The following is a 232,593-nucleotide window of genomic DNA, read 5'->3' on the forward strand; positions in this document are numbered from 1 at the left end:
TGTCAAAACACCGGAATCTCACAATAGCAAAAATTTCACATGTCGCTTAAGCAGTTCTGTGTAAATTCATTCTACATAAGCATTTACATTAAAAAGTGTGTAAGAATGAACACAGAGAAATTTCCTACAGAATAAAACTATTTAAACAACAATGAAATCTAAATAAAAACTATTGACTTCATTAGACGATTGAAATAGAGTAATCTTATTCAGATGTGTTTGTTTATGACTAAGTACAAAGCTACACATTGGAATGTCTGGGTTCTGTCCATAGTTTAGCTATGAATATGAGAAAAACAAATGACCAATGGAAGGTACAATCTTTCTAATGTTCGATACAAAAAAGAATAAAACAAGGTAGATTTGGAATATTAACGACAATAGGATTACATTCCGAAAGAGTAGTGAAGAAAAACCAGTCAGCCTCCTACACCTTCTACCGTGATACTCGGGTCGGGTCACAACGCCCATGGTCAATCTCCCTGAAGACGATGGGGAAATGATCACTGCCCAATGGATCATAGTCAAATTTCCAAGAATATGGCAAAAAGTAAAGGAGAATGGAAAGATAAATCAATACCAGTAAAAGACTAGGTGCAGGAAAACAGGTGAAAAAAAAAAGTTGTGATTTGATATTATACTCTCCACAGAACGATTTCTCCCATCAATATCAACCCCAACTCTTAAGGGATCATGCTCATTAAATTATCTCAAGATTAAAAAGGGAGATGGCAACTATTCCACAAAAGCATCCAACTCTGATTGATTGAAAGTCTCTCCTGGAGACAGGTAAAGATAACAAACGTTGATTGGCACAAATCATGGATATATGAATAGCTACAGTCTCCAAGGATGTATCAAGTTTGGTACATACTGTTCAACCAACAGTGCCACACCTCTATAAATTTGTCCATCACACAACATGTCACTCTGGTAAAGAGAAAGCTGCCAGAACGTGATAGTATTAGCTGTTGTCAAAAATATTTTCTGTAGGAAAAGACACACGGAAAGACTGGTGGAATCGATCAAATTAGAATAAAAATTTCGATAATTCCATTGTGTCAAAGTGGACATTTTTATTTTTATTTAGGTGGAGGAAAAATTGGTGGAGAATACTCCTGTTTCCAAATACGACATTTTATTTTGAAAAAAAGCTCTGTCGACTTCTATTTAGCCTTCTTAGGACGATTTGCCAGATCTCTATCAGAAAGAGGAGTGACTAATACCATGATCAAATTATGGTTCTGCACCTCGAAACTAAAGAAGATTGACTCAAGCAACCACTGTAAGTAATGGTGGGAAAAGAGACAGAAATAGACAGAGAGCAAAAGACTTCTTACATGGAGAAAAAAGAACTCTGTTGAAGGTATATAAAAAATCTGTCTGAACTCCTACTGTATCAGTGAAATGTAGCATAGCAACAAATATCTGAGATGGAGTAGGATACAACAACTTCTCAGCTCCGTAGTAAGAAGTCCTCAAGTGTTATATCTCTTTTTCCCCTACCCACTTTGGGCAAGAAGAAAAAGGAAATGGGAGGGAAGCACAATAATTAACACAGTGAGGTTCCAGTTGACACTCGTGCGCATCATGGTCTTTGCCAGTACTATGAGCACCCATCAAAGGACCACGACAAGATATTTTAGAATAGTCAAACCGCTATCACTGGAAACACCTGAGAGGGTTAAATATATAAGGCCTTGCCTTGTAGTTAAGATAACCTGCCTTAACAGTGGCATATTGAGATGGCGGTGTAAACATCAAAATCAGAACATTTCACTCTTTCAAGTGTAGATAATCATACCTCTGAAACTCTTTTGATGGAGAAACCAGCGACGATCTCAAACTCAGGGATGGTCTTTAAACTCGTCTAAATGATAACTCCTTGTGACAAGTTCAGGGTAGCATGAAAAGTAACTTGAATAGGTATGTCTTTAATGATATTTAATTTCTGGGAGAGCTCATTATGGTGTGGCGTAGTATTCTCAAAATAACGTAACTTATTGACTGACTTTGGAGAGCCAACAAGTCCCTCTAATACCTTCTGCGTAAAAATGGAAACATTTGCCCTAATCATGTCTCAATCAAAAAGTGATGAATGGGAAACAAAATACAGGAATCGGCTTGCGTGGTAACTGTGGAACAGAGTCCTCCATATTTGGTAGGGTTATCTGTTAATTGTTTTTTTTTATAACTTTGTTTTTCTGGAATTCAGAAATCCATAAGAAAATTAAAGTTGTTCAGTGCCTACTGACCTCACCCACCATGAAGTCTTACGAGGGGAGTACACTACAATACCAAAGAAATGGCATTGCAACTACACTAATGATTTATAAGCACAATACCAAAACAAAAGCATCAGACACAATTTCCACAACATCTGTTGAGGATGCCCATTCCTGATACTTGCTTGACCCTTGTACAATAAGATTAGCCGCTCTGAGGAAGCCACTCCAAGGCCACCCATCTACATAAATTCAAGACCAAAGTTATGTGTTAAAGTGTTACTAACACCACTTCCTCAGACACCAGGATCCTCTCCTCCCCTTCTCTGGGACAAACACGTGGATGAAAGCTCAGATCCTCCAGTAGATAAAATGATAATACAGAGTCTTCCCTTGGAGGCCTTCTCACCACATACAGGAACCCATCTGTTAACTGTTTCTTTGACAAATTTTCAATCGTTAATAAATATAAATAGATAAATTTAATTTGATCTACTCCTATGTTTTAGTTGTGTTTTTTTGGGGGGCACAATTTGATGTAAAACAAAGATAAATGGGAAAGCTTGGATTGAAATTTTTATTTATTAAGAAAAAGTAGCACAAGTTTGCTGATAACAAACGAATTTGAACAGTCTTTAATTATGGTAACAACACTTGATGAGCGTTCATTCCTTAGGTTACACAGATTTCCACTCTTGTTAATTGTCTTGCAGAGTCGTTGTAACATGATACATTTTCGATATTTAAAAACCTAACAGTAACCTGAAATATAATACAAATAGTATCCTTTTTATATGCAAGTATTTAATGGACAAGCTTCACAATATCTATTTTTGGCTATAACACTTAATTTCTCGAAATCACAAATTTTTGAAACGATGCACTCACTTTTGGGGTTTCATTGTTGACATGATAATGACGATCAATGAATCATTTGACAAGTTGATCAATTATTGCCTATAGGCTGTATATTGTTTCATTGTTAAACAATTGAAGGATGAACTGGTTTGATTTGGTTGTTGTTAAGCACAAAGTTACACAATGGGCTCTTTGTACTCTACCCAACACTAGTAACACTTTCATTGTTCCATTTCAATACGTTTTTGACTCCTTAGTGGTTCAATTGTAAGTGTCACAAGTCAAGAAGCAACATTAATGCAGTTGTGTGCCGCGCTTTATTCCAAATCCTTAATACTAATTTAATCTTTTTATCAGGATACACCACTATTGCTTTAACTTTATATTCTTAGTTTCTTTCTTTCGGATTCTGAAGAAATTATATTTAGCTAATATGTTCTTACATACATAAACACAACTCGTGTTACTTCTATTTTCCCAATCTTTTTATTTTTTTATGTAATCACAGTGCTCAGAGTAATGCTTTAAAAATAAAAAGAGAGATTTAATTTTCATCATGAGAAAACATGACCATTCAGATCAATAGCATAATTTTAAGATAGTATAGTTATAAACAAGTACGATAAAATGAAGTAATAACACGTAAACTCGCAATTATTTACTAAATGTTTACTTACATTGTAACCGGACGTTCGACTTGGATTAAATACCAGATTAAATCATTTAAGCATACATTAACTTTGTGCTTTGCGAATAAGAAGTGGTTTATTTGGCAATATTTTGCGTTGACTTCTGGATTTTGTGAAAACAACTCATTCTCAATTTTCGTGATAGATGTCAAGAACAAAAATTATATATTTAATTGGATTATACCTCTTTCATAAAGATAGATGATGTTACTATAGCCCCTATAGCAGTCCAAGAGTTAGAGGTGGACAGTAAGGACTGACTGAGTTCAATCTAGTCTTTCGCTGCTAAATTAGGGATAGCTAGCGTAGATAGTCCTCGTGTAGCTTTGCTCCAAATTTTAAGCAACCAATCAAAATCTACACAATCACAGATTTTTTGCATGCATGCTCATCATACCAATACGCCCTCTGGAAGCAAATAACTTCTGGCCATCGCATGTCATGGTCACCTAGCAATGTACCCTACTGAATTCTCTGATAAGCAGCATTCAAACTACAGAATTTGTGCATTTTACATAACAATTGTATAATTTTCATGTGTATATATTACACAATATTTATGTAACTCTGTAGCTGCATGGTTTTATCTCCACTTATATGGCGATCCTAAATTATGAATGGCTAGTGCAGACAACTCTCGTGTAGCTTTGCGCAAAGTTTGAAAAAACAAAAACAAAACGCTACTCTGGAAATAATTGCATAAAACAAATATTTACGAACTGTACACTTACCTGAATGATCAATCTGAGGTCCTCTCTTTCCAACTGGGAAGATGGCGGTAATTTGCTGGTAATGCTAATTTAAAAGTTAAATCTTGTATCACTATCACGACTACTGTAATAGTAACGGGTGGAATCATCAGCAAGTTAACCCATATTTATCACTGAGTAACTTTCTAGGCCTTTTCACAGGTAGTTACTTGTTCTTTAGCAATCTACCATTCATTGTTGCAATGGTTCTTTATAATTGCTGGTTCAAAGTGACTTCGATTCTATAAAGGTCTTTTTTCGGCTTTAGGAAGTAATGGTCTAAACGAGTTAGACGTCCTTCAATGGAATACTGTAGCAGAGCTCCCAGTGCTGAAACATCTATCATTTATCTATTTATTATCATGGTAGTTGCTGGCAGCAGTAATTGAACTACCACAGTTCTTAAACACTAGGTGTGAAAATGAGAATCAGCTTCATCATTCTGTTCGGGAAACGCTGGGCTGCAGGGAAGTTGAACTGCTTCAAATGAAACGTCCCAAATGTCCAGTACATCAGCCATCAATGGATAACTTTGAACAGATAGACTAGAAGAGGAGGACAATGACACGAACCTTAAGTGCTGAGCGCATTTTTGCAAAGACTTGTTTCAAATTCTGAATTACCGTACTCACAGTTCGGTAAAGCTAACCACTGGGCCACGCCTGCACAAAATGGTCACACATATCGATGTAGGATAATGTTGAAATTATGACTGAAATGCATATATATATATATATATATATATATACACACACACACATAATGAAGTAAAAACTAAATATAACAAATTAGCCTAAAGTTTTGAAAAAGTATTAACAAACAAAAATTAAAAAAAATTAATGTATTAGTAAAGGCTATCACATAATATAAAATTTTAATTCGCCACCTAACGTTAACAGAAAAATATTACAATTTAATACTGTAAGATAAACAAATTTGCGATTATGCCCAACCTGAAAAGAAGCGTCAAGGACAATGATAGTTTGTAGCTTTAAGTGTAACTGTTAAGTTTTTCTTTTATCTTCAAAGTTTTGCGAAATGGTATTTATTCAGTCAAGGATTTTGTTTTAGCGTTGTTTGTAATTCAAGCATATAAATAAAGTAAGTTCAGATTTAAATTTCATAGGCCTATTAAAAGTATTATTTATTTAGTGTAAGTTATACTATAACTAATTAATTTGTATAACGTTACCAAGATAAACTATAAAGTTTAACTGTTTATCGTTAATCATATTTATGCTGTTACTTAATCTAAGTTTAATGAAGTTATTGTTAAGGGTAGGTAGTAGAGCAGAAAATGCAAGATGTAAAAGAATATCGCCCGGTATATCTTCCATTTAATTTTAAAGCGTTCAGCGACGCAAATAATGTATTCACTTCTATTTCAAGTATTTGTCATTGTAGATGAATAACTAAACCATCTTAAATTATCACTAAAATAAATACCTAATGCAGGCTGAATAAGACTGTGGAGCTCTATACTTTGCTAATCCTGCCAAGTAATGTTTAATTTTAACTTTAAGCTAAGCACAGTTCATGAATCCAGGTACTAGACTTGTGTCTCAATACATACAATATGAGCCAAAAGCTAATAAAATTTCAGGTGAGAAAAGATGTTGATAGCGACCATTTACCAATATATTATTGCACCTTCGATCTCGCCCCCCATAAAAATACAACCTGCAGAAAAGATAAATTTAATTATAATAAAATAAATTGGCAAAACTATCGACAGGAATTAGTCAATCAATTACCTAATAACATTATAAAAGAAGTAAAAAACCATATTGAAATGGATAACTACTGTCAGACAATAATGGAGTGCTTTCAGAAAGCAGCTAATAAAACCATACCAAAACAACACCATAAAACAACAAATAACACATGGAAACCAAATACCCAAATAATTACCCTAATCAAAAAATGAAGACAACTAAAAAGACAGTTTATGATAACAAGAGACAGAGAAACTAAAATGCAAATAAACAATATAAGAAATTACATCAGAGCACAAATAAAACTACAAAAACAAATGGGATAATTTCTATTCAAAACTACATGATAAAAAAGACTGGAGAAAATTCTGGACACCTTAAACGACTCACCAATGGCAATTCAGCCACAAAGAAATATCCTGCACTTGAACACAATAATACAATAGCACACACAAATAAGGAAAAAGCTGAAGCTTTCAAAGCCCAACTACAAAATACATTTAAAACTCACTCTGACCCAGATATGAATACATATTTCTACAACAGTCACAAACTATATACTAAACAATAAAGAACAATTTGAACCAACTTTCCCAACAAGTATATCTGAGACAAACACAAGACACATCACAAACTACAAAGACATGATCCTAATGAAAGAAATATCCATACATGAACTTCTTTAAGCAGTAAAAAACACAAAAGACAAATCTCCAGGTAAAGATGAGATACAAGCCATCCCTCTAAAAAAGGGCACTGCAAAATTGTTTGACCACCTAAAAGCACTTTTTAACTTATCTCTATCTTCAAGATACATACCAGTTTCTTGGAAGCTTGCTAATATATTAATGTTCCATAAGGAAGGAAAGCCAGCAAATAAACCTAATAGTTACCAACCAGTCAGCCTGACCAGCTGTGTAGGTAAAATTCTTGAGAGAATAATCAGTAACAGACACTCCACATTCTTGGAGATAGCATCAAAATGGATTCAGGAAATTTAGGCAAATAACTGACCACTTAGTCAGACTAAGTGAAGAAATAATAGGAAGCTTTAATAAAAAAAAAAAATGCACTGTTGCCTGCTTTCTTGATGTTAAGAAAGCATTTGACACTTTATGGCACAATAGTCTACAATTCCGTATGAATGAAATGGGACTACCATGTGGAATTATTCACTGGTTATCTAACTTTTTGGAAAACAGAAAATGTAGAGAATACCTTTTCTGAGTACTTTACTCCAGAAGCTGGTGTCCCTCAATGAGGGGTGGTTAGCCCTATACTCTTCATCATGTATGTAAACAATATGCCATTGAAGGATCTTAATCATGGATACTCATCACAGTTTGTTGGGAAAATGCCACAACACCAACAATAGCAGCCACAAACATACAACTGCAACTAAACAGAATAAGAGAATGCTGTCAAAAATACAGAATAAAAATAAATACAGCAAAAACACAATTCATTCTATTTACAAAATTGACAAAATACAAGAAACTACAGCCTGAAATATATATGAATGGAACACTACTTCAGACTGCCACATTGGCTAAATTTCTTGGTTTAACCTATGATTCAAGATTAACATGGATTAACTATGTAAACAAAATTAAAAATAAAGTCTGGCAAAGAACCAACTGTGCTTGGTGTCTAACTGGCAAGAATAGTGGAGCATCAACAGACAACATACTAACAATTTACAAAACATATATTAGACCAGTAATCGACTATGCGGCTCCAGCATAGGTAACTGTAAGTGACAAAACAATTAAAACCAAACTACAAACAATCCAAAACACTCTCCTTACAACAGCATATAGAGTTCCCAGAGCAACATCATCTTAATTTATACATAAATATTCAGCCATACCAGATAGACTCCTACATAGCACAATAACATATTTTGATAAAAATTGGATGAAAAATGAATTACTATGTGAACTAGACAGGTACCTCATACATGATGAAGATAGTCCTAAACACCTCTCCCCGATCAACATATATTTTAAACATAAAAAAATGAAAAAATATATATATATGTAAAATAATTATAAATGAAAAGTAATAGAATTTGTCAGAAACCTTTATTTAAAAAAAAAGGCCACCAACAAACTCGACATCTTAATGATAGGGCAAAAGAATATCTATACATGTATACCAGTACATGGACATTACCCTGAAAAAGGGTCAGAGTAATTCAGTCCACTCTGACCCAAAAAGCAGTAACTAACAGCATCAAACACTGCATGACCACATAAGTAAAAGGAGGAGGAAGAGGTCAAAGAGCACCTGACCCTCCAGGGTACATATGATACCCAAATTATGAGAGAGAGAGAGAAATGAATCCAGGCTTTTGTCTAGATTTGTACTAGATTTATTATTTTCAGTTCCTTTCAATTATTTGATTTACAGAACTTAATGCTGAATACTTGTGTATTGGATGAGGTTTTTGATTTCTCTATCTAATCTTATAATTGACACTTTAAAATTGATTTTTCTGAGTAAAAGTGAACATTTTTCTCTTGTAAGAAATGTAAACTGTAAAAGATTGTGCATGTCTTCATTCATGATATAATGCTAATAATATATAGATAACTTTTTAAATCAATATCTATTATGTCAGCTGTGCAAGGCTGAGAGGGATGTCCAGAATATCAGAGGAATTGAAAATGTTATCAAGTTTATCAGTGTAAAACTATCAACAAAATATGATAGAAGAATTATAAAATAAAGGGGAAATTATTTTGTCTATTAGTGTAAGAGTTCTTGGAAATTTCTGTTATATCATAGAATAATCTTGTGATATAATTCAGACTTGCTATTTATCTCCTTAACTGTTAAACAAGGAAACTTACTGAGCAGATGCAACTAATATCTAAAAATTACTGCTAGTGAATCATATAGTAACTAGTTTCAATATGGTAATATTCATTATTGACTCAAGGTGCACTGTATGGTGTCTTACATGTATGTGCATTAGTAGAGGATTTTCACTTTGTTTAAAAGTATTGCAGTCATAATTTTCTTTCCATATAGAATATGTATGTAATTTGTGCACTCTTCCAAAATTCCTAACTGAAGCCAAGTGGAACTGAATATTCATCAGTGGAGTGTCTTTGGAGTCTGTGTTTCAGCTTTTTGTTTATCTTGTGTATATTAATGATACTGATAGTGGAGTGATTAATAATTTGAACTAGCTAAGTATATTTTGTTCTACTGAAGAGTTTTTAGTGCAAAATTTGAACTGTATGATTAGTGGAATTAACTAATTGATCTATCATAGTACTCATTGATTGATTGCATTCAGCTAACTAATTACTCTCACTTAAGACTAATATTCTCATTTTCTGAATGTTTTGGTTCATTTTAAAAAGACGTTTTGACTGTCATTTTTTCAGTTTGATAAATATCTACAGGTACTATAATTTAGGATTTAAGTTCTTTTTTAATTTTCATTTATCGTATGTGAAATTTATCGTATACACAATGTAGTACAAAATTTATAACAACCTGAAAATACGATTAAAATTGTTCTTTGTGTTTCCCTGTACAAATTTCCACAAGACAACTAAACCAGCTGAATATTTCTTAAAATAATCTACTGTTTAACATTGATTATAAATTATTTTAATTGACTATTTTCATGATATTAACTGGTTTAATTGTAAAATAATTAATTGATAATTTTAGGTGACAATTGATATAATCAATGGTAATAGTAACTAGCTTCCCTTACATGAAATATTCTATACAATATATTTGACTAAAGAGGGATAGTTTTATTGGAACAAACTCCCACCCCTCCATGTCTATATATATATATATATATATATATATATTGTGTTAGCCTGTAACGTAACTGTCAGTGTTGCAGCCCTCCAATAATAGGAGAATAACATAACCTACAATGCCAGTAGTCCTTATTAAAACCAACACATGATCATAGATGTATTCTTTACCTGGCACTGCCTGTATTCAGGTGTGATTTTCTGTCTTTTCAGCTTCTGGTCACTTTTATTAATTGTCTTTATTTATTACTGTATTACTTTTATCCTTTTTAAACTATTTTCCTATTCTCCTGATTGCTACTTTGTTTTCTCTATTCATCACATTTCTTTGTTACTTAAAACAATGAATGCATAAAAATATGCCCTGAGGCCCATATGTCCATGGTACTTGACATGATTCCATCCATTATTTCAGCCTCTTCTCTCCATGATGAGGAACAGGCAACTCCTTTTCTACTTTCATAACCTTATTACATGACTCTCTCTTTTACTTGTGTGTCCTAACTCCTAATTTTTTGTAACTCCTTTAATTTGGCCTTAAATCATGACCATTCTGTATTTCTTGAACCACAGTTTATTGTATCCTTTCTGTTTGAGCTACTCTTTTTTCATGTAATCTCATTGTCTTTATCCTATTACTTTGTTATATTTTCACCATGACTATTCATCATGACCCTGACAGTTGTGATGGGGACATCCATTCTTATTTGTATGCAAGTCTCTGTTTGATTTAATTTCTTTATTTTTGGGACTTTTTTGGTCCAAATGCTTCCCTTTCAGGTATTCACCACTTTTTCTCCTCTCTTCTTGACCTTTACTCTGCACCAGTTTTTTGAAAGTGTTCCAATTCCCTGGAATCGTAGGCTGAGGCTGCTTAACAACAATCCTTCTTTAGTTTCTTAGTTTATTATCTCACTAGACTTCAGGAATTTCAAGGGTCTATTCCTTTCTCTCTTGCTCCTACTTTCCACTCCACCTACTATAGAATAAGCTGTCAAGACTCAACAGTAATTTTTCCCTGGAGCAGTTTATTGGCTCTAAAATTCTCAATGCTTCCCTGTTGCTATCTTGCACACTTGTAGTCTCCATTTACTACAATTTTTGGGGTCTGCAATTTCCTTCTCAGAGTCTGCCCCTGTGTTTCATACTTAACCACCTCTTTCTTCTGCCTATTCTCTTCCTTCTGATTTTCATAATATTTCTGAAAGTTTTTTCATTCTCATACAGGACTGGCTCAACCATCTTCTTTGCATCTTTGGTCCATAAATAGCTTGACGTCAAAAGTTCTTCACTCTTCTTCTCTTCTTGTATAAGAGGTTATGTTGCTTTCTAGGACCCTGGCTTCTTGTTACACATATATCCACTTTAAAGGGCTCTTGTGGATCTGTGACATATATCCTATGATTCCTTATCTGTCTGTGTGCTTTTACTTATTATCTTTCACTTCTCTTCTGTCATGGTGGCTTATTAGCTCCAACACAACCCATAGTATTGCTGCTACTCTTCTGGCCAACTTGCTTCTTTCCTTTCTTGCTGGGTGTGGTGGTTCTCAACATTTCTACTTTGTCCGTAGTCTGGTTTCCAGAAAAGTGACGTCATCATTCTGTTTTAACTGCTAAGGAGGCATCCACTTTTGGGACCTATATTTTATTTAGTGTTTTTCATGAAGACTAGTCTTTTTTTTTAATAATTACTGGTAACCAAATGGTTTTATCAACATCTTTTATCTCTTGTCTAACAATATTTTTTTTCATCTGTTTTCTTGTTCTACTCACATGCAGTCATCACAGTTCAGACATTCACATATTTGCTACTTCACTTACTGTATTTCATGATTATCAGTTGATTTTCTTCCATGACTGATCTTTTCTTCCAATTCCTTAGGTTGCCGAGAAATATGATTGAATAATTTTTCCCGTTTCTCTTCCCTTCATTTTCTCAGTTTATGATCATTCCATTTCCACTAGTTTGTTAGGTCTATTTAGAGCTGTCTGTTTCTATCCTGCTTAGACTGCCCACTTTTGAGGACATCTCCTATGCCTGTTTTTATCATGAGTTACCTTTTCCTGCAGAGGCTTGCTCCTTTCTACTTTAATTTTTGGGTTCACGGGTTCATCAGACTGACATAATCTTTTCATGAATCTGAACAAATGCCTTTTAATGTTGCATCCCATCTAATTTGGCATATCCCAATCTCTCTCTCTCTCTCTCTTTTTTCAAAACATTAGAATAGATTTTTGAGGCTGATATGTGGACTACACCTAACACATTCAGGAAGGAACTCATCCTTGTAAGTGGTCAGCACTGGTTTTCTCACCATATTTAGTGTAAAATTTTGACTCTGAGTGAAGCAGAGGGATGAGTAGTATTTCCAGAGCTAAAAATTTCTACACCTGCACTACCTTCTTTCCCACTGTTTCATTTGCCTTGTTAAGGTTGAGCCTATGATCAAGTGCTAGTGCTCACAAGAGATTATTAATGTGGAGGCTGTGTTGTCATTCTATTAGTAGAGGGCTACAGCATTAAGGTAATTATTTTATGGATTGATGCAACACACTTACACGTGTAGATGTGCAGAGAGATAAGTATCTATCAGAAATGCATTTTTCCAGGTTGGTGAGGGGTCCAACCCTAATACACCATTTTGGCTTTGAATTCCTGTAGATAGGCAGCCTGGGAGTGAACCCCCAGTGTCATTTGGTTGGTTCACTAGGGCTAAGGTCAGCCAAGTACCAGTGTTGGATGTTCTCAACAGGTGTTGTGGACATTGTTTCTGATGTTAATGTTTTGTTATAATTCCCACTAAACCCTGGAGTTGCTGCAATGTCCTTATTTGGCATTGTTGCATATCCCCTTGGTGGGTGAACTCAGTGGTCACTGAAATGTATTTCTTTTATTATGGATACCCCCATTCAAAAAAAAAAGAAACAAATTGAAAAAAAATCATCATCATAAAAGCACTACACATGGATGACTGTGTTTTATAGTTGCCATCGCAATCAGATCTTGTACCTCAATTTCCAATTATGCATTTCTTATCTGAGAAATCCTTAAAGCAAATGTCTCCCTTTTTTTTATTTCAAAGGGATTTAGAGGGGCTTGCTGGCTTCCCCAAGTCAGTAAGGAAGTTACGTTCTGGAGACATTTTAGTGGAAACATCTTCACCACAACATACCAAACTCCTCTTGAAATGTAAGGCCATTGGGGATATACCCATTGAGGTTACTCCCCTTACAACTTTGAATTCTTGAAGAGGAGTTATAGTTGAAAGGGATTTAAAGAACATTCCCAAGTTAGATGTCCTTGCTGGTTTGTCCGACCAAGGTGTTTCTACAATGTGCCGAATCTCCACTTGCAAAGACAGAATTATAATGCCCACTAATGTTCTGACATTTTTATTTACATCTCCACATCTTCCTGCTACAGTCAAAGCTGGTTATCTGAAGTACAAGGTACAGCCATACATTCCCAGCCCAGTGTCAGTGATTCAGTCACTCAAAGACATCATATCATGGTTCTTTAACATGTGCTTATTGTGGTGGCAAACATCACAACATCTACGAGTGTGAACTGGAACCATGCTGTGTTAACTGTAGTGGTTCACACACCATTACTCTGTTTCTTGCTCTAAGATGAGAATGGTGCAACACTTGAAGACTGCAAACAACATCTCCTACCCAGAGACTCAGAAGTTATTGTCCCTCATTCTATCTCAGACATATGTTGCTGCTCTCTGTTTCTCTGTGATGGTGGAAGTGCAGACAGATCTCTCTGTTCCTCTAGTAGAGTAGTTTGCAAAACATCTGAAGTGTCTTTTGCCCTCCATGACTAAAAGTGTTGATGAATCTATGTCTTTTTCCATCTGTATCTCCACCACTCCTTCCGGTGACTGCTAGTCCACTTCCTTTAGCTTCAGGTGTTTTCTTGGGTCCGTCCTCTTTTGCAGCCCCAAAATACAAAACAGTTATTCATTTCCACTCCCAATTGCTGGAATATTTGTCCACAGACAGAGACCTGCCTACTTCATCCAGTGTAGAATACATGAAGATCCTCTTTTGTGTGGATTTCTGTACGTGGTGAGGGGACCTCGCAGGGAAGGTTCCGTTCTTTCAGTTTACCTCCTCGGGGATCTACACATCCACCCACATGTTTGCTGTGTGTGGTGGCCCGTGAAGGGGAGGAGAGGATCCTGGTGGTTGAGGGGTCCAACCTCAACACACCACTTTGGTTTTGAATTCCTGTAGACGGTCAACCTTGGGGTGGCTTCCCTAGGGTCAGTTGGCTAGTCCACTTGGGCTAGGGTCAGCCAAGTACCAGTGTTGGATGTTCTCAACAGGTGTTATAGACATTGTATCTAATGCTGGTGTTTGGGAATAGTGCTCATGAAACCCTGGCATTGCTGCAGTGTCCTTGTTTGGCATTATAGTGCATCCTCTCTTAGGGTTCCATTGTGAGTGAGGTCAGTGGGCATTAAAAAATTATTTTTGTTATGGATTTTCCAAATACAAACTTAAATAAAATAGTGAAAAAACGGTCCACATGTAAATGACCACTTCTTGAAGATTCTGAGCAGCAATTGTTAACCTCTTCAACACCTGTACTTTATTTTCTTAAGCTACATTCTCTTTCAGACACTTCTTTACAGCAAATGTCTCTCTTTTTCATTCAGAAGGGACTAGAAGGACTTACTGGCTCTCCAAAGTCAGTCAAAAAAGCTTTGCTCTGGTCACATATTGGTGGAAACATCCACATCTCATCACAGTGAACTCCTTTTATATTCAAAAGCAATTGGGAAAATACCTATTGAGATTACACCTTGTGCTACTTGGAACTTTTCATGAGGAGTTATTGTTGAAAGGGATTTGAAGAATATCCCTGAGTCAGAGATTCTAACTGGTTTCTAACTTTTTCTTATAAATAAAAGTACAAATGTCAGTATAATAAGATATTATACAAATAGATAGGTTACAATATCATAAAACTAAACTTTTTATTATATATAAAAGTACAAATGTTGATATAATATAGTAAAATTTTATAAAAATATCTATTCTTATATTCAAGAATAGGGAATATACCTACTGAGATTACACCTTGTACTACTTGGAACTTATCATGAGGAGTTATTGTTGAAAGGGATTTGAAGAACATCCCTGAGTCAGAGATTCTAACTGGTTTCTAACTTTTTTTTATAAATAAATATAGTATAAATTTATAAATATAACATAGTAAAATTTTATAAAAATACCTATTCTTATATTTAACAATTGGGAATATACCTATTGAGATTACACCTAGTGCTACTTGGAACTTATCATGAAGAGTTATTGTTGAAAGGGATTTGAAGAACATCCCTGAGTCAGAGATTCTAACTGGTTTCTCCACCCAAGAAGTTTCTGCAGTGAGGCATATCTCCACTCACAAAGATGGAATTTTGATACTGACTAGTGTCCTCATTTTACATTTACATCACTGCATCCATCTGCCACCATCAAGGCAAGTTATCTTAATTGCAAGGTACAGCCATACATTTCAATCCCTCTCAGATGTTTTCAGTGTTGGTGGTTTGATAACTTGAAGACATCATCTCGTGGCTCCTTGATGTGTGCTCGTTGTGGTGGCAAGGATCACGATGCCTATGAGTGTGAAATGGACCCTCATTACATCATTTGCAATGGCTTTCACCTATCCTACTTTTGTTCCTGCCCTAAATGGTTGGAAGAAAAAGAGGTGCAGCGTTTGAAGACGATTCAAAACACTATTTACCCTGATGCTCAAAAGTTGCTGTCCACCACTTCATCTCAAACATGTGCTGCTGCACTTTGTTCCACTGCTGCAGTGGGAGTGCAGACGGATCTCTCTGTGCTTTCAAAAGAATAATTTTCAAACCACATGAAAAGTCTTTTGACCTCTATGGTTAAAAAGTTGGTGAATCAACACCCATTTTTGTCCTTAACTTACATTCCAGCAAACCAAAGATCCACTTCCTTTGGTTCTAGGTACAGGCATTTTCTCAAGTACATCTTCTCTCACCCCAAGATGCAAAACAATCATTCATTCACATCCTCAGTCACTGGAATCATCTTCCAACAACAAAAACCTGCCCAATTGACAGAGGGCAGGATCCGTGGAGGTCAAGAGACCTCCCTCGAATAAAGACAAAGAAAAAAGACATGGTCATAAACAGAAGGACTCTTCACCCACTTCACCTAAACATAACTAAAAATGGCCACCTTGATACAATGGAACTGTCAAGGTTTATGTTCTAATCTGGATGACATCAAAGCACTGATTTCCTTCCTCCATCATAAATGTCTTTCCTTACAAGAAACATTTCTGAAGCCTGCTGGTACAGTCACCTTTCAGCAGTTTTTTTGCAACAGAAATGACAAGCTGTGTGATGGACGTGTGCATAGAGGGGTAGCATTGTTGGTTGATCAGCACGTGCCCACCCTGTTTTTGCTACTCAACACACCCTTGGAGGTCACAGCCATCTGTTCATCTGAGCTTCATCTATTGATTTATTGTTATTCCCAATCATTGTTATCATGAATTTGGAGTTTAATGATACGACGACTACTACTATTGCTGTTCTAACTACAGTTAACCTTACTTCATCTACAGTGGCTTCAGGTTCACAGTTATTAGGAAAATATGTTACATTCTTAGTTCATCAGGAGTTGACTATTTTAGTGCACATTTCTGATTTCCTTAAAGATTATCTTGTTATACCTCCTGGTTCATGGGTACATGAACAAATGAACAATGATTGTTACAGCCTATTTGCACCCCATCCCATCCTTTTGATCCATTTCTTTTGATTCCTCCCCTTCCCTTTTAAATGACACATCTTTAGGCCAATATTTTTTTCTCCCCCATCACCATATATAGGAATTTATGCCAGTTGGTTTGTGGACCAATTACATTCTGGAGTTAGTATGTCTTTACCCCTACATAAAATGGAAGCCCATGCTTTAACTTACCATTTTTCTGAGTTTTCTCTTTTGGACTCGCTTCTATTGGATTTTTTCTGCCTCTGTGGTGTTTGGATCTTAATATTTTGGTTACATTTTCATTCCTCAATTTTTCTATTTCCTCTTTATCTTATTCTCCTTCCTTTGTTCCCTTTCTTCTATTCACTTTTTGTCTGAGGCTCTTCATTATTTCCCTGAGGGGTTTTAGGTGTTAACTTATGCCCAGAGTTTTTCTATTCTGGTATGGTTGTAGATAGCCCTTGTGTAGCTTTACATGAAGTTTAAACAAACAACCCTCTTCTGCCCTGTTCTTGGGGTTTATTGAATCAGAACAGTCTTTTGTTTCATGTTCTTTTCCTCACCAACATCCTGACAGAACTTGCATGTGGCTTCTCTTTTAAGGCAATATATCTTTTAATGCCATCCTGACTTATTAAAGAAAAGGGAATTATGCAAAACTTGACAAACCAACACAAACATGTATAAAACCATCCATAAGCAAAATTCATCTGTAAATTTCAGTGATAAATACTGAAATTAATACAAATACTGTTTTCAACCACTCAAAAGTGACGTTTTTAACACAAACCAGAGTAAGTGTACCTAAGTCAACAAAAAAACTGATAGCTAACCTCAGAGACTTGTGTAAGAGAAACCAGTAATGAGGGGAAAAAACATAGGAACTGGTTCCAGTTACATAGGTCTTCAAGGTTAGTGATCAGTTAATTTTTTTTGTTGATGGCTTCAAAACCCCCAGCAGTCCTAATGAAATTACAGAAGGTCCAAGTCCAACAGGAGCCATGCTTTGGTGTTTTGCCACCACGTAGGAGTCTTTCATCATAGACACTTTGGTTTTATGGGTTCTCTCTGGAAGATTCATGCTTTATTTTTATTTTCTTCCTCCCCTGTTTCTCCTTAAAGATCTTTTGTTTTCCTAACCTTCTTGGCATGTGGATGTCAGTGTTCAGTTTTCCTTGTCTCTTCCACATTATATCATCAGTCTTGTGTCATCTTCTACCCAAATTAGTTTTTCCTGCTCAATATTTCAGCAACACATGAGAGCGAATGTACATTTACTCCCATTTCCCTCTCTTCTATCACTCATCTCTTATCTTCATTAAATCCAGGTTACCTCTTATGTTGAGCCTGTGTTATCCATCATTATATGGCTCACACTTCTCTCTTTTATGGTTCCCATACCTGTTTATTTATTGGAACATTTCCATTTTCCATGATTTCTCCTATTAACTTTACAAGTTGAATTTGCCAGCTGATTCATCTGGCTTATTCTTCCCTTTCTCCTGATGATTCTTGACTTTTCCAAGTCTCTTACCATCAAATCCATTGCATCACCAAATCTGTGGCTGCCTGATTCCATCTTTCTTTAGAAGATGTAGTTTATGTTGGCATGAAAACTAATTATCCTACATTTACCTTACATTATCTGTATCATATGGCTATTTCCTGCTCTATAGGTTACCATCTACCTCTCATCACCACCTTGAGTTCCACATTTTTGTCTATGAGTGGGTAGGTGCTCTTTTTATTCTATTCAACTGGCCAGGTTTGTGTATATTTATATTGGAGTGATTAGTGAGCAGTTATGCTTGGCAGCGACTTAATCATTCTTCGAATACCCCATAAGGGGTGGGTCGATAGCATTTTTGGTTTTGGTTACCATAACCACCTGGCAATACCACCTTAGGAATTGGTGGAGGATTGTCATATTCTCATTTGCATGCTGTTATGCAGCTGCTTCATATGAGGATAGGTGGAAATGTCATTGCTCGTGGTGAGTGAAAATAGATAATCTATCAGAAACACATTTTCAGTGTAGAAAAATCTTAACTTTTATTGTGCTGTAATATTATATAGGCCATGATCTGAAGATCATACTTCACCATTATAGGCTTTATATGTGCATGAAGAACTGAATGATTTCATTGACTATTTGTTATGGTCAGTTGCCTATGAGCAACAAGTAGGTAGATTAGTGTCACATAAACTAAATGATTAATCCAAATTATTCAAGATGATAAGAAACCCACTTGAAGTAAAAATGTATCTCAAGATGGTTGGTATTAGTAATTACACTTTTACTGATAAGGAGAGAACAAAATTTCCAACTTTCTCTTTGTTAACTTGAAGATGACCTAAAAGGTCAAAAAGTTGTTCCCTACTTTATTTTAATAAAAGTTTTAATATTTATACCAGCTGTCTTGAGATACATTTTTAATCAAAATTATGATCAGATCAGTTTATAAGAAAATTATTAATTAACTGAAATTAGTATTTTCAGCTATTGCTAATTTCAGGTATTTTAACACTCTAAGAAATCAGTTTATTGCCAATATGGCTGCTGTTAATTACAAAGTTACATAATGGGCTCTCTGTACTCTACAAACTGTGAATATAGAAACCTGATTTAGCAGTTTCACTTATAGTAATTTTTTTTTTTTATTATAAGTTCAGCTTTGATCCACAGGGATGGTGATTTAAATGATTGGAGATGGATGTCATGCTTTGAGCGTCATGGGTTCAATTCTCTTTGCCACTACACTTGCTAACCCTGAGATGTTATGTATTTAGCTAGATGTGTATATGGCCATATTTTTCTCCATTAAGTCTCATGTTTTCTAGTAACTTCAAACATACTGCCTCGAGCTTCTGCTCAAATTATTTTATAATCATTTCAGATTACTTTCCAAACCTGTTGCTGATAGCTGTCGTTTAGTAAATTTCTTCTATCTTGTAGACTGTCAGATTCATGCATTTTTTATTTCAGGCATCATGAAATAAATAATTGCAAACCAAGTTCATCTCAACTTAAACTTCTCAGTTAAAACTCTTCTAAACCATAATTAGTTATCTGTGCTGTTACTATGGAATGTATCAATAGACACTGCAGTGAAACATAACTCCTTTACTGCAGGTGAGGAAGCTATATGCCTTTTGTTTACTGGCAAAAAAAATCTATTGAGGATTAGAGCTCTTCTCATTCAACTAGACTTGGTGAGTGATTCTTGTGTAATACCTTAATGGACTGGCCTTTCACTGAATATAATAGCATATTTTTTGGTTTATGAGGTATGTGTAAATATTTGTCTATAAATCTACACATACACTACATATCCATGTAGGAAGTGTCTAGATGGACAGCTTGTTTTCTTGTTTTGTCAAAAGCACTTTTTATTATACTTTTCTGGTATTGTTTCAGAAAGCAGATATATATTTGAGTTTATATACATATATTATGAAATAAAAAATAGCAAGATTAATAGTAATTTCTGTAGTATGTTACTATGTTTTAACATTTATGCTTAAAAGTTTATTTTCTCTTACAGAAGACATTTACCATAAATGTGTTTAAGAGAGAAAAGATCAAGCTCATCATTGGTGCTGTTGTGAATGCTAAATCTATGATCCTTGAAGTTACTAATCATTACACAGTAAGTTGTGTTTACTGATATTACATTTTATTACTCTTTAACTGATACTCAGTCATGAATGTGAATAATGAAAGCATTTTGTTTCCAAATCAAGAATTGAGCCAAAGGGTAACAATAACGACTACCTGTAATAATCAAGTAAAAGAAAATGGAGGAAATTTCTGTGATAATATTTTTTCTCATCCACAAGTAGTTAACATATCTTCATCCCATAACTCTTCTGAAGTGCATGTACAACTGCCAAAAGAAATGTTGGACTTGAGTGTTTCTCCTCGTAATCATGTTGTAAACATTCAAAATGAAATTAATGTATCAAATGATTGTAGTGATATCATGAATTATGGAATGACATCCAGACCAGCAAGTGTGGATATTCAACAAGGACTTCATCCACATTCAATACCAGTAAAACATATAAATGAAGAAAATTTATCAACATCACAGTCATCTTCACATATACATGTAGCAACGTGTAATGACAGAGTTTCTCATGACATAGAGAACATTCCAGACAAGACATCACAGTTTATTCTTCAAGAAAGAGGATCACCTCAGCCTTTACCATCTCTCCGCGAGATGTTGAATTTTTCTCCTAATATGGATGATGAAATGCACAGGCAATTTTTAAGACAAGCAGCCAAAGTTGTGGAACAAATAACACGAGTTTCAGGTTCTTGGCCTGGCCAAAATATGATAGAAACATATAAAAGTTTGGCTCCTTCAGCTTACTGGAAACACATTTTGAGTACATCACATTCTGAGAAACCTCAAACTACAGAAACTTGTTCACCATGTAGTAATGATATCAAACAAGATTTTACTTCCATTAATCTTATAACAAAGATTAAAAGCCTTGAAGAATCTCAGTCAGAAGGTCAGTTAGAGTCTCATGGTGATGAAATTCCTGGACAGTCAGATCAATCACAACAAAATTCACCATTTGCAATAAATATGTCAAGTAATCATGGACTAAAATTACAGAAGTTATCTCAGAATACTTGTTCACTTGCATCACAAACTACAAGCACCTCCCTTACACCTAATTTACCTGTTTCCAAACCTTCACAGCCCACTACTGTTATGGTGCATAGTGGAATTAAACCAGAATTATATACTGAAGAACGACATCTGCTTGTGCAGTCTGGTTTGAAAGCAGATAATAATAAAAAAATAATAACCCAGGGAGTTCCTTGTCACAGATGCTGCAAGACCTTTTCAGATAACCGTAGTTTACAACGGCACATGCTTGTACATCGCGGATTCCGGCCATATCGTTGCACTTATTGTCCAAAAGCCTTTATGCTAAATGGTGATCTGAAACGTCATCTTAGAATTCACAATGGTGAGAGACCCTTTGCTTGTGAAGTTTGTGGACGACGATTCACTTTAAAAGGAAATTTAATGCAACATTTCCGAACTCACACACCAGAAAAACAGTTTACTTGCACAATTTGCCGCAAAAACTATGCACAAAAAGATAGCCTTCATCGTCATATTCGAGCACACTTTGGTGAAAAACCATATGAATGTTCAACTTGTGGGAAAAGATTTAGCCTAAAGGGAGATTTGAGCAGACATATTTTAATTCATAGTGGACTGAAACCTCATGCATGTGTAGTTTGTGGAAGGAAATTTGCTCTTAAAGGAAATCTGACCCAACATTTAAGGACCCACAACAGAGAAAAGCCTTCAGGCAAAATTGCCAGTAAAGGATCTGTTGTTGGGAAACATAATGTAGCATCCTTTGAGGCATTTCAGAATTTAGCTAATGTTTATGGTATAGCTTATGGTGGAGTGCAACAGCAAACCACTTACTCTACTGTATCATCTGTTTCTACTCAGTTAGAGATACCAGGTCACTCTAAGCAAGCACATGCACTTTCTTCTACAAAAGTTTCGACTGAAAGAGATGAAAATGATACTTTAGCAGTTAATTTATCTACTTCTCTTTCTACATCTCATGCTCAGACATCTTCAAGTGAGTCACATTTTAATCTAGCTCAGTCATCACCAGAAAGGGGTTTTTCATTTTGTTCAGAATGTTCAAAAACCTTTTCTACAGTAGCTAAATTACGTGAGCATGTGAAAATGACACATGAGCAGTCAAAACCTCTTGGACTTAATATGCAGGTGTGTAATTACTGTGGAAAAGAATTTTCACTGAAAGCTGAGTTAGTTCGTCACATGAATTCTCATTGTGTTGAAAAACCTTATGGGTGTCAGTTCTGCTCAAAAACATTTACATTGAAGGGAAATTTGCATCAACATCTCACCACTCACCGATTAGGTAAATCTTTCTTCTGTTCAATGTGTGATAAACCTTTTGGAAATCAGAGAAACCTGAAACTACACATGAAGCGTCATGAAACTGCTCGGGCTAATTTTGCTTGTACAAACTGTGGCCGAGCTTTTTTAGCAAAGTCGGATCATTTTTTTCATCACTGTAAAGTTGAAGAGAGATGTGAAGCAAAAATTAACTATGCTGTTTCACAAGCTGGTTTCCCTACAGCTAAGAACATAATATCATCTAATGCAGAGAATGATCAACTGTCAGGTTTATCTGCATTTTCTTCAACTTCCCCTCTTTCACTGTCCTCTCCAGTATCAACTTATGGAAATACTTTAAAGAGTAACAGTCAAACTCCTGAAACAGCCAAGTCTGAAGCAATGGAAAATTCTCAGTGCATGATATCTACATGTTCAGCCTTACAATCAGAAAATGTCACCATACCAACAAATACACCTGCAAATGGATTACAGTCATTCATGGGACCCATTTATCGGCACCTATATTTTAACAGTAGTTATCAAGGCAACCAGGAGAAAGATAGTTTGTCCATTGTGGTCCAGCCTTCAATTCAAGATAACTTTAATACTGATATAGAAAACGATCAGTCAAGATTATCATCAGCAACATCAAGTGTCTAATAAAGCTTATTCATGTATGTCAACCTGCAATATGTGTAACTATTGCATCAGAATTAACAAGTAACAGTTAATGATCACAATCATGTACTATTTTTAGACATGAATCATTTGTAGGTATGTGTAATTTGTGTAGATTAATTTGTAAGGTTGACCTTTCTTTCACTGTTAAGTGTGTGTTCATATATGCTGTATGAAAAGTGTACTGTGTATTGTAGTTGAACATATCCATAGTATTCCTTTTCTGTATTCTGCTTGTAAATTGTCTGTGGAAATTATTCTTATTGCAGTAACCTTTTTTTTTAATGTATAAGTTGTATTAAGATAAAATTGTATTAAAATGAAATCTATATGCATAAATATTTACTTTTTAACATGTTTATATTCAGTTCTATTAATTTTTATTAAGGGTTATATTTTACATTGGATGGCCAGAAAAATACTTTTTAATCCAAGTTATTTATATTATTACATAGAAACATGACATTCGTTTATTAATATATTAGTCTCAGAAGGTGTCTTCTAGTGCTTAACCAGAGCTATAGTTCTGACATTAAGTTTTTTACAGATTAATTCATTTGATATAAGTAGGGTTCTCAAGAATATCACCCATAAAACAAATGAAAGAAAACTATGGTAGTTGTGAGAATATATTAGTAATGTATTGACATTTTTATCTGCTTGATTACAATAATATAATATAGTGAGTGAGTACTGAAATAGCTTTGATAATAGTCTGAAATAAGTAATTATTTTGGATTACAACTGTGGTCTCTATGTGTGTGTGTGTGTGTGTGTGTGCGTATGTGTTTATAAACACAGTTAGGATACTTGTAGAAAAGCAAATGTTATTGATTTGGTAATTACATTTAAAAATTAAATTGAAGGTCATTGTCACTTATCTCCAGTATGTGTTGTCTATCTGCCAGACCCATAAAAAATGTATGTAATTTCCTTCCAAAAGCTACCAAGCTATTATCAGTTGAGGGTGCCTATGCATTATGTAGGCATTGCACTTTTAACTGATCTATACGATTCATTGCTTTACTTTTTATTAATGAAACTTCAAGAGTGTGAAGTCTGTGCATTGTAGATTGGTCATATTTGTACTGTTTTATAATATACTTGCATGCATATGTCAATAACTACATGTAAAATATTAAGAAGTAAAATGTCATATAGAACTGATAATGCCATTTCAAGTCAATTTAACTACTTATTAGATATTCAGTTAAGGCAATATAGAAGCTGATGCTGCTTCATGTAAAACAGACCACAATTTTTCATATATTTTTAAAATTCAAAATAAAAGGAACACTAATTTCTCAAACACCTCCCTCAAACAAAAAAGCTATCTCAAACATTGTCTGCCCTTTAAGCATTGCTAAAAGAATCTTTAGTAACCAGCACAGCATTCTTTTTACCCCACCAATTTTGTGTCATTTCTGAACATGTATATATTATATAACTACTCTCCACCAGTAGTATTGTTCCACTTATAAAGATACAGCTAGTTCCCTCTCTCTTGTAAAATTCTCACTTTATCACAGTTGGTATGACATAATTTAGACTTTTAAGTTCTGAAAGTGTGCGACTACACTTTTTGATTGTCTTTTGTTGTTGCTTCCGATGAAGTTTATTAAAATCACTTGAGTGTCTGAGGAATTTAAGACATATTAATACAATATCAAATGTATATGGTTTATTTAGATTAATTTATGTTTTGTTTTTCTTTTCACAACAAAAAAAAAAACTTAAGAAGGAAGCATTAGACTCGTACATACTACACAGAAGAAACAATTGTTTCTGGATGCCAAAATTTTTTATAGGATTAAGAATGGAATTGAATGGATCTTGATCATGTAGCATCTGTCTCCACATAAATTCAGCCAAATATGACTAGATGATGATGTGCAATGCCTCAATGCTTTTTATTTCTCCACTTAACTGATCTCCAGAACCTTTTGATCTCTCTTGTGTGAGTACCATTTTCCAGGTAAATGAAATTGTACTTGTGGTTAACTTTAAGTGTTGAACTTCTGACTCCAGTAGAAGTTCCAAATTGTATGACGGCCATGAGTCTGAGTAAATTATTGATCCCTGAGCGATATTGTTTTGTATAGCTTCCATTAGAGTACAAGTAGTAAAATCAGGAACTTGAACCACAAAGTATTCATTAGTTTGACGAAAAATGCCTCCAAATATCCATTGCTGTGGAAGTTGATGACCAACATTGTACTTTCATTTACTAATGAGGCTTTCATTGATCTCTACAACTAAGTTACGACCTCCAACTTCCTTAGTAGACTGAGCTAGTAGAGCATCTGTGCATACTTCTCTGAAATAATTATTTCAGTCTATAGTAGTTTTGTCTGCCATGTCTGAAGTCATTTCAAGTGCCCAACAATAAATAAAACAAAGACTTGTTACAAAAAAAGCTGTAATCGCTTAAACTAGTTCCCAATGAACATGTTTACTTTAGTATAACAACTTCTAATATTACAGCACCATTGAATTCTTTCCCCAAAATACACCATCTTGTGATGTTTTTTTGAATATATGTTTAGCATGGATAATTCCTTTGCCTTGCATAAAAGAGACTGCATCTTCACTTGTGGGTAGATCCCAACTTTTCATCATCTTGGGGCTAGGATAAAATGTGGCTAAGTTAGAAAAATTTTTAAATTTGTTACTCATGTTAAATTTAATCACATTACATTTATATTAAATCTGATTTTAAAAAATTAAGAAATTAATGCTCCCCCTTCCCCCCATTAATACATAAGTACTGTCTTATCACTTTTTTTTCATCTGTGTTTTCAGCTTCCCTAACCTTAAGATCATTTCTTTTTTCACAGATCCCACCTTCAGTAGGGATTACCTGGTCTGAGGTGCTTTGTCTCCATCCCACACTATTATAACATTCATAGTAGAGATGGGGTGCTGCCAAAGGATCAGTGGGAACTTTTCTGGTGGTGTATGTGTATATGTGTGTATTATAGCTATATCTTTAGAGGACCATTACTCATGGACTTCCTTTGATTCCTTAGTAGGATTTGGTCTGCTCTTCAAGATAGGAAATGCAGTCACCCATTGTACTATCTCCTATTTGACATTCCTCCAGACACCTGATCACATTTTTACTTGCCTTTTTTTTTTCTTCTAGTGAAGTATGGGAGTCTTTATCACTCAATTCCCAGTTGCTGATATTGTGCCTCACTCAGTGAGAAGTGCTTTAGCAGACAACACTCAATAAACTCAATAGTCGAATAATAATTGGAACCAGTCTATATGAGATCCTCCCTGTATTTCCAGCTTCAGGATGACAATACTCTGTTCCTACAGTTGTGTGCAGTAGATATCTCTTTCCTAATTAATTCCAGTTACAGAAGGTTCTTTCTTGCTTCTACAGTTGGGTTTGAGAGACTTCATCTGTCTCATAATACTGACAGTAGAATGTCTGCTCTCTGTTCTTATAATTGGACAAATGCTGCTTGTCCTTATAATTCTGAATGCAAGTTGTCTCTGCCCTGCATTTACAGTTGAGTGAGTTATAATTATGCCCATAGTACTGGTTACAGGTTTCCCTTTTCTTACAGTTGAGTCAAATAAAACCAAAACCCTATAACGCCAGCTTCAGTTTGTCGTACTTCTTTCTCCCTCAGTGGTTTTGGGAGTTTATTCAGTTATGACTGTTGTTCACTCCCTCATTACAATTCTGGTTACTTATGGTCAAGTGTTGATAACATGGTCCACATACCTAACCAGTTGTTGTTATTTCCTTCTTTTTTTTTTTGTTGTGTTACTGCAGCTTGCTTTTTCTTAACACTTGACAATCATGCAAGAACTACCTTTTCTGCCCATTTAATATTCCTTTCCTCACTCATAGGTGAAGAACATATCTATTCCAGAAGTAGTGTGGTACTCCACACTTGTTCATTCTGGGAGGTTGCTTTCCACTTGGTTTGTTTTTTGTGCATCTATACTGGCCATTTACTTTCACAATGTGGGATTCTAGTTTTGGTGTGAAAGGAGAGAAGTCTGTTTCAGAAATTAACATTTTCTTATGTTGAAAGTATATTTATGATATGTACTTATCTATCTTACACACTTCCCATCCTTTCTCCCCACTAAAACCAGTGTTTTTATTCTAGTACCTGCCAATTCTCAAAAATGAGGATTGAGTAGGAATAACAGAGGGAGCTAGCTGTACTGTTATAGATGGGACAATACTATTGGTGGAGAACAGTCACATGACACTTATATGTTAAGAAATGGTGAAAAACTGGTGGAGTATAAAGACTGGTACACTGATTATTAAAATTCTCTAGCAATGCTTGGAGGACAGACAATGATCAAAATAGCTTTTATGTGAGGGAGGTAAGTACCTATCTGAAATACAGTATCAGTGTAAGCAAATGTAAACATTTGTGTTATTGCAGCACCATTTATTGTAATAACACCTATGACTTCTTTCTATGCCTTTGGCAAATACCTTTATAGGTCTTAACTAACAAGCATAAATGTTCAGTTGGAAAGAACATAAGCAATTTTTTTTTAAACTTATCCATTACACATTAAATGTAAAAAAATGTTTAGAATGTTTATTATTCTATCACAACTAAAATTAAAAATAAAAGTGATGATAAGGAAAATTTAGAATGTGTTTATAGAGATTATTAAGGTAAATGTCTAATGACTGAAGAAAATGTAAGCAAATATTGTTCAAGAAGATTGTATAAAAGTTAGTGTAACTAGTGTCTGTTGGTTTTTAGCTGTAGATGTACATTTGCTTAACGACAACAACAAAAACTATGTTTTTGTAACATCCATTTGGGTTTTCAGAATGGATAAAACATTCCTTTCTTTAGGAATATTAATTATAATGTACATGTTACTGAAGTTTGTTTGAATGATTTCAACATAGCAGTAAAGTATCAGCCACTGTAAGCTGTTTCTATTGTGGAGTCTATTCTAATTTTATCTTTTGTTGATTTATGAGGATCTTAACAGGTTGTTGATTTTGCAACTGTAATATCCATTGAAGCATATGTTAGTGCCATAAAAATTAAGTTTTAACATGGTAATACACAAATGACTATTGTCTTCATTATTCTTAATATTTTTGGCTTGGTTGATTTCCTGTCAGCTTTTATATGACGCATGACAAAAAACAATTATACATGTTATGTGACAGGTTTGAAGAACATCTTTATGTTTAAAACATTCATCATCTAGTTTCTTGAAGCACATGAAATCCTCAAAACCTTTTCAAATCTATAGGTTATAAGTTATGCTTAAACTTTTGAATTTAGTTAGAATTATCTTTTCAGGGAAAAAAACAAAATTTTATTGAATTCAGTTACATTGGATTTTGTGATAAGTTTACAGTAGCAAAAGCAAAGTATGTCCACAAATATGTGGTTAGAATAAAAAGCATTTTATTTACCCACATTGAAAATTTAGATTAAACTTATTTCATCATCAGCAAAGTCTGTAAATAAGGTGTATGGAGATGTACAAATTAACTGAACTTTGAGTGATATTTGAAAACATGAAGCTTATAAATCATGGAGTATGTTAGAGTAAACAACCAGAGCAGTATTACTGTGAAATGAACAATTAGGCCAACATTTATAATGGAGAGTAGGGCTAACTTGGACAAGATGTCACATCTGCTACCTTGGCTTTGTCACATTCCAATTGTCAAAGACAGCCAGTGGTTTTTAACTTGAATTGAATAATTTAGGCAGATGTTCATTACAATTAAATTATGTTTCTTTGTTTTTATATTTCTTCTTACACAGTTTGCAAGGTGCTTAGTTTTGGGGTAAACTGGAACTTGTAAGGAAGAAATAGGGCACTAACATAAAATATTTCATGAAACATAACTCCATACCCAGGTACATATAATCATATAGAATTAATTTATTTGTAAAGGCACATTTTCTGAAAGGAACAAGTAATTCTCATGTAATTATGCCATTAAGTGAATGTAAACAAATTTTGCACAAGATGTATCACAATAAAGAATTTTATTGAGCAACACTAGCTAAATTAAAGTTTAGGGAACAGCTTAAAGTTATATACATAAAGCAAATTTATAAACTTGTTTGAAGGTTTGTCTCACTTGACTGAACATAAGTATGGCTAGTTAGTAATGTGGTAGCATGATAGAACATACAGGGAAAATTATTGAACAGAAGTCTGAGTAAATAGTCCAAGGCAATGTCTGTTCCACAAAATGACTAACAGTCTCCATATCTAACTTAACATTGCCTGTAACTGCAATAAAACCTTAATATTATATTTTGCAATCATTAAACATTTCAATAAAAATAACTTTATGGGGATGATTATCAACTGCAGAAACTATTCTTACTCTCAGCAAACATTAAGGTTTCCAAAACTAACTTGAAAGTTCATTTCTTGTACGAGCAGTTGTGCCTTTGGCACTAGTTTTGGCATGACTAGTTTGATTTGTTCTTTTCCGATTGTTGCCTTTTCTGGCTCAAGGTTTTAAAACTTACTTGCTATCTTTTGATGTTTTCTAAAGGATTCTACCTCACAGTTATCATCTTCATCAAATTCTGCCAGCACTTTACCTACATAATAAACTGTTTTACCACTCTTCTGTGTTTCCATTTTAACCAACACATAACTGTGAATCTTAATGTTGTTGTACTGAACATTTCCTACTTTTAAGCTTGATGTTTATTTTGTATTCCCATCACTGTTATTTGGCATATAATCACTCTCCACAAATGAAATACAGTAAACTCTCATTGTAACGAAGTCGTAGGGACCAAAGAGAATTGTTCATTACAAAAGAAGTTCGTTAAAAAGGATTTTTTTTTCATTCACTAGCCAAGTCTGGTAATGGTAGGCCCTATAACTGACGGCTGTTGCAGTACCGGTAATTGGATTAAAGACTCAGAAGTCACACGTGTGTCAACACTTAAAACACATTTAATGAAATTCAAAAGGACAATTAACAGCACATTTAAAAAAAAACATGTCAAAAAAAAAATAACATTCATAATATAGACATATGTAATTATAATGTACAGGATACAAACACCAGCAAGAATGTCTAACTGGAGTCACTTGAAATATTGCACAATGCTTTTTTGTGAACTGCTGTCCCTCTGGCACTTGGTCACAAAACGCTCCATCATGTTTAATTGAGAGATAAACTGTCCTGCGTTAGTCTGGTGTTCAAGATATCTCTGAAGTTGCAGGCACATCTCATGAGCTGCAGAATGTGTTGGGATGGGGGGTTCCTCATTGTCGTCATCTTCACTTTCACTGTCATTTTCTGGTGTCTGTTTATTTTGCACCATGGCCACAATATCACTGTCTGTCAGGGGCGCGCTAGTGATCAGATCATTATCAGCAGTCTCGTAGTCCTCTGCTGTGCCATCCACCGTAAACCCAGTGTCATTCAGCCGTGTCAAGAGCTGGGCCAATGGTATGTCATCCTCGGGGTCCTCACTGTTTTCTGCTGGCTCTGGAGAGGAGAAGCCACAAGATCTGAAGTAATTGGCTATGGTTGATTGCTTTACCAATGACCAGGCAGAGCATAGCAGTTGCATGGCTTCAAGCACAGTCACAGTGAAAACACTTTTATTGTCTATTGAATCAATAAGACGCTGTAGCAGTAGGGTGCGGTAATGATGTTTTAGATTGGCGATGATGCCTTGGTCCATGGGCTGTGTCTTGCTTGTGGTATTTGGAGGCAGGAACACCAGCTTGATGGCCTTAAGTCCAGTGGGGTTGGAGTGGGTGGGGCAGTTGTCAATTATCATAAGGACCTTTCTTTTCTGCAGCACAAACTTTTGGTCAAGTTCTCTCAGCCACTCGGTGAATAGATCTGATGTCATCCAAGCTCGCTTGTTGGCTTTGTATGGTGTTGGCAGGGTTTTGACGTCTTTGAAGCAACGCGGTTTTGCTGCCTTTCCTAAAAAAAAAGAAAGAAAATGTACATGGTTAATGTCTTGAAATTAAAAATGAAACATTTACATGTCAATAATCTGAAGAAAATCATAAAATAACAACTTCTATAGAAAACACAGGAAAATATTTTTACCTGCTTTTGACACTCACCTATGACAAGTAAAGGAAGCTTCTCGGTGCCATTCATATTGGCGCATACCAAAACAGACAGCTGCTCCTTCGCTCGCTTCCCGCCGTGACAGGAGTCTCCCTTGATAACAAGAGACTTGTCTGGCAGAAGTTTAAAGAATAAGCCAGACTCAACTGCATTGAAGACATCCCATGGGCTGTAGTTTTCTAGCAGGCGTGGCAGTGTTGTTGATGTCCACTGGTTTGTTTGCTCTGGTTCTACACTACCAGACTCACCACAGATCGTACGAAATTGAATGTCGTGTCTTTTTTTTGAATCGGGTTAACCACCCATCACTCATGCAAAAGTCAGTGATTCCCATTTGATCAGCAAGTTTTTTTTGCCTTTGCTTGCATAACAGGCCTAGAGATAGGAACATTCTCTGATCTAGCATTTTTGAACCACAGAAGCAATGCCGCTTCTAGGTCAATGTTTTGCATTTCGCATGCGTTTTCTATTGGGACAAAAGTTGTCTCAAGAAGACAATATGGCCTCTTTATTTTTCAACCATGTTGACAAAGTGTTCAGAGGCACATCAAATGCTTTTGCTTTTTCTGTTTTTGTTTTAACTTTTTTTTAACTTCTTCTATTGCTGCAATTTTAGTTTCTATCAACACAAGCTTGCGCTTTGCCATGATCAATGATTAATGATCTGTTTAATTTGACTGTGATTAGCCTTTTATAGGCCACAGCATGCAGGCTGCCCAGGCATAATCTACTCAAGCCATAACCTGAAAATTTTATATCTAAGCTAATTTTTGCTGGGAGGGCAGGTGAGTTGGGGCGGGCAGGGGTTTAAAGTGTTATTGACCATAATTGTTGTAAAAACATTGCTAGGCTAATCTACTACCCCATCTGCAGTCTGCTATTTCTCAAGTGTAAGATTTTGATGGTGGCACCACACGTTGCGCGGAGACTGACTAATTGCACTTGCTAGCGGCGTAGCAGGTGGTCGGCAGCCGGCAGCGGTGACAATTAATTTAGGGAAGAAGAGAAAAATAAATATCTTCGTACCTGGTTCGATACAAAGGATGTAATATTGATGCTTTTCACACCCTAGGGACTATAATTATACATCGTTACAAGCCGACACCGATACATGCAGTTGGTTCAAGGGGCTTTTGTTACTATGTATTTATATGGACAGTTGGTCGGACCAGTCAACAACTTCGATACAAGTGATATATTCGGTTCTAGCGACTTCGAAACAATGAGAGTTTACTGTACTGTCATCATTGTTGTCAGTGGATGAACTGTCTTTCCTTGGCTGTACTAATAGTTGTCTCCTAAGGTTCTTAGTCAAGAATTGTCTTGCCTTTTTTGCTACTCTAGACTGGGCTTCATTCTTCATATGTTTCATTTCTGGTGTTAATGTAGCTATCATTTCCTCATTTTCAACCACAGTTTGATAAAGTTATTTGAACAACTTGCAAAATATAGCAACACTTTAAATGCTACTGAAATAATTTTCTGAAATCAGATTCAAACTGTTAAATAAATAGCAACATGTTGCTTTTGGCAATTCCCATAGTTGTTCAGCAGAATCTGAAGTGGGGTCATTTGAGCCTGGACTTCATCATTATGAAAATGTGCATGACAGGGACCTAGGTCTGACTGTGAAGATGAGAAAGTTTGTGCATGAACTTTATCATTGTCAGAATCAGGTGGATCTGCTTGACTGGGACCTGGTGATGACTGGTCACTTATCACATTCATTGGTAATAATGCAGCAGTTGCTGTCTCTGGTGGACCTGGTTCTGCCACATCTTGAGTGTTGTTACTGGAGTGTTGATCAGCGATAGGTGATTCAAGTAAATTATCATTGGAAAAGACGTGTTTATTGAATGGTCAAGTTCCAAAAGCCAGCAGTAATGTTGGCTGGAGTAGCAGCTTTTAAACATGCAGCACCAACCAGCTGTGTTATTTGATATATTGTAATGCATTTGCCAGGCTTTGCTGTCATCCAGCTGTTTGCCTCAGCATTAAACTAGGTCTTCATTGGACCAAAAACAGACCAATCTAGAGGCTGGGTTCTATGACTTGTGAGTGGAGGCAGTGTGATAACATGTACTCCATGGCCCTTTGCATAGTCCATAGCATCAACAGACAGATGACTCATAATTATCATTGACTAGAATGACAGGATTTTCCTTGGAAGATTGACTGTGTGTAACAAAATGTTCCATGGCTTTTAAGAATAAGTCATTGTTTTTCCAACCAGACTCAAAAACGAATCCTAAGGAATCTTCAGATGTTCCAGTGAGGAACCACAACCACAATGTCTTTGCAGTTTTTTTCAAGAGAATATCAGGAGAATTAACTAATTTGTAACACTTGCCCAGAGTCACCTCTTACAAGGTAACTATCCACAAAATTCACTAGATTTGGATATTTCATTTCATGTAATATTAAAAGTTTAATAATTAAATCTTCAGGAGCTCCAGTGAAGAAAATATCTTTCTAATTTTTCCTAGAGAATATCAGGAGAATTAACTAATATGTAACACTTGCCTATAGTTCATCTCCTACAAGTTAACTATCCATGTAATTCACTAGATTTGGGTGTTTCATTTCACTCAATACTAAAAGTTTAGTAATTAAATCTTCAGTAACTTCAGTGAGGAAAATGTTTTTTGTGATATTTCCCAGAGAATATCAGAGCTGGCATAGAGCTATTCCAGTTCTGGTCTTTACTCTAATAAATTCAGATTTGTCAGAATTAAATATTCTTCTTCTGAAAATGTTTTTGTCATTTATAACTGTTTCTGAAAGATTGAAGAACTCATTCATTGTATGTCTGCTGAAACCAGATGCATGCATCAGTGATGTTGCCTCAGTAGAATGAACTTAGAGAGTTAAATGGCTCTGCATAAAGCCAGTAAACCAATTCTCTCTGGCCACCTTTTGTCTTATTACAGCTTGTTGGTATTTTAAATTTGTTTTTCAGAGCCAATTCATAAGCTAGTCATCTCACTCTGATTGGAGTTAGGACCATGAAACACCTTTAATGTAGTTGTGAGGTATTTGTATTCTGTAATTTCTTTTCTTCACTTTCATTTAACAGTTAACTATGAGTGTAATAAGGTACAAGTCTGATGTTTAGATCAGTGTTGTATTTCTTTAAACATCTTGCAAGTACATCTTTTGATACTTCATTGTTTTCTACTTGTTGTATTAATTAGTCTTCTTGCACAGCCTTCACTGCTTCTAACAAGGTATCATGTTGCACAAGTTCCATGCCAGTTTCAGCATTGATGTAAGGGGTGGATTAACTTTCCCAAGTATTTTTTTTTAATTTGCATAATTATTTAATGAGTAAAATAATAATTGCAAGTTATAAATGTGTAAATAAAATCCTGTTATTTCCAGAAGATAGTTTAACAATTTCTAAATTTGAAAGATGAATACAAGCAAAGTAAAAACAAAGAGAATACTGTCAGACTCATAATAAAGAATGCAGTAATGAAGAAAGCACAAGAATAAAGGAAGTTTACCTACAGTGTACTTCAGGATAATAAATTTACAATAGTGATATTCTCGGCTGTTCTATATCAAATGCATTGGTAATACCATTGAAACTGACAGAAATACCATGTCACTTCAAAATGCAAGACTCTTAACTCTTGGCTGACCCACAGTTATGTGAACACTTTAACTGAAAATCTGGTAATTGAGTCACAAATATGTTTTTATATATTAGGCTTATGATGAATAAGCAAATCATTGATAAACAGACTACTGATCTAACAAAAATATCAGTGATAGTGGATGTATTTAATGATATGAAATGTATCAATATTTCATTCATAATTAAATATAAGAGTGGTACTTTATATACATACACATTTTCTTTACAAGGAGACTAAACTAGTGGACTAGTATGTATGGAATTTATGGTATACTGAAATCACAATTTGCTCATCTCAGGTGCAGACAAATGGATTTTTATAATCCTCAAGCAATTATTCCTTAGAAGTATAGATAAAAATGTGGATAATAAAAAGGAATATGAGAAGAAATAGAGACGAGGCTTTATAGTCTTTCAGATTTGGGAAAAAAAAATTAAAATCCCTGTATCCCAAAAGTACAATTTGGTTCAAATGTTGAAGTTGTAATACGTTGTGAAGAAACGTACATTTGAAAATAACCAAAATAAAGCAATTATGAGTAGAATAGAGACCAGTGAAAGTGTTTTTTTCAATACACAGAACAAAAAAAATGTTTTCTTATTTAGTTAGATTGGTATCCAGAAAAGGTAGCAGTCGATGTTTTTGAAATTCAGAAGCGTATTTAATCTTGAGGTGCTGAACATTTATGTAAACATGCTAGTATTTTATTTTAAATAACAGTTGGTAGAATGAAGTAATAAAAATATGTAATGCTTGTGTAACAATGGTTTGAAATCAGGCTGGTTAATTATGTGCCAGAGAAAACTACTGGATTAGATAATATGGGTATCATTGAAAACAAAAAGATTCAGCTAAGTGGCAAGGATGAGCAATTTATGGAACTGCTTTTAGCAAAAGTAATGGTGTAGATTGAGATATACTGGGAAGAAGTGAGAAAAATTACTTTTCAAGTTTTATCTAGAACTGTTGTAGAATGGTTCTGTATCTAAACTGGCCATAATATTAATTAGCAGAAAAAGTTTATAATTTGAAAATGAAACATGAAAGCATGGTAAATTCATCAAAATTCAAGGGTTAAACAGGAGCAATAAATTTTTCAAAGTTGTTAATTACAGGAAAGAACAGTGGTAGAAGAATACATTGAAGTAAGCAAGTCTGGATTGTAAATCTCAGATATATTGTATAGAATTTCTGGTTAATGATATGAGATGTTTATCATTCAGGTTGTTGAGAAACAATTGGCTTTATTCTCTCTCTCTGTTGGTTAGAGTAAGTATATTAGTATTAACCTTTTTAGGAGTTGTTAGAGTAGTTTAGTTTGAAAATCCAATACTTTTTGTCAAAATCAAGGTAACTTTACCATTTTCTGTGTCTGGGAGAGTTAAAATTATATCAATATAGCTGGTCTTCACAATGATCCACTTATCTCTTTGCACAGAATAGCTATTTCTCAAGCATCTGTTGCTAAGATTTTGCACTTGTCCCTAGTCTTGAAGTATCTTTCACGTAAATTGCATTCACATGTTTTGTTGTTAAGTGCTCTGGCACTTGATGCAGTCATTGGTAGCAGTAATCTTCCAGTAAGAGGAGGTCAACACATTCTCAATGTCAAGCATCTGATGCCCCAAACACAGCCCAATAGTGGTGCCCCCCTCGGCCCCTCCATTGCTTAACTGACAAGACATTAAGACTCAGTAAGTGCTGAAAGTGAAATAAAAGTTTGACCCCACAACTATATTAAATAACTTTTTTTATTTATTTAATAGATTGGACACGGATCAAAATCAAGCAATGACTGAGTCCTTTTATATATAAATGATGAGGGAAATCACTTCTTTGTTTAATGATAATTAAAAAAATTTATTTTTACTATGTTTTTACTATGAGTTAACAATTCACACTTTGATGTTAACAAAAATGAAAAATTTACTCAAAACCCTTTTATTCAAAAAATTCTCACTTTGATGTTAACAGTTTCTCACTTTGAACTTAAAACCATGTAAGAAAATTGTTTACTTATACCTTAATATTTATTTAATTTTTTGAAAAGATTTCTTCTAGATTTTTTAATTGCAAAATCTTTGATCAAGTCTTCAAAACTAATTTGGCATAACAAACCTGTTTCTATACTTAGCAGAGACAAGGCATACAGCCTATCTTGTTGCATAGTTGTTCTGTTGGGATTTTTAATATGATTGAGTTGAGAGAAGAATGCTCAGCTGTGCAATTTGTGACCATTAATGTTAAAAATATATGCAATGCAATAGAAACACACACTCAGTTTTGACTTCTAAAATTATTTTAAAAGTTCAGCATGACTAAATCTGGTTTTTACAGTTTTTGTTGTACATGTGAGTGAAACTGTTGAAGTCGATAGAGAGATTAGTGTCCAAGTCCTCTGGGTAAGCGTCAATTAGCTTTTGGGAAAACTGAGAGTACCTTTCAGTTTCAGCAGATGAAGTGACATCATTTGGCATGTCACTTAAGAAAGAAAATCTGTCTGCTATTTCTTTGTATACTTCTCCTTTTCTTCTCATCTGGGTTTCTGGTTTACAACAATTGTGTAGAAGATGGTGATACAAAATTTTTTTCTGGCATTCAGATCTATTTCTTGTGCATCTCCATCATTGAGTCCCTTCTTTCTGACATGTTTGCGAGTCTAAGCTGCTTTGTAATCAACAAGTAGTAGTATTTCCTTTGCAACTGCTTCAACTCTTTGAAAGTCATCCCTTAAAATGTGTAGTTGGTCAGCTAATGACTTATACAGATCTGCACGTTTTTAAGTTCACATCCTTATTTTGCAAACATCACTTGCTTTATAAAACTTTTCCAAAATCTTATCCCACATGATCAACATAAAAGCAAATTCTAGCTTTTGCATCTTATTTGCAATATTGGCTGCTTCTCTTCTAGTGTCTCCCTTTTGTGACTGGTCTTCAACTAGACATTCTAGAGCTTCCAAAATCTTAAAGAAAGATTTCAAAATTGCTGTTGTTGCCATAGCATGTGCCTCCCATCTGGTATCAGAGAGGGATTTTAACACACTTTCATTTCCAAGAAAAGCTTTAAGAATTTCCACTGGCTGATTGAAGCTGAAAAAAAAAATAGAGCAAATGCATCATTGAGAAAACATTAACTGCCACTTGACAGCAGTCAACAGCAGTTGAACCTACCAGATTTAGTAAATAGGCTGCATGGGGCATATATATAGCAAACTTATTTTCTTCTAAAATCTTTTGCTGCATCCCCATATAAGGTTGGTTCATACATTGTTAGCAGCATTGTCATAAGACTGATCCCTACATTTTGAAAAATTAAGTTTGCAAACTTCATGTAAGCACTGCAATACCTGGTTTGCCATATCCTCACCGGTATGGCTTTTCAGTTCCAGAAAGGTAAAAAAGCATTCAACAGGCAGCTCATCTTTTAAGTATTGAAGTACAACACTTAACTGATCTATGTGATAGATCTGACGTCGAGTCAACTGACAAGCTAAAATAACCAGAAGAATTTACTTCATCAACAATGAACGTGTGGACCTTCTGAGCCATTGGGTCAATGGGTTTTTCACAGGTGGTTTTGGAAAAGTAAGACGGATTTACTTTTCCAGAATTTCCATATTTCGAAGTGTGTCCTACTAAAAATGGATCAAACTAACTTATGAGCTCAAGCAGCCCTAAAAATAATTCCTATTCTGCAGTGAACCAAATTGTTCCTCGAAAAGCCAGGCCATGTTCAGCTAACGTATGAATAACAGCTATTACACGCTCCAAGACACGTTCCCAGTAATTGCACTCCTTTTTAATTCATTTTTCCGACTCTTGTCGCAAGCCTAAACCTTGTCTGCGAGTTAAGTTTGTTAGCATGGAGTCTCGGTGAGTAGTGCTTCTTTCATGATGATCAATTACAATAGTATTTTGCTGGTTACTGAACCCTTCTCTTTCAACAAAATGAGAGGAAAATTTAGGGGCAAAAAGTTTACAATCAAAGCAATAAACTGACCCTGTTGATATTGAATACAATAACCATTTTCTCTTGTATTGCTCACCATTGGCTTTTACCCCAAAAGAAATGATTTGCAAAATGGCTCATTGTGGTGTTGACAGTCAGTGGGTCAACAAACAATCTAATAAGCCACATCATCAGCAGAGAAATCGAGCCACACCCCTGGATCTTTTGCTTTAGTTTCTTCATCTTTTGTAGATTGAAGCATTTTACCATAGTCCAGTAGATTTTCATTTTCAGCTATTATTTCAACTTCAGACTGTCTTGTAGAGCAACTTGCAGCACCATTAAACTAGAGACATCAGGAGAATTTACAGGCAAAGTGAGCTCAGTTGTGAGACTTGTGCCAGTTGAGTCAGCCTGTGACACTTCAACATTATCATGATGTTTTGACCTTGAAGTGGATAAAGTGGTACTTGTAGGTGTGGAGTTTGGTTTAACTTCAATCTTGTCAGAGTCAGTTGCAGTACAAGTGACTTTTGATGGCAGAGATGGGTTTTGATTTGGAAGATCATGTTGTGTAAGTTGAGTGAAAAAATTAGTCTGCTTTCCAGTCTTGGCTTTTAAATCCAAACCTTTTTTTGGTTCTTTTTTGCCAGTTTTCTCTTTTGTGCACCACTTAATTGAGCATGTTTCATCTTGCAGTCTGAAAAATACAGAAACAAAAATAATAAAAAAACAACAACAAAAGAATAGGGATCATATATAGTTATAGTGATTAGAAAAACACTGAAATTCATAAAGAAAAATGTTGGTAAGACAAACATGCTAAACTCTAGGTCTACATTCAGACAAAGATTGTCAGAAAGTTATCCTAGGACCTAGGTCCATCAGCATATAAACATGAATTCATAAATGCCTTGATTGATTTGCTGCATTCTGATTGGTTGAAGCCCATTTGAGACTGGCTTTGCTCCATTTTAGAATTAATTTTCAGTCATTGCAAAATTTTCATTAAGGTTGTTGCTATAGTAGCTGTATGCAAAAAGCAATGTCAGTGGTAATATGCAAATCCATTGTGAGCCAAAAAGTATTCCAAATCAATTTGTGATCAATAACACATACTGTAGTAGCTGATATACACAGATATTATTTTGTACTGGTACACATGCATAACATATAATCAACTGTAAACTGTGCTGCACATTGAACTACTAAATACTGGGTTATGTATAGGCTAGAGTACCTTAATCCTAATCCAATAATCTGAAGAATGAGTTGTAACCAACTTTGAACTCACTTTTGAACAGGGTACTTTAGATAAGCTAACAAACCATACATCAACAAAATAAGCATATGTCTGAAACTTTACCTGCATGCCTGGATGCGAAGTCAAATTCAAAATGATGGCCTTAAATTGAGAATAGTCCACTTCATTATTCCAGGTTACAGTAGCATTTCCAGTGTACTTACACAAAACTTGTTACAGTATTTAGGCCTAACATTATTGTCACTTAGTTCTCACATAACAACACTAATGTTAGCCCCAGTACTCAGTACTAGCCTTGCTCACATAAGTTCTTATAGGTTACATGTAATCTATGAATGGTGGCATTGCTACAGTGGCACTCCTTTCTAAATGTTTTTCTTGGTATGATAAATTTCAAAACATGTACTCATACACAAAGGAGGTTTGTTGTTTTTTAACAGCAAGTTCTTTGAAACCAAAAATTTACAGCTCAGAAAAGATTCAGTGAGAAACACACTTATAAAAATACTACAAAACACACGTGGATAATGCAATACTAATACAAATAAAACTAAAACAAATAAGACAACTCAGTTATGATATACAAAAACAGAAGCCATAAAAAAACTAGCCACGTCTCTGTACACATCTGTCACTATTTCATTTGACTTGTGTTTCTGTGGTATTATACTCATATTTTTCTGTAGATGTAACTGAATAAAGCAGTAAAAGGTAAAACAAAACAGTTCCACTGGCTGTAATTTCTTATAAATAGCCACAACAGAAGGAATCATTGAGAAAAATTATTCATCTTCAAGGTCATACATCATAACCTATGATCACCCTTTACATGAAGTTTTATGAACATTTTGTACTGCTCTTCACAGTAATCTCTCACAAATCAATCACTTCTAACTTCAGATACATACAGTTACGACAGAAAGTGTTTGTACCCCTGCGTTGTGAGTAGTTTTTTCCTCATAACTTAAAAAGTATCAATATTATGATGATGAAAGTATAGTAAATTACAAATATTATACTAACACACATCTACATAAATTTTTATGTAAATTGAACGACAAATAAACTGTTTATAAACAAATAACCAAACATAGGAGGGGCAGAAAGTGTTTGTGCATCTACTTTAATGGTCAGTTGTGTAGCCTTTCAGGTGAATTACTTGGCGCAATCTCTCCTCATAGCCCTCCATGATCGTTTGACAGTACATGACTGGTATTTTCTTCCATTCTTCTTTACAGAAGACTTCCAACTCTTGCAAGTTTTTCGGATGATGCTGATGAACCCTGGTCTTCAACTCATGCCAAACGTTTTCAATTGGGTTGAGATCGGGTGACTGTGATGGCTACTTCAGAATGCTTTTATGGTTCCTCTGCAACTAGGATTGTACATATTTTGATATGTGCTTAGGGTCATTGTCGTGCTGAAAGATCCAACGACATCCAAGTCCCAAGTTCCTAGCATCATTCTTGATATAAGTGCCTAAGCTATCAACGTACTCTTTTTTTAATGATTCCGTTGACACGGTGAAGGCTGCCTACACCAGAAGAGCTGAAGGAATTCCATAGCATGATTGAGCCACCTCCGTATTTAACTGTAGCGATGGTGTTCTTTGGAAGATTTCATTGCCCCTTCTTACGGAAAATATAGCAAACATCATTGTGGCCGAAAAGCTCGAATTTTTAGTCTCGTCTGACCAAAGAATACTCTTCCAATAGGTAAAGGGTTTATCTACATGCTTTCTTGCATACCTCAATTGTACTTCTAAAATCTAAATGAACAGGCTTTAAATATGGAGTTCTACGAGGACGGCATGCTTTCAACTCAAAACTGTAGAGGTGCTTACTTCAACTCCAATTTTCCTTACCAATTTCTGTATGTCATTATGTGTTAAACAAGGGTTCCTGCTAACTTCTCTGAGAACCTTACTCTTGGTTTTCTCTGGAATTTTGGTTGGGCATCTGGAACGAGGAAGGTTAGCAATTGATCCTGTAAGCTTAAACTTGGCAATTATGCTTTGAACACTAGATTTGGCACATTAAGTTGTGTAGCAATACTGGAAAGAGACACATGAGACTTGTATTTTACAATAATTCGGTTTTTAAATCACTGGACAATTGTTTCCTGTTTGCAATGATAACCAAGCAGATAATGACGGAGACAGCACTAAATTGCCGAAGTCCGTTTTTTGCTGGCTAAATTCCAATAATTATGAACCCAGTGTCTATTTCTGGAATGGTATAATGTAGTTTATTCATCAAACTAAACAAAATTTCTACGGAATATCAGTTTCTTAACACGTTCTGAAATGTACAAACACTTTCTGCACCTCCTATTTTTGGTTATTTGTTTATAAACAGTTTATTTGTCGTTTAATTTACATAAATATTTATGTAGATGTGTGTTAGTATAATATTTATAATATATTATATGTCTATTAGCCTAATCATGATACTTTTTAAGTTATGAGGAAAAAACTACTCGGGACTCAGGGGTACGAACACTTTCTGTCGTAACTGTAGTTTAGTAGTTTCTTGAAACTTTACTCACGCACTAAGCCAAAGAAAACATTTTTTTAAAACAATGCAGAGTAAAGTTGAACATGGCACATATAGACAATTACAAAAAAAAATCAACTGAAGTTGATTGTGGCAGTGAAAGAGTTAAGGGCATGATAGCTAGGAAAAAAACTCTGTGGCACCCCATTCCCTTGATGCCATAAGCACTTGCTTATTTTGCTTAATGGTTAATCCAGGGCTGCTCTATGTGCAATAAAACCCCATACATACTTGCACTTCAAATCAACATCATTATTAAACTTGGTGCTGTAATTAACAATCTGTTTTGTTTTTGTCTCAAATTTTAATAGATTTTGATGACCTTTGTAAATAATTTGATTTAGTAAATTTAATTTTTTAAGTTACTGTCTTTGTAACTGTTTCTTCTCTGAGTGTATATCTGTTTATTTTAAAACAATTGTACAGTATAATATGTTCAGGTTTTCTTGCACATTTTTTCAACCCTGATAACTATCATTTCTGTTGCTTTATTCTTTTAAGCTTACAGCTATGTTCATGAGACCAAAATTTTATGAGGAAAGAGAGGAGATAATGTTCTTTGCTATGGTTGTTTGCAGCATTCAAGAAACCATACAACATAATGTCTTGAAATTTTTCACAACTTCTGCTATGTTCGTGGCTGTTCAAAAGTTTCTTTGTCTGTGGAAGATATCACCACAAATATTTACCATTAATGGATTTATATTCCTGAACCTGAATACACAGTTGAAATTTCCACTGCCTTATATTGCTCTAGCCTCATTATTAACTGTTAAGGAATGCGTCATTCCTCTTTCTCTTTGTTGATTGTGTAAGATTTGCTTACCCTTTCCTCCTATGTTGTTTTTTTGTCTTTATTTCATACCTGTGGTTTTATTCTTTTCCCTTTCACATAAATATAGTATACATGCTGAGCACTTGTCTTAGCATTTTTTGCACTCTTCACAGCCTCCTTTTCTGCATTTCCATGATTTCTTTAACCCTTTATTGGCTCATGAAGAAACCTATTAAAATTGAAATGGCATTTCATTTTACTCGCCTTTCTGATGAACCAGTCTAACTTTTATGCCAGATAAATATTTTCTCTGATTTTTATATGTTCTCAAATAGAAACTTTGTCATCTTTCATAGTTTATTTTATGTGTAATATCTGACATTCTTGATTGTAGTTCTTAATTACTGAATAATATACTAAAAAAATCAATACAAAATAACTGGAAACTATAAAATTAATCTTTTACATTTATTTATTGAACAAAACTTATTATAAATATACTTTTGATTTTTACAAATAAATAAGAACAATTACTGTTCAGTTATTTAACTAAATATTAGAAATGTTATTGGAAATACTTCATACTCAGACTTTTTTAAACTTTTATCCATTGAACAGAAAAATAGACTTTGCATTATACTAATGTAAATTTGTTGCCTGCCTTTAGAAGTAAGCAGACCATATAATTAGTATTTTATGTTCTGTGGAAAATATCACTTCATGCCTTGTGTAGTCTTGTGTAATTTGTTCTATTATGTTGTTCAAATGTCTGAAAAATATCTTTATCAAAATGTGCTTTGCAAACACTTGAAAGTAGTAGATTAAGGAGCAAGGGATAGGTTTTTCATTATTCCTTCAGTGTTGAGTCTCTGCTGGGCTTTGTATGCCTGCAATATCACCTTCAGTGCTTGCATGTATTACAATTTCTCCAGCAACTTCATTTGGTAAGTAGTCTTGATCAAGAATACCCTCATCACTATCAACAGGCTGATTACCAGCAGACGGAGGTAGAAGAATATTGGCTTCATCACTATTGCTAATCTCAGCAGTTTCCTTTGCAGTCTGCATATAAGAGCCAGATTTCAAAATCTTGAAATTCAGATAGAACTAATGTTAGTAAACACTGGACAGTGCAAATCATGACAAATTGGCTATCATAATTTTCAGATTTTCATAAAATCTACTCGCAAAGTAAGTAAGTAATTATTTTATTTCTAACCTAATTAAATATTGTCAGCAGTTTATCATGATGGCGAAACATTTCCAACAAACACTCACCTTGCACTGCTCACTAGCTTATGCAGTTGATCAAACTGAGTAAACATGTATGTGGCAGAAAAGAAACTTGCACATAAAAATATGGAAGTAGCCATCACAACAGAAATAAGAGATGTTCACACACACCTGTCTTACCTTCAAATAATTGAACAGTGTGAAATCTTCTGTGTGTAATGGCTGGAAATTATACAGGTCCTTACATGTTGCATCTGGTTTGCATTAGTTGGTGGGAAATGTCATGACAATATGCAAAAGTAAGACAAGTCCCAACACATTGGTGATGCAGGATACACAACTGCTGTCAGATAAGAAATAAAGTACATTACACCTGCTATTGTTCCAATTTTGGGAATATTATATTTAGACAAAATTGATAAATATTTGAACATTTTTCTCAGTAATATAAAGGAACAATTACCTACCAGTATATTGAAATACATATGGAAAACATAATATTTTTCCATTATAATGATACGAACATCACAAAAAAATTGTCACTGGTAACAAAAATAGCAAAAACAAGTGATCAGAATTTAAAACCTAAAGAGCAAGCAAAATGGCATTGTACATGGTTGCATAAACATTAAACAAAACATCTATGTTGTACATTTATATAAAATTTTAATTGCACATTCCCAAAATGGGAACATTGTAATGCAAGTAGTAAATAGCACAACTTATGGTTACTCCCATTTTACCTTCTTGAATCCTCAATCACTGAAGTTCCTTTTGCCTGCATAGCTGGAATCCATTTTTCTCCAACAACCCTTGCCAGGAATAACTTCTCCCATCTGTTCCCTTTCATTGCTCTATAGCTTCACAATTTGTTATTTTATTTCCTACCTGAAGCCCTCCACTAGGATCCAGATAGTTTTTCTTGCTTATCTTAAATCAGCCCTTTTTCTCAGTAATGTCGTGGTCTCATCATTAATTCTATTTTCTTGCATGGTTTCTGGGTAGTTGATATTAATTCAAACATAGCACACATTCTCCATTACCAACCTTCCTCATTCCTGCTTTTGTGAGTTGCATGTCACTCCAATTACAATAGGTGAGCTGGTGAAGGCTAGTCATTTGAGCTTGACATTTTTTGACTCACAAATGAATTTTTTTTAATTTTGGAAGACAATTTTGCATGTGTGTGTATCTAAGTGAAAACACAGAAAATATTTATGTGAAACAAAGAATTGATTTGGAGACTAATGATAACAACAACATACAAGACTTTGTGCTACATTCATATACAAAATATTTAAGCATTCATTAACATCAAAACCCTAAGAATTGTCTTGAAACAGATCTGAATGGTAAAATGGTTACACAGTGGTCATCTTCAATCAGTGTTTGGTCTTGGTGTTTTGCTCACAGGAACAACAAAGAGAACTGGTAGAGATTTGTCTGACCTCAAGAAACATTTGAGATAACTAATTTTCCACTCAAAAATATGAATTTTTGTATGCTTTTCTGGGTTTCTCTACAGTATCTTAAATAGCTTTCCATGTCCATTCTCTTAGTAGGTCCTTCATCTAATTGACTCAGTTTTTCTGAGCCATTGGTGACTCCTAGAACCAAGCCCAAAACTGGATACTAATTGGATATGTTCCAAAACTATTCATTGGTTGCTGTTTACATGTGTCTTTCCTTACTGATGAGAAATTAATTTCTGTAGTTTGTAAAGTTAAATTGTCTGTAGCTTTTCTCAATTTGTTGGTGGAACTCATTTGATTTGTTACATAACAGTTGTTTATTTGGAACAACCATCTTTACGAGGTTTGTATTTCATGCTTGTTAATGTGCATATCCTTACTGTAATTAACCTGTATGTATGACATATATAGGATATTTAATTTTCTTGTGTTGAAGCATCTATGATGTAACGAATGCTTCACTCTCACTTGCCACAGGATTTTTAGAGTTGCAGTGTGAGGCTGGTAGACTTGTCATTTGGGGTTTTACTTTAACAAAAGGTTATGCAGTCACAAGTGGAGTACACAAGTCACCAACTTAAGGAAATTTACAGTTAGAATATCTTGGAGGCTGAGGTACAAAATCACACACAAAACTTTCATTCAGAATATCCAAATCTTCAGTACCAAAACTGTCTTGAAAAGCTTCTACATTAAAAACGGTAAATTATTTAATCTGACACTACGGCAGCTGATCAGTTAAAACATCATGTGAAATACACTTAGGCACAGTTTAGTCTGTCCAATGTAGTTAACACTTCTAAAATATCTTTCAACAAAGCTGTTACTTCTTCAATTAGCAATGGGGGATCAAAATATTTCATGAAAAATGTATCAATTTTAAAGCTTTAATTTTAAAGCCATTGATGTAAGAACAATAATACTTTTTAAATTTAAAAAAAATATTAAATAATAAAAAAGTTATGACAAAAAGAGTGTCGTGTTCACAGATAGGATTTGAGAACAGATTAGCATAGATAATCCAGGCTTATCTCGCGGCCGCACATTTTTCAAAATTTCGCTCATATTTTATTATATTTTCCACATTTTTCATAATATTTATTTTAAACTTTCCATTTTTTATGTAATTTGAGCCATAGAATTTGAATTTGGCATTAAAAAAACATATAATGAACCACATTTAACATATAGAGACATTTATTCAAAGAAATATAGTCAACAAATTTTGAGATGAACTTGACATTTATTTCTGTGTCCACACCTTGTGAAAAAGCATGATCAATGTACCATTTAAAGCAATGAAAATAAAGATATGCTTTTAAGAGATGTTATTGATGATAATAAACAATTATTATATGCTTTTACACATGCTTTAATAATAATTAAAATATATCTTTCAAAACTTATGAAAAAATTAAATATGAACATTGTTGTGTATTATCTTCCTATCATGTACCAATGACTAAATGTCAGTACTCAATAAAAATCATGCCATTAAATATCACTTCGTATATATCAAGTTTAGTGTTACTTTCCAATTTTGTTACATTATATTTGACAAAAAGAAGGCCTATATCAACCTCAATGGTATTAAATGTTCAGAAGTAAACTTTGGTATAAATTTTGTAAACATTGTCTATGCTGGTAGATGACTTTGTGGTCCACATCCGCCCTCCTGAGACTGGTTCCATTCCTAGATCAACTGAAAGTACAAACTTCTTTTGCACCTATTGAATGTCTTTCCTGTAGGCCATTTGAAGTGGGTTGCATTTCCTGTACAGGCAGAGAAGTTTACTTGAACCCTTCCTGCATCATGTTGTAGCACGAGACCTGAAAGAAATTATATATATATATATATATGTATATATGATTTGCAATTGTCTGTGACTATCCATTTCTTTATATTTTACATTTATATGATTATTTTTAATCAGAACTAATGCTTTAATTATCTTTTCACTGATTTTGTATATATAGTGAGTAACCAAGCCTTTACATTTCATATTATTGTATAAAAGTTTAGTTACATACCTGGGTACCATCCTTCTTGATACGCCACAGCTACCCACTGCTGAGGTGTAAGCTGTGTGTCTTGGGGTGGCAGTAGTCTATCCAGCTTGTCCCTCAGGCCCTTTAGCTTCTTGGACTCGTGGTCTGGCTCTGTCCCTGTGGATTGCAATCAGCTTGTTTGTCTTGGCAGGATGAAGGTAGTAGCTTCTGCCTCTCTTCAGACTCTGCATCCTGGTGTATCTTTCTCAGGCTCCTTGCATTTGCCCTTGCTCTACACCACAGCTCTTTTTTTCTTATCATCAAAGAGACCAGTAAACCAAGTTTTTATTGCTGTGTGGTTTCTCTTAAGAAGATGAAGAGTGCTGTGGTGGTGAAGGGTGCAGTTTGGTCTGCACTTCATACATGAATCCAATGAGCCAAAGTGATGTTCACAGGCAAGATTAGTCTTGTGTGAAAACTTGGTGGATTCAAGTAATTGTGTGGAGGGAAGGTTTCCATAGCACCCCCCTGATAAAAAGTCTTTCAGCTGCATTTGAACTGTTTTAATCAAGCCCCGGCTTGCTGCTGCTAATGTCTGCTTGAGCTCTGCCTCATGCTCAGGATAGAACGCTGTCAGTAATCCAGACTGAATATACAACTAGATTAAGTGTCCTCTGTGGGTCCTAAGGCATGCTGAACCGTCCTCATTAAAGAAAATAGAGGGGTCCTCTGAGGCAGCCTCAAGATAAGCGTGCAGTGGTTGTATGAAATTACAAAGACTAACATATGGTACAGAACCATCTTCTAATAAGTTCCAAAATGGTCCTGTCACTTGAATAAACACAACTGCCATTGCTTGTATAAAGCTGACTACCAGTGGGTCTGACAAGTCAGCTGAAAGTGCCTGGAGCTTTTTATTTGATGACCGCATGCGTAACAAATACAAAAAGTCCTTTCTGTGATAAAGTACTTGTGCTGAGGTTTCAAATAATCCATTAAAATGATTGTCCTTATAATTATTTATTAATGATTTCAAACCTAGTGTTGCACAATGAACTTCCCACAGGTCTCTTAAACCAAGATAGTCCCCAACAGGACCAAAAACCTCAGATGCTGTTTGCACTACCCTTTCTACAATGCAATCCTTGCGATAGTTCACAAATTGGGGGAGCTGGTCACGGCCTAATGCACCTTTCTCATTGATGACTGGGCCAATCTCACCTAACACATTCCTGTGGCAGCCAAGGAATACATGTGCCATGCAATAGAATTTGTTGATTTCTTGTACATCATCTTCTGAAGCATCCTCCAGTACTGAATTTCTCCATTCTTCCAAAAGTATATCTGATTTCTTTTCTGCAGCAGCCCTGTCCAACATGAAAAATGATAGTTTACTTAAAATATTATGTAGGAAAATGTTCTTGTCACCACCTGCCACAACAGCTAGCTCATCCAGATGTTCAGATGTCACATTTGATATGGTCTGGGCTGTTTCACTAGCCACCTGGCAAAAACCTACAGACATTGTAGAGCCATCATCTGCAACAAGTGTTGTATCCAGGATCTTGCGCTTTTTCCTAGAAGTTCCATCTTTAGAGATGCCCCAGTTTTTTGAAGACAAAATTTTTTGTGAAATGAAATACTTGGCTATGTAATGTCCTTCATCATTAATTTCTTGAATTGTTCTACGATTAGACACATTTTTAATGTTATATTAAATAGCCACAGAACAACAGCTTGCATTGCAGGACCTACTTTACTTTGTGCAATGTCCAGTGAACTAAGCTCATTTACAGCCATGCGAGTTTAAATACCATACCGCCCTTTATCATCTTTTAAGTCCATAGTCTTTAACTTAACCTGTTCCTTCAAGCCATCAAGCTCAACTTCTAACACATCAATTTTGCTAACTGAGCTACAAAATTTATTTTTCAATTCTAAGTATTTTGACATTGGCACACAGCCCTCATGTGATTCAAGCTGTTTTTTTGCCCAACTAGCATTTTTCTGTGCATTTCTTTTCTTTTACTTTTCTGTCAGTAGCTTGAAAAGAAGAGTTTTTATTTTTTTATCCATTAATCTTGTTTTGTTGCGGTAATCAGAGAGTTCTAGTGTCTGTTGACAAATAATCTTCTCTTTAACTTTAATGCTTCTAAGTGCCTCTCGTCCTCTTTTATCCCTTTTGTTGACATTTTGTTTAGAGTAGTGACCAAGCCTTGGTAGTTTTTACTAGCTATTTCTAAATCATGCTTTGTTTTTGCAAGTTGTTTTTCGTGTTGATTTAGCAAATGCTTCTTTAAGTTTATCTCCTTATTCTGATCAGCCAGTCTGCCATCAGTATGCTATCAGTACAGGTGTCATTGTGTTTTTGTGCTTCTGTTATAACTGGATGTGGTTCTGGTAAGATATCTGTTTCTTGTGGTGTAACAACATCTGTATTCTGAGGACTGATGCTGTCAAAAAATGGGGATTCCATAAAGGCTTTATATTTAGCGGTCCCTTTTTTCACTGTCCTTTTCTTTGCTCTTAATCTACTGATCCTTATCTGGATGGTATCATATGATTTAGTAATGTCTGGTGTCATCTTTAGAATGATATCTATCAATTTTTTGTCTGTCCACCTATGTAATCTGGCAAAGTCACACAGCTCTATTACAAGACCTCGAAGGAGGCCGAGGCCACCAATAACTGGTAGCTCTTCATCTTCTTCTATGAGAACATCGCTGCTCAATCCAGCAGACTCCAGGTATGGCCCATGAAAAGCCATCCTGAAATAAGACACCATTATATATATATATAATTTACACATGTATGTGTGTGTGTTATTTACAAGGTATATAAACATGTAAGGTATATATATATATTTTCCATTCTCACACAATGTAGGTTTTATTTAAGAATACTATTGAAATGATGTATCATATTTATATACACTGTTAAATTGTAGCTATAGGTTAACTAAGCCTACATTGTTTAATACTCTGATCACTAGATACAAACACAGGACACAAAAAACACATTCTATATATATTTATTTATTTATTTACTATATATAAATTAAACAACCTTTGCTATGTAACGTCAACTGTCCGCAGTGGTACACCGCACAGGCTTATGACGGGGGGAACAGCTTATTTTTTAAAATAATATTCCTTCCATTGATAACAAATTTATCAACAAAAACGTCTGTAATTTCCTATTAACATTTCTTATGAAACATCTCTTAATATAATAGATAAAGTAAGTTTATTTGTTTTTCATCAGCTACTATAATCTTCTACCCAAAATATCGCTCCCCTCCATATAATTAAGTCGCCCTGATCACTCCCGCTCTCGCCAGCCTTAGCTGGCTGGTCAAGAAAGGGGACCAGCGTGCTGGCCTCGCACAATCAAAACACAGAAATCGCATCGGTTTAGAGATCGATGCCGCATAGAAAATATACTCTAAACAACGTCAAACTTGGTCAATATATTCTATGATAGATAACCTATCGAATGATATACGTTGCTTACCTCTAATATTCCCCGAAGGGGACGAATTCGAATGTAGACTTTCTGTGATTCTTTATGTTTTTGTCGAGATATGCAGAAACAACAAACATTCACGTGATCGCAAATCTGTGCTCTGATTGGTTAACATCAATTCAGGTCAACACGTTCCGATTTTCTTCGCGCCAAAACAACACAAAGAGGGGTTGATCTGAATAATTGCGCTTCATGCGCCACGAGCAACTGCACAACTTATTCCAGTGATCGGCGTTTTTATCGGTTGCCTGTTCATATAGTACGCACGCAACAAATAATTTCTTTTGCTATAAACAACAATAAACATTTGTAGATTAAATTTAAACCAAACACATATATCTGAAAGTCACAACATGGTCGTAAAACGAACTTTAATTTAGACATCAAGTTCAGCGTATTTGCAGCAGGCTAGCATTAAAGTGGTCGTACATCGCGTGCGCGGCTGCCAGCGTTGCTACTTCAATAAATCTTAAGTTAGTAACTAAGTTCTCTTTTGACATCATCTTACTATTTGCTCATATTATGTAACATTTGATAATTATGCTAGTTAACTAGAGAAGCTACCAGTAGTTAGAGTTTATAATGTGAATGTTTATTATATTCTGAAGAACAACTATCTTCAGGACCTTAAAGGATCAGGAATTCAACAAGCAGCATCTTTATTGGCCACTGGATTTGTCATGAGATAACTGATTTTTGGCACAAAAAGCATGACATATTTTTTATTTTCTCATTTTTGTGAGTTCAAAAATGATTCGACTAGCACTATGCTTACCTTGCAAGTAGATCTCCAATCTAATTGGTTTGGTTCCACAGATTTGTCAGAACTAAATGATAATTGGTTATTGTTAAAAGCTGTTAATTGACAGCCTGTTCTCTTGTTTCTCCATGTCTTCAATCAAAGTTCTGCCAGTACGTCTACAGTGTCATAGATCTTAGTTTAAAATGCTATAGAGATAGTCATATTCCCATCTCTTGGTTTCTGTTCTCATCTCTTCATTGTCCCCATAAGTACTGGGAACTGACATCCCCTCATTAATTGCAGTTTTTCTCGAGCTGACAAGAAGTTTAATTTCATTGAAATAAGACATATATTGTTTGTTTGGGAGAAGGATTCTACATTTACTTTATGAATTTTTGGGATATCCATTTTTTTCTTTAAAGTATGAGATGATTTTGGTATTTGTTAAACACTCAAATGTTTTTTCATGTGCTACTTCTATATACTAGTGTACTTTGTTTGATTAATTTTATTAATATTGATTTGATGTATTATTGATAATTATCAAATAATTTCTCTTCCATATTATATGTACATATAAATAATTTCAAATATTTCCTTTGGCATGGTCAATATAACCATTTGCAGGAAGCTGGCTGGAATGTTATTCCAAGTGGTGAAGATGGCTTCATGAGGATCATGCACTGTTTGGAATGGACGTCCATTTCTACAGACTTCCCTTGCCATCCATCTCCAAACATTTTCAGTGGGGTTCAGTTCGGGCAAACACCTTAGATGGTCCAAAAGAATCACGTTATTTACATTGAAAAAGTCCTTTGTCCTGCAGGCATTGTGGATTGCAGCATTGTACTACTAAAAGATCCATTCATTTCCATACAAACGAGAGCCTTCAGTCAATAAGGATGCTCTCTCAACATGCCAATGTAGCCAGCTGCTGTTCAATGCCCCTTTATAACCAAAGCACCCCAAATCATGATGGAACCTCCTCCACTGTGTCATATAGAAAATGTCTCCGGTGGGATATTCTTATCGTACCAGTAACGTTGGAAGCCATCTTGACCATCCAGGTTAAATTTTTTCTCATCAGAGAACAAAACCTTCTTCCACCTTTCTACGTCCCATGATTGGTGCTTCTCAGCAAAGTTTAACCGAGCTGTTTCATGGTGTGGACTGAGGTGTGGCCTTTGAAGACATTTACAGTTTTTAAAGCCTTTCTCTCATAGATGCTGTCTTATTGTTCTTGAGCTGCATACTGCATCCATAAGGGCCTTAATCTGGTTTGACGATTGACTGGTGTCTTTCCGGACAACCTGTTGAATCCTCCTGCTCAACGCTGGCAAAATTTCCTTGGGCCATCTACTTGAAATTCTCGTTTCGTATCCCTCAGGGTCTTTTAAGAAATTTACAACAGCAGTTTTACTACACCCAATCTTACCAGCGATAGCACGTTGAGAGAGACCTTGCTTTTGCAGCTCGACAATTCTGTCACCTTTATACTTTGTCAACTTTTTAGCCTTTGCCATGTTTTTACCCAATGTAACACATTAAATGTCAGTTGGAAATGTTGACAACGCTAATGCTTGAACACAAATGACTAAATTTTATTACGTGTTTACCAATTAACGCTTTGTTTCAGTATGGTCTTAAAGTTTTGACCAGCTAGTATTTAGGCTAATTTCATAGTGTTCACATTATCCCTATTAAATGCTAAAAAATGTTTTTCATTTTTATTTTCCCTTGTCTTATTTTCATCTTTCGAAGCTCTACTTAAATAAGTGGTTGAGTCTAACAATGGAAAATGCATATTTTACTTTATGCTCATTGGCCTTAAGATTTTGGCCAGCAGTGTATATATACCTACACCATAATGTGAAATTTTTCTCATTTATGTTGGAATAACGTTCCTTGATAATTCTCATGATTATGCTAGTTAAATAAACTTATTGATAATTATTTCTCTTCCATAATATATATATATATATCAGGTCATACAATAAGTAATTCTTTAATAGCTACACACAATCCTCTTCTAGTGTTGTTAGAAGCAAGTCATTATCAAACCCAACATGGTGCACAGTGCAATCTGCATCTGTCAAACTTCCGTCACCAGTTCTAAACTTATTGAGTCATCTTTTACACTTCCTCACATTCAGAATGTCATTGCTGTACATCTCTTGAATGGTTTGCTTAGCTTCAGTTGCACTTTTCTCTTTTCTGAACTCTTAAAACATTTTGTATATGCCTTCTGTGCTTCTCTGACACCTCCATGGTAACTGGGGCTTCTAAAATAAATGATACAAAAACTAGTAAAGAAATGAACTGACTTACACTTTGAAGTCAACCCATATAACTGTGAGAATAACTTCATATAGCCAAGAAGTATGCATTTAAACTTACCATATCTCAAAAAACATTACATATGGAATGACCTTATATATACACACAATAATTTGAAACTTTTCTTTTTCTCATTCGTGATAGAACAACATGTTCCTTGACAATCATCATGACTATGTTAGTTAAATAGTTTATTGATAATTATTAAATAATTTCTTTTCAATGTTATACACAGACAATGATTTGAAACTTTTCTTTTTCTCATTCGTGATGGAATAACATGTTCCTTGACAATCATGAAGACTGTGTTTCTTAAATAACTTAGGATCATCATGACTGTGTTAATTAAGTTCCTGGGAACAGTCATCTGTTTACTTCAATTAAAATCTAGAGGATAGCCATTATGATTATTTTAGTTAAGTTCTTGAAGTCAGCCATCAAGTTTTTCAATTCTTGTTTTGGTCCTTCCTTCTTATTTCTCCTCATCTGGCTCATTTCCCTGATTGGGATTTCTTGTGGTTATTTATACTCTCACCTAGGCTTCATTTTGGCCACTTATTCCTTCTCTCACCTTTCATTGAAGGCCTGTTTCCTCGTGATTTGAGATTGTTGCTGTCTGATATTTATGTTTTATATGTCTTCTGCATATCCTGCTCTCTTTTAAACACTGACTGCTCTCTTCTTTCATCCAGGAATTTTTAGTCTATCATTCTTACCTGTTAATCTCAGCACTTCATCCAAATCTCTTGTTCTTCCATAGAGAATGATCACAGATTTTTCATGTCATGTCTAGTCATATTTATCTTTTGACACTCTGGCCTTGCTTTTTCAGCAGCTAGGGAAGTGGACAACATCCAACACACCTTTTTCATCATTTTGCAGTTTCATCTTCATCTAGACATCTTCTACCTTCTATCCCAGTTCTTCAATTTGCTCACTCATTTTTAGGGAGTAAGTACTTTTTACCTACTTTTAATAATTATCTCATCTTCAACCAACCAACTGGATGGGGCAAAATGTTCTCCTTTGGAAACAGGAAAGGACCTTAGTCTTGCTCCTGTATGCATAGTGAATAGATTTTGCAACATAACTTTCAAACTATATGGCTTGATTATTATTCTAACCACACTACTTCTTATATCCATCTGACCCGTTGTTTGCAATAACTTGGTTATTTGGGTATTTTTTTCCACATTGGCCATGTTTTACTTTCCTCCATTCATACATCTGTCAATGTAAAGAGTATCCTCTGCCCAAGAAGCATGCAATTTCCCATGAGTGTTGTCTCTCTGGTAAGCACCTTCCATTTGGTGTCTCATTCATGGGCTTTCCCTCTTCTTTTATGAGGGTAGCTTATCTCTAATTTCTCATTTGTACTGACCCCACCATTACATGATGTGGGATTCTAGCTGCTATATACAGAGGGATAAGTGGGTCATTTTGGAAGTTAATGTTTTCCATATGTGAAAATGTATTTCTGATAAATAATTATATAATTACTTATCTGTATACCTTCCTACCCGTTACTGGTGAATATAATTTTTTATTGTCTAAGAATGAAGTTAATTTCAAGTGGATGTACTTTAGATGTGTTGCCCTCCTGTTGATGGAAGCTATTGCTACATGATGATTACATCAGTTGTTATCTCAGTTCACATCTAAACACAGCATGTAGATGAGAGGTAGTTAAAGGCTAATGAAATGCACAAATTCTCAATGGCAGGTACTCATAAATGTTCATTACCTTTTATGGCATTCATTAAATCTCAAAATATTCACAAGTTCTGAGTTGCAGGTGCACTTAAAATACCTACTGTATGCAGAGGTATTTATCAGAAATACATATTCAAGTAACTGTGCCAATGGGATAATATGTATTGACTAATATAGTTATAAATTTAATGTGTTTGTCCTAATATTATTTTTCATTCATGAATTTGCTTCTTTGTTACACTTTGTCTTAAATGTTTTTGACTCCAAGTGTTTGCATTGATTTATGTTTCACTGTGTCCTGTTAAAACAATTTCTCTATTTTCTTTGCCATTATGCTTCCATTATACTGTAAGTTTTGATAATAATTAACTTTTTTCCATTTATATTTGCTTGCTTCATTATTGTTTTTCTGTTATTATAATTGTCTTTGTACAAAGTGGCAATATTGTTAACAAAGCATCATTGTTTGTATACCTTTGTTACTATACATTCAGGTTTTCTTTTTTTAATACAAAGAAATATATGTTAGTATTAGTTAAACATTTGACAGCTGAGTGGGATGAGGGAGTCAATCTAAAGTACAGCAATGGAATAATGAAAGAAACGTTTTTGTGTATGTTCAGACATTGCATTTTTAGTTTTACAATTGTTGCTAAAAACTTTAAGTTTGACTTTATATTTTAGTTGAGAAAGGTCTTGTTTCTTATTTTAGTTAATTGAGAATGTAATAAATTTTTCTTAATATTTCTGTGAATTTCATCCATTCACTTGATCAAACAATTTTAACAGAAGATACTTCATAATTACCTAACAGTTTTTTGAGAATGTTTTGTAAATATTGTTTATCACCTAACACTTGAACAGGTAAAAGATAATTTTCAGACTTTTTTGTCATCATTAAGGCATCTAAGTATTCCTTTTAAATTGAATGTCTCTCTGTAATGAATTAGTTATTTTATATGAATTACAAAGAAGTCACTCAATGATGTATTTTTTTTATATATTACTCATATAACTAAAGTAGGTTTCAAGGGTGTAACCAGCACTACATAGTGAGGGAGGGAAATGTTCTTCCAAATAGACTTTTTCTTTTTAACATGAAAGTCAAGTATTTATTGAGAAAAAAAACACAGGATAGTGGGCACTTCAGGTGTTCTTAGAACATTGAGATTGTTATATGTCTCCCCCCTTCCTTCTTCCTTCCCTGGATTTGAATTGGGCATATGTATTATTTAGTTTGTGCTTAGTATTTAACATTATATCTTTGAACATTAATGAACATGCATTAGAAGTACTTAAGTTGATTCATGGATGTATAAAATAATCTTTTGAGCAAAAATCAACCTGAGAAATCTCTGGAAGTGTACAAAATGTACCTAAACAGCAGTGTTTTTTGGTTTTTTTAATGAATGAAGTTTATAAAGTGAGCAATATAATTTTTTTTACATGTGCTGAAATGTACCATGCTACTAGATGTTTTTTTGGGGTATTTTCCTGGCCTGTTTGTCTTTTTACCTTTTGTTTATTGAATTTGCAAGATGTTAAATTTGTATAGTACTTACATGTGTAATATACACCAAAATGTAGAATTATTTAGTAGGGTTTCAACTAAATCTCACTCAGTTATGTAGGTTTTTTTATGCCTCATTTTTATATTGAGTGAAATAGTTCTATACTTCTATAGGTGTCAAAGATCACACTGTCTGCTTTTATGTTTTACCATTTCTTTCTTTTACTTCTGTAATTAATCTCAATTCATTTCTATAATTTTCCTCCTAATGTTTGTTTAACTGAGTCTTCATACAGTGTGCTTTTTTTCTCAATCCTACAGTGTGATATAGTAGTTTTAAAGTATTTTCTTCAGGTTGTACAGTGCTTCATGGAGAGGGTTATTTATCTTGCTACATATTTTATTTCATGAATATATTAACCCTTTCCTGAACAAAGATAGAAGAAAGATTGTTGGAGTGGTAAAAAATATTGACTGAATCTGGAAAAATTTAGCACCCCCAAAATTAAGAAAAATGGCAGAATTTTATAGAAAACTCAGTCCATAATTTTTCTTTTACTATTTTTAGCTTTGACTGACTTTGGAAATACAATGTCTAACAGGTATCTAATCTATATAAAAGTTAGTGTGTATGTCACATTACATTTCATGACTCAAAATAGGAATCATTATAGCCAAAATGCATTTATCCTGATATGTAAACCTAAATAGTTTCTGAATTAGGCTATTTTATTTTATATCATCAGTGTTTTTTTTATAAAATTAAACCTCTTTAATCAACTGAGACTTTAAATTAAGAAATCAACAAATATGTTTCCAATTTTGTTTATATGTTTTATTTTATACTTATAGACTATAATTGTAGACTAACAACAATATTAGATTATACTTGCTAAATGTCGACATAAAAGTCATTGTTAGAACATGGTGTTACAAAAATGAATTTTCTGTATGTATGAGAAGTTAATCTAACTAATTTTAACCAATAATCATTTTGTGAATATGCAATGAATTTATTTTATGAATGATCTTAATTTTGATTGGCTCACAAAGGAATTTACTGATGTTTGACTGCTGCAGTTGTACTTTTTTGCTGCTTTGTTAGAGAAGCTTGATTTTGCAAAGTTTATTTAGTTTGGTTATGTATGAAATGTGAGGTTATGGTGTACCTGTGGGGTGGGGATGGTAGAATTTTCCCCATCATTTTTTGATGGGCTATATACTAGAGACATTGTAAATTGTTGTTGATATGTGTATTTAGGCAAAATAGAAATTTGAAACTGTCAAGTGATTCAAAGTAAAATATTTGTTTCAACAAAAGATATTTAATTTTTAACAAAAATGTGGACTTGTGCCAGTTTTACAAGGGTTTTAAACATTTAAAAAATTAAGGTTAATTTTTTATACATTTTTATTTAACACAGCTCTCCTGAGATCAATATATCCAATAGTTTAAAATTATTTCACTAGTTTGATAGTTTTAAACTTAAATTATTTCTGGTGATTATGTGTAATAATGCTCTTGTTCTTATGTAGGATAGTTGAACTGTATTTATGAAATTCCCATATTCTGACTTGAACTTTTTATTTTTCTCTCAGTTGGCAATGTAGATTTTCATTCTTTTAAATTTCTAAGGGATCCTTATTTGTACTTTGTAATATATCTTGTAAAATATTTTGATAAAATTAATCTGTTTGATTAACTGGCCATTTATTTATTATGTTATACTAAAAAAGTTGAAATTTGATTTTAAATATGTATAATATATTGGAAAAAAAATTGTGAAAAAGCAACATAATTCAAAGCCTTATGTATGTTAGTTCATAGTTAATACTGTACCCTGAGAAGGAATGTTGAGTATAGTTCAAAGTTTACAACTTTTATTCACGTGAGGTGCAGCAAGCTCTTGGTCAAATGTACAAGTTTGTTGTAACTAAAAAGATAAAAAATGTTTGGACTCGAGATATGTCCGTGAATTGTTGATGTCAGTCTTGACTCAGACTCTTCAAAAGTCAAACTGCAAGATGATATTCATGTGAAAAAAACAACAATTATCGATAATACAGTTTGCATATTCTATCTGTATCATATATTGGATCTCCAAAATGCATACTGCCATAAGTGTTTTAGTATCCTTGTTTATTCTGTTTAGTGTTTAACTATCCTCTACCATAAGCTGTCACTAAATCAGCAGTAAAGGTAAAATTATTAGTTGATAACTATTGCATCAAATATGTAATGCCCTGTAAAAGGTTATGATATGTACATTGTGACCTCCCACCTGTGTACATAGAATTAATGATCAACTAGTGAGATGAAACGTTTGAAGGTATTTTAGCATATAAACTAGGGTTAGCAATTTTCAGATTTATATGTTGTTTAATTACAAAAATATGTTGTCCAAATCCAGCAAACAGGATAAGTTTCTCTGACTGTTATTTGCTTCAGAAGCTGTCAGAGTATATTTATTTTTAAAAGCATGTTCCTCTAGTGCTTCATAAATCTCTTTCAGATGTACAGAAGCACTTTACTTTTGTCAGTCCAACACATCTACTGAGTGTCTGAAAAAGTTTTGAGAATAAACTGAGTCAGATAAACTTAAAATAGACAAATATCAACTAAATCAAAAGTTTTCTAGACTGCAGCTGAATGTACAAACATTTGAAGCTATCTTTTGTTTTTTGAACAATTGGATAGGACCACTTCTTAATATAAAGGGTAAATGCAGCAAGTATAGTTAGTTGTAACTTAGAAATAAATAATTTAAATTAAAATATTAATTTTTCCTGTCTTTATAACAACACAAACTTACATAGATTTGGATACTTACATATCTTGTGTATTTTCTGTTCTTAAACATGTAATTTTAGCATGAAACATTCAGTGGTGCTTTTATAAGGCTTTTAGGTTTTCAAAAGTTATTTCCAGTTTTTTATGAAAATAAAACACAGAACATTTTGGTGTGATTTTTAATCTGCCACCCATATATTCTCAAACATACAGTCTGACTCTTGAAATCAACCAATGCATAAAACAATAGTAATAGAAAAACTAATTCTAAGTATTATTTCTGTTTGAATTCTCTTGTATTTTCCTTCAGTAAAGTCATAAAAAAAACGAATCCAAACAAACCTTACTTACTTATGAAGAGGCTTTAGCCTATTTTAAGCTAGTCAACTGTTTTTTAGACAGTGAAACTTAATAAATTCTAAATATAAATAAATAATTTATGCTTTTATAAAGAATAATTATGCAAATGAAGAAAGTAATACCTATTTGATAATATTTTAGACTACATATAAATATGAGAAATATTGCTTATTTCTATTGGAAATTTATCTTGCATTTAAGATAAATGCAGAAATGTTCACCTGTGAATTTGTTTTCACTTATTAGCCATTTTAATGTAACAATTATACTTTGCAAACTTCAAAAGTCAAATATTTGTAGATTGGAACATGTAATTGTATCAGTATTTGAGGTATTTAAGCTATTCTGGTTTTACACATAAACATAAGCTTATGCCTGATTATGTTTGTCTAAATAGAATTAGTATATTGTATAAAATTTCTGATGTATTACTCCAGAAAGTAGCAACACAAAACCAGAATCCTAGAGATGCAAACTGTTCTCTCTTGAGAATTTCTCCCACACATGCACACACACAAACACACAATATAAAGAAGTCAAAATATCTTCCTTTTAGTGTGTGAATATGCTTATCTTCATAGTATTTTTCTGTATTAATTATTTTTTATTGATTTTAAATGGTAGGAATTATGTTTTTCAAAACAGTGAAGGTAAAATATTTGTATTTTATATTAATTTAGACCATCTTCATAAATGAAGTTGATTTAGTAACTTATACTATTGACTTGTTAATGTATATGTATAACTTAAATTCATACTATTTCATGAGAAAATTTATTTTAAACTTATTTACTCATTGAAATGAATAGCTTATTAAAAACATTATTCAAATGTATTTACATCAGACTAGACAAATAATTTATAATTCTCTGTGATCTTTCCCTTTATGAGCTTATGATGTGTGTTTATGAAATACATGCATGTTATGATATTTTATCTACCAGTATGAAGCCTTTATAAGCATGTTGAAAATTTTCTTTCATTATTTTGTATATAATAGGTGCAAATCTTACTGCAACAAAATTATACAGTGTTACCTGCCTTTTCTGTTTTATTTTATTACTATATAAATTAATGTTTTATTCATTGTAATGTATTTTAATTTAAGTAATTATTTATATTGAATTTCAACTTATGAATCCTAGTGAATTAAAATAACTTGCATATATAAAATCTAGAAATTTAAAAAAAGGGTTCTTATGGTACAAAAATGAACCATTATTATTGTTTTCTCATTAAAAAACACATTTTGTTCAGCTTCTTTTTTACTGAATTAGGAAATTTTAACTTATATTTATTACTGGTACTAAATTAGATTGAATGGCAGTAATGTACCAAAACATTAATTTTTTTTTTTTTAGTTATGGTGTTTTAATTCTTGTGTTAAAAGATTTAAAAAATATAAATTCACAAGTATAGAAAATATTGATTGTTTGAAGATTAGGTATACTGAGTAAAAATATTAATACTACTTTATTAACACATTATCACTTTGAATTATCAATGAACTGTCTTTGAAGATTGGTTCGTAAAGGTCATTCTAGTTGTTTGAAGATTAGGTATATTGAGTAAAAATATGAATACTACTTTATTAACACATTATCACTTTGAATTATTGATGAACTGTCTTTGATGATTTGGTTCGTAAAGGTCATTCTTCCTGGATGACTTCTGTATTTGTGAATTATGGCATTAAAGGTTAATGATATGTTCTTATACACAAACAAGAAAGAATGAATTTAGTCTCATATCACCCATAGAACTCTTTAAAGTTTTTTGGATTTTTTACATGCTTCAGAGTTTTTCTTTCAACATTTACATTTGTGACACTGTCAGTAACAACTACGACATTTTATGGATGTCTGGAAAGTTTAACTTGTTTATCACATGAAATGTTCTTCAGAGCTGTTAGTTTCTCTTCTACACCTTTTATGTCCAAAGATAAACTCCTTGATCAAAAGAAATTAACAGCAGCTTATTTTAAAAATCTCTTCTCACAGCTTCCTTCTCCTGTTTGGGTTTATTTTAGGTGCATTACACTTTTTTGAGGTAAACATTAAAACCTGTAAAATATGATTATTCAAAGTTTTATGCTTCATTGTTGCCGTTGGTGAATTTGTCAGCATGTTATTATCTTTAAGCAAACAAAATTGTTTATCTCTATCATGCCTATACAAACAGGATCAAAATATTTGATTGTATTACTTATAATGTCTTAAGAATTTAAGTAGTAAATTTTATTTTCTCATGCCTTGAAGCATGACACAGAAATTTATTGTATCCAAAGAAATATCAGAGCACTGTAAAACTATAGTTAAATCTGATGACTTTATTAATAAATCATTTATGATTGTTTCCTCCTGAATTTGATGTGGTCATAATGGTTAATTATTTATTTACAGGATTTGAAAATACTTAATTGTTGAGTTCTGTTCCATTTAAGTTTTTGCACAGAAGATTGTGGCTATTTTTCTTGCCTTTCATTTGTACATTTATCGTCTGCATTGATTGGTAAAGTTGTTTTGTCTTTAGTAAGAAAAGTTGAAAAATATTATAATAGCATTAATTGTTTCCAGAATGTAGTGCACTTGAGGCAAATATCATATATTAGATAAAGCTAAGTTCAAATCTTGGTTGTAACAGTTTAAAAAGTTAAACATTACATAGATTTTGTTTCCACACCATATTAGCAGCTCCTATCACAAGCATTTCCTCTGTAGTCCAGATAGTTTTTGTGCTAACTGTTATAGACAGATTGTGAAATCCAGTAAGACTTGATTGGTATGCAGGTGTTTCAGAAACACTTTCTTTCATGCTTCATCTTGTATTCAGTTCTAAGGTTCCACCTGTTGAGTTTAGTATAAAATCAGAATATGTTGTGATTTGGCAGGCATTCATTAGAAGACCGAATAGTATCCCCTATATCATGTCTGTATCGATAGCTTTTTACAGTAAAATGACTGAAACTTGAATTGGTTGTATATATGACATACTTATTCCCAACTCAGGCTGCCTCACTTTGTTGCTGTTTTCTTTCGAAGAATACCTCTGCCTAGTGTAATGTATATATTTAATTGTAGCTTTCTGCATACTTGCCTTTCATTTCTGAACTTGTATAATGTTCTGTGTTGATTGTCTTTCTGCTATAGTTTGGATAGTCATCAAGAAGTAAGATATTTCAAGGCAAAATTGTAAAGATGAAAAATGTATTTTAAGTAGTTTCTAATTCTGGTAGAATATATTCCACTTTTCTCCATATGCCCATTTTCTATCTATAGTACAAGACTAGCATTTGTGATGTGAGCTGTCTGATAAAAATAAGCTTAGATAATTGAATGCTTTTGGTTTTTTTACCATAACTTGTCATCAACTACAGTGAACTTTGGTTACAAAATGTTATTCCACAAGTGCTGAAACATTTGTATGAATTTTTTTTTACTTCATGGGGAATCTTGTAGATCTTACAAAAGTATGATAGATTTAAGAGTTAACAAGACTTGTCAGAATGCACTTTCTTAGTGAGTTAACATTTAAGATCTTTAGAACATTGGAGCATTAGCTACTACCCACAGGTATAAGTTTCAGTTCCATTTATTCATCTCTTGACAACAGAAAGCCATTGCCTTATGATACTCTCATGAAGATCTTTTTTGTACTCCATAAGCCTTGAACAACGCTTCCCCCATTCCTTGTATATCTGTGAGCCTGTGAAATAATTAAGCTGTACCTCACCACCAATAGGTAGGAGTAAACATTGCTCATGGTCAGCAATTGTCAAGTTCAGTAGCAGTAGAACAAAGGCTCATATTTTCCTCAGCATTGCTTTGTTTAGATTGTTGTTTTGTTTTTAATTTTCTTAACAAAAGAAAGTAAGAAACCAAATTATAAACAATTTATTTAGAACTTTGATTCATATTTATAATTTGGGGACATAAAACTCATTGCCTGTGGTAAGTTTGCTGTAGGTTTCATAACTAATCTTGATTGTTATTATAAGACTAATGGTCTTGGTTTATGCTCCATCAACATATCAAGCCAATTTTAATTTCATAAACAAAACACATTTCTATTTCATGGCTCATTTGGGCTATAAATTCATGTTTCTGACATCTGAGCATCAGACACTCTTTAGGAAGAGTCATAAAATTGTGTAATGGTAGTTAGAGGCACTTGATGGTCAGTAATATTGTGCACCAAGTGGTTAGTTTCATTCTGATCTCAAATATACAGAGTTACCAACCTTCTGCTTCTATTTCAAAGTTTCCCCTATCTTTTGGCATTTTTACCAGTGTTCTTTCCATGCCTGCTTTTGCTTCTAGTTACATTTTACCCATGAAGATCTGATAATTCAACCTCTGTACTTCACAAAGATGGAACTGGTTTATTTCTTTCTACAGTTCTTTTTCACTGAATTCTGGGCTATCTTTGGTACAAACCTTCATTGCTTGACTATCTTCTTTCAGCATGGGGATCTCCTTTTCTACTTTGGCATCTTAAGTTTATGCAGCTCATTTACAGTTATCTCTTCTCACTTAAGTTTCATGCTTTTTTGTAATTTTTTGTCTGCAATTATCTCTCCATTACTTTCTCAATGTAGGATTCCAGCTTTTTATTGTAGAGAGAAGTAAGTAAATATTTCAAAGTTCACACTTTCCTTCACAGAAAATTTATTTCAAAACGTTTTTTAAACAATCTTCCACCCTTCCTTTCCAGTTTTGGTATATTTATTTTGCCTTATCAAAAACTTACTTAGTTCACATTGCTAGGGCTAATAGGAATCACAATGCATGAATAATGTGCCACCTTCCTTTTCATGATGGGCTATAATCTAATGATAACTGTTTCATAAGCTGGTGTAATACTCATACTGAGATGGGAGATTTAGGGATGGCATGCACAAAATTCTTCAAAGTAGTGCCATGAAATAATAGTTTTTTATGCAGAAAGATGAGAAATTATCTGAGATGCATTTTCAGTTAAGGAAAATGTTAAGTTATGATCCATTTTCATGTTCTAATATTTTTCAAAAAAAGTTAATTTGTGCACAGTTTCTTCTCAATTTTAGAAAAGTACAATTGTCCTACATTTTTATGTGTCATAAAGTAAAATGAACTTCATACTCCTGATTTACAAGAACTTGCTGAATTTGTGAATTTCTCAACTAATAACTATGTTATTCTTTTATAGTACAAGATGTAGAGAACAGACAAAAATAATGCATCCTAAAACTGACATGTTACTTAGACGTGTAAACATGATTTAAATTCTTTCAAAGATTAGGAAAGGTGAATGATAAATCGTGGTTGTCATTTAGATTTCTTTCAGATTAAAAATATAAGCTGAGCAGAGATCTGCAAACATGAGTGTGAAATTACCATTTGAAGGCATGTTTTTAAGAATTATTCAAACAATAATACATGTTGTTTGACAGGAGTGTAAATAGTTGCATGGACATGAGCAACAGATTATATTTAGATGTATAATGAGATTTAAATTAAGTTTGCTAGTTGTACAAAACATACATGAAATACAAACAATTTGAATGTATAGATATACTATTTTGTTTCATTGTAACTTTAAGCTTTGATTTTACATTGAATTTTAAATCACAAGAACACTTGTTTATGCTGTTAATGAGCTATTTCAGACTTTATTATTTTAATTTTTTTAACCCATGTGTTATAATAACAACTTTATGTACTTGCTCTACTTAAGTTTCTTAAATGTCATTTAATAAATTCATTGTATTTCAGTAGCTGGTATCCACCTGGACATGTGTATATTACAGTTCTTAATATTTTCTACTGTAGTAATAACATTTTATAAAAGTTAGTCAGTTTTAAAAAGAAATTTGTTTCTGTAAATTTAACCTTACACTTAATTTTACAGCCTGTGGTATTTGAAATTCTATATCAAAATTTATGTGTGTGTGTGTCAATGGAAAATTATATGCAGGTTTTATATATTTAAACTTTTTTGATGACTTCATTGTGATACATTTGTACACTACATGTATGTTTTGTGATAGATATTGTACTGTATTAATAATGTTCAGGTCACATGTTTTCCGTAATCTTATTTCATAAGTATTTGTAGTGATTTATACATGTTTGTATATGGCATTAGTATATTCTTTTTGCTTTCTAGTCAGTGGTACTAATCATGAAAGCTTTTAATGCTTAAAATTAAAACAATTTTCTATACTAAGAACTTTTATAAGATAATCAACTTATAAAATTTAATTTTTTATTCTTTACCTTATATTTACTAGTTTAATTTTGTTTTTTTCATCATTATACATACAGATTGTCTGAACAGTCTGAAGAGATTAATAACACTGTTTAGTGTACCTTTTTTGTATAATTTAAAAGTAAAGTAACAGGTATATCTTATATTAGTTTCTCTGTATACATTATACAAAGGTAACCAACAATATGAAAAAACAAATTCTAATTTCAATTATTTTTACAAGCTTTAATAAGTAGTATTGTGTACATATATATCAGCCTTGTTATGATGTAAAATACTAGTTATGTATATGTACCTCTATCTGATGGTGCCAAGTTTTCATTATTGTTTTGTAAAATTAGCGGTTAAATGATGCTTATTTTTTAATAACTTGTATTATTATGCTATAAATGGATGAAATGTAAGAACATCTTCAAACCATATTCATAAATACACAAAAGTATTAGAGTGGTAACTTTGTACACACCCTAAGTGAACGTTTGATCAGCTTGATCTTGTATTATTGTTACCATGTAATAAAGACACTTTTTACTTGTTTTTCTAGAATTGAGGCTAGTGAGTTCTTTTTACTACTACTGGTATAGAATGGAAACACTATATTATGGTATCTGGTTACAACATGAAAGCTATACCTTGTAAATACTATTAACACACTTCATGTCTACAATATTTGACAGTGAAATGGATATTAGTCAACAGTTTGTGAAAGCACACAACCCATGTGAATCTCACTAATAGTAAGTGAATATTATCATATGACTGCTGGACAGACTGAAGAATTCTCAAGTTTAGTTTAAATGGACATAACCTAATGCTCAGGCATTGACAAACACCTTCAATGATCACTCCTGTGAGCTGATGTATATTATTGCACTTGTGAATAGATATGTTTTTCTTCTATTTCAGAAATTGGCACAGCATATACATGGCTACACAGATTAATGGATAACCTCTGTTTAATTATAACATTGTACAAACATGACATTTAACTTGTCCTTTCACTTGCACGTGGGCCCTTATGGATGCTTATTCTTTTATTTCACTGAAAATATTCATAAGACAGGAAGTAAGGGTTTACAGTCATTCAGTTTTAATACTGTTCATCAAATTTTGATATTACAGCTATTTTTGTTACATACATTCATGTGATTTAACACTCAACAATTTTCAGTTTGAAATATGTGTAACACCTGTATTGCAAGGTTTGCTTTCAAAGATGTATATAATATTCCTGAATATCTGTGCACACAAACAGGAACCTTACTATACCATGTACACAGTACTTTTTCTCTTAAAGTGCATAGCTTTTCTCTTGAATAACTGTGCACAAACAAAAAACTGTTGCTGCACCATACAACACAGTTAACAGAGCAACAAATGTAACCAAAATAATTCTGCACAAGTTGTATTTTACAGTAATGAGGAAAAGGTTTATCAGAAAGTCATTGTACATTTCTACATGACAGCAAATTAGTTTCAAAGAATATATTTATAACATTGTATGGTTCTTCTTGCCATGAATGAACTGTGATTTAATGTACATGATAAAAAGTTAATGAATGATTCATGGTTTCTTATAAATATAATATATACTGTATTTTAAATTTTCATAATTTTATTGCACACTTATAAGCATACATAATTGATAAAAATATTTTTATCTGCTATGAATGAGATGGATTATTTTATAGATTTTGAAAATGTAGATGTTCAATACATATTTTTATGACTTGTATAACTTCTGTACACTTTGTTTTACAACCTGTAACAGACATAAAAGAAAAATCTTGATTCACTTCAGACAAATTATAGAGTTTTTACATTCCTATAAAAAAGGGGGAAGGTTAATTAGTGAAACAGAAATGGGGATATTTTAGTCTTCCATCTGTGAGCTAATTTTTTTGCAGGATGTACAGAAGTTTTTAATTAGAACTTTATTCAGTATATAAAGCATCAGTGGTGATACATACAATTTTAAGTTAAAATACAGTTAAATAAACTGGTAAGAGAAATTACATATAACAAGTAAATTTAGAAGTATCATGTTGATCATACTATCATTTACTCACTTCTTCTGTGAAAATGAAGTTTTTATATTCATTTGGTATACAAACCTTAAATACATTGTAGCATAAGATCTACTGTAACATCTTTTGATAGTATGCAATATTAATGATATACAAAATTTGGTTGATAATGAGGTTTTTGTCTAAAATAACTTTTTTGCAGTTAAATTTGCGATAATTATGTAGGTTAAAAATCACTTTCAGGTCTTTACTATCTAACATCTTTACAGACACTAAAATATATCCTGTGCCCTAATTCTGTATTATACAAAAAATATATCAAATGTTTAGTTTTCTGAATAATTATTGTTTCATATTAACACTTTAACACATCATCATATTTTTTTTTTGCTAATTCATTTGTGTGAAGAAATTTAACCCTATAAAGTGAAGCTGTGTATAAGAATGTTTAATGCTGAATCAGCTGAGATTTCAAAATCACAACCTTATCAGATGTTTGTGTATGTACCTTATATGTACCAAATTTATCAGTTACACATTACACCATGTTATTGCAACAAGGAATCAGGCCTACTCTGTATCCCTTATATTTAGTTTTTATATGAAGTTTGGGCTAAAGACACCAACAATAAAAAGTATAACAGGTAAAATGACAAATCTTTGTCCAAAGTTCTTTATTAGCAGTGGTCACTACTTCTTATATGAAAATTCAACATACATTTAGCATTTAAGAAAACACTTGGGCGACTGTTTATTTTTTGATAAAATGAAAATACAAAATATAACAAATATATTTGTTATGTGAAGTTTTATTTCAAGTATTTCTGTTATTTTGACACAACATCCAATTTAGATTTTATATGTCACAATGTACCAGTTCCCATTTTCACCCAAATATTTTGCAAAAAAGATTTTGACATTTAGGTTAGGATGACAGGTATACATCACTCATTTCTGGTAAATCTAGTCTATAGGAATAATTCATGTTAGGATTATTAGTGTACTCCACACTAAATTATCTAGTCAAGTGATTAGAGTTGTTAGGATAGGGGTCTGAGGGTTTATAGTGCACACTAGGATACCAAACAAAAATTTGGTTCCATGCTATGGAGTATAGGAGCATTATAAAAGTTATCAGTTCAAAATTGGAAACAGCTAATTCAGATGCTCTTTCTGTAGTTTTGCACAAATATCTGAAGCAAACAGCCATAGTATTGTAACAAATGCTTTTTAAAAATATTCCATGGTATGACTAGTAGCACACTCTTTAAAAATTCTGGTTTGTTAAAATATTTAATGCTTGAGCTACTAGTGTATTTCATGATCTTCCACCCATTGTTAAAAGTGTATTATAGCTCAATGAGTATGCAGTTGGACAAGGTTTGTTCTCACCATGCAATCTTCTAAACCATATCGTGCAAAACTACCCATAACACTTTTTTCTTAAATCCTACAATATTTGGCATTGACCACTGTTTTGTCTCAATGTGTGTTAATTTGAAACTACTTTTTCAATTTTGCACAAAGGTCTAAATTTTTTTTCCCCCCAATTCAATTATTGTAATAGGATTTTGACTGGTTTACAAACTGCTACTGTTTGTTTCATATCTAATTCTATTAACAATACAAATAAACCAATTTAAATATCTTTTTCCTCCTGAAAAAAATCTAATAAAGTATATTTAAATTAATCTTATTACTACATTACTTAACAAAAGGATTTAAGAGTTTAAAAGATTTATAATTAGTTCTTAACATATCAGAAACTTATGTTAATGAAAGTTCTATTTTTCTCAGAGGGAAACAAGACAGTTTCTTTTTCATGCATTGTAATAAACATTTTGTAAAACATACCATAAAAACAGTGATACATATAAGTATGTGTGTGTGTATACACACACACACACACAACAGATAAGTGAGAGGATGTACAAATTAAATAGGTAAATGAACACACAAATACACACTGAAAATTTTGAATATACATGTGGCATAAGAAATAATACTGCTTTATGAATTTGGTTGGTTGTTGAGAATTTATAGCACAAAGCACCAGGGCTATTTATGCCAAACAGTTTGGGTTATTCTATAGAAAAGGATGAAATTAAATATTTACAAAATATCTCTTGGATCATCTAAAAAAGCAAAACATCTTCAACCATCACTAGCTAGACTATAAGAAAATATCAAATTATGTATCAACAAATATTTGAAAGAGTATTGTAAAGCTGATATGTAATATTAATTCTAATACACTAGAAAGCAATATGTATGATTAATAACAATTCATATATGATAATTTCTAAAACCAACATTTATATTTATATGACAGCTAATTTATCTTAAAACTTCCATTTTCTTTTTCTGCTATTTCAAAAAAATGCAGAACTGACATTTTACCTTGTAATTGAAAAGTACATACTTTTCAAAATATTTTGGTACTTTCCATACTATTGTGTGATAGAGTAAATAAAAGTATATTACTTATGTATATTACATATAGCAAAGAAAAATTTCAACACTGAAACTGGTTCTCTTTTAAGTCCTCTAAACCAGTTTATGTTAAGATCTTCATTAAAACTATAATTTAGAATAATAATTCAACATCTTTCTTAATTTGAGTTCTTAAATTTGATTAACTAAAATAATTTTTTATTTCAGTGCAAATAAATATATTTCTTTGAGTCCCAAAAAGACCCAAGAAGAATCAAGACACCAAAAATTCTCTCTACTGGTTTTGATATGTCAAGATTTTGAAAACAAAAAAGAAAGAAAGATGCCTCAGGTCTTTAGCCAACATGACGTTTTTTGTATATACATGTAAAACCATCAGTTTTATCCTCCAGGCTAAAACAGAAGTTAACAGGGTTATCTCTATTAAAAATATCAATAGCAACTAAAAAATGTTTTCCAAGGAATGCTTTGGGGGAATTTTTGTTTTTGCTCAAACTTCTAAAATATGCAAGCAAGAAGTACTTTCATAGTCAAAGTTTACAGTTTGATAAAAACATGAGACAAAGAAAGAAACATGTATTAAAAAAGATATCTTAAAAGGAAATACTACTCATTTTTCAGATCATCCCATAATTAGTGTTGTTACAAGCAAAAACTTAACCTGAAAACTACTGCCACTTTTCACACTATTTAGTGTCCAAAAAAACTTCTCAAAACAATGTCAAAGTTAAACATTATACATCTCATAAAATGCACTTGAGTTAACATTAACTAAAAATACAACAAATAAGGCAAATGTGAACACACACAAAATGCTTCTACAATGGCTTTGAAATCAACAGTTTAAGCAAGAATCTCACATTATCTTGCTGTGATTGTAAAGGCCCACTAGAAACACACATTCTTCTTTCTTACTCACAATGTTGAATTCAGTAACATGGATGAATCACTAGGTTTTGAGTAAGGAAATAAATTAAAGGCACTATTGTTTGAAACAATATCTAGGACACAATTTTAACCTTCACTGAAGTTTAGTATAATTACAATACTTGTATTTGTTATCAGCCCTGACCAAGAGAAAGGAAGACCTTCAGTATTTATAATTTAAACTACTGACATCAGTTATTTTATACTGTACAAGGAAGCAAATTAATTCCATGTATCAATCTTTCAATTATGCTTCTACCTAAAATCATTTTACCACAATAAAACCAAGCACAATAAATTCAGAATATGATTAAAAATATCTTTGGTGTCAACAAATATATTGTCAGGAACATTCTCACCATCACTTCCTGCTCTGAATGACTTACAAAAAAATCTTATTAAAAAAACGAAACATTTTTTTTAAGTTCAAGACAGCTTAATAACTAATGATATGATGTTGTTGTTGTAATGTTTTTCTCCAGAGGAAATCCATTTATCTAAGAGTACTTTATGTAGAAATTACATACTTTGCAAAATTCCATTTCAACACTTAACACACAAATCTTAAGTGGCTGGAAGCCTTAATGCATATTTGGGCATGTTCTCTACATTTTTCTCTGATGATGAAAATGATTCTATACATTAGTTAAATTTTTACATGTATTTCATTATTATCACAATAACAATAATTAAACAACTGGTATGTATGCAGCATTGTAAGATACATTATTCTAAGCAATGACACTTGCTAGGACAGTCCTTCTGGCTTCTAATGTTTCTTTTATGTTCATGTTAAATCAAATATGACAACAGGTATCCCTTAATTCTATATGAACTTAAAGGTAATGCCAAAAACAAAAGGTTTTTCTTATTGCAGACATGCTTGTATTTTTTCAATCCATTCCTGAGCTGTTTGTCCATCAGCTGCCATAAAGTTGTATATTCTTCGTATTGTTTTCAACTACAAATAAGAAATTAGTGCAAATCACATTTGTTCGTTACAAGAAAACAAAACTGCCCACCAGCAAAAATTTTTATTTTTACACTTTCTTTTACGCTTTAATGAATAAGTACAACTTAAATGATATACATATGGTTTAAGTTAAATTTTCAATTTCAATTGTAACAACAGATTAATTGTGCAAGATAGTTTAGTTTAATTTGACAATTCAAGCTTTTACAGTTCTTCCTAAGAACCTTAAATGTATTTAAAGTTTACTCATTTTCATATTTTTATTTAAAATTTTTAAACTTGATTGATACAAAACATTATACAAGTAGTTAAAGTTTTTTCATTAAAGTTATTTTTGTATGAGTTGTAGATTTTATTCTATTTTTTTAATTAACCATAAAATATATTTAGAGTAATGGTAATAGAAAAATTTTACCATACTTGAGAACAGTTTTACATACATCAAAGAATGATTTTTCATCAAGTTTCTTGGCAAATCCTTGGGGTGGAGTCGCCAGTGTTACAGAAACAACTTCTGCTAAATCAATGACTCCCTTACAATGAGACTCCTCCATTATGTCATAATAACGTAACTGGAAAGCAAAAAAGATGGTATTCATTTGAAACAATGATCAAAACAAAAACGTTCAGAATATACTAACAGTATAATCAAAATTTCAGTACACAGTTTATAACTATTATAAATTAAACTATAAAGGCATACAGCTGGTACGAATTTCACACCAAGGCTCTGTCTGTAATTTTTAACAGATACTTCACTTTGATTTTTGTTTTTTTAATGGGTTCATATTTAAATACAATATAAACAGAAATGACATACTATAAGTGCTATTTTAATGACTTTACCAACTGAGATTCCACAAAAGCTAAGATAACAGAAGAAATGAAAGTCGTGTCATAACTGTTACTATCTTAAAATCCTACATTTTCTGTAGAACAAAGACAAGTTATGCAAAACATTTTGTTATTGTTGTTTTATAATTCTACTCAAAACATTGCCATAACATGAAAGTAGAATTTCATATAAAATAAATTACAATTTACAACTTGATGCTTCTTCTTACCCCAAATCTACAAATCTTAGAAAAGTATTGTATGTCTATGGTAAATATAGCCTGTGTTTTAAGTATAAATTTTGAGTCAGTTAACCTATTTCAAACAATATATTTTTGTTTCAATTACTAAACAATAACTTAAAAAAAAACCTGTTTATCCAGCTTAAACAACAGAAATAAAAATATAAAGTGTAATATCAATGACTTTTAACAAATACTTTAATAGAACTTAATGTTCAAATTCATAAAAAAACATTTCACTGTTTGTTCCCAAAATGTGAAAATTTAGTTGCAATATGTTTAAAGTAATTTAGACTAACTATTGTCAATACTTATCATTTCCAAAGAGGTATTACTGTTTTTGGTTATTTTTTGTTTAAATGCATAATTTCACAATGGGCTGTCTTCTCTGTACCATTCAAAGGATCAAACCCCAAAATTGTGTTAAGTCTTCCAAATTATGAAGGAGCTTTTAGATGATAAACAAATATATAAATACATCCTTAAAATCAACAAAATATTTGTAGTTTTTACTTCAATCTTTTAAATTAATTTCTATTTTTACTTGATATTTCTAAAATATGACTTTTTTATTGTACATAAGCACAATAATCTGCTTCTGACATAGATTAAATGTTCTGAAAACTCATGACTTATTAGTGAAAACAAATCTATATTAAAAATGTTTACCATTTTTATTTATATTGTTTTAAGTATATTTTTGTCACAGTTACAAAAAGGACAATCTTTGCATAGTCATCCCTAAATTTAATTATAAAAACAGAGGGAAAACAGTTTGTAAAGAGCACAAAACAACTCTTAGACTACTCTTTATTTGACTAAATAGAAGGAATTGAACATCACTTCTATAATCACACACATGGCCCAAGTTAAGGAGTATATTTTTCCAGAAATGAGCCTTAAACCACAAACCTCCAGATTCAAAGAGGAAACTATTCACCAGGCTACAATCAACCCTTTCTTGCAAGAAAATTAACATTTTGTTACTGGTATATTTATAATATGAGCATTGAATTAAACACATTTTTCACTGAATTAAAAATACATATCAATAAAAAGAAACATTATAAAGACAAACAGATACATATATATTTGTACATACTTTAACTGTGAAATTCAATTGCCATATTTATTTCCTGTACAGATTTTGACATTTACATTACACTTAATATTCTTTTAATGTGTATATTATACCATCATGGTCCAAACTTTGGATGTCTTTTAATGTGTATATTATACCATCATGGTCCAAACTTTGGATGTCTTTTAATGTGTATATTATACCATCATGGTCCAAACTTTGGATGTCTTTTAATGTGTATATTATACCATCATGGTCCAAACTTTGGATGTCTTTTAATGTGTATATTATACCATCATGGTCCAAACTTTGGATGTTTCCATGAAAATTTCATTCATGAGTACTAGCTTCAAAACAAATTCAGGAAAATTTGAGTTTAATGTAGTATTTAGGCAAATCATTATTATGGCCTTTATATTTTTTTGAATAATATGTAAAGAAATTACTTAGTTTAAAAAGACACTAAAATACTGGTTGAAATTTATATCTGTTTTAATAAGTGTCTTAATAATAGCTTTCTACAATTTACTGAGAATTATTTCAAAAATGTGATGCAAAGAAAACTAATCAAAACTCTTACTACCAGTATATTTAGTGAATGATTTTTGTTGATGTCAGAATTAATAAGTTAAAGGAATCAACAGACACAAGTATTTAGGTCAGACTAACTGATTTAGAATAGTGTTCCTTGATGTATATTTTTAGCACTAATGATATTTTACTTAAATAAAGGCAAGTCACCTGTCAAAGTTTTTTTTGGATTTTACAAACTTAAATCTTCTAAAAAAAGAACACTAAACATTTTTGATAAAACGAAAAAAGTATTTTAGTTCAACCAAAATCAATATGATGTCCTCATTCTACTGTTTACCGTAAAATACCATTAGGGTCTAATAATAAATGGATAAACATTGGGGTGATTTATTTTTAGTAGAACATATATTTTTCTGCACCACATCACTCTGTCATCTTCATACCTGAAGACAGGCCATGTAGAATGTTCTACCAAAAATATATCATTTCACTGTGCTTATAATTCATTATTTAGTATGGTGTACCAAAAATAATTTTCCTGTCAGGTTGGTTGTTGAATATCAAGTACATCATAAAAATTGTTAAAAAAAATAGAAACAGCCACTAATATTTTTGACATTCTCAACCCTTGAAATGAAATTTACACATACTCAAGTTGCACTATACAGTAATTAAAAAAAAATAATAATTAATTTGTGCCATCCAAATTCTATCAACTTACTTGATGTTTGATAGAATCCAGCACAAACCACCTCTGCTTCCAACCCTTCAAAAGAGCTCCACGTTTAAATAGGTAACCTTCATGAGTTCTGTTTTCAGCCACATTCGATGAAAACTGGTTATAATACTGACTACTTGTTTGTACTGTTGTCACACCTAATAATCAGAAACATTTAATACAAAAAACGTGTTACACTATAATCAATCAATAGCACATCATGTGAAGTATTTATATCAAAAATTATTAAAAGTAGTTCCTCCAAAATCCTTAACTTAGTTTCTGGATTTCTTTATAAAATATACTTTGTAAAACTCTATCTTTACACAGTTTCTTATTAAAACACAGGTCAAAATAAATGTCCCTAAAGCAATATTTCTTATATTATTATTCAAAGAAGCATGGAATTCAAGTGTATACAAATTGATAACTAGAGATTCTATAAATCTAATCTCTTTTAGAGACTATCTTCTTTTTACATGCCATTTAACAACACAGAAATTATTCAAGATTTTTAATTTGGCATATTTACTGGTAAAATTTTCATTTTACTACACTGAAAAATATAAAAACATAACCATGGGAAACATAAAATACAAATCCTAAATTTTCTAATTATTTGTAAACTGTGTGTTTATGTAATGCCATTCAAGCATCTAAAACAAAATATTAAAATTCATAAAGTTCAATTACATGCTACAAAGTTTGAATATCACAGACATAAATCTAATATAATAAAACTTTGTCTGATCAAACACTCAAATATCAAATATTTGCTAAGACTAGCAAATCCTGGTCAAAAGCAAAGAATAATTCTCTTTATGTTTAATTGAACTGAAAAATGTTACAGAAAGAAGAGAAAAAAAACTAAAACAAGATATAAGTTATAGTTTCTTAAATACCTTTTTAAAATACAAAATGACAAAAGTTTAATGTGTCCTTGCTTGGGAAAACATGTAAGTGTAAAATAAATAAAATGTGTAACCCATAACAAATAAAACCTCAGTAAACTGCTTCTGTGCTCAGATTTAGTTTTGTTTCTTTCAGTTATATTACAGGATTTACTTGTCTTTACAGTATTTATTATATGATTACAAAATATTTACAATATTTGCTCTTTAGGCCTCTTTAACAATACCAAAACATTACTCTTGTATCACTGGGTCTCATACTAACAAACTCCACTATCTATAAAATGTTTTCACCTTCAATGTGACTGAAGTCAGTAACTTTTACTTTGTACAGCTGAATAAACAATAAATATTTAAGACTTTTCCAATTCTTTTTGCAAAAAAATGATATTAACGTAAAAATTTTCTACCATTAAAACTGTGCTTTAAAAAAAACCAGGTTACTCCAATAAATTGTAAAACAAATCATGGATAAGTTATCCTCTTACAATATAAAAGATGTGTAATGTGCCAATTGTTTTCTTTTTTAAAGGGTTAAACAAACTAAATTTGGCAAGTAGCAACCATTTAGGCAATTTCATTATATATAACCAAGTTTTGGTTAAAAATTATTTGATAAAATGTGTTTCCTAAAACATTGCTGAACTTACTAGATGCCACAGATGAATTTTCAGCACTTCCACCCTTTGACAAAGCCACAGATGCAGCTCCAGAATCACTCACAGACTTATACTTAGTACAGTTCTTTGGTACAGACTCCATACATCTTTCATGACAATTGTAGCCACAGTCCATACATCTCATACCTTAAAAACAGAAACAAAATCAGTTTTAATGTACTTTTCTCTGAAAAAGCATCTTGGTTCAATGAACTTCAACTTTATTCCATGTTCCTCAAAATATCTGACATCCACAGTGCTTTGTGTAATACATAATCAGCTAAATGTAAAAAAAAAAAAAAAAAAAAAATTCTTCAATGATTTCTGTGTACATATGTACGTTTTAAATCTTTTATTGGAAAGCTACACTAAAGAGTATTTGTAACAGACCATGTAGAAATACAATGTAGTATTTCAATAGAAATAAAGGAATCATAGCTGAAATTTTTAACAGTGTGAAATACTGATTGATGAATGAAGGTATATAAGATACAGAAAAAAAAAACAGTGCATTTAATCTTCAAAGTAAATAATTTAAAATCTCACTACAAAAAGTAGAATTACTGTTCAAGTTCTTCCTGTATATTTGGTATGAAATATTTTATTTTTAGAAAACAACTCCTTAAAAGGTAAGAATAACAGTAAACACTGCAAAAAAAGTTTTCTAAATACAAACTGTTGCACCTATAAACATGTCTAAATATAGGGAGTAAGCAAACATCAATCACAAAAATCTATAAAAGGAACTTCAAAAAGAAGGTAGGATTTTATTTCTTGTAGATCAACCACACAAAGTTACAACCAAAAAAATGAACACAACATTAAAGATGTTATCTTCATTCCAGGGTGGGTCAACTAGATGAAAAGCACAAGGTGATTGGTCATGTACAAAGGATACATAAACAGTGTAAAGGCAGAAGATGTCCAGAAGCCACAACCTAATATGACTGCAATTAGTATTAGAAAAAAACTAGTTAGTAACTATTATGTAGTTATTAAAAAAATAGTTGCTAATAAACCAATTGTGCACAGGGCCAGTCTACTGAACCAGCCCCATACTGGAAAATGAATGTTGACTATAATAACAAATCTTCTAACATGTATGTATGTGAAATGTGACAGCTTCTAGCAAAATGTACAAGTCCATTGTAAACAGAAAATCAGATGTGTTAATAAATTATCTGCACTCAAGATATATCTGTCAATCAATGACATCTGTCTGATTCAGGTTCTGACAAGTCAAAGTCCAAAGTAATGTTCATGTGAAGAATAAAAATACTTTTGTCTATTGTATAGTTTATATAAGGTATTTTAATAGTTTCTAGAACCTCTGAAATAAATACCTAGAGTTTGTTTTTTTCAGTATCCCTCGTATATTTCATCTAGTATTTACTCTCCTTTAAATCAACAGTGTAAGGTAGTGAATATCTACTATTTTATAAATTTATGTCAATACATTTGGTATCATACTATAGGTTATAGTTCAAATTTTAGTATTATACATTATTCAGTTTCTTAATTTAAAATTAAATTGATTTTTGTGTGTCATATGGTATGTTGAATACAGCACTGGTTCAAAGTAGATGTTTGTTGTGTTGAAATACCAGTTTATAGTTTTGTATGAACCAGAAACTGAATTTAGTGATACTAACAAGCTACAATAGAAAATAAGAAACTCCTGTATTTGCTAATTACTAAGATATTGCTTATGTACTGAATCAAATACAGCAGTCTTACTCATCACTTTCCATTTTTGGAAACTGTCCCTTATATACACTTACTTCAAAATATGATGTGTAAATAGCCAACCAAAAGTTCAGAATGTCCCCCTACTGACTTTCTCAGCCATTTTCCTGTGTTAAAACACCATCTCATTCTGTTTAAACACGATTTCAAAGAGTGGTGGTTTTAGTCTGTTCAAAATTTCATACCTTTTAAGATTGAAATACAGCTAAGTTACTAAACAAGATAAATTATAATGAAATTCTATGATACTGGTTTAGCAATTTATTATTTTTTGGTTATTGAAATGTATATATAAAACTTTTTTAAAAATTATTTGGTTTCACCTCCTCGACATGCAAAATTTCTTGAGGCTTAACAAGCTACAAGAAACAACAACTGAGTATAAAGATCATAGTTGTTTGCTTTACTTCTTTATTTACGGTTCTATGTTTTAAAGGAAATAAGTTTTAAGAATTTATTTATAAATGGCAATAACCTATATACTTATAATGTATAATAACTGAAACATGACTGTATTTTACAAAATACTAGTCCACTAAAAGACAGCCACAACAGGCCATTTTGTAAAATATTAAGATCAGTTTTAAATTATTGGATATGGTAACATGAGTACACATATGCCATGTCTTTGTAACTTCTGTATTGTTAACCAGACACAACTGGAAGATCAATATAATAAAAATAAAAAATATATATAAATGTTTAATTTTATTAACTTTAAGCTATTTAAACAAAGTATTTGTGTTTTCGTGTTATAATTTTATTCATTCTAAAACTAAACAAACTTGATACTCTCACAAACAAATCTTTAGTAAAAATCATTAAAAAACCTGATTTCTTATATAGGGAAGACTTGTAATATTTACCAAGAGGCTACCAAATTTTGTGATGGTACATACACTGCATTAAAAGTTATAGCATAAATACTTAATGTGCAAATATATAAACTAGAGTATTTTATACCAAGCTCATTCAGAAAGGGTTAAAAAAACAGATAAAAACTTTTTGATTCCAGTCACTTTTGGACATTAGCTATAACTATTTTTGAAACTGAGCTTCATTAGTAATTGTTCAGACGTACTCTGCAGCACTAGGGGATCAAAAATTAGGTAAAAAAACAAGACTTGAATTATTATATTTTCAAAGGATGTGTTTTTAGCAAATATAAATATATAATTTTGGATAGAGAGAAAATTTTAAAGAATCAATACACTGTTTGCAAACAAACTTTTTGGAGCTGCACAGAAATGCAAGTTGGAAATTGTTTTATTTCTTATTGTGAGTTACACTATACAAGTGTTAAGCAATGAGAAATATCAATTCTAAAATATTTTTAAATTAAAATTTGATGATAATAATATGCAATCAACAACTAAAAGGTACTTAAAAGTCATGATAATTAATATTACAGTTTCTGACATAATACAATGAACAAGAAATAGCCATTATTCAAGTAACAATTTCTTGTTCTCTATGATACTTGAATAATTATCACAAATACACACAATTCCCAAATTAACAATTTTATTAAACTGAAATAAACTTTATGGTTTTATTAATGTATACTTACTTTTCAGTTCTAATATGGTAAGCACATTTTCTCAGAAGTTCTTAGACAATAATTACAATAAAATTCTCTTAAAAATACGAGGTCTGTTCAAAAAATACGCGGACTATTTGAATTGCGGCTCCAGTTGGTTCCAGGGGAATCTGCTTGGTGTCCCTAGGTTCGCACAGATCAGCTGATTACGACGCCATTTCCCGTTTGCAGATATCTTCATTTGTGTATTAGCTACGCAGTTTTAAGTGAAGTGCGATTTTTTCGTTTGGCAGATTTCAGAATGAATGACCTGAAGGAGCAACGACTTGCTGTGAAATTTTGTGTTAAACTTGGAAAATCTGCGACTGAAACTTTTGCTATGCTTAACACGGCTTACGGTGATGTTGCTATGAAGCGTACGGCATGTTTCAAGTGGCATGAACGTTTTAAGGATGGTCGACAGTCCATTGAAGATGATGAGCGTCCTGGACGTCCTTCCACGTCAACTGACGACCCGCATGTCGACAAAATCAACACCCTGGTGCGGGCAAATTGACGTCTGACTGTCAGGGAGCTTGCTGAAGAGTGTGGGATATCAGTTGGATCTTGTTACGAGATTTTGACCGAAAAATTGAAGATGCACCGCGTTGCTGCGAAATTTGTGCCACGCCTGATGACGGACGAACAAAAAGCAAAAGTTTCAACAAGTGGAAACACCGTTGGGATAAGTGTGTGCGTTGGGGAGGAGAGTACTTTGAAGTGGTCCCAGACCTGTAACTTCTAAATAAAGTACATTTTGTTTTATGACGTCAGTCCGCGTATTTTTTGAACAGACCTCGTACACCAATAATGTATATCTATCATATTACCCTTACCAGTTTTTACTAAACCCCAGAGTATATGAGAGCAGGAATCACAATATGTTGGAGTTGTGTAGTTGTACTTCTCGAAACGGTGAGGATGTGAGTAAACCTGTGGCTGATTAGCCTCTCCAACCATCTTGCCTCGAACCAAGATTTCAATAGTTGATCTTTTGTGAATCGATCTTCCATGGGACCGAATGAGTTGAGTGGTAACAGATGCTTGCCTCTAGAATAAGAAGTGTCATTATCAATTACTGAAAGATTCCTTATAAAAATATTAAATATGATTTTCGTACTGCATGGATTTAACGGTTCAAATTACAGAGACATATTGTGAGAACATGTATTTGTTGATTCTCTATTACTAATTATCTATATATCTTTATTCAAGTTGCACCGTATTATATATATCAATGACATTTTTACTAATTATTTATCATGTTTCAACGTTAATTCTCTGTTAATAATAAATGTTAACAATAAATTTAATGTGAATAGTCTAGGTAGCTAGTTATTGTTGTATGTGCTCTGTATTGAAGAAAGATGATGAAAACTCACAGAGAATGAATCAAAACTTGGTAGCTCTAGCTTATCCCACAACACTGTCCATTTCTGAGGCAAGTGTCCAAGTTCTGTCTCAAGGTTTGAAATAATCTTGGCATTTGTTTAAAAAAAAAATCATAACTATTAATTTGTGTGCATGAAAGAAAACAAGCTCATATAAGCACCATCAAATGGTCTTTAGACAAAATTAAATCCTTATTTCTTTAGTGCATACATTTCACTCATTCTCAATAACTAACTACTTATATATACAAAACAATCTGAAAAATTCTTACACCTAAATTGTTGAATGTAAACATAAGCATGATGCAAAAGAAATCTACCATATTTAATTCTTAAATTACTGTTTTGGTAATTCATATACCTGTATTTTAGCTAGTAAAGATATCTAAGGTAGTTTATAAAAAAATACAATCTGTCTGTTAATTATAATAACAACTTACATTAAGCAAGGCTTAAGATGACATTTGTTGATAAATATTTTTTTCTATTTTTTCACACTATAATAAACATAATAATAGCTATATCATTTCAGTATGATATATTCATTTACTAATGGGAATATTTTCTCATAGTGAAATAACAACTCATCTCAAACTTAACTTTTTGGAATCTAGAGAGATTTTAACAACTTTAGATCTCCAGTAAAGAAAACTGTCCATCATGATAACTAAATACACACAAAATGTAGTTCGTTTCCAAATTAAGATTGTTTTCACTGTGTGGTTTTTATTTCAATTTAGTGGTTTTTTTTCTTGCACATACTAATCAGGTTCAAAGAATTCAAGATCACTTTATAGTAAATATCCTATTGAACCTCCTGTTACTTTATGGATCTATCTTGGGAGAAATCGATTTTATATGAGAACACCATACTGCCTTTATAGGCTTAGCAACATTTATGTGTGTACTTTTATCATTCCTTGTAATGTTAAATAGCACTCTGACATGTCTAGATTATTTTGTCTAAACTTCTTATGAGCATATAAAGATTCTCTGTTTTTATGGTTGATTCTCAACCTCTTAAAAATTAAGATTCTACATAAAAAAAACTGCACAAAATCACAAAAACGTTTCCTTGATCTGTTCTTGTCCTAAGTATTAGCTAATTCATTTACAGCTACTGATAATGTAAGCTGCAACTTACTGTTGCTCCTTGTCTCATTTATCTTTGTATTTTCTTGAAGACCAACAACTGCTTTGAAATCATAACATTCTTAATTCAATGGTATAGTTTTAAAATTTTGGTTGCTTTTACAATCTGAAAAATATGATCTCAGTGTACCATGCATTCCCTCACTTTTGAAGTATTTAAGTTCAAAAATATGCTTATGCAGTACATTCCTGTTATAAATAGAATTCACCTCCAGCATATGACTAAACACATCTGGTTGAACAGTCTGCATGTTATCATAGCAAGCATTAACAATCTTGCGAGAGGTTTCTCGAGGAATGCCATCTGCTGCTTGTGATTCTTCTTCCTTCTGCTTCTCCATAGCAACTGCTTCCAGATCATATGGAGGACCATGAGAGAGTTCTTCCTTCAGAAAGTAATCCCATATTTCTAAATTGGAGATGTTTGAGTATGGTCTCAATACCTGAAACATTTAACAATGCAACACATATTTAGTTCAAAGGATTACCAGTAATTTGCAAGTGAAAACTGACTGCATATTTTCCCACAGCTGTTAATAAAAAATAAACATATTAATATCATACTTCAAACAAATAAAAATCATTAACAACTGAAAATGATAAATTATTCTCAATAATCTAACATTCATCATGCAGCAATCTGTTAAACTGTCAAAGTACTATACTGTTTAAAAAAGTTAAGTATTTTGCTTAATACAAATTATGAGTAAACTATTTTACAAAATAAATGCACAAAATAGCTGGTTATGAATAAAAAATGAATTCAAATGTTATAGATAAAATTTTTTGTTTGTACTTTTTTTTTCTAGAAAGATCTTTAAATAAAAACTCGTATTTATTTGAACAATTTTGCCACTCACCCCATCCTCAGGGTGAGGAACATAAAAGAAATTGTAGAACATAGGAGATTTTGTCCACAGTCTTTCTATGTACTCCCAAAGTGACGGTCCAAGTGAATTTGAGTTAGTTAGAGTCCCCATCTTTACAGAAAATCCAGTTTCATCATCAGAGCCACTGTCAAAACCACGATATTTTGACCCTTTATCATCAGCTAACCAACCTGCTTCTTCTCTTTCACACTCACTGTCCAAAAGAAATGTACGGAATCGGCACGAGACATGATGATAAGCCAAGAACTTGAGAAAGTACTGATTGAACTCAAATGACAAAGGAAACTGTAAATGGACCTGTGTATGATTAAATGAAAGAGAAAGTTATCAGAAAGTTTATTAAATACAACACGAGTTACTTCTTCTAATAGGAACAACTAAATACCATATATATATTATGCTCTGATTTCTGACATTTGAAATATACACTAACTTCTGATTATGCATTAATTGTTCTTTCAATAATCTTCAAACTATTTTATTAAAGTTTCTAGGAAATTATCAGGTTTTCATGTGTGGGCTGGATTTTTCACAATAGATGTCTATGACTTGTTGGTGATAAATTTCCATAATAAACAGCACAGAGTCCACTTGTTTTAAAATAATGTATTAAAACAAGATAAACTTGTATACAAATATTTGTTACACAGTTAATCATCACAGTTGTATCCAGAGCTTTAAGTAATTGTCTTTTTTTCATCAAAAGTCGACCCAGGTTTGTTTAATTACTTTAGAACACAATTTACAAGACAAATTCTTTTCTACTTTGTTGTTACTATGCGATCTGCAATAATTTCCCTTTAAAATTGCTGAAATACACTCTTTATGGCTAAACTCACAACTCCACAGTCTAGATCTATTTCAATAACTCTCTTACAAGCTTTCTACATCCCTTTGCCTAGTTTTCTATATAACTAACCTAAACTACATTTTATTCCTGTATTAACAGTCTGATTGAGGCCTAGAACTTTCTACATACTATGATATTATGATGTGATTATACTTGATCAAAATAGCAAGAAAAACTTAGAAGGTTCTAGTAAAGTGGTGAAAGTGCCAATTCACAACAATGAATCTACATAACATATAATTTGTACAGTTGTGTAAACAAACCTGTAATAAACTATCACTACTGAAAAAAACATGAATACTCATGCTGTACTTAAATTACCTGAATCATAACTCTCACATTAGAGTTGTGTTTAAATAACTGAAATAGTGCATTTACATTTGTTATGACTTACTAGTTTAAAAGTTGTTGCAAAGTTTATTTTATAGTGCTTAAAATTCACCATATAGCGCTTATGCTTTGCAAGCAGAACACTAACTGACACAAGTGGAATACCATCTTGCATTGTGCTCAAGTTCTAAGGCCAAGATTTTGCACAAAATCCACAAAGAAGATAGTCAATGTACAACCAGTCATACAGTCACAAAACTGTCCATAATTTGTTGTCTAAGCTGTGTGAATATGGTCTATAAAATATCAATTCTGATTGGTCAGTAAGATTACAAGCAGTGAAACACACTGAATTTCACAAAATTGAAATTAAACTAACACATGTAGTTTTACATGATATTACACAAGATGTAGACACTAGAAGATGATATTCTAATATAATAAAAAAAACTTTTACAACTGACCTTCCATGCACAAAGTCAAAGAAGAATAACAATGTTGAAAAAAATTGATAAAAACAGCACCATGCTGTATTTCTTTAAGAAGATTGTTGGAAATGGAATAATGTAAGTACAACCAAATGTATAAAAATACATCTACACATACACAACAGAAGGTTGAATAGCTACATTAAAATGACCTTGAATACACAAATCAGAAAATCTCATGACAATTACAGATGATATAAAGTCACAGCAGAACAGCTTGTATCAGAAATACTTTATATTGTTTATTCTTAGGTGGTGTGATGCCATTGAAAATTGATTTTTTTTGGAAAGTGTGTTTAACTAGCTCTTTCTGATGCAAAATATTCATATGTTGAGATCAGAGATTAAAAATTTCAGAGATAGATTGGAATATCTCTGTGTTTAATGGGACAGGAAAACAAAGGATTCTGGATCAACTTGGACACCAGAACTATCCAGAAAGAGACCTGCTAAAAATCCCTTTTTGGGGGATCATTAAAATGTGTAAATTTTTTAGGTAACCCAATATATGTTACTACATAATAAATGGGGAAAATACAAAAAATTAATGGTTATATCTTACAACTTTCTCTGACTCCCTTTTAACACTTTTGCTCCCATATCACTCATATACAAGTGATATGATTTTATAGTAATGTAGCATGTCATTCATGTCACACATAATGTGTTATTAAATCATTGTAAAGCAAGTGTGATTCACAGTACTTTAAATTTGTAAGAGGCTATTTGAGTCTGGCTTGTAAGGATTATTTTGAAGCTTTTGTTATGGTTTTAAAATAATGTTTAGACAGAAAGACACTTTTATTTCTCAACTCGGTTATTTATTATAAAAATAAAATATATCTTGATAGAACAAAAACAAAGTGAGTAACATGGTCCTGGAAGTAAATGGACTTCCATAGAGGCCCATGCCACTCACTTTTTGAAATGAACAAAAACCATATTTATACCTAATAACCCTAAATCTGGCAAAATATTACTTTCCCATTTAAACAGTGAAGAAGTGCCCAAGTGCAACTCCACAAATATGACCTTAGGAGAAAATGTGTTACTGAAAACTACTTTTATACCAAGTTTATAGTTTACTACATTACTCTTCTTCAAAAGTAAACTATGTGGTTGAAATTCTCCAAAAGACAGCCTTGATGCTACATGTGTATTATCATTTAAACAGAGTAGTTTTAACTTAATAAAAATAAAAATAGCCAGAAAAATTAGTATGTATAATTTTTTTTCTGTTTGCACAAGTTTAGGAATTTATTTTTTGGTTTATGCTACATAAATCCTGAATCAAATATTTAACCATTTCAATGTTAACATATTTTTATTCTTGCACAGGAAAAACAAACAAACAAACACAGATTTTGTGAAAATGTAGATAATTTTTTAACAAAAGCTAATTAAAACATATTTCATATTATATGCTACAGAACAGAAACCCTTCACTATTTATTAACATATATAGTTTACTCTTACCAGTGGTATTATAAGTAATATATTTCAATTATGGGTACTAGCATATTCAAATGCCAATAATGCATTAATATCAAGTTAAAAATTATATAATGTTTTCCTGTGATATCTTCTTATAGCAAATTGCTGTTCTGAATGGCAAGTTGAATTAAATGAAGGCACCTTCTTATATCCTTTCAGGGGTTTCCTTCTGATTTTAAGGGTTCTAGTAGTTGGTCTGTACAGTTAACTCCTTCCATGTACTTACTTTATTCTGTAATACACTTGAATTTTTGAGGGACCTATATCTTTTTCTTCAGTGTCTAACATTTTGCATTTCTTTACTTTGAATGAATGTTAGAATGAAGACATTCTTATCACTTTTAATTCTGAGCTCATTTGATCTATATGAAACTGTCTCCCTTTTCATAAGAGCTTGGCATTCTTTACAGTTTTTTGGATTGTGTATGCTGAAATGCTATTTTCAACCAGTTGTTGAAAACAAAACAACACCTGTGTATCAGTTGTCAAAAAATAGTAATGTCATCAGATGAAGAACTGTTCTCTCAGACATAATAAAATCCGAGTTGTTTATAAGAAGGGTTATTCTTGTTCTGTAAATAAGCCTAGGATATATATATACACAAAGTATTAATTTAGATGGGTATTCATACTGTCTTTTTGTAGTTTATCTCATCCAAATTCAAATTTTGCTTTGGTCACTGAGTGCTTCATTGTTATGTTGATTAAAATATATTATACTTTGCCTAATTCACTACAGTGTGATTTTAAAATATAAAATTCAAGTCTTAAGTGAAAGTCAATGTACAATTCACTTCTGCACATTAGCAGCATAGTGAAAAGTTAAGACTATTCAGAATATGATAACTAAACAATTTTAAATAACAAATAATATCAGCATGGTTTAAAGAATACAAATACAGGTTTTTACATAATAGGCTACTACAGGGATGTACTTCTACTAACATAAGGACCAACAGATAACAAGAAGCGAAATGTATATTTAAAAAAATGAAAAGCATAAAAATGCATAAAAATATGATTCTAAGAAACTACCAAAAATGTTTCTGTGTTATATACTATCAATCTACGTTTAAACATATTCTCAAAAAATTGCTTATTCTGCAGGCACTTGATATTTAAATTTAAAATCAAAATTTTGAAAATCATCAAAACATTTTCTGACAATGTATAAGTTATAAAGAAACAACTTCACTATCAGCATACTGGCAAAAAAGAAAAAGATACTAAAAAAAAGTAAAAAAATAAAACAACATGATAACAAATACACAAAATAAAATTATAACCACAATTAACAATTTTGAATAAAATATTAGTAACATCATAAATATGGCAATAACCAAAAGTGTCCCAGTATCTTGTATTTCACAGTAAATTTTACTTACCTGGTGAACCACATCAAGAAACTGCAAAAACACTGGAGTAAATCCACTCGCCACAGTTGCAGCAGTATGGTTACCTCTGTGACTGAAACGGTGACCAAAGGCTAACCATTCTTTCTCAACCAAGGTGTAAAACCCTTCAAATGTTCGATAGTAAGGATCAAGACAAAGCTGGGCAACAGAAGACACCTTTAAAAAATAAAAGCAAAGAATGTTTGTTTATTCTGTTCAAATACTGAAGTTTAGATTGTTCATGAAAGATATATATTATTCCTAGTATTGAATTCAGATGTGAAAAGACTAAAGATAATTTAAGATACTTTATTGTGGAAAAATTCCCTATACAATATTGTATTTGTTACCTTTGCCATATAATAAATGAATAATAATAATAAAAAAAGCAACCTGGGCTGTCACATCCCAACCATCTTCAAGACAAATCATGACTGAAGAACCTTGAACATCCATCAAGTCCACCACTGCTCCTGATAGCTGCATGATGCTCTGAAGCTGGTTGTAAGAAGAGAAAAGAATAAAATTGTAATAGGTAAATGCTACACAATCTAAAATACCATATTATAAAATATTTTATTAATGAAAAAACTAAGTTTATATCTCAGGCAATAATCCTCAAGAATAACCATTATGTTTGTTTGTTTTTATTTTTTCTGTCATAGAAAACTACGTTTCTTTTCTATTTTCCACATATAAAAAAGTTAATAAGTTCACATTGTAACAAAGTTTGTGAATTTTCTTTGTATACTTAAATTGTTTATACAAAGTTAATAAATAAGTGAAAAGTGCTTAGACTATGTAATATAAGAAGCAACAGTTTTATTAAGTTTCAAAAAAAATTTTAAAGGCATTACTGATACAAAAGAGGGAAGTTACCAAGGAGTTGCAGACTATTTTTCACCCTTAATACAATAAAATATTAATACATCCAAGCCTATCATTTGTTTTAATGTTATGCTTGGCTGTCTTTGTCCTCTAGTTTGTAAGAGGTAGTGTTAGTTCAGTATTGTATGCATACCTAAGGGATTTTTTGCACTGTCACCTAGAAACAAGCAAGATTTAGTTTTTTTCCCATTTTAATAGGGACCAAAAGCTGTTTTTATCAACAAAATTGTTGGCCATATTCTTGATAGTCTTGAATACACAATTACATATGTATTTTACATAACCTTAAATTCTGAAGGAAAACTGTGAGCTGAGCATGGAATCATTCAAGAAGTGGAAAGGCAAGTAGTGTACCAAAGCCTTACTCAGCCACTCTTGAATACTTATTGTCTTTCATGAATATAAATTATGCAAAATCAAAATAACAGCTGAAATTGTTTTTGACTCTGATGTAAGAAGAAAAAAAATCAATACTACCACGACTGCATAAATGAGTATTTACGGGCTAGGTTTCTCAGTAAAGTATACTGATCTTCTTCTAAACATTTTATATCTTCGACAGAACTTCAATAAGCATTTTGGGTTCTTTTTATAGAGTTTTTTTAATTAAACTCCTGAAAACAAGTTTTATTTTCAAAATATATTTCATAAGTGGGTATAGCTATATTCAAAGGACAAGGGTATCAGCAGTCTTCTTAATTACCATGATAGTTTTACTTATGACACAGTTCTCTCTTTTTTAAAACAAGGTTTCTTAAATAATCAATACCAGTTTACACTAAGTGGAAAATATTTGTGGATGCTTTAAATAGTTTCTAAAAAATATACATTTAAAAACGACTGGTACGGATAGAGAAATCACTAACAGAGGAGCAAACAACATTTTGACCTTCTTCCGGTTCACAATGATCGAAGAAGGTTGAAACGTTGTTTGCTCCTCTATTAGTGCTTTCTCTATCTATACCAGCCATTTTTAAATATATAATTTTCACTACAAGTGGATTTTCTCATCATCATGGATTTCTAAAAAAATATTTTAAAAAACAACTGACCCTCATATGGAAAAAAACAAAATCCTTATTTGGCAATTCTAATGATTTGAATTAACATGTTCAGACTGCATTAAACCTAATTTGTGTCTTTTATTGCATGTTTGAACTTTTTATACAGAATTAATGTATTTATTTGTATTGCGCAACATAAGTGTAACCATTCAGTGTAAAAGCAGAATTTTTTTACTATCACAGGGTTTAAAAATTATGAAATATATACCGTTTACTTAATTACAATATATATATACAGCATATACCAGTCACCGCTTTTACAAAACATAGAACTTCCATCCCTATGTCAATATACAACTTAATAACAAAATAAATACATGGCTCTACACTTAATAAATTCAAAAAAAGAATTGTATCTAATAAAAGCTGAAATCCATATGGCTTAGTTAATAGCACGAATGGTATACATTTACATTAAGATATAAAAGTGATGTTTTCTCTCATGTGCAAAAGAAAATCCTGCTCTCATGTCCTAATACAAAAACAAACAGCTGAAATTATTTAATCAATAATTCACTACATTTTTATCATTTGCATTTCTAGTGTTAAAAGTGAGGCAGTTAAGACACAACTTACAGTTATTAATTTTACACTTACAGCCAAACCTATTACATAAACAAAAACTCTGACATACACCTGACTAAAATTCAGCATTTGGTGGCTACAAATTCTTTCAAAAAACTAAAGTACTGTTAAAAAAAACAACAGTTTTAATCAGTTGAACTCGCACTACTTTTTACACAGTCTTATTATACAAACCACCAATACAATTATTTTTTGGACAACATTTTCACTTACCTGGTTTAACCATTCTGAGTTTTCAATGCTTCTGTAAAAGTTCTGATCTGGGTCTGTAACAGGATCACTTGGAACACATGCTCGCATTAGTTTTTTAAAGCTTGCTTTAATCTGGCGGACTTCTGTGAAATCAACTGGGATGAAGTCACAGTTTGGATATGATTCTGGTTTGATACCCTTTGAGAATATGAAAATGTTTAGTTTTGCAAAGAGAAGAATACTTGAAACATTCTAATCATTAGTTCAGGTATGTATTAAGTCCACAAAAGTATATTATTCATATATCTTTTATGAAAATTGTAAAATACATTGACTGTTCTTGTTAGTAATACATTCTGACCCAGAAACATCAAATCCAAGAAATGTAATTTAGGTTGATTCATATGTTACAGAAACAAGAAACAAATAGATTTAAAAATCAATGAAAGGCAAAATAAAACAAACATAAATAAGCATTTTCAATATGAAGACCTTTCTTCATCAAGGATAAAAGTCACAGAAAGGACTACATTTTAAAAGTTCTTAGATTACAAGGTTTCTTGTAAATTATTGTATAATTTTGAGATAATGCATTTCAAGTGTACTATTCAAAATTCACCTTGATTTGTGCTTTTTCTCCAAACACATAGAGTGCCACTTTGTGAAAAGTATGAACATTTCCTTCAAATCCATTCAAAAAGTCTACTAAACGTGTGGAGTGATAACCCATCTCTGAGCCAAAACTTGTAATGGATCCTTGTCTTCTTTCTTTTAAGCTACCCCAACGTAGTTCTATGTATATCAACACAGGTATTTAGAGGTTTAATTGGACAAAAACAATTTTAATGTACCTTACAGTCTTTAACAAACTCCTTATTATCAGTGTCATTATTTTAAATCTGTATTGAACCATTAAAGTAATTCGTTTTTGTAAAATTTATCTTAACTTTATTTATTTTAAACAAATAAAAATTAAAACTTAAACTTAAAAGTAATTATGATTTTAAAGCTATATTTATGTGGTGACTGATACTTCGTATATAAAAAAATATGTCAGCATTATAAGAAAATAGATTCATGACATTTATAAATCTAATTTTTATAAAATATTTTCTTCAAACTGTGTGCATTCTTTGCCTAAATTTGTTTAAGAGTATGAGAAAGGTATTTATAAAATTCTGTAAAAATAAGTTCACTGAGTATTTTCAAATATTAAGTGCCAATAATTATTAATCTGTAAGCAAAGGTTTCACTTCTATGCTTCCATACATGGAAAAAGAATAATAAATATCCATCATTTTTTCTTAAAACATGCAGAACTTTTGATAATACACACAAATAAGCACTAACTCAGATATTACTTTTGAGATAGCTTAAATACGATTGTTTTCTAACAATTCCAAATATTTTCATTTTCTTTGTTTAGTTTAATAATTTTAATCTTTCAAATGAATCAAGACTATTACTTTATTCAATAGTTTTTCATGTAAAGTAAAATTTGTTTACTATAAACACAGTATTTTGTTTAAAATTATATATATTATCTGTAACAAGAAGCTTAAATAACTGTGTGTGTGTATCATATAAATAAAAGGTTATAAAGGAATATTCACAAAACCTACGTCTCCCACTTTTACCACCAGAAGAACGTAGCGTATTTACTGCCTTCTGCAGGGGATTCCCACGTCGTGCCATCTCAGGAGTAAGGGTTGGAAAGTTGTCAAGACCACTGGAACTCAACATCAGAGAGGAGATACTTAGTGTGGAGTCATTCATACCTATTCTACTTCCATGTGCTGAGACAAGAGGTGTAACTTCGACAATGAAAGAAATGAACTTCTCCTGCTCAAGATGTGCTGATGTTTCACTAGATGAACCTATTTTGATAAATGACTTAGAAAAAATTATTGAGTTACAGTAAAATTGCTCAATAAATAGATAGTAGAAAAAATACTTTAAAAATTTTCAAGTATTAGCACTCAAAAAAACCTGATAAAAAAACTTCTTTATCACAGTGAAATAATCACTATATTTACTCAAAATGTATGTAAACAATTTAAAAAGTTTTATTTAAACCTACAAAAATGGACTCATGTATTTTGCATGACCTTATGACACCCTGTAACTGTAAAATTAAACAAATAATAACTCTGAATGTGCAGTTATGGAATTTGGGAAGCTTTTAGTAATATTTACAACTATGTTGTACACAAAAATATCAGAATTTTTGATAAAATACTTCTACTGAAAATATTGCTTTGAATTCACACTTTAATCAACCTGAATCCGGATTTAATAATATGAAAATTAAAATTACTCTTTCACCTAACAATTTTCAGATCTCATTGACAATCTGTAGAATCTCTGTAGTGGATATCATAAGGTCTTTTCAGTAAAAGTTTAAAGATCATAAATTATTTTCTCTATCCTAAATTATATGGACTCTGTCCATTTATCTAGCCTTGTATCCCTTACACAAGGTATGAAATAAATCTAATTTGCTCTTTTTCCTTTATAGAATTACTGCAAACAATTACAGCTACTTATTCTAAAGCAAAGCTCTTTATCATTTTCACATCTGCTTTCACTTAATTTGATTGTTTTACTGCTCTTTGAATTATACCTCACTACTGAAGCTAAATCACAAGTGCCTCACTTAAGTTTATGTAGCTGAATTACATAATTCACAAGCAATTTAAATGCAGAATTCAAAGAAAATTTTAATTTAACTTTTATTATTATTTTCTTATCCAAGTTCCTATTTTTTAACATCCAGTTACATTTATAGTAATAAATGAAAAATGTATATGCATAATGCATATAGAAAAATAAATTAGGTACTTACATTTGGCCTTGTTCTTTTGCTATTGGAATTGACAACTCTTAACTCTACACTTTGTAATGATGGTAGTAGTAGTTAAAATAATTGTTATCTATTTCAAATACATGCACTTAAGAACACAAAATAACATCAACATCATCACATTTACAGGGTAAATTGTATATAAATATAGCTATCATATTTTAACTGGCTTTCTAACTAAGTGTCTTAATTAAAACACTTCTCTTAGGTGGTCAAGCTGAACTTGACAAAGTAACTTTGATTCTATATGCCAAATAATTCAAAAGTTGGCACAAAAACAAGATAACAGTTTAATAGATTAAAACCTTATCTTTCTGTTGGTTAAAATAATGTGATAGTAAATGTCAGAGTGACATTTATGAAAAAGAGAATGTTGCAAGTGGGTTTTACTTTCTTGTTTATATCTTAGTAAACATTGAAAGCTATAAAAGTACTTAAACATATTCTAATATATATATTATAAATATGCAATTTATGTTGAACTCGAGACAACATGATGAAAAAATAGAAAACAAGTAAAGATTCATAATTTATTCAAATATTTTCTTTAGAAATAAAAAAATTAAACATTATATAACAATAAGATCTGAATTATAAACTACATTTTGATGTCAAGTTTAATGATGTACACTGATAATAAAGTAGTTTAATTAAATTTTGAATGTAACTTTGCAATAGGTCATAATGTGTACTTTGACCTACCTGAGCTAAGAGAGTTAAATAATGTAAAAGTATGCTACAATTTGATTATTTCTTGAATTATTTTTGTTTGAAATTTTTTCTTAAAAGTAAAATTTACCTGAGGAAGATTGAGATCCTTTCAACATACCAATAACTCCCTTTCCATGAAAACTGCTTCCACGTAGTAAAAGGGCCTTTGTTCGAGGATGGCACCATGTAATCACAGGAAACCTAAAAGCGAGGTAAAAACTTTATATTTTACTTGCTAACTCATACAGTATTATGTATCTTTGTCAAACATAGACAATAGAGATTTAATTTTAAATATATTATATTTCCTTGAGAAAACAAACTTTAGTTACCTTCAAATGATCATTTTACACTACTCAAAAACATGCCTAATTTAAACAGAAACAGAAATCATGTTAGTGTTCAGTTTACCAGGAATGTACAACTAAACTAACAGTATATGAAATCTGCAATATCTTAAGAAACAACCTACCACTAAAAAAAGGGAAAAGCAGTGGGGGAATCTACAATAATACAAGCTTGCAAAGGTTTTATTGTCTTGATATTTTTACATGTTCTACAATAATTCCTGTATGCTGAATAAACAAATGATATCCATTTTTTTTCCATCACAAACAGATTCTTCATAAAATGTAGCATGTACTTGTAAATACGTGAATCATTTTCAATGAAATTGGGTCACCCTTTCTTGCTATAGATTTTTCTACCCCACGAGTACGTAAATGGTTAAAAAGCTATATGATGTGTCATTTCTGGATAGTATTTGTTTGTACATGAACTTTGGAATTTCTTTTTTGTTTTCAATATTATTTATTCATTGCAATAGCAACAAAAGGGAGTGTGAATAACCCAAACATATTTTGTTATATTTGTGTTAATTTGTTGTTAAAAATCAAGGCAAGACATTACAGTATTTGTCCAAAAGTGTATTACACATATTTTAGAATAAAACCTGGCGATCAAGACAAATCACATATTGCAAAATTTGTGTTGAAGAGTTGAAACAATGAACTAAGGATAAGAAAATACTCTTTTCCTTTTGGAATTCCAGTGGTTTCAAATGAGTCTGGAAATCATGGAGATGACTGCTATTTTTAATTATGTAATGAGCAAAGCTACAACATTTGACCTGATATACCTGTACCTACTCCACCAGAGATTAATTATAATTATTGATACAGTTTCATATTCTGAACCTGATGTCAATAAAAATGACAAAAATCATTTTACTGGTATAGAAATCATGATAAAAAGTTTGCCATACTTTTCACAAAAATGTTCACTAGTTTATTGCAATAATATTGTTGAATTAATACAGGAGTTGCTGTCTATGAAACAAGTAGCAATTGTTCATTGACTGATTCCACCAAAAGAAGATTAAAAGGTATTTTCCTTCATGTTGCTAATATATATATGAATCTGTTCTTATGTACAAAAATCTTGAACATCTTAATGACATCATACACACAGAACATGTTGGCTACTTTGTGGAAACTTAAAGGTTATTTGTATGTTGTTCAGTCAACAATCTAGTTGTACAAAAATTCCATGTTTTTATGTGGAAATGGACAGAAGAGCACAAAATAAAGAAGCAATTGTTATGCAGTGTCAGCCTGATCAAAAACGTCGAGTGCAAAAGTTAGGTTGACACAAATAAAGTCTTATTACCTCCACTTCACATAAAAATAGGCTTCATAAAGCAGTTTGTAGAGGCCTTTGACAAAGATGGCAACTGTTTCAAATATCTATGTGGGCAATTCCCTGCACTTTCAAAAGTAAAACTTAAAGAAGGGATTTTTGTTGTGCTTCAGATAAGGAAATTGACTCTAGATGAATAGTTCAAAAGGACAATGAAGAAAGTTGAAAAAGAAGTGCAGATTATCTTCAAAGACATTACTGATAAATAACAACAAATTATAAAATTAATGTCAATAACATGTTTGATAAATTGAAAAAGTTGGGTTGTAATACAACCTTGAAAGTTCATTTGTTACATTTGCATGTTGCCTATTTCCTTGAAAATCTTGGTGCTTTCAGCAAAGAACAAGAGCAAAGGTTTCATCAAGACATCAGGGAAATGTAGAGAAGGTATCAGGGAAGGCAGAACATCAGCATAATGGCTGATTACTGCTGGTTATTGAAACAAAATGCTCCAGACACAATACATAAAGGCCTAGCATAGCCAGGTGGTTAAGGCACTCAACATGTAATCTGAGGGTCGCAAGTTCGAATCCCTGTCACAACAAACATGCTCATCCTTTCAGCCACGTGGGTGTCATCATATGACAGTCAAACCCACTATTCGTTAGTAAAAAAGTAGCCCAAGAATTGGCAGTGGGTGGTGATGACTAGTTGCCTTCCCTCTACTCTTACAATGCTAAGTTAGAGATGACTAGTACAGATAGCCCTTGTGTAGTTTTACATGAAATTCTAAACAAAACAAACCACAATACATATAAAAACAACCAAAACCAATAGTTTTAAAATTAAAAGATATATTTCACAAAAACAAAAATCTGGATGCATGAGAAAGCATATTCGTTTGACATCGATGTTCTTCCTTTTTCTTCAATTTGTTTGTATTTCTGTTTACAAATATAATAATAAAAAATGTTAATTCTGATAAATGAAATAGTTTGATCTAAGGATGTTTTTAATTCCAAATGTGTAAAAAATCCTTAAGTAAGAGAAAAAATAAATATTTTTGAAATTTGTGTCACCAAATTGTGGAAAATCCATTATTAAAACCAAATCAACTTTTATGAAGTTAAAATTTGCAGGCTCTGTGTAATTCTTTCTCAAACAAATAGGTGCAATTTCACATTAACTTTTTACCCAAAATAACTGCCAGAAACTTGTTACTATCAATCTACTTATTTTTATTATTATTTTCTTATGATTTGTACTCATTATGGAAAATGTAAGTTTATAGGTTATATGAAATGAGCTAGACTTACACAACAAAACTCCAATTTACAATTTAAAAAAATTAGGAAGATGAGTGCTCATATTGAGAATCAATAAACACTTTAACAGTTTGTTAAAAAGACACAACCTCTCTTTCAATTGACTTCAGATTATTCATTTTCTTTTCTTAGTTCCATTAAATTAAATGTATGACAACTAGGCATTAGTGTGATGCCAAATGAAAATTAATGTTTTTATTTTATGCAACTGAAATAAATGTAATATTGACTGAAGCTAGGAATAAAAATTGCAAAGATATTAGCAACTATACACTTACAAACAATGCAAATATAACAGGCTTTACCAAACCTATATTTATCAGTTGCATTCAGACTTTGTAATACAAGACCCACTCCAAACTATTTACAAAAACTGTGAAAAATCAACTTTTAACATAGCAGTGATGAAAATGTAAATATAAAAACAATTTAAAACAAATTTTATTACATGTTGGAAAAAAGGGAACAGAAAGTACTTTATAAATAATTGATAAAGAAACTGTTATATTAATATTTGATTATTACTATTGCTTCTTCCATTTTGTTCAGTTCATCCCATTCTGATTTATTTTTTATTCACATATTCATTTAAACCAATGACTTTTAGCTCCAAATACAATCTGTTATAAAATACCTTTAGATTTCTGAATTACATTACAGTTCTAAAAAAGTCTTTAAAAATTAAATCTTAAATAACAAAATGTGAAAAACAAATTAAAAGTTCACTTACCGAAAATATCTATAACATCGAGAAAACTTACGAATACTATCATCACTCACTGCTGCTGGTACTGCCACAAGGGCAGGATAGCTGGCAATCAAAAACCATGGAAGAATTTGAAATATATGTTTTTTTTCTTAACTTTAAACAGTTAAATTATGATCAAATATATATTTGGAAAATATACAAAATACAATTGTATATTTATCTAACCATTAGCCTAACTTATTTCATGATTTGATTATCTTTGTTATTTTAACAATACTATTTATTTTTTTCTAATTCAGTTGCTTTTGAATGAAATTTATAATGGCATATTAATATTTCACTACACGGGTTAATCAGTAAATAACGCTTGAGTTTTCAGACTGTTGAGTTCTTGGTAATAAAATAATCAACTATATATACATACACATACCAAATATCAAAAGCTAACTCTGATGTTAAACAATCACTAAGATAGTCATGATTACTAAAACAGGAAATTAAAACTGATACAAATAATTTTTTTTCAGCTTTTCTCCACATGATACCTGTATCTAAAAATCTCAAAAACTGTTTACAGTTTTCCATGCTGTTATCTATCCCATCAATGCCAACAAACTAAAATCTACTAGATCTTTGATGAAGAACTCGTACCTCCTACACACGGAGTAGTTACTATTGACAGAAGTCACTCTGAAGGCTTCAGTTTTGTTCTTTGTGGCAGAACTATTGACAGTTCCTAGGCCTAACCTTTGATAATCTTTACAGTAACTACGTTCAGTAATCTTCTCCAAAGTCTTAGAGTCTACGTATGTTGCAGAAGTTGGCACTTGTGGATTGTTGCTAATTGATTCCCCTTCATCAAGCACTGGAATTTCCAAAACATAAGAAATGGTAGAAAGTTTTTTTAAATAAAATATAAGCTACTAAAGGGTAAGTGGGTTTGGCATTTTATGACATAAAGCAACTAGGCTATCTGCACCAAACTACTGCAAGACTTGAAGTTTAATTACAATAACAAAAAACAACTTGATGCAACACAGAGTGGCCTATTACAAATCATTTTCAAAATTCAACAGTAATGTAATTTTTTTATAAGAGTATGTTTACAAACATCATTAAAATAACATTTATGTATAAAAATGAATGGATGCTTCAGCAAAATTATGTGCTGTTGATCCCCTTAGCCATCAACTGCTACTTTAGTTTGTCCCTACATGTATCTGGATTCCTCCTAAATTTGCCAGTTATTTTCACACATCCCACTCCACTGCTTTTGTCACAAGTATTAAAGATCTTTAATTTTATAATTCTCAACACAGCAGTATCTGGTTTTCTAAAAATTATCTAAGTAGCAAGAATTACAGCTTATCACAAAGTCTTTTCCAAATGGCTGTTTAACCAGTTCATTAAGTTATCATATAAACAAATACTTCTACAAAGACATCCACCAAATAATCCATATCTATCTGTTAAACTACCATCATTCACATCTGTTCTGAAGTATAATTTAAAATTTGCAAGAAACTCAAAAACACTAAAATGATTTCAAATATAACAGAAATAGAAAAAAATTACATAAGTGAAATGAACTAGAAAATCAGAAAAAAAATACACGTGTGTGTGTGGTATACAATGTTCCTTGTAGCAGTTAAATATACACTGAGAAGACAAAAGTAACAAATGCAAAGACTTAAAAATGATTGGTAACAGAATGATTTATAATTATTTGCAAATTTTAAGGAGGAATTATAAAGCTAAGAGTTTTAAGGCAAATGAATATTCAATCAATACTACCTCCATTCACTTATTTCAAACATGATGAGCTATTTAACACAGTACCTTAAACATCATCCCAAGGTACAACAAATGCAAAAGACCTTAGCCCTCATTTGAAATGCAATGCAATAAACCCATCTTCAAAGAAGCACCACCAATAACACTTGTTACTGAAGTTAACATTGTTGCTTGGATTAGAAAATATAAAAGTTTGTTTGAATAAAAATTGTCAAAATAAAGTTTTCTGAAAGAGTTTGTAAAATATTATAAAAATAGCAGTAAATATCAAAATACTTGATATGTCATCATCAAACATATAAGTTCTTCTTTCTCCAGTTTCAATGTCAAAGTTTATACTGGTTCCTCTTCCTGGACTTGGAAGTGTGTTGATACCTGCTAAACCTTGGATTACATACTTTTGTTTCCTAGAAGGTTTTGACTTAAAGCCAGCTTTCATGGCTGTCCTTAACAATGTCTTCTTGGCCAAAACCCTAAATAGCAGACTTCAGATTAGCAATGTTAAAAGTCAGTATAATGTTAGAAATTATGTACTTATTTTGAATAAATAATTAGCATTCACATTAATGTATCAAATAAACATCACTGATGTTTTCGATACAAAATCAATTTATGTACAATTACAACTTATTTAATCTAATTCAAATAGATATTCCATATTTGTAAAGGTAAGAAAATTAATTTTATGTGATCTGCAATGCAGAACATTTACAAGAATTAAAAAGAAACTTAAATACTTATTTGATAATGACTTTCTTACTTTAGAGTAGCATTCTTCTCTTTCTGCTTGTGGAGTGGAGTTTGAGGCATACTTAAGTTACTACTGAAAGCAAACAGGTGGTAAATGGTTGGTGGTGCATGTACACGATGTATTAACTTCCTCAACATTTCAATACTCTCTGATGTTACTTCTTCATCGAATGCTACTTTAATTAGCTAAAAAATAGAATTCACCATAATCTTGAAATATACCATTATACACATTTAATATAAAGTCAAGAGAAAAGCATATTGTAAGCATACTTTCAATGTTACAATTTAGTTATTAGAGGGAGTTGCTAATCACGAAGATAACAACAAGTGGAATAATACGGAAAAGTTAAAGGAATTTGGAGAAAGGAGAGCATAAGTATCAGTAATCAGTGTGTGAAGGTTAAATGAGAACACTGTGAAGTATTTAATGAGTGGTTCAGTTCAGTATTTGTGATGAGAGTGATGTCAAGGAAGCTAATTAATCAGTTAGCAAGAAGTTTGTATACAAATGTTTATTTGTAAGTTAAGCATACCAAAGTAGCAAAATTTTTGTTCAAAATTTGTTATCAAATTTAGGTCTACAACTTGTTTTAAATGGTTGTCATTGAAGAGAAATTTTATCAACATCTGAACTGAACCTAGCATTAGTTTGATCAAATAACCCTAAAAAACCCACACAATGTTTGAATATGTCACAGCAATAATAATAATAGCTTTTATTCACCTTGAGGCATTTGACATAATTTCTTTTCAAAATAAGACAATGAGTTTACTAATAAATTCAAAATCCAATGTATGTCCAAACTTAGGAAGTGCCAAGAAGCCTTATTTTAAAGAATTGGAGTATTATAGTATATGATATCACATAAAAATGAAACTTAGCAATATAAATAATCTACTATTACAAAATTCACTATTTATGATTTCTGACTAGTTACTATGGACAAATCTTGGAACTGCAGAGTTTCTAAATATGTTTAGTATGAAATACAATAAAAATATCTTACACTTTAGGTTGAATTAAATATAAAGAAATCTAATAATTATTGTTTGTTTGTCTTAGAATTTTGCAAAAAACTACAATAGTAATTATTAAACAAAAAATTGTGCCTAAATTAACCCATCTTAACATATTCAGAAATTCCACTTCTAAATTTCTTTAGTAATATAAAACTCCATCTGTTATTTTCAACAAGTCATCAAGACTATACAATACTCAGAGAATATTTTCACCAAACATAGAGATTTTCCTTGTTTAAATTTATAAATGCTATTACAAAAACCAAACTAAAATTTAAAGTTGTTTTGTTTTTATTTGGTATTCTTAATCTACTTTTGAATCTCCAAGTAGTTTAGGATAACAATTAATGATAACTCAAAACAAAAAAATGTAGTAAATGGTAATATTGTATATTGCTAAATAAAATGTATGCACTACAGTGAACAATAGATTGTTTGTAACAGGATGAAGTCATAAACTTAAAAAAATGTGGGGGTGGATGCTATAAAAAAAATTTAAAAAATCCTAACACTCAGACAATTTATTTATAACATGACATATTATCACAGTATTCATTATTACCTCACCAAACGTTTTGTACAATCTTTAAGAACTCGATATGTATATTATTATAACATGGTATACACTGTGTGATGGTCAGGGTGGCTTTGCATAAAGAGGTAGCAGCCAAACTTGTGATGGTCAGGGTGGCTTTGCATAAAGAGATAGCAGCCAAACTTGTGGTGGTAGGGGTGCTTTCTGTTTGTCTCTTTTAGCACCCAGCTCTTAATATCCTTCCACACTGTTTCAGATGATTAATTAACTGAGGGTCATTGGCTGAATAAATGTTTTACATGCTAAATTTGAAAGATCACAGTTCAAAATATGAAGTGGGTATAACTCAAGAAACAGTCTTTATATCAGCCTTATGGTGGCTGTTGGAATAGAAACTTCAGTTGAGTATATGTAATGTTGCAATAATGGTGACCATTTGTTTTTTAATTGGATTCTTAGGTTGGGGTTACTAGTGCATTTTGAGAAATATAAGATGTTTATGTACCCTCCCCCACACTGTTTGTATGTTGTGTTGTAGCAAATTTAATAGTTAATGACATGACACCATCAATAAACAATCAAAAAACACATTTGCATTCTATTTCTACACATGTCTAAGTAGATTTGACTTGCTACCACAATGTTAAGCCACAATTTTTTATACTTTTGAAATTTAAGATGAAGTAACTAAAAATAATGAAACATCACAATTTCAAGCAAATGTTTTGGTCTCTAATAATTATTTGTATTCACCTTCTTCATTCACATCATTTATAACAACTTACTTATACATAAATCTTTCTGTCTGTCCATCCATCCATTCATTTCAATTAATCCACTAACCGTCTACATATCTACAGTAATCTATCCCTTCACGGTACAAAAGATTATTAATATAATACGAAACTTCCAATTAAAATGTTCATAATGTTTTTCCTTAAAGTAAATAAAAAATAACACAGATTTAAACCAACTATATAACCAAATCACAGTATATTTAATTTAAATATCAGAAATCTACTATGTGTTTATAAACTGAAACCAATAATCAAAATATCTAATTTTAAAAGCTACTTATCACAGCAGAGTAGAGTTTCACTAGTAGCTCACTGAGAATAACAAGTTTTATTCAGAAAAACTTGAATGTCACACATGTGTTTTAAAGATTGCAAGTCTTCTGTATATAAAAAGTTAGATTTTTTAATGAAGTACTTTTACTAAAATTTCGTTTGTGAAAATAAGGTCTGTTTAGTTACTAGTGCCAGTTTGAAGTTCAAAAAAAATCTCAAATATCATATATATAATCTCTAAAACCTCCTAAATACATTTCAAACATTTATTTTCAGTAAAACTTTAAATTCTGTTTGTTATTTTATCTGTCCTAACTATATGCTATCTATCAATTTGACTGACCTTGTAACCACCATATAAAATTAGGAAATAAATATAAATAATGCTTTTTTATTCTAGACTGACTACAGATTAAAATACAAAAACAGAAATGTTCAGACTAAATAGCTTAAATCTCATAACATTATACATATTTATTACTTTTGTCATACTGACCTTCCACTCATGCCTGGCTAACATTAAAGAAGTTGCACTGATGCAGTGCACATACACTTACATTACTGTATCCAAGAATATAAAACTGGTCATTATAAAGTGACCAGTCTTGGTAGTGCTTTAATGTAAAACACAGCCACAATTAATTTATAATATGCTATATTTGGGTGTATACATAGTTACCATTTACAAATAAGTTTTTAGTTATTTTTCTTAAAACACAGAACAGTAAATAAAGAAGTATAGCAAATTATTTCATCTTCTAATTATGAACTTTGTACTCAATTTCTGCTTGCCACAGGCTGCTAAGTCTATCAAATTTCACACATGTAAAATGAATTTTTTTTTAGGTTTTATATATGTATATTTAAAAAAACATTCATGAATTACAACATCAATACCACAAAATTCCACTGTAATTTATCACACGTAGTAACTAAGCTGTATTTGAGTCTAAAATTTTGAGCTGACTAAAGACTCACCTTCCCATAAGCTTGAAATTTTGGATCAAAAGAAAGAGTTGCTATCATTATATTTAAACACTACTGAGATAACCACTAGAGACACATTATAAAATTTCAATTGTTTATTCAAATGACATAGACAGAATTATGTACACATAAGGAAATGCTTCCAAAAATGAAAAAAGGTAGGCATGCCACTGTGTGTGTGTGTGTGTGTGTGTGTGTTTACAAACATGAGCAATATCACAGCACATAGAAAAGATAGGAGGTTCTTAGCTTATATTATAGTTGGTTGGTTGGTTTGGTGTTTTATGGCCCAAAACAACTAGGCTATCTGCACCAAACATCCAGTAAAAAGCTAAAATTAAAGTAAAATTATTGAAATTCATAAAAGAAAAATAAGATAAAACAAAACAAAGGTTAATTTTTGAATTAAAAATATAAATAGCCTTAAATCCAATTTTTACATCTGATCTACAGTAGTAAGAGAAAAACTACAGTAACACAAGTTCTGAAGGACTTTCATTCGCATAATTGTACTTATCATAACTCACCAGGATGACTAATGTGTAAGTTCAAAAATCAGCATTAGTCACCTGAGGTTGGACTTTCCATTTCTGGTTTCAAGTTATTTGATATTATGGCCAGTTAAAAGACTTGTAGCAAAATTTTAATAATTATAACTCAACAGGATGACTAATGGGTTGTTCAAACAGCAGCATTAGACACGTGAAGTTGGCCTCTCTGGTCTTGTTTTTGAGTTATTTGATGTTATGGCCATTTTCACAAAGTAAAGTAATACATGTGTTAAAAATCTCTGACTTGCAGATGTTTTTTTAAATCGTTCTCAACAATAACTCCTCCTGATGAATTCAAAGTAGCTTGAGGTGTACCCTCAATAGGTATATCCCCAAACACCTTTGAATGCAAGAAAAGTTCACTGTGTTGAGATGTGGATGTTTCCACCAATATGTCACCAGAGTGAAGATTCTTTACTGACTTTGCAGAGCCAGCAAGTACCTCTAGTCCCTTCTGAATGAAAAAGGGACACATCTACAGTAAAGGTTTATCTGGAAGAGAATGTAGTATAAGAAAATAAGGTGTTACAGATGTTGAAGATTGCTGCTCAAAATCTTCAAGTGGTCATTTATCTATGGACTGTTTTTTCACTATTTTATTTAAGCTTTTATTTGGAGGATCCATAATAAAAAAATAATTTTTCAGTGCCCACTGACCCCATGCACAATGGAGCCCTATGAAGGGATGCACTACAATGCCAGACAAGGACATTACAGCAATGCCAGGGTTTTGTGAGCACTATACCCAAACACCAGCATCAGATACAATGTCCACAACACCTGTTGAGAACATCCAACACTGGTATTTGGTTGACCCCAGCCCAAGTGGGCCAACCAATTGCTCATCTACATGAATTCAAGGCCAAAGTGGTGTGTTAGGTTTGGACCCCTCAACCACCAGAATCCTCCTCTCCCCTTCATGGGTCACCATGCACGACAAACATGTGGGTGGATGTTCAGATCCCAGAGAAAGTAAACTGAAAGAACAGAACCTTCCCAAGGATGTCTCCTCCCCACATACAGAAATCCCCACTGAGAGATTTTTATATGATAGCTTGTCAATACTATAATTTAAATTCCTAATTCAAACAAAAGTTCAGACTTTGTATTTGGACATCACAAACATAATTTGAATCAATACTCTATTGAACATATCAAATGAAACACAGAAATCAATATTTAGGTGTGTTCTTTTAATATTTATTTTCCAATTAAAAAATTAACTAATATAATAAAATTAAAACTTGAATTATGATCTATAATTCAATAACAAACTTACAAAAATAAGTTCAAAAAATAGTATTTCAATAAAATTTTAAATGCTAGTCAACAAATGCGATGACATGGCCTTTGAGCCATGTCCTGTTGCAATAGGGTTAAATGATTAAATCACCAATTTTATATTGTTGAAAGAAAAAGATGAAAAATAAAAATGATGTTAGTTTCTGAGAAAAGTGGTATAAGTATGCAGTATAATATAGTTTTTGCAATAATTTAATTTTAAAATTATCATTTGATTTTTACACAAATTTTTCTCAACCATTTATCCAACAAATTGCTTGTGTGTTCATGGCTGTTTATTACAAAATTCCTAATAATATACAAGTCTTGCAAAAATTATCATTAAAAATATCATGAATTACTTTAATAAAATAATCCTTATAATTGCTGATGGAATCCCTCTTTATGTATTTCATATAGAAGTGATTACACACAGACATATCATGTTAGTTTAAAACATATTACATGGATATATTTTCATTCACTACCATAATAAAGGAAATGGATGGCAGGTGAGTACTTATTTTGGTTACAATTTGGTTGGTACTTAACGTAACTCCATCAATATCTTTAACAGGTTAATTTAACAATATATGTAAAACTGAAGACCTACAATCCTAAAAACCAATGTAAGATTTAACTCAAAACTTAGGCCAACAAATAGAAAAAGAAAGAGCAGCCAACAGCTAAAGTTTACATGATCTTTAAATGTATTAGTTTTTACCAATGTTAGCATTCTGAGGTAACAATGATTTATATATTTATTTTGCATGACAGATTGGTCTTACAGCCTAACAAACTTATTTCACTCTATTTTTCTTTCACACATTCTTCTTATTAGTCTAATTATTTTATTGTAATTATATATTTCATTGATTTATATTTTTTTATCTATAGATGTAGTTATTGTGATACTTTATATAATTACTAAAAACTGCATACTATTAAAGTAGTTAATATTATTAGAACCAATTTAAAAGTATCCTCAAACAGACATGATCAAATTTTTTACATCCCAAAATGTTCAACTTAAAACTGCCTAATTATCTTTCATAATATATGATGATAATGCTAACTGCCACCAAAACAGTTTGAACTTTCAAACAGAAATGAGGAGATAAACTAAAGATATACTCGTACCTGGAATGTATTAGAACGAAGCTGTAAACCTTCTTGAAGAATCTGGTCCACATGAGCAAGACACTGAACATTTACCCTTTTCTCTTTGGTCAAAGTAGCCACTGGGAAACAACGAACAATTACTTGTTCAGATGCTATAAGAAAAGGGCAAGTGACTGTTTTTAACACTGCTTGATTTTCATAAAAGCTTCTACATATGACCTCAACAAAAAAACAACTAATTTAAAAGCAATTATTTAAAGTTTTTTTTTTTTTTATATTCCCATCTAAATACAAATTTTGACCCACAAAAAATGAGTAATAAATTTGTTTCACATCCACATTTTGAGGTCTCTGACTTATAGTTCGAAGTTCCAAAGTTTAAAAACTAGTAAATGGAACAAAGCAAACTAGCATAAGATTTAAAATTGGAAAACTAGTTTGACAGATTCTTACATCCCCTTCAGTCTCATGTTTTATTTGCACAAATATGTCAAAACTAACTTCTTTAATATCAAGTTCATTTGTTCTGTTCACTGTGGGTTTTTTCATTTGCTATTAATCTGTTACACGATACATTATTATATAGCAATGTTCTCAAGTCAAATTACTATGTCTAAGTTCTTCAATACATTTCCTGCAACAAGTACTGAAAACATTCCAGATATTAAATGAAAACTAGCAGTTATTTTAATGTACCAAATGTACAAGGAAACCTAATTTTTTTAAATATTTGTTATAGGTTTCCCACACTGTTGACAAAAGGACTACAAATCTCAAGCATTACTTTGTTTTACTTATTTTACATAATTACTTGTATTGTTTCACAGAGATTATGTTTGGTGTATGTTACTTGTAAAATACCAAAATACTTAAAACATCAGAAATGCTTCTAATAATAATAATTATAATCTAATTAAACTTCCATTCTTGTTCATTTGTGCCACCCTAAACAACAAAAAACTAAAATCACAATGTCATTTGAAATAAAGTTGTTTTCAGAAAGTGATTTAAATTAACAAAGAATAAGACAACTAAATTTTAAAATATCTTATTTTCCTTAAGTACCTAGAAATTTTAGAAACTAACATTGAACAAACTATACACACTAAGGTATCAAATACAGTTAGCTAGGGCAATAAATTTTAAGTTCAAGTTTGTTACAAATGACAAGAATTTAGAATAATCAAACAGTGGCTTATTTTCAAAACAATGGTAAAAAGTTGCAAAGACATTTTTCCAACTAGTTTGTTCTCAAGTAGCTTAGAATTATTATTCTTGTATGTTTTGTATAAGTGATAATAAATTTACTATTATACACAAATAAAAACGTTATTCTACTGTCAGAATAGTTTGACATTGCAGAACTCCTATCTTACCATAATCACTAACTGTAAAAAAATCTTTACCTTATGTCTTCTCATATATTTCTTTTAATTAAAAAAAAGACAAAAAACATAATACAAAAGGATTATTATTAATAAAAACTGTCAAAATAAACTACAAAAAAAATTCTAGATTTGTCACTTTTGAAATTTTACAGTATAATTCTTTGTTCTTCACCAAGAGAACTACCTTTAGTAATTTTCTCACATATCATATAATTACTGCTTACCTAATAGTTATTCACCTTACACTTATGTAGAAAAACAAGAATATTCACTACTTAATAATTTTTAGCCATTGTATCTATGGCTAAACATCAGCCTAAGGTTTATCAGTTACTGATAACTGTCCAACCCATTTGCCCACCAATACAAGGTTCTCAAATTTGTAATTTAAATAAATTTTAAAGAGTTTTATCAATTTATGATTATATTTAAGAAAAATACTTTCTAAATTATAAAAAATAATTATATTTTCAGAAATTGTGAAATTTATTATTGAAGTATGCATTCTGTGCCCTTGACCCCAAAGAAATGCTCACAAGTTCCAATAATATTAAATAATGATTAGCAGAATTAGCTTCCAAAATACAAAATTCACTCATTATATCTAATGTGTTTTATTTCAATCTGTAAAATGTGTTTGAGGTATTTGTAACAAATTTAATCTCAAAATGTTATTTATTGTGAATGTTCTTAACTGACAAGAATATTTTGGCTATTAACCTACCAAAAGGATCACATGGAGTTCCTTTGAAAATTATACGATAATTTGTAAGGAAAATTGCTCCTTCAGAGGGCAGTAAAGATGGTCCACCCATTACACCTCCTGTACCATCTTCTCGTCCATCAGGAATAAGGTACACCCGAAGTCCTTCCATAACAAGCTCTTCTCCTTGTAGAAGACTTGGGAAAAGTATCTTGGGCTATCAAAAATAAATTATCAAGATGTTATGATGAAGAGCAAGACAGTTATTTGTAATGTTATGAAATATTTTGTGCATCACCAGCTTCAAGTGTTCTGTGTTTAATACAGATTATGGAGAAAACTGAAGGAGGAAATATAAAAAAAAACTAGCAACAGTTTGATTCAATCTGCACATTTGGAACCTTCAGATGGAATACCACACTTTTATTATTATTGTTATTACATCAGAACTACAGTTCTCAATTGGTCAAAATAAGAACTTTGTTCCTATTCATGTAAAGTGGAATTCAAGACCTTAATCTAAATTAAAAGAATGACAGCATTAGTGCATATCAATATGAGAATAGACATAAATATTACCACAAGGTTTTAAAAACAAAAGACTTGTGAATTCATTAAATGGCTAGAGGAATCAAACAGAATAAAGACATGTCAGGAATTTATCAAAACTCATTAGTAAATATAAAAATAAGAAACCGAAAATTCCCTTATTTTTTTAATGTCATTTTGAAAGAATTTCAGAAAAATCCTAATTTTCAACTCATTTATTAATACCGAATCTTCACAGAAAGTAGATAGTTTTGCCAAATTATAATTCAGTTACTTTTCTCTGAAACTAAAGTTTTAGCTTACATTATGTTCTTCTGGTCTCTTTGCTAATGAAACCTATACGTTACTATTCAGTTCTTATCTATATAGGGACCTTACTTTTGATCACAAGTTCTTAATAATGGAGAATTTCACTTACATTACAGAAGTTCAATACCCTATTAAAATACTAAGAAGTTTTTATTTGTACTAATTTGCTTTCAGATTTATACTGACCTTCATTATAGGAGGTAATCGTTTACTTTCTCTGTAAACAGCTTCAAGAGTTTCTATCTGCATTGCAACAACACCTGTTGAAATAAAGATAGTATATAAAGTATGTTTTTTTGTGTTCAGTTAGAAATAGAATCAAAAACTCATTTATTAAAACATTACAAAACTTCAAACTGCTAGTTACATCTTACTCATTATTATTAAATATTTAACTTGGTCACAAAAATACAGGAAACATACTGCTTCATAGGGTGTGAAAGCTATTCAATGCAATTATAACATAAGTATATAACACTTTTATGTCTGCTCAAACTTTTTGATTGAATAACAAATGTAAATTGTAATAAGTAGTTGTAAAAAAGTAAAATGGATAAAGATAGAGCATGACATATCTGTACAAAAGCAAAATAAGGCACAACATGTTTGCACAAAAATATTACATATTTTCTTTTATCAATGCTTTTATTGTATATCATCAAGAGATAACTGGAGCACTTTTTGACAGAGACAGTAAACATGTTTTCATTTATTTTTCATATTTATATATATTTCAAAGTAATGCAAATCATATCCCATTTGTAACAAGAAGTATATTATAAATGTCACATTATTATTTTTAAAAATGCATATTGTAGAAACTGTCATCATTCATTTCAAGTAACATACAAATTCACATATAAATTACCAGATGCACAACCAATGCAATCATTAGTGGTACAGATTCCAGTAATTTTATGCTTTCATATTAATACTGCATTTATCAAGACAAAGTAATGTATAGAATTAAGCAATTTTCAATTTTGGTGTCAGTTTTAGATTACTTTAATATTCCATTTAGTTTTTAATTTCATGATAATTATATATTTATAGTAATATATCAAATATAATTATTTTAATTTTATTACCATGGTACACACACAGTGGCATTTCTACTCAAGAAACAAAATTAGAGAATACAAAGAATATAGAAAATAGAGGGTTTTATTTGGAAAAGCTTGTTTTCACAATGTTCACATAGGGCAATGAAGTGGAAAAAGCCAGCATGGTTTAGTAAAGATTTAAGATATCATATCAGAGATACACAAAATAAATTAACAAAATTTAAATTTACTGGAAATAATAAGAACTTGGAAGACTACACGAAATCAAGGGAGCTCACAAAAATGTAAGTTAAAAGGGTAAAAACTGTATATGAAAAAGGGTCGACTAGGAGATTTAAATCAAACAATAAGAAATTCTTTAGGTATGTGAAGGGCAAGCAAAATATTAGGATGGGAATTGGGCCTCTTAATAATGATAGTGGAGAGCTGATCTCAGATGATTATGAGTTGGTAAACTTATTAAATTATATTTTCTCTTCAGTATTTACAAAGGAAGATACAAGTATTATGCCTTAACCAGAACACTTAAATGTATGAGGAAAGCACTGATAAAAAAAAAGATATTTTAAGTTCTTAAATTCTGAGCAAAAAGTTGGAAAACTTAAAAATTGATAAATGTCCTGGACCAGACAACGTTTATTCTAGAGTTTTAAAGAAATTTGAAGATTTTACCTGTAAACCTCTAACTAAAATTTAACGGATCTAAAAGATGTTGTCCAGGCAATTATAGGCCAGTTAGTCTTATATCAGTAATTGGAAAGGTTTTGAAGAGTGTGATTAAAGATGCATTGTAGTCACTTAAAGAAGTATGATATAACATCAAAGAGTTAGCATGGATTCACTAAGGGAAAGTCTTGTTTATAAATCTTCTAACTGCAAGAGTTGATGAAGGAAATACTTGATTTCATAAAGCTTTGATTAAGTGTCTCACAAAATATTTTTACAAAACCTAAATATGTAGGTATGGAGGAAGTGTTATTAAATTGGAGAGAAAATTGGCTGGAAAGTAGCAATAAATGGGGTTAGATCTTACTGGATCACAGTTAGAAGCAGTGTGCCTTGCATATCTAATACTGGGTCCTCTGCTGTTCATAATTTATACTAATAATATTGACTCTGGAATGATAAAGTTTGAAGTTTGCAGATGACATTACAATTTTTGTGGTGGCTAACTGTATCAAACATGCTGCAAACTTACAGGGAGATTTAGATCATTTGATGCATTGGACCAATACATGGTATATAATGCTTAACTATCCAAATACATATTGTGGGATGACGTATGTAGGTTTTCACAATTCAAATTGTTGTTATGACTTCAATGGAAATACATCTTGGTGTTTTGACTGAAAAATAACTTAAATCATCTAAACAGCATACTGTACCTAGGAATAGCACTAAAAGGGATTTGGGTAACAACTACAGAAACACTGAATATAATGCAAGGGATATTATTGTTTCACTGTATAGATCATTTGTAAGGCCTCATTTAGAATACCATTAGAGTACAGTTATGGGTTCTCTTCCTCAAAAATAACACTGAATTTTTGAAGTAGATTCAGAGAAGAGTCACTGGAATAATACCCTGGATGGTTAAATTGTCCCATAAAGAGAGACTAAAATTCCCTAAGCTTGTTTCTTCTACAGAGAAGGTTCAGAGGATATTTGATTAAAGTGATTAAGATTATTAAAATATTGATAATATAGATCCATCAAACTTTCTTATGATTAACAGTGAAATCAATAGGACTTTGGGAGCATGGGAGTTGTCTGCAGTTTAGGCAGTATTACTTTTCAAACAGGGATGTTGGCTTTTGAAATGAGCTACCTTCAAGAGTGGTGGACACAGAACATTTAACTCAATTCAGAAAAGATTGAATGAATTCATGGGTAGTCAGGGGTGGTTATAGCTGAGAGCTGGAAAGGACATCCTTAATTGGCTAATAAGCTCTTTTTCATCTCTTTAAAATTTTATGAAATTTACAATTTATAGGAAACAAAAATAGAATACACTAAAGATACAAAAATTCCATAACTTATTCATAAAAATTTGAGTTCAAAATTTTTCATTTTGGTTGCAACACTTTGGGAAATTTAGTTTTAGCTACAACAGAGGGCATTACCATGTTTTCATAAGCTAGTGCTTTGACATTACATGTAGTGAAAAGATACACATACAAAGAAATTGTATCATTTTACTGATCTGATTAATAACTGTGTATGCCCAAATGAAAAAGTGAATTAGGAAAAGTATACAGACCTGGTATCATCTGATGCAATGACTTGATATGTTCTTCTGTAACACCACTTTCTGTACATACTTTGTCCACAAACCTTGAAACAAACTTAATAACATTTGCTCCCACTTCAGATGTATCTTCCTCAAATCCACTTTCTGCATCCATGCTGTCTGTCTCTTGTAGACTAGAAAAAGATAGTCCCCAAGTAATTAATTTAAAAACAAGAAAAAATCACAAAAAAATTAAAATTGGTATTTAATAAATCCAGAAGTAGGGTTCAAAAATATTTTTAAAAATCCAAAGCAAAATAACAAGGCAAAGCTGAGTCTTTACTTGTATAAGTTGAGAAATCACACTCTACACAAACTGTTCAAAGCTATCTATAAAATATATAAATAAGTATTCCTACTGCAGATAGAGCCACTCCTATTCATAGAAATGTGATTAAAATACATGTTAAAAATTTCCTTCAGAGTCAGATAAAAACAACTATATCTAACTCACATGCTTTTTAAGTAGCACCAAATTATATTTTGTTTCAAAACCACAAAGTTTGCTTTGCCAACTTAAATAACTTAAATGTCAGTTAGCCAATTTCAGCTATTTTGACATTAAACTAATTAATCTTTCACTCTAAATACAAACATTTAACAAACTGAACTTCAAATAAATGTGATGCAACACTAATGTAAATAATATTCTAAAAGGGTTACTTAAAAAAACTGTTTTAAGATTCTGTTAGTTTCTTGATTATATACAGAAGGTTTCTACAATTGGAAAGTTTAACTTACCTTGAAACTAAAAAGTTCTTTTGTTCTATTGAAAAAGAACTTATTTATCATAACCTTACATGAAAATTTACCAAGATGTTCTAAAATATTTTATACCTTGTGATTTTCAATCTGTTGACTTCACATGTAAAAAGAATTATATCAACCTCACGTGCACAGGCTTAATACCAATAATGTTAACTAAAAAATATTAAAAATAACATTATCACATGGTTGCACACTGAATAGTGTTTACTAAAAATAGGACACAGCCCTAAAAAAAAAAAGACCACATTTCTGTGTCATTCTACGTGAAGAATGTCACCAAAACATGTACTCTCTTCCTATAACTGTGCTCTTTTTATGATAAAGTTTAATTATTATGCAATTATTTAATATTACATTACTTTTTACATTCTACATATGCACAAACGCTGTTTAATGTATTTGATGTTTACTACAGTTCTGAATTTACTATATATATATATATACACTTTTATTTTTTAAGATAAAAAATATTGTACACAAAAAAGTCAAAATTTTAAATGATGTATTTTTAGAAAAGATTTGTTTCTGAATTTACTATAACCATATGTACTTCTGCAGGGTTCCCAAAAGTGTTCTGTTTCAAGAGTAAATAAAATCAAAATTAAAACTAACAAATATTTCTACTTTGTGCTTTTCAAATTCTTATGGCTGTATTATGTTGTAGCCTACAGTGTACAACTCTTCTCAAGATTCATGGCATGCACACATTTTATTACTCTCATGAGAGTACAAATTCAGTGTTAAGCAGCCCTTAGGTGATGTTATTTTAGTGTCTACTGACTGTCTGACAACACACTATTGTGTAGTGGAGCAAGTTTTTAAAACAGGTGATCCCTTCAAGCAGTGTTCAGGCCCTTTTGGGGGAAAAGTAATCTGAAAAATTGAATAACATGAAATAAATCTGATAAATAATAATGATTACCCACATAAGGGAAAAAAGAAAATCTATACTGGAAAATTCAGAGCAGACAGATACCATATGATACAGAAAAGTGAGATTGACAATTTATATAAATATTTCATTTTTAAATAAGAATAAATCTTGTAAAGTTCATAATAAGCATGTTGATCCCCCTTTGTACACACAGAGCTAATATTAAAGTTGAACAGTTTACTACTAATTAATTTTTTTTAATAATGCATATAAACATTAAATGAATGTTGTTTTTTCCAATATTTATACCTAAACATGGAATCCAAAAGAATTATAAAGCACTTTCTACACAAAGTGTAAACACATACACACACATATATGTATATATATATTACAAAATCAAAACCCAACTGTAAGTAACTACATTAAAAATTAATACCCCACTTGAACAGCAAATATTAATACTTACATTATCAATCATAACAAAAAATATCTATGCCTGTGAACAAAACTCTATCTAATTTAAATGCTGTGTTAGCATATTTCTACATCCATGCTCATCTTTTAAAATTATGAAAAAACTCTCTTCACACTACTACTAGTTGTGTGTGTGTGTGTATTTCTTAGAATTGTCACTGGCTTAGATAGTAGTTTACCTACAGTAGTGTACATGAGGAAGATTCTTATCACTCCTAAATATTTTATTCCTTTATGCACTAATTCAATAAGCAGTCAGTGCCAAGTTGGAAATTTAATTTTTATAATATTAAGTTTTATCATATACGACATTTTAAATTTTGCATTCATAACAATACATTCAGATTTTGCAATATTTACATATTATTTATTAGGTTCACTAGTAATTCAGTTTGACAAATGGTATATATTTTCTTGTAGTTCAATGCCGACTTTAACCTTTTGATTTTGTTACCATTTCTTAACAGCTGTTTCCAAGCCATTATATATCCATTGAGACCATTCCATGCTGATATATACCTCATTGTCCTTGAGGTAATATTCATTTCTTTATTTATGACAAATTCAATTGTAAGAGCTATACTTCACTGTTAACTACCTTGTTAAGAGCAAAGTTTGAGATAATTAACATAGCTTTTTTTCAGTAATGATAGTTTTATGTCCCTTGGGCCCAGCAAGGCCATGTTTTTAGGGTGCTTGACTCGCAATCTGATGGTCACAGGTTTAAACCCCCATCACATCAAAGATTCTCACTGTATCAGTTGTGGAGGTACTATAATGTTATGGCCAATCCCACTATTCATTAGTAAAAGAGTAGTCTAATAATTGGCAGTTGGTGGTGATGACCAGCTACCTTCCCTCTAGTCTTTAACTGCTAAATTTGTGATGGCTGGAACAGATAGCCATCATGTAGAACTGTGCAAAATTCAAAACAAACCAAACAAATAAATCATGTACCCTTTACCATGTCCTATTTCCAATACTTTATACATGTAAAATTTGTAATCTCTAAAAATAATTTGACCATCAAGTAAAATTTGAATAAAACAAACTAACAATCATTCACAAGAACATTAAACATTTACATCAAAAAATTATGTAGCTACAATAATCTAACTAGAAATGTTTGTGGATGTATTGTATAGACTTAAAACTTTTGAAAAATAAAATCTCTGGACTATTATTCCACTGAAAACTGTATTTTACTAAGAACATTTTAGAAACTACCTGTTTGTTATATTACTGTTACTATTGCTTTCCTGTTCAATATCAGCACGAGACTTTGCATTCTTGTTAACATCTAGTGGCACACGTAGAGAAACCATTCTGTTGGCATAATGAATAGCCTGGCTATAAACTGTTGACTCTTCATTAGACACCATCTCTTCTTGTTGCTCTTTGGGTCTATTAAGCCACAATCTCATCTTCAAAAATAGAAAATTTGTAAAGCTCATTACATCACCATTCTTTCAGCTTTCTCTATGGGAATGAAAGAATCAAGCTACTCACAAGAAAGTTTTACCCCATAAACATATCCTCAAAAAAAACCAAAAAAGAACAGGTCTAATATATTAAACAGTTACAGATATTAGAATATGAACTAGTTCTTGTTCTTACCTACTGATACAGGTAACTTTCCTCATTATAAAAAAAAGTTTGCAAAAACTTGCTAAACATGCAAAATAGTACAATAAATACAGTACTCTACATCTGAAGAATGACAAGATTTCTGCATGCATTTCACATCAGTTTGTCTTCAACCCATCAAAAGACATTCCCAACAACCAATTAACAACCCTCATAGAATTCACCACGATGAAGATAAACTTCATGTTCAACAACCATAACTATATACAAACAAATGGTCTAAGCATGAGCAACCCAGTATTACCAGTTCTAGCCAATATTTTTATGACACAAGTTGAAACACAAACAATTAACACAGCATTACATCCACCACTATACTGGTACAGATATGTAAACGACACAATTGCGGGATTCACATCTACAGAACACAGACTTAATTTTTTCAATCACATTAACTCCATACATCCCAATGTTACAATTATATGTGAACAGGAAAAAAAGCAATCAAATATCATTTATTAACCTTAAAATTACAAGAAACGATACACAATTTAACACAGGAATCCACCAAAAAATCACCCATACTGGACTATACATTCCTTGGGACTCAGCACATGAAACAAAACAAAAACTTAACATTCTAAGAAACCAAATAAACACAGCCATAAAACTATGCTCACCAGATAAAATTAATGATGAATTAGACAAAATAAAACAATACTTTATCAACATCAACAAGTTTCTTTCACAAACCGTAGAAAACTTTATTTGCACACACCTGAACAAAAATTAAAATCAACTAACAAAAGTAAATAACCCCATGATTTAAAAAATCAAAAAACCATATATGTCTGCATACCATATATTCTTGACATAAGCAGAAAAATAACCAACATTTGGCAAAAACTAGCAAAATATGACATTCCAGTTAATACCAAATTTATTCAAAAACCAAGCACAAAACTAAATTCTATACTATGTAAAAACTACACTGACAAACACAACACCAACATTATTTATAAAATACAATGTGATAACTGCCACGACTTCTATACTGAAGAAACAAGCACAAAAATGGAAACCAGATTCAAAGAACATAAAAAGTCACCTTCACACGTTTTTGAACACTGCAAATCAAATAAACACAACAAAACCATAGAAAACACCCAAATACTAAATAAAGAAACAAACCTAAACATATGTAAAATTAAAGCCTTACTTATACAATAACTGAAGCCCAAAATAAACTAATACAAAGGAACACCTTTATACCACAACCACCTTCAAACATGTGATCAGCTACTGGTCAATAACCCTTTCTTTCTTTGTGAGCCTGACGATGACCGAAGAAGGTTGAAACATTGTTCACTTCTCTACTAGTGCTTTCTCTACCCATACCAGTCGTTTTTAAATATATAATTATCCACCAGACACACCAAAATGATACAAAAATACTTGGAAAAATTAATACTGTAGTATAAAAATCTATTTTATCAATCACAGAAATAGTAATTCAAAACTTTATGTTCTGGATGACTCTGATAAATGAGTACAAGTGATATTTATTGTTATATATAAAACAAAAACTATAAAGTTTAACATAATAACAAAGTTATAATGATGTAAATAATAACCCATTATGAATTCTAAGTGATGTTTTGATGCCAAACAAATTACTTCTTTTCACTTACTGTTCAATTTGTTTACACTTTCCTCATCAAAGAGCTACTCTGGAGTATCCCATAGATGAATGGGTTATAATAATAAGATAAATAAATAGCAAATACACAGATGTAATAGCCTCATTCCTAGTTTTAATGTCTTATAAAAACGTAACCCACCTGTTCTGCAGCTATTTCCACGGCACTAGGTTCTGGAGGTCTAAATGTAGTTGATTTTCTGTTAACCACATCTTTACCCCATATAGGACCAAATTCTTTGTTCTACATTTGTAAAAAGATTTCCAGAACGGAAGTCAAAGATTTCTTAACGAACTAAAAATATTAGTTGTATGTGATACAGAAAAAAACATGCAAACAACTGTAACATAATGCAACACGTTTATAAAAATCATAATAGTGGAATTTTTAACCCGTTCACTGCGATTGGGAAAGTATGTCCTAGTTGCAGTGACTGAGTTAAGAATGCCCACAGAATGCATTAGGATGTAACATAAATGCATACCATGAATAGAGTAATTAAAATTTGCTTCAAGTAATTACAACAATTATGATGATGAAAACTATGTACACAGGCTCCTACTCACTATAGATTAGAGAGGCTGTTTCCAGTTCAGGTTACTCTACAAAGTCAAGTCTTACCACTAATCAGGTGTTATCACATACAATAAAGAGATGACATGAGAAAAAAATGAAACTCCTTCCCTTACATGGTAATCCTAATTTTTCAATATAAATAGAATGTTGTGCATAACAAACACAAAATTCTGCATTAATATAACCTCTGATTTATGTACTGATCTTCAATCAGAATAAAAAAGTTTAATTACTTTAGAAAATAAAACCTCAAATATAGCTTGAAATCAGAGGCTGTAAAGATTTTTTAATAAAGAATGCAATGACTAACATTCCTACTAAAACTCAACTCAATTGAGTAGCAGCTAAAACACCTTCAAATTAGTTGGACTGACAATGACTAATACACTGCCTGATCAGTTGTTTGATTTGGTGTTTTATGGCCCAAAGCAAATAGGCTTTCCATACCAAACATCCAGTAAAAAGCTAAAATTAAAGTGAAACTATTAAAATTCTTAAAAGGAAATTAAGGTAAAACAAAACAAAGTTTAATTTTTGAATTAAAAACATAAATAGCCTTAAATTCAATTTTTACACCTTGTCTACAGTGGTAAGAAAAAAACTACAGTAACACAAGTTGTAAACGACTTTCATTAGCATAATTGTAATTATCTCACCAGGATGACTGACGTGTAAGTTCAAAAATCAACGTTAGTCACCTGAGATTGGCTCTCCAGTCCAGGTTTTGAGTTATTTGATGTTATGGCCATTTTCAGAAAGTAAAGTAATACAAGTGTTAAAAGACTTGTAGCAAAATTTTAATAATTATAACTTGACAGGATGACTAACAGGTAGTTCAAACAGCAGCATTAGACATGTGAAGTTGGCCTTTCTGGTCCTGGTTTTGAGTTATTTGATGTTATGGACATTTTCTAATTTCAAATCGAACTAGATACACTTTAATTCTTAAAAGGGAATCACATAAAAAATAGCACTAATGTATAAATTAAAAAAACTTAAATAGCATTAAAAAGATTAATGGCCTTTAAAAAACTAAAAGCATTACTAAAGTGGATAGTGTCACGATCACCAATAACACTGTTTAACGTTATGGATAAACCTTGGGACAAAATATGTTTCAAATGGTGTCGTCGCTGAATTGTAATGACAGAAAGACAGTACAATATGGATTATTGTGCCCTGAATGTTACACAGACAACACATTGGTACATCAGTCCCAGATGAAAGACAAGGATGAGTTAAAACTAAGGATGGAAAACACAACCCCAGATGGGATGCTGTGGTAAGGATCAAAGTTTCAAAGCATATAGTAAGGACAGTTGCAAACAGCATAGGTGTAGAGAGAAGGATTATGAGACTCTGTGTATAACCTCTAAACTGAGGAAGTGAGAAACACCCCAGCGCAAAACCCAAGTCCCTGATGATGAACTAGGTCCAGCATCTTCAAGGCCAAGGTCCTGACAGAGCCATAGACCAGTGATCGATAGTCTAGGTTCAATCGAATAAGAGTACAATATATCTTTAGCATAGAACACCGATCCGCTCCCCAAGTGCTGGAAGACAGGACACAGAGGATGTTCAGTGCACTTATACATTTGGCCCATGGCTGCTTGGTGTGTGGTATATAGGTCAGCTTACACTCAAAGATAAGCCCCAAGAACTTTGTTTCGGGGACCACAGGTAGCACAACTTCACCGATATGGAGTCCAGGGTCAGGGTGAATACCCCATTGGCAGCAAAAGTGCATGCAAACTGTTTTAGAGTGAGAGAAGTTAAAACCGTTTGCTGTGGTCTACTTCAGTAAATGATTGAAGGCAGTCTGTAGTTGCCATTCAATATACCTTATGTTTAACGACTGACATGAGATGTGAAAGTCATTGATAGAGCCTTTTTGCAACAGTAAGAGGAAGGTGTTCAGTGATGGCATTCATCTCTATATTGAAAAGTTTGACACTCAAAACACAGCCCTGAGGGATTCCAAGTTCCTGTAGAAAAGAACAGGAAAGTGTTGAAAAATGGGCAAATAGCCACATAACTCATATACATGGAGGTCTCGCAAAATGACATACCTCCATGTTGTATCATAAGCCTTCTCAATGTCAAAGAATATTGATACAAGATGTTGTCATTTGAGAAAGTCTTCTATGATTGATGTTTCAAGTTGAATCAGGTGGTCCATGGTGGAGCACTGTTATCAGAACCCACACTGGGTGGGCGAGAGAATGATTTTTGATTTGAGGAACCAAACAAGACAAGCATTAACCATCCTCTCTAAGGTCTTACAGATACAGCTTGTCAAAGCAATTTGATGGTAGTTTGAAGGAATCATGGAATCCTTCCCAGGCTCAGAGAAAGGTAGGACAATAGCCTGGTGCCAGGCATCAGGAAAATCATTCTTCTGCCAGATCCATTTAAAACAATCAGAAGAATAGCAAGAGAAGAAATAGATAGATGGTGCAGTATTTAGCAGTGTACATCATGAAGGGGCAGTCTGAGTTCCACCAGTGCAAAGGGATAATTATAGTCATAGAGACAATCAGCTTGAAAGAAAAGAGGTGATTGCTCTGCCCAAGGCTTGATGGCTAAGAAGGTAGAGAATGAAGCAGAAGTACTAGATACCTGGCAAAAGCTTTCACCTAGAGTATCGGCAATGCTCTGGATATCAGCTACTTCCTAGCCATCAAAGATCAAGAATAAGAGGGGGACAGAATTATATTGCCCACTGACCTTTCGAATCTTGTCCCCTGTGTCTTTGGAACTGCTGACAGAAGATATGCTGGTTGTGAACTTAATCCAAAAGTCCTTCTGGCTTTGATGTCTTACCCACCAAGCATGTATGAGAATGTGGGATACCTAAGAAAAGTATCTCAGGCCCCTTTTTGAGCCTTCCATTCATATGAGAGGCAGGATTCCACCACAGACGAAGATATCATGGAAAACATAATGAGGTTTTAAGAATACATTGAGCAACTGCCTGTACAATACAGTCAGTTACTGCTGCCACACAGTCGTCTATTGATAGCTTACAGATGATGGCAGGATCAAGTTCTGTGAGAGCAGTGAAAGAGGGCCAGTTTGCTTGATCCAGCTTCCATGGATCTTGCCCTGGGTTATTTGGGCAGTGTTTTGTTGATGGAAGAGGATTCCAGCAACTGAAGATGCAAACAAATGATCGTTTTGCATCTTGGGGTGGGAGAAGAAGGTGTCCCCAAGGAAATGGCCATACCCAAAACCAAAGGAAGTGGATCTTGAGGTTTGCTGGAATGAATGTTAGAGAGAGAGATGGGTGTTGATGTCAATTCATCAACTTTTTTAACCATGGAGGTCAAAAGATTTTTCATTTGGTTTCAGAAGGATTCTTTTGAAGGTACAGAGAGATCTGTCTGCACTCTCACTATAGTAGTGAAACAAAGTGCAGCAACATACGTCCAAGATGAAGTGGTGGACAGCAACTCTCGAGCCTTAGGTTAAGTAACATTTTGAATCGTCTTCAAACACTGCACCTCTTTTTCTTCCAACCATTTAGGGCAAAAACTGGTTCTAACCCATCTTATTTTTATAAGATGGGTCCATTGCAGTTGATGCAATGAGGGACTCTTTCACTCTCACAGGCATCATGGTCCTTGCCACCTCAATGAGCACACATTAAGGAATCACAACATGATGTCTTCGGGTGACTGATCCGCTGACACCAGAAACATCTAAGAGGGTTTAGAATGTATGGCCCTATCTTGCAATTAAGATAACCTGTCTTGATGGTGGCAAGTGGACATGGTGATACACAGTTACAACAGAAAGTGTTCGTACCTCTGCGTCGTGAGTAGTTTTTTCCTCATAACTTAAAAAGTATCACGATTACAATAATGAAAGTATAGTATTTTATTAATATTATACTAACACACATCTACATAAATTTTGATTGAATGACAAATAAACTGTTTATAAACAAATAACCAAACATAGGAAGGACAGAAAGTGTTCGTGCATCTACTTTAATGGTCAGGTGTGTAGCCTTTCAAGTGAATTACTTGGCGCAATCTCACCTCATAGTCATCCATGATCGTTTGACAGTACTCGACTGGTATTTTCTTCCATTCTTCTTTAAAGAAGGCCTCCAACTCTTGCAAGTTTTTCGGATGACGCTGATGAACCTTAGTCTTCAACTCATGCCAAACGTTTACAATTGGGTTGAGATCGGGTGACTGCGATGGCCACTCCAGAACGCTTATATGGTTCCCCAGCAACCAGGATTGCACATATTTCAATGTGTGCTTAGGGTCATTATCGTGCTGGAAGATCCAACAATGCCAACGCCACAAGTTCCAAGCATCATTCTTGATATAAGTGCCTAATATATCAACGTGCTCTTCTTTTTTCATGATTTCATTGACGCGATGAAGGCTGCCTACACCAGAAGAACTAAAGGAACCCCAGAGCATGATTGAGCCACCTCCGTATTTAACTGTAGGGACGGTGTTCTTTGGAAGATTTCGTTCCTTCTTACGGAAAATATAGCAAACATCATTGTGGCCAAAAAGCTCGATTTTAGTCTCGTCTGACCAAAGAATACTCTTCCAATAGGTAAATGGTTTATCTACATGCTTTATTGCATACTTCAATCGTGCTTCTAAATGAACAGGCTTTAAATATGGAGTTCTACGAATACGGCATGCTTTAAACCCAGAAGAGCATAATATGTTCATAACTGTAGAGGTGCTTACTTCAACCCCAGCTTCCCTTACCAGTTTCTGTATGTCATTACATATTAAACAAGGGTTCCTACTAACTTCTCTGAGAACCTTCCTTTTGGTTCTCTCTGGAATTTTGGTGTGGTGTACGGAACGAGGGTGGTTAGTAGTTGATCCTGTAAGCTTAAACTTCGCAATTATTCTTTGAACAGTAGATTTCGGCACATTAAGTTGTGTAGCAATACCGGAAAGAGACACACGAGACTTGTATTTTACAATAATTCGGTTTTTTAAATCACTGGACAATTGTTTCCTGTTCCCCATGATGACCAAGCAGATAACCATGGAGATGGTGCTAAATTGTCGGAAGTAAATTTTTTGCTGGCTAAATTCCAATAATTATAAACCCAGTGTCTAGTTCTGGAATGGTATAATGTAGTTTATTCATCAAAATAAACAAAATTTTTATGGGAATATCATTTTTTTCACATGTTCTGAAATGTACGAACACTTTCTGCTCCTCCTATTTTTGGTTATTTGTTTATAAACAGTTTATTTGTAAATCAATTTACATAAAAATTTATGTAGATGTGTGTAAGTATGATATTTATAATATAATATACGTCTATTAGCCTAATCATGATACTTTTTAAGTTATGAGCAAAAAACTACTCGGGACGCAGGGGTACGAACACTTTCTGTTGTAACTGTAAATGTCAGATTGAGGACATTGTTTGCCATCATAATTATGTCTTTGCGAGTGGAGATACGCCTCACTGCAGAAACTCCTTGAGAGTAGAAACCAGTGAGAATCTCTGACTCAGGAATGTTCTTCAAATCTCTATCAACAATAACTCGTGATGAATTCAAAGTAGCATGAGGTGTAAACTCAATAGGTATATCCCCAATCACCTTTAAATACAAGAGGAGTTCACTGTGTTAGATATTGATGTTTCCACCAATGTGTCACCAGAACAAAGCTTTTTGACTGACTTTGGAAAGCCAGCAAATCCCTCTAGTCCCTTCTGAATGAAAAAGGTAGACATCTACCCAAAAGGTTTGTCTGAAAGAGAACGTAGAATAAGAAAATGAGGTGTTACATATGTTGAAGATTGCTGCTCAGAATTTCAAGAAGTGGTCGTTTATCTATGGAGTGTTTTTTCACTATTTTATTTAAGCTTTTACTTAGAGGATCCATAATAAAAGAGAATTTTTCAGTGCCCACTGACCCCACTCACCATGAAACCCTAACAAGAGGACACACAATGCCAAACAAGAACACTGCAGCAATGCCAGTTTCATGAGCACTATACCCAAACACCATTATCAGATTCAATGTCCACAATATCTGCTGAGAACATCCAACATTGGTACTTGGTTGACCCTACCCCAAAGCCAACTGACCCTAGGGTGACTACCTCAAAGTTGCCCATCTACAGGAATTCATGGCCATAGTGGTGTGTTAGGGTTGGACCCCTCAACCACCAAGATCCTCTCCTTCCCTTCACATGTCACCACACGAGAAACACGTGGGTGGATGTTTAGATACCAGAGGATGTAAGCTGTAAGAAAGAACCTTCCCTGGGAAGTCCCCTCACCACAGACAGAAATCCACACTGAGGGGTACACTGACTGAAGCTATGGCTCTTAATCGTAATATACTCTTTGTAGTCTGATTTGAATTACCACATTTTTTCATAGTATTTTTAGTTATAAATGATATAGTATAAAATATCTGAAATAATTATCAGTAACACGTAAAAAAGAGGACATTACGTGTGGACATAGTAAGTGGGTGACTTTTTAGTTTATATCTCCATAAACAAATAACACTGAAAGATACATGAACTATACCTTGACTGAGTAATATCTACATTATAACAAGTAATGTACATTAAATTCAGAAATTCAGAGATGATTGGTAAATAAGTTATAAAATGGAGAAGACCCACAGAACAAATATCACAATTCCCATTTTTAGGGGAGATTGAATAATTTTTAAAATATTTCATTCCATAACTGAGAACATACAACTTCTATAATATTAAAATTTGGTATATGAACTTTATTTTGATGCTAGGTTTATTCATATACACTAACAATAAAGTAGTTTAATTAAATTTTAAATGCATCTCCGTAAAATGTGACCTGCCATTGTAACAGGGTTAAAATGGTTACATAGTTCACTTAAAAGGGTACATGCTCAATGGTGCTCATTTACAACCACCATCAAATATCATTTTGCAATTGTAAAGTTCAAGACAACCAACATGCTTCTTACAAAGAAAAAACATTACTTACTTCACGTGGACTAACAGGAGAAAGGGCTGTTTCTTTACCACTATATAAATTTTTTTTGTGTGGAAGATACAAGGCTTTGATGTCCCGTTGAACATCCTGATAAAATGCTGCTTCCCAGAATTGCTGGTTAGCCCAGACTGGATGTTCTTGAATGCATGTGTATGCAAACTGAATTACACCAGTGCACATTTTCTAATTAAAAAAAGTCTATTGGTTAGGAAATTACATATGTAGAACAAAATTAGTCAACTAAAACATTATATTTTTAAACATATAATATTGTTTATCAAGACAATTAAAAATTCAATAAAAACTTTCATTTGATGAACATGGATACTACAATTCATAAAACATAAAGCATAACTAAGAATTATCCTATTTGTGATGTTAAAAAAGCACATAGGTTCAAAAAGTGTTTATAGAAATTAACAAAAACCCTATAACCCAAGCACTTTCAAAAGGTGGCATTTCTTCTTCAGGAACGAATTCAAATTCCCAGTTTGTCCCAGAAGAAGAAAGGTTCACTTTTAAAAAGTGCTCAAGTTATAGGATTTTTATTCATTTTTATAGGAATTATTCCATTTAATATCTTCTGAAATTATTACTATTAATTTGATGTTTAATAAGTTTTTACAGTCAAATTTATCAATTAAACTGCACCGACTGACAAGTTTACATTTCAGTTCAGTATTTTATTGAGTGTGTAAAAACCAATGAAAGGCAAAGTTTACCCTACAAAATGCCATAGCTAATGGAAGAATTGATGCTGCAACTTCATGTTCAACCATACTTGAATCATCCTATTGTAAAGAAAGATTTAAACAAAAAAGTTAAACTAAATCAAAACACATATCTGTATCCGTAATAACAGGCTTATGCATTTGAAGAAAATATTTACACCATTCTTGTTTAGATTATTTCATCATTTATATATATGTGACAAAAAACACAATTTTAAAAGTTTGAGAAAATGTATTCCACAGGACAGAATATTCAAGGATATGTAACATATTTAATACTTTTGATTTCAGCTGTTGTTGAATTACTAGGAAAAATGAATAACTTAAAATTCACTCAGTGTTACAATTAAATTCATAATCTACATGCTGGTCTGAGGCATTCCATACATCTTATTTACCTGCAGTGCACAATTCATAAGTCTTATAATTAAATCAAACTGTTGGTGTTCTAGAATGGCTTTATTTCCTGTCACATGCTGAGCTAGCTCTTGAGTCAGAGCTAACCTGGAAGTTTTGTTTTTGAGGGCCCTTAAGACTGCAGGCAGTGTCTGCAAAATAGGAAGAATACAAAAGTGAGAAAAAACCTTTCTAAAAATCATTTTGAATTACGTGATATACTATACCACTCTTTTTGGCAAGTGAGTGTGCTTATAAAAAGAACAATAAACTAGGTATAGTTTAAAAATGACTGAAATTGTAAAGAATATTTCACTTTCAAAATTCATTAAGATATAATGTAATTAACTTTCAAATGAAACAAGAAACAAATTAACCCTATAACAAATAAAACAGTTACTATTTTTCACGATGACAAGAAACCCACTTAAAGTAAAAGTATGTCTCAGGATGACTGATATAGATATCAACACTTTTACTGATAAAGCAGAGAACAATGTTTTGACCTTTCTAGGTTATCTTCAGGCTCCTAGGAAGGTCAAAATATTGTTCTCTGCTTTATTAGCAAAAGCGTTGATACCCATATCAGCTGTCCTGAGATATACAGTTACTATTTTTTATGCCAATAATCATAAAATAAATACATCCAGCAGGTGATCTTTTCAAGTTCATTCAAAAGAAATTTGAAACATCAAAAGTTTAAAAAACACTACAAATTTTGAATAATTCTATAGGAATACCTTGTACAAATTTGTAATATTTATTTTTAAATAACTTCGATTTATTCATGAAACAAATACAACAGGAGTAACTGAATAATAAATAATTACTTTAGTAACATAACCTCATGTTCATTCACCTATGTTAATATCATATTATCTTTTTAAATTTCTATCACATAAATCATTTATGGATGTTACAAAATAATGAGTCCAATACAGAACCATGTGGAACATTATATTTTATTATACTCACATCACTGATTGTATTTATTTTTATAGTTTTATACAAGATTTTAATCCATTCCAATGCAATGCCTTTTATGCCTACAATTTCCATTTTATCTAGTATTTCATGTAATACAGCATCAAATGCTTTCTCTAAATCCAAAAATCCACTCAGTGTTGTTGTTTTCTTTATCTTTATTTAAAGACACAAAGATTTTATGTGAAATTCAATAGCACCTCTGCAGAATTTCTTACTTTTCTAAATCTATAATGATTTTAAGAAGAAAGGTATTTATTGGTTAACCAGCTGCTCCTTTTTGTTTTCTAATATTTTAGAAGACACTGAAAACAATAAAACAGTTCTATGTTTTTACATAATTATACAAAATAAACACATGAAATTATTGTTTTTCTTCATATTAAATGTTTTACACATTACATTATCATTTTATAATTTTTTCTACTATATTTATGAAATATTTATTAAATTTATTACCCAAATTTGTAAAAACATTGTCACTATTACCCTTGTTTTTTACATCTCTTTCATGTTTCAAATTGAATTTTTATAGTTTACCTTTTCCCCATTTTAGTTTCTTAATTTACTTTGCCATAACTAGAAAAGTTATAATTTGTCACTAATAAGAAATACAAATTAAAAACTTTACTTGTATACTATATAATTTTTAGGCAATGAACTTACCAGAAAACTAGAAAATATCTTAAATAATTGATCATAATTTAATAGTATAACTAACTTTTCTTGCATCTGAAATCTTGTTTTCAAAAATACAGTTGATACAGTTCCGTATAACCTCTAAACGTCGAGCACTGTTTGTAATAACTGCTTTTCCATCCTGAAAGGAAGAAATTGGGGTGCCCATCGGTACTACTCTTGGCAGTTGTGGGCGGATTGCTTGAAACCTTAAAATATAAAGATAAAATTGTATTTTCCTTTTTCTTTATTTTTACTCTAGAATATTTTACCACAACAACAAAACAATAGGGTAGCAAGCCAAATTATGGATGTCATATAAAACTATCATGACAAAGAAATATGAGACATATGTTGATCTGGAAATGCTGAAAAGGTATTACATAGGCCACTGAAATAATATATTATGTACACAAAACTTTCTGGGTAAAAAAAAACTTAAACTTCATTATTTTACCAACTTACTAAAACATATCAATTAAGCAGAGAATACTCCATTTGATATCACATACATATTACAACATGACTTAATTAGTGAAACAAATCAGGCACATTTTCTGTGATACAATTTACACAGCACTTATGACAAAAGACATGTCATAAATAAAACATTCACATGTGTAAAGAAAAATCTTAATAATTTGAAAACTGAAAATGGATAAAATACCATTTTTATTATGAAGATATCTTTTTAGTTACTTTCTAGCAGAGTTATAAAAGGATTATCTGCACTACTTGTTAATAATTTTAAAGTTACAGAATAAAAGCAACAAGTCAATACTATCACCAACTTTTTGGGTTATTCTGTACTGAGCTAACATACAAAATGGATTATTATAAATATATTAATATCATTTGTGCTTTACAGTAAAAATATATAAACAAATATCTGCTTTTAAAAGCAGCTACAGTACAATATTTTTATTGCGTAAATCTGTCATATCATACACTGGGAAAGATAAGGAGTTATCGAAAGCATATCAAGTCTTATGCAAATTGAACAGAAATGTCTACATTTTAAGATCAAACACATCTTGATTTCATGAAAATTAACATGTGGTAACTGAACTAATTTATATGACAGACTGTGCCACAACATGGCATTCAATGTCTTATATGAGTTAAGAACTTTTGTGAGTTTCAGTTTGTCTTTGATTTACTGATAAGTTGTATGTGTGTTTTAACAATGTAAATATAATGTATTTTTTACCAATATAATTTTAAAATAATTTAATCTAGAAATTCTAAAACTGTAATTTGACCTTACAGCATAACATAGCTCATACACCACTTACAGTCTATACTAGATACTAAGCATAAACAAGTACTTTGCCCTGAAATTATGCTTGGAAAGTCCATCTTCTATGATATCCTCTACAATTTTCTTATCCAATAAAGGAAAAACTGGCTGATGTATCCTTCGAAAAGCCCCTTCTGTTGGTTTTGGTATTTTCTGAACATATGGCTGAGGATTAGGGATTTCCTATAAAACAACATAAGTATTAATGTTTATAAAAAAACTGTTATCTTAAACAAAATAATAATGTATTGATGTATTAAACAAGAACAGATGTGTTAAATTTCATCAGTGTTCAAATTACAATTATTTCAAGTAAAGTAGAACATGAGTGTAATACTTTGTGCCTGCTATCATTAATACACTAGAAAAGTCATAAAATGGTTTATATTTAAAAATTTTACCTAAATAATTACATGTGAATACTGAGTATTTTCCTGGAAGTAATAAATGTGTGGTTTATACTTGATATATTTTTGTTATCATAACGATGTGGTGTACAATAGCATCTCCACAGAAAAAAAAAACAGGTGAGTTAAATTGGCAAACTATTACAAACTGTTAAACTTATTTTATACACTTGCACCATAATCAAAAGATAATTTCACTTAAATTCTTATACACCAGTATTTAATAACAAATTATAAATCATAAATTTTACATCTGAAAAAAGCACTTCTACATACACACTTAAACTCCTAAATTATCTATTTTACTACAGTGAATGAAAACCTTGTATCTACTTATATACAAACTATGTGATGTAACCACAGTACTATACCAATGCAGGAGGCATGACTTTAAAGATAAATTGACGTGTATATATATATCACTAAAAGTAACCTTTCATTTCAACACTCTTCAAGAATAAATTATTCAAAAACTAATCTTTAAAACATACATTCACAAATACTACCTGTTCACTACATAATAACCATTACAGACTTTACCATACCACATTTGCTGTATAATGTTAATTTCATTCCAATTATCTTAAGAGCAGACACATGAGAAAAAGTTACAAATGCAGGTTAAGTAATAACACCCCATAATGCCAATTATCTCAACCTCAAAGTGATGAAGTAATCCATTAGTTGTGTTCTCTGATGTATTGGTCATAGTATGACACTTGTGACACTTTGTTACATTGCTCAAATGTAAAACAAAAATATAACCAGGGCATAGTTTTACTATCAAGAAAAATAAAAATTGTTTTGAAATGTTGGTCTCTGCCATCACCGATAAAGAGTGATGGAAAACCTGAAACATTCCGAGAAGTGTGTTAGAAAGTGCCATTGACTGACCATTAATCACTGGATATGAACAGTCCTGTGAAGTGGATGTACATGGTGCACTGTGTTTGTGTTATATTAAGAAATGTATTATAAACTTACTGCAAACTGATTCCCTCAAATTGTTAAATTTTGTTGAGGATTAGAAAGGCAGGTCTAAGTTAGAATTAAATGGATATTTATCTGTTAAAAACAAACAAGTGCAGGAAAACATTTATCAGAAATGTAAACAATCTGAAAAAAAATGCTAAGGTCTTTCGATAACAACTGATAACATTTGTCAAGAGTATCATAAGCACAACCATTCTGATGATGCCACTGGTATTGAAGCTAGAAATGTAATGCACAGCATATGAAATGATTTCAAAGAATCCATGTGATACACCTCATTATATTGTCTCACAGCATCCTTTGGACTCAGCTAAGCTGCAGCAGCTATGTTGCCACAAAGGATATAAAAAGAACTATTCAGTCTTTACGTAAGAAACAAAATCTAGGGTTAGTTACTCCAAATTATCAAAGAGATATTGTTTTTCCAGAAAACTATAGTAAAACTATAAATGGAGAACAGTTTTTAATGTTTGACTCTGGTGTAACAAACTATCAGATAATGGTTTTCTATACCAGAAGAAACCTACAGTTGCTAACAAGTTATTATCATTTTTATTTGATAGAACATTTAAGACCATTCCAAATATCTTTGAACAATTATACACAATACATAAGGTGAAGGAATCCTTACCATCACTTTAATTTATGCATTGTTGTCAAGTAAAAATGAACATACATACACCAGACCTTAAATCCTGTGTCCATACTAACAGATTTTTGAATATGCAATGATAAATGCAATTAACATTGAATATCCATGTGCAGTTAACTGTGTGTTTTTTTCATTTTTGTCAGCATATTTATCACAAAATTTGTGAAAATGGCCTCAAGCAAAGGCACAGATGCAGACTTCACTTTAAAGGTTTGCACGTTTTCTGCACTAGCATTTATTTCTACAGACCATGTTGCAGAGATATTCAATTTTTTAGTGATGATTGAAAGGCTGTGGCATGTGCCATTTCTGGATAGTATTTATTTGTGTGTGCATTTTGACAGTTGTTTTTTTTTCTCTTTTTAATACCATTCATTGATTACTATGGCAACAAGAACTTGTGTAAATGACAGACATATTTGGTTATATTTGTGGTAAACCTGTTGTAAAGCAATAAAAGGAAAACATTAAGGAATTAATCAAAAAAACATATGTGCATTTTGAAATAAAATGTGGGGACCAAGACAAATTATAGGCTATACAAAAAGATTGTGCCATTTGTGCCAAAGAGTTGAGAAATGGACTACAGGTAAGAAAAAGTGTTTTTTGACTTTTGATATTCCAATGGTCTTACAAAATATGGAGATAACTGCTATTTTTGCTTATTTAAAGTGCACAGCTTCAACACTCAAAAATTTCTTTTCCAAACCTTCAATCTGCTATAAGACCTTTTGCTCATGATACAGTTTCAACCTGATATCAACAGAAATTATGATAGGGAATTTTTTCAACCTGAAATATCTGGTGAACCAAAACTTTTCACACAAGGAAAACTGGTGAGAGATATGGGGCTTCCAAAGGATTTTTCAGAGATATGGGAGTTCAGACTTTGGGCTAAAAACGTACTTTCTCCAGAAACATAACTTTACTGGTACAGAAATCATGAGAAGGAGTTTATGCCATACTTTTAACAAGAATGTGTACTGGTTTATTGCAACAATACTGCTGAATTAATACCAAGGCTAGGAGCTGCAGTCTATGAAACAAATGACTGGCAATTGTTCACTGATCCTCCAAAACAGTGTAAAAGGTGTTCTTCTTCACAATCCTAACATATTTTCTGTTCCTATTTCTTATTCAGTTCACTTGAAACAAATATACGAAAATCTCCAACTTCTTAATAAAGTCAAATACAAAGAACATGGTTGGCTATTTTGTGGAGACTTAAAATTCATTTGTATACTGTTGGGTCAACAAACTGGTTATAGAAAGTTTCAATGTTTTTGTGTGAATGAAACAGCAAAGCTTGAAATTGGCCTGGATAAAAAAGCAATAAAGAGTCAGCCTGATACCAGGATTGAAAAACACTGAATGTGAAAGTTTGGTTGACATAAAGAAAGTCCCATTACCTCCACTTCACATAAAACTGGGCTTAATGAAGCAGTTTGTAAAGATCTTAAACAAAATTGTGACTATTTTAAGTATCTATGTGGGAAATTCCCAGATCTTTCAGAAACAAAACTTAAAGAAGGGATTTTTGATGGGCTTCAGGTTATGAAACTGACTTCTGATGAATAGTTTGAAAGGAGAATGAAGAAAGTTGAAAAACTATGGATTGCCTTTAAAGATGTTACTGACAAATTTTTAGGAAACAACATGAACCTAAATTATAAACATACTGTCAATAACATGCTCAATAAATTCAAAGAGTTAGGTTGTAACATGAGCTTGAAAGTTAATTTTTTTACACTCCTATGTTGACTATTTCCCTGGAAACGTCAGTGCCCTTAGTGAAGAACAAGAGAAGATGCTTAATCAAGCTATCAGGGAAATGCAGAGAAGGTATAATGGAAGGTGGAACATTAGCGTGACGGCTGATTACTGCTGGTCATTTTAACAAGATGCTACAGAAGATATACATAAAAGGAAGATCACAAGATGTAGTTTGAGATTAAAAGACATATTTCACAAAAAAATATCAGGATGAATGAAGATGCATATTTGCTTGAAATCAGTGTTCTTTCATTTTCTTCTGTTTGTATTTTTAACAAATGTAATAATAAAAAATGTTTGTTATGGTAAACAAAGTGATAATTTAGGTAAGTTTTTTTTATTACTGATTTGTAAAAAGTCCTTAGATGATACAAAAAATTAATATTTTTGAAATGAAATTACAGAAAATCTGTTATTAAAACTAAAACAACTTTAATGAAGCTCAAATTCACAGGCTTGTGTTATTACATGGTTGAAATAAATAATTAATATTGGTGTTTTTTGAATATTTTTTAATGATTTGATAAAATTGCTGATTGTAATATCATGATGTAATGATATTCTCCATTCTGAGTAAACATCTCATTTTACACATATTTATGTCTTTCCTTGTATACTAAATAATATTGGTATTTAGTGGTACCAAGCAGTACCTTTCCAAATATCTTTGAACAATTATACACAATACATAAGCTGAAGGAATCCTTCAGCAATGAAATGTAATGTAATGTTATGTAAATAACCATTACACTTTGAAAGTTCATTGATAGGTAAGTTATATACTTTTTTACTATTTTTCTGAATTTTCTTATACTACATTCATTTACAAATCAAAATGTATCTAAAAATTAAATATCTGATTAACAGTAATTTTGAAGAACTAGTTTTGAATTTTTTTAGAGAATTTTCCATAAGCCTAAACATGTTGAAATACACATTTTACACCACCTTGTTTCAAGTTGTAAATTAAGTACACTTTTAAATTTTAGTATTTTGAATGAAGCAGTTATCTTCATTAAATACAAATTATTTACAATTTTCTTTACATTAAAAAAAAGGTCTAAAATATTTTCACAGATTTTAATGTTCTATTTATGTTGTGAAATTTTATACCAAACTACAATGCTATAAAATTCTAATGTAAGACAATACATTTTACTAATGCCAGTGAAGCTCATACACAATCAGAATAGGAGCACTGCATTATGCTCTGCTATCTAATAGCTAAAGATTAAACTGTAATAAAATGTCTAAGAAAACGTATACTACAAGTCTTTTTTATAACATTTAAATTATGCAAATAATTAAATTTCTAGACACCAGTAAAGTTGCATCTGCTTATTTAACATGAAAAATAAAAAATATTTATTTTCATTAACCAGTATTTTGCACAAGTACTACTAAAGCCTTTAGGTATTACAGTAATTCACTGTACATACGTTAATCATGCACAACCCAAAACTAATTTTCTAACAATTATTTTACTTTTGTTCTTAGCTTTAGAAAAAATTATGCATATTCTGTTATGTTAAATAAAAATCACCTGTAGACTTAGCAACAATAAAAATAACACACACACAGAGAAACATATCACTTTAACAGTTTTTAATTTATTAGATAGATCTACAAGGGATCAACTCTGCATTCTAATAACAGTAGGCTAGTAATAAACTGATCAGGCTAATAATTTCCTAAAGCTAATTGAATGCCCAAGATATTTAATAAAACTACCATACATCTCTGGACAAAGTTTAATCTCTGTAACAGTATATTGAATCATCAGTCAAAAATGGGCAAAAAATTAATGCCACAAAACATCAATGAAAGAAAAACTATTTTATTTTATAAATTTTGTTATTTATTAAACACTATTGACAGCTCATGCAATCAACTTTACAATCATTAAGTAGTTAGAATAAAGCTCAGTGTAAAAATAAACATGCTGTACTACAAATAGTTGTGTGATTTGATTTAATCATTTAAAATGTAAAATGATAAAACTCATTGTATAAATAAGTATGTATTACAAATAGTTAGGTTCTTTAAAATACTTATTTAAAATATGAAATAACAAGGTAATTAATTAAATGATTTAGTATTTTGTGTATAAAGAACAAGTCATACTACAAATATCCATCTATCATTTGAGATAATCAATTCAAACAATACATAATCAGGTGCTACATGAACAAATAACCATTTGGAAATAGAAATAGTTATCTGATAGTTAAGAATCAGAGAAATCAGAATAATAAGGTGCCACATGAAAGAGTAACATGTTCAGTATACAATGGACAGGACATACTACATATAGTTACAAACTGTCTGAAATAATCGAATGAAACTACAAATGATTAGTTGCTAAATAAATGCTCTACTACAAAGGGTTTGTTGTCCTTTGAAGCAATAATTTCAAATCATGAGCAAGCAGAGTACTTTGAAGTAACTAAGACAACGGCAAAAAAGGAAACACATCACTATTAAATAGGCTAGTAGCTCACATAACAAGGTCATCTTAGGAACAAACGAGTTAGTTTTTTTCTGTCAAACTGTTAAGCCTAAAACAGAACACTCATACATGAAAAAGACATCTGAGAGCATTTTGTTCAAAATTATTAACAGAAGATAGAATTTATTAAGCAGGTCATTTTGACAATGATGGTAACAATAAGTATAAATCTAAATTATTACAGCTGTACTTTAGAGTTTAATTTATTTTTATAAATGGATATAACCACTCAAACTATTTTTCATTTAAATATTATTTTAAATTGAATGATTTCAGTTCATTTTGAGGCTATCATTCATAGCTATAGCATGTTTTAAGGATTTAATTACACTAAGCACCTAAATATTTCATTTTCCTAAATTTTGTAAAGGAACATTCATAAAATAAACCTGCCATCACACCCATACATCACATAATTCTAAAATGTTGAAAGTCACAACTTACATTCTGTAAAAGTTGCTGAGCATGGTTCTGGATATGTTTTAGCACTAAGTCTGGATCTTTGGATTCTAACTTTAACAGATCCTGTATACCTGCAAACAACTATTAATGAAAAGAACTATTAATTAACATATTCCATTTCCACAATACTGATAAACATATCAAACTAGTTTTTATAGCTCTACTTCCTTGAGAATTAAATATTGTATGAAAGAAGTACTAAAGTCTAAATTTGTCCCAATATACCTCACTGTACTAATACAACAAGAAACAAACATAAATACAAAAGGTATGGAAATAAGTTATGTCATCTATACAGTCATCATAACTGAATAAGTATAAGAATGTCCAATACAAGAGAAGGATACTTTGACAAATTTACTATGTGTACATAACTGAAATGTAGCAAGCTATGAGCAAAATGTACACAAAATATGTCAGGAAAATATTTGTACTCAAGATTTGTCTGTAAAATTATGTCATCAACCTGACTCAGACTCTGGCAAGTTCATGTGAAGAATAAAAATACCTTTGTAGAGCAAATTACAGCAATTACCGAAATGCATATCTACAGTTTTTTTTCAGTATCCTTCTATGACATATCTGGTATTTAATCCCCTCTATCATGAAACTATTACTAAATCAGCAATTTAGAATAAAATGGACAACTGATAACTCTGACATCAAATACACATTACCATGTTCAAAGGCACTCTGCAAAAAAAATATCATGCCACATGCACTTTGACCCATATCCATGCATAAAGGATTAAATAAAACAAATTGTTAAAAACAGACTACCAAAAGCAATAAGTAAAACCTATTATCATGAAATTAACATTCCAGTATACAGAATGGTCATGCATCTATATGAACACAAGAACAAAACTTTAGGTATTTAGTTAAACAATTATTACTTTTATATAATCATTATAGAAGATGAAAGGCTAATTTAAAAAAAAAATTTAGTCATTTCTAGTGATTCACCTGTAATGAATGTTTTTTTTTTTATTTTACTAATTTTGTTTCATTACTTTCAGCTTCCATTCCAAAACTAATATCATATGGAAACAGTCTTTTAATACTGGGAGCACTGCAGACTTGAGCTACTCCCATTAATTTTTTGTCATATGTAAGGCTTGCAAACATAGGCCAAATCTGATAGATAATATATTCCTACCACTGTATGTGTGTTCCATTTCTCCAAACACCACTCTTACTAAAGTAAATTTCACTGTTCCAAACATAGTTTAGGACCTGATATTATTTTTATATGTAAATTTTTTTGTGTTTTGCCTTATCTTCTAAGTTGTTTCAAACAATACGCAATGATAAGATGTTTTTATGGTATTTTTCTATCTTCGAATTAATATGTTTAATATATCTCTGTTAGGCACACTGCTTGGTATAGTACTCCCCACAGTATTGCTAAAGTCATAAGCTAAAAGTACAAGTTTCATCAAAAGCTCAAATAGTCATTATAAAATTCTAGTACAAATTATCAAAATATCTAGTTTTACTTATTTTAATCATTAACACTAGTATAATACCTGTGATACAGCAATTATAAAGGGTTGAGTATATTAAAATGATTTTGGAACCTCACTAAATTATTACAGCCAATATTGTCACATCTGATTGTGTAGCGCTGCAACATAGTTTTTATTGCTCAATCATATGGCTGTCATGTCCCAAATTACACCATTTTTCCCTTAATACAGATCTTCCACAATCCACGAGAATGACAGCTTTTCATCACTTGTTTCAATGGTCCAATCCAACAGAAATTCATTGTTACTGCATCTGACAACCTGACTAGCATGAATATCCATTTCATTTTCCAACTTCTAGATGAATGTGATGATATAACATGTCTAACAGGAACCTTCTCTTGGTAAACCCATACCCTATTGGCCTCATTTCGAGACAGAAACCCTTCTCAGATATGTAGCATACTTTTCTTTAAGATACATGGACAGCTTTTATCACTGATGTGTGTTTATATATCTCACTAGTTACAAAATGATACACTTTGCTTACTATGGATCCAGTCACACAAGTCATAATTTTCTCTCTGGATGTTCATGGCATCTCAAATTGATCTACATTCTCTTCTTCCCCAATGTCAAGTAAAAAGATACTTCTGTCTTGAACATTCTAAATCTTCTATCTAAATACATCTTTATGTTCTGATTGAATAAACCTTTAGTGTTGATAAACACTGTTACATACCCTTCCCAAAAGCAACAAGTTTCAGTACAATAAGACTACCTATAAAACACCAAACAATTCCAAAATATATTTCTGATATATGTCTTATTACACTATGAAATTTTATCAGCTGTTATTGTAATGCGACTTGATATTCAAATTGTTTAAATATAAAGTACTCAACCCTGTATTAGCATGTCTAGAAGAGTCACAAAAATTATCACATTTTAAATATCTGAGCAGCAGCATTCATTACATTTACAAAAAAAACTAAGACATCCACAAAAAAGAACAATGACTTGATGTTTATTTATACATATAGAATAGTGAGTAAATCCCTTGCAAAACACTATGCTAACCATTATTTTTTAATTTCTCCATAATAACCTTATATCCTAGTGCAGCATGTATATCATGCACTTTCTACCTTCTCACAATAATGTAGAATTTTTCATACATTTTGTATCAGTTGTTTTGGTTAAGCAATTCATTAATCCAATGAGAGGATATCCTTCAGCATCCAGAAAATAAAGATTTTCATTTTGTGTTACAAATAATGTCTAGTCTGTTTATTAATTTGCTCAAATTCAGTTAGTTTAAGTAAATTCAACACTACTTCATAATTTTTCCTGCTAATCTGTCTATTGTAAAGTGGACCAGTTTAACCTGAAAATACTACATAAGTGTTATTAAATGCTTCTGATAGAAAGTATGATAAATATTTACTTACATTATCTATATCAATTCTACAAGTTTTATTTCAGATACTAGTGGAATATATCTAAAAATAAACCCAAAACCATTGACAAATTAAGGCAACAGATCACAAATGCTTTCCACTGAACCAGAATTGAAAATTACACAGCAGCATGCCAGCCACATCATCATAGATGTTATGACTGTTTGAATACTGGTGGAGCCAAGCTAGAGCATCTCAACTGATGCAACAGTGTATGTACAGTTAACTTATTGTATGAAATATTAATAAATGTGTTTTGCTGGCTTGTAGGTTCAATTTACTACAGTCATGAGTATTCTAAATATGAGTACTTTTTCGGGCTACCCAGTATACATAGTAAAACTATTATAAATTGACTAAAAATACTTCATGTTATTGGACAGTAATTTGGTATAATCACTGCTAACAATATTTTTGGTTATAATTCCAATAATAACTCATGAGGTCTGGGCAATGAAGAAATTTCAGTTAGTTCTAAATTCAAGCACCAAATTAAGAATACAAAATCTTAAATGAAATTATAATACAAAACTATTACAACATATTTTAAATAAATAATGTTTGATGAAATTTATTAAAAAAACAGAACCATAACCTGTTATTTCCATAGCAAGTAACATCATCAAAATTTGCTACTTAGATCCAAACAGATTAATTACCAAAACACAAAATTAGATTAAACTTATAATGAGTTCATGTATTTGCAGCAATGTTCAACCAACAGAAAATTACAAATATCCATATAAAGCAAGTCTAAGTTTAATAAAAACAAATTAAATAGGATGGTAAACAAAAAAAGACTTATATTCATTTCTTCTGCATAAGATTAGACATGAATAAATGTTGATTTACCCTTTTCACCAACAATTTGTATAAAAAAAATTGTATTTTTTAAAATTATTTTACAATTACTAGTGAAAAAAAATGTTATGATAGGATTCAAGTTTTGACATTTTTAAGCCCAAAAGAAAATACTAAAATACTTCAATTTTAATTATGTTATAAATGTTTAGTAAAAGAGAAACCTTTAATAATTAACAATGTAAATCCATTTCTATTTCAAACCAGCCTAATTTTTGAAATTAAAAGAACTAATGAAATTCACAGTTTCAAAACCATAACCTATATTAGCAAAATTTGTGAGAAATGCCAATGAGCTCCAAGTAATTATCTAGAATATTTAAAAGCTAATAAACTGTTGGCAAGAAACATACATTCATGCCTCAATTAAATATGTAAAAATGGTTAGAAAGGACAGTCCCAGACAGGATAAAAACAGTTGCTTATGAGCTAAGCAGCTTAAGTGAATAACTAAATAAATTAAAAAATGTAACCAAATAAACTTTTAAAATTATTCAATTGTAAAATTGCAGTTTAATTTTCCAAACTTGTTTTACTTGCCACATCACTTTATCCTTATCCTATAAATTTGAACTGCAAATTATATTTGTAAAATAGTGACAGTACACTTATTTCAATCTTCATAAGAACAGCTGAGGTAAACACGATCATAACAAGTACCAGAATGTTGTAACTTATCAATCTACAATTTGGTTTTACAAAAACTTGTATCACTGTTATACAAAAGCATGTATAAGAATTAAACTCACCTCATCAAAAATATCACAGACACGATATGGAGGGCCTCGCTCAGAAACAAAACTATTGAAAAACATGCAATCCAACACTTTTCTTACAAAGTCACAGTCCAGAAAGTTTCTTTGCCCTAAAAAAGCTGCCTAGAAAAAAAATTATATCGCTAAACCAACCTTGATATTACATTTAGTAAGTGTTACAATTTTCAAACAACTTTTTGCAACAGCTGAGTCTGAATATTTGAAGCAGAACAACCATAAATTAACACTGAATATTACTATGTTACAAGTTTTCACTGAAATCTTGCAATTAAAGTATTTTTTTTTCTAGCATTACTTTCATGACTATTTCTTACCTTGTGAAAAGTGATAATTGGTTTGGGGTGTATTCTGGTAATTGTGAGACAAGAACGGTAGCCTTGTAAAAGTTGAGCAAACATTACAAGAAAAATTGCTCTGATCTCTTTATCCTATAATGCATATAAAAAAACAATTTTATAAAAATAAAATTTAACAGTTTTCTTAGTTGTATTTATGAAAGATATAAGATAAAATCAATATTTAAATTATTTTTCTACTTCATACATTTCACATTAACATGTCCTCAGATGCTCTGTGACCACAAGCCTACTGAACTCCGTTTTTATTAGACTCTTTTGTTCATCCCTAAAGGTGTTTTCTCCATTAACTTTTACATAAACCATAAATTACTGCTCAAACCAATTTACTTACTCTTCATATAACCTGCTCTAAACAATCTTACTTAAACATTGCTTATAGCTATTCTCAAGGCTGTGCTTCATTAGTAATGAACATACCAATCCCTTTTTGATTTAACAGGTAATAAAAACCACAACAGAGTGAGAAAAAATAAAAATATGGATAATTATATTATTAAGAATGACAGTTTCTTAGCAAATACACACCTATACTTTAGTACAAGCATAAAAACTGTACAAACATACACATCACTTACAAATACACTAAACAAGTGTTGCAAAATAACAATATATTAATTAAAAGTAATTTCAGTACTTAGATTTAGTATTTTGGTTAAATTTTTTGAAGTTTCATATACATGTTTGCACTTGACATCTGAAAAATGCTAACAGGTTACAATAGGTTTAATATGACTTATAGTTGATTTTGCAGTTTATGATGCATGAAGTAATTTGTTAACAACCATCTTATTAAAGAAAGTTATTTTCTAATGAATATAAACTATTTGTTTTTCAATGACTTAGTATTCTATTAGAAAAAAAAATGTCCACATACAATTTGCATATTGCATGTTTACAAAACTAATTTCCATAATTTACATCCATGGCACCAAAACCTTATTGTTTATTCAAAATTATTTTGCTTTTAGTGATTTATAATGATTTTCTTATATTTAATTAATTTTTGAATTTATTTCATTACGTATTTGTACACAGTCCCAGTTAATGTTACATGAAGAGTTCCTGTAATACATTCCACAAAGACCATATCACTGAATTTTAATTTATGAACAGCATTTTTATGTTCTTTAATTTGAAACTTAAATTTCTACTTGTTTTCGATATAACTTAAACCATTATCATATCTATCCTTTACTTTAGTTTCATCTTTAACATCATTAATGATATTAATTATAATTGATGAGTAAAGGTTAGTTGATAACTCGTATTTTCCAATTTTGTTGACAATGATGGAACATATGGCAAAAATATTCTTTCCTTATTTCCCTTATTAATTTGGTACATTTTGAAATTTATAATTTATTACAGGTTCATGACATCTATCAACTGCTATACATTTTAAATAATTTAATTCTAAAATCAGATCTTCAATGCATGAAGAGACACTATTAGTGGATGACACAATCTTGCATGTAGCAGATTAAGAAAGACTTCATGTATACCAAAGTACACAGAAAGCCATCCTCTCTTTCTACAGAAACATCCAAAAATTTCCAACCACATTCTTTCTCAAATTCTAAAGTGAATTATATTATAGGGCTGATAGAGTTAACACGTGTCATTGCCTACATAAAAAACAACCAATTACAGTTTTTAACAAAATGCAACAAATATATTACGTTGAAACTAACAATATAAAGTTGAAATTTGAACAAATAACAAGGTTAAAGTTATTATTAAATAAATATAGCTTAAAATTCTAAAAGTATTGTGAAGGGCAAAAGGAGTGAAACTGCAAAAACTGAGGCTAAACTATACTATATACATTTAACATTAGCTATGAATGTACAGAATTTATAGGACACACTCGAAGTATCTAGTTCATGGAAGTGGGAAATGATAATAAATAATATAATATAATTAAAATAACTTTGAAAAATAAACTGAATAACTTAATCACCTCTCATCAACACACCTTTGAAAAGTTACATTGTGGAACACCTGAGGTCCAACCAAACACCACCATAAAATTACCATTATTGTAAACTCTGGATAGAAATTTTAAAAACCAATTGCACTGCAAATTTTATAGACTTAGCATGCAATGTGAACAGCATAAAAGTATATGTATTCTAGAGGAAATATGTTACGAATCAAGAAATTATAAAATTACATTGTTCCTCAGTATGCAAATAAGTAGTACAAACCATTCTATATATAAACAGTATATCAAAAAATGACAGAGTTTTACTGTACTCCCAAATTCAAGTCATTATCCACAAATATATGATGATATTACAATAATACTACAAAATTCACCTGAAAGTGTACATTGTAGATCTCACTGAGTCTGACTGAACCCCAACAGAAATGTATCCTTACAGAAGGCTTATGGGTTAAAAATCCAATAAACATATTATTTACAGCAATTGTCAAACATGATTTTTATAAAATAAGACATTATGAGCAGTCATAACACAGAACACTTGTTGATGAATGAAATGCACATACATACCACAACAATGTTATAATCAACAGACCAGATGATACTGTACTACTATAATTAATGGATTTTCCTCTATAATAGCCTATATAGTGAAATAAACCTTTCACAGTTTGTTTCATTTTATAAACCTGTCCACAGAATATATTACAATCGAGCAAACTAAAGTTTTTGAGCTGGTTTGAATATTTTTTATAGATAACAGGATGCCAACAAGAGAAGATATAATTATACCAGTCAACATCAGTTTGAAACAACTCAAAGCTGATGATAATATTATAAAGGATACTATTCAGACAATGATAGCAAAATCACTTCTAATACAAAAAAATTTAAAAATAACCTGTATAATTATGAAATGAACTAACTTTGACTAATTAGAATTAATAAAAACACTGTAATTTCTAAAACAGATAAAGGAAGACAAATTGTTATATTTGACAAAATAAATAAAAAGAATAAAATTGGAAACCTTTTAAATGATAATTCATATAATGAAATAAGGAAAGACCCAATGAATGAAGTTTAAATAAAGTAAAACCAGTTGTAAAAATCTGTAGTACCTTAACAATGAATGAAAAAATTTTACAACATCCAAATTTATTTTACCTAATTTTATGCCCTTCTAAAGGTTAATAAAACTGTAAATACCATTCCATTCAATTGTTGATAACAAAGGATAATAAACATATTCATTTTCAAACCTCATGCTCTCATAGTTAAGAATTCATCTGAATTTATTAATAAGATTAAAATAATATAGAATAAAATGACTGATGAGTTTCTTTGTTGTAGTAACACTGTTCACAAATGTACCAATAGAAGAAAAGTGTTATGTTGTTTCAAAAATGGGTTACTAGCCAATAATTTTTTTTCACATCTAAAAGTATGATATAAATCTAATAAATATGTGTTTAACTAGTAGTTATTTTAAGGTTGGTAATGAAATTTACAAGCAGAATATAGGTCTCTCCATGTGGAGACCTTTATCACCTCCTATTAGGAAGAATTTTCATGTCTGATGTTGAAACTTAGACACCAGAATAAGTGAAAAAATCTGAGGTGTGGATATGTGAATGACATTGCTTGTGTAGCAGCATGACAATGCCATGTTAACTGATTTCTAGAAACATTGTAACTCTATTAGCCCCACAGTATAATTCACTTCAGAAGTCAAAGAAGAGGGTTGTCTGAATTTTTTGGATGTTTCTGTAAGAAAGGAAAAATGGATTTCTGTCTACTTCAACATACAGGTAGCCATTCTCAGCTGCTGTGCTGCTACATACAAGATGGTGTTACTTGTATTCACAACAATGTCATCAATTTCATCTTTTTTATGGGACTGTTAATGTCTCTATTTAATGAAGATCTAATATCAGAATTGAATTACTTAAAATATATATCAGACAGGATCTATAAAGATATTAATAAATTACAAATTTCTAATGTATCAAATTAAAGACAATAAGGTGAAAAAGGAAAGAAAACGTTTGCCATATTCTGAATCATTGTCAACAAAAATAAGTAATGTTTGTGAAAAATATGAGTTGTCAAACAACCTTTATTCATCAATTAAAATTAATATTAAAGGTGTGAAAGATAAGACTGAAGTGAAGAATAGATGTGGAATATATAAAAGTTCTTGTAGTTGCAATTTAAATTATATCATGTAAAAAAGTAGAACATAAAAAGGTTGTTCATAAATTAAAAACTAGAGGTTTGATCTTGATGGAATGTGATTTATTTGAATATATAGATAAAATATCCCATATTTCACTTGTCTCATGATGGAACATATTCAACTGAAACGTGTAGAGCTTTTTCGTTTCATATTGTTTTTAACCTTATATAATAAACTGTTGTGCATTTTAAAACTTGGAGTCATCAGCTGGTTTTATAAAACTATGTACAAGAACTACCAGTCTTGTACATGAAGAAATAATCTTTGCAGATTTATATTTAGATTTTTTTTTGTTTACCTGAAAAACAAACAGTCTCCATTTATGAAAAATGATTAACTGACTTGGGAAAAATGAGTGAATGAGCAAGACAACATATTACAATTCTCTTACAACTGGTATATAAAATGATTTAATTAAATATCAAACAGATATCAAAACTTGGTATTTCACTTTATAATTATATAAGTCAATGATACATTAGTGAGTAATTTTTAAAAGAAAAAGAAGAATATCTGAATCACCAGAATGTTTGGTAAAGAGGTTTTCTGCTGTTGTGGAGGAAAGGCATCATCAGCTGATAATAGTTCTGGCCGTAATACCTGTAATATAATAATAAAATATCTATATGCAGTTCACTAAATAATGCAAAAAACTCAAAACATACAGGCTGTAGGATAATTAATAATTACATGAAAAGTTTCTTAACATCTAATACTTATAATACAATATTAATATATATCTTATCATTTCATTTTGTCAGTGTCACTTTTCATGTATGATTTATTATATAATGTTCTGTAGCCAATTATGTTTGTAAAAGATACAATACATACATTAACAACTGCTTATAAGGCCTTTTATCGTAAGTAATGAAATAACTATCAATATCACAGTTAACAAAAATTCCACATATTTTTAAAATTTAAAAGAAATTAAAATAGTAAATAAGACAATAAGCTCAACAAATCTAGATTCCACTAGAGAAAAATGCATTACTAAAAATTAAATATTAGTGAAATGTGTTACATGCATTAGTAATTCTTGTTTTCAACTCAGTGGGATCACAACCATTAAAGGTTCTGCTTGGAAGAGCTTAACATTATGCATGTTATTAAAAACACCATTAAAATCAAAAAGGAAGTTTTATGCAACTAATTCAGCTATATTGAAAACCTACCATACATAGTTGTGTTTCCAACTGAGAATTTAGTGGTTCTGGTAACATTGGCACTGAAATGCATTCTGGGATAGTAACAGATCCACCATCAAGATCAACAGCTATTACGTCTAACTGAAAATATATCATCAAAATTACTGTTAACGTCAAAAGCAACTAGTTTCTCAAAAACATTGGATGGAAATAAAATGACATCATCACTCAGAATTTAAAGTTACAAAGTTACCTAGAGAATATTATTAAACTAATAAAGATAAATTAAATTTTTGTATCTCAGAATGATTGGTATGGGTATTAAGACTTTTACTGATAAGCTGAGAATGTTTCAACCTTCCTAGGTCATCTTCAGATTAACAAAGAGAGTTTGCAACTGACCATTGCTGGACACATCTCAGAGGGGAAAGTATAAATTGGTATAGGACTGTAGTGGGCATTGCAGTTGCATCCAACAGTGTTCTCTGCTTATCAATAAAAATATTAATACCCATACTAGCTATTCTAAGATATATTTTTATTTCAAGTAGGTTTCTCATCATCAAGAATTAAGTTGAATTTTAATAAGACCTCTTTATTAAGTACTAAATTTCATATTTACTTTACTCATGAAATAGAAAGTTCCACTAAATACAATAAAACACATGCATTTGAACCAACATCAAATAAGTATAATTACATTTGCTTAATATAATTGCATGTTTTTGCATGCAGATAAAATGTAGAATTTCACAATAAACAAGGATAATGATCAAAGATTCAATAGTGACTGATAAAATAACCACTTTTCCATCACTACTAAGTGCTGTAATAGTATAAAACTATAAAACAATTCCTATTTTAGAAAAACCTGATAAACAAGGTTACTACATTTTTATTAATTACAATTAATATTAATATTCCTGTTTTTCAACCAAGACAAACACTGAAAGCAAAAATAACTTCTTTATAAATAAAGCTTTTCAATGCTACATTACAATGTCTTTGAATTCATAACATTTAATAATTCATACAAAATATACATTTATACATTACACAAAATAAAACAAATATGATGAAACTTTGCCAAGCCTTGATTACAGGACCATAGTCCATGTACGGAATAGGCACAGAGGTGATAGTGTCAGAGCAGATAGATTTGGATGCCATGTCTGCAAGCACTTTCCCGCGAATACCAACGTGGCCTGGTATCCAGAAAAACTAGATAGAAGTCGATGTTAATGAGAAATAGGCAAGTCAGTTTTGAATATCAGCGAGAACAGGGTGTGAGCCAACGTGAAGCGATTCCATGGCCACTATAGAACTAAGAGAGTCAGTATAAATAGTGCAGTCGGAGTACTGCTCAGCTTCAATATGATCCAGGGCAAGAGATATGGCATACAGTTTAGCAGTGAACACAGAAACTGTAGAGGGGATTCTGCACGCAACCACCAAACCTCAACAAACCATGGCAGAGCCCACAGAGTCATCTGATTTTGAACCATCCGTATAAATTGGAATAGAAAGGGTGTTCGAAAGATGTTCAGTAAATAAAAGATGGTATATCCAATCAGGAGTATCTGCCTTTTTCAGATGACTTAAAGAAAGGTCACATTTGGAGGCTGTAATAAGCCATGAGGGGATGGGCTCACCAGCGGATTCTGCAATGTTTCCAAGGAAATACCCAATTCATCCAATTGCACCTAGATGCGAAGGCCAAAAGGAGCAATGTCAGATTATCTGTTCTGAAAAAGTAAGGCCCACTGAGGAAGAAAAACACATCCCCAAGTGGGATGCTTTGGTAAGGAGCAAAGTTTCAAAGAATACAGTAAAAACAGTTGCAAACGGCGAAGGTGCAGAGAAGGTTCGTGAGGTTCCACATATAAGCTCTGAACTGGGGAGGTGCGGAGTCGAAGTTCTTGATGATGAATGGGGTCTAGCATCTTTAAGGCCAAGGGTCTGGCAGAGCCATAGACCATTGACCCATAGTCGAGTTTTGAATGAATAAGAGCACGATATATCTTTAACATAGAACATCAATCCGCTCCCCAATTGGCAGTAGAGAGGACACGGAGCATGTTCAGAGCTCTTGTGCATTTGACCCTTAGCTGCTTTAAGTGTGGTATAAAAGTCAGCTTACAGTCAAAGATAAGCCCCAAGAACTTGGTCTCAGGGACCACTGACAGCAAAACTTCACCGATACGGAGTTCATGATCAGGGTGGATACCCTGTTGGCGGGCAAAAGTGCATGCAAACGGTTTTAGAGAAAGAAAAATTAAAGCCGTTCACCATAGTCCACTTCAGTACACGATTGAGGGAGGTTTGTAGTTGCCGCTCAATATATCTCATGTTCGATGAATGACACAAGATGTGAAAGTCGTCAACATAGAGCCCGTTTGCAACAGTGAATGGAGTTGTTCAGTAATGGCATTTATCTTTATACTGAAAAGTGTGACACTCAAAACACAGACCTGAGGGAACCCAAATTCCTGTACAAAAGAACAGGAAAGTGTCGAACCCACACAAACTTGGAATCTCCTGTCCATTAAAAATTTTCAATAAACATAGGTAAATGGCCACGTAACCCATATATATGGAGGTCTCGCAAAATGCCATACCTCCATGTTGTGTCATAAGCCTTCTCAATGTCAAAGAATATTGAAACAAGATGTTGGCATTTGAGAAAGGCTTCTCTGATTGATGTTTCAAGTCGAATTAGGTGGTCCGTGGTGGAATGCTGTCGTCGGAACCCACACTGGGTGAGAAAGAGGAAATTGTTTGATTCGAGGAACCAAACAAGACGAGCATTAACCATCCTCTCTAAGGTCTTACAGAGACAGCTCATCAAAGCAATTGAACAGTAGTGTGAAGAAATCTTGGGATTTTTCCCAGGTTTAGAGAAGGGTAAGATAATAGCCTGGCGCCAAGCATTAGGAAAAACATTCTCCTGCCAGATCCAGTTAAAAAACAAGTAGAAAAATATCAAAAGAAGCAAAAGAGAGATAGCGCAGCATGTCATAGTGTACATCATCATGTCCAACAGATGTACTGCCAGAACGATGAAGGGCCATTTTCAGTTACACCAGTGTAAATGGACAATTATAGTAAAAAAGACAGTCAGATCGAAAGGAAAGAGGTGAATGGCCAAGAAGGTGGAGGAACAAGCAGAAGTGCTAGATACCTGGCAAAAGCTTTCACCTAGAGTATCGGCGATGGTCTAGACATCAGCTACCTCTTGGCCATCAGAGAGCAAGATGGAGAGGGGGACAGAATTGTAGTGCCAACTGACCTTTCAAATCCTGTCCCATATGACCTTGGAATTGGTGGTAGAAGATATGCTAGTTGTGAACTTAATCCAAGATTCCTTCTGGCTTTGACGTCTAACCCACCGAGCATGTGCACAGGCCCGTTGGAAAGTGATGCGGTTCGAAAGTGTGGGATATCTACGGAAAGTATCCCAGGCCCATTTTTGAGCCTTCAATGCCAAGTGGCAAGCAGAATTCCACCATGGACGAGAATATCATGGAAAACGTGTCGAGGTTTTAGGAATACACTGAGCAGCTGCTTGTATAATACAGTCAGTTACCGCTGCCACACAGTTGTCTATTGATAGCTGATTCACGATGGCAGGATCAAGTTCTGCAAGAGCAGTGAAAGTCTGCCTGGTCCAGCTTCCACCTGGGCATGCAGGTAGGGTGGCATCAACCACGGCCAGTCACTCTCAAAAGTACAGGAAAATGATCACTGCCTAGTAGATTATTGTCAACCCTCCATGAAAAATGGGAAAATAATGAAGGGGAGCAAACCAAGAGATCAATAGCAGTAAAAGACTGACTAGGTGCATGAAAATAAGTGGAAGAGCCAGTATTGAAAAGAGAAAGATTGTGATCAGAGAACATACGTTCTACAGAGCGACCCCTCCTATCAATAACAGCACTTCCCCAGAGGGGATGATGTCTATTAAAGTCCCCCAGGTTTAGAAATGGAGACACCAACTGTTTAACGAGACCATCAAGGTCTAATTGATCATATGTCTTTCCAGGGGACAGGTAGAGAGAACAAACAGTGATCGTATGGCCCAAGGAAACACAGATAGCTACAGCCTCTAAGGGTATATTGAGTGACAAAAACAGGGTGGGCACATGCTGATCAACCAATAGTGCCACCCCTCCATGTTCTCGTCCATCACACAGCCTGTCATTTCTGTACAGAAAAAACTGCTGAATGGTGACTGTATCAGCAGGTTTTAGAAATGTTTCTTGAAAGGAAAGACATACAGGATGGTAGGAAGCAATCAGTGTTTTGATATCATCCAGATTAAAATGTAAACCTCGACAGTTCCATTGTATCAAAGTGGCCATTTTTAATGACGGGTAGGTGAAGTGAAGAACTCTTCTGTTTACGACCACATCTTTTTTCCTTACTGTTCTTATTCGGAGAAGGTCTATCAACCTCCATGGATCCTGCCCTGGGTTGATTGGGCAGGTCTTTGTTGGTGGAAGGGGATTCCAGTGACTGAGGACGCGAACGAATGATTGTTTTGCATCATGGGGTTGGAGAAAAGGATGTATCAGAAGAAATGTTTGTATTTGAAACAGAAGGATGCGGATCTTGAGGTTTGTTGGAATGTATGGGAGGAACAGAGATGGGTGTAGAAGTCAATTCATCAACCTTTTTAACCATGGAGGTCAAAAAGCTTTTCATTTGTTTTGAAAACGATTCTCTTGGAGGTACAGAGAGATCTGTCTGCACTCCCACTGTAGTTGTGGAACGAAGTGCAACAGCATATGTCCGAGATGGAGTGGCGGACAGCAATTTCCGAGCCTCAGGATAACTAATGTTATGAGTTATTTTCAAATGCTGCACCTCTTTTTCCTCCAACCATTTTGGGAAAGAACAAAAGTATAAAGGGTGGGAACCATTGCAGTTGACACAATGTGGGTCTGTGTGACACTCATAGGCATCGTGGTCCTTGCCACCACAACGAGCACATGTCAGGAAACCACGATAGGACGTCTCTGAGTGGCCAAACCTCTGACATTGGAAACATCGAAGAGAGTTTGGAATGTATGGCCGTACCCTGCAAATTAGATAACCTGCCTTGATGGTGGCAGGTGCACGTGGTATGTAAATGTTAAAACGAGGATATCTGTCAGCAGTGTAATTCCATCTTTGTGAGTGGAGATGCGCCTCACTGCAGAAACTCCTTGAGTGGAGAGACCAGCAAGAATCTCTGACTTGAAGACGTCCTTCAAGTCCCTCTCAACAATAACTCCTCGTGATGAATTCAAGGTAGCATGAGGGATAACCTCATTAGGTACATCCCCAATTGCCTTTGAATTCAAGAGGAGTTCACTGTGTTGGGATGTGGATGTTTCAACCAATATGTCTCCAGATCGAAGCTTCTTTACTGACTTTGGAGAACCAGCAAGTCCCTCTAGTCTCTTCTGAATAAAAAAGAGGGACATTTGCCCTGAAGGTTTTTCTGAAAGAGAATGTAATATAAGAAAATGGGGTACAGGTGTTACAAATGTTGAAGATTGCTCCTCAGAGTCTTCAAGATGTGGTCGTTTACCTATTGACTGTTTTTTCACTATTTTATTTAAATGTTTTGTTGGAGGATCCATAGGAAAAAAGGGAAATTTTGGTGTCCACTGACCCCACCCACCATGGAGCCCTACAAGGGGACGCACTACAATGTCATGCAAGGACACTGCAGCAACGTCAGGGTTTCGTGAGCACTATACCCAAACACCAGCATCAGACACAATGTCCACAACACTCATTGAGAACTTCCAACACTGGTACTTGGTTGACTCTAGCCCAAGTGGACCAGCCGATTGACCCAAGGGGAGCCACCCAAAGGCTGCCCGTCTACAGGAATTCAAGGCCAAAGTGGTGTGTTAGGGTTGGACCCCTCAACCACCAGGATCCTCTCCTCCCCTTTACGGGTTGCCACGCACGGCAAACACGTGGATGGATGTTTAGATCCCAGAGGAAGTAAACTGAAAGAACAAAACCTTCCTTGGGAGGTCCCCCTCACCACGAACAGGAATCCACACCGAGGGGCAATAGAAGAATACAATTATCTAATAATACTAAGACTCAAGACTGGTAGCTAATAATTTCTAAAACAGTGCAAATACATTCTGCAAACTAAACCTTAGTGCACGTAAAATCACACTCGTATGTTAAAATAAAGTTTATTATAATACAAGACATTAACATTCATGAGCCAATCACAAGTAGTAGACTGATCTCATTTCTCATGCATGAAGCTTGCATAGACTATTTGAGCAGCAACTGCCCAATAAACAGCAGACTACATGGACAATAAAGTGACACTGCAGTGTCAACAGATTTCTGTGTGACAGGACTGTGAAACAGGTGTTGGGGAAGTGTTGTACTCGTGTACCAGCAACTCAAATAGAACATATGAAGATAAAGGGAAGTATCATAAGACATAACCCACAATGCCTGAAATACATACTATTTCCCTTAACAGACTTTCACCCATTTTTTAAAACAGTTAGAACTCTAAATTCGGGAAATATTCACACAAAAGTCTAATGTGTAATTTTAAATAAGATACTATATAAAATATTTAGTGAAGTTAAAACATTCTTTCCACCTATAAATTCCAACAACAGAATTGCTCATTTCACCCTTACCTATGATACAGTTAATCCTTTAATACTTTGTCTTAGTAACTTGGTTTAGCTAGTATCATACTATAAAAACTTTTTGAAGTTCTACTCAGTTAAGAAACTGAATATTAATTACTACTACTTTGAGAAAATAATTAAAATTATAAGCTCAAAGTAGCTTTTGTAACATTTAATGAATTATATATCAAAATCTGATCAGACATCTACAACTTACCAAATCAACAATTTCTCCCTTAAGAGATGAGTGGACACCCATAATGAAAGGTGTTGGCGTGCTGAGAACTTCAAGTAAAGCAGCAGGTAAAAGTGGGATGTACACATGGCTAAAGAATCATTAAAATCTGAATCATTTCCTTTTTTCATTTTGAGCAAAGCAGTTACAAAAATAAGCCATTAAATCTTAAATGGTGGTTTATACATGTACTGTGACTAATGAATATATATCATGATAAGACTTAGGATATTACAGAGAATTACCAGAGCAATGCTTCCAAACAAACTGTACCACATACATTAACAAGAAATTGTCATTATTATCAAGAAGCAATAAAATTATTTACTAAAATTACCTGCAAATGGAACAAAATTGATTATAACATCAGCATTTTGAAACATAGTTTAAGATATAAACCAGAACAAATGTATACAAGCAATTTCACAATATAATAACAATATGGTCAATGACTTGGAAACAGCAATATCTAACATGCTAAGCAAGGATCTACCAGAGCTACAAAATAAAATAATTTCAACTTTGAATTCATTTACTGATATCACCATCCATTTATAATGCACCTATATTATTATGTTTTACCTAACTGAGCACATGTGGTACATGTAACCAATGATAAAGTAGAGCAATCATTAAGTTAAAACTAAAAAGAATGTCATTTCTGATAAAAAAAAAATATATAAACATGTTAGATCTGTTGCATCACACAGTGGTGTTCTTTATAGTTGGCCTAAACTACATTAAAAAGGTGTACCAATTAGAACTATTGTACTTAAGAAATGAATGCACAGTTATAAATAAGCTACATTCTTAAGGAAGTTGCTACTTTCATTTAAAAAGAATGATTTTACCAATAAATATTCCTTTGATACCTCTAATTAAATTCATGAAATTTGATTAATCTGTATATGTCATCACTTTTGGCATTAAGTTCTCATAAACTAACATTCGACTGGAGGAAGTATTCAAATTAAGTAGTGACTCATTATTTTCTGATGACACCAAGATTAACATCTTGAGAAAAAAATCAATCTATGAAACTAACTGAAAATATTACAAAAGAATCTCATTTTATATGCAATAATATGATATATGATCAAACTGTTGGTGTGTCCATGGACTCACCACTTGTTCTCATGTTAGCTATTTATTGTTGTCTTATCACAAAACTAATTGGTTACAGTCCTGTCCATCAGAATTTAAACTTTTATTTTATAAGAGATACACTGATAACAGTTTTATTTTACTCAGTTAATAAATCCATGTCAAAAATTTAAGATTATATAAATTCTAAACACAGAAATATCAAGTTTACAGTTAAGAACAAAAATAATCTATATTATTTTAGATCCTGAGTTTATCAACCAGAACAACAGGCTCAAGACCAGATAGATACTACACAAACCAACATTTTCTAACCTGTAGCACCTTTTTGGAACAGTCATACCTGATTGTTACAAAATTTATAAATATTCTAATTGATACATTCATTAGCTCTTATTGTTATTTTCCTGATGAAGTTACATGATTAAAAAATATGCAACTCAACTGAAGTAACAAACTGAACAATATTCATCACCTAATCTATGTGTCTCGAATGCAGCTGAGATGTACTTTCTAATTAATCTGGATCTTGTCAGACACCAATTGAATCTCCTCATTTTGGATAGTGCTTATGGATTTCTTGTGTGGCAATTCCTTTAAAACACTCTTTTTTGAAAGGATAAAACACAGCCAAATATTCAATAAAGTTGTAGAAGTTTCCTTTTCTAGGTGATAGACTTGTATTATTTCCTTGAAGAGCTATCAGCTCTTATCAATATAATAAGTCATTTAAGTAGTTTTCTAACGCTGCCTCTCTTGTTTAGTCAGAGGTGGATTTTCTGCACCAATTGTACAGTTTATTTTCAGTCAACATTCTAAACCTTTCCATTATCAAAATGTCTCCAGATAATCTGCAACTCTTGTGTTGACTTGGAAGTGACAAACGTTTCTTTTTATTTGAATAGTAACAAGCACACTTTTAGCTGGATCACCCCAAATAAAACATGCATGCATTTTCACATTATCTCATCTTTTCCCAATTTGAATTAGCTTTATCATGAAAAATTGTAGTTTCTTCATTTTCTGAGACCAGTTGGAACATTGGTATTTTTACTAAAATAGTTTTAGTAGCAATATCTTTTTGACTTATTAAACTGAAGGTTTCTTTACTATATTTCAGTTTGTCACATTACAAAAACTAACAAAAAAAAGGTGTGTCTCACAGTCCACTCACACACAAGTCCATAGGTATTGAAATCCAAAACCTTACTGGTGTGTATTTGCATGGAATAGCATGAATACCTAATTATTTCTCCTGCTGTTTGAGGTATACTATGGTTAAACAGATATGTACACCAAACTGATCTATATTCCTTTGTTTTCTAATGCAATTGAGCATCCATACCTATGAAATTCTAAATCTTGAAGTTGAGCATATTTTGATGGTCCAAGCATAGATATATTTTGTTTGTTTGAAATTAAGCACAAGGTTACACAAAGGGTTATCTGTGGTCTGCCCACCAGAGGTACTGAAACCCTATTTCTAACATTGTGAGTCCAGAGACATATTGTTGTACCAATTGCAGCAATATATCTTGAGTCAAAAACATTTTATATGTGACCTTCCCAAAACTGATAGTTTTATTTTGACATCATGCTACCTACAAAATGTAGTTTTGATACATTAGGTTACACTGTGAATTTATATCATATGACTTGATAAGTTGCATATTAAAAATCATGTTACTATAATATTTCCAATTCTCTGAACAAACAGCATTATGTTTCAAAATGTTAAGACTGTTAGAAAGTTATATTTCAATACTTATGGCATATTATCAAAAATTGACATTATTTGTGCCATAAATAGTGAAAATTGAACTTCTAAATTCATTATTTCCTTTCTATCCTACATGTGAAAAACCTATTCAGAGCAGGGTTACCAAAATTGATAATCATCTTTTTTTGTATTGCACTACAGCTAATAACATTCAAAATAATTTTAAATTTAAATGTAGTATTTTAATTATTTTATTTTTAATTGCAATAACATTTTTAAGGAAGGAGGAAATGTAAAAAGAGCTTAAAATTCACAATATTTAAAGGTATATAATAAATCCATTTCTTGCATTCTATTCTTAAAAAAAAAAAAAGAGACTTACCAAATTTTACGTTTATATCCAGAGAAAGAAACATGTTAAGGATAAAAGTGACTGGTAAGGAAAAGTCAAGGTTCAGACAAAACATGATAAGGTAGAAAAGGGTTTATCTAACAAACAGTTAACATTTAGCACTTACACAACTGTAAAATAGATTAATAAACTAAAACATTCAAACATTACCTGTATTTAAAGGGGTACATGAGTGAGATTAATGCATGGCAAGCTTCAGTTAACCTTGTGTAGCTTCTAGATTGAAAGAGAATCTTGTGTTCTGTCATAGTAGCACAAAAAAGTGTGACTACATTGTGGATACCTAAAAAAATTATAACAAACATTAATTATACACAAATATTTAAATATTAAAACAGAAAATTTACAATTAACTACAATATTTCAGACATGGTATTTACACATATATTTATTGCTTTCATTTTTTAGTTTCATAGTGCTTTCTAATTTTGCATTTAAATGTGAATTGCATTTAACATATTCAATTTTTCGAGGTTCAAAATTTGACATGCAAACTGAAGAATAAAACTTTGAATACATTTCGCATATGTGTACAATAAGACTAATCATTTACAGTTTTAATAAGAAAGTCATTTATGGTTAAAACCAGATTACCAAATTCATTTGATTTTACATCAAAATGTGACACAAGGCATTCAACAACAAAAACATATTAAAAAAAAACTTATTTTTTGAAATCTCAAACTAAGTCTTACCAGAATACATATATAGATATTAAGTAAGAATTATGGTACCAAAATAAGATTTAAGCACCTTAACAGTAAATATATTCTCCTTTTCAAGAAGAAAAAAATGATTTTCTTTCATAGTTTTAGCAGGGATTTTATGTCACAGGATCTGGATTAGCATGCTTAATATCATTTTTTTTATTATTATTACAATATTTCAGTGTTCTTAAAAAGAAACTTTCAAAACCACACTTTTTGTTCCAGTATTATAATAACTTCAAGATCACAATACCTGGATCATTATTTTCAGTCTAATGTACTGGTTTAAAGAATTTAACTTATAGGAATTAGCCCATGTTCATGTACACCACTTTAAAACATCAGATCTTAGGGTTTGGGATCATGTTTCCATATATTAGTTTAAGAAATTTAAACCACAGGGCATTCTTCATCACACCCTAGTACTCTTAACTACACAAAGAAAAATGATCAATATGGTCCAGATCACCATAGACATCCAAATTTATAATACATCAACACCAAAAATACAGATTTGTTATTAAATGCTGATCTTTCCTTTGCTTTATATACAGCAACTTGTGAGTAATGTGGACAGAAATAACAAAATCAAATTCATAAAATTCAACACAAAACTATGCACAATTGGCACTTGAGCATTTCCTTTGTCATTCCCTCTATAATCAAATGTGCACAAGAACATTATTTTGACAAATACTAAAATGTGCTATTCTGCTCAGTATTATTAAAAGTACCTGGAAATGGAATGTACATATACAACTGGGTTTGGTGCTGCAGTTCATCTTACTCAGAACTTATGATTAAAGATAGTGTTGTAACTATGCATTAACATATCAGTAGCCAAGATCATACTCCTAAAACTAACTAAAATAGATGGAGGAAAGTTATTTATAGTTTAATGCTCTGTGACAAAAAGAGGAAAGTGTTTATATCTTACCACCCACCTACTAGAATGGTCAAAGCACATCAAAGGACCTGATGCATTTGTTGCATAAAATTTTAAAAACTAAATACTTTTAATAGCATAAAAAAATTATTTGTCAAATTATTACTTTGCTATTCAAATAAATTATCATGTAAAGTTGAGTAATGCAATACAGTCAGATAGCAAGAGTGAGAAGTAACCTATATAAGACCAACAAATATACAACTAAACCACTGTATAAACTAATAATTGTGCACCTGCATGGCAAATTTATTGAATGCTTGATAAAATGTTACATTAGCACTTCAGTAAAATGTTATATTAAAATTTTACTAAAATATTTATGCAATGGCTTTGAATTAAAACCCCCAAATCCAAATTATTTGAAAATGATGACCATCCATCAGCATATTCCTAAAAGTGGCATTTGCTGTACAACTAATTTAACTAGCAATTTGGCAAAAGAATTCTAAGAAATCTGTTCAGATAGTGGTAAAATTAAAAAAAAAAATACATTCAATTACAATTATATACACAAAAAAACATGTTGCATGAAATATCCAACTAAATAACATACCTGTTTGGAAAAAGAAAAAATACACAAAGACACATTGAAGAATACCAAAAAGAACCAAATAATGTCTGAATTTATTTTGGTAGAACACTTTGAATAACAAACAACAAGGTTAATCTATTCATGTTTTTCTATAATAAGTGATAAGATGTTACCTTTTTTTTTCAATTAATGCAAATGTGTGTCAGGCTAGAGAACACAAAACCTGAGAGTATATTTATTCAAATGTTCACAAGCCACAAAAAATTTACATTGCTGCATACTTACATGCTTGACTGTCTGAATCTGTGAGTTTTTTTAATATTTAGTGATCGTAGCATACTGAATTTCTTTTTATTTAAACATGTATCTGTGGGTGAAGGGCAGTACTCTCAAGTACCAACAACAAGAGGAAAGCTTTGAACATAACTTTAATATAAAGTGACAAATAAGTGAATAAAATCATCAGTTAAATGCTGTCAGCATTTAGGATTTTAATCCATTCAAGTTACTTCTTAAAAAAGTGAGTTCCTCATATAAAGTTTAGAATATCAATGTAGAAATTAGTGTGGAAAAAAAAATTACTAAATTTTAGTCACTAATTTCTATTGTACATCTCCAACTTATCTTCCAACAACAAAAACATATTAAAAAAAAACTTATTTTTTTGATATTTCAAACAAATATACAACTAAACCACTGTTTAAACTAATAATTGTGCACCTGCATGGTGTTACAGGCAATGTGCTACTTAGTGGTGGCTGTAATGCTTGCCTGTCGTCTGTCACCTGCTCCTATTGAGAATCGTACTTGAGGTCCACCTAAGACAAGAGAGAAGAAGTTGGTCATCATACCTACCACCAACTCTTGGGCTATTCTTTTCACCAACGAATAGTGGGACTGAACATAACATCACAATGCCCCCAAGGCTGAAAGGGTGAGCATGTTTGATGTAACGGAGATTAAAACCCAAAACTCTAAGATTACGAGTTGAGCTCCTTAACCACCTGGCCATGCCAGGCCCGAATTTCTTTTGATGAAATCGTCTTTATCAATCAAAATCACTTTATTAGTTATCAAATTTCAATCACAAACAAGACAATGTATGTGTTCCAAGGCAGGAAAAGAAACAGTCTGTTACAAAAATAATCACACATTTAAGATAGAACTTCAAAAACATCTTTAATCATCCTGAAAGACACAAGTACAGTTGTAATTGCTACATATTTGCAAAGTGCATCCACTGAAATGAAACTACAAGAACAATTTTAAAGTAACAAAAGAATACAGCATGCCACAATATTATAATCAATGATGTTTGTGATGCACTTATTTATGCTAACACCACAATGACTCCATTTTTGCAAATCAGTGATTTGCTACAGAAATGAATAATTTCTTCAAAAATGGTACAATGAGATTACTAGTGATAGGAAATTCTGACCTAATAGTTCTATTCCAAGACAAGTGAAACACTTGAAATGGTAAATGTTGTTACAAACTTGTTTACATGACTGTTTACTGAAAAGATTCACTGCATAATTAAAGCACACTGACACAAGAGATCTTCACATAACAAATGTTTCCACATTCCATGTAAGTATGGAAATTCAGAACCACAGTCAATATTAATTATACTTCTGGTAAGACATTAACATTAGACCTATTAAATGTTTTACCACAAGATCCTTTACTTACTCCCTTAGGTATTTTCAACAATTAGAAGAGTGTATAATATTATTTCATCCACATTATATTTCCCATATCTATTGTCAAAAATGCCTTTCAGTCAATTAAGAGCTCAATTAACAGTTGGGACATAACAAATACTGCAGTGTTTGGAGCACTATTTATACAATCTACTTGTTACAATAACAATTGTTATGGTGTTAATTGCACTTGTCATAAGACATTAGTATCAGATCTGTTATATTTTTTTAATACTATATTCTTCTTTACCTTGTCCCTTCTGAATTTTTAATAATTAGAAGAGTATATAATTAGGTTTCTTCAATGCCACTATGTTTACCACATCCATTACACATAGCATGTTGTTTACAGTTGTAAAATATGTATTCCTTGAATCTTGTTAAAATATCAACACTATATTAAGTTAAAAGAAATAGCGTATTTTCTGTCTATTATAAACAAATCTACCTAGTTGTTCGAATAGCTGATATACAGTAGTATGTGTTACAGGCAATGTGCTACTTAATGGTGGCTGTAATGCTTGTCTGTCACCTGCTCCTATTGAGAATCGTACTTGAGGTCCACCTAAATAATAAAATTGCTTCAAGTAAATGTTAAACAGTAAACAAAATATAGCATTTCATATATACTAAGAATGATATTTTTGCTTTAAAATAAAAATTGAAGTGCTCAAAACTATTACATTTAAGATTGAAGTTTTTTGAAAGAAATACAAAAAAATAAAATTAGCAACAAAAGATCTAATTTTTAAGGAATATAAAACTTAATCCAGTGCAGTCTCATATATAAACACAGTTTAATCCTTTCACTGATTAGAGGATTGTTATTTCTAAACTGGCTGACAATTCTACTAGCCAATAGTAACTATGTCAAATGAGGAAAAATATTAAACAATTTTTATATGACACGACTAATCAAATAACTTTTAGCAAAAGAAACAAACCACCATCAAACAAAATTTATAACAGCGTGACATAAGTTTTTTTTTTAATGAAACCTTTTGAGTGTAAATAAGTTTGGATATTAGAAACCACAATGATGCTCATAAAATTCCCTCAACTAACAAATAATAATTATAAAGAATTTAATAAGACTGTCTGAAACATTTAGAGACCTCATTTAATACTTTAAAAAATAATATGACTGCAGTTTTAATTTAGTCAGTTCTTTGTATCTTAACAGACTAATGTAAAAAAAGTACTTACTCTGTCAGATTATGTAAGGAGATAAAATATAAACTTAAAAGGGCTTGCCAACCAATAAAATATATACAAATAATAACAAAATTCAACAATGTGGAACTTATATAGTTATATAGTTATCTGACACAAAAGTAAGTATGAGAAAATGGAAAATTTAAACAAAAACAAAAGAACTGTATTTCACAAATAAACATACTTATCAACTACAGTGTACAAGCTAAGAAACAGTTAATTTTATTCAATGCTAACTCTGATATGTTTTAGTACTGCCTTTTGTTATTTTAAACAGAACTGTTTCAAGTCAGTTTATTTTTTATTCACAGATACTGCTTAAGGGTAGCAACTTCATACAAAATTAATGACACTTTATATAAATGATTCTTTTATTAAAAACAATGAAAAAGAGACAAATTTATATCAACATTTTTTATCTGGGTTTCAAAAATACTTGGCAGGTAACAAAAATTAAATTATTTGGTAAGCAAGATATTTCTCTCAGAGATGATTTGCTAAATTATGTGTATGCGTGTGTATACACAGTCATATTAAAAGTATTTTATAAAACTTGAACAATTTTTACAAATACAGTCACTTTAAAAACACAAATGGATTTAGATGAATAATTTTAATCTTAAAATTCACAAGTTTTCATACATGATTTTTAAGTGGCTATTTCTACCTACTGTATACTGAAATAATGGTGCTCTGGTTCTGAAAAAGTTAATGTATCATCAAGAAAATACGAATCTCAAAAGTAACAAACATAAATAATTAATGGTTTCAGTGAAAATTATTACTTAAAAATATACTTACAAATGTACAGAAATTATAATAAATACCATTTCTGCCTTCTTAGACTGATTAATTTCTTTAAAATATAGGCTCTTTTGGATTAAACTGAAATCTAAAAATCAACTTTTTCTTTAGCAAAACTTTTTTTCAAACTAAATCATATCAACTAACATTTAAGGGGTATTTAAATCACTTCTCAACATTTAACACCCTAAATTAATTTAGATATGTGAATATTATGGCAATGCACATAATGTGTTATTTGTTATATGCTGCATTAAATTTCTACCTAAGAATTATGTTTTCATTCCATTTTTAATGGAAAGAAATTGGATCACATTAACTGTTTTTTTTCTATGTCATAAGTTAAAGCACATTATGAACATTAATTGAAAAGAAAAATTGATTTTCTGTTTGCTTAACTTTTTTTTATCATACTTTGAAAGCAGCATGTGGAACAAAAACAAAGTGTTAAATACTTTAAAGTAATGTAATACAGACTAACAGGATGTTAGGCTTAAGTTTACTTACCAGGTGGAGGAACTTGAACACAACCTAAAATATTTCCAATGAGAGTTTCCATCTGAACTGCCATATTTTCTATGTACACACTGTATATAATACCCAAACAGTTCTGGAAAAATCAAAGAATATTTAATTTGTTTTTCCACAACTTTATGTAATGTCCTAAACCCAATACAAAATTTTCTCTAACACAATGTGTATTCTATTTCAGTTAATTGCAAAAAATGCTTACTATTTACCAAATTAATTTATTTTGATATATCTATAAAGATCTACCATGTGAGTGGCCTAAGGTGTCTGAATATCATGTTAAAAGATAACAACTACAAAAAAAAAAATATATATATATATATATATATAAACCAAAATAATCAGCTTCAATCAACAGTACATTTACATTTAAAAAGATTTTTACTCACTCTGAATGAAGTGAAATAGTCCAGGCTGGAGACAAGTACCAAACATTTTGGGGCATACATGATGGAATGGTGTTGAACATTTGAAGATTCTAATGCTTCTTCCTCACCTTCTTCATCTGGTGGTTTGCTTGGAGTTATGGCCACAGGTTCATTGAAAGAAAGACATGCACAGTAGTGACGGTTAGCATCAATGTCCGTTAGAACAGATACAAAAAAAGTGGGCTGTTGACGAGTGGTGGAGAGACTCCATCCTTGTGGTTGACAAAACTAAGGCAAACAATATAGATATCATATAAGATTATGTCTAGTTTAAATCAACAAGAGAAAACTTCCCACACTATTAATGCTTCTCATGTTCCACAGATGCAAGCTACAAATACTAATGTTATTAGAATGCTTAGTTCATCACTCAATCTATTTCACTCATAACACCTCAATACTACAACAACTGTTATGTATTATAAGTTATCTTGGACGAGTCTCTGATTTATTATGTTACATATGTTAGGTATTATGATTTCAAACAGCCAGAAACTTTAACTATAATTTAGAAGTTAACTGAATGTTGATGTGTATCAAATTTCTGATATCTGCCAACAAGATTATTTGATACACACAATTTTCTTTCTTATCATAAATATATTTTAAAATACAAACAACAAAACAATTTAAAATACATATATTTTAACATAGCAAACTGTGTATCAGTCTTATGGGCAATTATCATAAATCTGGTATATATCGACGTTCAATTAACTTCTTAATTAAGATTTTCAGCTATATGAAATCGTAATACCTAACATATGTAACATAATAAATTAGAGACTTATCTGAGATAAACTGTAATACTTAACATAATACAATGCACTGACATATTTTTATATCCAATTACAAACTTTTAACCAAATTTTTTATCATGCCAAATGTATGTACACACAAACACGTTTATATGTGTAAGTATTCTGTCTTAAATACATTAGTGAACCAAGGAAGCTTTCACTGATACCATAACAATTAATAATGGAAACCAACAAATCAGGAAACATCCTTTTTCATTGTACTTAATTATAACTGTTGACCAGATGAATGATAATTGGTCAACAGCATCTAACACCCATGTATAATAAAAAGATATTATAAAATGAGATTGTTACCAGTGTTTGAGCAGTGCTTCTCTTATATTTTTGCATAAAGCCATCAGAATTTTATCTTTACTTTCTCATTTAATACTTATTTACTGAAGTAACATTTCAACAGTTTCTACCTAGTACCTCAAAAGTCTCTACTCATGCTGAATAAATTACTTATAATTGATTTATTTGATTTATTTTTCATATAAATAAAAATATATATAATGTATGACTAGACCTTCAAAAATAAGTAGAATTTTTGTTATGTTTTTGGGAGAGACAAGTCAGTTATTTCATGAAAAACAATTCACTGGTAAGATAATACAACATTTGCAAGAGACTAGAAAAGTAGCTAATAAACCTCATACTCATTATCCTCACTTTCACACAACTTTAACAACTGTTAAAGTAAAGATTAATAATGAATTCAGGCCTATGAGTATGGACTTTTGAAGAATCTTGTGCACTGTATTGGTTTTCCATGATCTTTGCTTTTTGTACCACAAGGTCCTCCTTGTCAACTGTAAAGTAGAACTTAGTTTAGGCATGCCAGGTTCCATACATTTTGGGCTCACTGGTAGATTTAAACTATTTGTCGAGGTTTGAATTAATGAGATTTTGATTTAACAATATCCAAAAATCAAATTTTGAAGAAATGAGACAAAAATTATTTGCTGTATACTGGGCAACTGAACTAGTTGGAGATACTAATCAAGTGCAGAATATTATTTTAATTCTTAAATGTTCAAGATATGTATGTATGTTCTTTATAGAAAAAAGGAAAAAGGTTTGTTCACAAATGGTATAAAGAATAAAATTAAAGAAAAGCATTACAAATATAGAATGTTTAAATTGAGTGTGATGACAAGAGATTTTGTAAAACAGGAACTTATGAAACAAAAGTAAAGAAAAAAGTTGGTTAAAAATACAAAAATTGTCAAAATTTCTTCAGTTACTTCAAAAGTAAGAAAATTGTTAAGATGAGGGTAAGGCCTTTGGAGAATGAGACAGGAAGGCTCATTTCTGATCATTTCTGGCTGCTACTTTACAAAATTATTTTGATTGTTTGATGAGTTGGACAAATAAATGGCAGAAAACTTTTAATTATAATAAATGGAAAGTTAATGAATGTGGAATATTAGAAATTGGTTGGTTGATTTAGTGTTTTATGGCACTAAGCAATAAGGCTATCTGCACCAAACATCTGGTAAAAAGTTAAAATTAAAGTAAATTTAGTAAAATTCATAAAAGGAAATTAAGGTAAAACAAAACAAAATTTAAAAAAAAAATAGCATAAAACCAATGTTTACATCTTGTCTACAATGTTAAGAGAAAACCTACAAGTTGTAAAGGACTTTCTGTAGCATAATTGTAATTATCATAACTCACCCAGAAGACTAACAGGTAAGTACAAAACTTACTGTCAGTCACCTGAAGTTGGCCTTTCCAGTCCTGGTTCTGAGTTATTTGATGTTATGGCCATTTTCAAAAAGTAAAGTAACAAAAGTTTTAAAAGCAAAATTTTAATAATAGCTCACCAGGATGACTAATGGGTGGTTCAAACAGCAGCAAGTTGGCCTTCTCAGTCCTGGTTTTGAGTTATTTAACGTTACGGCCATTTTCTAATTTCAAAATCCAACTTGATGGACTTTGATTCTCAAAATGGAATCACATGAAAAAAGGTCTAATGTATAAATTAGAAAACTTAAATGGCATTAAAAAGATTAATAGCCTGTAAAAAACTAAAAACATTACCAAAATGGACAGCGTCACCCTCACCAACAACACTGTCTAATGTTATGGACAAACCTTCGGACAGAACATGTTTAAAATGGTGCTATCATTGAGTCATAACAACAGCATGAAAGTAAAACATGGCTTATTGTAACCTGAGTGTTACACAGACTACACACTGGTTGCATCAGTTCCAGATAAATAAAACGATGAGTTAAAACACTGTGACCAATGCGTAGTCTAGTTAGAACAGCTTCCTGTTTCAGATCCTTACGAAAGCAAGACAGCCAAAGTCCAATAGAGGGTTTCATTAGGAAAAGCTTGTTTTCGCATTGCTCACTCCAAGTCGACTGCCAGCTGGCATGGAGCCAAGCCTCGAAATCAGGACCATAGTCCATGTATGGAACAGGCACAGTACAGTGGTGATAGTGCCAGAGCAGATAAATTTAGCTGCAGTGTCGGCGAGCTTTTTTCCGCTAATAACAATGTGGCCCAGTATCCAGAAAAACTGGATAGAAGTAGATGTTAAAGAGAAATGGGCCAGTCAGTTTTGAATATCAGCAAGAACAGGGTTTGAACTAACATGACGCAAAATCAGGGCCAGTAGAAAAAAAAGCAAGTCAGTATAAATCAGTGGTTCCCAACCAGGGGTGCGAGATAACATTTGTTTTGGCCACCTTCACCTTTATTGTTAAACAAATAATTACTGTGAGGGGTACGAGAACATATAAAAATTATTTAGGGGTGTGGGACATAAAAAAGGTTGGGAACCACTGGTATAAATAGTGCAATTTGAGTACTGCTTAGCTTCTATGTGATCCAGAGCAAGAGAAATGGCATACAGTTCAACAGTGAACACAGAAGCTGTAGAGGAGATTCTGCACACAACCACCAAACCATGGCATAGCCCACACAGTCACCTGATTTCGAACCATTTGTATAAATAGGAATGGAAGGATGGTTTGAAAGATGTTCAGCAAATAATAGACAGTACTTCAAATTAGGAGTACCTGCTTTTCTCAAATAACCTAAAGAAACACCACATTTGGGGACTATAATAAGCCATGGTGGGATGGGCTGACCAGCAGATACAGCAATGTTATCCGAGGACAGATCCAATTCATCCAACTGCACCTGGATACAAAATACAACCCTAGGTAGGATGCTGTGGTAAGGATCAAAGTTTTGAAGCATACTGTAAAGACAGTTGCAAACAGCAGAAGTGAAGAGAAGTTTCATGAGACTCTGTGTACAAGCTCTGGATTGGGAAAGTGTGGAAAGCCCAAATGCAGAGCTGAAATCCCTGATGGTGAATGAGATCCAGCATCTTCAAGGCCAAGGTCCTTGCAGAGCCACAGACCAGTGACCCATAGTCTAATTTCGATCGAATAATAGCACAATATATCTTTAGAATAGAACATCAATCCACTTCCCAAGTGGTAGAAGAGAGTACCCAGAGAATGTCCAGTTCTCTTGTACATTTGACTTGTAACTGCTTGATGTGTGATATAAAGGTCAGCTTACAGTCAAAGATAATCCTCAAAAACTTTGTCTAAGGAACCACGGGTAACACAACTTCAGCAGCAAAAGTTCATGCAAATGGTTCTAGAGAGAGAGAAGTTAAAACTGTTTGCTGTAATCCACTTCAGTAAATGATGAGGGCAGTCTGTACCTGCCATTTAATATACCTTATATTCAACGACTGACATGAGATGTGAAAGTTGCCAACATGGAACCCGTTTGCAACAGCAAAAGGGAGTTGTTCAGTGATGGCATTAATCTTTATACTGAAAAGTGTGACACTCAAAGTACAGCTCTGAGGAACTCAAAGTTCCTGCAGAAAAGAATGGGAAAGTGTCAAACCCACAAGAACTTAGAATCACCTGCCCACTAAAATATTTTCATAAAAATGGGCAAATGACCATGTAATCCATATAAGTGAAGGTCTCGCAAAATGTCATGCCTCCATGTCATATTATAAGCCTTCTCAAAGTCAAAGAGTATCGATACAAGATGATATCATTTGAGAAAGGCTTCTCTGATTGATGTTTCATGTCAAATCAGGTGGTCCATGGTAGAGCACTGTCATCAGAACCCACACTTGGTGGTCAAGAGTAGGTTGTTTGATTTGAAGAACCAAACAAGACAAGCATTAACCATCCTCTCTAAGAACTTAGAGACAGCTTGTCAAAACAATTATACAGTAGTTTAAAGGAATCTTGGGATTCTTCCCAGGCTTAGACAAAGGTAAGACAATATCTTGACACCAGGCATCAGGAAAAACATTCTCCTGCTAAATCTGATTAAAAACAATCAGAAGGATAGCAAGTGAAGCAGAAGAGAGAGATGGTGCAGCATCTCATAGTGTATATCATCAGGTCTGACTGATGTACTGCCAGACTGATAAAGAGCCAGCTTGAGTACCACCACTGTAAAGGGACAATTATAGTCATAGAGACAATCAGCTCAAAAGGAAAGAGATAATTGCTCTGCTAGAGTCTTGATGGCTAAAAAGATGGAAGACGAAGCATAAGTGCTAAATACCCAGCAAAAGCTTTCACCAAGAGTATTGGCAATGCTCCAGTCATCAGCTACTTCCTGGCCATTAGAGAGCATGACCGAGAGGGGAACGGAATTATATTCCCCAATGAGCATTCAAATCTCGTCCCATATGAATTTGGAACTGGTGGTAGAAGATATGCCGGTTTTGAACTTAATCTAAGATTCCTTCTGGCTTTGACATCTTACCTGCTGAGCATGTGCATGGGCCTGCTGGAAAGTGATGCGGTTCAAGAGTGTGGGATACCTACAAAAGATATCCTAGGCCCATTTTTGAGCCTTCCATGCCATATGGCAGGCAGAATTCCACCATAAAAGAGGATATCATGGAAAATGTGTCAAGGTTTAAGGAATACACTGAGCAGCTGCCTGTATAATACAGTCAGTTACTGCTTCCACACAGTCATCTATTGATGGCTTACAGATGATAGAAGAATTATTTTCTGCAAGAGCAGTAAAAGAGGGCCAGTTGGCTTGATCCAGCTTCTAGTGATCGGGTATCACTGACCATGGTCAGTCTCTCTCAAAATTGTAAGAAAATGATCACTGCCTCAGGTGTTACTGTCAACCCTCCACGAAAAGTGAGAGAATAGTGAAGGGGAGCAAACTGAGAGATCAGTAACAGTAAAGAACTGACTAGTTGCATGAAAATAAGTATAAGAACCAGTACTGAAAAGACAAAGATTATGATCTGAGAGCATATGCTCTACAAAGTGACCTCTCCCATCAATATAAGTACCTCCCAGGAGTGGATTATGTCCATTAAATTCTCCCTCAGTTAAAAAGGGAGATGACAACTGTTCAATGAGAGCATCAAGGTCTGATTGATCATAGGTCTCCAGGAGACAGGTGAAGAGAGAAAACAGTGAAGTTATGACCCAAGGAAACATGGATGGCTATAGCCTCCAAGAGTGTATTGAGTGGCAAAGACAGAATGGGCACATGCTGATCGACCAACAGTGCCACTCCTCCATGCACTTGTCCATTGCACAACCTGTCATTTCTGTACAAAAGAAAACTGCCAAAATGTGACTGTATCAGGAGGTTTCAGAAATGTTTCCTGTGAGTAACACAAGAAGTAGTATGAGCAAAGATGGAAACATGTGCTATTTAGAAATTAAACCAATACAAATTGTTTGACAGCAATCACAAATAATTTGTTGTATCCCATAAAGAATTGTATCATATTTATGTATAACATCTACAGTGAAGTACAGTGAGGGATACACACAAGAGTATGCAACTTATTCAATGGTATCTGCGGTATACACAAAATTGATGACACTAAGAAATATTAGCAAACTCGAATCCATCATATTTCCATTAAGATATCTATAGATACATGTAACAGCAAGAAAACAAACATCTAAAAATGCAATAATGCAGTGAAATGACACTTTGATGTTAATAGAGGAATATAGAACACTCACAAACAGAGTTTAGCTAATACAAGGTACTGATAACAACATTCTCAAGATTGTATGGATTTATACAGAAACTGAAAAATATAAAAAGTGACTAAGCAACTTGACCAAGCTACAGAGAGCAACAAAGGACATTTGAAACAACATTACACAATCATACAATGATAAACTGTATGGAAGCAAGAAAAAGCCTAATGGCCTTCCTTCTATGTTTTCTCTTATAATGTTTGTACCAGTAATAAATTCAAAATCTAGTTGCCATTATTTGTTGCTTGAGTGTTTTTATGATTATTTTCATTACTATATATTTCTAGATTTTCTCCTCAAAACATACAGCTTAACAACAAAATGTACTACAAAACTATGAAAATACCTATTGATTTTCAAAACCAACATATATAAGAACCATTACTATTTCAACTCTTCTCCATAATCCTATATAGTAACTCTACATTCAGCCTGTAATAAGGCTATCATGAGTAAAAAAACAAAAGATCATACTAACATGAGACCATGATGAACAAAAAAGCTTTTAGAATTTTTAAAAAATATATTATTTAACATCAAATATAAATTAACAGTTATCAATGGATAAAACAGAGTGAGTGATTATGAATGACAAAATACACTAATAACTGTCATAGCTAAATATAGTTTGTTTTAGTGTAATTGCAAATTCAAAGATAAAAAGAAGGAAAAACAGTGTCTTCCCCAATATCTCAAGCTTCATGGTTACCCTTTATATTGTACTTAGTCACATGGCAATTTAAACAGGAAAATTAAAAATATATTCATGATATGTAGTTATACATGATCATAAATTTATCAAATCCTCTACTTTGGATTTAATGGGCTGTATCCTGAATGCCTTTAAATTAAATATGTTAGTACAAAAAATTCAAAATATTAAAACTTACCAATTCTATTCCATCAAAAAATGGAGTATCTTCCCAGTCTTTCTCTGGAAATCGCTGCAACACTTTCCCATAGCTGTTACCACTTCCTAACAGTATGAAAAAAAAAATTATTTCAAAACAATCTTTCACCTTCTTGCATATAAAACAGTGCCATATCTAGGTTTGATGGTGCCCCAAACCAAAATCATTAATTTGCTCTGTTAATCAACTTGACAATCAACACCCTCCTCTCTGAAGTGACGTCCTGTGTAAACACACTGCTTGCACTACACCCATGTTATAGCCTTGTGTGTAAAGACTTAAAAATTTAATTGCAACTAAATGAAGATTTTTTTTTAATTTTGGTTTGGTTTGTCTTGAATTTCATGCAAAGCTACACAAGAGCTACCTCTAACTTAGCAATGCAAGACTGGAGAGAAGGCAGTTAGTCATCACCACCCACTGCCAATTCTTCAGCTACTCTTTTACCAACAAATAGTAGGACTGACTGTCACATTATAACACACAATGGCTGATAGGGTGAACATATTTGGAAGGATAGAAATACAAACCTTTGACCTTCAAATTGTTCGTCAAGCACCCTAACCACCTAACCATGCCAAGCCAATGAACAACCAAAGGAATGTTATTTTTAGTACAGCATTGACTAAGACAAGAAATTATATACATTACAATTACACCGTGGTAATACTTAGACAGAATGATAACTAATGAAGTAGCATACAATAGTAAATCATTTATTAAAATAACAGTTTCACTACTTTATGGCTAATAAAAGACATGTAAAATGAACAACAAAGAAAAAGGCAGTATGACAGCTCATTATTTGTAGTTATTTAGTTTTCTTTAATCATAAAAAAAATTCATTTTGTCTTTCTCCAGATTACTTAAATTTCACAAGCTTTCTTAACATGTAGTGTAACATTTAAAATCCTCATAGTTATTATTCATATTCCTCAATGAATCTTATTATCTTTACTATAAAAGAAGTGTAGCTAAGCAAAATTACTGGGCATTTCTTCGTAAATAAAAAATGACTTATAGCTGTAGAATGTATCTTTTTAGCTCCATTTTTTGTTATTCAAAGATTCAGTTAAAATCAAACTAGAACACATTTAGGTAATTGAACCTCAATACGCATGCGTAAAAGATCAATTATTCTTGAATTTGAATTGTTGAAACAATTATAAACAGCCTACCGTTAAGTAGACTCCTCACAGAAACATAAATCAACCTCCTCCATGATGATAAACAAATAATCACAATGTATAAATACAGGTATAGCTTGGTAAAGACCACAGAACACAAACAGCCAAGCCCCATATTGAGAAATTTGAGAAATTAACTGTATTTTCATGATGTTGCATATCTGAATGATGGGAGAACAAAGTCAATGATTCCCTGGCCTCTTGCTTCACTGCTGTGCAAAGTGAATAGGATAACAAGTCAGTTCCAGTTGCTTTCAAAAACATTTTCTGCACAGTCTGGGTACCCAAAATCAATGGACTATTCTATTGTGAGGAGAAACATGGAGAGTAACCTACATCCAACAGTTACTAATGCTGCAGGGCACGTACAAGTGTTTTATCACCATAAATGTTAACATTTTCCTAAATTGAAAATATATTTCAAATAATACTTCCCTCTTCCCAAACTTACAGCTATTACTCAACTACCAGGGTTTCTTCCTTTGACCATCTAAGCACTGGTCTGATTTTTCTCACTTGCTTCAGGCTTCTATATCCCACTCAACTGTCCTTGGTGATACCCATCTCTTGACACTCTCTACCTACATCAGTGTGAATTCTATCCTGGTATTGTATATAAATACTTCATTCTGATATAGTTATCACTTTTTGAGAATGATTCAGTCCCAGTATCTAACATCAGTTCCTAAAAAAGAGAGTTTGAGAAGAGGTGGGTATTAGTTGGAAATACATTTTGAATTTAAGAAAATGTTAAATTTCAAAACATTTTGTATAGCCAAGCTTCAAATTTGAACTGCTATTATGTGTATGGTCCTGCATTGGCTGGTGCCATTCCTCCTAACATCTGGAAAAGATCATCTAGAGACCTGGGCAGAAGGGCCTTCAACTTCACCCTCACCTTTAAGAATGGAGGAACTCACTTTAACATTAGAGGAAAAGCCTCTGTACACCACCCCAGTGACTGGAAACCAAGTATGGTAAGGACTCCCTATTTTCCTATACACAACAATATCATAATTCAAATGAAGTATAAAATGACAAAGCAAGCTGTTCACAAGATTTAAAAAACAAATAGGACTGCAATAGTGGTAAAAGTTGTTCATAAACATCTCTTTCTTCTAGTGCCATATCACCAAACTAAGCTTTTGTCACTTTGTTCCAATTTCTACATAGTTGTTCACTGAAAAAGAAACAGAATTGGCTTATACAATCCAAAAGAACAAGAAAGTGTTTTCACTATGTATTTATGTTAGTTCCTCAACACATCTTAAGGCTGATATACAGACCAATAGTTCTCAAACTTTTCCATCTGCAAACCACTTCAGCAGGGCAAAAGACCCCATAAACCACCTACCAGTTCTACCTAATCACTTTTACTTATTACCTCAAAAAACTCAGCTGAATAGATGGCAAGAATGAAACTGCTTCTGATGAGACTTGCATTTTGGACAACCCCACAGACCACACTTTCAAAACCACTGGTATAACAGTTTACATAAAATCATAACTAAATTTAAGAAGTAGTAATTGGTTAAAATCAATAAAACCACACATGTATTGAAGTTACAAAGTTCAAGCAAGCAACATTTTGTTCAAAACCATTTAAACCTTCCTCCTAAGTAGCTATAAGTGCCATATTCATAAACAATGCTTTCATTCAGAGAGAGGTGAAATCAAAATCAAAATTTTCAATATATTTACATTTTTATTCATAATAGTTAAATAAATAAATTCTTCACTAATAAATTTTATATCTGAATTTTGAAAAATTATGAAAACAACCAAATGTTTATCTCCTATAACTGTTTTTATGTGCACTTTTGCCCTCAGGGCAAGGTGAATTAAGCCAAATGCCATAGACATAAAAAAAATTTTTTTGTAATTAGAAACTGGTAAGGACTCTCTTATTCCACTGAAAGAAATGGGGTGAATGCAGTGGAGCATCCAGAGGAATAATAACAACAGTGCAGTGGATGAGAACAAAAACCCCATATTCAAAAGCAGACAAAACTTGATTTGTTTAATCTAAGGAATGGCAGAAACAGACAACTATCACCTTCTGCTTTATTCATGAAGTTCAAGAGTGAGTACATTCTAAAACAGGCATATTTAAGAAGTAAATATACTGCAAAGAATAACTTATAAGCAATTTACTGGAACACCCCATTTCTAGTATATTACAGAACACTGCTGTTTAATGGCCATGAAAAAAAAATCAAATCAAATCAACATAGACTTTCAATTTAAGATTTGTGTACCAAACTAGATATAGTTACGACAGAAAGTGTTCGTACCCCTGCATCCCGAGTAGTTTTTTGCTCATAACTTAAAAAAGTATCATGATTAGGCTAACAGACGTATAATATATTATAAATATTCTACTAACACACATCTACATAAATTTTTATGTAAATTGAATGACAAATAAACTGTTAATAAACAAATAACCAAAAATAGGAGGAGCAGAAAGTGTTCGTACATTTCAGAACATGTGAAAAAAATGATATTCCCATAAAAATTTTGTTTATTTTGATGAATAAACTACATTATACCATTCCAGAACTAGACACTGGGTTCATAATTATTGGAATTTAGCCAGCAAAAAATTTACTTCCGACAATTTAGCACCATCTCCGTCGTTATCTGCTTGGTCATCATGGGGAACAGGAAACAACTGTCCAGTGATTTAAAAAAAACGAATTATTGTAAAATACAAGTCTTGTGTGTCTCTTTCTGGTATTGCTTTATGTGCTGAAATCTACTGTTCAAAGCATAATTGCCAAGTTTAAGCTTACAGGATCAACTGCTAACCTCCCTTGTTCCAGATGCCCCACCAAAATTCCAGAGAGAACCAAGAGGAATGTTCTAAGAGAAGTTAGTAGGAACCCTTGTTTAACACGTAATCACATACAGAAACTGGTAAGAGAAATTAGGGTTGAAGTAAGCACCTCTACAGTTATGAACATGTTACGCTCTTCTGGGTTTAAAGCATACCATCCTCATAGAACTCCATATTTAAAACCTGTTCATTTAGAAGCACAATTGAGGTATGCAAGAAGGCATGTAGATAAACCCTTTACCTATTGGAAGAGTATTCTTTGGTCAGACGAGACTAAAATCGAGCTTTTCGGCCACAATGATGTTCACAATATTTTCTGTAAGAATGGGGAACGAAATCTTCCAAAGAACACCGTCCCTACAGTTAAACACGGAGGTGCCTTGATCATGCTATGGGGTTCCGTCAGCTCTTCTGGTGTAGGCAGCTTTCACCGCGTCAACGGAATCATGAAAAAAGAAGAGTACGTTGATATATTAGGCACTTATATCAAGAATGATACTCGGAACTTGCGGCTTGGGCATCGTTGGATCTTCCAGCACGACAGTGACCCTAAGCACACATCGAAATATGTGCAATCCTGGTTGCAAATTAACCATATAAGTGTGCTAGAGTGGCCATCACAGCCCCCCGATGTCAACCCAATTGAAAACGTTAGGCATGAATTGAAGACCAAGGTTCATCAGCATCATCTAAAGAACTTGCAAGAGTTGGAGGCCTTCTATAAAGAAGAATGGAAGAAAATACCAGTCGAGTACTGTCAAACGATCATGGAGGGCTATGAAAAGAGATTGTGCCAAGTAATTCACCTGAAAGGCTACACAACTGACCATTAAAGTAGATGCATGAACACTTTCTGCCCCTCCTATGTTTAGTTATTTGTTTATAAAGTTTATTTGTTGTTCAATTTACATAAAAATTTATGTAGATGTGTGTTAGTATAATATTTATAATATACTATACTTTCATTATCATAATCATGATACTTTTTAAGTTATGAGGAAAAAAACTACTCATGACACAGAGGTACGAACACTTTCTGTTGTAACTGTAAGTGAAGTATACCTAGTCACAGAGAGGAATCCAGATCAAAACATGAGAGAGGCCCTTAAGAAAATAAAGAAATCAAAAGAAAAACCAGTTATCATCATACTGAGGGCTGAAGAATGGCAACAAGTGAAAGACAACATCCTGAGGAGGAAGAAAGAGCAACATGAAACAGATAGTGAAAGATAAAAATATGCTGAGTGCTCCATGTGCCTGCTTGAAGCATTTACCCCAATGGATGACACAAATGAGACACCAGAGACAAAGTAAGATGCTTAATCTGATGGGAAGACAACCAGAATAACCGATGAGAATAAGAAGGCAAGGAACAATAAGCCAATCAAATTAAAAGCTGTGACAGCTTGGTAATGAGGATAGCGGTAAATGTTTACCCACCTGAGTGCACAACCACTGGAAAACATGAGGATAAAAAAACCCACCCCATCAGATAAATGTTTTCTAGGCAGGAAAAACAATCAGCAACCAGGTTGAAAGCACCCAGAACATGACACACACAGAGGTGAATACCTTACATCTGGACCCAAAGCAGGAGATCCAATATTCAAGAACAAAGAGAAAGAGAATGGGTGCCTCCCTGGTGATTGATACATTCCACAATCATAGAATAGTCTGTATGGAACGTAACCAGAAAGTTTAGGGCAAGAAGAAGAAAAGCCTACTAGAAAGTAAGGCACAGCAAGATAACAATATGGTAAGAACTTTCTGTTGTAAACCAGACATCAAGGCAACTTGGTGCTTGATATAAGTACCAAACCATAAAGTGAAGCATCCATGAAGTGATGTAAATCCAGACTACAGGGAGGAAGCAGAACCCCCAATAAAGTGAGAAGCCAGTTCAACCACTATCAACAAAGGAAGGAAAAAGAGTAAAAATTAACATCCAAGAGGTCTCACACAAGGTTCTGTTGATTATAAGAAGTCCACTAAAGGAATCTCATAGGAGCACAACCCGGGGGAATACGTTCCACCAAAGAAATCCCCAAAAAGAGATTAAACCCTACAAGCAGTAATAAATAGAGCAGTAAGGGCATTCACCACTGCAAGTTCCATCAAAGAGGGTTGAAGAGGAGATGGTTCAGACTGACTGAAATGAATGTTGAACAAAATACCAAATAGATAAGATATTGGGTGGAAGCAAGAAAGAATTTCTCCAACTTGATCATCCAACCAACCCAAGCCATTTGTGAAGGAAACAGTCATGCATATCAGACAGACTCCAGTTAGGAATGAGCCAAAAGAAGCTAGTTGTCCATGTATTAGTGGTAGTGCAACCCTCAAGACCTGCAAAAGTCTTGACCATCCAATAAAAGACATATAAGGCTGTAGCAAGCCCAAAAGGAAGAGTGCAAAATTGATAAACCATCCAATAACAAACAAACCAAAGTTAGTGTCTCATTATAGAAATATGGAGATAAGCATCTCCATATGGAGATGAGGAAACTAGATATCACCAAGAAGTAAATAAGACACTGACAGATAAATCACAGGTTAGAAGTCTCCAGTTTTCTTGGGAAGTCTAGAATAAACACTGGAAAAGGGTGAATACAGGTTTAATGGCATGTTAAGAGAGCATATCTTGTACTACCTTGTACAGATTATGACATTTGGGAAGATGCTGAGGCAAAGGAAAGGAAAGAGGTACCTGAGAAAACAGAAAAGGGAGCAGGAAATGGATGACAGGTCCTTATGATAAAATTGAAGGAGCTATAGACCTGTGGCAAAATCTCATCAAAGATGAATAAGCCACCATTAGACCAGAACCCACAGGATAGTCACTGATATTCTTGGTAAAGTGACACTCTTTTTTGAATAAAACACCAAAAAGATCCCCTTGTAGAAGGAATGGGTAAGGGTTAGAAAGAAATAGGAATGGGAAACAGGTGTAGGGATTGTCAAGGCTCCATGTGAAATAAAAAATTAACTAATGAGAAAGAAACAATTGCTGTCTCACAGATTCCCCCTGATATTCCAAAATTGCTGGAAGATCTCCAATGACTTGACTAATAGATAAGATGACCAAGGTGTAATAAGTCTCAAATATAAGGAGATAGTAAACAAATGTAGGACAAAACTGCATCTCTCTCCAGAATATCCCAACAAAAAGGAATCACATATGTAAAGAAATACCAAAGTGAACAAATGTGCCAACAAAGAGGTAAATAGGTCAAGAAACCTCAGAATCATGGTGAATTATTTAAGAAGGTGAATGGCAGACAAATCCCACAGGATACACATGAGGGCAAGATAAAGGGAAGAAAATTAGGCATGGGACAATAAGAGCATGATAATTAGAATCTACTTTCACCTGAGTAAAATGGATTCTAAGTGTTGTGAAACCAGGAACAGAAAATCAGCTTTACGGCAAACCAAAAGCAAACCCTGCAGCTCAAGGAGAGTGAAGCATGCTTATACCATCATTCAAATAAGAAACAAAATGCTCAGGATGAAACAAAATATCAGGTGAGTGTGGAAATACAAAATACTTAGAGGAAGAAGTATCATGTAACAAGGAAGACAGAGGATTATAAGGAATCAGAGAAATGGATAAAACAATACATACCTGTGAAATCATGTCAGAAAAAGCACATTACACCTAACGTAACTCACAGAAATAACCAAGGAAGATGCAGAAATTAAGATGGAAGATAAAGGTTGGAAAAACCATTATTGTTTGAAACAGGTTTGGCTTGTTCAGGAGGAAGTTGAGCAACATCAGGAAAAGAAGGCTGGTTCAAATAATGAGCAATCTCTCAACAAATAATTGCCAATAATTCCAAAATCGAGTTACCACCTCCTTAAGCTTGAGTAAATGTGCTAGTAGAATGTACAACCTCCAACATAATAGCATTTAATTTGAAATTTATAATGTAAATCAAACACAACTGTGTTGGAAAAGAAAGACAAACACAGAAAATGAATTAATATGAGTATTTTAGTTTTGAAATTGAAATAATATCATCACAAAGTATTAAATGGAAACTACAGGTTGTAAACAAGAAATAAATGTTATGAAAATTAAAATTCAGTTTGAAAATTTAAGAACTTACAAAAATGTCTTAACTCAAGCACTGACAAATGAGAAGTGATAGTTTAATATAAAGTAGCATAGAGGGAGTCACAAGCTGTGTGTGTAAAAAGCATATCTATTGGTGGAATTTTTGTCACATGACAACATGAATGCATGAATCAGATAACCAACATGAACCAAGATAGTACATAAATAAAGGGCATGCTGCAAGCAGAAAACAATTATGCAAATAGATATCAGCAATGAACAAGCTATGTATGTGAATGAAAGTTAGGTAGCTTATCATAAATAGTTTTTCTATATGATTGTAGGATATTATAAAAATTATTTTTTGTTTGCATTTCTTGATAAATGATTTTGGCAATTAATAAAATGCAGTATATCAATCTTTCTTATTGAGCAATTTTTCATCCTTTTCAAACTCTCCTTACACATATTTTTTATAATCAGAGCTGAGTGATTAACAGAACTTGCCACTTGATTACATTAACTAATTATATTCAACTAAATGAGTATTCTCACATGAGCCTTGGAAAAAATGGAAACAAATTCTCCTAATTACTTTCATGAGTTTTGAGACTAACTGATTAAACTGAAGAACTCTGAATTAATCAAAAATAATTCTGAGAAACCATAACATTTTAAATACTTGGATAGTTGTAATACTCAAAAACAGTAATAACAGGAATCACTAAGTCCTATTAGTTGATTATTTTAATGAAAATAATTAATAACATTTTGATTGATCAATTGTTTACATGATAGAAATCAATGTAATCTATAGTCACAGGAGGGTTGCTTTTATGACTTGGAAGTCTTTGAGTCAATTCTCTTTACCACTCACTACCCTCCCACCATACACACAAACCCTCACCCTTTCATCTGGGCAGAGCATTATATTTATTTCAACTTGGACATGCTCAGAGAAGGCAGTACTATCAACTGCCAACTCTTAGGTTAATCATTCACCTGGTTATTAAAATCCATGATTCTTATTCATGAAGCAACAATTTTAACCACCAGGCTAGGCTGACCTGGGAGAATTAGAATATAACAGCCTAACTTTTTTGTTAGCAAAAACAAACTGATGATATATTGGTGCTTTCAACCTTTTACACCTTCATACCTGACAGTTCAAAATTAGGGATAGCACCAAAAGTCTTTGTAGCTTTGCCGTAACTCAAACTTATTCAGCTTCAGATACATACCAATTGAACTCACAACATGATAGTTCATGCTACTTTCTGCTTGCACGAAATTATGTATACATTCTACTTGATCATAACTTACAATTGTGGGGGTATGGTCTAGTGGCCACTGCTTATATAAGTAATTAAATTAATGTCTATTGTTTGTGAACAAAACAAACATGTAGCTTTAACTTAATACACTGTTAACTTACTACAAACATAGCCAGTGTCCCATTACTTAGTGCATGTATACAATAAAAGGGAGGGCTTTGGGCTTCAGCTTTTCCATTAACCACAAACTTTGTGTAAAAGATATAAACAATAAAAAATTGTATTTAGATATCTGAATATTTCTTTCTGATCTGAATGATGTTAAAGCAAAGAGAAAAATAATTATTTTTTTGTTATTTACACTACAATTATATAGATAGAAAACATTTACATCTTTGTTACAATCTTTCAAATGTGATTACTCTTTGGCATGTAAATCTAAATTACATATGTAAAGAGCAATACTAATATAAGTAACGACTTTTTGTTTTTTATACTGCTGTAACCACAGTTAAGTTAATTTTCATTTATTTTCAGTAAATTATGTTTATATGTTTTTTCATAATAATAATGAAATATTATTCGAAAGAAACATCCCATTGTTTTCTTTTTAAAGATACAGAGGTTCTCCCACAATAATTAATAAAAAAATATTTTGTAACTCACACCCATAAGCTTCTAAATATTACAGTATTATACTTTAACATTTTCTCTATGATACATGTACTGATACCTCTAAACTATACTTTATATATAATAAAATGAAATTAAGAAATAGATATAAATTTATACATAATTAAAACAATAAGGTAAAAGATAATTATAATGTAAATACCACATTATTTTCTTAAACTGTATTTGTATATTTGTAGAGTTTTTTTTTTGTTAATTGAAAATACCCCCCTCCAAATAAATCCTTGTTGTGAGCATGACTTAGTATAAGATTGATTTGACAAAAAAAAAATTGTGATACATTAACATTCATTATTCTTTATTCACTCAAAAATGTTGACTGATGGAATAACTTGCTAATTTACTGTATTTGTTAGAAATTATTACACATGGACTAATAACAGTCAAACAATGTGCAACACCATTACATCATTGACCTATTTAGATGAACAGGAATCTTGTTTAATTAGTGACAGTGAATAAAACCTAAACCTAAGAATGTAATATTCAGTATTGTTCTAATTTACAATCGTTATCACCAAGTAATATTTACTTTTACCAACAAAAATTCAATAGTTTTATTAATTTTGTAAAAGTTTATAGGAAGACAATCCTGAAGAACACTATTGATATTTCCAGTTTATTGCACATTTTTTGTTATATCTCATGTCAAAGATGTAGAAATGTATACACTTATTTGAATTGAAAGATTTTTTTTTCTGAACATTTCTATCACATTAAATGAGGAATGTTCAAAAATATCTTTAAAAGAAAGATTGTGAATAGAAATATTAGTCTCAATGTGCAGTATTCAAATTTATAAAATCTCAAAATCAATAGTAAATTTGTATAAAGCAAAAAAAAAGTGCATCTCATATCACTTGGAATTATGGCTGTAAGTGAAATAAAAAGGTTATGGTATGTTTATCAATTGAGTGAATCCTAATTTAGGTCATGTAAAATAAAGGTAATTATATGTGACCAGCGAAGCTTGAAGAGTACTTAATAGAGCATATTTTTTTCATATCTTCAATAATTTCATTAATTTTGTTTTATGAAACAAACTGCAAATTGAACTTTGAAAGACAAGTTTTCATAATATGCAACTAAACAATTTCAATTTCAAAAATATTCAACATTTACTTGAAAATTCCAAAATATACTACATCAGGAAACAGTATAGCGTGTAAAATACTTAAACATACTGGACATGCCTGATTCCATGCACTGATGTGTCATCATATTCTCCTCATTACATGGACAAGGAATTCCAAAAACAGAAAAAAACTGAACAGTGTAAGAACAATTAGAATGCCCAGCTAATTGAAAAACTATTATTATGAATGGTCACAATATGGTACAAACAGCACTCATGGCAGATGACTGTGTTGATCAAATCATGTGAAAATAATCAGTTGGTCAAATAATTAACATAACGATTTATTGATGAACAAATTCCACTAGTTATCCAGCTCTGTCTGTGACTTTGTTGGTTACAGAGTACAGCATAAATGTCATACAAGGAAATGCAAACAAAAGACATTAACACTACAAATTAGCATCAATAATTACTGTTAAAATTTCCTATGTATTTTACACAGAAGATCAATAATTTCACCCAGATGTTTTTGAAGTTTTTTACAACATCAGATAAAATAATACAGTCACTCAATATAACGATATTCGTGGAATCTAACAGTGAACAATGTCAAGATAAATCTACATTTTAAGCATTAAATATCATAACTAACATCACTGGCCTCATAACCAATTAACAACATTTTAGACCAAGTCACATCTAAAAAGGTTCTAATAAACAACTAGACCAGTGGTTCCAACTTCTTTCACTCCACAGAACAGCAAATCTTTTGTAAAAAGATTATGGAACATTAACAGTATTCATGTTGATACTACAACATATAACTTAAAGATATAAATTACATATGGTCCTTAAAAAGGGTTCTTGCATATCCATCTTTCAAAAAAGCAAAAACTTAAATCCAGCCTTAATTTTTTTTCAGGAAATATCAATTCCCCTCCTAAAGTCCTTTACAAAGTGCTGACTTCAACTGTTGCTGAAAAACCAATCATTCCATAAGTCAATCATCCTGTTAGAAAAATAAGTGTCTCACCAGGAGCCTAATATGTTTTCTTTTTTAAATCTGTGTCCTCTCATCTTATTATCTTCAAAATATGGGACAAAGAATCCAGAAGCCTTTATCCTATCACCCCCTTCTCCCAACAATTCATAAACTTCAATAATCTCTAAACCTTCCCTTTTTAAGAGAAATTAAGTTACAAGATCCTAACCTAGCCCTATTACATAACTCTTCCATCCTTGAAATCATTCTAATAGCTCTCCTCTAAACCCTTCAAAATAAAATCAACATCCTTTCTTATAAAATGAGATAAAAAAAAGCATCAAGCTTTCAAAGTATTGCTTAACTTATGATTTATATGAAGATAATTACTGCTTTTGAATTTTAATCAGTATGTTTATAAACATACCCTAAACTTATATGAACTTTACTACTAACAACATAGCACTGCTTCAATGACTAGAATGGTTTATTCACCACCATGCCAAATTCATTTTTGTCATTCAATCTATTAAATTGTTTTCCTTCTATGTTAAAAGTGATTCAAATTATGACTCAGATTCATTACCTTGCACCTGTTGTAATTTAAAGTCATTTGCCAAAAATTTGTCCAAGTTAAATATTCAGCTTAATCATTATATAGTAACTGAAAATCATCATTACCCCTAAAAATACTTTTAACATCATTTAACATGTTGGCTCCCACATTACAAAATGGTTGGTTGTGATAGTCTTCCAGTAAGACTCACATGACCCACCAGTGAGTTGTGCTCTATTTTCTTTTTAAAAGACCATTTATTAGCTGGGACACAACAGTTTCATATAGACTCTTCCTAAAAAAAGTAACTATAACATGACCAGTGGGACCCTGGAAAGTATCAGCAAAATAGGCTTGGGAGCCAATGTGTTAAAAATGTTAACAATTTGCTTATTAACCCACTGTCAGTATCTTCTGTCTAAATAATGAAAAGCAAAGGCCCAAGCACTGACCCTCCAAACCATTTCAGTATTAATAAAGGTCCAGCATGATTAGATTCTATTAACAATAATTTTTTCTTTCTCTTATCCTACCACTGTAAAGCACAATTTACTAACCTTTCCCAAACCTCCATCAATGTGATTTTCTCAGCTAACCTCTTGTGTATCACCTTATCAAACACATTTTGAGTATCTAAGCACATCAAATCCACACCCTTCATATCATCCAGACAATACATAACATGTTAAAAAAAAAAAGATCTTTAAGCAAGATTTCCCCTAAATAAATCCCTGTTGGGTTTCTCATACTGTGATTCACTAAATAATTTTGAAAAGCTTCTTTTCTCAAATTCACTTATCATTATGTTCCTATTATGAAAATATGACAAATAAGTCTATAATTTTTAGAAAAACTCTTTATTGCCTCTTAAAATAAGAACTGTTTAATTAAACATAAGTAGGTTATGGTTAAGTCTGATCATATAAAAGTTAAGTTAAATATTTTTCTAATCAACATTTATTATACACACACACACACACACAATGATGCTTAACCACCTCTGTCCTCAATAACAGCACTTCTACTTAAAATTCCCTTAGCAGAAACTTTTGATAAATACTATTAACACAGTTTATAGCTATAAAATAAATAGCCAACAATAAAAAGACAAAATATAGTAACTATTCATATTAATAGAAATAATAGAATTAGTCTAAGCTATTCAAACAGAATTTAAGTCTCATCACAAACAAAAGAGAGGAGAATTCTGATCCATTACATGAGCTAATGATCAGCTGCACATTTATGAATCAAAACATTGAGTACAACCAGCATTCCTCAAATCCATATCTGCATGACATGACATTAATAACAGGTAATGTACCATAAATTTTAATATTATCATTACTTTACACCCAACTCTATCCATATATTAAAGGCAAATTCAGTAATTCACTGACAAAACTTCTGTTAGTCATGTTGTCAAAATGAATATTGCATTAAATTGGTATATCTAGGATTTAATACATTCTGTAACTCTATAGTTAGAAATGGTAGAATAATCTTCACTAACTGATTCCTTTATTGATTCATTTCTACAACATGTTCTCAATGACACAGTGCCATGTCTGCAGACTCACACTGCTAAAAACCAGGTTTTTTAATACCCATGGTGGGCAGAGCACAGGAAGCCCATTGTGAAGCTTTGCTCTTAATTCCAAACAAACCAAAAAAATGTACTAGGCTTTCTTCACTCCCATCTATCGTTGCATGTGAAATTTCTGATTCCGTGCTAGTTGTTTTGTTTTTATTGGATAGTTTTCTTCAAACAACTATCTCAATAGTACAAACTGAAAAAACGTCATATTCCTTACTTATCATAAACTATGGTGACAATTTTGTCACATGAAATACTCCAAAATCTTTATACTGATGGTAAACTACACAATCTATGATTCACTTTGGACATTTTATCACTACTTGACAAGGATTAGAAAATGGTGGTGCCAATCTCTGTGTAAAACTTCTTTCATTATTACATTGAGAACACATACCCATCTTGACTGTGTCTTTCACCTTAAATTATGCATCCTCATATTGCAAACTTAATGACCTAATTACAATGTACATTTTCAATTTTCATTAACATAAATTTCTTTTCTCTGGATATTTCTACAAACTAACAGTTGGGAATTACTAACTTATACTACAATACACTTACCCCCAAATCTAACAGATTGTTTAAAACTTCCCATTTAGTAATTCCACTGATTCTGTACAGATTATAAACATATATAATACTAATACAAATATTTTCATATTTATTACATCATTAAGTGAATAAATGCTCATTTATTTTTATAACATGATGTTGAATTCAGTTATAACTGTTTCATGAGCTAGAATTAATTAATTATTACTATATATTCTAATCAAGCATCCAATATGTAATTAATGCATTACATAAAGTTATCTGACACTATCAGAAGGCATGACATACATTTTGTCAAAAGATAAATTTTCAGTATCTTATTACATGACAAAGAAAAATGTATTATGATTTAACAATTAGAGTTTGTTATACAAAGGTGAAGTATAATGAGTAAATGATCAAAGGTAAGAACTCATAATACTTGTCACAGCAATCATTTGTGCAAAAAATAATTTCCTTATACTGATCATCAGAATGAGTATGTGAAATGTTCTAAATAAAAGAACAGTGTGCCTTTTGTAGTTGCTACTCCTACTTCATAAAATGAATATAGAGTTAAATAAGTCAAAATTTTCAGTAACAGAAATTAGTTAGTCATTGTCTCTTAAACTTACATTTATACTAAATGTACACCAGTAATATAGCTAAACCACATATATGAAGCCTCATCAGTATTCATATATTCAGCTGGAGTCTACTCATTTGTCATTCAGTCAGTTATTACCATTCAATATCATTCACATTGTAATTCATGTATCACATTCTTGTAATTATGTTAATACATAAATTAGCTATTTGTCAACACTGTTGTTTAAATTATCTACTTTTTTTTTTCTTGAATATACTACATTAATTATTTCTTTATATCTAGCTTTTCAGTCTATATATAAGATAATGCAATGGACAATTATTTTCTCAGGTAATTATTATAAATGTCAATGATTTCATCTACCCATAACTGCTCACTAAATGTTTTGTCACCTGTCATAATAAGCTTCATGCCAGCATTATCTTTTTCAACGTAGTGTTTAATATATCATAACTGAATTATTCATGCCAGAAATTATGGCTAGTCTGGAAGGAACTATAAATTAGGCCAACAACCGGTCCACAAGATTTTATCTTTACCACTTCACCATTCAGTTGTAACTCACATTCTAATGAACTGTTTCAAATTTATCACTTACTCTCCTTGGTTGTACAAAATATAATTATGTCAGAAGTTACATTTACAACAATAAATAATTTCATATTTATTACATAAGAAATAACTGTAACAGAAAGAATACATGTCTTATAAATGAGTGATATTTCAGAAATAAAGTCATGCTTCATGAAATAAGCATTCCCTAATTGAACCAACCCTTGATTGGTGAAATAATGTTGACTACAATTCTAAATTTACTAAGTGTAAATACATGTCATATTGCAAACTTTTATTAAAGAGTATGGAACAATCTAAATATCTTACTGTAAAAAAAATGCTTAACACAATTTTGTGTGCTTAAATTTTTAAAAAATTCATTGGCAAACTTGAAACATTTCAACACAGGCTCTTTCCAATATTGTATAGAAAAGATTGGAAAATTTAAGCAACAAATTTAATAGAACAGTCACATTAAATCATATGTATAACCTATTTAATGTGAACTGTGCTTAATGCAGAAAATGCTAAATGTGGCTTCTTGATGATGAGAAACCCAGTTGGAATAAAGATGTATCTTAGAACAGCTGGTTTTAGTATTAAAACTTTTACTATTAAAGTAGTGAACATAGTTTCTAAGGTCAAAACGATGTTCTCTGCTTTAATAGTAAAAGTATTGATACTCATACCAGCCTTACTGAGATATATTTTTATTGAAGTTATGCTACCTTAAGCATATTTTACAATAAGCACTTTAGACTATCTTAAATGTACAATAATGTTGTAAAAAAAAAATTACATGTGTTACAAATATATTTGTACTATGAATTGCTAACATTAGTCTGACTTAGACTCTGGTAAGTCCAAGTGCAGTGAGGTGATTGGTGAAAGATAAACACACCTTTGCCTATCTTATAATTTTATATCATATTTTCATAACCTACAGAACCTCTGAAATGCACATCTGCAGGTTTTGTTTAGTATCTCAGTACATTGTACTTAGTGTTTACTCTTTATTTACCATGAACTGTTGCCAAATGCACAATGTAGGGTAAAATAAACTGCAAATAACTGACAACAATTACATAATAATATCACCCTGTATATGATCATAACCTGCATACTTAACCCTCCCTCACACACACACACACGCACACACACAGAGTTAGGCATAAAAATTTTCGTTAAAATGCAAAATACCTCTACTGTCAGAATCCCAATTTAAGGACAAGATAATGTCAAGTGCACATCTTATAAATATATGGGGTAATTGTCAGATGTCCAATCCAATGTTCAAGCATTACATTTTGGCATAAAGTCATGTCTCATAGTAATGTTTAATTGCTGGATTGATTATGTGATATGATACGGCCTACAGGCATGAATCATTCAATTTAATCCATAAATATTATTATACTATTAGTATATTATTATTACTAGTATTAGTATCGTACTACCGTTACGTTTTATCAATATTTTTTTATAATGAATTTATGACGTTATTCGTATTACTATCATTCTAGTTTTTAACATTATTAGTGAAGCTAAACTTAAAACTAACTATTTAGTTTATCTGTCAGTTTCAGCAACTAAATACAGTTAACTACGTTAACCTTTAACCTGTAATTTGTAAGTGAAGTTTCATTTAATATTCTTAGTCTTACTTTCAGTTAGTAGCAATCTTTCAAATCAAATGTTTCATACTTACTTGCACGCTCATGATCGAAACCCACTATAACAAAATAATCTGCCAGGCGTGACATAATTCTCAGAATCCTTGGAACATAACTTCCCAAATTATAAACACAATCCTGCACAACATAATGAAAGTCTACCTAACATTTCAAAATTCATACTCTCCACCATATCCCATCATCGCGAACCTCGATTCCGCTTGTACTTAGAAGTTCACTTTCCTCATCACTAGAGGGTGATAGCCTTGTATTAAAGTCTGAGAAGGATGGCAAAAGATATCGTTTTCGTATTGAAACAACAATATTTTACATTAATTAAATAGTAGAAAGAACTATGTTTCAAAATTCACACAAGCTTTTATTTTCCTTCCGCTACATTTTAAAAAATAAGTTGTTTTTAACCTTTCCAGTCATCACTCTCTCTTCGTTAATCCGAAAATGACCAAGAAAGGTCCTGCCATATGCAATTAAAATGTGAAGAATGACTAAAAGTATGCAACTTCAATTAATGCCCTGTACACTCTTAAATAGAACAGAAGAAATGAAAATACGGAAAGATCCAGTTAGGGAATTTGATATTTATCCTTTGGGTCATTGATGGCGTACTGTTGGTTCCGGACTGACTGGGTGAATTATTTAATTTTCATGATATTTTATCTTAATATGTTTTTCCTATCATGTTAACAAATTCAACAATGTACAATTTATTTAAAAAAAAAACATAATACGTATTATGTTGTGAAAAGAAGAATTTTTTTTTCAAAGCTTCACTGAGTTATATACAAAGTAGAAAGAAATAAAGATTGTTCCCATATTTCTTTGTGTCCTTTAAGAGTTGTGGAACGCTTCACAAGCGTTTGGCTAAATGAAAGCACTAGTTTTATACCTTTGATATAAATGTATAACATAAAATAAAGTTACGGTCATTATATTCCAGTTGTAGAGTTGTGTGAACGTTATCAGAAATATATGGCATTCATGAAGCTAATGTATAAGAGCTTGTGCAAATTCAGACTTCAAAATATAATAACGATTTTGATCTTTATCAACAGACCACATTTGAAGATTGACTGAAATGTTAGTTTTAGAGATTTCTGAATCGTGGCATGTGTACATAGTATATCTCTATTGTATATGGTAATTCAGGTTCAGGTTTTCAATTACGCAGCATCGTTATCCTAGAAAATGAATAAATCAGATAAATAAGTATCGGGAAAATTGTATACGATTACTTTGATAACTACATAATTAAAAACAATAAATGTTATATATATATAATGTTGTTTTAAATAAAAGTTTAACTTGTTAACACATAAAGGTGCTGAGTTAGTGATGTCTAACACAATTGCTCATGTTATACTACAATCATATTTGCAAAATCAACGAGCAATTTTCAGCCATCAGTCAATGATCTTAAATGTTCTGAAAACGATGAATTTTCTCCTAAATACATCGTAATAGAGGCAACCGAGCTATACAACTTGTTTTAAGTACTTTTATTTTGCTCTATGTGCAAATGATTATTCCATCAAGAAACTGAACAGATGGTTATTTGTAATTATGGGTCGGCATTAGCACATGATTGTTACTTGATTAGAAAAGTTTTTGAACAAGTGAAACCTCTTTTCTAGACAAAAAAAAATCTATTTCTTGTGTAAATTCAATCATCATATCAGATGGAAAGGTCATGTTCTCCTCAGCATGTAATAATACTGTATTGTTTTGGGTTCAAATTTGGATAACATTGAATGCTGTGTTATGAAAATGCAGTTTATTTGTTCCACAAGTTAAAGTGGCTGATAATTTATGTATTCGATCCATCACAAATGTTCCAGTATTTAAACTATGATCAGAGACAATTATCTTTGTCTTGTAGCTAATATTATCTAAACATTGCTATAAACATGTATCTTCATTCAAGACTAGTTAATCATTATTCACTAAGAAAAGGTCTGTATGCAGTTGTCAGGAAACAGGTTTAATCTGGAATTCTTCATATATCATATGATTGACCATTGTTCTGGTGACTTACGTATCAATCAAGAATTCAACTTCGCACTTTTGTGTTTTTACTTGCACATGTATCACATTCCAAACAGCCCTAAACAAGCTGGGTTGAATACCTAACCTTTTTCTTGCAAGCTGGATAACGTGCATCCCTTCCCTTGGATTGATAGTCAAATCTAATCAATACTCTGTTGATTTTCTGAAGTTGTGTAAAACTACTCTTTTAGTATTGATGAATAATTTAACGACATTAACAACACAAAACAAAGCCATTTGATAATGATTTTTCTTAATGTAAAATCGAAAACACAATATAACGGCACCAACAGACGTTAAAACACAAAATGCAGAACCATTTACTATAGTTAAAATGTCATAAAACACAAAGTTCATGAATATTGTCAATGACTTTCGTTTTCAATCCGGTCGACTGTAAATATTCAAGTACTGAATCCAATAACTTTAGCTGCTCTAACAATGTAATAATTAAGAAACTATCCCACAAAATGTCACTTATATATTTAACAACGAAACCATGCTTAATAGTGGTGTATTGCTCATTAAATAGATTGCCTGCATAGTAGCCAATTAAGACTTACAAACTGGAGGTGTTTGTATATCTCTCCACCTCTGACTTAGTTCGTTGTGAAGAAAGAGTGTGTGTGTATATGTTTTCTTTTAGCAAAGCCACATCGGACTATCTGCTGTATCCACCGAGGGAAATCGAGCCCTTGAGTTTAAAGTTGTAAATCCGAAGACTTACAGCTGTCCCCGCGGGGGATGTGAAAAAAGAGACAAAACACAGAAGGTTCATCACAACTATCTTTAACCAAGTGACCTTTGTCCAGTACGGTTCAAGTAGGAAGATGAGAGCCTTGTGCCATTATCTGATTTGTCAACAGAAGAGCTATTTTTATATCATAGTTTGGGACATCACAAGCTACGTATCTTTTCTGCAGGAAGACAGTTAATTGGCACTTCGTGAATACAGGTCCCTGGCAGATCTAGAATCAGGGAATGTTAGATGTATGTACTTGAGCGACTAGACTGAAAGGATCATAAAATGTTTCAAAACCTTACGTATTAGTTAAGGGTATATGGGGTACATGGTGTCGTCCTGTATCATAATAGTTTCGAACTCAAGGACCACTATGAACATCAATCTTCCAATTAATAGATCACCCTAACTAAGGCAATTAAATTCTTATCACTATTGTAAAACTCTGCTTTTTACCTCGGAAAGCAATACATATCACTTTTTTTTTATCAATTATGATCGATTATAGTGTAGCTATCATCAGATATATTGTAGATATTTAAATGGGAAAAACTGTTCAACAGCTAGAAGAATAAGGTTACAACTCCCATTAAACAGCCAATCTACCCACCAAGCCATTAACCCCTTACATATTAGCTTCAACCTTTGGTTCTCGATTTAGCAGCATCACGATAAATTCCTTGGTGGGATACAACTTTATTTTAGTAGCATATTCAATACACTTCCATAGACTACACAAATGAGATAGGACCCCTTTAACCAGAACGAAGCTGCTTCCATACTGCAAGTACAAATCAGCCATAACTGTGTACCAGTTATTAAGTTCTTCCTCACTCGAGCACTTTATGAAATCAAGCACTACTTCTTCGAGGCTCAATATTAAAAACTATACTGCCTGTCTTTAATTCAAATTGTTAAAAACAGTAATAACTGTAAGGATAATAAAAGATTAATCTGATTCATCATATTCACAAGATCTCAATATGTGAGCAAAATGAAAATCACTATTAAGTAAAAAAGAAGACTCTACATGTTTCGACATTATAATGTCATCGTCATTTAAACACAAACTGCAGAGATCCATTTCCTATAGATGAAATGTCAGAAAATATAAGGTTTATAAGTATTGCAAAGATAGCAACGTTCTTTCATCTTTTAGATGTGTTAGGTATCTAGTTATCATTTCAGTCCTGTCAATTGTGAATGATGACGTCATAAGTCTAAACATGTATCATCAACTTTTGAAATTAAAAATTATTTAATTGTTATCCGTTTTAATGTTATGTGTTATTTATTATTTTAACATTATACGCAAGTTTCGAGAAACAACACTTTTGAGACACTGATGTCATCACATCACAAGAACCTCTGTGTTTAGTCTCTACTCCTTGCATCAGAATTATGTGTTGCCTTAGAAAACTCGTCCTCGAACTCTGAATGCTTCCAGGGCTCTTCTTGATTCATTTTTTGACATCGCATCATGCCTCTTCTTGGGGATAAACTCTCATGTGCTTACTGTCTTCGTAGTAGATGGACAGTTCTGACTGGTAAAAAACTGTATTTATCAATGTCCCTTTTTTTTTACTTATTGTGAATAAAAATTCCTGAGACTATATATAGTTGGAATGCTTTGGTCACTGGCAATTTGGATGTTCTGTAAAATTCTTCCACTCAATCAGGACTCTTAGTTTATATGTTATGATGTTGATCCTCAGACATCCACACTTTTTGTGCAGTAAGGTCTAACTTCAGACGTGAAACCTGTTCAAATAACGCCAAGTTTACCTTCTCTTAAGGTTATGATATAAGCCTACTTGAATATTTCACTACAAAGATACTACAATATTTTAATGATAGTGACTGTACGATTTTATATTCATTTCTTAAAGAAAGATGCTCTGACAGAAATGTTAATTTAATGACAAATATTTTTTCTCTTCAAGAATTACGTAAGCATAATGACTTTTTTGTATTTATATTTGTTGTGGTCACATATTCAAAGTATAAAGTTTTTAAGATGGGAATTTTTACCGACTTTTTAATATATATATATAGTAATAAATTGGCAAACAACAGTTTACAAGCCTAATGAACATACAACATGTTTCGACAGAACACTGGCCTGTATTCTTCATGTGTTATTATAAATTTGTTTAATGGTCATCTTTTACAAAAAATAAAAAATAAAAGAGTTAGACATTTCGACCTATGACAAATACGGATTTTCACATAGCATAAATATCAGTTTTTAGGGCAAGATACCAACCCCATTTTCACACTAGATTCTTTGAAGATAGTGCTTACACTAATAAAATATTGAGGAAAATTATATAAAACTATCTTAATATTAAATCAAGTTGCACATGTAAACCTACAACAAATTGAATATAAAATGTAAAAATAAGAATATGTTAATTGATAAGCTCATTCTTCCATAAACCCTCAGATAGTTTCATTACACGTTTTATACAACATAGCAAATATTCATGCTTTATTCGCCACTTAGACGTACAATCCTCATCTTATAGCCTGTTGTCTTTTTCAGAACAAATATCGCTGGCTTTCTCTTTACTGCTCCCCGCTAGTACAACGGTACATCTATGGATTTACAGCCTTAAAATCAGGTGTTCGATTCCCTTCGGTGGGCTTGCTAGATAGCCCAATGTGCTATGGCTTATACAAATAGTTTTGGTCCGGCATGGCTAGGAAGTTAAGACACTCGACTCGTAATCTGAGAGTGACGGATTCGAATTCCCATCACACCAAACATGCTCGCCCTTTTAGCCGTGGAGGTGTTACAATTGGTAAAATAGTATCTCAAGAGTTGGCGGTGGGTGGTGATGACTAACTGCCTTCCCTCTAGTCTTACACTGCTAAATTAGGAACGGTTAGCACAGATAGCCCTCGAGTAGCTTTGCGCGAAATTCAAACCAAACCACTATTTATATAGTGTTCCGACCATTATTGTGTTAGTTGTATCCCAGCCAGCTGAAGAGCTCTGGATTGAGCGAAACGCGTCCTCGTCAATCATATATATTTTTTTCAATATCTATGAGACTAGATTAACAGTGTAGTGTTTCATAATGTGACAGGTCTCGTACTAATGTGCCATAACAAGTAAAATTTAAACCCTTCATATCTTTGGAATTTTCTGTTTTAATTAATACTATTTTTCAAGGTCGTACTATGACTATGATAATAGTAGGTATAAACGAACGTCGAGGACTGTTATCATGTGAAGCAAAACAACGGTTGAAAAGCATTGCCTTGTAGATTTTTTTTTTTTTTTTGGAATTTCGCACAAAGCTACTCGAGGGCTATCTGTGCTAGCCGTCCCTAATTTAGCAGTGTAAGACTAGAGGAAAGACAGCTAGTCATCACCACTCACCGCTAACTCATGGGCTACGAATAGTGGGATTGACCGTCACATTATAACGCACCCACGGCTGAAAGGGCCAGCATGTTTGGTGAGACGGGGATGCGAACCCGCGACCCTCAGATTACGAGTCGAACGCCTTAACTCACCTGGCCATGCCGGGCCGAAAACAATGATACACTGAAAGCACTAATTTTGAATTTAGAAGTAAATCATATTTATCACGTTCTCAAAAATTTATCAGCCAAACATACACTTTGTGATAATACCATATATATGTATCTATATAGAGTATGGGATGTCATGTTTTTTTTTCACCTTGTAAACATGTTGTTTATAACATTTGAATTGTATAATTACTCTTACAATTCAAATACCTTTCAATAATAGACATATATGCCTAGTAATTACATACCTTTCTAATAAATAAAAAAACTCACTTTGGTTATTTGGAGCTAGTGTACGTCTCTTTTTATTGCTTATAAACTACAGTGTCTATATAATTAGAAGTGCTGAAAAGGAAACTTAAATAATGCAAGGAATGTAATATGAACATAAAATTACACTCGTGACCCGAATACGAGTCACTTTCTATTGGCTTCTTTACTGTTTTTATATTGCAAGGCTTGGAACAGATCAAGCACACAGTCATTTTATCACAGCAACAACAAAAGGCAAATGTACCAAATACCTGTTGGGATTAATGCAATGATTTATTATTTGTTGAGAAAGAACAAGACAAACAAAGACATCTTTACTGTAAGAAAGAAACGTGAAGTAATTGCTAATTATACAAAGTAGTAGAAATCACTGTTGTTTAATTAATTGAACACAAAAATGCTGTACGTTAATGAAAATGAACTTATATTCTAAAAAAAAAATCTTAAACTGTTTCTAATGCTGGATTAAACTTAAACTTACGTTTAGCCAAAAGCATACACTATTAAGAACTATATAGAACACAAAGTATCCTGATGTATTCAGAGCTGATAAAACGAATACTTGAAAGTATCAAAAGAGCTTTCACAAATGACACTTTCTCTGAGTAGGTGTGTTTTCCTTGTAGCAAAGCCACATCGGGCTATCTACTGAGTCCGCTGAGGGGAACCGAACTCCTGATTTTAGCCAAGTAAGTCCGTAGACTTACCGCTGCACAAGCGGGGGACCACTTTCTCTGACAAATCACAAAACTGTATTCCAATATTCTGGAAGTAGCTCTGTTTTATGTGGAAGTCATAAAATAACCTCACACAGTGGATGATGTTGAATATAACATATCATTGAGAAACTTGCGCCTCAACGAAAAATATCTGAAAAAGTATGTAAACTAGATTATTAATTTGGCTCTAAACTAAAACACTAGAAGGTTTTAAATATTTGTCACTACAGTTAAGCATTGGAATATGTGAATACAGCACCTCATGTTCTCAGTTATTCTCAGATTAAATTGATTTGTACAGAAAATAATAAGGTAGGTTCACATTATTTATGTAAGGATGATTAACAGGATAAATCATGAAGTAATACTGAATTTAACTAAAGTGACGGAGTTTCAGCTAAGGATTAATCAGTTTGGCCTGTTGTTTTACATACAATGAAAACAATCCTTATTTATTCACATAAAAAAATCACACTGAGCAGTCATCATTGTATTTGTGAATTAAAACTGATTTTCTTCTCTCAGAGATGCTTCTCCATTAACTTGATTCCGTACAATTATGTCCAAATCTAACATTTCTTATTTAACAGAAAATGTTGAATTTGTCAAAGTAATTAGTGCTACCTACAAGAATGATCATTCTCATTTAAAATTGAGGAGGCTTTAACCTCGAAATATCACCTGACTTACCAGTGAAGGACACTTTTATTGTATACATTAGTGTACAATGTATAGCATTAAAACAATAACCCTAGTGGCAAAACAAAAGATAATACGATCTCCAGAAAATAAGTCAATTTAATGGCTTTTTGAGCCATGTGTCATTTAGAAGCTGCATATGCTCAGAATAGGAAGATAGAAAATGAATGCTATGCCTACATACTGACAATAAAACTTAATTTTAAAACCAATTACCTTTACACATATGACACGGTAAGAAAGTGTATTTGCTTTCTTTTGCACAGGTAAACATTTACACACAACCTGGATTACACAACCCTTAAATAATGAACTACAACTTGCACACAAAAATCGTTTAACAATAAAAAGTACAATAAACAGTCAAATAGTGAGAATGATAAAAAGAAAATCCTTGATAATAGTGTAAAACAAAAAATAAAACACTCGTAAGCAATGATATAATACAGTAAAAATAGTTTAACACAAAAATATATTATACAAAAAAGCACTTAACAAAGATTACAAATACAAACATTCATAAATAAACATAGACAAATACATTGGACCAGTCAACATTCCCCATCTGAAAGTGCAATTTGTATGCTGAGATCACTTCTAGCACGAGAGTGGGTTGTTAATACCTCAGGTGTTTTTGTCAGGAGCTTTATCCTCAGATCTCTCTCTCTCTCTAAACCTGGTCATAGGACATCTTTTTCAATAGCGCCTTGATGCCTGACAAGGTAAGACTTTGTCCACTGGCTTTGTGTTCCATATGACGACCATTTTTGCTATTAACATTGTTAGGCCTTCATTTAACACATTTCTCTTATCTATGATGTGCTAGCCACAGTAGTTAATATGGGAATCTAGAGCCAATAGTAAAAAATATTTCTAATTTGTTTGTTTCTTTGGAATTATGCACAAATTTATATGCTTTCTGTCCACTACGGGTTTCGAAACCTGGTTTCTAGCAGCGTAAGTTCGCAGACATGCCACTGTGGGGGAGAGGCAAATATCTCTGAAGACATTAATCTAAGAAATAGGACATGCATTTTAATTAATTCAATTTGTATATTATTTATACATTAATCACACAATTGATTAATTAATATTTAATTAATAATTTACATATTAGCGACAAAGAGTGTATTTTAATTAATTCAATTTACATAACAATTGCACATTAATCATTCAATTAACCTTTAGTTAATAAACTAATAATTGGATATTAATTATTAATTTGCATAGTATGTAATGACAGATAATTACAGGAAGAGGCGCCAGTTCTTGATAATAACTGAAAATAAGTATAGGCTCACATGAATCAATAATATCTAATTATATTGTGTAATAATAGTTTGAACAAAGTTTTGAATCAGTAAATTACATTATGTGATTCAGAAAACTAGAGTTGTAATGCTCTTTCTTTCAGCAATATCTCAACTACATAACCAACTTAATTTTGAAGTAATCAAATAGTTATCATGTTATATCTGATGGGCATCAGTTAGTGAAACTCTGCTCAAAAGTATAGAAAACAGTGATAGCTACGCCCCTTTCGTCCTATTAAGTTCACAATTTAATAATCGAATGGAAATTAGACAATTTAGCACATAAATTGTGTTGTTAACATCACTTGATAACTTGGAAAGCAAGGAATTCCACTTCTTTCAGTCAAAGGTTTTATAATCAGTTACAATCCTAGCTTAAATAACCAGCTAATCCTACCCATATTGATCAGGAAACTGTTTAAAATGGCATATCAGTGATGTCTTTCACCTCTAACTCCAGCATTGTGGACAGCTATATAAGTGCTTTTAGTTCTTTTCTACTGATTGACCGAGATAGCATGACTTAAGGTGACATCAGCATTCTTATCCAACTCATTGATCTCAACTGCAAACTTCTATACTCACCAGCGAATAAGATATTGTGCATGATATCTAAACAAAGCTATGGATAAGCTAAGATAACGCTATATACGAGGGCTGTTCAAAAAATACGCGGACTGTTTGAATTGCGCGGCTCCAGTTGGTTCCAGGGGAATTCGCTTGGTGTCGCTAGATTCACACAGATCAGCTGATTACGACGCCATTTCCCGATTGCAGATATCTTCATTTGTGTATTAGCTACGCGGTTTTAAGTGAAGTGCGATTTTTTTTCGTTTGGCGGATTTCAGAATGAATGACCTGAAGGAGCAACGACTTGCTGTGAAATTTTGTGTTAAACTTGGAAAATCTGTGACTGAAACTTTTGCTATGCTTAACACGGCTTACGGTGATGTTGCTATGAAGCGTACGGCATGTTTCAAGTGGCATGAACGTTTTAAGGATGGTCGACAGTCCATTGAAGATGATGAGCGTCCTGGACGTCCTTCCACGTCAACTGACGACCCGCACGTCGACAAAATCAACACCCTGGTGCGGGCAAATCGACGTCTGACTGTCAGGGAGCTTGCTGAAGAGTGTGGGATATCAGTTAGATCTTGTTACAAGATTTTGACCGAAAAATTGAAGATGCACCGCGTTGCTGCATAATTTGTGCCACGCCTGATGACGGACGAACAAAAAGCCCATCGCGTCCAGGTTTGTCAGGAACTGCTTGATCGTTCAGAAGAAGATGAAAACTTCTTGTCAAGGATCACAACAGGTGATGAATCATGGGTTTATGGTTATGACATTGAAACGAAGGTCTAATTGTCCCAGTGGATGGGTGAAACATCCCCCAGACCCAAAAAAGCTCGCCAAGTTCAATCCAAGGTCAAGGTGATGCTGTCAGTTTTCTTCGATGCTAAGGGTGTTGTTCACCACGAGTACCTCCCCGAAGGCTCCACAGTGAACCAGACTTACTACATTGACGTTCTGAAACGTCTGAGGGACGCCATCCGTGGCAAAAGGCCAGAAATGTGGAGGAGTGGCGACTGGTTTTTCCATCACGACAACGCTCCAGCCCATTCAGCCCTCAGAACTCGTGAGTTTTTGGCCAAACACTCAATCAATGTTCTTCCCCACCCCCCCTACTCACCTGACCTTGCTCCTTACGATTTTTTCTTGTTCCCCAAACTCAAAAGACCCTTGAAAGGAAGAAGATTTGAGACGATTCCCGAGATTAAGGCAAATGCAACGAAGGAGCTGGAGGACATCACAAAAGAAGCGTACCAGGACTGTTTCAACAAGTGGAAACACCGTTGGGATAAGTGTGTGCGTTGGGAAGGAGAGTACTTTGAAGGGGTCCCAGACCTGTAACTTCTAAATAAAGTACATTTTGTTTTATGACGTCAGTCCGCGTATTTTTTGAACAGACCTCGTATTTGATTGCATGCTCTATTCTATCCTTCAACTGCAATTACACCACTCCTATTCAATTATCACTGGCATAAATGCCCAATATAAATTCACTGTCACTAAACTTATGAACCTTTGATCAAATCAGTTGAGATTATCGTATATTATGATGGCGTATCAAAGAAAAGAGCATCATTTATTTAATTATTCTTAACTCTTTTATACATGTAGAACAATAACAGCTTCCAGTGAATCTGCTGTATGATTCTCAATCCACTGTTTGTGTGGATACATCGAGTTCCTGAATTTTGCAATGGTTAAATCTTACGAACTTCAGAAAATTTGTAAAGTGGCTATGAACAAATGAGGTGTTAGAGAAAAATACTATAACATTACCAAAGTTCAATTCTGATGAGTGGATTTGGTTATTGTCCGTATTTGCATTATGAAAGCAACAGTAATTCAGTTCTGACTGGACAGGATCATATTCTATCCGTCAATAACTCAATGAGGTGAGCAATGCATTACAGTAGTCACGTGATGCAAATAATTACATTTAATGCATGGACAACTTCCAAAATAGTGACAAGTTCTTGAAAACTTGTTTTGCTAATCATAAGTGGAAGACCATCTTGATTCAGTTTACGATAAGGGAGAAGCAAGCTGGCAGTTTACACAAAGTGTCAGATATAAAACGACCACTAGAAGAGCATTATTGCTGAGACGAACAGCTAGGATGATTAGAAAACCAATAACGTAGAATTACTGAATCATCTCATTACACAAGATGAAAATCATGACAGTTTCATTCTTTTCTGTGGTTAATGGATATTTTGCATTTGTGGCAACAATAATTTTTGTGGATTTTATGACTTAATCTTTATGAAATGAAACCTCAATTACTTGTTCACTCAAAGCGAAAGATAATAGAGTGTAGTTTTTGTGTTTTTTCAGGAGTAGGTTTGTTTTACAAACATGTTTTATACCATAGTCAAACTGTTTCCAAACTTCGACTCTATAACTGAATCTTTTAACTAGATAGTCGCTATACATGAAGTTTGTCTTAACTTTCTTTATTCAGTGCATTATGACAGTTTTTGGAATAACTACATAAATATAACTCCGCATTTAGTTGCAGGATCAGAAATTATTTCACTTATTTATTAGCAATTCAATCCACACAAATCACATATGAACTACCTGCTGATATTTGTCCCTACTTTCGAGGTAAAATACTAGAAATAAGCCAACTAATCAACAGCACTAGCAATCAACTTTTAAACTACTCAATTTTGATTTTATAGTTGGATTTGACTGCATACCTATGACTTTAGAATATGATAACAAGTAGTGAACCATGAGACTCACTCTGGGTACACTAATCACTAGGCCATGCCTACCCTCGAAATACATAATAATGTATTTTATTATTTGTTTAAGAAAATACGAATATAGAATTTTGTGGAAATGTTTGGCTTTTAGGAATAAAAAAAATATATATGCACTCCGCGGCTGAAATAAGCCCTTTAAATACTAAACTTATAAAAGTCTAAAACTACCAACACACTTGATACACCACTATATTCGACTATTTAAATTAGTATAGCGTTACTGAAACCGTAGAAAATTGGATCAGAAACTGTGAGTAGTAAACCTTATAAAAGCTGGAAACAAATTTACTAAAGATTGAAATATATATACTTATTCTAAACTTGTACTGTTAGTTAAATATTGTTTTTCAAACCCAATTCGCCTTTCTATAAAACATTCAAGATAGCAAGTTTTACCCGTGAGATTTTGTAGTATTATAATTGTTTATCACTCAATATTCTATATTTGGAGAAAAAAAACACTGATATAAAATTATATTTTGGCGTTTTAACTTGAGTAATGAATGAAAACAACGAACAGTAAATTCAATACTGTTTTCGAAATTACACGCTAAGGTGTATGAAAACATTTTTCTTCAAAGTTTTGTAATTTAAAGATAGAAAAAAATACAAAATTAAATTCAAAGCGAGACTAACAGTTTAATTATCTTTCTTGAAACCGTAGAATAAATGTAAGACTTCATTTTTTTATTTTGGAAATAAAAAAGTAAAATACTTAATTTTTATTTGTTGATAAATAACATGAATGTTGTCGGTATGACTAGCTATGAATCGTTTGTTTTAAGATAAGCACAAAGCTACGCAATGGGCTATCTGTGACAACCATGAGTATCGATAGCTGGTTTTTTAGTAAGTCCGCACACATGCCGCTGTGCTACAAGCAGGTGAGGAGAAGAATAGTTATGAGAACATAACCTCTGTTGTTCTTTGTTTGTTTTTTTACTTCATTCAGTTACACATAAGCACATATATAATTGGAAATTAAAGATTGAAACCTAATTTCAACCTCAGTAGAATATAAGTTCTGACTACGGCGATTTTCCATCTACGATAAGCCCATTTATTGGGATATTGTAAATCTTACGTCAGTACGCTTTAGTGAAAGTTGCTAACATATAATAGAAATAATACCAATCCTATTTTACGACCCATATCAGAATTAGAAACAAGATGTTTCAATGAGTCAAACTGTCAGATTGAAGTTGAATAATATGTATAAGAATAAAACCTATTTTATTGGTAGTGTTCACCAACAGCATTTAACTTTTGTATAATTATGAGACATTGTATCCTGAAATATGTATATAGATTACTTGAAAAGCGCAGTTTTACTAGATGATATAGAAATGAAAAATTTTAACTCTCATCTTGTTTGTATCTCTTGGAAGACCTGATCAAAACTAAAAAAGTAATTAGAGCAAAAATAATACAATTCAATATTGCTGACTACCAATAATGAATATTACAAATCAACACACAAAACTTAACTATAATGTTTAAGTTGCATTGAAACATCCATTAGGTACTCTCTCTCTCTTAAAGACGTTTTCGGGCGTATCACCAAACACAACTCGAAATATTTAGTCTTGTCACAGTTACGTGAGCCAACAATACAAATAATATTCAATAATCTGGTTACTACAAACATTTTTTGAAATTATAAGTTTATAACCAACAATAGGTGTAAAGAAAATTATAGGAATGTAAAACGTTATTGATAAAAGAACACATAATATATAGCAATCACTATTTTATCCCGAAAGCTTATAAATGCACGAAACGTGAATATATACAATCTTGTTTATTTTCACTAGTAAGTTATTATAGAGATTTATTTAGGCACACGCTTTTTTTTTTTTTTATAGTTTATGCAAAATCATAAGCTATTGGGGATATATTGTTTGTTTGTTTTGAATTTCGCGCAAAGCTACTCGAGGGCTATCTGCGCTAGCCGTCCCTAATTTAGCAGTGTAAGACGAGAGGGAAAGCAGCTAGTCATCACCGCCCACCGCCAACTCTTGGGCACATTATAACATCCTCACGGCTGAAAGGGCTAGCATGTTTGGCGCGACGGGGATGCGAACCCGTGACCCTCGGATTACGACTCGAACGCCTTAACACACTTGGCCATGCCGGGCCAATTAGGGATATAAAAAACTAAAAATGCGTAACCAAATCACGCCGCACATTAGCAGATTATACCGATATTCTGTCATTAGTTTCTCAGATAAACGTAACATCAGTCAAAATCAAATCTGTATGAAACTCTTCGGAACAATTCGTGATGACAAGAAATCCTATTGAAGTAAAACAAGGGATAGTAACCAATGAAAATTAATTTTTCTGACTTCAACTATAGAACTTTACTTCATGATTCATTTGGAAGCCACAATAACTTCAGTCAATAATGTATTTTAAATAAATTCTGTTTAAAAAAACGAAAAAAATTGTCTCTGAATAACTTACATTAATTCATTCTTCCCATCAAGTACAGATACTAGTAGAAATTACAAAAATATTACTTCAATGTCAACCAACAATATATGCATACATAATTTTTGTTAAGGAGTTAAATTTTTCTCCTTTTAATATTATAGTTCTTCAAGAAACTAAATTTTGTTTTGAATTTCGTGTAAAACTACACGAGGGATATCTACGTTAATCGCCCTTAATTTAATAATTTAACAGCGATAGACTAGAGGGACGAGAAGTAGTCAACGCCACCCATCGCCAACTCTTTTACCAACGTATAGTAGGATTGATCGTCGCATAGTAACGCTCCCACGCCTAGAAGAGCTAGCATGTTCGGTGTAATAAGTAATCGAACCCGCAATACGCAGACTCTAAGTCGAATACCCTATTTACTAGGCTCTTAAGGTAACTTTTAATATCTTTACAAAAAACACAAAGTAGGAGAAGCAAACTCAGTTTCAACAAATAATATTTTTAGCAGTATTTTTGGAGGGTTGGAGAGGTAGCGCAAAGCTACGCAATAGGCTATCTGCCCTATGTCCATCACAAAAAATCAAATTCCGCATTTTAGCGTAGTAAGTTAAGGAGTCAAGAAAAAACAAAGTATGGCGTTCTTAGTATAGCGAGTGAAAAGTGATGCTTTCTTAAGAACCCTCAAGCCATTGTCAAACTGAAACATGCTTACTGGGTAAAAAGAAATGAGTGTAAGCAAATTATTAAAAAAATGTTAACAATGCAACTGTCGTTATTAAATTTATACTGAGCTAACTGTAGTCAACTGTTTAAACAACACGCGGTATAACTCTTGAAAAGTTTCTAAAACTATTTAATCAGATAAACCTTGGCAGTTGATTTTCTTGCTTTAGAAGTAAATAAGCATAATATTACATACTGAAAGGTGTTGTGTTCAGACACAGGGGCGACCTTAGTCGTTCTGGTTCCCCGGACATAATTCAATAAATGTAGCCCCATAATGATAAGAAAACTCATGATTAGATTAAAAGGCATAGCATCGGGAGCCCTTCCATGTGTGGGAACCCAGGCAATTGCCCAGATTGTCCAGTAAATAGGACCCCCAATGTTCAGATACCTATTAGGAAGAGTGATTTTTCTGCTGGAGACAAACTTTATTCATAATTACACTTTTTAATAATACAGAACATTGTGATATATATATATCTTGATATTCATTTCTATAACGATTTACCACTGTCACAGAATCTTGAAAATTACACGCTGTTTGCATGTAAAATAAACCTAGAATATTGAAATTCTTCAATGTGTAATAATAGTACCCTTCCTCTTTTCTGTTGTTGTTTTGTACATCTATCGCATATCTTCCAATCGCCCTTAACCCTTAATTTCGTCTCGGTTTAGCTATAGATTTATAAAGGAATTTTACTGAAACACACTTCGTAATTTCTGGACATTCAATAAGAAATAGCTTCTTACGCTAGTGAAGCAAATAATTTCCAATTATTTAAATACATCATTACACCTTACTTTCCGATTTTATGTCATATTGCCTTGTCAATTAGTAACAGTAAACTATTTCTGAGTTGGAGTGCAATAAAATATAAGAAAAATGTTCTGTGGAAATAAAAACTCCAATATGTTCAGTATAGCGCACACAATTAATAAAACAGGACAGAAACAAAGCATGCTAATCTCAATTAGAGTACCTATTCTAAACTACAAAAATACTGACCGCTTTCGTATATTAGACTTTTAAAGATAAAAAAGAAAGAAACTTAATTTGATTAAATAGTGTAAAGTTATTGAAAAAGCTCTCCGTCTCGAAATAATATTGTTGAGCTCATATGGTGATTAAATTCGTTATCTTCCACCAGGTGATGATTGTTAGGAACACAGACGCCTGAACCATTATTTCCATTGTTATTGCTATTCCACTATTACACAAGTCTCCCCGACAAAAACACATAAAAACTCGTCGATCTTCGTAAATTGTGTCGTCACATCTCTCTTCGCCATCTTGTGGTGGTCTTTGCAAGCACAAACGTTCAGTTGCAACGTCGAAATCTAATTTAAAAAATCATAGTACAATTAATAAAACAAATTAAAATACTGCCTTCTTTAATTGCATAACTTAGTGAGTTGATATATTTTTCAAATTAAATTAGTTTAATACCAAGTCACAATTTATGTATTAGTAAAAGGGGAAAAGAGACACTGCACAAACAACTAATAAATTTAAAAAGCATACAAAAAATTAATCAATAATCCTTAATCTCAGTGATTTCGTAAAGATTTAGGTAATTTTATTCAAAACAACTGAATGATTCCACTAAAGTTTGTATTCGTTTTAAAATAACAAGTCTGCAATTTAAGATTCAGTCCGTTTATCTTGCAACATCAAACTCCGAATAATCTCTACTGTTGATAGATAACGCAAAAAAGGTAAATATAGTTCGTTCTTATGCACATGTAGTAGTTACTCTATGTTACTGTATCTGACTGAAGACGGCAAACAGTAGTTTTGGTTTGGATGTGTGACGTTGTGGGAAAAGTTGCCTATCTGAACCCGTATCGCATACGAGACATAAGAACAGAGGTTAAAGCTGATAAATGGTACAACCTTAAAACTCTATGATCTCATTTCCGAGATGTCTTTCTGAGATACATTGTTCTCTTCATACATTCCAGTTTGTATCATAATCTTATTTCTATATGTTTCTTGTGCAACATTTTTTATTTTGGGCTGTATCTGAGAAGATGTTTTATCTATCACATGTATATGTGAATGAACAGGCTGATTACAAAAAGTACATTTAAAATCAGAACAGAGTTGAAGGATGTGAACGATAAAATGTGTGTACTAGTAAAAACTGGATCCATTGATTACCGGAAGACATCATATCAGGTATGACTCTGATGTGTAATTACTCAAAAATTAACAATAAAGGGTGGCGCTCTAAACCAGCGTATGTCAATACAACCTGCTCTTACTGCGTGGTTTGAAATAGGTTCACTTAAAATACTATGATAAAATAGAGTAAAATTACCTCTGGTTATAAATAAAAAGGCTAACAATTGTCAAGTATAAAACAAAACAAAATCAAGGCAAGCCCATTTCTCAGTGTAAAACATTTATTAACATTTGTGTGCTTATACACGACAAACATTTAAGGTCCAATACAAAACTGCAATGTATTACTGTATTCACTCCCAATATCGAAACCAGATGTTTTGCATTATAAGACATGAGACTTATCGCTAAGCCAAAAGGAGGGACTTGTATGATATAATGGTTTACGAATACGAAAATGTTTCATTAATTACCCAAGCGAATTAGTTTCAAGAAATCAGTGTCTCGACAATTACAAGATTAATCAATTAATTACAAATACACGTTTCTGTTTTATGCTTCTGCTTCAAGTATCATTGCGAGAAATACGGAATTATTCGAGAATTTTATTATCCATGTAAAGTCGAGAAAGCTTAGTCTGCTATGTGATCATTAGCCAATCAAGTGATGTGTCCACTTCTGTCTCTATCTTGTTTGGTTATTTTCTTCAAGTTCAGTAGCCAACCCTACATAGTTTTCTTTTATTAAGCGGTAAGTCTCTTCTGTACACTTGTGATGGTAATAAACAAAAACTGAAGGTGGAATGAGATGTCAGATAGATAGTTATATAAATACAAAATTCTGTAATTTTTTAGAATTATGATTTAGATCTAAATAAAACTATCAGGCTTCACGATATTTTGTGCTCCTCAGTATAGGTCAAATATGACCAAAACCACTTCATACAAGACAAACATTATAATGCAGACTAAAAGTAACAGAAATTAAGTTTCATGTTTTACTGTTTTCTGTGTATACTATTTGTAATATTGTGAACAAATAAACAGTCTTGAGCACAGTCAAACTGTCAAAAGTTTTTGTCAGAAGTCACCAACAACTTTAATGCTGTTTCCTTTTTCAGGTAAAGACACTCTTGCCAGTCTTCCTACCTTTGCAACACTGAACATTCTACCTGTTAAAAAATAAGACCCACGATTTTTTAGTTCACTTTCGGACTTGTAGAGCTCCGTGAATACTCTTCAAAACCGTTCTATCAGATATTTGCGTTAACTGTTATTATCCTGTCAAAAAAACTGTTATAAAGAGCATATTCCAACATAATTCTAACACTGTTTATCGTAATTCAGTCCTTAAGGTTACCACAGTATTAATAAATTCTCGAATCTTTTTTATTTAGCAATATTTTTTCTTATATTTGTTTGTTTTTTTTTTTAATTTCGCACAAAACTATTCAAGGGCTATCTGCGCTAACCGTCCCTAATTTAGGGGTGTAAGACTAGAGGGAAGGCAGTTAGTCATCACCACCCACCGCCAACTCTTGGGCTACTCTTTTGCCAACGAATAGTGGGATTGACCGTACCATTATAACGCCCTCACGCCTGAAAGGGCGAGCATATTTGGCGCGAAGGGGCTGCGAACCCGCGACCCTCAGATTACGAGTCACACGCCTTAACACGCTTGGCCATGCCGGGCCCTTTATATTTGTTTGTTTACTTTTTTATAAAATAGATTACTAGATTATACAGCGTGTTTTTTAAAGCTTTATATACTTTTTATAAAATATTAATAAGATATTCATGATGTTAGAGAAACACGTAAGTTCAAGAACTCTTGATAGAAGTAAATAAAAACCCAATAATCCGAGGACTTTCGAAAGGTGGACCTATCTCTTGACAGGTTATACGGTTGTATTCATAATAATAAAATAGATAGTCCAAAAACATAAAGACTGTTTTGCTCTATCAAATGATGATAAAATTATAATTACTGCTAGAGCTAGGTAGATGCGAGATTTGTTAAAGAAAATAAGATATCTCAGGTTTAGCAATGCACCGGTTTTTGACGTGGGGTACTCTGGATAGCTGAAAAGCGGTATGTATACAACGGAAAGAGAGCGACTATGCCAAGAGACTCTTCATATCTAGCTTCCAATGACCTGTACTCATTGATGTCCAGATGAATTTTGTGATGCTTTAATATCGGCATCCTTGCATTCCTACATAAAAAATGCTAGTGCACTCTCAGGTACTGAAATTATTTATTAGATCATAAACACACTGATTTTTTCCCTCTATTTTAAATCACAAGCAGCAGAACTTACTCTCATACGGGGAAGAGGTAAAGAGCTCGTACTAGCTTAAGCAATCTTCTAAGCTCGCAACTCTTAACATGCCGTGTATTGCTGAATTATATAATTTTTTATAAGGCTCTTCTGGTGGAATATTAGGTAAACAATTATATTTCATACTGCGTTTGAATGAAGTAAAACCTCAAAATATTTTTGAATGACTTACTGGAACAGTAATGATGTAAGAAAACTAGTCTAATATAGTAATGCCTCTTCTGGTGTTACGGGTGAAAACTTAATGGAGTTATGCATTAACCAGTATAACTGGTTTCTGTTTGATGCTCTGTGGTGAAAAATAGATGAAATAATATTAAATAAGCTTCACAGTCATGAACTTAAGAATTTTTTTCAAGTTGCATGTGGTTGCATTTAGCAGTTTTGCAAATATACGTCTTCAAAGAGTAACATGTTTTCTAATAAACCATTAGAGTGAACAACCGTTCGGAAGAATTGGCTAGAAGTACGTTTCGATATACACGGTATTTACAGTTATTTTTAGGTGAGTCCTAATGACACAAGTATGAATGCATAAATAATGCCGGTGAATATCTACTCATATGGATTTTCCAACAGTAATAATTTAAAACTAGTAGGGACTACATCTTATTAGTCTCGCATGTCCTTAAAACGTGGAATTAAAGGACTGTGAAGTAGTTTTCTGAAATATATATATATTTCATGAGAATAAGTATTGTGTGATAGAAATGCTGAGCAGTGGGTTTTCAAAAACTTAAAAATATGAGGTAAATCACTCATTTTCATGTAAAAAACAATATGTTAGTTTTCAAAACTACATTATTTCAATACACGTCACATAAATACTGCTTATTGCGCATTCGCACAATAACGAACTGTTTTCTTAAACGCCACTTCGTAATTTTTGTTAGACTTAATTACATGTTAGGAAACCCGAGAGATAATATGTTCATTTGATAGAAATGTTGTACACGCTGGGGGATCAATTTACAAAATAGTTGATGGAGAAAGAAGGACCAAATAAGATTGACCTCACGTGGATCTCCACCCCCCTCAATTTAGCTAGGGACCCTACTTTATGATATAATATTTGCATATGTGTTAACAGATCCTGACTAGAAATGATTAAAAAAATCTGCAATTATGAATTCCTTCTGAGCTTGAAGAGAATAGACCGCCCTTTTCGTTCTCTACCTTACAAATGATACCTTTTGTATACAAAAATGATTTTCAAAAGATGTCTACCAAGCAAAATAATCTTTATTCTGTCATCACTGCCTCTGGAGAAGAGTTAATGCACTATTTTCCTCTATTTGAATTTAAATCAACTTCATATGGGCAACTGCCAGTTTCAGGAGATAAATAGCTCACGATGACTGGCATTACGTATTTGGGAATCTATTGATGGTCTGGAAACTTTGAAGACCAATTTCTGTTTAAAAAAACTAAGATGCTAAAGGTACAACATTATTTTGTTGATGCGTAAAAATGGGCTTTTATATCATTAGTATTGGTCTGATTATTTCTGTTTAAAACGTACTATGTAGATTGGGACCTGGCTGTTTTATCTATCAGAAGATTTTCCAAACACATCTAAGACATAACAAAACCAAAGTTATGGGACGAAATCTTTAGGAGAGTTTGCATTCTTATGTTTGAAAAACATGTAACGTTATTTTGAAATATATTTTATTTTAACATTAAAATTGCACCGTAACCATTATTTTAAACAGATATGTATACATGGACTTCAACATATCAAATGTTTACAGTTTCAACAGATACAAACGTTTTGTACAGAATATATCTAATATAACTAAACTCATAAACTGCCCACACTATGACGTTCAAGATTTTATGTTACTAACCGCTGTCTTCTCCTTCAACTACCTTGGCACACCATCCTGAGGCGCATGGTGAGGCTTCAACACCTGATAACTTCTCCACCGTCGTACTATTGAGTAGAAAAGGATCCTTGCAGTCCCCAAAGTCACCACGTGACCTGCACGTGAAACATCGTTTAAACCGACCTGTCAAGAAATAAGATATTTTGATTACATTATTACTACACATGTAACGTATACTTAGTTAAAGTGGTTTGAGTTTAATTTAAAATACGTTCATCTATTAAAAAAACGAATGAGTGCGTATGAAACATATGAAAGTGCTTTTTTTTCACTTGTAGTGTTAAACTATTAACTAGATTTTCCAATTTTTTTCTAGATGAAATATATATTGTTTCTTAGTGATTTTTGACCGGAGTCTTCTAGAATTGATATATATGACTTATATTTGTCACATGTATAAAACGCAGTAGTTTACTGAAAATTTTCTCTTATCTGTTTGGTATTTCCTTATTTCAATAAAAATAAACAAAGTTCGACTTAAGTCTTAAAAACTTATGAATGAAAACAAAGAATGGTATATTGTAATTTTCAACAGCTCTATATCTACCGGCCTGGCATGGCCGAGCGCGTAAGGCGTGCGACTCATAATCCGAGGGTCGCGGGTTCGCGCCCGCGTCGCGCTAAAACATGCTCACCCTCCCAGCCGTGGGGGTGTATAATGTGACGGTCAACCCCACTATTCGTTGGTAAAAGAGTAGCCCAAGAGTTGGCGGTGGGTGGTGATGACTAGTTGCCTTCCCTCTAGTCTTACACTGCTAAATTAGGGACGGTTAGCACAGATAGCCCTCGAGTAGCTTTGTGCGAAATTCAAACAAACATCTATATCTACCATATCCAACACCGACAAGGCTTATTTTATAATATCAAAACCCATTATACTGGTTTGTATTTGACAGGCATATTATTTATTTATCTTAGCAGTAGTTTTGGTTTTGTATCTCACAAGGGGGCGCTCAGTAACTTCAGTTTTTCTTGAGCCCTGTTCGTGGCACTAAGGTTTGGTTCTGCTGGGAAAGAATGACGGTGTTACTTGATGGGTATGATATATACCGAAATACTTGAGGTAGGTTTAGTTTGGATAAATGTTAACATTAAAAAACGCTTGGGAAAATTTGTGATTCAGAATGAATTGTAAAGAAGGAGAGCTGTCTTGGCTGTTAGCAATGGCATCTTGGAGATTGGCTAGGGACGACCAAGGCTGTAGTGTAGCAACGAGCTCCTGGATTGAAGATTTACAACTCAAGATATGTTGAACTATAAGAAGGCTGTGGCTGAGATTTAAAAATTGCCGAAATATTGGTTCTAACATTAGTTTTAACTTTACATGATCCACCGACAGAAAGTAAACAAATTTTGCTGTGGGTCGAAACGGAGTACCCCGAGAAAATTCACTTTCAAGGTTAGTGATCGTCCCTAGTGAAGGCTGCAAGGAAGGAAAAACAAGTTTGTTTGTTTGTTTGTTTTGGAATTTCGCACAAAGCTACTCGAGGGCTATCTGTGCTAGCCGTCCCTAATTTAGCAGTGTAAGACTAGAGGGAAGGCAACTAGTCATCACCACCCACCGCCAACTCTTGGGCTACTCTTTTACCAACGAATAGTGGGATTGACCGTCACATTATACACCCCCACGGCTGGGAGGGCGAGCATGTTTAGCGCGACGGGGGCGCGAACCCGCGACCCTCGGATTACGAGTCGCACGCCTTACGCGCTAGGCCATGCCGGGCCAGGAAAAACAAGGTTAATAATATCAACGACTATACTGAATAGGAAATTTAAGAAAAGGTGGAAAAACTGGCTGAAATAATCTAGGAAGAGTGGGTTATTGTTCTCGTATATGTATTTGTAGGAAACTGGGCTTAGCGGTTGGTTGGGCTCAGTTTTGGACGTACGGTTGAGTTGTGGCCGAACTTGAATTATTGTAATTAATTATCATACCTTAAAAGAAGGATTGGTAATTAGTATAGTATTATTTACTTATTTTAGTTCATTTATAACAAGGATTATTTATCTTATTGTTTTATTTGTATTAATGATGAACAGTATAACAACAGCTGCAACACCTAACATTTGATACGTGTGTGTACAGTAATAAACATTTAATTCTTGAACGCTTAGGAATATATGCATTCTATATCCGTCAAGCTATACTGAACATGGTAAATTATCAGGTACAAAATTTACAAAGTTCAAAAGTTCAAAAGGATGAAATATATTTAAAGTCTGGTGGATTTGATAACAGAACTGGTAAAAAGTATCAAGTCCACCAGATTCCAGAACTCGCACACATAGTGAAAACACAACCACCCCATTTTGATTACGAATTTCAAAGCCATCTCATTTGGATTATCCAGTATTGAAGTTTTAGTTAAGGAAAGTTTATCTCTTATAAATGAACCCGCAACTTCAAATAATAACACAGTTTCACTATAATTAAGTCTATTGTGTATTGTTATAATTGTTGCATTATCCTATTTTTCTTTTTTATTTGTTTGTCTTTTAATTTGCTCCGTCCTTTTTTCTGTATTTTAATTACTCTTTATAAAAAGTATAAATCATATATATTTTTGTCCCTTATGATATACCCTCTTATAAATAAAAGTCATTTTCTGTGTATCGGTCTATGTGTGTGTGAAACACCAATAACGTCGAAACTATTGAGCCAGTTGCTACCAAAATTGACACATGAGCCAAATTTTGCCTCCTGTTGAATATGGATATTTGATTTCGGACACCTAAATGCGAATCTGCCCATAGGTAGAACTGTCTCCTTAATTTTTTAACCTAAGAAACTCAAAAGTTGTAAGATAAAAACTCACTTTCCTAAGGATGTGCTACAGTATGACCCACAAAGATAGTGCTTATGCACAGAAATAACCTTTTAACGCTTTCATTTGTCAACCTAAACATTGACAGGCAGATAGTTTTGGGCCCAGGTCAATCGTAAATATATTAGAATCAAACCTTAAAACTTAAATCTGCTCATTATTCTTTATTCCTTTGACCTAAGAAACTATCTTTTTAACTTCAAACAATATTGTATATATATTTTTTCCTTTACACTCCAGACATCATTTCCATTTGTTTTCCCTACAGATCATCTCCAAAACGTGAAAAGTACAGCTTCTCCATGCCAAAGACATCCACAAAGAGAATGGCACTGTAACAAGCCAACTAAATACTGTAGCAGCAGGAGTTTCAATAACAAAGAATCCACGTCAGCTACAAGGGCTGGGGAAACAGGAGCTGGAATCTTGACAGTCCAGAAACAAAATATTCCTTGCAGTAGTAGCAAGACCCGAGGAAACACCTGAATACCGTCGATTTCAACAACTTAGGAACCAAAGTTTCACTGCAGCAACAAGCACCAAAGAAGCACTACAGCAAAGAAGAGCGACAGAGGTAAGTCCAACATGCTGCTGGTGTAAAAACAAGAAGTAAGCCTTGCTAGAACAGAGTAGCATTAAGTTACTAACCTGAGATAAATTAGCAGTCCTGGGTGCAAATATGCTCTAATTCAGTTACTTGCTAAAATGTGGTGCTAAAAAGAGGAAAGGAGAATCCAGTGGAATGTACTGTAGTGATGTAAAAGTCAAGCTTTAGCCTTATGAAGATCTCTCCTAAGCCACTGAAATACTTAATGTCTGGTTAAGCCCCTGAATCAAAACACTTTCTGTCCAACATACATTCTTGCTTTCAAATGACTTCTTTTGGTGTATCACAGTATATAGTGGAAGCATAATTTATGCCAGTCTTCAGAATTCAAGTCTATCATTCTATCATGGTCTGCCAAAGAGCCCAAACGTGTCCAGATTACTTCATGCGAGATGAAGGTCAGGAAGGCAACCAACGATGCAGGAATCATGGTCTGCCAAAGGCTAGCACAGATAGCCCTCGAGTAGCTTTGTGCGAAATTCAAAAAAATAAATAAACAAATCCTTTCCACTTCAGAAGAGGAACTAGAACGAAGGGTGTTCTCAAATATAGATTAATATTTCCAAAATATTAACTGGCTACGGAAGAGGGCTATTTTGGGACACAAAAAAAAATGATGCTGTTGAACAGAATAACTTCCAGGTTGTTGAGGTACTACCAATACAGAACAAGTCCTACAAATCCATTGAATCATTGTTGGAAACCTAATCAAATTATTCGCTATCCAGTTGAATTATTGAATTCCCTGCAACTCCCGGGTGTTTCACAATACAACTTGGCAATCTCCAATTTTGAGAAACTTGGACCCACTTAAGTTATGCAATAGTATAAGGTTTATTGCAAAATAATTTCTTTCTATTGTCATCAATGCTAAAATTATTACAGACAATTTCAAAAGTGAATATGTCTTTCTGCCTCGTACAACTTTCATTGCAACTGACATAGCCTTTGAATTCGAAAGACTTCAACTCCCCAACCAACTTAGCTTTGCATTAACAAGGGTCAAGGACAATATTTAAAGGTGGTTGGACTAAATTAGTCAGTTTCTTGCTTTTCTTATTAGCAGTTTTATGTTGAATGCTCTCGCGTAGGCAATGAAAAACATGTATGTAATTTTGTACCAGAAGGCAAAACCAGGAATATTGTTTACCCAGAGGCTCTCTGAGGTAGTAATTTTATGTTTAGTATTACTGTTGATTATGTACGTGACATGTTTTCAGGATAATAAAAGTTTTGAAATAAATATGATTTTGTACTCATTTCATTTTCGTTGTCATTTCTTATATCCCCCTTATATCCCCAAGCAACATCAGGTACGTCTGCTGATATTCAGTATAGCTTGCTGAAGATGGTTTATGTATAATCCGAAACGTTAAAGAATTAAATGTTTGTTACTGCACACAGAAGTGTCACATGTTCGTTGGTGTTGCTGTCATTCCACTGTTCTTTATTAAACTTTGATTCCCATCGAATGAGTCTGTTGCTAGTCTATTTGTATTAATTCAACTATTATTCAAAAGAAATGGGGAACCAGAAAGTTCGCGTATCAGCGTTACATATAGATCAAAACGGCAACACTTATTCATAAAGAACAGTCAACGCCTATTTGTTACGATACGCTATCATGTACAATACATTACTGACACATAAAAACAGATGCATGGAACCTCTAGCACATTTTTTTCACACACCAAACTGAGACGGTACGATGATTTTGCACAGAAAACTGAGATGCTAATGATTTCAAACACCGCATTACGACACTATAGTGATTAAATACAGCTGACTTAAATACTACGATTACTTTAAAGAAAAAACGTCTGCGTTTCTACCAAACTTGGCCCCCCAGTGACACAGTGGTATGTTTGCGGACTTCTCCACTAAAAACCAGGTTTCGAAACTCGTGCTGAGCAGAGCACAGATAGCCCATTGTGTAGCTTTGTGCTTAATTCAGAACAAAAATATCTACCAAGCTAATTTTTTTCAATAACTTTATGTGAAAAATGGGTTTATTCTCGGATATTTTTAATGCGAATATTGTCACATATGATTGTTTTTCTTGTTATTGTTTTCATCGGCAAGGTAATTTAGGTTAAATTAACGGATTTCTTTTTCTTATTTAACTAATCCAATTTCTAAGTGTAACGAACTCTTTGAAATCTGATGAATTAGATTAACTCCCATGCTTTAATAATCAAGTTTCTAAAAAGCTCATTTTGTTTCGAACAATCCCATTCATAAACAGCTTTAAAATATTTTTCTTGTGTACGGATTTCAGTCGGAACCTCAAGCAAACTTAGAAGCATGAAAGTTAACCCCAGTTTTCTCGTTTCTTTCAGAACACTTGCGCAAAGCGACACAAAGGGCTGTATTTACATAGATAAACAGCACCATTCGCCAACTCTTGGGCTACTGATATTTGAAAGAATAGTTTGATTTAACCGTCACTCTTATAGCGCACAAGGTACTTTTTATCTTTTAGTAAAGACGATAGTCACCTTTTTCTTTATTACGTACAAAATAAAACTAAACATTTCTGACTCACTTCCTTTTAGGTTTATAAGTTATTTAGGTGAAATTGTGACGTAGGTAACAGCATGTGACTACAAACCACAAATCAGGTTGCACGAAATTTTGCTGAAATCGTTTTCGTCAATATTACCATAATCTTACCAGAACCCACCAAAGAGGACAAACCCAGGTCAAAAGGTGTATACTTTGTTCACAACAAATTATTTCAATCCAAAGACCCTAAGAAATGACACGGAAATTTTTTCCGCAGAATTCTTTAGTATTTAAACTTATCTTACTATTTTTATCTATGAGATATTTTAATCTTCAGCTCATATAGTCAAGAATATAGTTAACACATTGTTATGCGCGCGCTAATGAAGTGTTACAAACTACAGAAGAAAAGATATACAATGATAATATACAGGCAATGCAATAGCATATTTGCTTTATAACTAACAAAACGACAATAGTATTTTTCTGACATTATACATATTTTGTCAAGTTCTCGACGTGTTTATACATTATTTAAATTTCACAATATAAACGTCAACAAATAACGATACTAATATAGGAATATACAAATTACAAACGATATATGTAAGATTCAGAAAATTCAAAAGTGATCCAAGCTAATTTACAAATTTACACATAAAGTGTTAGACTAAATACGTATAAATAAAGTCAATAAAATAAATAGGCTTAACAACAAACATGTCCTCTTACCGTCAACAACAACTAAACTCCAAAATACAACGAGACCACACAAAATCGGGTTAAGGAGGTAGAACTTCATTTCCAAGCTATACAGACTTTAGACTGGTTTTCCTTGAGAAAGTTGTTCAACGTGATTTTTGGTGTGGTTACACAAGGCGGCGAATTTCAAACCGAATAATAACGAATGTACATTCTCTTTATTTTCGGAAAACTTTATTTTAAGACTAAAACGATTACATGTAGAATTATTTAAGTTGTAGTGGCAACAACAACCAAGTCCTTTGTGTATCTAAGTCTCGTCCTTCTAAGACTGAGCACTCAATCGGGACGCTATTTTGCAGTCTAAAACACACACACACACAGTTGAACAACTGTGCACAAGCCTTTAAACCGGTTTTTGAGTGCTTTTGAGATAGATGCCGTAGGCTGGTACACCTAGTTAAATTGAACTTTAAGAACTGTTCTCATTCCTGAAACATATTTCCGCTTGGTCTGATCTAGCCTTGAAGAACATGGCCCTCAGAAATATTGTGCACATGTCATATTTTGTTACTGCTTTATCGCCCAAACAAGCATTGTACTTAATATTTTAGTAGTAAACAAAACAGATGACAACTGTTTTGTTAATGAAAACAAATTCTTAAGATTTCCTATAAATTTCTGAAGTTCATTAAACCTAATATTTTGGAGGAATTTAATATTTCAAAAATAAAAATCTAATAGATTAACTTTTTAGTCTTTTCGAAAATTGAAGCATAAAACAGTAATTAATAGTGTGAATTTTACTTTGCCCTCGACATGACTTGACTTGCTCAATGAAGAACGGATATAGGATGTTGAAATTTTCGTTTTCATACGCATGTTCTTACTCCAAACATTTATGTTTATGAATGCAGCCACTAAGTTCTGATGAACGTAGAGGAGCGATAAAAATAGAAATACAGATATAACAACCTTGACCGATGAGTTCGTTTGTCAGAAGAAGAAGAAATATGAGTATTGTGATAAGTCTCAAATGTATTCGTTATAATGAGGGTGATGAAGTGTAAATTTTAATATTAACATTTAATCAAGAGCTAATTGTAATTAATCAAGAGGTTGAGGATGAGGATTGTAGTTGTACGGAGGGCTGAGTACATTTTATTGAGAATAGTTTGAATAATCAAATAAGCAAGTCATGTAACAACCGTGACCGATATAAAGTCGCGGTGGGACGGAATGTATCAGAACTACGTTTTCACATTGTTTAAGGTTTTGTAAATAGTCTGATGCCACCGAAAATTGAACGCTTTTAGTAAGGGTATTTAACAGCTCTTTCCAACGCAAAATGATAATAGTCTCACATCATAAATATGCGTTAAGATATAGGACTTACAGATTTCAAAATGGAGCTGTCCATACTGAGTGACACTGAAAAAAGAAGAATACTGATATACTTGGGGCACGAGGGTCATTCAGAAAGAGATTTGAAACAAGTTGTATCTAATACTTGGTAATTAAAGTACGTGTTTTGTATTAAGTGGCGCCGGTCAAAATAACACAATATAATCAAGAAGGATCTACACTTGGAAAAGTGATCCAATTCACGTGAACACAAATTACGTCCACGACAAATCCGCTCAACCACCACACACCACAAGTAGCTGAAAGATTAGATGAGTGTACCCATTATTCCATACGAAGTTATAACAGTCAAGTCGCCGAAAGTAGTGCCTGTGGATTTCTGTGGTCTGGTTTGACGGATTGTGGAAAGCTTGTAAGGAAGAGAGATGTGTTTCGGACACTAAAACGTTATGACAGAGTATTTTGCAATGTAAACTACAATGTAGGGCTGGTGTCAAGATTTACAGTAATCAGATATGGCAAAACAGTACGCGATAACATTAATTGTAGCAAAGTAGTGACGTTTCAAAAATCGTTTCAACTATAACGTACTGTACGTGAACTTTAGTAGAAACTAGATACAAACAGTATAAAGTCTGTTTGTTTTAGGCATTCTAGCAAAGCTGCACAAAAGGCTATTTGTATTAGGCATCCCTAATTTCGAACTTACAGACTATACAGAAGGTAACTAGTCAACAAAACCTATCGCCTATTCCTTGGTTTCTCTGATCGAAATAATGTAAATGGACATTCAATAATACACCTTTGAGCCCAAAATTCGTGGATCAGTCTTACAACAAGGGGACTCCAAATCTTATTCAGAAACAATAACGGTAACTGTAAGCCACACTCGGCCCTATATATAAAGCAGCTACAAGCATCTCAAAATGTCAAACATGTTTTCTCTATGTACATGGATTTGTTAACTACTTTTAAACAAATATATCTTTATATTAGGACACAGCTAGTGGTGTTGCAGTAGATTGGTTAGATATCCAAAGGCCCAAGCCAACTAGGGTTTTTTTAAACTTTGAATATTGTAATTGGTGAAGTACCCTTCAGCAATTGGAAAAAATAATGATAAGAGACAAAAATGTTTTCTTTTAATTCTGTCCTTGACGACCTCACTATGTCACTGGACACAGCAAAAGTACTTATTTAGGTATCAGAATGTTACAAATTTACAAATCAATAAAGTTCCAAGTGAGAAATGACGATGTTAGAGACGCTTAGACTACTAATCTCTTTCATGCTGCTGGGCTTGGACAGCGTATAGGTTTCAAAGACTGTCATATGAGTCATATTGTAAGTATTACGCAACTTACATATTGCAATTTTTACATACACTGTTAACCTATAAAGTTATTTGATGTAATGGAATAAAGCAACTCACGTGCTGTAAGTTTTACGTGTACTGTTAACCTATAATGTTACATAATTTGAGGAGAAAAGAAACTATGTACTGTAAATGTTACATAAGACAATGCATACAGTCGATTTAACTGCTTGAACTATGTTGTATCAATTGTTAACTGTCAACAAAATAATTTGCCTTTTCTGTTTGTTTGTTTTGAATATCGCTGAAAGCTACACGAGAGCTGTCTGCGCTAGTCGTCTATCTAGATTACCAGTGTAAGACAAAGGGAAAACAGCTAGGGGCTGTTCTTTTACCAATTAATAGTGAGATTGATCGAACGTTATGACGTCTCCACGGCTGAAAGAGCGAAAATGTTTGGGCCACCTTTTTCATGAGACTTATAGAAAGATGTTGACATCGTACATTTGTTTCTTGATTCTTTGTAAAGTTTAGGGAGCAAAAGCATTCCAATGAAATGCAAAGCTTCAAACTGAGTTCTATGAGAAGTGTTAATGGTAAGTAATCGATGAGTACTTAAGAACAAAATATGGCGGTACTACATGAATGAACATCTCAGATATGCTTTTAAACAATATTATTTGTTGCCAAAATATTAAAAAAATCTCTACTAATTACGTAATTTTAAATTGACTCAAAAAATGTTTCACACTGGTAAAGGGTGTGTGTGTGTTTTCTTATAGTAAAGCCACATTGGGCTATCTACTGAGTTCAACGAGGGAATTGAACCCCTGATTTTAAAGTTGTAAATCCGTAGACTTACCTCTGTACCAGCGGGGGACGACTGGCAAGGAATAATACAAAAAAAATTGAGTTGTATTGAATTTAGAGAACACAAAACTACAAAGTATCGTTTCGTAGTTTAATCCGTAATATTAAAGACAAGTAAATTACCTTGACTCTATGTTTAATTTGGCATCTGCACCCCTGGTGACTGGACAGTAAGTCGGCTTATAACGCTAAAAGTCAGGTTTTAATACCCATGGTGAATATATAACATTTTTAGATTTTGACTTAATGATAGACAAATAAATTTGTAAGCTAATATACTCATCTTTATCATTTTTTTCCTCTCTCTAGTTTCATTAGATCACATAAAGTTCGAAAATATAATTTTTATTAAAACCAGCTAGAATACGCGTTAATCGAGCAAAAGCTGTGTAAAAAAAACAATGTTAAGTAAAAGTTTCCCTTTCTTCTTTCTTTTGTTATTAAATCCTTAATGATCTCAATTGGTGCTAATTGCAAAATCTGATTTGTGGAAAGAAATAGTTAATTCATTTACTGAGTAAATACTTATGTTTTTAAATTCAAAGCCACAAGTCTACAAAAAAGTAGAAATGTACCCTATTTTAGTGTCTTTTTATCCCCTTTGTCTGGTACAAATCCTAAACCACCTCATATAGTTTTCATTTACCAAACAAAAATTATGATGCCAGCACCGACTGGTTCTAAACAATGGATGTTAAGGCACAAGCGCATAACGCTGGACAACAAAACATTTGATACTGGAGAAAATCCAAGCAAGTCAGAGTACTTTGATGGTTCTGATTTGAAAAATGTAGTCAGAATTTGTCAATCGCTTATAGATTTTGAATTATTGTAACATCTCAATATTTAATCAGCACTATGTGAAATATCATTCAACTAACTCAATATAGTAGATTTATGCTGTGAAATTAAATTTACTTGGGCAGTTTAATTGGTAAACTTAATTTATAACTTCATATAGTGGCTGTACTATATTGGTGTAAAATTCCAAATATATTGTTCCACATGCTATATGGTCACAATATAATTGTACTGTAGAGTTCTTTTTCTTTTGTTGGAATTAAGCACAAAACTACAGAATGTGTTATCTGTGCTAATTGTAGCGAATTGCACCATTTTACTTCATTCCCGCGCACATCAGCTTCTCCTTTTGCTAAAACATTCGAAAAGTCCTTCGACTGATAATAAAAGTGACAAATTTAGACTTCTTTCTCTCTTTTAGCAGCCTCTCACTCACTCAGTTGGTCACTTCGCCTCACTTCACACACAGTCAAAACAAAGTCAGATCTTCTTTCTCGCATTATAACCGCGGTATAATAAAGTTTTGCAAAACTTTGTTTTTAAAATCTATTAAACTGTAAACATGAACTCTTTTATATTTTTAAGAAAATTATTGGAAGTGTTGGTTGCCTTTAGCTCAAGTAAAGTCTTCCGAAATTGAGAAAATCGCCCAAACAGTTTCTGCTACATATTTGAAAAATATATTGCAGCTTGACAAATGAAAGTATCATATGCAAAGTAAATGTAGCTTACTATATCTATACTGGGTATAAAATTAGTGAAAAAAAGAAACACATTAGGCTGTGTTCTTTGCACACCTGGCTTGACACATTGACTGAATTCGAGGAGAGCAAGTATACCATTTACAATTCCCATGATATTCAGGGAAAACTAAACAATACGTTACATATCCATATACTGCATCTGCGATGAAACCAATATCTCATGGATATGGCACTTCAATGGCTATATCCACCAACGAAATGGGGCAAAAAAGAATTATTCTGTGAATAAAACTGCGAATCATCTTCATTTAGTAATTCTATTTTTGTGGCACTTTAACATAAGCTGCCTCATCTGATCACACAAGAGGAGTTAAAAGACCTGATTCGTAACTTGCCTCTATCAAAGCAGGATGGAGAACGACTTAGTTCTCGTTTACAGCAATAGAAATTGTTAAACCTGGAAGAATAATTTCAAATTACCGAAGCCACCATCAATATCTTCCTTCTCATAACAACAAGCAAGATACTTTGTGTTTCTGTACAAATGTTCACGCACCAATTGTAGAATTAGACACTGAACATCATCCTCAAGGATGGAGACTTTTATCGATTCATTCAAAGTTAGTCCGAAAGCTGTACTTTTGTACAAAGTCCGATATTCTTCTTCATATCACACTGGCTTAGTTGGAACACTAAGCCATCGATTCCTATTGCTCACACTGCGTACATGAAACTTTAAAAAGGCGTGCAGATTATAAAATATTAAATTCAATTTTTCCTGTAATCTTTCATTGCTGAATAAGGAACAGTTTGGGCAGGTAGTGCTCGAGTAGCTTTGCTCGCAATTTAAATCAAACTGTACCCATTACATGTAGATGAATGACACACATAAAACTAACGAACAACCAGATAAATATTCATGCAAAATTTTTTGCAAGTCTTGTTACTCAATTATATTGAATAGTAGTACAAAGAATAAGTTATAATCTGTTTGTGCAATGAAGCATTGTTAAGACATGGTAAACCTGAAAGAATATTTTAATTTTCTTAGCTGCCATATTTTAATTCTAACGGTGTTCTGGAAAGACATTGAGAACGTTTAAATTGACCAGCGAACAATGAATTACACTGGTTTTGTTAGAATAATCTAGACGTTGCAACGCTTTTAATGAGACTGGTTGAAAAACGAACAACCAAATAAATATTCATGCAAAATTTTTTGCAAGTCTTGTTACTCAAATAGATTGAATAGTAGTACAAAGAATAAGTTATAATCTGTTTGTGCAATGAAGCATTGTTAAGACATGGTAAACCTGAAAGAATATTTTAATTTTCTTAGCTGCCATATTTTAATTCTAACGGTGTTCTGGAAAGACATTGAGAACGTTTAAATTGACCAGCGAACAATGAATTACACTGGTTTTGTTAGAATAATCTAGACGTTGCAACGCTTTTAATGAGACTGGTTGAAAAATTACAGTTTACTTATACAGGGTGAGCCAAAAGTAGGTGGACAGTAAAAAAACATTTATTTAGAGATCACGTATACGTACAACTATATGTAATAAGACAATTATATTAATTAAAATAAAATGTTATTTATTAACGCAAATGCTCAAATTGTTTTCCTTCTTGATTTACACAGCTTTGAAGTCTACCTCTTACGCTTCGATAACCATTTTTGCACAAGTCACTCTGGGCATTAATTTCTTGAAATGCATCTCTTATGTAATATTTTAAATCACCGACACTTCTTGGTTTTTAACTATAAACTTTTTCCTTGAGTACTCCCCAAAAGAAAAAATCCATAGGGGTCAAGTCCGGTGAACGTGCCGGCCAATCGATTGGACCTCTTCGACCAATCCATTTCAATGGAAATGTTTCATCAAGATACTCACGAACTCCTTTGGAATAATGTGGAGGGGCCCCATCTTGTTGAAAATAAAAGTCATGTAAATTAGGTTGTTGCTGTAACTGGGGAACAACTTGATTCCTTAGAATTTCGAGATACTTATCTCCTGTAATTGTTCCGTCCAAAAAAAATGGTCCATAAACACCAGAACTTGAAATACTATCCCAAACATTGACACCATGCTGATTTAGCTGTTGTTCTAATGTTAAATGCATGTTCTCACTATACCAGTAAACACAATTATGTCTATTGACATGACCGGATGATTTAAAAGAAGCTTCATCACTCCACACAATGTTATCTAAAATTCCTGGGTTTTCTTCAATCTTGTTCAGCATAATTTCACTAAATTGCAGTCGCCTGTCTGGATCATCCTCCAATAAGCCATGAATTAGTTGTGGTCGATAGGGTTTCAACCCAATTTGCGTTATAATTCGCCTAATAGAGGTTTGTGGTATGTTCAATTCCATAGAAGCTCTTCTGGTGGATTTGTTTGGACTTTGAACAAATGCATCGGCAACACGTTGCTTATTATTCTCTGTACAGACTGTTTTGGGTCGACCAGTTTTAGCAGCATTAAGGATTGAGCCAGTGGCGTCGAATTTGTCACGGATACGGTAAATGGTTTGTCTTTTTGGAGCTGGAGTATCAAATGTTTCAACCCACTTTCTCCTTACGGTTTCAGTATTTTGAGATTTCCAATACTCTTTTAACACCCATATTCTTTTATCTGTATTTAAAGTATTTGACATTATGGGTTCTATTAACAATCTAAAAAAAAAGAAAACAGATTAAATTAAAACAAATGTAATTATAAAATTGTAATTATATAACACAAATAATATAGTTGCAACATAGTTATAATATACAATTGCATTAATATAACCGATACATAAACCTATTCCAAATGCTGTCCACCAACTTTTGGCTCACCCTGTATATATAAAAACGGCTCGTTTGGGTTGAGAAATTTTTTTACGTAGAGGAGCGAACAACGGTCTTCGTCAGGTTCACAAAGAAAGAAAGAGGTAACTAACTGACCGGAAGCTGACCACATGTTTCAAAGGGGTTGTGTAACTGAGTGTCGGAATGTAGAGGACGTATTTAGATGTTTGAATATATAATTTTATATTATTTATTTTATTATTATTATTTTTAATATAGGTATAGAGGTGTTCTTTTGTATCGGTTTATTTTGGGCTTGAGTTGTTATATAAGTAAGGCTTCTTTAATCTTTGTGTTTGTTTCTTTATTTAGCATTTGAGTGTTTTCTATGGTTATGTTGTGTTTATTTGACTTGCAGTGTTCGAAAACGCGTGAAGGTGACTTTTTATATTCTTTAAATCTGGTTTCCATTTTTCTACTTGTTTCTCCAATATAGAAGTCGTGGCAGTTATCACATTGTATTTTATAAATAATGTTGGTGTGATGTTTGTCAGTATAGTTGTTACATAGTATAGACCTCAGTTTTGTGCCTGGTGTTTGAATAAATTTGGTATTAACTGGAATGCCATATTTTGTTACCAGTTTTTGCCAAATGCTGGTTATTTTTCTGCTGATGTTGGGAATATATGGTATGCAGCAGTATATGGTTTCGCGATTTTTTTATTCGTGAGATATATTTACTTTTGTTGGTTGATTTTGCTTTCTGTCTAGGTGTGTACGTATAATGTTTTCTACGGTTTGTGGAGGAAACTTATTGATGTTGATGAAGTATTGTTTATTTTGTCTAATTCATCGTTAATCTTATCTGGTGAGCATAGTTTTATGGCTATGCTTATTTGGTTTCTTAGTATGTTGAGTTTTTGTTTTGTTCCATGTGCTGAGTCCCAAGGAATGTATAGTCCAGTATGGGTGATTATTCGGTGGATTTCTGTTTTAAATTGTGTATCGGTTCTTGTAATTTTCAGGTTAAGAAATGATATTTGATTGCTTTCTTTTTGTTCACATTGAAGTTGATGTTGGGATGTATAGCGTTAATGTGATTGAAAAAATTGAGTGTGTGTTCTGTGGATGTGAAATCCCGCAACCGAGTCATCTACATATCTGTACCAGTATAGTGGTGGATGTAATGCTGTGTTAATTGTTTGTGTTTCAACTTGTCTCATAAAAATATTGGCTAGAACTGGTAATACTGGGTTGCTCATGCTTAGGCCATTTGTTCTACAACCACAACTATATACAAACAAACCAAATATATTCAAAAACCAAGCAAAAACTAAACTCCATACTATGTAAAAACTACACTGACAAACACAACATCATCATGATTTATAAAATACAATACAACGACCTCTATATTGGAGAAACAAGCAGAAAAATGGAAACTAGATTCAAAGAACAGAAAAAATACATTTACACGTTTTCAAACATTGCAAATCAAATAAACACACCATAATCATAGAAAACATCCAGTAGGGAAACAAATATAAACAAATGCAAGATCAAAGAAGCCTTACTTATATAGCAACTAAAACAAAATTAAACCAATATACTAATTAATAGCCTAACATCCAACTGTAACGCCTCATACAATCCCATAGCTGTTTACACTTTCGTCCCTAAGACATGTGTCCGGCAACGGTCACTTGCAAACTCTCTCTTTCTTAACCTGAAGATGACCTAGGAAGGTTGAAACCTTCTTCTCTCCTCATCAATCACTGGTAACGCTTTCACTTTATACATATGAACAGTTGAAAAACACAACGTTTATCAACACTAGGTGAACTAAAAGTTTCATAGGATTATATGATCATTTTTAGCTCCAATAAAACATTCCAGTATGTCATGTCATCGTGTATTTTCCATAATCAGAAAAACTAAACTATATATTTAACTTTTTCAACTCTTCTATAACTCACATGTTAAACAAATCGCCCCGAGGCTATCTTAACGAACTATGCATCAAACGTATAAGACATACCGTAAGAAGAAGATTAGCAGGTTTTATTTGTCTAGAACTTTTAATTAGAATTTGAAAATAAACATAATACATTGTAATTTTATGCTATAATAATTGCACGTCACTTATAAAAGTCAAAAGTGTTGCAGAAAATAGAATACTTTTCTCTTTGGTTTAACTATTCAAGGGACATTTTTGTGTTTTTTGCAGTTATCTTAAACCTTACAGTGATTATATAGTCACTATAAAATTTTATGGTTATTCTGTCCCGTAGACAAATCAAATTACAACACTTCTTTGTCAAAATTAGTTACTATTCTTAATGAATAAAAAGTATATGGTACTAAAACTTTTAATATTTCGTTATTTTTAGGTATTAACTATAAGAAGATATAGTTGTTAGGAAAATCATTTATTTTGAAGTTACTAGGCCTTGTTCGTAGGCCTAGTGTTACTATAAAGTGTCGGCTATGAAAAAACAAATTACTTAATATTTTCGTATATAAAATAAATGTATTTTACTAATTGATATGCTTATTATATATATTGATTTATTTGAAATTTTTTATAGTGCTGATAAGGCCGGGTTAAGAGTTTTATTGGCCCTGGTCTTTTCAGTTTACAAAGGTCCCCACGATAAAGAACCTCTATGAGCAATACATGTAGTCATAACTTGAGGCATCCCAATTAATGTGAGGCCCTAGGCTTCAGCCCGATAAACCATGCTTTAATCCAGGGTTGGGCGCTGATTTCCCAAGAACTTGGTGGTGGGGAAAATGAGTCGTTAACTTCCTTTATCCATAAAATACAGTAATAAGTAATAAAAATGTCTAAATTAAAACTGGTACACTTATAATTCACACCTTACTGCATTACGCCTATCGCAGATACGAAATTAACATAACCACATGTAAAAATCAACACAATTATGACCCGCACTACTATTTATGTTACGTTAACAAGTATCCGAACGCCATAAAAATAACCTAACTTCAAACAGAACAACATCGAGGGATAAAAAAAATGAGGCGTTTATATAATATCATGTCAATACTGTGAGAAAGGTTACGTACGTGAAGCCAGAAAGTTCCTGAATTTAAAAAAAGACATTAAATATAACAATGTTTCTTCATATGAGAGAATGTGACCGTCATATTAATTGGAAATTTCAACAAAAATTTCATACAAAACGAATAACTACATAAAAAAGAAGAACCATGTAATAAAGCTATAGAGGTTCCTCACACATTGTGTCCGTCCTTAACGGAAATCAAAGTTCCGGAAAAGTGTAGTCGTTGTTGAACAGTTTTCCTGAATCCTGCTAGAATGAAAAGGGCGCAAACATTCATCAAAACTAGCTCCTCTAATGTCAAGACTTATGATAGTTCATTCAGTTTCTTGTGGTTTTATCACTAACCATGGTAACACTCGAATCATATGACCACGCTACGTACGTTATTATGTTAGTTCAGGAAAGGTAGTGGAAGAGGCTAATATAACAGCTATTAAATTAATACCGTAACATACTACGTGCAAATATTGTAGGACTTATTTGGGACCTGTGCCTCCATATACGTATTCGTCGATCAAATGTCACCTACTAATTCTGCACTTATACCTATAACAACACAGTCCGAATGTCGACTAAGATGACTAAACCCATCTTAAAAGATCAAACAAAC

At 32.3% G+C, this 232,593-nt stretch overlaps 4 protein-coding genes and 1 long non-coding RNA gene across 7 annotated transcripts; 2 read left to right on the forward strand and 3 right to left on the reverse strand.

The window, feature by feature from the left end:
* The first annotated feature begins 5,420 nt into the window (after positions 1–5,420).
* LOC143235009 (uncharacterized) lies at positions 5,421–74,315 on the forward strand. 2 transcript variants are annotated; one of them, XR_013018888.1, is made up of 4 exons: positions 5,421–5,622; positions 20,343–20,447; positions 55,802–55,920; positions 72,281–74,315. It is a non-coding gene; the product is annotated as an uncharacterized LOC143235009 (long non-coding RNA). The 2 variants fall into 2 exon arrangements; XR_013018887.1 differs by lacking the exon at positions 55,802–55,920 and having other exon boundaries at positions 72,281–72,445.
* On the forward strand, positions 20,456–25,119 carry LOC143235007 (uncharacterized). The gene has a single exon (XM_076472712.1). It carries the CDS (start codon positions 20,502–20,504, stop codon positions 23,373–23,375), a length of 2,874 nt encoding a protein of 957 aa, XP_076328827.1. The 5' UTR covers positions 20,456–20,501; the 3' UTR covers positions 23,376–25,119.
* LOC143235008 (uncharacterized) lies at positions 50,529–51,954 on the reverse strand. The gene is made up of 2 exons (XM_076472713.1): positions 51,879–51,954; positions 50,529–51,133 (listed from the first exon to the last, which is right to left on the reverse strand). The coding sequence occupies exon 2, from the start codon at positions 51,130–51,132 to the stop codon at positions 50,668–50,670; it is 465 nt and encodes a 154-aa protein (XP_076328828.1). The 5' UTR covers position 51,133; positions 51,879–51,954; the 3' UTR covers positions 50,529–50,667.
* On the reverse strand, positions 69,190–192,414 carry LOC143235006 (myotubularin-related protein 13-like). 2 transcript variants are annotated; one of them, XM_076472711.1, is made up of 41 exons: positions 192,213–192,414; positions 174,519–174,604; positions 166,755–167,021; positions 166,342–166,444; positions 164,264–164,380; positions 160,072–160,204; positions 156,668–156,776; positions 149,813–149,926; positions 149,157–149,234; positions 144,406–144,519; positions 144,065–144,193; positions 139,508–139,606; positions 132,758–132,912; positions 131,473–131,638; positions 129,770–129,919; positions 129,363–129,431; positions 128,632–128,823; positions 121,208–121,309; positions 119,007–119,203; positions 115,631–115,794; positions 112,493–112,566; positions 111,470–111,665; positions 109,376–109,509; positions 102,799–102,974; positions 102,315–102,511; positions 100,896–101,109; positions 100,266–100,346; positions 96,688–96,770; positions 94,618–94,872; positions 93,615–93,787; positions 93,017–93,193; positions 90,660–90,764; positions 90,258–90,443; positions 85,681–86,007; positions 85,030–85,263; positions 83,660–83,755; positions 83,114–83,327; positions 78,944–79,099; positions 77,386–77,540; positions 74,414–74,545; positions 69,190–73,961 (listed from the first exon to the last, which is right to left on the reverse strand). In XM_076472711.1, exons 1-41 carry the CDS (start codon positions 192,265–192,267, stop codon positions 73,869–73,871), a joined length of 6,057 nt encoding a protein of 2,018 aa, XP_076328826.1. In that variant the 5' UTR covers positions 192,268–192,414; the 3' UTR covers positions 69,190–73,868. The 2 variants fall into 2 exon arrangements, with proteins under 2 accessions (XP_076328826.1, XP_076328825.1); XM_076472710.1 differs by having other exon boundaries at positions 96,658–96,770.
* A 16,038-nt stretch (positions 192,415–208,452) lies between these two features.
* LOC143235010 (UPAR/Ly6 domain-containing protein rtv-like) lies at positions 208,453–221,401 on the reverse strand. The gene is made up of 3 exons (XM_076472714.1): positions 221,073–221,401; positions 214,365–214,526; positions 208,453–209,386 (listed from the first exon to the last, which is right to left on the reverse strand). The coding sequence occupies exons 1-3, from the start codon at positions 221,140–221,142 to the stop codon at positions 209,163–209,165; spliced, it is 456 nt and encodes a 151-aa protein (XP_076328829.1). The 5' UTR covers positions 221,143–221,401; the 3' UTR covers positions 208,453–209,162.
* Positions 221,402–232,593: the final 11,192 nt, after the last annotated feature.

This window comes from Tachypleus tridentatus, chromosome 12 (assembly GCF_004210375.1).
Source record: "Tachypleus tridentatus isolate NWPU-2018 chromosome 12, ASM421037v1, whole genome shotgun sequence".
NCBI lineage: Eukaryota > Metazoa > Arthropoda > Merostomata > Xiphosura > Limulidae > Tachypleus > Tachypleus tridentatus.

Excerpts from the sequence above, each read along its gene's own strand:
- LOC143235008 (XM_076472713.1), bottom strand. The coding sequence starts at position 51,132 with ATGGCTTTTCATGGGCCATACCTGGAGTCTGCTGGATTGAGCAGCGAT.
- LOC143235007 (XM_076472712.1), top strand. The coding sequence starts at position 20,502 with ATGAATGTGAATAATGAAAGCATTTTGTTTCCAAATCAAGAATTGAGC.
- LOC143235010 (XM_076472714.1), bottom strand. The coding sequence starts at position 221,142 with ATGAAGTTCTACCTCCTTAACCCGATTTTGTGTGGTCTCGTTGTATTT. Across the intron at positions 214,527-221,072 it reads GAGTTTAGTTGTTGTTGACG|GTCGGTTTAAACGATGTTTC; the intron begins GTAAGAGGACAT and ends ATTTCTTGACAG. Across the intron at positions 209,387-214,364 it reads AGTTGAAGGAGAAGACAGCG|ATTTCGACGTTGCAACTGAA; the intron begins GTTAGTAACATA and ends TTTTTAAATTAG.
- LOC143235006 (XM_076472710.1), bottom strand. The coding sequence starts at position 192,267 with ATGTCACGCCTGGCAGATTATTTTGTTATAGTGGGTTTCGATCATGAG. Across the intron at positions 149,235-149,812 it reads TGGAAACACAACTATGTATG|GTATTACGGCCAGAACTATT; the intron begins GTAGGTTTTCAA and ends ATTATATTACAG. Across the intron at positions 111,666-112,492 it reads GATTACCTCCTATAATGAAG|CCCAAGATACTTTTCCCAAG; the intron begins GTCAGTATAAAT and ends TATTTTTGATAG.